This window comes from Mauremys mutica, chromosome 8 (assembly GCF_020497125.1).
Source record: "Mauremys mutica isolate MM-2020 ecotype Southern chromosome 8, ASM2049712v1, whole genome shotgun sequence".
In the NCBI taxonomy this organism is placed as follows: domain Eukaryota; kingdom Metazoa; phylum Chordata; order Testudines; family Geoemydidae; genus Mauremys; species Mauremys mutica.
The window spans coordinates 60,116,197-60,342,797 of record NC_059079.1 but is presented as its reverse complement, the minus strand read 5'-3'; the positions used below and the strand labels follow the sequence as shown (position 1 = coordinate 60,342,797).

The window sequence follows — 226,601 nt, the reverse complement described above, 5'->3', positions numbered from 1 at the left end:
TCAGCATTAGACTTCACAATGCTCGACTCTCAGTCCTTTGCTTTAACCTCAAGCCCACCTTTACTCTCTCTCTCTCCCCCCTTCTGTCCCTAGAACAGGGGTCACAAGGATCTCACACCTCATCCTTCCAGGAAGCTCCAACCAAGCCATTAATCTTTGGATGACCTAGGATGCCTTTCACAGCCAGGCAACTCTAGTTCCCAAATGGGATGTGAGGGAATGCAAGACTCTCCCTTCTACCAAGTGAAGCCCAGCACCCATGTGGTACTCCCAGACTGAAAGGGACAAGTTGAATGTGGGACCAAAGTGAATTCAAGTGAGATGTTTGTAAATAAAACATTTCCATCTGGTGTCACTATGCACACAGCAATTCTTCAGGCAGATGAGAGTGGAAACAGATACAATGCTATACCTTCTAATTCAACTTTAAACTTGCACTGGGGTAGTGGTACTGGCACCTCTGTATTATTGTCATGCATGATAATGTGATCTATCTTCTTGAACCCTCACACAGTAACAACTTAACACGCAGCCTCATGGTTTATTCCCCCTCTCCATATGTACAATTAAGTGTATGCCTGGTTATTAAAAATAAAGCTCCTGGATCACGGCTTTGAAACACATTACAATCAATTAAATTCCCCCCTCATTACAACATTCAAAATGCTTGGCTTCCCCACGATATGAACTGGGGACAAACAACAGGCCATGTGGCAGAGTGGATGACACAGCAGGGCTCTGGTAACAGGATCTGGAGCCTTTCACCTCTAGCTGAATGATTCAAATCCAGCCCCACTCAGCAGTGCAAGAAGTCATTAGCTAATGGCAGTTTGGTGCCCTATGAGAAACAGTTTAGTTGAGTCAGTCCAGTTCGCAGTCAACAGATGTCCACGTCACAGTTGGTACCCTTGTTTTGTTGGCAAGCTGCAGAGGCACCAAGGATTTTGTGGGCAAGGAGACAGAATGACCCCATCCTTACAAGCAGTCCCTCCAGGTCAGGGTTGAGGCATACTGGCAGGGGGAGAGGGAAGCTGCCACCTTCCTGTTGTATCTGGAGGACTTCAGTCTCCAGAACTGTCAACCTGGCAATTTTCATGAACACTGAATGCATCTAAAAAACCAAAACACAACTAAACCACATACATCTTATGCTCTCAAAGCAAACTGCTTCAATGTCCAGGTAAGGCTCAAAGAGATTTTTTTTCCCTTGTGAGGATGGAGGAAAAGCCCAGGTAAGGTAACCCAGAAGTGTGTGATTCCATAGTACAGCCCTTCTGTGGTCTTGTTAGCTCCCTTCCCAAGTAAATCTGTTCCCATATGCAACAAGAATCTTCCAGCTTCAGCTTGTGGCTCAATAATCTTTATTATTCCTTTTTGTTATTTGTTTTTATTTAAAAGACTTTGTTTCCCTATCATAAAAATTAGACAACCATACAAGCAGCAGCAAAGTCCGTGGAGTTAACCTTGATGGCAGACAGTTCACTGGTGTTCCCTGTGTTTCAAAAGGTCCTATAGAGTCCGTAAATGGAAAAAACCCCAAACATGATGGCTGTGGAGAGGAATATCAAGGTGTTTCCGGTTTCTTGTCCCACTGAAGATTCCAAATGAAAGCTGTAGCATGTCAGCAGGACCAAGTACCTCACGCCTTGAGAGAAAACACTTCATACCAGCTCCAGTACCTGGTTAAAAAATGGGAGCAAACAAGCAATTAGAACAGGGATTTACTGTGTTCATTCTCTCCTACATCACTAGGAGGTGAGCTGACCCTTTCTCTGCCTCCCTTACTCTCTGTTCACCAGCATACAGTAGTGTCTTGCATGGCCTTGTATGCCGTTTTAAAAAACGAAAGGCATGCATTATGTTTTGATATATCACGACATGATGCAAGACTGTCCAATCACCTCTTATCTTCTTTGCTCCTAATAAGCACTTTCAATCTGGTGTCTTCCTGGTGCACTGATGAAGATAGCACACCCTTTTGTTCAGACGTGCATGAACTAACTCTTCCAAGCTCTGATAGCACCATGATCTGGGGTCCTGGAACGCAGGACTTCCCCCAGCAGGATACAATTTGCACACTCTACAGAGCTGCCTGGGTACTCATCTGCTGAGCAACCAATGGAGTTCCTATTAATTCTTCCTAAACCTAAAAAAAACAACAAAACAAAACCCTGGTCCCATCCCACTGACCACCACTTAAAAAAGGCAACACCAGAATTCTAATATCTGTCACTGTTTACACATTTCTCTTCACATCTTCATTAATTAACAAGCTAGGTGTATGTGCAAAATCTCCTCTTTACAACCAATTTTTCCCTGCTGCTGCTGGATTCATTTAAGGATATCATAAGCCTCCGTGCGTGTCACCAATTTCACTAACAGGGAAGTGACTGAAGTAATGAACAAATTGCAACCATACTAAATGAATCACCAAGGAGCAAAAGGCAGCAGGTGCAACATACTACTGCAGCAGGGGTTACCAGGGAGCTAATACGGAATACTCTAACATTTAAAAATGCCCTGCAAAGAAAAAAACTAACCACACATCACTAGGGCCTTTTGGGGTGGGGGCTTCTTTCTGATTAATAAGAATGAACTGAGAGGTGAAATTTTTCCTATTAATTTTTCCTTGTTTTTTGTTTGTAACATAAAAATACCAGGACTATTAAGTCCAGTCAGGTTTTGCCAGAGAACTAGAATGGTCACTGAAGGTCACAGTGACTTGGTTGCACAGAAGGGAAAAGAACCCAGGTCTCTCCGGGGTGGAAACCTCTGGGTAAGTTTGAAAATGGATTGTGAAACACTAATCAACAATTACAAGAAAAAGGCTAGAGCTTGACTACAAAGCCATTTAGGCACCAAGCCTCTAGGGCTAAGGGGATTACGTCACAATGGAGGCTAATGTTGCCGATCATGCTCTGGGGCCAGTCTGTGTGGTATGCCTTGTGATGTGTAGTTCTGACAATCAGAAAGCAGAAAGGATGCAAGTTCTGAGGTTCATGGAACAACAAAGTCGACCAGCAGAGAGTATCAGCATCACCATTTGGTGATAAAGTGCCAGGGATAGATTCATTTACAGAGTGCTTGTGAAGAGAGAGGTCCTGAAAACAGGAGACCAAATCACAGCTATCAACCTAGTGTCCTGTTTACTATCTTGCTGGAGACTGAGCTCAAATTTTGACATTTTAAGAAATCTGACTTTAAATTCAAGTTTAAAAGGTAAGTTTGCAGTTCTAATTAGCAGTCATGCCACACACAGTCCCTGTGGGAAAGGGAAGATCTCTGAGTGAGTTCAAGGATTGTTGAACACTACCCTCTTCATGTAAGAGGCAGCCAATCAAGTTTTACAAGCTGTTGTCTGTAGGCACAGATTCTTGCACTAGGAATGAAAAAAGGTGAGTGGAGCATGTGCTCATTTGGAACATCAATTCTTATTGCTGAGAGTTTGGATTTTAGCATGATTCATTACGGCACCCTAACTCAGTGGTAGTAGCCAGAGGACTGCAGGGGTTCTCAAACTTCCCTGCACCACGACCCCCTTCTGACAACAAAGTTACTACATGACCCTGGGAGTGGGGTGGAGCCTGAGCCTGCCACCTCGGGTGGGGGATGAGGGGACCGCAGCCTGAGCCCTGCGTTGAGGTGGAGCTTGGGCTTCAGCTCTTGGTCCCAGCAAGTCTAATGCTGGGCCTGGCAACCCTATTAAAATGGCGTTGCAACCCACAGCTTGAGAACCGCTGGGCTAGCACCAAGGAGTTAAGATAAAGCCTCCTCAATTCGTGGCTCAGCCACAGAGATTAGCATGCAAACATGAATGCATATGCAGGTGCGTGTGTGTGAGCGGCACAGCATTAAATTAAAGTCTTGCACTTAAAGTAAAGCCACAGTCACTTTTGGATTGATGACAAAACTAATGGCTTTTGTGGCAAATGAAACATGGAGCCTATTTGTTAGTACAGGAACACACACCATATGTGAAAACAGAACAGCATTACATGGCTAATCTCAAGGGTAACATACTGCAAAATGTTTCAAGCTTTCCCGCTCCATGTTGGTTTCTCTCTCATGCTGCAGAGAGCCCTGAGCACTGGCAACGGCACAGTGGCTGCTGGCCAGTTGCCACCATCTTTTCCACACCTGCCTCCTAACTTGGCTTCTCTGCCTTCAGTTTGCTTTATTCTCCGCTCCAGCTTGTGCCAAAGGCAAATGCATCGCTTAAGCTACAAACACCCACAGTTGGGATGACCTCTTCTAACTGCTTCTCCTGGCTGCAGAGTTGTTATGACCTTGCTCCCTAAGAATGGATTCAAGTGTTTAAAAATGTAGATGCAGGAAATCACTTACCTTAATTGTACCCTGACTGTTAGCAGCGATGAGCACATTGGATTCCTGAAAAAGAAGAGGAGCTATCAGAGTTTGCAATGCAGGTTTGGAAGGGGCATAGAGTAGGGGACTGATTTTAAAAACATTACACACTTGTCTGATTTCAAAGCAATTGAACTCTTGCCATTTCTGTTGGGCTTGTGTGGCCAGAAATCTTATTTTGAAAGATTACATCGGCTTGAAGAATTAGGAAGGAACAATCCTTAGTGCTTGCACAGACATTTAAATCTTGAAAGTAAATTACAAACTCAAATTAATCGTCACAATATGCCTCTGAAGAAGACAAGTAGTATAATCATCACTCATCTCTTGGCAGTATGTATACAAAGGTCTCTGGTGCCTAAACTAAACTGAACTGAATAATTAACATGACCCCCAAACCCTCCAATGAAGGCAACATACCCAATTAAACAGACAAGAAATCTGAAATAGAAAATAAAATAGAAGGACAACAGCTTCTCACAAACAAATCAGAAGGGTCAGAAAATACAACAGTTCAAAAGGAAGAGAATCAGAGGACTCTGGCTCTGGCCTGAAGGATGCTAGAGAGATGTGATGTAGGTACCTCTCTTAGGTATGTACAGAGCAGTGGTTCTCAACCTATTTACCACTGTGGGCCACATATGCAGCTCACTGTGTTTCGTGAACCACATCCACACTATTTTTTAAATCGATCGATATATATATATATATATATATACACATACATACACACACACACCCACACCTCGTAGCTGTGTGCTAATTGGACTGTAAGTGGTCCACGGGCTGAGAACCACTGGTATAGAGAGTCAAACTAGCCACACCTCAGTTGTCTATTTATATGGCCTGTTTCACCAGCCTGGTAGATCCCCAGGAAAATAAAGTTCCCAAATTGCAGGCTCTGGATGGAAGTGGGCCTGCCCTCTCCTACACACTCAAGTCCACCACTTCAGATGCTTTGGCGGGAGACAAGGTAGGGGGAAAGATCCAAAAAGACAGACAAAAAGGAGAGAGATTATCAATAAGTTAAAAGAAATAACTGCGGGAGGGAGGAAGAACCCTGAAAAAGAAATCAAAGAGGCAAAATCACACGTCTCAGAATGGTTTCCCACATCCCTTCTTTTCTAGCCATGCAATACCAGCAATTGTAGTGTTTACTGCCAAACTGCTTGGTCTAAAAGCAGCTGATATTAGAAGCAGCAAGATAAACGGAAAGATCTGTCTCACAAAAGCTATCCATCCTCTGATGAATTTGGCTTAATTATCCCATCACTTCACGCATACATTTTTAACAATCTCAGTGAGCAGAATATCCTCACTTCAAAGGCGCATTACACACTTGTATTCTGTGTGAGAGTTCGAGGAAAACAGCTAGCCTAAACCAGCTGTGTGTAAAACTGGTAGATGCTGGCACTTTGTGTTCACCTCTGATGCTACATTGTTAGCTCAGCACATAGTAAGATTAGGCTACAGACTGCCTCATCGTGAGGTTCTGAAGTCTACAGGACCACCAGCTTTGAAACAAAGGGAGAGAAAACTGACATATTATTCAACATAAAAAGCTAGTTATCTAACAATAGTTGCCATTTGGTAAACCACTGGACTACTGCATTACAAATGGATTTGATCATCCCTGGATAGAGTCCATTACAGGATTAGCAAGAACTCTTGATAGCATCTCACACGTGACCCTCTAAGTCAAAGCACTTGTATAGAAAACATGCCCTAAAAAGAACCATAAAGTCCCAATTTCAATTCTTACACTGGATACAAGGATGGTCTTGATATTGGCACTGTCTGAGAATGCCACAACTTCCCAATGTAAAGCATCAGAACATTATACCAAATCACAAGAACACGTACGTCATTAAGGAAAATCTTTGATAAACATATACAGAAACAATGTTGGGACTCAAATGCCCGACAACCAGCTTACTTTGAGATATCTGACTAATTTTTGGAGACAAGGGAGGAACATAAACAGATATCAGATGTCTAGTACAAAGGGCTGGAGCTGGTAAGTGCAAGATTGTTGGTTGTGAACGATTCTTGTTTGCATTGTGAATGACTGGTAATTCAGCATCCCTGCTGCAGTCTGTCAGGGCACCACTGTAAATGAGCTCTGGCTCAATGGGTTGCTTTACCAGCTAAATAAAACAAAATGCCAGAGGGTAATTCACTCTTTCCTGGGAACCTGCCGTTTTTCCAGCAGAACTCCTCCCTGGGTCTGAGATAATCATTGATCTGCGGCTTTCATCCCCAGCACACACAGACAAACAGGAGCAGACACAGGGGAAATTAGCACCAAGTCTGTCACTGAACAAATGGCCACTTGCTTGTCAAAGCACTCTAGCACCGTGGTTGCTTCTACAGGGGCAAAATCTAAGTAACTCTTTTATCCCCTGGAGGAGCAATTCTCTTCCCCTTTGTATTGCCTATAAAACAGCTATTATGCTCAATGCATAAAAAACCTAAGCAGGCTGTGAAATAAAAATTATTCACATAGCATGTGATCTGTAGATTTACAAGTGGTGACAGATGCTCATGTGTTTAATCAATCTTTTTGCCTGTGTATACTGTGACAGACCCAGACCAGTGGGGTACAGGAGTCTGGTAGAGGGCAAATATACTGGTCACTGGATGAGTAGTTTTCTGTTCCCTGAGTGACCAGAGCAGGGGCTGCACTAGAGTAATCAGGAACCTGCTAGAACCAATTATGGCAGACAGGCTGATTAGATCACCTGCAGCCAATCAAGGCAGGCTAATCAGGGCACCTGGGTTTAAAAAGGAGCTCACTCCAGTCAGGCGGGAAGGAGCTAGAGGAGAGGAAGAGCGTGTGAGGAGCTGGGAGCAAGAGGTGCAAGGTGCTGAGAGTGAGAGGGTGTGCTGCTGGAGGACTAAGGAGTACAAGCATTATCAGACACCAGGAGGAAGGTCCTGTGGTGAGGATAAAGAAGGTGTTGGGAGGAGGCCATGGGGAAGTAGCCCAGGGAGTTGTAGCTGTCATGCATCTGTTACAAGAGGCAGTATAGACAGCTGCAATCCACAGGGCCCTGGGCTGGAACCCGGAGTAGAGGGCGGGCCCGGGTTCCCCCCAAACCTCCCACCTCCTGATCAGACACAGGAGGAGTTGATCCAGACTGTGGGGAAGATCACTGAGGTGAGCAAATCTGCCAATAAGTGCAGGACCCACCAAGGTAGAGGAGGAACTTTGTCACAATACATAAAAAGTTGCCCAGTTTGTGCCATCTCTAGGGTTGATTTTACTGCTTAACAGGAGCCATAAACTCGATTTTAAGGTTCTTTGATTTATGCCCAGAACATACCATGACCTTTATCAGCATCTCTTAGATGCCATCAAAAGGCAGCACAACAACTTACTATGAGGGGAGGAACCTCCTCTCTGCCAGATTGAATTGTATAAAGAACTGTTGCTTACCCTATAGTAACTGTAATTATCTGAGGTGTTGGATCCCACTTTCGAGGTGCATGCACTTCACACACGCAACAGAACAGCAGTGTCCATTGAGACCTCACATGCACCCAGTGCCACCACAAGCTCCTGCACAAGGACATAAAGGCCAGGGAGGCAGTGACCCTCACCCCACCCTTGAGTTCCCTCCCAAATCAAAAGCATTTACTGTGGACTCTGAACACCAAGGATGGAAGGCAGGTCATGGGATCCACAACGACTACAGCATCTCAGAGAACCAGTTACTGTAGGGCCTGGTCTACACGGGGGGTGGTGGTAAGCTGAAGTCGATGTATCTTATTTCGACTTACATCCTGTCCTCACGGCACAGGATCGATGGCCATGGTTCCCCCGTCGACTCCGGAACTCCACCAGAGCGAGCGGCGGTAGCGGAGTGGACAGGGAGAACGTTCGGTGATCGCTATATCGCGTCTAGACGAGATGCGATATATTGATCCCCAATAAATCGATTGCTACCCACCGATACAGCAGGTAGTCTGGACATACCCTAGGATAAGTAACCTTTCTTCCAGTCTAGGTGGCTGGCAAGCAGTATCCTCTCTGGATGGTAGGAATGAGGAATGTCAGCAGCAGTAGTCAAAAACTGAAGTACCAGCTCTTTTGAACTTGGCATCAGACCTGGCTGCCATGCAAAGGCAATGTTTGACAAAAGTCAGTGGGCTTCTCCCTACTGCTGTGTCTCTGAAGTAGGCCAAAGAAACTGCATGTGCCCTAGTGAAGTGTGTCTTGGCATCTGGAGGGAAAAGGCACTGCATGATCCACTTAGAGATTCCCTGTGATGAGATGGCCTGGCCTTTTGATGAGCCCCAGATAGCCACAAAGAGAGGAGACAGTCCGAACGGTTTGGTTCTGTCAAGGTAACAGAGAAAGGCTCTGGAAATGTCCTAGGTATGTACCCTCTTCTTTCCTGGAGTCAAGTGTTGCTTCAGGAGGAAGACTGATAGGGTAACTGACCGATTTAGGTGAAACTCCAAGATCACCGTAGAGATAAAGCTAGGGTGTGATCTCAAACACCTTGTTGCCGAAAGGACTCATAAGGAGGTCTGGCCATAAGGACCAGGAACTCTCTGACCTTTGATGCAGAGGTTACTGCAGCCAAAAAGATGGATTTAAGGGAAAGGTAGCAAAATGAATGACCCAATACTGTACTGCAGGGTTGGGCAAACGTTTCGGCCCAAGGACGACATATGGGTATGGAAATTGCATGGCAGGTCATGAATGCTCACAAAATTGGGGTTGGGGTGAGGGAGGGGGTGAGGGCTCTGGGGTGGGTCTGGGGCTGAGGGGTTGGGGTGCCGGAGAGGGGCAGGGGTGCAGGCTCCAGGAGGCGCTTACCTTAAAGCAGCTTGCAGAACCAGCAGTATGTCCCCCCTCCGGCTCCTACGTGGAGGCGCGGCCAGGCAGTGAACGCTGCCCTGTCCCTTGAGGTGGGAGCAGTGTGTGGAGCCCCCTGGCTGCCCCTATGCGTAGGAACCGGAGGGAGGACATGCCTCTGTTTCCAGGATTTGCACAGAGTGGGGGAAGCCCCCGACCCCAGTCCCCGGCGGGAGCTTGAGGACCGGATTAAAATGTCTGGAGGGCCGGATGCGGCCCCTGGCCCATACTTTGCCCACCCCTGCTGTACTGACTGGAGAAGCTCAGTGAGTTTCAGGAGAACAATATATGGTCCAACTCACTGAAGCCAACCCACTGGTGCCACAGAAACCATTGGCACTGAACACTACACTAACATCTACAGTAGGGTGTGTCAACCTCTGCATTTCTGAGCCCTCTCCTCCCCCCCCCACATGCTATAAAGACTGCAGGGCCCGGGGGGGGGGGGGAGGGAGGGAGAGGGAGAAGAAAGAAAAAGAAAGAGGGCCTTTGGGCATAGGTGTAATTTGACTTCTATTTTCCAGGGCGGGGGGGGGGGGGGGGAGGGAGAGACAGGGCAGAGCCTGGCCTGGTGGGGCTCAGGCCAGTTCTGCACAGTGGGGACTGCAGAGGGAGAGACCATTCAACCCTTACTCACCACAGCAGGCCACTCAGCCTGTCTGGGGGAGGGGGTGTCTGGGGGGGTGTAACCAAAATATGAGAGTGGGCAGGGGGTTTGGCTGGGGCTGTGCGTGGACGGGTTAGCTAGGGGCTGTGTGCGGATGGGGGGGCAGCTCAGGGTGCAGGGAGGGAAGTAGCTAGGGTCTGTGTGTGGACAGTGGGAGAGCTCAGGGTGCAGAGAGGGGTTAGCCAGGGGCTGTGTGCAGGCACAGGGGTAACTCAGGGTGCAGGAAGGGGGTAAGCTAGGGGCTGTGTGCTGGGTCCCCCTACAGTCGCAGCTCCCCGAGAGCTCTGCCATCCTGGAACCAGGTCCCCCGCCCAGGCACCCCTTACTGGATGTGTGAGCAGTCAAAGGGGGCTGGGAGCTGAGGAGCAGCCACAACCCTGGGCACCAGCAGATGACAGGGGAATGCTGTGCCTGCCCCCTGCATGGCACCAGCCAGAGCAGTAGCTCTCTGCATTGCCCGGCTCCAGCTTCCCGTCTCCGACCTGGCCAGGGAGGAAGGGGGGCGGGGAGAGAGAGAGAGAGAGTGTGTGTGCACGCGCTCTCCCATGACTGCCCTGCTCTGGGTAAGGCACTGTAGTTTGGTGAGGCAATGCCCCACATGTCTGTCCATGGGCTCAGGGCTTCTGCCCCATCCGGAGCACCAGGGCTTCAGCCCTGTGGCTCCCGGCTTTAGCCCCACAGGGGGCGCTGGGGCTGCGGCCATGGGGCCCTATGGGTCCCCCTGAAAGGGCTTATGGCCCCCCCAGGGCACTGTGAACCCCCAGTTGAGAACTGCTGACCTATGGTACTCAGAGGGGCTGCTACAGAGACAGACTCCAGGCAGAGCTCCATGTCTTCTCACAAGTACAGATCACTTAAATCCTCAGGTGTCTTTACTCAGCACCATCTTCTCTGCATTGGTCTTTGATATCACTTGTCTGCTAGACATGGTGCTAGAGGAAGCTAGCTTGTCTGTTACCAGAACTCCGGAGTGCATCTCCTTAGGACCTGAAGAGACTTTCAGAGATTGAAGTTTCATCTCTGGGAGCAACCACATGTCTTGTGAGTTATACATTCTTGCAGAGAATGAAAGGATAATGGGACTCTCTTAAGCTGCAGAGGCAATTGCTGTGTCCACCTTTCAATGGAAGTCCATCGCAGGATGGTCAGGGCTTGAAGATTGCCGATTTTGGATCTGCCATGTTGAGAAGCCCTGTACGGGGAGTAAGGGTGGGGGATCTGTATTGAAGCTTTCAGGAGAGTCTGACCATAAATGTTCAGTTTATATGGGATGATGTATTCACAGCTGTCATCGCTCAGAGAATTAGAAGTGTGCTTGAAGTTTTGAGCAGTTTGAAGAAATGTAGTCAAAGCTAAGAACTAGAAGGTCAAACACACACCAGGTTCTGTCTCATTGCCGTTGGTGGTAAAGGGGAACTGAGGGAGAGAGTCACAACTGTCCTGCCCTTTATGTATTCCTATGAGAATATGAGGCAGCACAAGGTGTATGTGCAGCCCTAACAGATGCTGCTATTCAAAAGGCTGATCTCGGGCACCTGTATATCTACAGTGGGATCCACACTGACATGTACTCAAAGACAAACACTGTTTCAGACAGCAACTGAAAGCTCCTCTCAACCACTCAAACCCAACTATATAATGAGCCTCTTGATAGCAAAGGCACTCACCTGTGCCCAATCTGGTCATTAACGAAAGAGAGTTGTGAGAGAATCATCGAGTACTAAGTCTCTCTCCCGCTTCCGTCCCCACAACCTCAGGCACTTTGGGTGAGTTGTAGCATTACTAAAAATGAAGAGTAGATGGGCATTGATGAGAATCAAGCATGGCACAGGCAGTGGCTGTGTAAGCGTCCCTAGTACAGCTCTGCCAAATGCTGGTCCCTAGTATTGGAGCTGCCGGGACAGGGATCTCAACCCTTCAGGCTGGATCCACAGGCATAAAACACCCATTTTTGGGTGGGGCTGGGAGAAAGCAAAAAGGGAGAGGAAAGACTGCCCCTTTCCTGTTTTTCCATTTGCTTTGTCCCCCAAACCAAAATTTCAGAGGCCATAGATTAAAACCTAAGCCAATGCACCAAAGCTTCTTCCTGCCATAGTTCTTTCTGAGAAATATGTAATCTTCCTAGTAGGAGTTGGGGATACAAAACCCTGTAAAATGCCAGGCTTGGAAGTGGAAAGCCCTGCAATTTAACTTTTTTTTTTCCCATTAGAGATCAAACAAATTCAAGCAGTAGCTATCTTAAATGCCCCAGAACATTAATATTCACCCTACCAAAGGTGCTCTCCTGAGACTATGAACGTGTGCTTCACATGTTTTCTCCCTGATATAAAAACGTGATCCTATCCTGAAGAAGCTCAAAATAAAAAGGATTAACACATACACCATGCAGATCATTTATTTTTCTTAGTATAACCCTGTCTGTGAGGACACCTCTTCCTTGTCTACAAATCTCAAATGCAAAATATCACAGCCTGGTGCAAATATGCCTGAAGAAATAGTTGCAAGTTGTCTGAGGAATAGGAAAGTCAGGATGCTGATTTCTAAGCACATTCTCAATTACTCTGTTTGAAATGAGATACTAAATTAGGGTATTTTTTTATGTACCAATTACACAGATTCTCTGAATGTGATAGCTAAAAAAACAAAACACCACATGAAATGTAGTCTTATTGAGAATAAAAAAAATACTTGAACTGAAAGAATTGTACTGAGTGTCTAAACAAAGCTCTCCAGCCACGTAAACTAGCAAGTCCAAGAGAAAATGCACAAATAATACAAGGGCATTTCATAAGGGCAGTTAACCTTTTAAAGTTTGGTTTTGTCAGACTAACAGACTGGAAGCTGATCTAGCTACATTTTCCACTGAAGGTAAAATTACTAAATTATGTTACACACATGGCCCTGATTGCGGAAACAAGAAGCAAAGCTTGGCAAAGGAAATATCAAGATATTTGATTTTCATTTCGGTCATGCCAATTGTGAAGGTGCTACACACTGCAATGAATTGCAGTAATAGTTTGATGTGCTAAAGCTACAGTTTACTGAAAAGATTAATTCGATCATAGCCATTTGGAGCAGGGATCATCTTTTTCTTTGGTGTGCTCGCTACTGTTAGGTCCAGTTACTTTTCACACTTAAAAGGATTCACCCTCTTTTTAGGATAACATATTTTCCCCAAATTCACAGCACACTCTGAGGGTAAAGTCTGAATATTTTGGGAATTTTCAACTAAACTTATTATTTAGATTAATTTCAAATGGGACCATTATGAAAATATTCTCTGGAGCCTGACCCTTTTCCCCCTCCCAGACCTATTTTACTAAGAAAGGGCTAATTTATCATCACACTTTCCAAATAGTTAACACTCATTGAGAGCTAATTTGGAACATATATTCATGTTCCTAGTAAAGACGGCTGCCATTTGCCCCCCAATGAGATTGAAGCCACAGGCGGTTTTCAGGAAAGATTGCCCTCATTTCACTAAAGCCTTTGCTATCACCTGTCGTATCTCTCAACCTTCAATCCTTCTAATGTGTGAGTCAAGCCACTGAAATGTGTGAAAAATGGTCAAACGATGGAACACCTTTGCTGCACATGATGCCATAATTAATAGACTATGATGGTTTCTCAGTATAAAACCTGATTTAAAAGAATATTTTCTCATTGTATGAATAAACTAGTTTTTAAAAAAAGGAATTCTGTCACATGAAACAATATGAGGCTCCAATATGGGTCATCAGCAGATTTGAACCCTAGACCTGCAAATCAGATCCCTACCCAGACTGCTACCATGTAAACTACAGAAATAACTTATTGCCTATGGGAGGGACTAATGTATTGTGTATAGCACTTTTGTTTATCTTTTGGAGGCAGAATTTCTTTGTGATGATGCAGAGTCTGTAGCCGTCAGCAGAAACATGCTGTGTGGCGTTTTAGGGAATAGTTAAAAGGTGTCTGACAAACAGGACACAAGGATCTTTCAGGGGATGGCTCTGACAGACCTGGCACAGGTTCTGGAGGCAGTGATCCCTTTTTCTTAGCCACTGAGTGCTCTAGGGGGAGCTTCTCCCCCGAACATCTTCTAGCAGGTTTTGGTACCAAAGAACTGAGGAGGGCCTGTGCCTTTTCTTCAGCGCTGGTGAAAGGGATCAAGGAGCCTCACATATCTCTGGCACGGCGCTCTGTATTGAGGCCAAGGTATTTGTGGCATTCTCCACACGCACCAGCTCTGATACAGGGCAAAGTGTTACCCCCATAAACAGACACTTGAGCCTGGCCGCTCTACCTTTGAGAGGGGCTTAAAAACTTTACAAACGTGACATTTGTCACTGCTATGAGATTCTCCCAAACATTTCAGGCAAGATGGGTGCGGGTCATTGACCAGCACAGGCTTGTTGCAAGACCGGCAGGAATTAAACCCCAGAGAGCGAGGCATCGTTCTGATACCAAAAGATTAATTTTAACCAAAAAGACCTAAAAACTAAAACCCAGCACTAAAATCTAACTCAACTAACTTTAACTAGCTAACTCATTTCCAGTAGTAACAGGGACTATATTCAAAAGAACAAGGGATGAACTAAGCACAAGAAGTCTGAAATTGCTCCAACAAAAAAGTCACCAGTGGTAAGAAGGAACTGAGGGACGTCGGGGGCAGCACCACGCTCGTATACCTACACGATGCCTTGTGTAACGGCAGAGGGCACACAGGCCAGCCCAATAGGTACTGTTGAGAGAAAAAAGTTCCCTGACAACTGTGCATGGAGTGCACGCATACCTACAGTGGAATGGACATGTGCAAATACTTGACAGCATGGGTGAGCTAATATCTTTTCTTCTTTTGAAATTCCTGGGACCAACACTGCTAACATGAATTCTATACATCATTCTGACAATTATTTTCCTTTTCACATGTGAAGATCAGGTCTCTTCAACACAAAAAAGATCAAATTAGGATTATTTGGAAAGAAATGTGCAACAGCCCAGCAAATGCAAGAATGCACCCAGGTGCCTCTTTCCAGCTTCAGCTGTTAAAAAAATAAATCCCATTTTATATTAAGTTTCTACTTGCTACCCGATAACTGTATATTTTGTAACAATGAAATTATTCACACAGCAAGAGACAAATTTTTCTGTGTGTGTGTGCACGCGCGCATAAAAATAGAGAGAAGGAGTTGCCCAATTTGTGTCATGTCTGGTACAAACGTGTGTGTGTTCTCTTGTCTCACAGGCGTTCACAGACTCTCTACCAGATCCTACATCCGGAGCAAGTTTTCAAATTAGTGCTTTCATCATCTTAACACAGGCACAACCTGCAGCTCCTATAGAAGACAAGATGTGGACTAAGCAGAAATTCACTTCCCAGCCTGTTAAATCCCTCCACAGCATTTTAATGCAGACCAACGCCTTTAACTTCTCTCTCTTATTCAGACTTTCCTTTAGATAAATCCCTCAAAACCAAAAATGTTTTCTGGCATTTTTTTTGCCCTGCATTTTCCATCTGAGCCACATGTGGATCCCTTGACATAAGCGACATCTATCCTGCTTTATTAAAGCCCCTATACTGAAGGGACCTTTATTAGTGCCTCTCTTTTTTGGATTTCACAGTTAATGCATTTTTTTCTGCTTTTATTTAAGCTGAATTCAGCACAAATATCCTACCGTATAACTGGAAGCTCATTAACTATCATACATACACAAATTTATGCCTTCACTCACAGCATATGGGGGCACAGCGGAAAGTAGTCAAACACTCGCTCCAATGAGAGACACTCGCATAGGAAGAAAGCCATTTGCCAGCCAAGTGTGAAATCATTTTTCTTAGCATGACCTTTCCTTTCAGCATGTGCTTTTCAGAAAAGCAAGACCAAGAGGGCAATTCAGGACCCGGCTGGAACAAAAAAGCGTGTCTGATTGCATGTGTGTAGGGAGCTGCCCACAGGTTGCTATTGATTTATCCCATTTTGCGAGGTCCTCTGAACCCTAGACAGAAACAAATAAGGCCCACAAATAAGAGGGGGAGGAGCCTGTAAAAATGGGGGTGGGATTTGGCGATCTTCTCTGAAACTTTTATGCAGCATCTCTGTATTTCAGTCATTCTGGCACAAAAATGTATACAAATAAGCACCTACCTGGAATTTACTTGGAATTCAGTCTGGAATAATTCGTCAGTGACAAATTATGCTACAAACACCACAAAGGACAGAGGCCCAATGGCTGGTGCACAGTTCCCAACAGGCAGGCAGAGACAGACATTAAAACCAGTGTATGTCAGTATCAACATTATGAAAATTCCCCCTCCCCATACGAGGGAATGCTGAGCTTCACTGCCCATCTCCTATCCACAACAAGGTCTCCAAAGCCCCCCGTCCCTACACAGCCATAGCTCATGGGACAGACTTACATTCCAGGCACTCTCCACAAGGAGTAAGTTTGAGGCTCTTAATGAAATCTCAGCTTTATACAAATACAGCAGGTAATAAGCCTGCAACACTATGTACAAATAAGCAACAAGTTAGCATCAGTATTGGAATACCACAAGAAATGGCTAGGTAAAGGCCTAGTGTGGATTGCCTTTGCCCAGCTATTTATATTTGAAAGCCCCAAACACCTATTTGGTGATTCTAAACCAAGTTACACACCAGCTAGTCTGAGGACTGCACAGGCCCAGGAGGAACCAGCCATTATCACCGTTGTATTTGTTCTCTCCCCGCTTCCTCCTCTCCTACTGTTTGTTACTTTCACTTCTCACATTTTGTCTTAAACTAGAGTCAGTTCTTCAGGACACAGGCCAGGCTGTTGTGTGTTTGTGCAAGGCCCAGCAGAATGGGGCCCCAGGCACTGTTTATTACTGCTGCTATTCTTGTTCTTATTCCCTGGGCTCCTCCCACAAATGCTCACTCCACCAGAAGGAACTAAAAGATCAAATACACACATTGGACTGCTCTATAAGATGCTCCCAGGTCCTGAAAAAACTAATATTTAGAACCATAATGGCAATAATTCTGTTAAAAAACCAAGAGTGCGCAATAGAGTAAGGGTATGTCTACACTGGGAGCTAGGGCTGTGATTCCCAGCTTGCAGAGACATGCTTGTGCTAGCTCGCTAAAGACAGTAGTGTAGCCATGGTAGACTGGACAGCGGTGAGCAATGGCAAGGGATAGCCAGGCCAAGTACAAACCTCCCTGGACCCTGTGGGTAAGTACTTGGTGCAGTTAACCCACTGCTGCTTCCCGCATACTGAGGCTCCAATACTGTTTTTAAGCACACCAGCTTGATTAGTACTAGCATGAGAATTCTGAGAGAGCTGGGAATCACAGTCCCAGCTCCAATGGCAGACATAGCCTAAGGGCTTATCTACATTTAAAATCCTAGAGTGGCACAGCCATGCTATGGTGACAGGAGGGATTCACCTGCCTGCTTAGGCAAGCCACCTCCCCAACAGGCAGTAGCTAGGTCGATGAATAATTCTTCTGTCACCCTAGTGCTATCTACATTGGAATTTAGATCGGCTTAACTATGCCACTCAGAATTATGGACTTTTCACACCCTGACTGACGTAGTTAAACTGACCTGATTTTCTAGTGTAGACCAGGCCTATGAGACGCAATCCTAAAAGCACCTCAGTGTACTGGCATTTGGGTAGGGGAAGAAAAGAAACTCAACTAGGTAGGGAACTTCTAATTTCTGTGCAGAAATTGCACTGCAAGATCTATGACAAGCAATCACTCATCACAAACTGGAAAGAGAAAGCAGGAGACTAAAGGTCCACAGTGAACCAAACAAAATCTGAAATTGAAGGGTCAGCGTGCACTACAATCACAGCTATTACAGCAGTACTGCTAACACAGTTGCAGACCAAGCTGGTTAAAACATGGTCCTGGTCTTGTATCAGAGGGGACCAAATCATGCCCCTGAACAGTGCTAACCTTGGATAGTGTACATGGGCCCAGATACCTGTGTACGCTCCCATATATTTTCCTTTTCTTTCCTGTTCTCTCTTGACCACACAAAAATGGATATTGTGTATCACCTACAAAACTCTGGCTGAAGACAACCGGAGCATGCTCCCACTGAAGAGTGATAAATCGTTTCTAAGTGGGTCTAGTAGGGTTCGTTCTTGAATTACACAAAACTCTTTCCCACTTGCTTTATGGAGCCCAATTCACTGTCTCGACACGGCTTGAGGCTCCCTTGGACCAGGCACAAAAGGTTGGTCCAAATATTAAAGCAGAGTCTCCTGCACACAGCCCTGACCAGCTAAAGGCTTGCTTCTTAATCGCTGGCTTCTCCTACTCTGCCAGTGCTGAGCTTCATCCTCTAATTAGGTGAATGATACAGGTTTAAAAACTGACCTAACAACCTTGACATTAATATTTTAAATTATTAATTCTCAATTCTATAATGCCAATCAATCACTTATATGTGTGGATTTAATTAACAATGCAATCATTAAAAAATAATATTTTGCATTTATATTGCACATTTCACCAGAGGATTCAAAGACATGGTAAAAATACTAATTAAGTCTTACGAAGTCCCCGTTAGGTAACTAAGTACTAACCTGTATTACAACTGAGGAAACTGAGGCAGTGAATTCACCTGACATGGATTAAGCTGCAGAGTAAATTGGTGACAAAGACATCAATAGAACCCAGGAAGTTTTTACTGAGGAGATGGAATAAATATGCAAGGATGAATATAAAAGGTTAGTTTCCCTTATATAAATTCTGCTTCTGGAGTACATCATTGATTTACAAACTGAAGGAAAACCCATTTCGAAGTTTACTCTTTGCCAAGCAGATTAAAAGCCCAAATTACTACTAGTCTAGTCTAGTCACTGTTTCTAGCTCTGGACTCTAGGACACACGCCCAGGCCCAGAACACTTACCCAATGCCCTTCCTTGGGATGTGGGATACCACGCACTCCAACCACCCTAAATCCTGAAATCCATGTCTTAGACTTCCTGAGCCTCCATCATTTACACACATGCCCTCAGAGTTCCATCCAGAGTGTGGGCACTCTGGGCTTTTAGTCTAGATCCTTCAGAGACAACATGGCAGGAAAACAAGGAATGCAGTCTTAGGAAAGGAACTTCTTAACAACTTTACTTCTATAAAGCACTGGAGAACTCCTCCCCCGATGTCTGATCTCAACCCTTCTGTGGGTCTACGGTTTGTCAGCATTTCAGGCTGGGCAGAGTCCATGCTGCTTGCTATCTTCTGCAAGGCCTCCTTATATGTGGTGATGACTGGCCCTTTGCACAGAGCAAAGCCCCACTCTTGTGCATAAGAATGGACCTATTGGGTCAGACCAAAGGTCCATCTAGCCCAGTATCCTGTCTTCCGACAGTGGCCAATATCAGGTACCCCAGAAGGAATGAACCGAAAATCATCAAGTGATCCATTCCCTGTCGCTCATTCCAATCTTCTCGCAAAGAGAGGCTAGGGACACCATCCCTGCCCATCAGGATTATTAGCCATTGATGGACCTATCCTCCATGAATTTATCTAGTTCTTTTTTGAACCCTGTTATAGTCTTGGCTTTCACAATCCTCTGGCAAAGAGTCCCACAGTTGACTGTGCGTTGTGTGAAGAAATACTTCCTTTTGTTTGTTTTAAGCCTGCTGCCTATTAATTGCATTTGGTGACTCCTAGTTCTTATGTTATGAGAAGGCGTAAATAAGACTTCCTTTACTTTCTCCATACCAGTCATGATTTTATAGACCCAGGGGCGGCTCTACCTTTTTGGCCGCCCCAAGCAGTTATGCGCGGGAGGCGCCCCGGAGCAGCGGACCTCCCGCGGGCATGACTGCGGAGGGTCCACTGGTCGCGCGGCTCAGCTGGACCTCCCGCAGCTGCGGACGGTTCGCAGGTCTGGTGGCTTTGCTTGAGCTGCCGCAGGCATGCCTGCGGGAGGTCCAGCCAAGCCGCGGGACCAGTGAACTGTCCGCAGTCATGCCTGCGGGAGGTCCACTGGAGCCGCGGGACGAGCGCCCCCTCCGCAGTCACGCCCGCGGCAGGTCCGGTCCTCTCGGGGCTCCGGTGGACCTCCCGCAGGCATGACTGTGGCAGGTCCGCCGGCCCAGCCTGCCGCCCCCCCGGGAAAGGGCCGCCCCACGCGTGTGCTTGCCGCGCTGGGGTCTGGAGCCGGCCCTGTATAGACCTCTATCATATCCCTCCTTAGTCTTTTCCAAGCTGAAAAGTCCCAGTCTTATTAATCTCTCTTCATATGGAAGCAATTCCAGAACCCTAATCATTTTTGTTGCCCTTTTCTGAACCTTTTCCAATTTCAATACATCTTTTTTGAGATGGGGCGACCACATCTGCATGCAGTATTCAAGATGTGGGTGTACCAGGGATTTATATTGAGGCAATATGATATTTTCAGTCTTATTATCTATCACTTTCTTAATGATTCCCAAAATTCTGTTCGCTTTTTTGACTGCTGCTGCACATTGAGTGGATGTTTTCAGAGAATTATCCACAAGGACTCCAGGATCTCTTTTTTGAGTGGTAACAGCTAATTTAGACCCCATCATTTTATATGTATAGTTGGGATTATGTTCTCCAACATGCATTATTTTGCATTTAGCAAAACTGAATTTCATCTGCCATTTTGCTGCCCAGTCACCTAGCTTTGAGAGATCCTTTTGCAACTCTTTGCAGTCTGCCTGGGACTTAACTATTTTGAGTAGTTTTGTACCATCTGTAAATTTTGCCACCTGTTTACCCCTTTTTCTAGATCGTTTATGAATATATTGAATAGGACTGGTCTCAGTGCAGACCCTTGGGGGACACCATTATTTACCTCTCTCCATTGTGAAAACTGACCATTTATTCCTACTCTTTGTTTCCTATCTTTAACAGTCCATGAGAAGACCTTCCTTCTTATCCAGTGACAGCTTACTTTGCTTAAGAGCCTTTGGTGAGGGCCCTTGTCAAAGGCTTTCTGAAAAATCTAAGTATACTATATCCACTGGATCCCCTTGGTCCACATACTTGTTTACCTCCTCAAAGAATTCTAGTAGATTGGTGAGGCACGATCCCTTTGCAAAAACCATGTTGACTCTTCCCCAACAAATAATGTTCATCTGACAATTTTGTTCTTTCCTATAATTTCAACCAGTTTGCCTGGTACTGAAGTCAGGCTTACCGGCACGTAGCTGCAAGATCTGGAGCCCTTTTTAAAAACTGGCATCACATTAGCTATCCTCCAGCCATTTGGTACAAAAGCTGATTTAAATGATAGTTACAGACTACCATTGTTAGTTCTTCAATTTCACATTGGAGTTCCTTCAGAACTCTTGGGTGAATACCATCTCTGGTCCTGGTGACTTATTACTGTTTAGTTTGTCAATTTGTTCCAAAACCTCTTCTAATGACACCTCAATCTGGGACAGTTCCTCAGATTTGTCACCTAAAGAATGGCTCAGGTTTGGGAATCTCCCTCACATCCTCAGTCATGAAGACCCATGCAACTAATTCATTTAGTTTCGCAGCTGTGTCCTTATCATCCTTGAGTGCTCCTTTAGCATCTCAACCATCCAGTGGCCCCACTGGTTGTTTAACAAGCTTCCTGCTTCTGACATACTTAAAATTTTTTTGCTATTACTTTGAGTCTTTGGCCAGCTGTTCTTCAAATTCTTTTTTGGCCTAATTATATTTTTACACTTCACTTGCCAGAGTTTACGCTCCTCTCTATTTTCCTCATTAGGATTTAACTTCCACTTTTAAAAGGATGCCTTTTTGCCTCTCACGGCTTTTTTTTACTTTGCTGTTTAGCCACTGTGGTACTTTTTTGGTTTTCTTACTATGTTTTTTAATTTGGGGAATACATTTAAGTTGAGCTTCTATTATGGTGTCTTTAAAAAGTTTCCATGCAGCTTGCAGGGATTTTACTTTTGGCGCTGTACCTTTTAATTTCTGTTTAAGTGACCACCTCATTTTTGTGTAGTTCCCCTTTCTGAAATTAAATGCTGCAGCGTTGGGCTGCTGTGGTTCTTTCCCTCCGCCACAGGGATGTTAAATTATATTATATTATGGTCACTATTACAAAGTGGTCCAGCTAGATTCACTTCTTGGACCAGATCCTGTACTCCACTTATGACTAAATCAAGAATTACCTCTCGTCTTGTAGGTTTCAGGACTAGCTACTCCAAGAAGCAGTCATTTAAGGTGTCAAGAAATGATCTCTGCATCCTGTATTGAGGTGACATGTATCCAATCAATATGGGGATAGTTGAAATCCCCCATTATTATTGAGTTTTTTATTTTAATAGCCTATCTAATCTCCCTGAGCATTTCACAGTCACTATCACCATCCTGGTCAGGTGGTTGGTAATATATCCCTACTGCAGGGCCTCCACCTCTCTGCTATGTGCTTCAGATCCATCAGTCATGCTGCCCCCCGCCCCTTCCTCCAACTCCATCCCACCCGCTATTCAGGTGCCTGCCTAGAAAGGCTATTGTTCCATGGGAACGGCCTAGTAGTTGAGTCATTCAAGTTGATGGAATGCTCTCTGTGATGGTCCTTCAATGAGATTTCCTGGGCAGGGCAGTGGTCTATAATGCAGTACAATACTCTGCCCTCAGGCAAATCCAAACTCTGGCTCAACCAATGAGACAAAACAGAATTTATAATTTGATACAGAAATAGCCCACTGTGTTACAAAGCTTTCTTCTGGGGAAACTTGTTGCATACTCATTGAGATACTTTTCCTGGTTATTATATGTATAATATTGTGTGGCCAAAATTTTTAAACCTAAGTGCCTGAGGTTCCTAAAATCCATATATGGGCAGCTAAATAAGACTGACCTGATTTCAAGTAGCGTTGAGTATTGACAAATCCCACTGAAGTCAATGGGAGTTAATGCACTCAGCATCCTTGATAATCAGGCCATCATTATTAAGTTCTTAAGTATGGATTTAGGACTCTAAACTCACATGGGCAGCACCTTCCTCCTCTTGGGGATGGTTCACAAGCTCCTGGCTTCCTTGAGGGTCATTAGATGGCAGGCACAACTGCCAGAGCTGTAGCAGAAGTATACCGTTAGAGACTTGAGATCATTTAGAACCCTGTGAAATCATCAGAACCGGAAAAAAATGTTCCGAACTTATTTGGTCAGTAAAAGCATAAATGAGGGGGAGTGGACAGGCATGGCCACTAAATGGGAATTAAAAAGTCACCCTCAGAATAAGAAAACGTTGACGCATGAGCATGTTTATTTTAATGCCCAAATGGAGGGTGTCAGATATATTAGCATGGGTTAACAAGGAAATAAATATTGCCTATGAAGGTAGGCAAGACAGAAATAGTGTCAACACTAGGGGAGTACTTTGGCAGAGACACATGGAATTTTTTCAGCCCACCTCTCAACTGTTTTAAAGAAGATGTAACCAAGTCAGACTTTTTGTTACTGTTCATCTCATCTGGTTAGGCTGTCAGCCATTTGGGGCCAGGGCTGTCAGTAGATGTTTGTAAGCCCCCCAGCACAATGGGATCCTGATGCTGCTTGCATTAGGGTAGCAATTAGTATCCCTGGACACTCATCACTACCTCCCAGCTTTGAAAATTTTGGACACATTTGTTATAAACAGACCTATACAATTTCATTTTGTGCTTCAGCATCAATGTACCAAGGGGATTACACAGGGCTCAGGTATATGAGGAACACACACTAAGAAATGTGAGGGGGTCATTGCATCTGCAAGCATTCTAATTATCCTTCTGGAAGGGCTAGATGCCTGGCAGCAATGAAAAGTCAAAGCCTCCATTTCTCTCTTAGCAAGCAATGATATTGTTAATGACAACAGGAGCATAATGCTTATAGCTCTAAACATGGGCATGGAAGATACCATCATCTCATGGCACTGTGCACCAACGAGTGGCACTAGTGTGTGTGTGGGGCGGGGGGAAGGGGGCGCGGAAGAGAGGTACTCAGGAAATAGTGCAGTTTCTACCAGGGGAGAGACGCTGTAATTACAGCATGGGGCTGAATGTAGGCCTAAGATGTTTTCATAACAGAGAGTTTGGGGGTAGATGAGAGAGAGATGAGGCAAGTGTCAGGAAAGCCAGAGGAGGAGACTTCAACAGTCCAGGCAAAGGATGACCAAGAGCTGGACAATGTTTTAAGAAGTGGGGAAGGACTTTTTGGTGATGAAGAAATAAGACCAGCAAGACTCAGTGATGGAATCTATATGGGTGAGGGAAAGGAATGGGCAAAGCCAAACATGGTACCTGCTGCTAGGATGGGGCACAGACAGCACTGTCATGTACCTGAAGCCCTGTATCCCCCGAGTTTGTCTACACACTGGTGAATACACTGGTTTAACTGAACTACACACACACGCGCACACTAGTGCTACGCCATACACCAGTTCACCACAAATGCCTCAGTTTTAAAGATTGATTTTATCTACACTAAAGTTGAAAATCTGAGTTGACTCTGAAAAAAATTCACTACCAGAATTATGACATCCTTCAAAATTCAGTTCTGCAAATTTCTAACAGAGAGGACCAAGCCGATGCTACAGGACTGAAAACCTCACTATTGCAATACAGACAAGGCAGTGCAACCTTTACAGCACTACAGTGCCTCCATTAGTCTCCAGAGATAGAAAGCTTTTCTGAAAATACCGGTGCAGAAGGCTGAAGTGCCTTGGGGGTAGTGTGCAGTTATAGATTTTGACCAGCCAGAGCATTTTTTCTAGTGTAAGGTAAGTTATGCAGGAGGGGATGTGAGACTGACTGGAAAATGGTTAGAACCCATATGCATAGAGAGTAGTTTTGATGTTATCTTCTACTGTGCTTTTAAATGTCTTAGCCTTAAAAGTTTTAATCTGAAAAGTTTAAAAAAAGTCACATTTTTACTTAACAGGTCCATTGGTTCCCTGTGCATATTTGAGTGTCATACATTTAGAGGCATAAGGTTTACTTACTCCCTTTCTAGTCCTGTTTGTACAGCAGAAACAACCCAGCTAAAGAGTAAGTGAGGTTGTCCTATATATCAACAGAATTGTTTCAAAATTCCCTGTTACACCAGAGAAAACCCACAGAAGAGAATGGGGTGCAGAGGTGCAACAAGGAAACACACCCTGTTTGATTCTCAGAACTCTGAGTTTGCAGAGCTGACAGTTAGAAAAAAATATCTTTTCACGTGTAAACAAAAGATGTTTGCTCTGGGAATCATCAAAAGAGGATAAACGTGGAACCCCAAGATGCCACTTTAAAAGAGTTAGCCTTCAGAGTAAAGTCACATTGTTCAATATCGCTACTAATCAATCACCAAAACATAACTGTTTGCAGTGTGGCTGTAGTCCTTTTGGTCCCAGGATATTAGAGACAAGATTTTGAGTTACACAGAGCTCTTCAGGTTTGAAGAAGAGCTCTGTGTAGCTCAAAAGCTCATCTCTTTCACCAGTACAAACTGGTCCAATTAAAAAAAAAAAATCTTGGGAATTGAGAGAAGTTGTGATGAACTGAAGTTTAGGTAGAGCTGATCTGTTATAGGGATAAATGAGTGGCTGTCCATAAAATGTAAAGTACTGTATTAATCCAAACAGCTGTGTACAGTATAGATGACAAATATTCAATTTCTCCTTAACGTCTCACTATTGATCTTTCATTTATTTTTTTTGTGCGGGGAAGGGGGGGAAATGGAGCACAACTACTCTTAGGGTGTTAAGAGCTACAAGCAGAAGTTCAACTTCACACACTTTTGCACACGTGCAAACAAAAACAATTGCTCATTAGTCACATTAGAACTCAGACAAGCTGTTAAAAGTTGCCATCTTTCCCATTTTTCAGAAGATATCCCATGTTTGACAATATCATCTCAAAAACTTGGCTTGTAGCACATTAAAGTATCTGAAACAGACACAGTGCAATACACATGCCATGCACGACATCTTCACTTGGTCTTGAAGAATAAACTATTAAAGATGGTAATCCTGCCTTTGCGTGATCTGAAAGATTTAAATGTGGCCTACAGCCTGCATCTGAATTAATGCCGAAGGGGACAAGGAGTCAATGCTTTATATAACTTTATCTACTAGACTGGTCCAATGAACCTAAGCCTGTCCTGCATGCAGAGGGGCAACTCAAGTTAGTAGCATACACTAGGTACGCAGCTCAATAGCTAGAAGTCACTTCCAGTCTCATTCTTCTGCAATGTTTTACAGATACAAAAATGAGAACTTTAAAAAATTAAACTCAGTCCATGGTGAAAAGGCAAGTAGTTTATATTCTGCCTCATTTTATTTTGACAGATTTACTGATTGTGATAGCAAAAGATGAGACAGAGATGCATGAGTCCCAACACCACAGGGGAATTCCCTATTCCTGTCATACTGAAAAATCATTTCCTTTCATTCACCCCTCACTTCTAACTCAAACTAATACTTTGAATATACTAGTCTGTCTGCAATTTTATCATCAAATAATTGCAAAAAGATGACAGGACCATATATCCTACCAAGTAACGGTGCCAACATATATAAAAATTCCCACCTAAAAATATGTTAGATTCAGTTATGGTTGCTAGACTGCATAAAAAGGAAGGAACTAAAAACTTAAATCATTCAATACACCATCTATGCTCCCTTTTTAACCCTAATTACTACTTTTCTACAACTCACAGCCCACATGTATCTCCACGAACGCTGGCCATGTGATCTGATGAATAGCAGAGTTAGTGTGGCTTTCATACATTACAAGGTATGCAGCTTTGCATGGTTCTGTAGGGCTCTGCCTCAGCTCCCTCAGATGCCAGGCAGAATGTCTGTGCCAAAGCATTGGTACATCAAGGGCTCCAAGTTTCTACCCTACACAAGTTCTTATACCTGCCACATCAGCACAGCATGAGTGCCTTCCAGTCATGCATTAAGTACCGTAACAACTAGCTGTAATGTGTGGTTCGTTTTTTTTCTTGTGTGGCACTACAGCCTCAGTGTGTTGGGGCAGCAGTGCTGAGGGAGCCCTTCAAGCACCAATGTCGTGGCACAGGTACCCTGGGCTCTCCTCACAACCTTAGTTCCCTGCATGCTTATGGACAGAGCCCCTTGCTCAAACGCTCCGAACTCCTCAAAGTTCTGCTCAACCCCTATTTACTCTGCTTACCCCCCCCCACATCTCTAGTCACACTACTTGTATCCCTACTTGCCCCCATGTCCCCCCAAAGCCTCACCACATGCTTCCGCCTACATATCCAGCAACCTTGCTAAACAGAAGTACATGTTGAGCACAGCGAATCACATACTTTGTGTCAATTGCACGCCAAGCTTCAGGGAGACAGTCTGGCAGCACTGGAATACTGAAATAGCTGATGGATCTAAACAGTTCCATCAGTGAGTGATTATCCCAAAAAAGGAAAATTTTGTTATCTTTACATTTTAAAATTCCAGGAGTGGCTTATGGCCAAGATGAGATCAGATTATGAAAGAATTTTGGAACTTGTGGGAAGTATGGTTGTATAATAGTGAATGCAAAAGAAAGGGAGGAAAATAGGAGCATTTTAAAATCTTTTCTTTGCAAAAGTTAGTAATTTTTTCACTAAAATAATTTCACAGAAAATGCAACTTTTCTCTGAAGAGTCACTGCACCGGATCTGGACACTAAATTAAATGCAAAAGCATTACACAGAGGGTTTTGAGTCCTGTTTTAAGCAAAAATTTCAGTGCAACCTTATCAATGAAGTCCTGTTGATACTGCTGTAATACCACGTGAAAATGCCAGCATGACCAACATGAGCATTTTTATAATGTCCATTAAATACATAATGGGCAGTGAAGCCCAAGCCCCAAAGCTCCCTGGAGTTCATACTTATGGTACTGAGTATTGACTGTTCATTTAAAAATAAACCAAACAAGGTAATAAAACAGGATTACTTGTCTGCATAGGAGAATCAGGACTAGAACAGTAAGGGTGTCAGGAGTCAGGTGCTTTGGTAAAGCCTAGTCCACTGAACCTAAACCTTTCCAGAGGTCAGAGAGAATTCCACATACAGATGCACTGACATAGCTGCAAAGGCAGCCTGTGGGTCATTGCCCATATACACCTCTACCCCGATACAACGTTGTCCTCAGGAGCTAAAAAAATCTTATCGCGTTATAGGTGAAACCGCGTTATATCGAACTTGCTTTGATCCGTCGGAGCGCGCAGCCTCCTCCCCCCAGAGAGCTGCTTTACTGCGTTATATACGAATTCGTGTTATATTGGATCGCATTATATCGGGGTAGAGGTATATTTCCTTTTTAAAAACAGCAAATTATTCACTTGGAATTATTAATCATATGCCCTTCCTGAACTCATCCATTGTGTCATTACCTTCTCTTCCAAATCTATGAAGTCCCACTTGTGTCACTATGTCTATAAGAAATCAGCCAATTCATAATGACTCAAAAGGGCAGATGTGGCTAGTTGGAACTTGTAACCATTTAAAAAAAGGAAAATTTATGTAACAATTGTATATTTTATTGTCGCTCTTCTCACCACCCACTTTTTGATGTCAAATTTTCTTTTTAAAACTACATGCTCTGTGTTTCAGTAGAGGTTTCATTGCACTTAGCACCCTGGGGTCCCAATCCATTACAGCTGCATTGTACCACTGCCTGTGGCCTTGTCTACCCTACAGGAAAAAGTTCATCTAACCTATGCAATTTGAGTTACGTGAATAGCATAACTCAAGTCGACATAGCTTGGATCTACTTACCGCGGGGTCCACACTACGCAATGTTGATGGGAGACACTCTCCCATCGACTCCTCTTACTCTTCTCGATCCGGTGGAGTACAGGAATCGACGGGAGAGTGATCTGCGGTCGATTTAGCAGGTCTTCACTAGATCTGCTAAATCGACCACCAATGTGTCAACCTCCCGCTAAGTATAGACAAGCTTTGTGGAGACAGGTACAGGAGTGGGGAACAGGTCTGGATGAGGGTGAAACAGTGTATGGAGGGGAACGATCAGGTTTAGCGAGCTGTCCTAAACCAGACAGAGACCTCCACTTTATTCTAGGAAGACTGCAAATGCAGACAAAAGACATTTCATTTGTCCACATGGTCAGACCCTGCAGCTTCCAGTTCTAGTGCGTTTCGTTATTAAAAGACCTTTTGTTACGTAATCTTTTTTATCCCAGGCCCCAACTGCATCAAATCCTAAATTAAACACACTTTAATGCATGCAAATAAGCTAAAGAAAAAAGGATTCAGATTGCAGAAAAATATAATTAAGTAGGCAAATTTAACCCAGAAGGTCAAAACCATTATTAGCCAGTGTGTGAAAGGTTGCAAAGAACACATAAAGGGAAAGATGTGCACACCACACACATACATAATGGCATTAAATGAGGCACTCAAGTCTCCTTTGCAATTAACTTGGGGGAACAGCTCATTGGAAATTTTAAAAAGTTTACTTCTGCTAGCCTGACATCAGGTCAGAAACAGCTCTGATTTTATCAGGCCCAAAGATCTCCTGGCCTTGACTCTGCTATAAACCATGCAGAACAGCAAGCTATTGGTGCACTGACAAGCCAATGTCCTTACAGTAATGCCACTGAACATCAAACTGCTTTTGAACAAGGATATGCATATTAAATGATTTAGAATATATGATCTGTCACTGGATGGTAGAAAAGGGGACAGGGGTTTGGATTCCCCATGGCATTGACTAGTGAGTCAGAGCTACCCAGGCTCTCTGGGATGTCTACACTGCAGTACAACACCCGTGGTTGGCCTGCGTCAGCTGACTCGAGCTCGGTGTGTGGGGCTGTAAAACTGCAATGCACATGTTTGGGCTTGGGCTGGAGCCTGGACTCGGGGACCTGCGAGAGGGTGCCAGAGCCCATGATCCAGACCAAGCCCAAATATCTGCACTGCAGTTTTATAGCCCCACACTCCAAGCCAGAATCAGCTGACACAGGCCAGCCATGGCTGTTGTATTGTAGTGTTGACATATCTTTTATGCCAGGATTTCCAGAAACCTCACATGGGAACAAGGGGTTAAATAAATGGATTGTGTTTTAAAAAAAATATTTTTGTAAGTGAATTTCACTTCACTTGAAGGAAAAATCATGCTAGCTAAAACCAGGTATAGCGAAAGGAAACAATGTGTAAGTATCAAAGTCTGTTCTTCAGTTCTGTCCTGCAGCACATGCTGCTATAACAGTCCTGGAGCTCTCCTGAGCCAAGAGTGTCCATTACACATAATTGCCTGATGGTTTGGGGATAATCCAGAGACTACATTCATTCTCATTTGTTAATCTTTTAGTCAGGATTAGAATCCAGATCCCAAAAGCTGAACATCAAATGCATTAAATCGATTCCAGCAAACTTCAAGTAGTGACCTGGTAACACTAGACTTTTATGATGTCTGCGTACTTCACAGATAAAATGAATCCTGTTCATTGGATGCCGAAATATTTTCCATCTCCCTAGTAACATACTGCGCTGACTTAACCTATTCCATTCCATAGCTTACCATGGTAAATTTTGTCTAACAGAAGCATGCTCATTTTTAACAGACAGCAAAGCAGAAAAGACAAAAACAAAACAAAACAACCTCTGCCTACTCATGGTGCTACTTAGCAGTGTGCATATCAGGGAAGCGAGTGCATGGAATCTGTAGAGACTGATAATTTCTTCACATTGTAGGACCATAAACATTTCACTAAGGTGAGATGCTGTTGAGTAAAGTTTATCATATTTGAAGACAACTCAATCATTTTTGTTGAGCATTAAGTCTCGCCACAGATTACTCTCTATTCAGAGCAATGAATAGGAAATCAGGTTCTCAACAGTTGGAGGGGATTTTATCTTTAAGCCCAATTCATAGGACAAGTGAAATCACCTCTCCTTTATAATGAATAATTTTGATACAGTTGGCGTCAGTTTTGCACAATGGCTGTAAAAAATCTTCAGATAACAAATTGAAGTGACAGTGGTTTTTTAACACTCAATGTCATTTTGAATGCATGTGGAGATTACCAATAATATATGATCAAAAAGGAAAGAAAATTCCAGCAATAACAGAAATGCATTAAGATACCAAAGATTCTAACAGCAAAAGGCAAGTTTAAAAGGATTCAAGCAAATAAGGATTAAAATAATCTAGTATTTGTGCTTCAATGATACAAGCGAACAAAACTCTGTTGAGACACATGGTATCTGCCTGGATATCCTTCAGCTGCATAAATATTAGAAAAGCCAACTTGAAGAAGATAGGAGGGGTGAAAGAAGAAGTATTTCTCCTATATTTGATTACATGTCTAATCTATATCATCCTCTCTGGACTAGTGCCCTTTAAATATTCCTCCTGCACAGCTGTTGATTTACTCCTCAATAGACGTCATGGTAACTGAACCCAGAGCGAATGGCAATTATACACTGCCATTTTATTGGCCTGTGTTGGATCTAGTTAAAGTATAGTAATATAAAAAAAATAAGAGTAGAATACAGTTGTTAAAAGAAATCTGTTTTAGATACTTGATCTGCGGTAAGTGAATTTCTCTCCTGAAATTTGTTGAATGAATCTGTGTAACAAGCCCAAGGCCAAAATACCAGCCTTATCTAAGGCCTGAATATGCAAGTAACCAATAAGAATGCTGTTATGGGAGAGAAAGTCTGTACCAAGGGATGATAAGAACTTTGGGAAACACAATGATGTTTTCTTAAGCCATACCCACTGATCCTCTCATCCCTTGAGAAACATGATTAGGCCTATGTAAATCTTTTAGCAATAAAAAGAGGAAGACAAGAATTAAATCAAACCTGTTAAATCTGGATGTAAGAATGCTGAGTGCATGGGAGCGAGTGTTTGTGAGAGGTAGATACATGATCAGAAACTAGTACCAACCAAAACCTAAGACTCACAACCATCAATGGGCTGAAGATAAGGCAGGGTGGAGGCAACTGGATGACCCCCGGAGGGCATGCCGGAACCCACCCAAGCGCATCAAGGAGAGATAGAAGACTGGAAGATAATGTATACCCATCATGGATGTACCATCTGCTGATCAAGCTGATTAATGGTTACCCCAATCACGAATTGAGCATGATGAAGCAACTTCCATAGACATACACTGAGGCAAAGACCTATAAGAACAGTACCAGTGGACTGAGCTCTTTGAGTCTGGTTCTGCGACCACCCTCCGGGAGCATCGGATGAGCATCTGACATGACTCGGCTCCACTCTCATGTCCAAGCCACCTGGCCAGTGATTTGACACGAGCAACTCTCAGGCTGGTAACTATAACAATCATTGCAGAATTTGTGTGAATGTTTGTGAGAGTGAATGATTATAACAGCTGTCAAAACTATTTTGTTGTATTTGCAATAAACGTGGCGTTTTGCCTTGTCCCTCTTATAAGATCCTGTTGGTATTATTTTATTAGTAATCTGATTCTTCAAAACAGATTAACACAGACAGTAAGAAAGGACTGGACAGAACACAATGGACTTCTGAGGAAAGGAACTATTTGTTTTATCAGGACTGAATACTATGGATTTCAATTTACAGTGAACTGGTTTATGTTTTTATCAGCAATAGAAAAGATAATTAACGGTAATATCTAGATATGGTCATCTACAATTGTAGATCATGACTTCAAATGAACTGTTGCTGTAAGTAGTAGCATTTAAGAAAATATGCACATACAATATGTGGTTTTTCTGCATGGGGAGGGGCAAAGGGAGAGAAAACATGGCACAATGTGTGTCAGACTACTTCAATAACTTTTGTCTCAGGAAAACTGGGTTCAAATTTAGATTCAGTGCATGAAATTGATGTAACAATCTCAACCTCTCTCAGTGTACACTTGACAATATCACAAAGCCACCATGCAACGTGACAGTCTGCTCAGAAACACGTAATCACTACTGGTGCTTTATAGTTTCAAAGCTCTGCATAGAAATTAGTCCTCAACACCCATCTGAGGAAGGTAAATATAATTCTCAGTTTACAGATGAAGCAATTGAAGCACAAAGAAGGTAAGTGAGTTGTCAAATGTCACCCAGGGAGTCAGCGGCACAAGTGGAATTAGAAACCAGAAGTTCCTGGAGCTCAGGCCCATTGAACTACAGTGGCCTGGTCTACACTACACAGATAGGTCGACGTAAGGCATCTTATGCCAACCTAATGTCGTCTGCGTTTACGCTACCAGGATCCTTCCACTGACGTAACTCACCTGCTACAATGACTTAATTACGCCACATCCGCGAGATGCATAGTGCTTAATTCTACGTAGTTAGGTCGACGTAGTGGCAGTGTAGATGCTGTGTTGCTTATGTCGACTTATCTGGCCTCCAGGAGATGTCTCACAATACTCTGCTGTGACCACTCTGGTCACTGTTCTCAACTCCATTGCCCAGCAGCCAGGTACACAGGAAACAGTCCCTCCCCTGTTAAACAACCAGGAACTTTTGAATTTTAATTTCCTGTTTGTTCAGCGTGGAAAGCTCACCTGCCCAGGTGATCATTCCAGCTCCACACTCCAAACATTCTCCTGCCTGGAGTACAGAGGAGGTGGTGGATCTTCTGGGTCTGTGAGGAGAAGAGGCTGTGCAGGCACAGCTCCGATCCAGCCGTAGAAACAGACATATACAAGCAGATCACTCGCAGCATGGGGGAGAAGGGCTACACCACGGACACACAGCGGTGCCATGTGAAAATCAAGGAACTACGGCAGGCATAGCAGAAGGCAAGGGATGTGAACAGTTGCTCTGGTTCAGTACCACAGACCTGCCATTTTTACAAGGAGCTGCATGTTATTCTCAGCTGTGACCCCATCACGACCCCCAAGAGCAGTGTAGTACCTCTGAGGAGTTGGAGACATGGGCCACCCAGACAACACTGAGAAGATAGTCTTGGACAAAGAAGAGGAGGAGGAGAATGGGAAACAGTTGAGTGCTGGATCCATTGTCTCAGAGAGCCAGGAGCTGTTTATAACCCCAGAACAGTCTAGCCAGTTGAAGCAGAGCAGCATGTCTGAGAGTGATGCCAGGGAAGGAACCTCTGGTGACTATGCAATTCTAATTAACATTTTTGGGTCATATGTTCTTATAGTCTACTTTTTATTTAAAAAAAAACAGTTGAGGTGTAGAGTGGCTATTTGCTTCCCAGTGGCTGTACCAGATAGGCAGAGGGTGCCCCACGAAAAAAGACTGTTTATGTACACAGAGATGTCCTGGGATTCCTTCCTAGAGATCTCAAGGAAACTTTCATGGAACTACTCTGAAATCCTTTGCAGAAGGTTTCTGGGAAGGACTGCCTTATTTCTTCCACTGCACTAGGACACTTTCCTACCCCACTCCAGTATTAATTCGCCAGGCATCATTGCAGTACACAGCATGGCAACATGAAGTCCTGATCTGTACCTGGATGCTTGCAGCAGCTGTTCCCTTGCCACCTCTGTTACCCTCAGGAGCATATCACCAGCGAGGGTTACCTATGGGAGACGGTGGCAGTTTTCATTTAAATTGCTCAACTCCCTCTGCAGAACGACATTCCAACATCACTACACTCCTGCTCCTGCCCTCACACATGTTCCACTAGGTGAGTGGGGCCAGTGCAATATCCCTTCTACTCAATCCTGGGAGAGAGTGCCAAGAACAACAGCTGCACATATGCAGAGGTATGATAGGCAAGGCCGCTGTTCTTTTAAAGACAAGATGAATGAGTTCTCCCCTCCCAATTTTATTCCACCGTCTTCCCAAGATTTAATTCTTGTGATAGATCTTTCGGTGTCTATATCTGCATGCAAGGAAAGTCCAGATCTTGAAAATGAAATCTTTATTAATTCAAAGCAGAAGGGGAGGAGAGGGACAGGGAATCTGAGGCACCGGGGGTAATGTGCATGGAAAAGAAGCATAGCAGTCACATCAAGGTTCAGATTATGGTAGGCCCAATAGAGAAAAGCAGCACGCGCATTACTGTGGATCATTACTAAAACAGGTTTTCAAAGCCTCCCTGAGACATGCTGCTCCATGTTGAGCTCTTCTTATAGCCTTGGTATCTGGCTGCTCAAAATTAGCAGACAGTCTATCCACCTCTACATTCCACTCCTGTGGAAACATCTCTCCCCTTACTTCACAGGTATTATGAGGCACACAGCAGGCAACTATAACCATAGGGATATTTTTTTCCACTGAGGTCTAACCTAGTGAGCAAACTGCACCAGCGACTCTTCAAATGGCCAAAGGCACCTTCAACCACCATTCTGCACTTGCTAAACCTGTTGTTAAATTGCTCCTTGCTGGTATCCAGGAGTACAGCTTGATGAGCCATGGGAGTAAGGGGTAGGCTGGGTCTCCCAGGATAACTATTGGCATTTCAACGTCACCAATAGTAATTTTGCGGTCCGGAAAGAAAGTCCCTGCTTGCAGCTTTCTGAACAGACCTATGTCTTAAAGATGCATGCATGATGCACCTTCCCAGACCATCCCATGTTGATGTTGGTAAAAAAAACCTCCGATAATCCACCAGTGCTCACAACACAATAGGTAAGTGTCCCTTTCTGTTTAGGTACTTTTTGGCAAGGTGGTCTGGTGCCAAGATAGGGAAATGCATGCCATCTATTGATCCACCACAATTAGGGAACTCCATTGTGGCAAAACCATCCACTATGTCCTGCATATTGCCCAGAGTCACTATCTTTCTTAGCAGAAGACTATTAATGGCCTTGCATACTTGGATCACAGCAACCTGCACAGTGGATTTACCAATTCCAAATTGAATCCCCACTGACTAGTAGCAGTCTGGCATTGCAAGCTTCCACACAGAATTTGCCACTCGTTTCTCCACTGTCAAAGCAGGTCTCATTTTAGCATTGCTGATCAGCAAGGCTGAGAAGAGCTCCACACACAGTTCCTGAAAAGTGGCCTGTCACATACAATAATTCTGCAGTCACTGATCATCATCCCATAAGTGCATAACAATGTGATTCCACTAGTCAGTGCTTGCTTCTCAGGACCAGAACCAGTGCTACATTGTGTTAAGCTGCTGCGTGACTGTGAATAGCAACGGGAATTGTTTCATTCCAGCAGAGCTACTTGAAGGGTGCGGCGGTTCCTCTTGCAGCTCTGGAAATACTGCAGGATAAGGGGTGTAATGTTTGCGACACTTGCCACAATAGTACACAGTTGAGCAGGGTACAAGCGTCCCTGCAGATGCTGTATGCACAGCTATGCCCACTTTTTGAAAAAAGAAAAAAAAAAGGCATGAAATATGGATTGCAGATGAAATCAGGGGAGAGAGAAAGCTGCATCATGGGATATTGAAGCCACGTTCCCAGTCACCCCTGCGAGAATGTTTTGGTCCCATGAAGCAACTGCAAGCCCTTCCCAAAACCTCACTGCTCTCTGCATCAATGCAAGTGCTGCTAATGAGGACACGCTCCACCGACACAAGGAGTGTGGTGTGGACATACACAACCGACTTACTGTGGCAGCTGGATGTCAGCTTAAGTTTGTAGTCGAGACATGGCCACTGTCTCTTGGGAGAGGCCAGCTACTGGAATAGTAAAGCTTTCTGTGGGTCAGACTGAGCTGCTTTGGGCTCAGGATCAGAATGGCAAAAGTGATGCAGGTTATTACTGAAGTCTATGGCCTGGTCTACACTGGCGTAGCTGAAGTTGACGCATCTTAGATCAACTTACTCTGCATCCTCGCGGCGCGGGATCGACAGCCACTGCTCCCCCGTCGACTCCGCTTCCGCCTCTTGCCCTAGTGGAGTTCCGGAGTCAACGGGGAGCATGTTTGGGGATTGATGTATTCCGTCTAGATGAGATGCGATACATCGATCCCCGATAAATCGATCACTACCCACCCGATCCGGCGGGTGGAGTAGACATACCCTATGGCTGGAACAATACCTGAGAGAATGCTTTTACAGCTTGCCAATGAACTATGCATCTCTAACCACTATCGTGCATTCACCCTAAAAGGTAAAAGCATGACAAAAAATTTACATTTTAGTTTTACAAGCACTTGTAAATAAGCAAGCATCAGCAAAGCCAACATAACGTGGACAGCTGTACACTGGCTAACTGCATGCTATGGATTGACAGACATAAGAGAAAAGTCTAAGGGCACATCTACACTTACCGGGGATTGACGCTGCGGCGATCGATGCACCGGGGGTCGATTTATGCTAAATCAACCGTAGATCACTCTCCCGTCGACTCCTGTACTCCACCGGAACATGAAGCATACGGTAAGTCGACGGGAGAGCATCTCCCGTCGACCCAGTGCAATGCAGACCCTGCAGTAAGTCGACCTAAGCTAAATTGACTCCAGCTATGTTATTCACGGTTCCTTTCACATAGCTGGAGTTGCGTAATTTAGGTTGACTTACCCCAGTAGTGTAGACAAGGCCTAAGAGACAAAGTATCCACTTCATCCTGTGCATAGTGGCTGGTAAAACATTTGTTAGTTTGGTAACAGGTTGCTAGCAAGTGCTGACCTGTGTGCTACGTCAGATTTTCATAGGTCTTCCAACAGAATTCAGAATACTTGTTTTGTAATGTGAACCCAGATGTGAGGCAAGAATTTCCTGTACAATAACCAATTTTGCACTAGTGAAAACAAGTACACTACAAAATGAACCCAAGCGCCTTCTTTTAATATTAATATGCTGCTTTTACTTTCAGCTCATCTCTTTCCTGTTTTTTACCACGGCTTGTGCAAATTGACCAGTCTCTTGGTATGTTCAAATCAACATACAAGTTCTGAAACACTGTATGGAAATGGAAGCACCACTCACTTTCAATTCTAAATGAAAGATTTTTTTTATTCAGAAGAGATGTAACAGTTTCCACAAGTACACTCTTCATAAACTGTATCAGTTTCCACTGTTCAGTGGACATGAGATCTCTAATTCAGTCAGGGCAGACTGCTGCACAGCATGTCTCTTTCAGCAGCATCAGGCAGACTGGCCGCAGACAATCAAGCTTCCCAACCCAGGAGCTGTGGAAAATCTATGCCAGACTCACATTTAGCAGTTCGGAGAACAATGCTAAGCTTCTGTCTATGGTGACATTCAGGAGGGATGCAATCACTTCCTTCCTCTGAATTGCATTTACATGCTCTCCGCAGATTGCAGGCCAAAGGAATTTTTATGGATCTGAACCAATCCTTCTTCCCAATCTCTCTCTCTTATCTTCCTTCCAATATATCTCATTATTATGAGTAAGTGGGAAACAATGCCATTGTCTTCTCCGCCAGCTCCCCAGACTGTGTCGACCCTTTAACTTAATATTCATTTCAGACACACTGAAGTGAATTTAAAAAACCTTAGCACACTGAACCCCTGGCAATGCAGTGAATCGTTTGCTTCATTCCAGGTTCGGCAATCCAGAACAAGAGTTTGGGATAAAGTGATTATGGTATGCAATAAAATACAAAAGACTAAAGTAACTTGAGTGTTATTTGCTTTATAAAAAATCCTCTTTCAAATTGTATAATCAAAACACCTTGAAAGAGTACTGCACAATCCTGTTTAGCTGCAACAACCCCGATGTTATCGGTAACCTTTAGCTGTGTTTAATAGGGATCCATTGTTTTATGAAATATAATTTGGTTTGGTTCAGATTTATTTTTAAATGACTCACTGCTGTGCTGGGTACTTGTTTGCAACTCATTTCTCAAAGCAGCTATTAATGTAATTCTATTTCCAGATTTATTTTGTTTGGCTAAATGGCTTGTTCTTTACAGGTACTTTCAATGAAGACCCACTGTGCCCTCCAAAGCAAGATCCATCTCTTACTCTGTAGGTACAGCGCCTAGCACACGGAAGGCAGTAGGAACAACAATAATCAGCAGCAGGTCAAGGTAAACCCCAACTAGGAATGAGCAATTCTTCTTCAAAGATGTAAAATAAAGGACACAAGACTAAGAAAAGTGAACTATTCATCAGATCTGCCTGAGTGCACTGTTTAATATGCAGCTTAGCATCAAGGTTTTTTTTTTATTGCTCATGGCTGGGCAGCTTGATTGATATTAGACTGACCGGAAGCTACTGGATTATAATCCATTTTGATCCAGACCATAGGAGAGAGGGTGTGAAACCTATAGTACAGGGCTCTGATACTAAAGTGATGGATACAATATAGAAGCATACATAAACAAAAGCTTTTATTGTTATAAAGCTAGGAGTGTGACTAGTTCTGCATCAGTGCTTCCATTTCACTCAAAGGTGAAACTGTCTGATCAAAATCTTAAAATTGAACGCTGGAAGGAAAAAAATTAGTTTTATTTTTCCACCTCATTTGAACACTATAGAATGTTAAACATCTGTGGTCTTGTGTCACTTGCAACAGGTAAATATATACAATCTGAACAAGCATCAGCTTTACAAAACTGCAGAAGCTAATTTCATACAATGCAGCTACCGTTGCTGTAGCGTTGGCAATGTTACCTGTTAAAAGGAAGGAAGGGAATAGGTCTATAAAATAACGTTCAAACAAGAAGCTGTAGTATACTCCGAGTGGGGTTTTCAAAAATCTTCAGTGTGGGCCTAATTCTGCTCCCAGTGAAGTCAAAGGGAACTTTATTATTGACTTCAATAGGAACAGAGTTATTTCAATGAGTTCTTTTGAAAAATCCCACTCAAACCATACACTTTAGAAGTCTCCCCTCAGTTTAGAAGAGCCTATAACGCCTCCTGTTTATACATATGGATTTCACACATTCCTGTGCATATATGGGGCAAAATTAGGGTGACCAGATGTCCCGATTTTATAGGGACAGTCCCGATTTTGGGGTATTTTTCTTATATATGCTCCTATTATCCCCCACCCCGTCCCATTTTTCACACTTGCTGTCTACTCATCCTAGGCAAAATCCATGGAATAACACTATAGAACCATGTGAAATGTATCTTGTGGGCCTCAATCTGCATCCTAGTCCTGGCAGAGATGTGTTAGTGGACTGTGCCCACTATCACATCTCTGCCAGAACTACTTCCAGTATTGAAACCCCTCATCAGATTCAAAGAGCCACTTACTTAAACTGCTAGCAATTCCTCTGCAAAGGATATTCCTCTACTTCCATTTATGTTGAAATGTCATGAAAAATTATCACCAGCTAATTTCCAAGAGTTAGGTGTAAATTGTTCTAAGATATTTTTGTTTTAAAGCTTACAATAGTAGCTGTCTTGTACTGACAGAAGGAGAACCAGGCTAAAGCATGGTATGCATTGTTATTCCTCAAGGATGGGCTTTTAAGAAACTCTCAGAGTTGGCATTAAACCAATACCAATTGCTTTTGGAGAAAAAAATACACTCCAACTTTACAAAACTTCAGGATAAGGAATTACAGACATATTGGGTACGTATTAACTAATTCATTCCAAAGATTTTATTTTAAATAAGAGTTTAATTGCTAAGTGTTGTTGATTTATGGAGTCTAAGCTGTGATTGCAAGAAACCGGCATTCCAGTACTGTGTTGGCATCAAAACTGTAGCTCAAAATTAAAAAGGCCTGCCTCAGTTAAGGTCAAAGGTGGGATTAACTACTCACTTCCTGCTAATGGCTAATGCCAGAAATTTCATTAGGAACTAAAATTTTTGCCTGGTACCTGAAGGGAACACACACATTTACCGGTTAATTCAAATTCTTGCAAATCAATCAATTAATAGGTTTCAGGGCCATTGCACTTCCAAGGCATTCATTCCCCGGTCAGTTCAGAGCATAGTTCAAAACCGACCTCATTTTTTAAACCCTTTTTTAAACCCAGGGACTGTGTCATTTCATCCCACTCTTGCTCATCCACCACCAGTCTCCTGTACCAACCCTGAAAGTTTGTGTGGAGACAACAGTCTTGTCATCTGTAGCTCCTATTCTTCTTGAACCACCCCCTTTTATCTGCTTCACTTGACTTTCCATCTTTTTGCAAATCTCAGGGAGATGACATTTTCGCCCAGGTATATGACAATTTCTTTGTCTGCCTTTATTAAAACATGGCATAACTATATTTTCCAAATGTCCAGAGGTTGGCCAGGACTGCCCAGAGGTTTTAAGCATTGGCCAAGGGGCATTCAGTCCCAACCAGAGCCATGGGCTCAGTTACTTAAAAATAAAAATGTGAGTGATACAAGAAGGCAGAAGGCTAGAGGCTGCCCACCTAGCCTTTACCTTGACTCGACCCCAAGTTTGCCCTTTGCTGAAGTATGAGACCCAGGGAGTAGATGCAAGGAGAGTAGGCAGAGTGCCCACACATCCTGGCTGGCACCTGCAGAGATGCATTGTTTTGGAGGGGATAGTTCTCCATTCCACCCTAGACTCTCCATATCAGGGCTGAGAGGAACTGAGATGGTGATGCAGAAAGTGGGACCACATCACAGGTAGAGGTGACTTAAGGAATGGGAAACATCAAACGTAATCCATTTCCATGAAAGAAACCTGTGGGCTCCTTTCATACAGATTATGTGCGGATGTTGCCTGAAGGTTGCTGGGGGAAGAGTAACAAATCTCTCCACCCATATAAAGGCAAACGGTGAGGGGAAATCTGGGGTGTAGGGGGAGAGAGCCTCCAAAGCTTCCAACAAGTATTGGAATTTCTGAATGTTTACCTGAAATCCAAACTTCATGATGCCTTTATAATTAAGGTATTAATGAAATAATTAAAACCTATCAGGGTGTATATCAACCCTCTGGGAGCAGGGAGCCTGGTGGAAATTCTCCTGGGAAGGCGGTGGAATTGACAGCTGTCTTTAAAACTAACATTTGTAAACTCTTTGGGGTTGAGACTGTGCACACTTCCAGATGTATACAGTGCCTAACATAAGAGGGCTCTGAACTTGACTCTGGCCCTGGATGCTACTGTAAAATAAGTATCTGATATTAATAAAAATAGTTTAGAACACATTTTATGTGAAAGACTACACAAACTAAAGTGGTATATTATGTCTTGTAATACAATGGGGAATTAAAGACAGAGTTGGTCTCATCTCTGAATTTCCTGGCTTTTGTCATTTAATTCTAACCTTTTATAATAGTTAAACCACAAAAGGGACCATGCTTTAACCACATTCTTTGTTTAATAATTGCTACTTATTAAAATACCAGAGATCCAGCAGAAGAGAAACTTCTACTCATAAATTTAACAAGAATTGTGCAGAGGTATTTCTTTGTGTTCCCATTCACAATGAATACCGTAACAATACGATTCTTGCTGTGCAAGTTCGCATGTCTCAAGTTCAGGAAATAACAGGAATACTAAGACCTTGGCTACATTAGCAGTGAAATATAATGCACACTCGCTGCAACTCTACCAGTGGGCTCAATGGCTGAAAAGTAATGTCAACAGTTCTCAGATTTCTACCACTATGCCAGTCATTAATGACTGAAAAACAGACGACTGATAAAAATGCTTCTGGCCTATCCAATGGTTAGCATTGCTGGACATGCACTGGTGATGAATGACAGCTAAGTAGTTTGCTGGTGTAAATGCTGCCTCAGTTAAAAAAACACAAAACCCTTCAACTTTGATCTCTCTTTTAAACTCGCAAAAGACCCCTAGGCAATTTATAAAGGTCAAGCTTAAAAATGCCCCCTTGCCCCCTTCTTTTTTTAAGAGGGGAAAAGAGACTTTAGATTAAGTTTGTGAAAATAGACTTGGAACCAAGAGAAAAAACCAGAACCCATTCCTTTGATAAGACTATTCTCAAATCCAAGCTAGAGTGATTTCAGAGCACTGCAGCGGAGGCAGTGGGGAAGAATAGGCCTTTTAGTGCTGAACAATAGCATCAGTGTGGTCAATCAATTGACATAGGAGTATAAGAACAGTTAATCTGAATCTAGGAAAAGGAAGGATTAAAAATGATGCATTATTGCATCAACTAGCAGTCCTCAAACCAGCCGGAAACCTAGAACAGCAACAAAAATGCTGCGATACAGTTTCTCCAATTGCACTGGAGAGGGGGAAGAGATGTCAATTTTAGTAGTAAAATGGTTAGCCCCAGAGGAAGAGGAAAAACTGAAATGGATGGTCTCCTGACACATGACTTACCCCTGCATACACCGAATAGCAGTGGACGGGGAATTTGTGGCAGTTCTGAGACCCATTCATGTCAGCGAGTATCACCTTTACAAGAGAAACCTAAACAGGTTCCTGAGCCCGGGGAGAGAATAAATGAAAAAATACTGGAGATTTTTTTCATAAAAGGGATAAAAAATAAAATCCTACTAAATCCTGTAATTTGCATAATCACATTATCTAGAGGGTCTTGCATAAGGACTAAGGTGTCAAAACATTGAAATTTTAAGATAGCAAGCGAGCCACTAATAATAGAATATAATTTTCTCACGTAGCTCTCAATAGTCGGACTCCTAGGGTGGTAATGATGAGTAAAGAGTTGCTACATTCAGCTGGGTATTTTCTTTGCTTAATTCTCTCTTTTCATGTAAAAAGCAGAATCCAAGAACGAATATCTCTAAAAGGATATTTGCATTGTACAAATTTAACATGCATTATATACAAATACACACACCTCACTGAGTTTCCCTGAAGACAAGAACATGCCTCATGGAATTACTTTATGCACAAAATTACACCCTTTCAGCAACAGACATGTGGAAATGTTACACATATTACATTTCCAATCTAGGAACTTTACAAGCCAAGTAAGTCTCAAGTGCATTTTATGATGCTCTGGGTTAGATTTAAAAAATAAAGATGTAACATTCTCTGTTTAAGAAAATGAGATTGACAAGACTTGCATAGCTTCTTTAAGAGGCTGAGGAAAACAGAATTGAATGAAATAAAATGCAGTAATAATATCTTGCTGCAAGGTGCTAAGCAACAAATAGAGGAATCTGCTTGAGTGAGAGGATGAAAAGTTGTTGGGCTTTTAAACACAACTAGAAAGAACTTGATGTGGCCGGAGAGAAAAGAGTGCAGCAGAGAAGAGCTGGGAGCCATCATGTTGACAAGTCAGCTTCGCAGCAGGTCTAAACTCCAAAACAGGCAAACTCCACAAGGAGAAGTGAAGCATTTGAAAAAATTCTAGGCAAAGCAGAGGAACTCTGAGCACATTTAAGCGTACCTCATTTTTCTGGGAAAGGATTCTCAGATTAACAGTTTATCAAGGTTGTGGCAATTATGTATTACAACCAGAAGAGTGAAGAGGGAGCCAAACACCAACCCTCTTGTGGCTGTACGAAGGAGATGCAAGGCACGCTGGGAGTGAAGATCTAGAACTCAGTGCAGCAAAAGATCAGAGTGCATGATTAGGTTTGACCAGTGAAGAAGCAATGTCAGGATAAAATGGAGGCAGACTTGTGAGAAGTGTAACCTACGATAATGACTCAACAGTTGTGAGTAGGAGAGGAGAAACTTGGATAAAGCAGGGGATGGCAGAGGCCCTCACAGAGATGCTCGGAATGGGACAGCAAGTACTACAGCTGCCAGTAATCACCCAGAGCCAAGATCTGATTGAGAGGCCAGAGGAATCAGAAAGGACAGTATAGTTCTGGTATTGTATTGTGAGTACTTCACACTCAAATCTCAGATTACTTTCTAGATAAGCTTTAACTACCATCTAAACAACTCCATTTGAGAATTCTGCATGAAAAATACTGGTTTAATTTTTAAATCAAAACTGCTAGCTGTTCTGAGATTATTTTAAACCCCAGCTTTTGCAACAGACCACAGCTAAGTGGAGTGAAAAAGATAAAATCCTTTGAATAGGTTTCAGTTAAGATTTCCAAATAGATTTCAGATTAACAGAACTACAATTAAAATCAGGGCAGGTTATTTTAGATTAAAGTAAGGGTTTGGTTATTTGGGAATAGCAAGGGAAGTTTCATGTTAATATTAATAATGCTTCCAAATTAATTAATAGCTAAGAACTGCAATGAATCACTTTCTGAAATAATCTGAGATGTTAGATTAAATCCAGCAAAAGGGAGTCAATTTGCTGACTGTAAATTATCGAAGTCCCATGTGTACTAGCTAGCTCTTATTTATTAATTCTGTGGGAAACAAAATGAATAACCCATGGAAAGTAGTTAACAGAAAATAAGGGTACTTGTAAATGAAGGTTTACTGTAGAATAATTACATGTTTTTAAAAAACATGTAATTAATTTTATTAATTTTTAATGACATTTAGAGAACTGAAATCTGAGATGCTCCATAGAAATAAGATGACTGGTTAATGGTAACAGGATTGTCAACTGTTGTAATTTTGGCTAAAGAAAGGAAAGCTGGTTTCCTAAAGTAGCAATCCAAAAAGGTGTGAAACACGACCCTTTCTGAAGAGTTGTTTATAAAACCTAGAACAGGGTAACCTGAAACTCAGAGTAAGGAGTCCATGGGAGTTTGCTATCTTAGAGTGGCTGGTGGGAAGTCATTTCTCTAACGTTTCATGGTAAGTGGCCTGGAACAACTTTGGTAAAAGGACCTGCCACACAAACTTGCGACCTGTTTTACCTTCTGTTTGGGACAACTACAATCTTACCAGAAGCCCCCCAGAGATAATACAGCAGTCGTGCACGGAGGGAAATAGATATGGAGACACTTGTGTCATATAACAGCATCTAAATGAGCCTTGAGACCTCCTAAAAAGCCAGTTCTTGTGCCTCTCATTGGTGGTTAGATGTTAGTTTCCCAGACTGCTAATCTACCACTGATTTGAAGAACAACCCTTAGACAGGAACACAGACCAGTTTTCTATTCGCCCAGCCTGCATCTCAGCTCTTTAAGATGTTTTTACAAAGCTGCAAAGCCACTTCTCTATCATCTGATGAATAAAAAATTAAAAGCATTCCACCCAAATGTCAGATGCCCTTTAAACAAAGAACTGGAGAAGCACTGGGACTATATAATGTAAAGAGAACTGGAAGACCTAATTTAAAACAAAAATGCACAATGCTATTGTCAATATATATTTTTTTGTCTTTAAAAAGATACAAACCTTTGCTTAGGCTAATTTACTTAGCATATTCTTCTCTTATCTGTATCTCCTGGCTTCTTATCAAAGTCTTGATATTTCTGCTTGGAAAGTCTTTCCCAACTAACCTGCTTATCTGTGGTAATGAATACTCATGCAAACAGGCACAAAATTAATTGGCTTCTTTACAGCGATTATGATAGATTGAGCCCTGCTTAATCTATATAATCAAATTGCTTCTGTGTTCAGCAATAATACCTTTTCTGCTGTCCAGGGAGCAGCCAATGCTAAACCTGCTCTCCCAATAGCTCCCTTCTGAGAAACACCAACTGCAGTGGAAGGGAGGAGGGTTATTTAAGAGGAAATGGAGCAGCAGATGTACGAGGTGCACCTTTATCTCTGAACGTAACAAGCCAGGTCAGAGTGAAGGGTGTCTACCTCTCAGGAGGCGTGGAAATATCATGCAGGATAATAAGGAGAAACCAAGTACAAGAGGTTCTCCTCAGGGCACTACCTACATTCCAATTGTCTATCACAGACAAACCTTAAATTGACTCTCCCCCACATACATGCATTTTAAGAAGATAGACATTTCTGCTTGCCTAGCATTGTTCTAGAAGTAATACTTCATTTCCTTTCCCTCGGTAAGAAAGCCATGTGTGTTTCCACTAGTTTTCTTATGGTGTTTACACTCCAATAGAACAGCAGAATTTATTAACTCCAATACTAGAATTGAAGTTTTACATCAAGCTGGCTGTCTTGCCAGTGTGTTAGGGAATATTTTTTTCTTCTGTTAAGGAGAGACTTAGAGCCAGGCATGTACATTACAAACCTCTCAGTTTAGAAGTTAGAGGTATGCATTTAGGGCAGATGACAGGGTCAGAAGTTCTGGAGCATATCCCTGACTCTGCCATTAACTTATTGTGGGTAAAAATTTTCTAGACTGGCTTCTAATTTTAGGTGGCCTACCAATTTTCAGAGTTGCTGAGCATCAGCAGCTCCCACCAACTTCAACTGAGAGCCACTTTAGAAAATGTGTATATTAGAATCTCTGTGACTCAATTTACCCATCTATAAAAGGTGAGTACACTTACCAAAACAAGTGCTCAAAGAATTAGTTCACTGATTTATCTAAAGTGTTTAAGATCTCCAAAAGGCATGGTACAAGACCAAAGTAGTAGTAGACTAACTACTGTATGTTTAATACAAACTATTACCGCTATTACCAAAATGTACAATTTTCTGGCCACTCTAGTGTCTCAGAGGCAGTGCTCTGGCAGGGAGCACTGCGCTCAGATTTTTGGGAGAGGAATGGTCTTGATCAATGTGGCCAATTATGGATTGGTATTGACAGATGCAGAAGAAACACCATGTCCAGCCCTCTTCAGATGAAAGATGATAGCTGTGACAGAGGATCTCAAGAGGATGGAAAGAGGGAACAGAAAGAAGCTCAGGGCTCCAATGATAATTCAAAGGATTCCTTCTCTGCGCGCGCGCACACATACAGACACACACACACACACACACACACCCCTTCTCTCAAATCCCTTACATCAGAAGGAAGCATACATTAATTTTTATTTCTGTTGGTTTCAGTGGGCATTTGATGGGAAAGCAGATGCAGATGTTAGGAATCACATGAAAAGCATTTGGTGCAAATGGAGGGAGTTGATGGGAATTCTGTGTGACAAAAATGTGCCAAGCAAATTAGGTCAGCCATGATGTATGGGTTAGAACAGCGGTCCCCAACCTTTTTGGCACCAGGGACCGGTTTCGTAGAAAAAAAAATTTCTGCGGACCTGTGGGATGGTTTTGGGACGATTCAAGCGCATTACATTTATTTTTGTACTTTTATTTCTATTATTATTGTAATAGAAAATTAAACAACTGACCATAATGCAGAATTAGTGGGAGCCCTGCCCCCTATCTGACCCCCACCCACTTCCTGCCCCCCCGACTGCCCGCCCCCCTCAGAATCCCCGGCCCATCCTGCTCCTTGTCCCCTCACCATCCCCCAGAGACCCCCACCACCCTGGGACCCCCCCCCTGCTCCCTGTCCCCTGACTTCCCCAACCCCTATCCCCCCCCCCGCTGAGTTCTGACAGACCCCCCCGGAACACCCACAATCCAACCCCCCCATTCCCTGCCCCCTGACCGCCCCCCCAACCTCCGCCCCCTCTCTGTGCCCTGACTGTCCCCAGGACTCCCTGCCCCTTAGCCCCAGCCTCTTACCCCCGGCTCCCTCCTCACCCGGAGTCTCAGCGCCTCGTCCGACAGCTGCAGCGTGTCTCCGGCGGGGTCTGAGCTCCGTCCCGCTCAGAGCCGCGTGGTGAGGGGGCGGGGCTGGGAGCTCCACGCCGAGTGGAGGGAGCTGAGCTCAGCCCGGAGCTCGCAGCCCCACCCCCTCCCCACGCGGCTCTGAGCGGGGCGGGGCTCAGGGGCCCCGCCGGAGACACGCCGCTTGATGTGCTAGGGGTCGGTTCGCGGCCCAGTTCCTAACAGGCCGCGGACCGGTACCGGTCCGCGGCCCGGGGGTTGGGGACCCCTGGGTTAGAATGCCAGCCAATGAGGAAGAGAGAACAACTTCACACTGTAGAAATGAGATTGCTCAGGTGGATGCTGGGTAAGACAAGGGCTGAGAGGTACAACATGAAATGGTACGAGTCACGATGCAGGTAGCCCCCATCGTAGAAAAGCTGAGGGAGTATCAATTGAGATGGCTGGGCCAGCTGAGACAGAGGTGTGAGATATGTTGGCAAGAGGGTACAATAACTAGTAGTTACAGGACAAAGACCATAAGGAAGACCCAGAAAAAGGTGGTTTGAGATGCTGAAGGAGGACATGAAGAAGGTTGGTGTCACCTTGGAAGACGCACTTGACAGGAATGCCTGGAGCCATAGAACAAAAGCTGCCAACCCCGACTAACAGGACAAGGCAAAGAAGCAGCAGCTTTCGTGAGCGTTTTAACTATCTGAAGGGTTTTTATTGTTCTTGGATCTCAGATTTTGCACTTTAAGTGGATACAGATACTTATACTTTGAGGAAAGCATCAGAACTTAAACTTGTTCCTCCCTTCTCAGTTGGTAAGGCTACTGAATTAGAGAAGAGTCCACAGCAACACTACAGGGAAAATGAATCAACTCTGGGTTACGTTGGGGAATCCTGAGGCAAAGCTAATACATTGTATTTCTATGCTGCCCTTCATCTGAAGAAGCAGTTTACAAATATAAGCAAGCTAAGCCTGAAAACCCATGTGAGGTAGGTAGAGTAAGTTTTATAGATAGGGAAGCAGAGAGAGTAAGACTTCCTCAAGGTCACAGAAAGTCTGTGGCAAAGCCAGGAATAGAACTTCTTGACTCCCATACTGGGGAGACTGCCACAATACCATCACCTCTTCCAAGCACATTCCATGATTCATTAAAACACTTGCCATCTTCCGGGGTGCTCACATAGGTCTGAAGTCTCCTTAGAAAAGAGCATGACATCACAAGAAAATGTAAGGGAGTGACGAATAAGGAAACATTCTCCTTGAAAGGGGTACTGTGGATGTAGATCAGCTTTCTGAATCTCTGCAGTTCAATAAACCAAACACACCAAGTGCACTTGTGAGGTTTGAGCAAGATCCACTGCACCATGGCAAGTGACTTGTGTTTGAAAATAAGCATGTGTGGGTACATTCAGAAGGAATAGCACTTAGCTCAGTGATAGCTGGATGTACTATAAAAAGAGATACGCGAGGGCCTCCTGGCAAAAAGCAAATCACATTGCTGGCTGACTCACGAAACAGTGCCAGTGCAGTATGTAGAGAAGCATGGGAGGTACTACATTCAGAGGTATAATGTTGAAGCAGAAAAACTCAGCTCTCTAACCACATGCAGCTTTTCATAGCTCTCTTTCCAAATCAGAAGGTGATGCTCTGGTTGCCACAGGAGAAAAATATGGTAATTTAAAACAAAACCCAGGGAGAAATGTGGGAACTAATGACAGACAAAATTAGGCTTCTCAAGAATGGTGACAGACTGAATGCCAGAGAGCTCAGTGAGCTCTAACTATTGTAATAATTGCTGAGCGCACCCTTTATTGAGCTGATTTCATTGTTACTTTATGATACATTTGTTACATAAAATTTTGCATTTGAGTTGTGTTGAATACTCTCGTAGCACTCTACAACTCTGTTCAACAGTTTTTCAGCTGCTTATGTTAGAGTGCCACTCAGACTAAAAGCACGACAGAAGTGGGAGAGATCGAGAGCAATGAGAATCAGAGGAAAAGGTAAGGAGAAGTAATCAAAAGGGCACAACTGATCCCTATTGTCTGGCAGATACATTGTAGTCAGAGGACAGGCTGGCTGGAAATATTGCAGCAAAGAAAAGAAAGGTGAAAGGGAAGCTTATGGATACAGTGGGTTACTTCAAGGCTTTCACTAGTGCAGATCTGGGTTGAAAGTTGCATTGTTTCTATTGTCCACTTGAGACTTCGCATCCATTTATCTACATAAGAAAGTCACCTCAAAACCTAGCTTATGATCCAAAAGAATATTAGCCCTATTGGTATCCTTAAAAATAAATCAGCCCATTTGTTCCATTGACTTTAAAATTAGAGATACAAAGTTCAGATCCAGATCCAAATTCTCTCAACACTAGAAAGTTTTAGTTTGGGGGGCTTGGTTCAGGACAATTTATTTGAAATAGTCTCATGCTATTTATGATTGTGAAGACACTTCCAGTATACCGTAAACACAGATAAGCAATTGTTAACTTGCTAAAAATATTACCTTTCAGGCTGCAATTTCTCAGGTTTGTTCTCAGTCCAAATGCTCTCTTCACAAGTTTATAAAAATTCCATTTAGCTATTTGAAATACCCAAGAATGAATCCTCCCACCCCCAATTAAGGACCTCATCTTCAAACACTTATACACATGAGTAAGTTTACAGAGGTGTTTTTTACATGTAACTTTAGAAAGCTCTTTTTAAACACTCCAGCTCAAAACCAGCATATTTTTCAGTAGTCATAAGCTTTAGAGTGAGAAACACACTGAAAGTGCAGTGGGTACACTACAAGAGAAGCATGTTCCAAATATACAGAGTGCAAAGTTAATTGAAATAGTAACTGAGATAATGTAACTGGTACTTAGCTCAGACATGTATTAGGGTGTGAAATCCCATATAGATGAGAACATTTAAACGTGCATGGTGAATTTACTTGAATGTGATCATATACAAAATTCATACAAAAATGAAACAAGGAAATTAAATGCCAAAAAACTGTATTAATGCATCACTATGGTTGAGATTTTCAATGCACAAACTCTTTGTGATTACCACAACCGTTTGAATTTCCCAATTTTAACAACTATTACACTGCAGTTCCATTTTTTATACTCTTCAATTACTCTGCAAATGTGCACTTTTTACTGCTGACCTGCAAAATACCTTGGAATATAACTGGGAAAAAAGAAAAGTGGAGCCAAACCTTCAATGACATCATCTTAAATGAACATATTCACCCAGAAGCAATCTTGGTAAAAATAAGCAGAAAACTTACCCCATCTGGAAGTGCCCTCCAGCACACAGCACTGACAAACTCATTTGTATCATCCTCTTTTCGGTCCTTGTCCAGGACGCTTTTGACTGTGTCAAATTTGAAAGTCAGAAGTGTCTTTGAGAGGCCCTTGTAGTACAGGTAGAGGGAGTTATTTTCGCTTCCTATAAATACAAGCAAATTAATAAAATAAGTTATAGAAATAGACCCCTGATAAGCAAGTCTTTTTAGATCTTTTACTAAGAGTGTAAAGAATTATTTCAGCCTAGTTCCTGTGAGTTTAATTGCCCCCTCTACCTGCTATCATTGATAGCTGCTGCAACTGAAGTACAGGATCACTACAGGGTGGATGTCCAGGTTACTGTGTTATAATTACAAGAGAATCAATACACAATTACAACACTGTTCTGGTAAGACTTTAACCTTTGTGATGGGGCAAGGCCAGATGGCTACAGTAAAGTAGTGAGGAACAGGTATGTTAGCCCCAGGCTAAACAAATCCCTGGTAACCAAATGGCAGTTGCTCCAGGTTAATCAAGACACCTGGGGCCAATTAAGATCTTTCTAGAAGGTAGTGGAGATAGCTACATTGATTGGGACACCTGAAGCCAATCAAGGGCTGGCTGGAACTAGTTAAAAGCCTCCCAGTTAGTCAGTGAGGTGCGTGTGTGAGGAACTGGGAGCAAGAGGCGCAAGGAGCTGAGAGGGAGAGGGAGAGCTGGAGGACTAAGGAGTACAAGCGTTATCAGACACCAGGAGGAAGGTCCTGTGGTGAGGATAAAGAAGGTGTTTGGAGGAGGCCATGGGGAAGTAGCCCAGGGAGTTGTAGCTGTCATGCAGCTGTTCCAGGAGGCACTCTAGACAGCTGCGATCCACAGGGCCCTGGGCTGGAACCCGGAGTAGAGGGCGGGCCCGGGTTCCCCCCAAACCTCCCAACTCCTGATCAGATACAGGAGGAGTTGACCCAGATTGTGGATTCCACCAGAGGGGAAGATCACTGAGGTGAGCAAATCCGCCAATAAGCGCAGGACCCACCAAGGTAGAGGAGGAACTTTGTCACACCTTGTTCCATAACTTTGGCAGATACTTGAAAAGGCATGCAGCATAATTAAAGACCCCATGTGCAAATTGCACAGATGTCAGTGGAACTCAGATGGGAGATGGCAGCACAGCAGCAACATTTAGGGGGATCTTTTCACCAGTACTGGAATTGTTTTTTCAACTCCTAATCCAGCAATAATTGGTTTAACTATCCCTGAGAGGCGAGTCCACCATTGTGCACTGCAGCAGGAGATGCAGACTTACGTAGGTCTGATTGTCAGTTTTAACACTAGGAAGAGAGAAATCTCCTCTGTGGAAGCTAATTGTGGTTTTAAAAGGATTATTTCAGAAAGCTGTCTGAATATAGGGAACTGGACTGGTTTGTCTATGTAGAGTGCTGTGCTAAATGAGACAAGATTGCCCACCCCCAGGATCATCCAACTGGTATAGAATCCTGACCTTCCCTGAAAGGACTTGGAGGGATTTTTTTAGTTTAATTATTATTTTTTAAAGACGTATGTCATATTCATGCCAGCTATGTAGGGACTGTGAACTTACCTGTGGACTTTTCAGTGAAAGTCTGGTGGTTAAAGCAAATCATGTAAGTTAGGCCAGAACTGGAGTAAGTGCACACTGCCGTACGGCTACTACTTTTTATACTATTCTCTAGGGCAAAGGCTGAGGAGAGAGGCTAAGAATAATCCTGTATTTTCTAAGATGTCTCAAGTACTGAGTTCATTTTTATGCATAGTTTTCATTAGAAGTAGTGCAAGCCCTGAGGAGCCATGCAAACATTTCTTTGGGTGGATGCTCTACTCACCACAGGCAATGTAGTCTCCATTGGACGCCAGGCCTACAAAATTCTTCTCATTGATGTGACCCTTGAAAGAGCGCAGGCAGTGTGGTTTCCCTACATTCCACAGCTTCAGCTGACTGTCTGTTGACCTGCAATCATCAGTACAGAAAAGTCAGAATGCTACCATGAGACAGGGGACCCCAATTTGAATTGTGATTCCTTAGTGTGATACTTACAACTCTCACACAGCATACTTGATTAACTCAAGGAGGTTTTACTTGATTTCATGTCTTGCTCAAAGTGAACCAGTGAAAGTATCACATTAGATTAAAACCTGTCAAATGGGTGACTAGGCTGCACAAAAAACTATCCCAACAAAGTTATTCCTTTCTGCAATGCTGTTGTCAATACCACTGTCCTCCACTTCACTCATTCTCATAACCCTGGGCCATCTTTGATTTCTTATCCCCACACATCCAAGACATCATCAGATGTTTCTTCCTCTACAATATAGCCACAATCTGTTCCTTCCTTTCTGCCCTGCTAGTGAAAATACTTGTCCATGCGCTTACCTCCCGCCTTGAATATTGTGACCTCCTCCTGTAGGTTCCCTGAAAGTATGGCACTCACCTCTAGTCCATCCAAACCTCAGCAGCTAAAATTAACCTCTTGTTTATGAGATGTCACTTATTTTTAAATCCCTCCACTGCATCCCCTATTTCTCAGTCTGCCCTCAAGCCTCTGCACAGGTTCTGGGCAGGGTTAACATCTCTGATCTCATTTATTGTGTTCCTTTTAACCCACAAATAAAACCAGCCTCAACAGCTCTTTTTCCACTGACTCCAGCCTTCATGTCTCCTTTCTCTTTGCCCTCAATGCACGGAATGACCTTCCAATCCCACTACAAAAGGCTTCCACACCTCTCCTCATTCAAATTCTTCTTACTGACTCACTTGTGTCCTCCACAAACACTAACCCACATCAAGCTCCTCTATTCCATCACTATCCAAGGAAGTGGGAAAAACAAGTTAACTCAGTTCTTTGGATCTCCCAGTATTGTCCTGTCTTCATTATGCCTCAGGGTTTTACAGTAATATTTATAGTATGGTTGCATCCAGAGCCCATGACTAGGATCAGGCCCCACTGTTCTAGGTATAGGTGCAGTTCCTGCCCCAAAGTTTCTTGTACAACTCAAATATATTTTCAACCCACCCCATTGCCTTCAAATTGGTGGTGATAGTTTCATTTACTGCGTATCTTTGATTCAATTGCACACAGACCATTACGTTATCATCACTGGGACTACTTTTAACAATGCAAGCCTTCAGCATCTCACAACCCATCAGAACTAGAAATGGAAGGTTTATATCTCTGGAAAAAGGAAATTTCCAAGTGCTGCAAAAGACCACAGCTCTTCTTGACTCAGTAGGTCCATTGTGAATAAAATATCTGGGTAGTTTCTAAAATGTATCATAATTCCTCTCTCCATCAGAGTCCTGAAATATTAGAACTTGGGGTAATAATGCCAAGCAGCGGAATAAGAAAAAAAATACTTAACTCAGATTTTTTTATTGCAGTAAGTGGTATATGAAGACTCCATGATGGTGTAGTATAGAGGTTTTATTAGCACTACACTCTCATAGCTTACTCACAAGTGAGTAACATGCCAATCTAGTATGCATACGCTAATCAATATATTCCCATAGACAAAAATGGTTTAAAAGCAGCTAATATTGCTTCAGGGCACATCCCAAGTCACCCAAACCCTTATAATTCAGGAAGCAACAAGTAAGGGGAAAATCTCTCATTCTGTGACATCCATAGAATTATCGCCAATGGTACAATTCCTGCCCCCACAGGAACAATCATTTTTATCTCCAAAATATACCCCAAACCCGTACATACTGCAACATGCATGTAACTCATGCAAACCTTATCTCAGACCTCAAACATAGTTACAATTATAACAGATGAGGAGAGAGGTGTAGTTTGATTTGTCAGACATTTGTAACAATAGCATGAAATCAGAGTGAATGTTCTGATTTATATCTTTTGTTACTCGGACTCAGGAAGAGAGAAAATTACTTACTTTATGCTAACTGGAGGTTCTTCAAGGTGCGTGTGGCCCTTATCTGTATTCCACTGGGCGTATGCATGTGCTCCATGTGACCAAAGTTGAAGAATTTTTGAAAGCATTGTCCATTGGTCTGTGCATGCACCCTCACTCTCCTCTCATGCCTCCAACCCAGGTGATAAAGAACGGAGCAGACAAAATGCCTCTCCAGTTTCTTCTGTACGGTGAATCCAAGAATGAGCCAAAGCAGAGGGGAAGAGAGCAGGTAGTAGAATACAGATCGGGACCACGCATCTAGAAGAATCTTCAGTTACAGTAAGGTAACTTTCTCTTCTCCTTCAAGTACTGGCCCCTTTGTGTATTCCACTGTGAGTGATTGACAAGCATTACTCAAGAACAGTAACTCCTCACTTAACATTGTTGTTATGTTCCTGAAAAATGTGACTAAGTGAAACGATGTTAAGCAAATCCAAATAAGAATTAATGTAAATAGGGGGGGTTAGGTTGCAGGGCAGCTTCCCCAACTCTGCAAGCACCAGGGGCAGGGGGCTTAACCCTCAGCCTGCCCACTCCACCCCTTCCCCCAAGCCCCCACCCTTGACCCACCTCTTCTCCCCCCATCTCCTTCTCCTTTACTTCGCATGCTGTGTCCTGGCCTCCCCTCTCCCTCCGCTCCGGAGGCAGGGGCGGAAGGGGAAGCCTGCACGCTGAGTCTTCGCTCCTCCCCCCTCCCTCCAAAACACCACTAGCCAGCTGATTGCCACGGGCAGGAGGCAGGGGGAAGGCACCGATCCGCGGGGTCTGCCAGTTGGCAGGAGGCGCTGGGGGAGGCCTAGGGAGGCTGCCTGCTGTGGAGAAAGCAGGCAACCAAACAATGTAAGAGTGGAGCATTGCACAACGTTAAATGAGTATGTTCCCTAATTGATCAGCAACGTAACAACGAAACAACATTAAGCAGGATAACTTTAAGTGAGGAGTTACTGTAGGAGGATGCAGGTGGCAGAGCTGTTTGAAAGACCACTGTCTCAAAAGGCACATCAGTGAAGGAGAAAATTGTCTCACAAATGTGCAGGTGGAACTCTACAAAGTTGTTTTGCAAATGTAAAGTAAAGGTACTTCTTGATGCAATGCCATTGATGTCACTTGTGTTCCTATACAAGGAGCCCTCACCCCCTGAGGGGGAGGAAGATGCAACAGCTGATAGAGTAAGATACAGCCTGAGATCCATTTAGAGATCCTCTGAGAGGATCTATAGTTTGACCTCAGACTCTTTCGGCTAAGGTGATAAAAAGTCTCAGTGATTTTCTGGTTGGCTATGTCCTTTGCAGGTAAAAGGTTAAGGACTATCATATTTCAAAGGAATGAAGTCTACTCTTTGTCATATGCTTCTGGTTCAGGAAAAAACAGGAAAGTGAATTGACTGGATTAGTCGAAACTCTAACTACTTTGGGGGTGAACTTAGGATGTAAACGCAATGAAATTGTGTCTCTAGGGAATATAGCGTAAGGTGGATCTGCCAACAGTGCTCTCAGCACACCCCCTCCTGGCCGAGGTGATGGCTACCAGGAATGCAACATTCATCGACAAGAGAGATATGGAACATGCAGCTAGTGGTTCGAAGGGAGGCATAGTGAGCACCAAAAGAACAAGGGTTAAGTCCCACTGAGAAGGTTTCCTTACTGGCAGAAAGGTTCTGATTAGACCCTTCCAGAATCTAGTAATCAGTGGGTGAACGAAAAATAAGCAACCATGTGAAGGTGAGTGGTATGCACTGACTGCTGCCAGGTGGACCATAAATCTTGACGTTAGTAAAGCTCTTGATACTGTCTCGCATGACCTTCTCATAAACAAACTAGGGAAATGCAACCTAGATGGAGCTACTATATGGTGGGTGCAAAACTGGTTGGAAAACTGTTCCCAGAGAATAGTTATCAGTGGTTCACAGTCATGCTGGAAGGGCATAATGAGTGGGGTCCCGCAGGGATTAGTTCTGGGTCCAGTTCTGTTCAATATCTTCATCAGTGATTTAAATAATGATATAGAGAGTACACTTATAAAGTTCGTGGATGACACCAAGCTGGGAGGAGTTGCAAGTGCTTTGGAGGACAGGATTATAACTCAAAATGATTTGGACAAACTGGAAAAATGGTCTGAAGTAAATAGGATTAAATTCAACAAGAACAAATGCAAAGTACTCCATTTAGGAAGGAACAATCAGTTGCACAAATACAAAATGGGAAATGATTGGCTAGGAAGGAGTATTGCGGAAAGGGATCTGGGAGGGTCATAGTGGACCAAAAGCTAAATATGAGTCACCAGCGTAACACTGTTGCAAAAAAGAGAACATCCCTCCGGGATATTTTCACAGGAGTGTTGTAAGCAAGACACGAGAGGTAATTCTTCCGCTCTACTCTGCACTGATTAGGCCTCAACTGGAGTATTGTGTCCAGTTCTGGGAGCCACATTTCAGGAAAGATGTGGACAAATTGGAGACAGTCCAGAGAAAAGCAACAAAAATGATTAAAGGTCTAGAAAACACGACCCATAAGGGAAGATTGAAAAAATTGGGTCTGTTTAGTCTGGAAAAGAGAAGACAGAGGGGACATGATAACAGTTTTCAAGTACATAAAGGAGGTTGTTACAAGGAGGAGGGAGAAGAATTGTTCTTCTTAACCTCTGAGGATAGGACAAGAAACAATGGGCTTAAATTGCAGCAACGGAGGTTTTGGTTGAACATTAGGAAAAACTTCCTAACTGTCAGGGTAGTTAAGCACTGGAATAAATTGCCTAGGGAGGTTGTGGAATCTCCATCACTGGAGATTTTTAAGAGCAGGTTAGACAAATACCTGTCAGGAATGGTCTAGATAATACTTAGTCCTGCCTTGAGTGCAGGGGACTGGACTAGATGACCTCGAGGTCCCTTCTAGTCCTATGATTCTATGATAAAGAGTTAATAGAAAGACTAGCTGTTTTGAGGGAAAGAAGACAGTCCAGAATAAGGTGGTGGTAGTGGGGGGAAACTCGCAGCTTTTGGGGATTTTTTTTTCGTGCCCACAAAGAGAAATGCTTCTACTTGGCTAAGTAGCATTTTCTAGTGGAATCTTTTCTTCTATTAGTAAGGATGCTTTGCACCGCTAGATAGCATGAACATAGAGTTGATACCCATTCAAAATTCAGGCCTTGAGACAGAGTGCTGGGGGGACTGGGATGCTTGATTCCATCTTTTGCCTGGGTCAGCAGACTGGAAAAGACTGAATGTTGATCGGCAACCAAGACAACATTCGCAAGATACTCAGGGACCAAAACTGTGCGGTCAGTTGGGGACAATAAGGATGACTCGTATCTTGTACTGACTAATTTTCTTTAAGACAAGGAATACAAGGTAGGGAATGCAAAATTCAGATGGTCGGTCTGACCACAGAAGGATAGCACCACTGAGAATGATATGCTAGGGCTCCTCTGAGAGAATATATGTTGCACTCTCTCTTCACTGAGAGGTGAACATGTTCCCATAGAGCAAAATCATTGTTCACTAATGAGTCATGTAACTCCCACTCATGGTTGATAGCAAAGTGTCTGCTGAGGGAGTCAGCCACCACAATTTGATTCCCAGGAAGGTAAGCTGCTGACAGGGTGATTTGATTGTTGATGCACCAGTTGCATAGAGTGACCACTTTCACACACAGGGGAATGGATCTCACTCTGTGCTTTTTGATGTAAAAGACGGTTGTCATACTGTTTGACATTATGAGGATATGGTGACCTTGAATGAATAGTAGAAAGGCTTTGCAAGCCTCTTGGACAGCCCATAATTCCAAAACAATGTGCATTCTGGCTTCTCGGGCTGTCCAAGCAACCTACAACATGCAGCCATCCATGTGAGCTCCCCAGTCTAAAAGGGAGGCATTTAATGATCATCCTATCTGGTGAGGAGGAAAGGAAGGGAATGTCCATGCATACCTGCTGGGGATTCTTTCACCACAATACAGATTATTTTATTTTGGTGGACTGTTTGGTGGGTACATGGTTTGAAAGGCAATGAAGATAGAATCTGGTGAATGGCATACCATAAGTACATGAAGCCATACATCCCCAGAGAGAAATTTCTTACTGGTGTTCAAGAGTTGCTCATGATCTCATCTATGAGGTCATGCATCACTTGGAACAAATTCATTGGCACATAAGCCTTTGCCATGCCTGAATTAAGGGACCCTCTGAATAAGTCAGAAGTCTGTTGGAGTGAGGACAGACTTTACTGAATTTACAATGACTTCTATGGGAGACAAGAAATGAAGCATTGGCTAAGTCAACTCAGAGGCACCGTCAAGGTAGGGGAAGCCCCAATACCTGATATGGGCTGCTACTACTAAAACAACCTTGGTAAAGACCCTGAGGATGGTTGTGAGGCCAAAGAGGCGCACTCTATCAAAAATGGTTGGAGCCCACCATGAATCTGAGAAAACATCTGAGAGTGGGGTCAATGTAATAGGTAATAATTGGAGATATACCAATCTCCTAGAACTGGAAGGGACCTTGAAAGGTCATCAAGTCCAGCCCCCTGCCTTTACTAGCAGGACCAATTTTTGCCCCAGATCCCTAAGCGGCCCCCTCAAGGATTGAGGATAAACAGTCCATGTGAAAGAACCAGTTCTTAATATCGAGAGCTGTAAATAACATATCTTTTTCCAGGGATGGGATTATAAATGCCAGTGTGACTATGCAAAATTTCAGTTTGCAAATAAAGAAGTTAAGAACACAGAGATTGGGGATGGGTCTCCAGCTGCCCTTCTTTTTGGGTACTAGGAAGTATGTTGAGTAAAAACCCTTTCCTTGCTATGAAGTACCCGCTTTATTGCTCCTCGCAGTAAGAGGGCTTCTGCCTCTTGTTTGTGAATCTCCTCATGAGATCAACCCCTGAAAAGGTGTGAGGATAGGGACTTGGGAGGGGTCAGGGATGCAAATTTGATTGCATAGCCAGAATGGATGATGATTAGTTCCTGTACTTACCCATTGTTATTGTACTCCAGCTGTGGTAAAAGTGCTAGATGAACTCCAAAAGGGTGTGTGGGAATCAGTAGGTGGTGGCATCACTGGTTTGCAGCACTCCAACTCCCATCAAAATTATTATTTAGATGGGGGCTGGGTTAGTGATATTGCCACAGAAAGAGAGGGAAAAATGGGACTTCTGAACTCTTTTGCTTCTTATGGGGTGGCTCATAAGGCTACTGGAGGTAAAATTATTGATCCATCAGTCTAGGCTTGTATGACTGCCTGCGGAATTCTCTCTTTGGGGCAGGTTTATATATTCCCAGAGAGCAGAAGGCAGCCTTGTAGTGTGCATGGACTCATCTGTCGTTTGGTTAAAAAGATGAGTTTCATCAAAGGACAGGTCCCTCCATGGCGTTCTGGACTTCCCTGGGCTACTCTGAAGCATGAAACCACAATTCATGTCACATCACAATGGCAGTAGCCACTGCTCTTGAAGATGTATCTGCTGCATCTACTGCTGATTGAAGACAACCAACTTGCGTTCCTCAATGAGAGCCTGGAATTGAGCTCTAAACTGTTGCAGAAGTTAGACAATGAGTGCCATGAATTAAGAATAGTTCAGGTGATCATAACTGGCCATCAATGCTTGGTGACTGGGCATTCTGAATTGAAGGCTAGTAGAAGTGAAGCCTTTCCTTCCCAATAAATCAATCATTTACCATCTCTCTCAAATGAAGTAGCTGTACGGTGATCCTGTCCAGATCCCTCCATGGCAGTCTGGACAACAGAAGAGTTAGGAATACGATTAGAAAGAAAAATTCCACCCCTCTGGCTAGCACAAACTAACGCTTTGCTGCCCTTTAGGGGTTAGGGCACAAGTGGCTGGGGAATGCCAGATTGTTCTATCTGGTTCCAAAATATCTTCACTAACAGGAAGTGCTATTTGTCTGGATCTGGAGGATTGGAGGATGTATAGGAGTTTATGTTGAGGATCCTGAGCTTCCTCAAGGGAGATCTGTAGCTCCTCTGAAACCCTACGTAACAATTCCTGGAACTGCTTATGGTCATCAACAGGTATGGAGACATCGGAGTGACTGCTTCACCAGAGATGAGAATGGTCTTGTTGGTACCATCAGCACCACTGGATATGGCTCATAATCTTCCTTGGGGTCAGGAGGAAGCTCTGACTGTCCTTTTCGAGGGGAGGTGTGGACAAACTCCAGAGCACTATGTCGACTCTGCGGGACAGTACAGGTGCCATGGTCCCCAGTATAGCCAGTAAGTCAGGTCAAAGGGTGGTTGTAGAGGTCCCCATGGCATTCTGAGGCCGTTGTTGAGGTGGATGTTGGTTCCAGAGTGCTCCGGGTCTCTGATGGGGTGGACTCCTCGCATTAGCCCTGAAAGAGCTGAATTAGGCCAGGTGGGCCAAATCTGCTAATTAGGCCTCAAGCAGGAGAGCCTTAGGCTATAAGGACACCACTGATTGGGAACAAGCTCACCTGTGCAGGAAAAGGCGGGGCCTGTATAAAGCCAGGTAGCTATCTGCAGACAGGGGGCTGCTGGGAAAAGCTGTAGTCACTCCTTGAGTGGAGCGAGTTGGAGGCTATCACACCCAGAGAAGGAAGAAGCCCAGGGAAACAGCAGCAAGATGTGGAACTGTACAAACTGTGGCTGCTTGTTTAGGTCCCTGGGCTGGAACCCAGTGTAGAGGGTGCGCCTGGGTTCCCTTATCAGCCACTGTGGAGTAGGAAGGGCATTGGAGACACCAACCAGACAGCAGGTCTGGAAAAACTGAATTCCCCGGAAGGGGAGGACTTTACTGACCCGGCCAGAGGGCCAAGCCACAGAGAGGAAGCTGCAGACCCAGGAGTGAGTGGGGCAGCAGAGCAAGACAAGACAGGAGAAGAGAACACCACAAGGAGAGTGCAAGCAGGTGGAGCTAATCCCCAGGACAGGCTGCAGGGGGTGCTGCGCTCAGTGAGTGGACCCCATGACAGGGTCCCTTTTCTGGGAAGGCATGCCTCAGAGGAGGAGACTGGTTCATCAGGCAATTCAGAGTCTTCCAAGAAAGGGCCGATTCTGGATCTATCAGCGGTACAGACAGTTCTGCTAGAGGGAAACCATGACTGGATGATAGATTGGGAGACAGATGCCTCCCACAAGATGCATCTCCCAGTGGAGTCAGGTCCTCCCTCGTGAGGGAAGGACCTGTTGGCAATGGAGACTGGGGATCCAGGAGAGCAAAGATGTCATGAAGTGGAGCATAATGCTTTGCTCTCTCTGGAGCGTGAGGGGTTTTGCCTGCCTGAACCAACTGAGCTGGAACAGTTACAATTTGCTCCAGTCAGGCAAGACAGAACTATTACCCTCAGTGGCTGAGGTGCCTGATGGTGCCTTTGTGTCTGTGCTGTCAGTTCCCAGTGTTTAGGTTTAGTTGGTACGAGAGGCACCATTGCTCCCAGCACACAGTCTGGTACCGGAGCCCTGGATTTGTGGGTTTTCTTGTCATGACCCCGAGACTTCAGACATGCTAAGTCCCCTCATGGGCTGAGCAGAAAGACTTGCTCAACTTAGGTAGGGTTGTATCTGACTTCTTTGGAGTAGACTTGGAGGATCTGCTTTCATGGTTATGATAATGCTCCTTGCCTTCTTGACAAGTCCCTCAACAGCGGATCTGTTTGAGTAGATTCCCTCGTTCCCAAGTCAGACCTCGTGGCAGGAGGTACACTCCTTGCTGAGTCAGGCAGATATATGGGAGAAGAAGAGGGAGGTATTTTGAAGCCTGGAAGCGCAACAGAATATGGAGGAGCAGAAAGGAGAGTTCCCCAGGACAGTGGTTCTATCTAATTATAAAACTTAACTAAAATGACAGAGTAAACGTCTAAACTATTTACAAACTGAAGAATGAAGGAAGACAAAGCTCTTGACACACTGGAGGATCCCATCCAGGCCATGTGGAGACAGAACTGGAGAGGCAGTCAGTCCACTCTGCTCTCTATCTCCTTGTTTGGAGGGTGCATGAGAAGAACAATGAACGCTGTTTTCAAGAATTCACCGACTCCCCACAGTGGAATACACAACAGGACCATCACTCAAAGAAGGTAGTGTGTTCTCCTTTGATCTTATAAGCCTTAGCCAAGAGAGTTTGTCAGACATTTCCCTTTCCCATGCTTTCACATTTGTACCGTGCTGCAGTAGTTTCTAGAAATGGAGAGGGATTACAATTTTACATTGCCTGCCCTCCCAGAGATATAGGGGCTCCTTGTACTATTAGGGCAGCTACTACTACTGATTTTAAACACAAGCTCTTGTACCTTCTATGGGTTGCAACCAGTCAGACTAGCTAACCCCATATCTATGAGTCACCAACACAATTGTTCCCCAGATCCTAAGCTGCCAGAATTCTTTGACTGCTTCTGCTTGCTTGTGCCATCAGTCAACTCATCAGGAAGGTCCTAATATATAGGCACTTAAACCTCCGTGTTTTAGTGTCATACAGTCTAAATCTTTGTTCATTAAAATAAAAATACTTAAAATCTATTGTTGATGGAATGCATTTAATAGTAACAAATTCATCTCAACCTCTAATTATGTTTTCATTGCTCAAGATATGAGCACCATAATGCAAGAACAATCTACCTACCACTATACAGCAGGGAGAGGAAGAAAACACTGATCCTCCCTCTTTGATACCTTACACTTCTCCACTTCACATCCTCTCCAAAAAATTATCCTGAATACACTGCTCTATCAAAATCAGACTCTCTGTAAAGCAGCACCATGATCAATGGACCCTGCTGAACATTAGGCAGTTCTGAACACTGCCGGAGGTCAAAGCCTAACTTAACAAGGCTGAACAAATCAATACAATCTATGAAATAACTTTAGTTGGAAACAAAGAGAATTTTATTTGTATGTATATTTTGATTAAAGCAGTAAATCTTTGGTACTCAGAAATCTTACTACCATCTCTTCTCAAAATTTGGGAGAAGCTAAAAATGAATGCAATCTACTTTTTATAAATTAATTTCAGCATGCAGTGGAAAAAGATGTCCCAGCTCTGCATGCACAATCCCTGCAATCCTGCTGTTGCCTTATCAGAGGCTGACAGCTCTATCAATATCCCTCCCGGGGTTGTGGAATAAGCATTCTCAGATGGCCAGCTCTCAAGCAGGACAGTGCCATTTCGTCATTATATGTCCCATGTGTGATGTGCCATCTCATGATGCATCTACAACATTTCCTGCCTTCCACTTTTCCAAAATACTTCACTTCTACACAACATTCAGTTCAATAAAAGCATGGGGTTAAGTTGTTTAAATTCTAAAAACAAATGTGCACCTTTTAGAGAGTAGTAATGCTAATGAAAATGAGATGAAAATGGAACTGATTAAAATCAGACATCACTGGAAAGCACTGTAGAAGTTTCCACCACACAGCTCTGCCTATAAGCTACTTTGACCTGCAGCATCCTCCATGTTGTAGTACTGAACCAGTATATACACACACCTCAGTACTGACTTAAAACATCCCATTCTGTTCTGGCCCTAGGCCTCTAGAGCAGAAAATGCTGGTTTAATCAAGATGCGTGGAACTGTGGTATGATTTCCAATATGGATAATTGTTCATTAGACCTCTAAACTTAGTCCCTCTTCTCCTTTCTTTCTGACCCAAGTTAAATTTGCACTCAGGGCTTTGGAGGAGACTAGTATATCACCACACTGTGGCACCCAGCTACTCCTTCCAGAACAGCTGTTTTACTGGGGGGAGGAGGGGGAGGATCATGATCATAAGCCATAATCTAGCTGTATTGGTATTTTTCTTGAATTCCTTGCTATATGAGACAGCAAAGCCTACGACCGGAAATTGTTTTCTATTTTTGTTCTACAAAGCACAGCAATCTGCTATTTAACAGAATGACAATTTGCAAGTATGTGGTATACACCCACCCACGCAGGCTTGTATGTACAACAGTCAAGAATGATTCTTAGCAGCTTTCTGAGCCTATGCTTTTAGCCCAATGAAAGGAAATACTTACGCAGAGACAATTTCTTCTCCACTCACAAACTTTGCATAGGAGACTGCCTTGCGATGCCCTTTGAACACCATGATTGGCTGCTTAGTGTTGCGAAGATCATAGTAGTGAACACAGTGATCTAGAGACAAGCAGGGAAGAGAGAGTACAGAGGCAAAACTTGTTAGGAGGTAATATTTGTGATATCGATCTCTTATGTCTAATCAATCAGTTCAAAAAGCAAACCAAAAAATACTTGACATGAGACAATGCCACAAGCTACTAAAGTAGAAACAGCACAGAAATCCACTCTAAGGTTTTCCTGACTCTGACCTAGGTGAAGCTTGTTAGCACAGTCTGCACTGGATTTAGATAGGCTGAAGACTCAGTCTGCTGCTGAACTTGGAAGGTGGAAAATATGGCTAGATTTTTCATGTTTATCTAAAATGGACTCTAGCATATTACACTTTTGCTTCCTTTCTCTCCCACCTTCCCTCCAACTTCATTTCAAATCAAGAGAGAATTGGCATTTTGGCTAATGAGGGAAAGCAGACTAGATTTTAGCTTCCTTTAAGAACTATTTGAGATGTACTGCAAGGTCATAACCACATAAAAGGAACCACTACACAAGTAACACTGCATTTTAAATGTTTGTGCAGCTAAATCTCAATTCCCAGAAAAGAGCAGGGAAAAACTCAACTGACCCAAACCCAAGAACACACCAAACATTCTCTTCAGTCCAACAAGGTCAATCAACTCCTTCCTTCCCCACTTTTCCAATTATTTATGCTGATCTTTATTTAACCAACGACTGGTATTATTAAAAACGGAGGGAATGAAGGGGGCGCTATATGTAGGCTGAAACTGAATAAAAAATCCCATTCCCACATAGATGTGATAGATCTAGAGCTCAACTGAAAACTAAGGTTTATTCTCCTAACAAACCATGCCCCCGCCCCAAAAAAAAAACCATGCCCAAATTGGGGTTTATTACAATGAGTAAATTTAAATGGGTTTTAATGCCAATAGCTACAGACATTCAGTAAGTTGTGTGTTCACTTGGAATTTCAAGGCAATATTCAGAATCTTAAAAATGATACCCAGTTTGTCTGGAAATCCAAGTGATTAGAGAGAGAACTGGATTTAAACCTATTAGGTTACGGTTACAAAAACTGCCACTGAACAAGCAAAGGCAGCTTTTTACCTGGCTAAGCACATAAATCTTTTGTCTGGGGCTAGAGGTGGTTCTGTCAAGCAAGCTTCAGTAAAATGAGAAACGCGTCAATTTATACCCAACATCCTTTATGATTCGTTTTCTCTTTGTATGTCAACATGGAAAGAGTATTTTGGTAAAAGGAGAGGTTTCACTATCTCTTTTTCAAACCATGTCCTCTCGTCCATGTACCTCGCAAATGCTCACAAGCAGTCACTTCATGTTATTTCCACCACATAGTTGCTTGACAAGATTCCAGTGTAATTTCTGCTGTACTGAAATTCAATTGTTGCACCCACCACCACTGGCACTCAAAACCATTTGAAAGACTGCTTTCGGCTTTTGGCAGTTCTCTCTCAAGAACTATTGTTTCTACTACAACTGAATACTAGCCCACTGTCCATCAAAATCCCAGGTAATTTCTTCAGTTTTAATACTGTAGTCTGCTTCAGAATGAAATGATGCACCAAGCTCTCTCAGTAATGGAGAGACTTGCAAAGGTGCCTAGGAGAATTAAGTGCTCAAATCCCATTAATGGGATTTGGGGCCTAACTCTCTTTGGCTCCTTTGAAAAAACCCAGCCTAAATATGGTAAGTGTTCTGTATTCTCGCAAACATGCGTGATTTGGCAACCCTGAAACACTGAATTGGCTGCAATTACTTTAACAAGCTGGATGGTTCCAACAAGTCTTTCATTAGGAAGTTGTTACTGTATAAGCCATTTAAAAGCTATTTTTATTTGGAATCAACCTCCTCTCCAGCTGGACAGTCATTATCTGAACAGAAGATATCTTCTGAGTTCTCCAGATTTCATACTTCAGGTGGTGATAGGGAGAGGTGTGGTGACGAGGGAAATGGAATAAGCAGCTGGATTAATGTAGATGGGAGGTTGTGTCCATTTTCACAGATAAGATGTGAAGTTGTACTTACCTTCTAAACATGGCAATAAACAACCCCAAGTGTGCTGGCATCTGGCTCCAGCACAATGCACCTATCTGTGCTGACAGGACAATCAATCACTGTCTGCTCAGATCAGTGAGAGTCCAAGGGAACAGGAAGGCCACAGGGTTCTAAAATTAGCCACTTAATTATTAATTGCTTATTTCAGCAGTGAAAGTATTTGTGCCCAACCAAGGGTTTTTTTGGTTTTTTTTTATGAAACTGAAGTAGCTATTTTAAAGTAGATATATAAAGACTAAAGCTCATTGCATTCATTAAAATCAGAACAGGTGGTCACATTTTACAATTAAAGAGAGACTCTTTTAGGCCATATGGACCTTCACAAAACAAGAAAAAATGCCATCTGCTAAGAAAGCAGAGATCTTTAAAACCAAGCAAAATGAGAAAAATAAAAATTTCAGATATCCCAGCAGAAGCCTCTCCCTTGCCCTATTCTGAGATTGTCCACAACTGGCAAAATTTCTGGCATTCCCCTGTATCTTGGGTTAGACATTAGTGAACTGTCTAGAACACTTCTAATCATGAAAGCCAAGTACAGCGCCAAAAAACACTGACTGTTCCCTCTCCATGCACACATCCCTTCCAAAACTCTGCCTGTGTCCCTTAAAACCCCACCTATACCACCTCAGCTTTCCATACAGCTCTATAAAACACAGTTCAGTTCTGACCTGCAGCACCAGCTGCTATTTATTTGCCTTTAGTTTTTTCCTTAGCCACAAACATTGGAATTACACAGATTCTCTGTGGAATTTTGCCACAATACTGCGATGTGCATAAACACAAAGGTTGTGCTCCAGACCAGCAGACTGACTGACTTACATCAGTTTCAACTTTGAATCCACTTTTCTACAGTCAAAAGCCTTATGCTGAATGCCACTCAAATGCCAACCTCCTTATCAACTTGCTTATTTCTTACGTGCTCTGATTTGCCTGAGATCTACAAATGCTTTACCCTATTCTGGGTTACTATATCAACCATATAATTTTAAGACACTAATAATTCCTGTTGACTTGAATGTTACTGGAAGCCGCTCCCATGCTGTTCATTTCTAAAAATGCTTCAAGTTTTTTGAGCCAGGTCACACTACACACAACAGTTTTCCTTTAATTGCCTCAGAAGGCAAAAAGAGCAGCCAAGATCAACTACAGTTATTGGAAAAGTCCCAGACTCCAGATCGTTGTATTAAATAATGTTTCTTCGAAGTGCTCAAAGATAGTCTAATCCCTTTGGAGTTATACCTCAAAGCCCAAAACATAGTGTAAGTGACAACTGACCAAGAAGTGTCTCTCTCCACCACAAAACTTCTCACCACAAAGTGCATATTTATCAATCAATGGTGACCTTAGAAGCAGTTTCTTTTGTAATATGGGTTAGAGAAGAATGGGTAATGTATGAGCAGTTTTGTACATTTCCCTGGATTCTGGAACATTTAGAGTAGTGATACACACAAACTGAAGGCTAGAACAATCGATCTATCCAGCCATCCAGAAACTCTAGGTAATACTCACTTTCTACATCAACTACTTTATCACTTCCACCATTAGCACTTCTAACACAGCGTTAGCTAAACATTGGACAATTGCAAGCCTTTCCTCTCAGTCTGCCATTTCTGGAAACATTGGAAGAATTCAAATTACATTCTTTTGAAATTTTTATGCACATTATAAATCCACTTCAAGAAGCAATTGTTTATTTAAATGATTTACAGTTAAGTATACATTAAGTCAGCAGTTAGAAATATAGGTTGTGAGCTGCTTGGCGTATATGAAGTCAGACAGGTAGAATGTCAAATTCAAGAAAATAGATAGGTTTGTGGAGAGAGACATAGGATAGGATATCAGTTAGTATGCAAGTAGCAGAAGTTTGGAGTGGAGCAAAGTTAGCTGTAATTTTCATGTATGGTGGGTCAACAGCATAGTGTTTTAGTTCATGGTTTAGGCAACTGCCTTAATGTGCTTGAAGTATGAAGTAATTGGTCTGTTAGCACCTCTCTGTTCTCAAAGCACTCTTTGGACTGTGATTTGCTCCACTCTTGCATATAGTTGCCAATTTCATTCTATGCAAAAACCACATTACATTTTTAACTACGGTCTGGATCTACAAAGGTAGGGCCATACATGGCTCTGGATTCAGAGCACTGAAACAACTGAAGTTTGGTCAGAGACAGAATATAGCTCTTACATGGTAACTTTTAGTTAGAGAAAGTATTGCTGCATTCTGCTTCAAACAGTGGAGTACTACCTATCCGCTCTTTATTTGCTCATTACCCAATTTACACACACGACAGCAATTGGGCACCTAAAGATAATTCAAAATAATGTGAGTGTCAAATTTAAATCTAAGGATTAGCACCCTTTAAGATTAAGGTCATAATTAGGTCAGGGTCTTGATAATTACCCCAAGTGGGGAAGAATCAGTCCATGGGCTGGCTGACCCATCTGGTATAAGTGTCATTTGCAACCCACAGTATAGCATCACAATGCCTTTCTTAGCAGATGTTAATATTTTGAATCTCTGCTTTTCTGATTATACGTAAGTGGGGCTTTTATTATACCATATGCTCCCCCAGCCCACCCTCCCAGTCTGTTGTGTACAGGTAATTAGAATATGTGGATTGGAGGAAAGTGCCCAAAATGCATATCTGGCAATCCATCAGCTCAGAGTCCCTTCAGAGGTGACTGGAGGTGGTAGGCTGCATTTTGTTTACGGTAACTGGTGCGCAGGAAAAAAAAAAGTGGTCACTGCACTGGAATTTTCTTCACGATAAGAGGTGGCGGTAGTATGGAGTGTCTGGAAAACATTAATCCAGGAGTATTCTATGGTACTAAAACTCAGCTTTATTTATTTGGTACCCAGGCAGGGCAGTCTGATTACTGACCCTTTAAATCTCTTTGTCTGTATAAGGCTCCTCCACTGAATTTCAAGTTTGGACATTGGTTGTCTGGTTTCATTCCAGTGAGAGATATTATGAAAGTAGCAACCACTAGAGATATTTGGGGAAGCCTGACCCTTTTTTGTCTATTGTTGGGTCTGCTGTTTTAAATTATTTCAAATCAGAGGCAAAGGAGACCTAGTCTAAGTGAGTCAGCTCTGCTCCCCGCCCCGGTCATATCATCATGGGAGAGAACAACAATAAAGTCACAAATGTCAGATGTGTAGAAGGCAGGATAGGGGAGTTACCTTTTTTTGCATTTTCACTCTGTTCTTTTAAGAGGTATTGATTTCAGAGGTACCAAGAGAAGTGCTCACTGTTCCAGAGAGGCTGTACGTGTTGAAATCCAATCAAGTATATTTAGACATTTATCTGCAGACACTTATGTAATTAATGCTACCTTTTTGCTCCCCCAGAATAAATCTGGACATGAGTGTCCAGCACACACACAACTGAGAAGCAGAATCCTGAATTGATACAGTGTATGTCTGAAAAAATTTTACTTGGTGATAAAACCAGTGGGTACGCAGTCACACCACTGTCAAATCTGAAGAGTGGAGAAAGCCGAGGTTCTGATTAAACACCGCACCACAGATGCTTCTTGATAGAAAAAGGTGGTAATCCCCCCCTGGGAAAGCTTGGTCAAATTTAACGGATTTTGCTGAACAGGCACAAAATGGTGGACTAGCAGAATTTGAACATCAACACAAGTTGGCCAAAGGCTCATGTTAGCAAGCAGGCCTAGCATGTATGCCATATTGCTTGATAAAAAAGGGAAACAAATGCTTAGAGGTAACATCCCTGGCTGGAATAAAAATAGCAACAAAATGAGGGGACAGATATAATTTCAGGGCCCTCCGACAGCTTTTTTGAAGCTTCCTCCCTTATGTTACTGACAAGAAAAAGGAATACGATGATATAGTATGCAAGACACCTTTGTCTTGATGGAAACCTAAATAGGGGATATGTAAGCAATTAGGGAAGCTGCTTGGACCTCTTCTTTCCCCTGGTAGAAACCGGGACCCTGACCTCCGATGCCCATACAGAGAGAAGGGGAGGACTGGTCCTAGAAAAGATGCCTTCCTAGGTCATCTAGGATCCTTAATTAACTTGGTGAGTCCTAGGACCTGGACCTCCTTACTGGGATGATCCTTCTCCTTACTTTGTCACATTCCCTCTCTCCCCTGCTGCTACTACCTCCTCCTGCCCCTTCGGCTTCTTGTTCTTTATTTCACGAGTGCACCTGTATAGTGGGCTCACTGTGCCTTGTCTATATATTGACCAGTTTCAGAAACATCAAACCCATAGTCCAATGAGCTCTTAAGTATTGTTTCGGAGCGGTTGCCCCACCTGCTTAACAACGGTTACCCAATAAGGGGCACTGAAGTGAGATAATGCAACCAATGCAAGTTTTCCCTGCAGGCTGACTCTCCCAGGTGCTGTGCTGGTATCTGACAGCGCAAAGTCCATATAAGAGATGCGTAACTCAAGGTTTCTTTAGATTTATTTTCCCTGTTGCCTAGGTCTGGAAATGTAACAACTGAGGAAACCACAGAATTGCCTGAGTTTTTAATATGATTGAGTTACATTAAGTAAGTCTGGCCACTGAATCTTTGGCAGCGCCATCAGAGCTAACAACTGGTACACTGCTCCTGAGAAGCTCACGACCAGGACAGCAGGGTGTTACAGCCTAGCAGTTTTGTTCTTTGACAGAACTCTGTGGGGATAACTGCACAGCACTTGCCTGCACCACATGCCTTGCTTCATTCAGTGGTTTTCGTTTCTTTCACTAGCACCAAATTCACTGCATTTTTTTAAGTGTGGCTCAACATTAGCATTTCATTAGATAGCTGTATCTCCCTTTGCTGAGTAGATAAAGGGAACAGCAGCCTTGATGGGAACTGCCAGACTGGTTTTTAACCTTCGCATTCGATAGGCTCCCTATGGCTTGAGGTTACAGATGACATTCATCAGGCTATGGATAATGGTCTTTGCCCACTGGGGACATTTTTTATTGACTTTGTCTAAAGCTTTTGACACAGCAGCCCATAAAATCTCCACTAAATAACTTGTCTCATATTAAGAGGGAAAAAGATGTACAGCATTAGAAGTCTTAATCTGCTGGGGCAAGGGCTCAGATGGGGAGGGGAAAGAAATGTAGGGTTTTTTGTGGAATTCTTGTGAATCTTTGACCTTTTTGACTCTAAAGAGCTGGATCTGCAGAGGATTCTCACGTAAAAAGGTAAGTCAAAGATTGGTTTCTTGTCAGACAGACAGTCAGGCTGTCTGGAGTGGCTCACAAACGTGGGTGCAAACCTAAGAGCAGATTGTTACAAACTAGGGCACAAACCCCAAACTGGTTTCATGTTCTATAATTAGATTTCACCAACCAAGTATCAAGTGTGAACTCTTCAAGAACTGTAATAGCCTTAATGTGGAGTCTTAGTCCCCTTTGGACACTCTGGTCTATCTTGCCGTGCATGCAAGCCTGCCTTTGTGACAGATGGTCCCTTATACCAAAAAAATCACAATATTCAGGTTACTACCAGTCCCACAGGACCAATCACTTACCCCAGGTTAACTGTAGGTTAGATATCTTGCCAAAGACCATGCTTTTAGTCAATTCTGTAATAAACTAACTAAAGAATAACTACGAAAAAGAAATGAGTTATTTACAATGTTAAAGCAGATAAATATACACACACAAATGGGTTATGGATTTAGGTTCCAAAAGTAGTAGCTGCTACATATGCACACTTTGTATGTTCTTTAGGGCTAACCAAAACTCAGCAGCTTTGGGATCCCTTGCTTATGCTTAGGCATATTGCCCTCTCTGAATTCTAAACAGCATAGTGATAATTTTTCTTGACAGAGTGGTTGAGCCTGTAGTTGGTTAATTAGGTCTACCATAGCCTTGAATATCTCCTGTGGTAGATATACTGTGGCTGATGTGGAATCTATACAGCCCCCATGAACTCTATTCTCTGGTTTGGGTAAAGTGATGACTTTTCTTTGTTGATCCTGAGACTTAGCAGGGTGAAGAGACATAGGATTAGGTGAATGGAATTGTTCACCTGCAGCATTGATCTTTTTCAAGATGAGTCAGTCATCACAGTTCGATTCTTGGATCCCTTGTCATCTTATATGAGCTGCTACATATCAAGAACTCATGAGAGGGGTCCCTGAAGGGAGGGGAAGGGAGCTGAGAAAAGCTACGCCTCGTTTTACTAGGTGCCAGGGGGCATAACCTAGGTCTGCATTCACTGTGGGAACAATGTTTTCCTACCCTTCTCGGGCTGGGCAGAAGAGGACTTAGCTTCTCTTCTGTTCTCAGTTGATGAAGGTTTTAGTTACTTAAAAGTTAGCAGAAGCTCATGGGAGCATTAGCTGAGAGCCTATTCAGGCCTGATAGGCCCTTTCCACAGATAACAAGGAAGCTCTCATTGGCTTCAACTCTTTCTCCTGGGGAGCTCAAGCTTCGCTCTATCTGTGCTCTCTTGAAGATGCAGCAACAGATTGAGTATCTAACAGAGATATGCCTCTCTCAAAGGCAAAAGAGGCACCATCATTAAGTGAAACAGCTGCATAATAGACGGGTCAGCTTTTGAATCCCAGGGACTTGTTTCGGGGTGCAGTAAATCCCAGTACCAGGGAAGTCACTAACAAATAAGAGGTTTTTTAATATCTAGCCAATATCTGGAGGGGGGGGGGAGGAGAAATTACGATTGCTTTACTACACACACACACACACACACACACAGGTATCAAAACCACACAGTGCACAAAAAGGAAACTACAGGGGCTCCATTTCTCAGTCATGGAGGGTAAGACGAAACCGAGGAATGGTTTTGCCCACTCTATCTTTTACATCCTTGGAGAGGGAGGCACAAGGGCATCCACTGTGCAGGCATGGCCCCAATGTACAAGCTCACGTACAAGAAAAAAATGTTACCAAGATAATACACATTTATGTAAGGTAAAACAATTGACGACAGTCTGCAATGTATGGTAATTAGATTCTATCAAAGCATATACGAGGGGGCAGATTTACAGTTGCACATGTAACCTTAGTTTTGACATTTCCTGATATTTGGCTGCCTAACCATGTAACTTTCAGAAAATATTCTCAAGGCAGCTTTTAGTGCAGGATTCTAGTAGAATCATCTTCCTTTAGAATTCTTACTATGCTTAAGTGCTCAGATAATGATAAAATCTCTATAAAATACAGATATAATCTGTAGTTTACTAACTCTAGCATCAGAATATTGCACACTCAGGGGCCACAGGCTTTACTAGCTCTGCGCTAAGCTTCAGTGAAATGCAGCAAATAGTACACATTAAGAACGCCTAAATGGGTACTGCACCTGAATAAGGAATTGGAGGAGTTAATTTGAGTCTAAGCAGCAGCCTATACAGCATAGTATTATGATACTAAATATACGATGTGTTGAAGCATTACAGAAGGTGCCATTCCATCAAGCAATTCCGTTGAGTAAATTGCTGGAAGACTCCCAAATGAAACTGCTGCCTTGGGAACTCCTAAAGTGGGAAAGCATTCTTCTCTCTAAGGGATACAGCAATAGCTGGTAGTGACAGCAATTTGGAAAAGATTAATCTTAACTTGCCTTTTCTATTCTTGAATTACAAGGTTCATTTCAATTTTAATTTGAATAATTTTGTGACACTGACAAAATGACTTCAACTAAGTTGTAAGAAAATGTGCAGGAAAAGAGTATTTAAGCAAAACAATTAACATATCAATTTCTGCTAATGACAGATTTATCCTTTTCTCTGGATAATCAAATGAAGCTTTTCAAACTGATTTTATCATTTTACCCACTACCGAAGAGCAGCCACTTCTGGGATGAAATCTAGCAACTGTTTAACATTTCTCCAAAAGGTTACACAATAGTTGTGTGTAAACCCTTTATGCTTAAGGATCTGTCCCATTGTGCATTTTAGTTTGGATAGTTTAAATTACCTTCTCCAAACCCAATGATTAACTCTGTGAAGCTCAAAAGCTTGTTCCTTCCACCAACAGAAATTGGTACAATAAAAGGTATTACCTCACCTACCTTGTCTTATATCTTGGGAACAACACAGATATAACACTGTAAACACAACAGTTAGGAGAAATAAACACTTTATCCAGCTGAAATTAAAAAAAACACAACCCACACACTAAACTAGGAGGAACATAATTACGCAAACTTAACTACTCTTCTGAAGAGTTCTTAAGGATCTAATGATCACAAGAGGTGACTACCTTCAACGTGAAAAACTGATTTGGTACTGACCAAGGTAAGATTAATCTTCCACATCATCAATGCTATTTCCTACACCATTTGGGCTTCTCCTTGGTGGTCTTCATTTCACGTGCTGGCTACAAATGAACCAGCTTTGCTATAAGTACAAGATAGTACAGGAGGTTGGCTGCAACTCCTGGTTTATAGTTTATAATTTAGCACCATGGATTCTGACACTATTGATGCCATAAGATTTTCAGCAAGTGCCTGTCAAGGCAGCAGTAGCTGCAAAATGGCAGTTGAAAGCAAGTAGAAACTTAATAAAGTACGTTCTACAATTTATATGAGGGGAGGACTACTAAATATTGAAACTTTCAGAACACTGTGCTAAGAAAAATGGACCCAGTTTACTTTTAAGAGTAAGCAATATGTTAAAATATTCAAGGCAGATTTAGGTGAAACCACACGCTTTCAGAAAAACACAGATTTCCCTCAAGCCAACACCAGTTTGGGATTTTCCAAGAGCACGGAGGCAGATACTTTCAGACACAAAAGTGAGCTCAGTGCTTAACTGTCCTTTGTGCCTTTGAAAAATCTCTCCATAAATTCACAGAAAAAGGTGACTTGCACCTCAACTCCAATCTATCAACCTACTCCCACCCCAAACATACCATGTGTCTGCTCACAATAAATGCTTTGAGAATCAATTTAGGTTTTCAATATAGCTAAGTACTTACCAGTGAGAGCCTATTAAGGTAAGAACTTGCTTTAACTGAAAAGCCTTCACATTCTCTTAGAAAAATCCCAATCTATCTTCTGGGTCATTAATATCACATTGCTCCTCCATTAATAGCTGGAAGTGACACAAAGCAGTCGAAGCACACAAATCTAAAGCAGCCTAAAAGACTGGTTTTACAACATGACATTGGAAAAAGTCAGTGCTCCACTTATTGTAGTAATCAATATTCCACTGGATATGGATGGTCCAAGAAGTGGTCTGTCCTGGACATACAGTGTATTATCAGCTTCATTCAAGGCTGCTGAAGCAGCCAGATGTGGTCCTGAACTGGAAGTGCATCAGGACTTTTTGTTTACAGGATGGAGGTCTTCAGGAAGAGATGGGAGAATACTTGTAATGAAAACAAAGCTATTGGCATAGCAACGTGTGTCTTGCATGTTCTAACATGAGCCATTATCACTGGCCTGGCATCCTGCATCTTCAATTATACGTCACCACCACTGGATAAGCGTTCATTTGATTTATACATTTAAGAATTTAAGGCTATATTATTCAAAGTCTGCAAGTATCCTGAATTTCTGTGATACTGAAGACTGTTGACTGCGTTCTGTTCCCTGCAGAGGCCTTCCATACTGTGACAGGCCCTCCTATCCTGAACGTTAGTCACTAAAGTACTCTTCTAGTCCTAGCTCATCTGTTCTGTTCAGCACAACAGCAACCTGACAAACATGAACAAGCAAATAAAAGCCTGATAAGGTGAAGTTGCTCGAGTTTAGAAAAATCAAGATGTTCTGAAGGCATTTCAAGCATGTAAGCTGTGTGGTACTCTGAAAACATACAACAATTTTATTGTATTTGGGAAAGCTCAATTTTAAAAGTGGCTCTCTCTAGGCATGAGGCAGATGCCACAATCCCTAATATGCAGTTACTAGAGAATCCCAGTGATTCGTTTCCTCCTCTTTTCAGTTCCCTAGGAAACTGGTCTCTGGATTATGGGGCCCTCTAAAGACCCTAAAAGAGAGGACTGGCTACCTGACACCCCTTAAAAACCTAAAGGGGGAGATAATGATCTTGCTGTTAATGCAAAATGGGAGATCTGGGTTCAAATCTTGGCTCTGCTACAACCTAGGGAAAGTCGCTTCATCTTTTTGTGCCTCGGTTGCCCATCTCTAAAATGGGATAATACTTTCCTACCTCAGAGGGATGCTGTAAGTATGAACTCAATCTTCTGAGGTGCTCAGATACTATGGTGACCATAGAGTAGATATGTAGAGAATGGACAATAAACAGACAGCCCTCTTCCCCCAGAAAACATAGAAAGGGAGGGAAGCACCTTTGCACAAGAAAAAGGGTTCTTAGTTTAAGCTCACGTATGACCCTATGAACGTGCAGATGCTGGTATGCTACCAACTCTTTCATATGGACTCTGAAGAGTTACATTTGTGCATCTTGCATTAAGAACAGCCTGGATTTAAATAGCTCTACTATGGATTTAGACTCGATTTCCTCGGAAAGCAATCTTGCACATGATGCAGCGGGAGGAAAAAACATGCATTTGATAAACACGCAGGATAACAAAATTCACTTTTAATATCATCCCATTTGGACAACTATAGCATAAACTAATTCTTCATGCCTGGTAATAGGTACAAAAAATGCTGTGAAAATGCTGCTTTGGAAATTTTTGACTAGAGGCACTAAAAAGAGTTAAATACAAACATTCCTTCCCCTGTGCCATTTCACCATATAACTGAATGAGAGAAGGAGCAGAAAACAGCAGTTTAAGATGCAAGAGTGGTAGTGGGTTTTTTGTTGTTGTTTGTTTTGTTTTTTTAAAGGCCCTGCTGTGTATTCAGAATAAGTGAGAAGGGAGATGGGGGTGCAGGGAAAGGGGCTGAGATAATGCAGGATGGATTATTGATTTTTGTAGGAAAGGGAGTCCTCATTGGACCGCACTGCTAAGAAACCTGTTGTACAAAATCCTATCTGTTGGTAATGGGGACTTTAAAGGAAAGGTTCTTCCTGGGAAGTGTTCAAGTCCAGTATCATTGTGCGATAAGAGGAATGAAGTAGGAGGAGGAGAAGAAAGGGCAAGAAACTACAAATGGATAGGACAAAAAGGTGAGAGACCGGTTAGTGCTATGGCTACACTCTGTGATGCTTACTGGTAGGCTGTTGGTGGGCTGAGACCACTAACGATCATGCTGACCAAGAACTGTCTGATTGTTTCCTTGTAATCTCATTCACCTGTATCTATGTGTTATCTAATCTTAGATTGTAAACCTATTCCTCCAAAGAGCTGTCTTTGTTCTGTATTTGTAAAGCACCCAGTACAATGGGATTGTGGTTCATGGCTAAGACTCTTAGGCACAAGGGTAATTCAAATACATAATAGTGCCAACAGGAGACCATTCTAGTGTCAAGAGCTAGGAATCAGGGAATTTTGATGGCTTGATCTCTATACTACATATGGGAAATAAAGGGTCAATGGTAGCTGTTAACAGCATTACAGCACTATTTTATTCTCACCATGCTATCAGCTATATTTAGCTTGCTGAAGTTAACACAGACAGCCTAGCCGCAGGGAAACTGGACAAGCTGAACAATAATCTAGTTGCAAATTGCATACATTTTCAGTTAACTTGTTTTTCTAAGATGTGCTACTGGAAAATATATGGGCAGAAGGCATCAGTGTGTTACTGCTGGAGCAGAACAACAACTTTGGTCATGATTTAAATCACTAATTTCAGGATAAAAAAAATACTATCTTTTTTTAAAGAAAGAGGAAGAGACCACAAAATTACCTGTATTTTGTATTCAGCAGTGGTTACAGCTTATACTGCAGAATGTTTCAATTCAGTAAGCATGCAAATAGAATATTTTATTAAAATCAGAGAGCTTGGATCTTTTCCTCTCTAAATGCACTTTCCCCTGTGGCAGATCCTGTCAGGTTGCAGTTAAACAATTTCTTACCTCCTCCGTCCACCATAGTGAGGCTGTGCTTTTAAGAGATATATTTCCTAAATCGGAAACCCAAGTCCTACATCAAGCAGATTCCTTCTCTCTTAGACATACAGTTTGTTCTAGTTAATCTTGTCAAAATGAGCTTTAGGTGATGCTTTCAGAGAGTCAACTGTCCAACAAACACAACAACAAATCACATCAGCATTAGCCACAGAAAGTTATTGTGGGTTTGCTCCTAAAGGAGTGGCTAAAATGCCAGTTGTGAGCCACATGTACTTCTCCAGGGCACCTAACGTGAACTTAGTTCAATACTTGACATGGAAGCAGAAGTGCTTGTAAGTAAATATTCTATATTTATGAAATATAATTATATAACACCTTTAATCAAAGATCTCAAAATCTGTACAGTCTGCTAGGTCTCACAACACCCCTTTCCTGTAGCTATTATTCCCATTAGATAAAACGAGGCACAGAGGGCATCAGTGACTCGCCCCAAGAGTCTAGTGCACGAGTGACAGAGCCACACTCTGTTCTGACTCTCAGTGCATAGTTCTGCCTAACAGACCACATGTCCTCCTTTTAGAAATTACCATTAAGTGATCTGCTTCCATTTTCTTCTCTTGTCACCAATTAAGGGAGAGAGCCAGGACAAGAGCTCAATACAAAGGATTGTTCTGCATCAAAAAGAATTGTATGATATGAATTACAACGGGCAGACTAGCAGAGTCAGAGTTTTATCAGTAAGTAAACAGTAGCCAAAGCTATTAGAGCAGAGAGCCCTAATTCTCTGTGACTGTGCTAAAAAGTTTGCTGCCTGGCCTCTGACCAGAATCAAATCACCTCAGTACTTCAGTACATTCCTTTTATTTGGTGATTGATACAGACAGCATATACACAAACACAAGGGTGCAAGTTTCCTTTATGCATGCCCTCACACCAGACTTCATTAAGGATACATTGGATTGCAAATAATATGCACCTCAAGCAACGACTAGGTAGCTTTCACAAAAATTGATGCTAAACACAAATTCCAAGAAATATAGTGAAGACTGTACTTCGCAATCAAGGGACTTAAGTCACCTTAACGTTCCCCCACATGGAGTCGTCAGCCTATAATCTACTCAGCATACATGAAGAGAATTGAAAACGTGCTCCACACCACACTGGTCTTATATTTGCTTCATCCATTTATGTCTCCAATATCAAGCAATCAAGCATGAAGCTCCGTCACCACACAAAACTTTGCTCTTCTCCTGAAAACATTCTAATTCAGTTGTTCTCAAACTGTGGTATGTATACCACTGATAACAGGTGGGTTAGAAACCCCCACTAGTATATCATCAGTAGAAGGATCCTTCATAACTACACTGATTAAAATCATAAAGGCGGTATTGCAAAGGACTCTGGAGTTTTAGATATGGGATGCGGACTCGAAGTTTGAGAACTGCTGCTCTTATGTCATGATCTGAGTTCATGAAGTTGGTATATAGAAGCACGCTGTGTTTCATGTTTAACACATGCATAATTGGCGGTTACGTGAGCTCTCAGTCCTGTAAGGTGCGTAACATTTCCCCCCCTCCCTGTGTGAGGCATTGCAAACCAAAAAGTATCAGAGGAAAAGTAACAGAATGTGAGAACTGGAGTAGGATTTTAGAACTGCTCATATAATTTTAAAGGAATACTGTACAAAATTCTACTGCATGTGTAATGCCATAAAGTATTGGCTATTTTGTTACAAATTAATTATACCATTGAAAAGTAACAAACATCAATTTACCTAACAGGAAAAAAACCTGCCATGAATGTATATGGGGTTGAGGACAGAGACGCTACATTTTACATAATGGTAGCCCATTACTTTAGTTCTCAGTCAATGAGTGTGTTTTACAGACAGTCTTAGGTTCCCACAGGGTGCTGAGAGTGATGGCAAAATGGGATTGTATGTTTTTGATCTGCCATTTCTTTCAAAGGGGGTTTCATTTCCAATACTGCTCTCTTGAAGGCCTTTTTTATTATTCCCTTATTAGTTTTATAGCCTAAAAGCAGCTCTAAAACTGTTACATTTATAACCTATATTTCCTTCCTTCTAAAATAAATAAAATTTGTAAGCATTATAAAATTTGAAATTGGTATATGCAAGGGAAATGAGAAATAAAATAACTATCCCTTGGCCTACCCAACAATACAATGAACTGTATGCACAGCCTGTTTCTGCACTTAACATTGAAATTTTGTTTCACTGTAAAGTTTAAAAATGGGTTCCTGAACTTATTAAATTATTCCATTCTGTCATCTATTCCATCAATTATTTTCATACAAGTTGGTGACTGCAAGATCCATTAAAATTGCTTTTATGGGCAAGTCATTCCCATCATTTCAGTGCCTCCACAGGATTCTTATAGCAAATCATTAAGTGGCCAGATATCCATTTTAACTTGGATTAATAGACAACTCCCCCAAGTACCAAGCAGAATTTAGACACGTCGATCTCAACTTATACCTTCCCCCACCCCCAGCTACTTCTCCCCATTATTAATGCCATTTTGCTCCACAGCATTTTAGTCAAACCTTTCTGCTACTCTCAAAATGCAGAGTCATTTAAAAAAATCTCGAAATAATTCCAACATGTTACTGCCTCTTAATCCAATCTTGCTCAGAGGATGAAAGTCCAATATGGTTTATGGAACATTTTAAACTGCTTTAATGCCACGTCTTGCAATTTTAACATTTTCCCTAGATTTTGATCTAGTTTCCATCTGTGCTTTGTAAGTTTAGGCCCCAGTACATTTTAGATAAATGGCAATCATGGTTATCTGATTTAACAGGAAAAAATGCTGGTGCTTGATGTCTTTTACATCTATATTTTATTCGCAGCTGTTCCATTTGTCAGTGGTGATTCTTGCACTCATTTCCCTAATATATTTCATAAAGAGTCCTTTACATTCTAATATTGCTGATTAACATTGTAATTCAATTCTATTTTTGCATGTAGTTTACTAAACCTGTGAGATTACCTTTATCAAGCAAATCAATATTTTACACACTCCAACTTCATTCCATTTTTGCAGTGTGTCAAAAATTCATTCCTCCACCCCCCTTCTTAAGAGTCACAATCTAAGCAAAGCCTGCCTGGAATTGTGAATTTTTAATGAGATGGCAAACTGTTGGTAAAAACATGGTATTTAAATGTCTCCAAAAGTTCAGAGTGTACAAAACATCGGAAATTCTTGATACAAGTGCATTAAAACCACAAGGAAGGAAGGAAATGTTGTGTTATTTTTATGCCAATGAAACTGTTGTGGGCACCGCATGTTGTTTTCAGCTGTTTCCAGGTACAATAATAAATTAGGTTTACATACTCCTCAAAACTAGTTCTAGTGAGGTCATCAACTTAAACTATTTTAAATCAATGTCATTTCCTGCCCACAGTGTTGCCACTATAAAGTCTCAGTTAGCCAAGATCCCTTTTAGCCCAGAGGACCAGAAACAGGAGAATGGTAGCGGTAGGAAAAGAGTAAAACTCCATATGTTGGATGCAACATTAAACCTATGCCTCACAGGGCATCTGAGGTGCAACCACAACTGCGCCCCTAGTTCTGTATTATTTACAGAGCCTCACATACAGTGATACATACCTGCAGCTATTCATCAGGCAAGAAATACAAAATAATTAAGTGTAATAAAGTATCTCTTAAGACTGGGAGATATTAGTTTCTCATAGTGGCTTAGTGTTTGTGTAGACAAGCCATTAAACAACAGCAAGCTGAGGTAGGAATCTACCTCACATTAGCCTGCCGCTACCTAACTGTCCATGTGCTGCCTGCTGATGCATGCTAACAGTTTGTTGGAGCACTATGATCTAGTCCTCTTAGGTGGGACTAGCTCAAAGCACATTAACAAACTGTTAACACATCTGCAGGGTGCACAGATAATTAGGTGGCAGCTGGCTACTGCAAGACAGATTCACCGCCCAGTGTGCCATGGTCTAATTGGCCCTGTTCAGAAGGCCTTATTTTCTTCATAGGTCAGCCTTTTCAAGAGATCTCAGCTTCCATTTAAGCATCAGAATTATTGAGCAGATTTTCAAAAAGCTTGCCACCTCAGTGTCAAAATGGCAGCCTGCTGGGCGCAAAGCGCTGGTAGAAATCCAACCCCCCAGTTGTGAGGTCTGAGCAATTGAAAATCTGGCCCAGGAGTCTTTTGAAGAATCTGGCCTCAGAGGGGTATCTTGTTTGGTTGCAAATAGGAATAGTCAGAAACTTGAGGGTTGTCTGCTCTTTCCCTACACCTTCTGTTCCTCTATAAAACACACTGGTTACCTACCTGCACAGCCAAAAGCCAGATGGTATCTAGAAGAGGGGCTGAATTTGACACAACACACATTAGCCTTGGCCTCAATACTTGCAACTGAATTATCCAGGTTCGTAGACCACAGCTTCACTGAGGAGAAACACAACAAGAGAGGCAGAAATGAGTAAGTGAGGCTGAAAATGCTTTTTGAAAGATTTAAAAACATGGTCAGTACTCAAATAGGTTCCCACAGAAACTCATCACACACTTGCTTGTAGGGATTTTCATGAACATTAATATTTTTGACAAGGTGAACAAAATTAGTGGGTACTAAAAGGCAGCTTTTGGTTGATGGATCAATTTTCAGCACATTCTCAAGCACAACAGTAGTTTACCACTTCTACACACCCGATATAAACAATATCACAGGATTCAAGCCTGCATTCCTGTGGAGTTTGGAACCTCATGCAGGTGTCTAGCTGCATACTGTAATCACAGTATGCCAAGGCTACCGGACCTCAGACTTGTACAACCAAGAGCAATGAGGCTGATATTCTACCTACTCTGTCATCCAGCTGTGCTCTGAAGAACTCCTGCTCAGTGCGCTCAGTTGTAACCACTCTGCATAGATTTCATTTAAATGTATCTGTAAGCACAACTAGTAAGAACAATTTGTTTTCCATTCTTCAAAGATTGGTACCAGGAGGAAAAAAGCTGCACTGGGGTATAACCTGTCATTACTTTTTATTGTTACATTTAAATTCAATCCACGTGAATGACTATTGCGTAGAGGTAAACATAAATAAAGATTAATCTGTACTGGACTACTCTAAAAGGGGAAATGGTATACACAAATACCCACATACATGTGATTGTATTTTATGCCTGCTTAGACAGGCCTCTTTCACAAATACGAAGCGATGGAGAGTCTTTGAGGCTCTTCGTTTTTTTCCCCTAATAGCTTCATGTACACATTTAAGGTACATATTTAAACCCAAAAAGATTAGGCATATTAAGCACTATCTACCCAGTCAACCGTGAACTTTAAATTGCACTGCAAATTGTGGGCTAACTCACAGCTTTGCCAGGAGCGCAGAGGAAGGGGTATTGTGTTGCACTCTCCCAGGAGCAGCCCGGGAAGCAGACTATACCTCCTGATTTCCCCCTTTTGCTCTAGTGGGGGATAAGGCAAACTACGTATTGGATAGTGGCTATGCAGATAGGCAGTTCTCCCCAAACAGTGTATGAAAACAGACAGGGTTAACATAGATTTGCATGTGACAGGTCCTCTATATATAGATATCCCTCCTCTGTATGGAAGGGGTACTTTGGTGCCTCTGTGGAGGGGAAGGGGAGAGGGCTGGCCACGAGGAAGGTGGGGGAAAAAAAAACACCACTCTGCTTTGGCTCCAAGAAAGATACACAAAAATATTGTTATAGCTCCAGTCTATTAGCTTTTCCCCATATTACCCCACTCCCCAGGAGCTTCAGAGGAGGAGGAGACATAGCCTCTGGACAGATGCCTATAGAATCACTGAGCTTGGGGACAGCTTATCCACAGGAAGGGTAGTGGACTCTCCCCCTCTCCTCTTTATTTATTTTAATAGTTCACACGAAGGAAGGGGAGGGAGTGCTGCTCCTGGTCTGCCCTAATTCTGGCCATCTTTGGAGGACACTTTCAAAGATGTGAGAGTAACAGCAATGCTTGGAGCATATTGATGCATCCTTTAAAAACAGCACAGTGGGAATATCTGACAGATGTCTGGAGCCATTACAAAGTATCACATATACCCATCAAACGCAGACGTTGATACATACTACACTTGCATACAAGAATTACGAAAAGAGATAAATTACATGCAGCTATCAGTTTCCAGACAGTAATAATCCATTCTCTTATTTACCAAAAGTATAGTATGCATTATAAACAACCAGCTACATTAAAAGATAATATACAGCTTTGCAAGCATGGCCTGGACCTTCTCTTCCTCCAAGTGATACTAAATGACAGTGCCTCATCTGGAGTCAGGGGGTAGGAGAGAATTTTTCAAGCAAATAAAAGCTTTAGCTTCTCACTTTAAAGAAGATCTGCCAACAGAAGCTCAGTGTATGTCGCAGTGACAGCAGAGGACATTAGCATTATTGATCTGATGGCACAGGAAGCAAGTAATTCTGATTTCTGTGGTTTAAAAAAAAATGTAATGCCAGCAGATAATGCTCCTTAGATTGAAAGCTAGAGAGTCTATGGGTATTTGTGGGAGTCAAATGAACACAGCTCATAGTAGTGCCCCTCGCAAACATATGTCCCATGCAGCCTCTTGTTTTGAATACTCATTAGGCAGCCTTCCAACTAAGTTCTACAAGTTAGAAACTGTGTTCAATATGGGTAATTTTCTTTTCGGCCCCACATCAATATAATGAGCAGATACTTGATCTTAATTTTGTAACAAATAAATCAGGGGCTTGGTTTTCAGCACACTAGCCTTTCACCTTTGCACAATTTCATTCAAATCATCTTCAGATCACAAAAAGTAGAATGATCTTGGTGAGCTCATCTGCTGTTTAATCAATACGGGTGCTCATAAAAACCAACATGAAATTTGTTACAATTGGTAGGCCAGGGTTAGATTCCACAGCAACTTCCATGACCACATAGCTGTGGAACATAAAGGGCTCTGATTAGAACAGTGCTATCAGCTTTTTTGTGATTTCCTCCCCCCTACCAACTCCTGCCCCCTAACTTTAAAAAACATAAAACCACATCACAAGTCATGTTTTAGCTGGAAATAAATTTGTATACAAGTTCATAAACTCTGGTTGTATGAATTTTGCTTCACTTACTGTGAATTTTAGCAGTTTTGTTGAGACTGAGGTGGTAATTATAAAACATACAGATGCCCTGATAACACTTAGAACTGTGCTGATGAGGCAAAACTACCCTATGAGATCAACTGTTCTTAAAACATGCTTTGCCTAGTTTTGTTGCTGCAGAGAGCCGCATCTCCATGTGGCCAAGCATCCACACCTTACAAAAACAAGATGATGTCTGGGAAGCAGCTTGTTTAAATTGATTTAATTTTATCAAGTTTCTGTTTAATTGATTGGTGCTTTGGTTCAAATGCTCATTAGTTTATAAATTAACCTACTATGGGTCAGAGCTTTGGACAAACACTTCATAAGAGGAAGCTATTTGCTGCAGTAGTTGAAAGGAACATTCATCTACATTATGAACATTAGCTAATATTCTTCACAAAACATTCATAATATCGAACAGTCATTTTATTTATATACAAGATGCACCAGGTAATATGATTTTGCTATAGGACACAGTATCACCGAGCCCGTTCTCTAAAATTAGTCCATCTGCCTATCAATTTCTAAGCTCAGCATACACTAAAGGATCATGCTTCCCTCATCATCCCATATGCAGATATTGCTTTAAGTCAATGTATTAAGTTATGAGATGAGAACAGTTCTCTCGTCTCACAGTCACTCTCTCCATAAACTATTACCGCATTTATTTACTTTTCCATGGCATTCTTGGTAGTATCTGAGCACCCCACAAACAATGAATATAGCCATAAAACCCCTGTGAAGTAAGCAATTATCCTCCTTTTATAAACTGGGAAACTGAGGCATCAGAGCTTAACCTGATTTTCAGAAGAAGTGTGCACCTAAAATTCCAATTAAAATTATTTTCAAAAATGGAGCTCCCCCTAAAGCTCTAAGTGACTTGTTCAAGGTTAAATACAATGTCCTTGATAGAGCTGGAAACAGAACACTAATCTTTTGATTCCCAAGACAATGCCCTAACTACCAGGCCACCCTTCCTTTCCATGGACCTAGTTCTGCAAATCTGAACTAACTCGCTCAGTTCACTACAACTAATCAACATGTTTATGTGCAGAACTGCCGCCTATTCATTATTTCTATATCTAGATGGAGGAGAGAATATTTTACTTTCACTAATTCACATTATGAGAAACCAGTTCACATAGATGCCTTAAGTTCTACTCCAAATTCATGAGACAATGAAAATGAAAAGTAACCTCCCACTGAGCTCTCAAGTGTACTGGAATTTTGTGGGACAATCAGCATTTCAGTTTGATCAGGGCGTCTGATCGCCAAGCCTAGAAATATTCCACACACAGGCACTCTGCCCAGCCAAATAACCTATAGTTTAGGGTGGAAGAATAAACAACTAGAGCAACATAGGCAACCTATGGCACACATGCCGAAGGCAGTACACAAGCTGATTTTCAGTGGCACTCACACTGCCCGGGTCTTGGCCACCAGTCTGGTGGGGGGGAGAGGGGGCTGCTCTGCATTTTAATTTAATTTTAAATGAAGCTTCTTAAACATTTTAAAAACCTTATTTACCTTACATACAACAATAGTTTAGTTATATATTATAGACTTGTAGAAAGAGACCTTCTAAAAATGTTAAAATGCATGACTGGCACACAAACCCTTAAATCAGAGTGAATAAATGAAGAGTCGGCACACCACTTCTGAAAGGTTGCCGACCCCTGACCTACAGACAAGTTCTGATCTTCTTACCTGTGAATGCCATTTATGGGCTTGTCTACGTGAACAATTAAACAGCAAGCTGAGTTGTGAATCTACTCCACACTAGCCTGCCACAGTCTACCTGTCCACATGTACCCTGCTGGCACATGTTAAGTTTATTAGAGCACTGACTTCAAAACACTCTAACAAACTGTTAATACACATCAGCAGTATGCACATGAGCAGTTAGACCGCAGCAAGCTAGCATGGAGTATATTCACACCCCAGCTTGCCACATAGAAACTGTTTGAATAGACAAGCCCTAATTTCTGTGCACCTCACGAAGCCTCATGCCTTAACCCAGACAGCACTCAAGTATTCTATTTTACAAGTAAGTTAACTGAGAAGTTGCACAAGGCCATTTCAGGCAGAGCTGGGAATAGAACCCTGGCCTCTAAGATGGCAGATCCATGTCTTCATGCACTCAGGCCAACCACACTGTTCTAACCACTAGACTTCATTCTCTCCTAGAACAGAACCCACTGGCAAAGTGGGTCTAAAAAACCCCTCTAGTAGGTAGTCCACTAATTATCCTTTGAGCTCAAGTGATAGAGGTCTGACTGGGGGATTTGAAGGTCCAGGATTCAATCTCTGCAAATAAACCATGGGGAGTTTCTTTAAAATGGCACATGATGAAATTTGTTTTTCCTCCATTTTCTTTTTGAAGTGCTGATTTAATTAAATTCACAGAGTGAGGAAACATCCATAAAACAGTTTTTATAGTTAAAAAGTATTATAATGGCATCAGTTTTGGCACAACAGGGCACAACTACAGCCAGAGTTTGGTCATTTGCCACATTTTGCTTGTCCATCACAAGTTGGAAGGTTTGAAGGTTGAGAGGTATGGATGCTGCCTATTATATAGTTAATTTATATCAAAATATTTTTGCTAATTTTTGTATATTTTCAAAGGCTGTGTACTTAGAGTATAATAGGTTCTTGCAGGTCCCTACAATCTATTTCTGTGCCTATGACTAGGTTACCAAAACTTGCTTAAGAAGGATATTTATTGAAGGCACGTTTAACAGTCAGTCACAGGTAGTTTCAATCAATGATCATTCTAATGTCTGAAAGTTATGTCACTGGTAGGAAGAGTCAAAATATAGAGAAGGGAATGTGACTTATGTCTGAAAATTATTTTTCAATTTGAGGAAAAAAACTGCTCTGATAAACCAGGTTTAAATTCCCATCAACTGTTTGAGATGGGGCAATAAAAGTGTATTTACAATAGTAAGAATTTAAGGTCATACCAGCCACCACGGGACACTTTCTTGCACAAACTTCTGTTTCCTTTAATAAATTGGCCACTTATTCGTACCATCAATGTTTAAAATAATGCTTATGTAATGAAGTTTGGCAATAGGTGTTTGCACATGCCCAGGAATGCTCCAAGAGTAGGCAGGGTACAGAGCTGACGGCAAAACAAAGACAACATGATGGTCCATATGTGGTTCTCTTCTCAGAGACAGATCAACTATAAAATCTGGCCACTGGGGGAGAATATCTGGTGATCTCCACCATGAACTGGTCAAGAGATCCCTCTTTAAGAGTTTCTAGCAGACGAGGTCACATCTGCCTTACAAGATGTCCTTTCAAGCCTCGGGAGATCTCCAATTCCCTGCTTACTGTGGTTCAGAGGGTCCCAATATGCAGATAGTATTAATGACACCTACACCAAGTCCCTTTCTAAAAATTTCAGGAAGATAAAGTAGGTATTTTTACATATTTTCATTTATAGTTTCAAGGTCAACTGCCTACCAGACCCAGAGTTAATTAAAGTCATGTTTTTTCTGGTTAAATTAGAATTATAGTCTTCTATTTTATAGAAATATCCCAAGAAAATAGAAGGCTATGCAGCTTCTCAGGGCTCTGGTAACATGGGCCAACATTTTAACAGTCATCATATCTCTTTGGGTGTGTAAATCTCAGCTACCTCTGTAGCAGCAGACAGCTCTACAAATACTCTAACTACACATATAATTTGCTTTTTTAAATGCAATGAACAATTGGAGTCAGAGTGCTTCTATGCTCCAATTCTCTCCTTTGGAAGACAATATACAGAGAATTCCCACAAACAAATTCTAGATGATCTTTGATTAATGAAGAGGATGGAATGGTATGCATAGCCCTGACATGCTGTCTGTAATTATATCAGACTCAATCTTTGTTCCAGTGGGGTTCTGTTGCTCAGTGCTCCTTTTACTGTGTCTGATCTTTGACAGAGAAGTGAGCACAGGATTACTCCCCTCAATGTGTGTGTATCTGGCAAAGGGCATTGCAGTGCACCAAGTACCCAGGCATCCAACACCTTGTCACCACTTTGAAAGGGGAAGGGGGAAAGAGAGAGACAGGAACATCCTGCAGCCGGGATGAGGAGGGAGGTTTAGTAAAGCTTCCACACTCAGCAATCAGAAAAGGAGCTAGGGGAGGAAAAGATCTCACCCCCCAACCTCTCCCACCATTACATTACACCACCAATGCATTACAGTTCCCATCATTCCAGACACGGCCAATAACTACAGATAGAAAGCTCAGAGCCCACACATCCAAGCATTAGGGGTAGTTGCGAGGAAGAACAGAATGGTAGCGCTGGGCTTCCCACCAGGTGTTAACCCTGACCAGATAGTCTCTATGAGCTTTGGGAAGCAGGTTTTGACATTTGGCTAACAGATGTCTAGCAAACTGAGTTCTCCACTATAGCATTTAAAAGAGCTATACTTATTTAAAAGTATTTTAAATAGGTCTCCAATTCTGGCATTCACCTCTGATGTCCTTGTTATATATGTAACTAGTGAAAAGACTGCATAAGGAGGGGGGATGAAACACTCTAGCCCAGGCCTGATCAGAAAAAAAACCTATATACCTTTAAAGAAAACTACTATTTGAATAGAAAGGCAGGATGTGTATAGAAAATGCAGGTCTTTATTAATACATTATTTATGTGTGTAAACACTGCACTTTTTAAAACAGTTTCTGTAGAAAAGAATTGTTAAGCTGTGATGTGAGGCCCTGTTTTATAAAGTCAGCTCAGGCGGATAGCTCTTTACCATGCTAATAAATGCATGTCTATTTGGAAGATAAGCTCTTTTTAAAATGCACAGCATGAATGGGGAGCAAAATGATAAAAAGGTTGATCATTTATACAGAGGGACTTTTTCCTTATTACATTTAATTGTAAAGGAAACAGTCTTGACTTCCACCATAAAGAAGAAAAAAAATCTATTAAAAGCCATTAAAAAAAATCTCCATAATATGAAATTATCATAAAGGCTGCATTTTGTAAGTGAAATTACCAATTACCTTGAGAACGTCAAACACATTTAAGAAACACTAATATGACTTCCTTTTGAAACAGAATTTAAAAGCAATTTAGGGGGCAGAGGCTTGCAAGGCTTAATGTTTTATGAAAAATTAATTTGTCATTCAAAGAAAATCATGAACAGCTCTGTCCAAAGCTGTTTGCGCCCATTTGGGAGAGTTGATCCCCAGTGGCTGCAGAAGGAAGTCAAAAGCAATGATTGCCTAATAACTAATGTGATATTGTAGACTGACTGCAGATAAAGTCCAGTTCTTTAGGGAAGTAGAAATATTATGTATTTCAGTTCTATCCATTCCCCCTTTATAGAAATTGTATTGCTTCCAATGTGCAGTGCTCAACCAGTGGGACACAATGGTGTGCCTGGTGAGCACTCCAAAATCCTGGGTCATTAGGGCCCAGAAGGAGTCTTGGGAGGAGTGAAGGCAAGGAGCAGCTCATTCCCAATATCTACTCCTGCAGTTCCCATGCCTTCCTGACCACCACCCAATTTTGTTCACACCGCTGTTAAGTTTCTCAAAAAACATGTCACACATCCGACAGGACAAGGTGTTTCTCACTGTGCATGATCCTTAATGCTTTATCATCATTTACTAGACAGTCTTAGATAAAAGCAAGAGAGGACATTCTCAGTCTCTACCCATTTATCTGTAGCCACTCCCTTTCTTGTACACACTTTTTTTTTTTTTTTAAACCAAAGTTCCCCAATCTTCAGACTATCAGTCTGGCACATGCTGAAATAAAACTTGCTATGTCTACACTAGAGTTTAAGAAGATGTTAGTTGGATTGTACTAGCTAACATGATATACAACCTTCCCCATAAATCCTAGACTAGACTAAGGCTGATCCATAATTTTCATCTGAATGATTTTCCAATGAAATATGGCCACTTCACCAAAAAAAAAAAAAAAAAAATTTTCAAGATTTCCCAAGAGAATATTTCAATTTTTCTGAAAGATTTTTTTTTTAAACCAATAGACTATCAAAAAGTCAAAATGACAGCTGCTTGGCTGCCCACCTGGAAGGCTCTTATTATTTTCACTTTATGTAAGTGAAATTGACAAAAGTTTTCAGAGGGCTGCCAAGGCAGAGTGCCAGGGGACTGCTTCCCACACCAGCTCCAGGCGACAGTCTGAGAGCCACGGCGCTCTGCCTCTCCAGTTCCAGGAGCTGCAGGTGCAGGCTGAGTGTCCAGGCTCTCTACCTCTATGGCAATTCAGCAACTGACAGCTGCAGGCAGAGAGAAAGCTAAAAAATTCCATTTCAGTTCCCCTGAAACAAAATGTTTCAAAAAAACATGAAATTTTTCAAGGAAAGAGATTCCCTTTTTTTTTTTCCAGACAGCTCTAGACAAAGCTCTCTCCCCTCTTTTCATCTGATCATAAATGGTTCTATAATATCCTGGGGAAGTCAGTTACACTAAGTCAGTCAAGGAATCAGTTACTAGACACATCCTATATTGACAACCATAGGGAATACACGAGTTCAGCTTTTGGCACTAGAATTAAAAATCAAAATACCTTTTGCATCATCAGAGCCTGAAGCCAGTAGTTTAGGGTCCATCAAGTTAAAGTCAACACTCCAGCATCTTTTCTCATGCTCCTGTTTTGAGAAAGAGGAAAATATTTGGAATGTAGTACATTATAATTCCCAGCACTAAAATACGCAGTAAAGCAAAACATATGCAGTTTGGTATGAATTAAGATGGAATTTCTGGATATGGACATTCACTATGTATAGCAGTGATCTTAAATACATTTTTCTCTCACACAAACTAATGCTTGTGTGGTTTAAGAGAAGCCCCCAAAAATGGCAACACTAGCAAGCTAGCCCATCCTGGATGTTTCTTTGTTTGTTTTTAAGTACTGCTTATTTGCTCATCTCAGAGGACACTTCATGACCATGTATTTTGGTTTGTTACTACTCCCTTGTGGCCCTTCATTCTGTTTGAGCAAAACATGCATGAATTGTCTAAATACCATTAAAATGCATCTTTCAACAATGAGATTATTGAATTTGTTTACGAAGTCCAAAAAGGGGAGTATCGTTCATTCAGATATTAAAAGTTTAAGTGGTCACAGGAACTGTAGTTTATCACACATATACATGTAATTTCAAGTCAGAGTGCTTTTTCCTTATAAGTGATGAGGAAGGTTTAATATACTAGCACCACAACATTCTGTTAAATGAAACTTGAAGGTTAGTTAAACTATTTCAAACTTTCACAAAGCTTGAGAAGATAAGTGAAGAGGGCACGAAAAAACATCCAGCACAATGTTCCAAGCAGTATTTCAAATATGTATACAGCATATGTCTGTGCACATACCTCGACTTATGAAAATCTGGAAGAAGGGACAAAAGAATCGATAGGGAGTTTAAATAATGAAGTGGAGTTAGTTTCTTTTAGTACAAGTAAAAGTTGGAATATAACTCCAGTTTCACAATTTCGCATTCATAATGAAAATTTATACTATATCAATAAATTGTCCTCGAATTCATTATATTAAGATTCATTGTGTTCAGTGAGCTCTCTTTCTAGTTGGCATACATATGATAAAAGGATGTCAACACAGAACCTTATGATACCGATTAATATACAATAATAAGAGAGCTGCTGTTTAACTTAAGGAAAAATCTTACATTCCTATTTAACTGTCAAAGCGAGATGCATGCTCTACGGCAGCAGTTCGCATATACTCTTAAGAAGTGGTCCACCACCTCCTCTCCCAACTTCTCAGTTCCGATCACACACCTTCCTAGTGGCCCTCATTACAACTGACTAAATGGAAAAGTAATGTTAGGACAGGATAAAGGAGACAAGATGAAAATAAATTCTAATGTATAGGTGCTTGATTACATTTACCTATTCTGTGTTTGTGCTGTTATTTTACTGGCCCATATGCAGGACTTTATATGTACTAGCATCAAATCTGCTGTGGCTGCCTGCAGCTCCACTACTTCAATCTTTTCACTACTTCTCTCTCTGCAGTGTGCTAGTCTCCTATTTCTTAGGCCTTATGCAAATACAATCATGGTTGAATGTACAGCAGCAAAATGTCTAAGATGGAAATGAAGCAGCCATGCAGGAGGGTTTTTTTGTTTGTTTGTTTTAAATTCACATTAAAAAAGTTAATTTAAAAATCCAGTAACTCTCCTCTTCCTTTTCCTAGATCTGTGCCCTAGCAGCAGGGTTTTGGTTAGCCACACAATCATCACTGCTTAAAGGCTGCCATGTGCCTCACTATTGTGACAAGAAGCTACTTTGGTCACTGCTGAAGAATCACTGCTCAATGGAGTTATAGAAAAGTAAAAAACATGGTAATTCCCTTCTAGCCAAGGGAATTCACCTACTGTAGATGCAGCCATTTCACCTCATGCAGCCATCAAGCCAACAACCATCAGCACACTACTAGAAACATCTTAATTAGAACATTAATATGCACACAAAGTTGAAGCCATGGCACTTGCAAAGAAGAAAATGGTACTGCTTGGTGACTGCACTTACCTGGTAGACCTTTGACCTCTGTCCTGTGAACCCATCCCACAGGATGACGGTGCCTTCATAGTCACTGCTGGCTAACAGGTTCTTGTGGTAGCTACTCCAGCTGATACAGCTTTAAAAAGAGAAAATCCCAAAACAAACAATCTTACTTTATATTATTTACACCTTAAAAATAATGTCTGCAATAGCTCCAGGCAATTAGGATCTTTGTGTACTTTGGAACAGCCCAAAGCAATCTTGGCTCAGTTGCCTTTTATTAAAATAATCAGACAAGGAAAAAAAAAGCATCAGAAACTTGGAAAACTTATCAGCATACAAACTACAGAAGTGTTTTTAATGTTTTTGTTATGCAGTTCACAATCTCAAGATATTATTGGCAACTTATATGTTTTATGCTGTCCACAGCTCTGTTTCTACGATGTGTTTGTACTCACACAGAGATCCAGAATTTTAAAAAAGGAAAAAACATTTTAAACTTTTAGCTCCTTAAAAGCCACAATTTTAACCATGATGCCAAAAGCAGAAGTCTACTAATGCAATCTACAGCTGTAAAATATAGAACTACATTGGTACCAAAGGATAAAAAAAGCAAGGAGACTATGACCTCTGACACAGACGAAATAGACTATTTATTGCATTCTTAGTTTAAAGAGTGCCCTCCTCTGACACTTGAGAAAGGAAGGTTTGAGGGAGATCTCTAAACAGGGATCAGAGAAAATATATAGGTTGTGTTTGTATTTTATATTGAATTGAGCAGTCCTGAAGGATATAGCATCTGATTAATACTGAAGAGTGAAACCCTTTAACAGGTACAACATGGACAATAATAGTGCCAGCTTCCTCTCACTGGTCTGGCAATATGCTTCAAGCCTGGTGCCCAAAAATATTTCAATAAGGGTAAGAGAATTTAGAACACGCATTCACACCATTTTTGGCCCATCTGGTGTGAAAAAGTGCCAGCTGTCAACTGTGATGTATGTAGCAGGAACTGAACTGATACTGATCCATTTCACATAGGTCATCAAATAGCTATGAGAGAGTAACTAGCTTAGATTATTACAGCCTTGATAAACTCAGTCAGTCTATGCTAGCATTCCCATTGTCACTGGAATGGTGTGAATGCAATGCAAGGAAATTTCTCTAAAACTGGCAGCTCAGATAGGGTCTTAGAGGCTGAGTCACAATAACCCAGTTACGGCATCTCTACCCTAAGAAAACAGGTGATGTTTTGAAGAGTGTTAGCTAGCATGTTTTAATTAATGTGGTTTTATTTAAATGCTACTTATAGCCTTATATACACACAAGGCTTAACACCTTTAAAAATGTGCTTGCTAACCTGCAATTTTCTGCATTGTTCTCAGTGTCCATTTCTTTCTCTATCATACCTCAACCCTTGTATTATCTCTTCCACTTCTTTTCCTCCCCCATGCAGAACCTCATTTCTAATCTATCCCATCAATCTCACTCTTTCCACCCACCTCTGCATCCCTGTTAACACCCTCACCTCCACCTCTTTATTCATTTGTACCACCCCCTTCATATATAGATTTTTCAAGCCTTAGCAGCCAGAACACTGAACTAAGATGTAGAGCACTACTGTTAGAGGTAATGCCCAGGCAAGAATTCAAGCCACTCTTCAACACCAGCTGCTAAGAAAGAGTGAAGCTAAACTATATCTTCAGAACAGTAGTAAGCTTTTAATTAGAAAACACATATGCCTCTGGTCCTTATAGTTGCAAAGGACCTTCAAAATGTGAATGATGCAGTGACATCTGCCTGAATCAGCAAACAGTCTGAAACAACAGTGAAGAGAACTGTCCTAGTTCATTTAAAAAACCAAAAAACAACTTAACTCTGAAGTCTAAGGACAACCATATAAACAAAGAAATTGCTATACTACAGCAAATTAAAACTATCTAGTCCAATATCCTGTTTCTGATAGTGGTAAGTACCAACTGCTTCAGAAAAACATTCAAGAAACCTTATAGTAGGAATGTATAGAATAATCTACCCACAGGGAAAATTCTTTCCAAACCTCCAACAGATGAGAGTGACTTGTGCCCTGAAGCACAACAATTTAAAATGTCAGCATTAATTATTTCACTAATAATCAAATCATGCAAGAAAGAAGGACAACCATATTATGAAAGCTCTGCATGATCTATTGTGAGCTGCATGTTGTATCTATATAACAAGTGAGTAGAACTTGGGCAAGTACCACCAGTAATTTTTTTCTTCCAATCTAAGTCCTGGAGAAAGACAAAAGTGTTGGGCTTCCTCTAGGATGCCATCCTAGGTCCCTGCTCAAGGGCTCTACTTTTTGCCGCCTCCAGCTGGTAGGCAAATAAAAATCTGCTTTCCTCCCTCCTAGTTGCAGAGCGAGACTGACATGGTTCTTGTCAGTTTCACTCCAGCCCACAACATTGTTTTTAGTCTCATGTCATAAATCTTTAAACACAATCCTTAAAAAAAATTAAAAAGGGTCATAATTAGATAAAAACAAAGAATTTTCTTCATCTTCCTGACTTAATTCTCCCCTCACCATCACCAAGCTTCCTTTAGATCAGGGGTCGGCAACCTTTCAGAAGTGCTGTGCCGAGTCTTCATTTATTCACTCTAATTTAAGGTTTCACGTGCCAGTAATACATTTTAACGTTTTTAGAAGGTCTCTTTCTAGAAGTCTATAATATAGAACTAAACCATTGTTGTATGTAAAATAAATAAGGTTTTAAATATGTTTAAGAAGATTCATTTAAAATTAAAATGCAAAGTCCCCCGGACCGGTGGCCAAGACCCGGGCAGTGTGAGTGCCACTGAAAATCAGCTCACATGCCGTCTTCGGCACGCATGCCATAGGTTGCCTACCCCTGCTTTAGATCTTAAACACCCTGGAATGTTCCATTAAACAGTACAATGCATAAGGTTTTGTATAGCTTATCATTAGACTAACTTTTATGAAACGGCATACTCTAAGGATACATCAGACTAGTAGAACAACTGTTCCTCCAGGTTTGTTGAGAGCTCTCTTCATTCTTAAAGCTTCCTTTTTTAATCTAGAAATAGTCACACTATCATGTTCATATGCCCTTACTATTTGTGCTACTGTATTTATTGATAGCCTTTTTTCCAGTGAGTACTATCAGCATAGAGCTCCATTCTTGGGAAATTAACTAGCCAAAACAACCTCACACAAGGTGCATCTGAGGAGAACTAGTTGTCAACTGCTAGCTTGCTCTCATGAATTGGGCATCAGATCTGCACTGTAGGGCTTGTCTACATGGCCAGCAGTTTAGTCTTCTTTAAACAGGACTACCTTAATACAAACTATATACACCTTTTTGTTCATGCCCACAGCATCCACATGGGAGATTTAACAGCCCCACACACTAGCTGATACTGTAATTCACACCCCCATAGTCCAAACTGTGGGCCATGTAGATATAGCTTGAGAGTCCGATCTTTGAAAGAAATGTGCACTGGCTTCACTTTACACATCAGAATGGGGACTACTCACACAGTGTGCAAAGTGAAAAAGAGAGAGAGAGACGTTCTGTGTGGTAAGTACATGAACTGAATTCCAGGTAGAAGCCTTACATGCTCAAACATTTCAGATGTACGACTGGCTTCTAAAAGACAATGCAAATGACAGCATGACCGAATGCTGCAGTGGCATAGAACTAAATTACTATTAAAATATTTTTTTAAAATACATTTTAACTCTTTACCTAAATCCTAGCTAAGATAGCAGACAAATGGTTTTGGAGAAAAAACAGTATGACAAGACAGAAGGGGAGACAACTCAGAGGATTACTTCAGTAAGTGAAAGCAAGGGGAATTCTATGCTACAAATCCTCACATCACATTTGGTCCAAACATTCTGTGTCTCATGGGAGTGTGTGAGGTTCCAAGATGATTATTTTCTAAAGGGCTCCAACAGCAATGCAGAGAGTTCACGTGGACTCAGTGAGTTGGGAATCTAGGTTGAGAATTTTAGCTTAACTTTATTTTGGTGCTTAGAAATAGTGAGAGTTTATTCCCCTTACAAAACCTGACAGTAATGAACAGATCAATTGTGATTAGGATGGAACAGCCATACATGTGATTTATGGACATTGAAAAATAAAAAACACATCCTAGGAATAATTTTTAAAACAAAAAGTAACCTATTCTTGTGGTTTTTGCTTTTACTGGAGTTGACTAAAGAGATGCAGCTGATTTTGGAGTTGTGATACCATTTATCACAGAGTGCTGCTGCTGCAAACACACACTGCGGTGAACATGCAGAATATTAAAGATGTATTTCATAAGTATTTTCATACCCACATTTGGTATGCTGCCTACTGTAGATTAGGCAGCCATGAGACTAATTTCTCTTTTTGTTGAACACTAGATCTTCACATTTCTCTCAACCTATGGCAAAGCAACAATTCTGTCTCCTGAATAAATCACAGAAGCAGCGCTAGCATTAGCTGCTACCTGTTCATCTCTTTCTCTCCCTCTTTCCCGTCTCCCTCTGCACCAAGGAGAAGGAGAGATTATCACCTGTCATAGATAGGGATATTGCAAATCATAATTAGATCATAGGGTGCTGTTTATAGTTACTACACAATGCCAGGATTTGTTCCTTGTACTGAGGCTATGAATCTGTAAATGGGATTTTTATAAGGGTTTGTCATCATCTGTTTTTCCTGGAAGCATTTAGTACTTCTGGGGGGGGAGCCGTGCAAATTTAACAAAAAAATGCAAATGCTTATTTCCTCCCTATTCTTAACAAAGAGAGATCAAAAAGCCCATATAGGCAAGAATGCATTTAGGAAGCAGGTGGGAGAAAGGAGAGAGAGAGGCAGATGCAGCTGGTTTAAGGGCCCTGCTCCAAAAAGGTTTACAATGAATTACCCCGAGTGAAGCAGAATCTTTCAACAAGCACCCAGTTGGCACTCAGCAGAGCAGGGCTGGGATGGTGCCAGCCCGACACTGGGCAAGGGCTTTCCTTTTCACAGCTGCTCTAGGACACCAGACTTGCTCTTGGCCAGACATAAGTCCTCACAAATGCAGTCACATGCCTGCTTCCATAAATGCCTGTCACAGCCACTGTTCAGAAAGCAGTCAACAGTAGCAGCCTTTTTGGGAGGGGAGGGCGGGGGGGGGGTCATGAATGCTTTGGACAATGTTAATAGGTCAATTTAGGATACATTTCCTAGAATGTTAAATTCAGAAAGGAAAAGGAAAATGAACCGTGCAGAAGTGCAGTTTGGTGTTATGTGAAGAAAAGGAATGGAATGTACAGGGAAACTTTAATAAACTCATCTTCATAGATTAATTTCACTAAGAATTTTCACTGGAACTACAAATTGCATCTCACTGACCATTTTGTAACTTCAATCTGCCACACCAATACGCCTCTCTAGCATGTGTATTAGTAGGTTGTTCACATATAACTGGAAAAACTGTCAATTGTCTTCAACTACCTGCGAAGTCACCACTATGTTCCACTTGGTGATATTAGAGCACCATTCCTTAAATGCTGCCACCAGGGGCCTTTCTTGCAGCCACCACCGCTTAGGCAGTGATTGGGGGGGAAGCAGCAGCGCCCCCCCCCCCAAGCCAGAAACACCACAAGAGTAGGCAACCAGTGTGAGTTCCCGACCTTTCTGGGGGCAACTTCAGGCTCACCACTCCCCCCCAATCACCTTTGGCCCGCACTGCCTCCTCTGGTCACAGGCTCCATCCGCTGGCCTTTGGGCTCTGGCTAGCCTCACCACACCCTGCCCATTGCCAGAGCTGTCCCATCCATAGGATGGACTGGGAAAACTGCCCCAGATGCTGCGCTTCAGGGTGATGCAGTTGGGGGACAGGACAGCCTGGGGGACTAACAGGGGGCCTGGTGCAGCAGCAGGGGTTGGGCCTGTGCCCCACAGTCACAGGCGTTTATTTCTTTTTCTTGCCCGCAGCCCCCCAGGCTCAGGCTCTGCAGCAGCGAGCGACCCAGTCCCAGCCCACTCCACTAGCTCCCAGTGTCACCTGCCGCCGCAAGGTCCTAGCGCCCCCCAACCACTAGTGCCAGGGCAGGCTGACCCTGACCCTACCCTTCCGCCTCTGACAGACCCTTCCCTTTTCCAGCAGGACCCTCCACTAGCAGAGGGGGCCCCCCTCGTCCCTTGCACAGGTGAGTGCCAGCCAGTAGTCTACATCATCCTTCACCTGTCACCCAGCCCTGATGTCCCCTCAGTGCCCCACACCTCCCCTCTCCCAGCACTGGGTGGGGTCCTCCAATGCCACCTCCAGGCCAGGGCCAGCCCTTATCATTCCCTTACCTCAGGGTCCTCCTTGCCTTTCGGCTCTCCAACCTTGGGGTTCCCTTCCGTGTAGTACCAGGACCTGGGGTCCCACAACTCTGCTCTCTCCACCTACCCCCAGGATTGTGGCCGTCCATCTATCTGGTTTTCTGCCTCCCCTCCCAGCCCCCATAAAAATCAGCTCTTAGAGTCTGTCCTCCATGCTGGAGGGTCCTGGGGTCCCCCACCACCATGGCACATATAGGGCCTCCAAGAGCCACCCAGTTCCCAAAACGTGGGCTCTCAGTGTTGCAACTGTGTAATTACATTTAAAAAAAACCACTGAGGATAGCAAGACCATATGCACCTGGGAAGTGAGTTTGTTGCAAGGAAGTCCAGGAAGGTGGATTTCAGAATGTAAGTGGCATGACACTGATCGTAAACGGTGAGTTGTTTAAATTATATGAACTTGCCCCATGATGGCAGGCCCCCACCAGGACCCAAGGCGCTGGCCATGCCGCATCCCCCCCAAATCACCCCTGACTCCCACTGGCTCCTTCAGTCTCCCCAATTCATCACCCCTGGCTCCTGATGCCTCTCTACCCACCTCCCCATCCACGGCTTAATTTGTCCCACAGCTTGCCGGGAAAAAATGATATTTGTATGTTTGTTAATATCAGTTTTCACTGCCTCCCAGCTAGCTAGCAAGTCTGTTTCTGTGAAAAATGATATTAACATACAAATGTCACTTTTCACAGCAGCAGACTTACTAGCTAGCAAGTCTTTAAAAAAGCAACCAAAAAAAGGAAAAGAAGCAACAACAACAAAAGACAAAACGCATGCAAAGGACCTTATTTTTGTTTCTATTCTGTTTGAGTCCAGTAAAGAAGAGAACTGTACTTTATTTTTAATATTGAGTTTGAAACAAACCCTACATAAATAAACTACAATGATTTGGACACGTATATGTGCATATTTGTTTTTCCTGAAGTTAATTAAGAGTTTTAGGAAAAATTGTCAGAGTGGCCACTGGCAAGAGTTGGTGGCCGCACTCTGAGGCCACAAAAATTTTTGTTGTGAGAACCCCTGTATTAGAGTATTGCTCACTTATACACATATATACATAAATGTCTAAAAACAATTTGGGGATGAGGACATTCTGTAACATAGCTTTTCCACTACAAAATATAGTTCCTAGAAAGAAAATAGTAGCAACAAGGAGAATGCCACCAGTTGCCCTCATCCTGGTTTTAAGAACTTCAGCAGAATTCTTTTTTTAACATAACAGACGGATTTCTTGCTCTTTTTGGTGAGGTCCCAACCACACAGCATTACAGTTGGTGTATGGTTGTGACATCTAAAAAAGACCCAATTGGCAAATCAGAACCTGGGTTTGGACAATCGTTCTCTCTACTTAAATTATGAAGATGCATTAAATCAGAGCTTATTGTAAAGGAAGTTCCACTTATTTAGGTTTTTATTAAATATGGATGTTTTTGGATAATACCTTACCAAACAGTACAAATGTGGTCTTCACTACACCAATGTTCCTCCAAGCCAAGCAATTTAGAATAGCAATTTATTATCTGTGCCACAGTGTAAGAGTGAGTGATGGCATAGTTAATGGGCACACCAAGAGTGAATTTGGTCAATGATCACCAAACATCATCTATCAAAACTAATAGCACCCCCATGCTGGAGGCAGTAGATGGGTTAAGGAACTGCCAATTTACAAATGTATTTGTTTAGGAGGAAGGGGGGAAAACAGGAGAAGGTCCCTTTATTTCATTTCCTTGCTCTCCCACCCACACTTACAGAGTGCCAGGGAACTTTACTTTAAATTTTAATTTGGTCACAGCTCTGGGTGTATACGCACATATATAAATATAGCATATGAGGGAAAAGGAAAAATCTTGAAGCTGTGAAAAGCGACTCATTTCATACACAAAGTTGACATGGTAGACATCCCTAAATGTGTTAATGTGGCTCTCTCCTAACTGAAGGCTGGTAGAGAAGCGAGAGCAAACAATGACCTTCTACTGAGAAGATTGTCAGGATTAGATTATCAAATTTAGAAGTAGCGAGTTCAGTCTGGAAGTAGTCTCAGAGGAACAGAAAAAACAAATACACTTTAAAGCTCTCTTTCTGCTTTAAGTGCAATAAGAGCACCTAATCCACTGCTAGATTCCCAAACAAATCGGTTGAAACTGAGTTTCAGTGACATTATGCTAACATTCCCACCAAAAAAAAAAAAGTTATTATCCTTATGAAAACTCCATACATTTAGAAAATCATAATGTTTTAAAGCCTGGTAAGAAACAGTTTATGGAACCAACCAGTTCCCCATAGTTCTATAATCCTTCAATCATCTACCAATTTATACTGCCCACCCAGGAAGGTGGAAACAATTGATTTTCTTAGGGGGAGAAAATGGCAAGCCAATGAACATTTAAAATAGTTGGGTTTAAAATATAAACCTCAAAGCTAGAGGTTCTAGACCAATCAATGCGGATTTCTCTCAAAAGACTGGTTTTAGTGATCTCTGTAAAGAATATCACAGTAGTTAAAGATAGAAAAGACATAGTATAACCATGATAGACTCAAACATCACCCCTTAAACACTTCACCAGCATGTTGCTCCCCTTCGCCCTAACCTGTGTTTTTAATACCACTAGTCTTTGGATCAGAGAGTGCCTTCTTGTACATTTGTACAATGCCTAGCAAACACTGGGTTTTGAAAGGAATATAGTCTCATTCTGTCAGAATTCTGTATGTTTTCTCGTAGTAATACAATATGTTGCAATAGAAGAATATTTGTCTGAATAGAATTGGATTGACTGATCTGTTTACTATTATGAAGTGTACTGATTACGTAGTGTGATGTTGTATGCGAAAATTTGTATTGTGTAACATCCATAGCTCTCTGTTGTAACACTGTAGTATGTGTTAGTGTTCTCCTGGAAACTGTTCCCATAGATGGACAATGGGATTTTATAATTAAATTTGATAATTTTTAGTTTTGCATGTGTTTTTATTAATTTTAGAAGATAAAAATATAGGCTGGGCAGTCAGAATAAGTTCAGTAAGGCGACCGATAGATGAAGATTTATACTATTGTGATGAATTGGTTTGATCCTTCCAACTTTTTTCCCCCAGACTTTAATGTATGTTTTTTAAAGGGTTAGAATTTTTGTATTAAAATATAATTTTAAGGTGTTAACTGGATTCTATGGAAACATTTTCAACCAAAATTCCAACAGTTTCTTTGGGAATTTCCCTGGGCTTTTTAGTGCATGTTAGTAAGCAAGCAAGCACAAACAATTAAATTGAGTTGAGTTGAGGCATTAGGAGTCCAGGAAGGATGTTCTGCTCTGGCAGATCTTACAATGACCACCAAAATGGGACCTCCCTCATGTAGATGTTAACAAGTCCATAGAAAATGGACGAATATCACACCGAGGACTAGGTATATCTCAGTGGGATGGGGGCATAAGGGACAACGGAGGGGAATTGAGTAGGCAAGGCTCCTAGCCATGGGGGTACAGGGGAGACTTTAAACACTTTAAAGCTCTTTAAATTATTGTCACTTCCAGTGTATTGTCATCCACAACTATTCCTTCCCACCTGTGGCTCAGCAGGTCACTTTTAATAAAAATGAATGTTTGGAAAGAATACGATTACACTACAAATGGTAAAATAAAGAATAATTGAGGGTTTTCCTCAATCTGCTGAAAAAGAAAAAGCAGAACGATAAAGCACGTGCTGCTTAAGTCAAGACCAAAAAAAATGAACTGTACCTAGTTTAATAGGTCTCTTGTAAGAAGGCAAGTCCTTCTGCATAAGCAGGACAATTTCCCAGTTCCTCATTTCTCTCTGGTCTAAGTTCCAGGAACTTCCCCTCTAGAACAGGTTAAATTTGGAAGAGAGAGAACACAAGCTTCCTCTTAATCTCAGAGACCCTCCTCACTCCTCTACTATTTCTGCCTTTCTCTAATGAATTCTTTGTTAGTCCCTTCCTTGAAAAATCATAGCATGAGATAAACATCCCCTATGACAAATTCATTATATATCAGTGCAATTCTTCCACTAGCATTCACTCCCTAGAATGGCTACTGCCACTCCATACCAATGGAGGGGGAGGTCTTTTCTTCCTAGACTTGAAGGTCAGAAGGGACCATTATGATCATCTAGTCTTCAACTGAGAGGGAATCTTTCAGTGGGTGGCTGGTGAGAGATCATCATTCACACCAACCATAATGAGCCTCTGCAGTAACAATGGTTTCAGCACCTGAAGAAGCAGTGGGTCAGAGCACTGAGTAATCCACATAGTATTTCTGTCATTATGAAGAGATATTGCCATTAATATTTCCTTCACTAAGCCTCTTTTCATAGATAATCTGAAGAGCCAAACAGCCTCTGACATCCCACTTCCTCAAATGAAATGGGATCTGAACAAACAATAGTTACAGGCTCTGGAACAAATATGGTGCCAATTAAATTATACTCCTATCCTTCCCAACCCCTGAACCACAGTGATGCCCACTGTGCAATATCTTTATTCTGAAGCCTCCTCCCTAAACCACACTGCTTTTCCTCTCCTTTCCAGCTTAATATATCCTCCTCAGCCCGGATCAATTCATCATCTGGAACCTAGACCATGCTGTTTATAAACTCTTTTTACAGAGTAGTTTTTTTGTTGAATACAGCTCTCTCAAGAAAGAGCTAATCATTCAATTGCACCACATGCCCATTCTCCTCTAGCTATGGCAATAAATCTTTGGGTATTTTTAAATACGTCTGGGTGTGAGGATCGGACATTGCAGTCCGTGTAATTTTATGTGAATTGAGATCATGCCTGAACTGCCCACCACAACTTTGAATACAAATATAGCTCTAATATAACTTTCCATCTCCCCTTCACCTGCACAGTGCAAAGGATAAAGAAAGCGATGCTGTATTTATTGTGTGTAAGGGACACTAATTAAAGCATAGCATGTTGGGACTCAAAGCAAAGGCAATGCATACCTGATTTTGGAATTACAGGTCATTTCATTCTCAGGGTAATGAATGTCCACTGCGTCCTGAATGACAGTGCCATACTCGTAGACTTTAATCTTCTTCGTCACCCCGGCAATAGCAAAATAGTCACAGTCCCGGTCGAATTCGATACTGAGGAGCAAAAGAAGAAATCAAGGACTACGTAAAACACATTCACTTATGAACAGGACATTTTACTGCCTGAATGATAATCAGGGTTTGGTACTTGGCTATTACAATTCTCCTAAAAAGTGCAGTTAGAAAAATATTTAATATTCTACCTATGCCAGGATAAGTCAGTTGCTTCAAATGGACTAAAACAGCACGGAGTTCCTATTCCTAGGCACAGTTGCATCAAGAAATCATGATATGCAAGCCCCCATCCAATCGATTTACTGAAAATGGACTTTTGTGGCTGCACAATATTCCTCCTGCAGACGGTACCTTTGTTCAGACATTTGAAATGTTTTTCAGTTCAACTCTACTGTCTACATTACGATGCACCCAAATGACAAAGCTGAGAGCTCAAACTGGGAAGGTAGTAAGAAAAATTTGACCCCACAGTGTATGAATAATATGCCACAGGATATTGCCGATTGATTTCTTTTACAGTTTGACTCTGTTCCACCCATTGTCGCCTTTAGTATGGTAGTTTGGAGGTCTTTACCATGAGTACTAATTTGCTTTGCATTAACCCTGGGAAATCCAAACTCCCTGAGCAACAAGAAAATTAAAAATATATTATCAAAACTATAAAAGCCAAATATACAACATGCTTCCTATCTAGGGCTGTTCTCATGAACCAAGGCATTTTTTGTCTTGAAATGCTAGGCATGTTTGTAACAGATGTGAGTGGAGATGGAAGAAAAAGCAGTCACTTTATAATGAGGTTAACCCTTAAACCAGAAAGCCCTCTGATCAAACATAAAAGACCTCTGAAGGGAAAAAGGGAGAGTGGGTTATGAACAGTGAGCATCATCATCAAGTTAGTATATTGAAAGGCCTTGAAAAGTGTACCAACAATCAGAGAAACTACAACTACTATCCAGAGGCAACTCCCTTGTGAAAAGCTGAGCACCACCCTCTCTAAACTACTGCGGGGAGGAGAGAAGGGGAAGATGCAGGGATTTCTCACAGACTGGTAGGATGGAAATGTGGAGCTTCTTACGCTTATCTGAAAGAAGGAAAACTCCCCCTGCAGACCTAGAGTCTCCCTGCTGCTATGATTGACAGTGGTATCACTCCACACAGGCTCTCGGCTGATGTCATAGTACTTTTCCACTACTACCCCAGCTGCCTCATTTTGGGCTCTCCTCTCCAGTGAACAGAATTCAGTGCACAACTATGCAGTTGCTCTGAAGCGTTACAATAGCATCACTTACTGTTTCTTGGAACTGTCTGTTTAATACTATGCTCCACTTTCTGAATGGCAGGAAAGTAAAATGGCAACATATTGGTCAGTTTTCACTTTAATACAACTATAGTTTCTTGCTGCCCACAGGGGAATCTGACTAGTCTTGTTTTAAAAATTAGTGCTACTTGGTGGAACCCTAAGCAGCACCAGAGGTCCTTGGCACTTTGCATGCAGATTCAGGATGACAGAATACCAGTTTACACTCAATCTTTGAGACTGTAGAGCCATAAACTTAAAAGGGAACACACTATCAAACTTTACATCTAGTCAGTTGTAGTTTACACTTGCTTCCTACTCTACCAATTTGTGTGGATTTACATTAGTTTCCTACTTTTTAAAGTGTTTTTCTTCCCCATTGCTATTGAAAGACCCCCACAACAAACAGTTCCATGAAAAATGGAGCCTTATCAGCCAGAGATATCGGGATAGAGTGGCAAGACCCAGCCAGGGCTCCTCCCATAGCCTTTTCCCAGACTTCAGAGGGAACCTTCAGCCTTGGGTTTCCCAGACCCCAAGAGAACACCCTCTCTGAGCCAGATGAGCTGGGAGGATGGGCAGGGGAAAACACACACACACACAAACCCACTCCTATAGAATAATCTGCTCATAGGAGCAGCACAGGCTGCTTGGCCACAGCTGGAAGCAGCAGAAAGGAGGAGTGTGGCCAATACAGGCATTCCACCAGGGTAGACCTCCTTGGCGGCACCTGACCCCAGAGGAACCCTCCTCCTCCAGCTATGTGGGCTGGGAAAGCATGACAGCACTTTCAGAGGCAGATTAATGGTCGACAAGCAAGATTAGTGACTAGGGTCTGACATTGTTTTAGGTGAAAACGGGACAGGGCAAGATGATTTCTCAGGACTGGTTCTTTTTGTAGAAGCCAAACTAGCCAAGCTGCTTTTTGCAGAACACTATGTCAAAGCAGTTCAGCATCGCACTGACATGTCAACTCTCTCTGCCCCAAGAAAGAGGTTTACAACCAGAAACCTATATAACATTGCAATGGATTTATTTGTACCACAATCTTAATTGAACTGCTGTCTCAGCTACTGTTTGCTGCCCTGTGGATTCTAGTACAGCATAACTAAACTGATGGCAGCTATTCATCTACTTGGATTCAATTTATACCCTCAGCCTTCTGCTGCTGAAGGGCCAGGTTATTAAAATTGAAAATCCTGTCCTACCTGAGGAGATTTTGTTACTGTTAGCTGTACAAACTTTGACTAGCATTACTCCCATGCTATACATTTTTTCCTTCTTAAAGGCATACCTTGGCGAACAAAATCAGTAGTTCAAGGTCTAAAAATTAATGTACCATTAAAAACCCTTTTTTTAAATAAAGAGCTTGAGCACAAACCAGTGAAACTGATTCTCAGACCTCTGACCTTCAAAGACACTGCAGGAGAAAACCAATGCAGAAGCAAACTACCATCCATACAGATGTTCATCTGCTGGGAGGGAGGGGAAACATTTACACCTCCCTGCCCCTTTATTAAAGCATATAGCAGCATCTTGGCTTGAATTCTCCATCCATAGTATATACACAACAGTAGCTATTTACAGCTATTACAGTCGTACTGTGAAAAACTGAGTTTGATGGCACAATGAAAAATAAAATGAAGTACAAGCTCGGCATTCTAATCAAATTGATTATTTACCATCAAGCAAAATAACCTTCGAGAGCATTTGCAAAGCTCCACTTCCCCCACCACTCCTGACTATGACAGACATCACACTGGCACAGTGACAATTATTTCAATGCTTTTTGCTCAGAACAGTCGATAGCATAAACACCAGTACACATCTAACTAAGTTTAATTTGTAGTTTTCAAAAAAAGTTTGCTTGGGCTGTGTGATATAATACACAAAGTAATTTGTGTCTAACTAGCTTGACAGTCTACCTTTCCACAAGTATTTGAAGTATGTTTTGTTTTAATATAAATTCTCATTCATGCATAGTTTATCTATAGGAAAAAATCACAGGAGCTATAACACGGTTCTTGCATACTGTTTTAAAGCCACCATAGGATTAACCTTTGAGAGGGTCATGTTTCAGTTGCACATATAAAATGTATTTCTACAGTTGAAATAAATCTGATTGAACAATGGAGAGGTGTAATCAAGCAGTCAGTAACAAACTGTACTATGTCAGAAGGACATCAGGCAAGTGATTAAGCAGTAAGACAACAGACCATGTGATACAGCTGATGAATGCTTACCTCAGGTGCTCTGAGAGCCACAAGTCCATCAATCAACACTGCCCTACAGCCTGTTGGGTCTTCTTATAATGATAGAAAAATTTGGCTTTGGTAAATGTCTATTTTAAGTGACTTTAATGCTGGTGCAAGGAACTGGATAGACAGCCCTGGAGACTGAAATCCTCTATATATCACCAGACCAGATACAGAAAGAGAAGGGAGACTGCAGTCTTGTTCCACACACCCCACTAATACACTTCAACCTTAGCCTGAAAGGACCACCTCTAGAGATGAGCAGGTAGTTGGGGCTTCATATCCATTCATTTCACTGGCCTCCCTACTGAAACTGCCAATTAGTGCAAATTGTGGAGGTGCTGTCACTTGGAACATCTGTTCGTTAGGAATTGGACAGATCAAACTCATTTCTCACAGGCCACTGAACAGACAAGATAGCTAATTTTCATGTTGAATGGACATGTTCAGGATGAAACTGATGCATAGTCGCTAGCTGAAATGCAGAAAAGGAAACAAGTCTCATTTATGAGCAACTATAGCCACAAAAAGCACCAGTAAAGCCCAGTGCCTCAGTAGCATGAGAGAGGATAGAAGAGAAGAATCTGTTGCAGAGGGAAGCCAGATAGATCCCTCCCAGCCCCAAATCATCCAAGTAAAAAAAAAAAACACCCCAGAATGCTTTAAAATGAATCAATCTAAGCTTGGCAGGGAAGAGAACAGGGGCATAGTAGTATGGATAGCTTTAGATATGCCTAACCCTAACCCTGTTTTGGGTATCGAGTTTTTTTTTATGTTTGAAGGAAAGGATCAAAGTCTAGCAAAGAATTTAATGACAGCAATAAAAAAAAAGTTAGTTGGCTCTCCTCCTACATGCCAAGGGCAGACTCAATATGTGAATATCAGGTGCTTTCTGAAGTTTTCTAAAGTCTGTATTTTCCAAGGGATTATCTCTAATTAAGACATTGGTTAGCAACCTAGCGCTATTCTTCCATTCCTAAATCAATATGTTCTCCTTACATGGAAGTTTCTTTATTGTTTCCAACTAAATTAAATAATCTCCCAGATTGAAAAAGTCAAATTTAACGTCAAAAGAATCAAATAAGCCTTCAAAAATAATGGTAATGGTGAGAAGTGACTGAAGAGCTGCATCAGATGCACTAACTGCTTCCTAACACCACCAAGTTGATAGCTTCTAACTCTGTAATTGATAAGGGAAAACATGGTGGAGAATGAAGTGCAAGGGAGCATCTCCTTCATCTAGGCCCTTGTGGTACCATACAAGTATTGTCATGTTCTTCTAAGGAAGCACCATTGTTATTTTTTGTCTGTGCTTTGTTGGCATTATGACATCAATCAAAAACAATATAAAAATATCGGATGGAGACTTGTGATTCCATAAACAAAGGAAAGCTGGCTTGTGAATTACAAACAGAAGTTATCCCAAAGATGGAATACTCAGAACCCCCCAGCAACACAGAAGCCAAATGGTTCCAAAGGCAGAAAAATCAAATCAAATCCCACATAAGACAGTCCCACTCCCATGACAAGTAAGAGTCCACAATATTGCAGGGAAAAGGAACCTCTTCTGCAGTGCATGCAAGATACACTGCTGTTCTGCCCACTTCACCCTTTGGCAACCCATACACGGAGCCTGAGTAGTGTGGGAGTCTCTTATAGAGGCTCTCTGCACCACAGCACAAATTCACTCAGTATAAATAGGTAAATCTCTACTCTGTTATATTATTGTTACATAACATTTGTAGTGCCTAGAGGCCAACCAAGTCATGCCCCCACTTATGCTAGGTGCTATACAATTATGACATTCTACAGCTGTTTACTTTTGAAGAAAAAAACCCACAAAAACCTGAATTTCTGAAGGTTAAAAAAAGTGTTTTCCTTTTTTTTAGGAAATGTTTAAAGCTTTCAACATGTATCAACAAGGCATTCAAAAGCAGCACAAGTCCAGTCTTTCCCTATCCTGCCCACCTAAGGCACCTTTAAAGTTGAAAAAATACCTTTGACTCATTTCCTGTCTTCCTTTCATTCCTCCCCCTTCCAACCACTTTCCTTCTTTTCTGGCCAAGAGCACTGTTAGTCCTTATATCCAGACTAAATGCCATTTATGTATGCCTTGAGGGAATCCTAGAACTCACTCCCAATTTAGTTTTTAATACAACGCAAAAAATTGGTTGCACTTATTCTCAAGGAAAAGCCTTGCTGAACTATAGAGAGAATGAGAGAAGGAAAAGAAGAGGGAATTCTCTTATTTTTATACAGCTTGCCTTTCAGTAATTTCAGTAAAATGGTGTCCATTTTGTGTTTTCCTTCATTTATTCCACTTTTAAATTTAAAATTACAGCGCAACAACCAACATAAACAGAGGATGATTTCTATTTACTCTGTAATAGCTACATAGTGGGCTAACTAGTATTTCTTTGTGGTAAGTCCTTGTATGCCTTCAGAGCCACACACATTTCAGACAACCATGGAGAAAAATTTTGAACGGATCTACAGTAAGTAGTACTAGGTCATCACTCTATTGTTAAGAAATTCTAGCTAATTTTTTTCTTCTCACACTTACTTGCATAGTGTAGTACAGGATTACAAAACACAAATCAGGTAAGTAGGAGTAAGATATGATGCCAATAACAATTTGGAATCATAACCAACAGTCCAATTCTGCTCTCCCAGTGTTCCCTCTGAACTCAGTGAAATGTTCAAGTGTGCAAGAAATGCAGATCTGGACACTGAATGAGTTCAAATGAAGTAGCATCCCCAACAACCACAAAACCTTCCACCCACTATATATATATATATATATATATATATATAACAGACTACAAGGTTCTCCCCACAATTCTGCCATATGGCCCCATTTGCAAGTTGAATCATAGAACTGGAAGGGACCCTATTATGACTGACATACAGAGTTGCAAGTTTTAAAACAAAGCCATATTCATGCATGCAAAGCCACAATTTAAAGGATCATTGTTTGCATTCCAAAGTCTATCCACATTTATCATACAAAAAAATAAAAGTTACTGAGACAAAGCATATAAAATGTCACTCTAAAAGGATTGTTTTTGCTAAAATTATGACTAGCAGAAAACAAGGTATTTTTCTTTTTTATAGAAACCACTTCTCAAACTTAACTGCTAGTATGATACCCATAATCCACGCAAAATTAAACTTTAGCTCAAACCGAAGAAGTGCTAGTTAGACAATTTAGACTATAATTCAGAGTTTGCTACTAGATATCTCTAACCATTCATTTGTATAGGCTGCTCACTTGTAGCTCTGGTGTAAGTAACCACTTAGCTAAAAGTTAAGGAACTATAATGTATGAACTGTTTCAATTGCACAGTAAACCATACTTTTTAATCAATAGGCTATAACCCATCACTCTATAAGCAGCTCACCACAAGCCCCAAATTTGGCAAGAGATGGCTGTATTACATTCCTTTATTCCAAAATGTCAGTTTCACAAGCATTCTGGGAATTGTGGTTCAAATGACCTATTAAAAAAAATCATTCAAGACTAAGTAAACAAGAGTTTTTTTTCTTGCCTATAAATGTATCTTCTCAATGATGGAAGCCATTGCCCTCCAAAGTGGAGATTAATCCTGATCAGATACATACAATGGTCTTGGATAGAGTTGTGCTGGAAAAATTTGGACACATTTCCCCCATGATTAATTGGGTGAATTGCACCACAATTCCAGGAGAAGCTTTCAAGGATTCAACACCAAGAAGAGTACTAATCAGACAAAGTTTAGAAGGCTAGAAATTAACAGGCAAACAAACAACATACAAAAGAGGGAGGGGACCTTCACTTAATAGACTGTCAGAGACAAATGCATAAGAAGCCATTAATATGGAGATAGATTTTACTAGGAATTAGCATAAACTGCCCAGTTTGCCCTCTGTTCAGGTCATAGGCGTCATAGAGCCTCTAAAACAGTGGTAGGCAACCTGCGGCTTCCCGTAGCTCCCATTGGCCAGGAACGATGAACCACAGCCACTGGGAGCTGCAGGGGGCCGTGCCTGCAGACGTTCAATGTCTGCAAAATGTCTGGTGGCCCGTAATCACCTTACCCTGATGGGTTGCATGCAGCCCGCGGGCTGCAGGTTGCACACCACTGCTCTAAAATGACACTCTCTAGATAGAACAAAACAATGATTATGGAAATCTATAGAATGACTAACAAAAATTTCCTTCATGAAACAGAGCATATTCCACAAAATCAATAAACCACCTCTGTCATGTGGGATTAGCTCCTTCTATCTATCCTCTCAATCTGTAAAGCCACAACCTTGTTGTCTGTATACTCACCCACCTGTCACCAGAAAACAGATATTTCTTCCTCCACGTTTGGTCACTGGATTCTGTAAAATACTCTAACTTCTCTCCTATACCTTCCTCCCCTTCTCATTTGCCAATTCCTAGTAATCTCTACCTCCAAACTGTAGTCTCATGGACACCCCTGTACATGAAGAGAACAGATAGCTTAGGTCTATTTAATAGACCTCCAGTAGAAAATTGAGGGAGTCTTTCACAGGCACTTTCTTGCCATTGCTTCCATGAGAAGAACCATACAAAGACATCCCATATCATGTAGTAATCCTTAGAAGTAAGTTTCTTCCTGTACTTAAGTAGACTGCTAGCTGGTAAGACTACCCAAAGTTTAGCTTTCAAAGTTCCATGCCGCTAGCTTGAATGTCTGGATTCTGGCAGCATCCACGTAGTTGACATTTCAAGGTGGTAATAGGCAACTAGTAGGAAGCTCTGAGGATATTAGCATTGTCCCCCCATATTTACCCAGACACTTAAGCCAGCAGAAAGAAAGGTTGGAAAATATCTATCAGGCAGCTGGACCACTTGAATGAGTGCTTCTGTCCTCAACGCCATTTTGTCCTAAGAGCTTGATGGAAAACAATTTAGTTTCCTGATGCTTGAAGCAAAATCAACCTCTGGAGTCCCCGTTACCTGAATATTAGGTCTGCAATTCTCTGATTTAGTTTCCACTCCCCTACAGAGGGTTTGGCAGATCAGCCAGTCGACTCAGTGATTTTGTCCTAGATGTAATTCAATTACTCAGTTTCTTCTGTTCTGCCCACGGGAGGATTCTAAGGGATTCCACATTGAGTATGGGACTCCAGAGGCCCTCCTGATGCGTATGCTTTAAAAATACATGATTGTTACTCTGCAGAAAAGCAGATATGAATGTCAGGTGAGCGACGAGACTGCATATTATGCTGCTCGTGTAGCTCAAGTGTAACCAATTTCCTTCTCTGATGAAGACTGTTTGGCCTGTGAAGTAAGTGCTCCCACAAAAGGCTCCTATCCAAAACAAAGTATATGTAGTCACCCTCAATGGAGAAAGATCTGTTAGCGGTTTCTCTGTGGCAGGGGCCAGGATCTTTGCTGTTAAAACACCATTTTGAAGATTTCAAGGGAGAGGGGAATAATTCACTTTTCCTGGCAATCCCAAGTAGATAGGAGCAATAACTGGAGAAGTCTCATGCAATGAAGACCCACTGCACTGTGTCTGTGCAAGAGATAAATTGTATGAGCTGCAGAATCTCCCAGGCTGATGTGGCAGGATTCTTGGATCTGGTACCTGGATCCTGACTACCTAGTCCTAAGAGAGGACCCTGTTGAGGTGGCTATATCTTGGGTAGGCAACAGTAAGCTCTACTCAGAGGGCATAAGGTAAACTGATTTTGTCAGAAAACACCAGAGAGAAAGCAAAATCTTTCAGTAGGCTTCTCTTCACTAGTTTGTTAGCCTTTGGTTTACCACAGCTGGACTTGTGGACAGTTTTGAGACAGGAAAATGATGCTATAGGAGGCAGTCTCCAGCAGACGGAGAAGCAGCAGCCATTAGAGCCAAAGAGCAAGACACTTGGCCTCACACTCACTACTAGAGTAAAGCAGTACTCTGCTGGGGGGTTGGGAGGGAAGTGCCAACCTGCCACTTCTTCTACCAGTCTGGTAATGAGCAGGATACCACCAACAGTACAACCTCTGCTGGGGTTGTGACCATGGGATATCTTCATGTGAAGGTTCCCCTTGAACTGGCCCTGGGCTCTGCTAAGTTACTTGGGTTTGGATGCCCCACTGGGTTCCGCAGGATTGGTTCCTGTTTCAGTGAGGCTCTGATGCCACAATCCCCATGCTCCCAATTCCACTGTTTATCTGACTTTTTGGCTCCACAATCAGATTGGAGGGAAAAAACTTCCCCAAATAACCCCCACATGGGGCACCAAAATAAGGCACTATTCTGTAGCCCAGTGGTTCTCAAACTTTTGTACTGGTGACCCCTTTCACATAGCAAGCCTCTGAGTGCGACCCCCCTTAAAAGTGTTTTTAATTTATAAATATATTTAACACCATTATAAATGCAGGAGGCAAAGTGGGATTTGGGGTGGAGGCGGACATCTTGCGACCCCCCATGTAATATCCTCATGACCCCCTGAGGGGTCCCAACTCCCAGTTTGAGAACCCCTGCTGTAGCCTGTTCAGATCTTCATATTACGATTACACTTCTCCTTCCTTACAGGCTATGGAATAGTCAACACAGACATGAAAATTATCACCAAATAGTCATTTAAGATAACACTCCATAGAGATAAAAGGCAATTCATAATTCAAAACTATTGTTTCAGGCTCTCTGCAGACTCAGGTAGACATCACTGGACTGGTACACGCTGATGACATTTTCAAGATTATCTTCACAAACAGAATAATAAGAGACCTATGTTTCTCCCGTTTAGGAGAGGAAGATGACAACTTTAAAAAAGTACCAGGTTGTCAACCCAGTGTGATCTGGCCTAATTCTAGTCCAACTTGCATAAGAGAAAATCCTTTTATTTTTATGCACAATGCAATACCATCATTTCTACTAAAAGTTGCTCTAGCAATGCTTCCAATCCATAACATACATTTAAAAAAAAAATATCACCAAATGGGATTCAGTAGATTTCATGGGTTCTGGAGGTCAAATCCAATAATGATACTTTTGTTGTTTATATCATCATCAGAATAAAGGGAAATTATTCCTTTGTAATTTAGTACAGCACAACTCATTTCTTAACTAGCTATGATGGCTGCAGCAGCTAAGTTTTCTGAAGCAGGAACATTTTTCTAGTTTAAGAGGAAAAAACTGGACCCAACTTTTAGAAAATGGACAACCCACTCGAGAAAAATCCAGACACTGCAGAAAGTCATAATGGATTTTTTTGGGTCTCTAGACTATGGTTGGAGAACCTCTAGTCTACTACATAAGCTTTAGTAGAAGCTTGCTTAATTAGCATTCTGTAGAAGCATAAGCATTCTGTAGAACCTTGCTTAATTAGTAATAATGATGAGAAAACCTATGGGGAACTACTAAATTCTTCAAGCAACTGAACACAAAAATGTATTGATAAAAAGCCAGTTTAGTGCTAGAAGATACTATTTTGCACGTTGAAGATCAGATGATGACAGTCTCAAGGCTTGTATGCCAGATATACAAAAGTACACTGATCCAAAGTTAATGAGGTTTTCCTACAGGGTTTATTTTCCCCCACTCCCCGTTAAATAAGTTGAGAAAATTTAAATACAGTAAAGAGTTAAACATAGAAGATTTTTTAGAAAAAGGTTTGAAGTTAATGCCAAATAATTATCTGGTCTGCTGTAATATTTTGGATACCCTACCATCATTTTTTTAAAAAGTCCCTTTCATGTCTCTCAATAACAACTCTGCAGGAGATACAGGGTTACCAACAGCTATGGAGGCACTACAGGTTTGGCCTGAAAGTACATTGTAAACAGGTGGCAATTCAATCCCCAAGAGTGATTAATTTCTCCTTATGAATCAAGTTTGGGAAACACGTCCTGGAGTGGGAGTCCCACAGCCCCATCCCGCACAACTCAAGAGTGAACGTGTTCTGGGGTGACAGTTTGAGGGGACGGAGTGCTCCCCCAAAGAAAGAGTGGTTCCAGAAGCCCAGCAGAGACTGAGAATCAGAGAATTACTGTTGTAATAGATTTCAATTTATAATTTTTAATCCAGCATTTGAAAAGTTTCATACCAAGCATGTTAACTACCACATTTTTTGTTGTGCCAACAAGGTTTTCATCACAGCTGGCAGGCTCTGCTCAGAAGAAACCTAGGACTGGAATAACAGAGGGAGCCAAAGACTGAGGTACATTAAAATGAGCTCTGTGTGGGAAGCCTCTACAATGCCAGAGTTGTAACTAGTACTATGAATCTAACTTTCATAAGTACTAAAATTCAGAGAAGCACATACACTACAGTTGTGCAGTCTAGAAAAACCAAGGGATTTAACTGGAAAGAGTGGCTGCTTCTGGTCTTGCTAGTTAGCATTGATTGAATGATGTTGAAATGCCATTTGAAGCACTTCAGTCTGACTGCCATCTTAGATTTTTATTTTGACAGCATTTATTTTGAATGTTTTTGACACATTTTATATGCTACACACACCTCAAGGTGTTTTAGAAAAATGATGAAGCCATTAACTGATACCCTTTGCTTTATCTAATCAATTTCACACAGAATCATAGACTTTAAGGTCAGAAGGGACCATTATGATCATCTAGTCTGACCTCCTGCACAACGCAGGCTACAGAATCTCACCCACCCACTCCTGTATCAAACCTGTGTCTGAGCCACTGAAGTCCTCAAATCATGGTTTAAAGACTTCAACGTGCAGAGAATATTCCAGCAATTGACCCATGCTCCACGCTGCAAAAGGGGGCGAAAAACCCCCATGGCCTCTGCCAATCTGCCCTGGAGGAAAATTCCTTCCCAACCCCAGATATGGCGATCAGTTAAACCCTGAGCATGTGGGCAAGACTCACCAGCCAGACACCCAGGAAAGAATTCTCTGTAGTAACTCAGATCCCACCCCATCTAACATCCCATCACAAGCCATTGGGCATATTTACTGCTAGTAGTCAAAGACCAATCTCATTATACCAGTCCCTCCATAAGCTTATCAAGCTTAGTCTTGAAGCCAGATATGTCTTTTGCCCCCACTACTCCCCTTGGAAGGCTATTCCAGAACTTCACTCCTCTGATGGTTGGAAACCTTAGTCTAACTTCAAGTCTTAACTTCCTGATGGCCAGTTTATATCCATTTGTTCTTGTGTCCACATTGGTACCGAGCTTAAATAATTCCTCTCCCTCCCTGGTCCTCTGATATATTTGTCCTCTGATATATTTGTAGAGAGCAATCATATCTCCCCTCAGCCTTCTTTTGGTTAGGCTAAACAAGCCAAGCTCTTTGAATCTCCTTTCATACGACAGGTTTTCCATTCCTCAGATCATCCTAGTAGCCCCTCTCTGTACCTGTTACAGTTTGAATTCATCCTTCTTAAACATGAGACCAGAACTGCACACAGTATTCCAGATGAGGTCTCACCAGTGCCCTGTATAACGGTACTAACACCTCCTTATCTCTACTGGAAATACCTCGCCTGATGCATCCCAAGACCGCATTAGCCTTTTTTACGGCCATATCACATTGGCAGCTCATAATCATCCTGTGATCAACCAATATTCCAAGGTCCTTCTCCTCCTCTGTTACTTCCAGCTGATGCGTCCCCAACTTATAACCAAAATTCTTGTTATTAATCCCTAAATGCATGACCTTGCACTCTTCACTATTAAATTTCATCCTATTACTATTACTCCAGTTTACGAGGTCATCCAGATGTTCCTGTATGATATCCCGGTCCTTCTCTGTATTGGCAATACCTCCCTGCTTTGTGTCATCCGCAAACTTTATTAGCACATTCCCACTTTTTGTGCCAAGGTCAATAATAAACAGATTAAATAAGATTGGTCCCAAAACCGATCCCTGAGGAACTCCACTAGTAACCTCCCTCCAGCCTGACAGTTCACCTTTCAGTACGACTCGTTGTAAGAACATAAGAACGGCCGTACTGGGTCAGACCAAAGGTCCATCTAGCCCAGTATCTGTCTACCGACAGTGGCCAATGCCAGATGCCCCAGAGGGAGTGAACCTAACAGGCAATGATCAAGTGATCTCTCTCCTGTCATCCATCTCCATCCTCTGACGAACAGAGGCTAGGGACACCATTCTTACCCATCCTAGCTAATAGCCATTTATGGACTTAGCCACCATGAATTTATCCAGTCCCCTTTTAAACATTGTTATAGTCCTAGCCTTCACAACCTCCTCAGGTAAGGAGTTCCTGACTGTGCGCTGCGTGAAGAAGAACTTCCTTTTATTTGTTTTAAACCTGCTGCCTATTAATTTCATTTGGTGACCCCTAGTTCTTGTATTATGGGAATAAGTAAATAACTTTTCCTTATCCACTTTCTCAACATCACTCATGATTTTATATACCTCTATCATATCCCCCCCTAGTCTTCTCTTTTCCAAGCTGAAGAGTCCTAGCCTCTTTAATCTTCCCTCGTATGGGACCCTCTCTAACCCCCTAATCATTTTAGTTGCCCTTTTCTGAACCTTTTCTAGTGCTAGAATCTTTTTTGAGGTGAGGAGACCACATCTGTACACAGTATTCGAGATGTGGGCGTACCATGGATTTATATAAGGGCAATAATATATTCTCAGTCTTATTCTCTATCCCCTTTTTAATGATTCCTAACATCCTGTTTGCTTTTTTGACCGCCTCTGCACACTGCGTGGACATCTTCAGAGAGAACTATCCACAATGACTCCAAGATCTTTTTCCTGACTCGTTGTAGCTAAATTAGCCCCCATCATGTTGTATGTATAGTTGGGGTTATTTTTTCCAATGTGCATTACTTTACATTTATCCACATTAAATTTCATTTGCCATTTTGTTGCCCAATCACTTAGTTTTGTGAGATCTTTTTGAAGTTCTTCACAATCTGCTTTGGTCTTAACTATCTTGAGTAGTTTAGTATCATCTGCAAACTTTGCCACCTCACTGTTTACCCCTTTCTCCAGATCATTTATGAATAAATTGAATAGGATTGGTCCTAGGACTGACCCTTGGGGAACACGACTAGTTACCTCTCTCCATTCTGAGAATTTACCATTAATTCCTACCCTTTGTTCCCTGTCCTTTAACCAGTTCTCAGTCCATGAAAGGACCTTCCCTTTTATCCCATGACAGCTTAATTTACGTAAGAGCCTTTGGTGAGGGACCTTGTCAAAGGCTTTCTGGAAATCTAGTTTCCCCTTTAACCAGTTCCTTATTCACCTTTCAATTTTCATACTGATCCCCATCTTTTCCAATTTAGCTAATAAATTCCCCATGTGGAACCATATCGAATGCCTTACTGAAATCGAGGTAAATTAGATCCACTGCATTTCCTTTGTCTAAAAAATCTGTTACTTTCTCAAAGAAGGAGATCAGGTTAGTTTGGCATGATCTACCTTTTGTAAAACCGTGTTGTAATTTGTCCCAATTACTGTTGACCGCAATGTCCTTAACTACTTTCGCCTTCAAATTTTTTTCCAAGACCTTGCATACTACAGATGTCAAACTAACAGGCTTGTAGTTGCCTGGATCACTTTTTTTTCCTTTCTTAAAGATTGGAGAATTGCTAACAGTTCCTATCATATGGTACAACCCCTGAGTTTACAGATTCATTAAAAATTCTTGCTAATGGGGTTGCAATTTCATGTGCCAGTTCCTTTAATATTCTTGGATGAAGATTATCTGGGCCCCCCGATTTAGTCCTATTAAGCTGTTGGAGTTTGGCTTCTACCTCAGATGTGGTAATATCTGCCTCCATATCCTCATTTCCAATTGTCATCCCTACCATTATCCCCAAGACCCTCATTAGCCTCATTAAAGACTGAGGCAAAGTATTTGTTTAGATATTGGGCCATGCCTACATTATCCTTAATCTCCACTCCATCCTCAGTGTTTAGCGGTCCCACTTCTTTGTTTTCTTCTTATTTATATGGCTATAGAACCTTTTACTATTCGTTTTAATTCCCTTTGCAAGGTCCAACTCTACATGGCTTTTGGCCTGTTTCACTTTATCCCTACATGTTCTGACCTCTATAAGGTAGCTTTCCTTGCTTATCACTCCCATCTTCCACTCCCTGTAGGCTTTCTGCTTTTTCTTAATCACCTCTCTGAGATGCTTGCTCATCCAGCTTGGTCTACAACTCCTGCCTATGAATTTTTTCCCCTTAATCTCCAAACTGGACCCATCCTGGAATTTGGCTTTATTAATGAAGAAAACAATAAGATAATAGAATGATCAGCTCAAATCTTCTCAGAACTTAGGAGAAACTGCTCTGTACACACCATGAAACCTCTATGCAAAATAATAAATTGACACAAATCAGATGTCAAGAATTATAACATTCAAAAACCAGTCGGATAACACTTCAACTTCCCTGGTCACTCAATTACAGACCTCAAAGTCGCAATACTCCAAACAAAAAAACTTCAAAAACAGGCTCCAATGAGAAACTGCAGAGTTGGAATTAATTTGCAAACTGGACACCATTAAATTAGGCTTGAATAAAGACTGGGAGCGAATGGGTCATTACACAAAGTAAAACCTATTTCCCCATGCTAATTTTTTCCCCCTACTGTTACTCACACCTGCTTGTAAACTGTTGGAAATGGGCCATCCTGATTATCACTACAAAAGCTTTTTTTCCCCTCCTGCTGATAATAGCCCACCTTAACTGATTACTCTCGTTATAGTTAGTATGGCAACACCCATTTTTTCATGTCATGTGTGTGTATGTATGTGTATATATATAAATCTTCCTACTGTATTTTCCACTGTATGCATCTGAAAAAGTGGGTTTTAACCCATGAAAGCTTATGCTCAAATAAATGTGTTAGTCTCTAAGGTGCCACAAGCACTCCTTGTTCTTTTTGCTAATGTAGAGAGCCACCCCACTTCCTTAATATCCCGATTTAACTCTACAAATTAGAAAACTCATCTAATTATCTGCAAACGGAGACAGCTTTGAAGTATTAAGAACTTAATAGGAAATGGATCCCAGAATTACCAGATATTCTAAAATTACTAGGAAAAAAATAAGGTCCTGCCTGTGTCTCTGTAGCTTTCGTTTACTAACTCCTCAATTTCATATTATGCAAATGTTGTCCCTAATAATTAAAGCGCTCTCAAGTGTAGATACAAGGACAATTTTCTGACCCATCATGGGACACATTATGGAGTGTCAACAAAAATCATAAGATTCAGTTGTTTATTTTCCAATCAAGATTTGAGATACCAGCCAAAATGTTCTTTGCAGGTCTCATAATCATTGTTTGTTGGTGCTCCAGAACTAATCCCTGGGAGTCAAGACTGCCCTAAATTCAGAGTTCTGGAATGACAAACGTACTGTCCTTTCCTGGGTACAAATCATCCTTAGCCTCTGGCCATAGGATCTAGTCCAAAATGATATTTTAAGAGACGTATCAGCTCTGCCCTCAAGAGGGAATACAAGAAACAGAAAAGCTCAGTAAATATAGTTAGTTTTGATTAAACCAAAACCCACTTCTATCTTAAATAACCAATCGGGTATTCAGGCATCAGCAAATTAGCCTATGGGAAATAAGGTAGAGTAATATAAAAGGAGCATTGTAAACATAAGTTCAGGTACTATACTTGTTGCCAAATCTCCATTACCATTTTTGCAGTTTTAGTCACCTTTACCAATTTTAAGTGCTTTTCTTTTCCTCTTGCTGTGTGAATGACCCACACAAACAGGAGAAACTGATCTAAGCTGTACAATTGCTACTTTAATAAAAATGAACTGTAAAGTAATTGCTTTACCATACAAAAAAAGAAAAGGTTGCACCCCTCATTTCTCATCTTCCAGGGAACAGTCATCCACTGCACCCAAACATACCAATCGCATGAAGGGCAAACTCATTCATATGTTTCTTTCCCTTATTTTTACTACCCCACAGGCAGAAGTGTTACTAGGTGACCACTTTTGGGGAATGTGCTCAGTGGGAGCTGCCACTCCCCCCCAGCCACGCTACTGACTACGTCACACAAACCTTTGGTGTATCAGCTTAGCACAGACCAACCATCCCACTGTGCTAAATAAAGGCTACAGTGATACAGGACACAGTCCTGCAGAGTGCCTCACTAAGGTACCCAAAATTTACATGGAAAGGCAATTTTAGCCCATAATAAGAGATGAGGAATGGAAATGATTCAGTGAATAGATAGAAACATTACTCTTAATAGATCTGTTCTTTTAGTCCTCTTTAAGAGCGTTTCAATATATTATACTCAAGAGGTCAAAATTGGGCCAGATTTTACAAGGCCAGAAATATGATCATGAAATAGCAGAATAATTATTATTTGAATGCTAATATTTCTCAAACCCCTCCATTACTTTGACATAACCATAAAAAATAAAATCAGAGCTAACTTCAACACTGCTGTTATTGTAGCAAAAAGCGAGATTCAAAAGGCTTTTAAAAAGCTGTCTCTAGACTTACTGAACAAGACAAATTAGGTTTCACGGATCAGGCACAACTAATTAGGAATCTTTTAGTTTTATTAGCCAGTCATTGACATTGGGAATTATAATCTTGATTACCCAATGGTCTCAAAAGGCTACCCAAAACTTTTCAAACAATCAGGGACCTAACCCAGCAGACTGAAGTCTGTGCAGATTGCAGAACTCCTGACACATTCCCCAAAGGCTTGTGGCTCTGGAGGACAAGTGCTGGTCAATCATGAGGATCATACTCAGCTTTTGGCTAGCCAACCTTCAGGTAACTGAGGTCTGGACTGGAGTCTGCTTCTTGGATTTTTCTGTGCACAATCTCTTTACATTATGAAAGGCTCGGCCATATTCTTTCAAGGGCTCTGTTTGACAGTGCTAAAGCAATTTTCTATACATCTCAAAGCAATGCTAACACAGCAGCTTATATTCTCTCCTTCAAAAGAACGCTTTCTACTATTTACTTCCACAGTAGGTGAAGAGAAAAGTTAAGCCCCAATGAGTTGACCTGCCATAGATGGGTGCCATAATACATTACAAATTGAACTCAGACAAATCTTTAAAAAAACCAACACATTTTATTGTATTTGGGAAGACTACAGATGCCCGAGAACTAAAGGGCTGCCTGATCACAGCTATTCACGTACGTACACACACACACACACAGACTAATAAATATAACAGTATGTGCACACGTACGCTCGTGTTGAAAATCTTTCAAAACCAACATTGGATGACCAGCCACTGTAAAGCCCTGAACATGTTTCTATTGTACACTCTTCTCTAACTACATTTCTCTATTTCTTTGAAACAATAAAGGAAGACTACAATTCTCACTTGTGAGGGACTCACTGCTTCAAAGAGATGTAACCCAATTCTCTCTCATCCTACTAGTGATCTTATTTAACAAAGACCACATGGCAATCAGAAAAATTTCTATCAAGGAATGTAGGATATAGGTTTGTGCCAGTCATTAACACTGGTGCAGCACTGCTTACAAAGTAAATAAAGGCTGCCACCTTGTGGATTGAGGACTACAGAACTGGCTAAATGAGAACACCACAATGCAGAGGGGTAAAACCTCAACAAAACATTGGGATGGAGTGGGAAAGGGAGTAAAAAAAAAAAAAAGGGGGGTACCTGTTTAAGAAATTTGCCTTTTGGGTTCAAACCACATTCCTCTCATTACAAAACCCGCAATCATACATCCAAGACTCGGTTTATGGATTTATTTCAGTGGTTTTCAACCCTTTTTTCATTTGCAGACTCCTAAAAAATTTCTAATGGAGGTGTGGATCCCTTTGGAAATCTTAGATGGTCTGCAGGCAGGTTGAAGACCATGGATTTATTTTGATAGAAAATAATCATTTTAAATTGTTTTACATTACTCTTGAAATAATTATACTACAACTTCTGTATACTTACAATCTACCACTCTTCATTAAAAAACATTAAATGGAGTACTGATAATTGTTTTTGTATTTTGTTAGTAATTTATTTTGATATTTTGTTCTGAATGAGAAGGTTCTATTGGCCTAGGTTCATTATCTACTTCATTTCTTCAGTTATGTGCTCTCCGTGCTCTTTTCTTAACTACCACCCCTTCCTGCCCTGCCACAACATGCAATTTTATGTACTTCTAAATGTACTTCCATTTTTGAAAGTACTGGAAACACTATTTGGCAGTCCTCTTCTTTGGAAACTGAAAAATGACTAGCTCTTGAAGAATTTTCTTTTTAAATAAACAGGAAGTTCCACAGAGGGCAGTTATTTAAGTCCAATGGGCATACTCCAAAGACAAATTTTAAAGGTACTGCATGCACACACACTATTCCAACTTGTGACAGCTTATTTTATATCAATTTCTTATTTACCAGAGTGAAAATAAATTTTTACTTTTTAATATTAAAATTACTTGATTCTTGCTTGCTTTAAGACTTATATTCTTAAAACAAGTATCTTGATAGTAAGTATTTGCAAAAAATGGACAAGATTCGCTTTTCTGTAGCATATACTGACAGCAAGCTTAGGATCTACTTATTGGACCAGTTCAACTAGACATTTCTCCCCAACCCATCCCACATCACCTTTATCACTGACGTTTAAGAAAAAAGCCCCCTGACTTTCACCCACCCAGTCACTGCTGAACTGTCCCTTTCTACCACCTTGAGTTGCCACCTCTCCAAAACATGAGTCCCATTACCACTTTGGATGGACTTTTTCTGAAGTTGCAGATTCTATCAGTTGGAAACAGAGAAATGGATAGTAAAAGGCAGAAAGTAGGGGTTACTGATGAGAGTTTTAAAGAACTATATACTGTTCTTGGTTGCAGCTTCAACTTTAAAAAGGAACAGCTTAGGTACTTGAAAGCCAACAGGGCTTCCAGGGGGCAACATACTTTCTCAGTGTTGTCATATTTACTCAAATATAGGATCCATGTCAGTAAATCACTGAAATACATACTAAAAGCTAAGCACTTTGAAAGCCCAACTCAGCTTTGAAGGGACTACTCACATACTTAAAATTAAACACATGTTGACATGCTTTGCTAAATCAGAGCTACTAGTAGAAAAAATATGAAATTGTAAGATCAAATTATTTTCTTGGTTAAAATCAGCAATATCTAACAGCAACAGCTAAGCACTAGTCTGAAACAGGTAGAAAGGGGACCCAAAAAAATCTTAGCTTTAACACTGTTAAAAGCATCACTGTCATTGTACCATGAATCAAATTCCTTCAAAGAAAATAGTGAGATTTTATTGCCATTCCAGTATTTTCTAACCAATTACCATTCTTGCAAAATGCCCAGGAAGGGCACAAGAGCAAGATCCACTCCAATATGAACTCAGTGGCTAAAGAAACTTGTCTATACCACAGGATGATTTCTATCTGCATCTCACTGCAGCCACCATGAACTTAATCAGTACAGGTTAAACGTATGTCACATTGGTGATAATTGTATTTTGACCTCCATGGCTAATTTAGCCATTATACATTCTAGTTATATAATGCATAGTAAAAATGCACCATGATTTGTTTGCACAAAATCTAAAGTTTCTTGGGGCCTTCAACAAATATTCAGATTGATCTAAGGTACTTATCAGAGGTTTGCAGTGTAGTTTTCAATTGTTCACTATCAAACTGGGGGACATACCCTAGTGGGATCTCGCAGGGGTCTGTCCTTGGTTCAGTATTAATTCAATATTTTCATTCATTACTTGAATAAAGGAGTGAAGAGTGTGCTTATCAAATTTGTGGATGAAATCAAGGTGGAAGGGGTTGCAAGAACTTTGGAGGAGGACAAGATTTGAATTCTTAATGTCTTGATAAATTGGAAAATTTGTCTAAAGTCAACAAGATGAAATTCAATAAAGACAAATGCAAAATACTACATTTAGGAAGGAAAAAATCAAATGCAGAAACAAAATGAGGAATAACTGACTAGGTGGTAGTATCGCTGAAAAGGATCTGGGGGTTATAGAGGATTGCAAATTGAACAAGAGACAACAATGTGATGCAGCTCCAAAAAAGGCGAATATTCTGGGGTAGAAGTGCCATATGTAAAACATGGGAGGTAACGGTTCTGTTCTACTTAGCACTGATGAGGCCCTCACAGCTGGAGTATTATGTCCAGTTTGGGACACTGCACTTTAAGATGAGGACAAACTGGAGAGAGAGTCCAGAGGGGAGCAACAAAAAATGCTAAAAGGTTTAGAAAACCTATGAGGAAAGGTTAAAAAGACTGTAGGGGGACCTGATAAGTCTTCAAATATGTTCAAAGCTGTTATGAAGAAGATTTTGATCAATTGTTCTCCATGTCCACTGAAGGTAGGACAAGTAGTAATGGGCTTAATCTGCAGCAAGAGAGATTTAGGGTGGATATGGAAAAAATAGGGCTGTCAATTAATCGCTGTTAACTCACGCGATTAACTCAAAAAAATTAACTGTGATTAAAAAAAATAATCGCACTGTTAAACAGAATATCAATTTAAATTAAATATTTTTGATGTTTTTCTACATTTTCAAATATATTCATTTCTATTACAACACAGAATACAAAGTGTACAGTACCCACTTTATATTAGTTTTTATTACAAATACTTACACTGTAAAAATGATAAACAAAAGAAATAGTATTTTTGAATTGGTGGTTGAAGCATGAAGGGAAATATGAACCTTTAGCGCATCTGGCATGTAAATATCTTGTGACACCAGTTACAACAGTGTCATGCAAACGCCTGTTCTCACTTTCAGGTGAGGTTGTAAACAAGAAGCGGGCAGCATTATCTCCTGCAAATGTAACCAAACTTGGTCCTACTTCAGTCAATTGCTCAGACAAACAAGTGGACTTGTAGGCTCTAAAGATTTACATTGTTTTATTTTTGAATGCAGTTATTTTTTGTACATAAAATTCTACATTTGTAAGTTCAACTTTCATGATAAAGAGATTGCACTACAGTACTTGTATTCATCATCATGTTCCTATTACACCTCTGGCATTTAGGGCAGTGACGAAGCTCCTCCACTCCTGTCTGTTTCTGGCAAATCTTCCAATGGTTCCCCAGCAGTGCTGCAGGTTTTTCAGCTCAGCTTCCACAGCTCTTTGCCATGTTTTCAGGCAGCCCCGTTTTCGCTTGCCTTCGGGTGTCCATCTTATTGCTACTCTGGTGATGGAATCAGTTTCCATCTAAGGCACACGACCGATCCATCTCCAACACCTCCTGGCAATGATGGTGTTCAGATCCCTCTTGGCTGCACTGTGTCAATGGATCTTGGTTTGAGATTGTTCTGGGCCAAAAGGTACAGAGGATTTTTCTGAGGCAGGTTGTATGGAATGAAGACAGTTTAGACATGTCATACTTTCTCATTCCCCAGCATTCTGCACTATAAAGTAGTGTTGAAAGTACGTAGCCCTGAAATCTTGAGTTTGGTTTTGGTGTTGTATTTAGATGCTTTCCAGACTGTATTTAAGCTCCTAAAGGTGTTCCTGGCTTTATTGATTTTGTTCCGACTGATGGTACTGCCCAAGTATGTTTTTCTACATTGGTGAGAACATAATCCTCTATCCGTACTGGTGATGGTTAGGAAATATGAAAGGTCATGATCTGTGTCTTAGTGCAGTTGATTTTCAGTCTAATTTGCTGGCTGAATACACTGAGTCGAGTTGTTTTTTCTTTTATATGGTGTTGGGTATGTGACAGGAGAGCAACATCTGCGAAGTCCAAGTCTTCAAGGGATGAGAAGAGTGACCATTTAATGCCTCTTGGCATGTCTTCTGTTGTACGCCACATTACCCAGTCGATGGCAATGTTGAAGAGGATTGCAGACATGACATATCCCTGACATACTCCTGTTTTGACTTCAAAACTGAACTCTCTGTGATCAACACTGCATGTAAAGTTGAAATAGAAGCTTTTGATGAGGTTGATTATACAGAAAGGAATTCCATATGCCCGCAAAATGGGCCATAGGCTGGTCCTGTGAATGCTATCAAAAGCCTTCTCAAAGTCTATGAAATTTATGTAGAGTTGCCAATGACATTCTAAGTACTGTTCTATAATGTTTCATAGAGTGAAGATCTGGTCTGTGCATCCTCGCCCTTTCCAAAAACCAGCTTGCTCTTTTCTAAGAACACTATCAACTGCCTCTGATATATGCTGGACTATGATCTTACACAATACTTTGCTTGGCACAGATAAAAGTGTGATACCACGCCAGTTATTACAATCACAATCACAGAGTTCTTTTCTTTGATATCTTCACTATAACCCCATTGGGCAACTCATCTGGCACTTTTTCCCTTTCCCAGACTGATATAAATAGAGGGGCCAGGATAGATGCTGCTAATTTAGGATTTACCTTGAACAATTCTGCATTCAAATTATCCTTGCCAGAAGCTTACCCATTTTATTTATATTTATAAATATATATATAGGAAAGGGTATATAATTTTAAGGGTATTATTTCTTTTGTTTTTTACAGTGCAAATATTTGTAATAAAAATAAATATAAAGTGAGCACTGCATACTTTATATTGTGTTGTAATTGAAATCAATATATTTGAAAACATAGAAAACATTCAAAAATATTTAAATAAATGGTATTATATTAACAGTGTGATTAATCATGCAATTAAATCATGATTAATTTTTTTAATCACTTGACAGCCCTTGGGGAAAAATAAATAAAAAGATAGCTAACTACTGAAACACGTTACCAAGGTAGGCTGCAGAACCCCTGCCATTGGAGGTTTAAGAAAAGGTTAGACACAGTGTTGGTTAGGGATAGTCTAAATATACCGTATTTTCCGGCGTATAGGGTGACGGGGCGTATAAGACGACCCCCTAATTTTACAGTTAAAATATAGGTTTTGGCCTACATTCGCCCTATAAGACGACCCCCCCTTCCGAGGGGGGGAGCCCAGAGCCTTTTAAATCCCAGCCGCGGCCGGGAATTAGAGGGCTCTGGGCTGCCCGCTGCGGCGGGGAGCCCAGAGCCTTTTAAATCCCAGCAGTGGCGGGGAGTCAGAAGGCTCCGGGCTGCCCACCGCGGCAGGCAGCACAGAGCCTTTTAAATCCCAGCCGCGGCCGGGAATCAGAGGGCTCTGGGCTGCCCGCTGCGGCGGGGAGCCCAGAGCCTTTTAAATCCCAGCCGCGGCGGGGAGTCAGAAGGCTCCGGGCTGCCCGCCGTGGCGGGCATCACAGAGCCTTTTAAATCCCAGCCGTGGCCGGGAGTCAGAAGGCTCCGGGCTGCCCGCCGCGGCGGGCAGCGCAGAGCCTTTTAAATCCCAGCCGCGGCCGGGAGTCAGAAGGCTCCGGGCTGCCCGCTGCGGCGGGGAGCTCAGAGCCTTTTAAAGCCCAGCCGCCCGCTGTTATACCCGGCGTATAAGACGACTTCTGATTTTGGGGGGTTGTTTTTTAATATAGAAAGTCGTCTTATACGCCTCCTCCTACAGCCCTCTGCTTCTTTCGTTTTCAACACAGGGATTTAAGATTTCCACTGGTCCCACAAGGGTTTTAAATTCAGTGTCTTGACAGATGTTAGAGTAAAATTTACAAAAAGGCAGCAGTCCAGTGTTTACAGTTCAATGACAACCAATGAGTTTACCAAACATTGGGTGGGGTGGGGGGGGGCCACAATCATACACAAGTACAAGATTATGGCATTGCAACTGAAAAGAGCTCAGTGCTCTCAGTCTTATTTGGCAATCTCCTCATTGCATCGCGTATTTCACTTGCACCACATTGCTTACCTGGATACTATGCTGGAGCCATTATAGAGATCGCTAGCATAAGACAGTGTTGCCAAAGGTCGGACGGAATTGTAGCGAGTGAACTTGGATAGGCACTCCTGAAATTCATCCAGCTGGCTTGTGGTTCTGCTGTCATCTAGACAAAGGTAGCAGAATTGTTGTTGATGGAAAAGAAAGAATAAGAGGGAGGTAAATAAAGTTTAACAGTAAACAAAAAATCCTAAGGCTTAAGTAGTCACATGACATTTCCTAGGCAAGGCATCTGGGGATGAACACTTGTCAACAAACATATTAACTGACTTTTCACTTCAGCACACACCTCTGAATACTAGTTCACTTTAGTGGAAAATACGTCTTTATAATACCATGTTAGAAGAGACTACAGTAAAAGCTTTATCATCTGGCACATTGGGGGAAATGGGGGGTGCCGGTAAGTGAAAAATTCCGGTTAACTAAGAGAGAGAGAGAGGGGGGATGTGGGAGGGGGATTGGGGTGCAGAAAGGTTTTGGGGTGCCAGATCCAGGGGGCACTCACCTCAGGCAGCTCCCCGCAAGCGACGACCTTTCCTTGCTGCTCCTAGGCAGAGGCTCAGCAGGCGGCTCTGCACGCTGTTTCCTCCTGCAGGCACCATCCCTGCAGCTCCCATTGGCCACAGTTCCCAGCTAATGGGAGCTGCAGAGCGGAACTTGGGATGGGGCAGAGGTGAGCACCCCTCATATCCGGTACGCCGAAACGCCTTCCGTGCCGCAACCCCCTGCCCCGAGCCCCCTCCCACACCCAAACTTCCTCCCAGAGCCTGCACCCCGCACCCCCTCCTGCACACCCAACTCCTCATGGCCGTTCCTCCACCTAGGAGCAGCAGGGACATGTTGCCACTTCTGGGCAGCCACATGGAGCCAGGTAGGGAGCCTACCAGCCCCATCCCAATCGGATTATAAACTGGACTTTCTATGAAGATTAGAAATGCTGATTTATAGAGCTTTCCAGTTGGTACAGGGCCTGATAACAGTTTTTACTGTATTATACTACTTCTATCAAGAACCATGAACATGCCCTCCCTTGTGTAAAAGTCCACCAATTTTATGTAAAGGCAGAGGTCCTGGGTGATGAGGATTACCATTACTTAAAACAAAAATTGATACAAGTGTAAGCAAACCTATGTACCATCAAGAATATGTACAGTTACAACATGCTATAGAGGTAAACTCATTTATCTTTCTCCAGCTCCCAATGCAATATGCTCTAAAGAGATAGTCTATTATACTAAAGAAATGATTATAGAAAATTTTCCCTCTCACTCCAAAAGCAGAGCTAATAGAGTGTGGAAAAACCCACAAAATAGAGATGCCTGCCTTACAAACTCGATGCAAAATTATGTCCTTCTGTAGTCAGGGAAAATTAAATCAACTTGAAATACAATGACATGAAAAATATTTGGTGGAAAATTGAAAGTGGCAACTATAGAAGTTAATAAAATACAGTAAGCAATAAAAAAAGACAAAAATCCAAATTCCTCCTGAGTCATAACTTTAATCACTATGAATAGAGGAGTTTAATCATTTTGTTGTTAAGATTTCCCATAGAATAAAACACTTATTGTGGTGCCAGACAGATGAGCTAGCCTTCATAAAATGATCGAGTACCAGAAACCAACAGGCTGAGATTATAGCCTTCAGGTTTGTAATACCCACCAGAATTGGTAAGAATTATACTTTGCCTTCTCAAACAGGCCCAAGAGGAGGAAGCTCACTTTTGCATTGTGCATCAAAGTGATGTACCAACAATTTCAACTACTGAGTCTAACAACCATCACCACCCTTACACCTAGAACATGTGTCAGCCCAAAGCCGTTCACAAACAATCCAGTATACTGGTACATACCATACATTTCACCCACCACTCAAATATAGTAACTTTCGGGGTGAAGTGCAGCAGCTATTAGTAGTACATACCAACAGCATACTTACAGTTGAGAATAAAAATGCATTGAACCATTAAAAAGTTACAGCTCAGTGGTGTAAAGGGAAAGGATAGCTCACCTTAGCAGAACTTTCTGAATGTTTTGTGGGAGTGAAGAGAGCAAGGACAGCATAATACTGACTGCCCATGGAAAAGTACTGGAAGGGGAAAAAAAACGCTTTCTGCACTCTCCCAAATTCCTGTCCCTCAAATATCGAGAGAGACCATTTCAATCCCAGCTCTACATCCCAGCTGCATTTTAAAATATAGTCAGTAAGAGTGACATTTTAATGTCTATATTAAAAAGGGGAGAAGGAAACAGGGTTAGAAGAGCCCTGCGTGGATACAAAATTTGTATCTGCATCTGATCGGTAAAATGGTCCGCTGACATATAAAGCGGATATCTGCAGGGCTCTAAATACAAAAATCATATCCGCATCCAATCCGTGATCTGCAAAAATGGTCTGTGGCTATCCGCACAGATGTTTGAAGGTATTGGCTCTGTGTCTCTAGAGTCTTTCACAGTTGCTCTTTTCACCCTGATTAAAGTCCCAATTTAAATAAAACAAGGGCCTGCACCAGACTTTTTTTGTGGGGGATTCTACTGGAGGGAGAGATGGTTTGAGAAGAAGAAAGCAGGTGAACACCAGCGGGTGTCTTCAGAAAGATGTTTTGATGTAAGTGTCAGTCAATGGTGGAAGCAAAGAAGGAGCTATTCTTCCATTTCCCTCAAATCTAGAGATCATGTACCTCTTTCTTCTCTAATGTATTTTATACCCAGACCTGCAAATTGAGATGCTACTTTTCAAGATGTTTCCCCTGTCAAAGTGAAAGGCACATCATAATTAAAGCTATTCCCTACCACCACCACCTCTAACTACAGGACAGTCAAAGCTCTTGCACAAAACTTCTCTATTCATTTTGTATGACAGTTCGTACACCACCTCTTTATACTACAGATGTTTAAATAAATAGGAACAGCAGAATTTAAACTAAACTTTTTTTTTTTTTTTAAAGAAAGGAATCCCTGGGAACCCCTGCTGTTCCTTGACATATGGGAAAAAGCACTGCCACATAGACACTTCTACTATCCCAGGTCTCCCCACAAAGAACATTATCACCTCACGCCAGTTCTACAGCTGGCTCAGATACCAGTCATGGCTCTGACCCAAGAACTCCATGTCGCCAACTATTTTAATTTCCATAGGGAGTCACGCACCTCACACATCCCTTTGTCACCAGCCAAAATTCATATCAGACAGCTGAAATTCCCAGGCAGACTCCTGCAGGGCACTAGTTCTGTTTTTTCTTAAACTGGAGCAGCAACAGAAGCTAGCCAGGTTGGATAAAAATCAATTTTTAAAAATTTAAATCAGATTTTTTAAATAAAATGCTTTTTGAGGAAAAACCTACCTAAAGATGGTTTTAATTGAGATATCTTTGAGCTATAATGTATCTTATTATGGAATAGGGATTATAAATTCTAATTCTATAGAATGAGGCAATATATTCATGTAATGTTTAAGAAAAGTTTTGTAAATGAGTTCCAATAGTTCATGGATTAGAGAGACCCAATCTTTTGGGGTTCCAGGGGCTTCTGTATAGATTATTTAGATTAATCTTTCTATCTACCCAATGGGACTCAGTGTTCAGTTAAGAAGATACCATTAGAGATGCTTAGTTTTGCAGTTCTCAAAAAGTGGATAATATACTTGTTAACAGCAAAGATGTTTTTAAATAAATAAATTCATATATAAAGGTGAGAAATAGCAGACCTCAACCCTATTGTCCCTCTGCAAATTTGTGTCCATCCCGTACCTCTTTCTAAAAGTGCACAGTTTCAAAAAATTCATTGAATAGAAGATTGTTGGGGGCAGAATAGATCTGGACGAGAAGTCTGGAGATAAGTGTGAGAAGGGAGGAACAGGCAATAGAAACAAAAGCGAAACTGTTTGAGCAGCATATCCCAGAAGTCTTGAGGTCTTTCTGAGTGTAGCCTTCATTGATTTGAGATACAACATTTCCCTTCTAGTAAGAGAATGGGTAACTTATAATGGCAGCAGGCCATAAAAGAGACAGTTTGGGAATATTTTAATGAAGTTCCTCTACCTGTGGGTAAGACAGGCATGCATGCAAAATGCAAACAGTGCAACAAAGAACTGCAAGGCTTAGGGCTTGGCTACACTTACGGTTTGCAGCGCTGGTAGTTTGCAGCGCTGGTCATCCAGCTGTGTAGGAGCAGCGCTGGTGTGTGGCCACACTCACAGCTACCAGCGCTGGTGTGTGGCCACATTTACAATATTTGCAGCGCTGTTGGGAGTGCTGCATTATGGGCAGCTATCCCAGCATTCAAGTGGCAACAACGTGCTTTTCAAAAGAGGGGGGTGAAGGGTGGTGTACTGTGACAGGGAGCGGGGAAGAGAGAGAGAGTGGATTTTTGGAGCCAACACTGTGTGTTAGTTTCCTGGATTGAAAAATCACAAAATGTTCACGAGCTCTTAGTCTTAATTGCAAACAGCCTGCCTCCAACACGGACTCCCCGCTGTTTCACTCACTCCCTGTGGTGTACTGTGACAGGGAGCGGGGAAGAGAGAGAGAGTGGATTTTTGGAGCCAACAGTATAGCTTCCTGGATTGAAAAATCACAAAATGTTCGCGAACCCTTGTTCTTAATTGCAAACAGCCTGCCTCCAACGCTGTTTCTCTGTCAAGCAAACATTCACTCCCTGCCTCTCATTTGATCATTCACAGCCAGGTACAGATAGCTCCTGTTTGCTGTGATCAGTGTTTGTTTTTTAGATAAGCAGTTCAACGGAGCTCCGATCGGAGTTCACAACAAAACAGAGAGGCTGCATAACAAAACAGAGTAATTTAGTTAAAAGCTTTCTGGGATATCTCCTTATTCCCTGGAGGCCAATAAAAGCGCTGGTGTGTGTCCACACTTGATGAGCAGCGCTGGATCACCAGCGCTGCAATCGCTACACCCCAACCTGGCCAGGTGTACAGCCAGCGCTGCAGCCAGGGAGTTGCAGCGCTGGATGTGCCTTGCAGGTGTGGACGGTTACTAATTGCAGCGCTGGAAAGCCTCTACCAGCACTACAACTTGCAAGTGTAGCCAAGCCCTTAGTTGCCCGAATGAAACATCATGAGACGTGTTCCTTCTTCACTGCAGCTTCCTCCTGAGATGATGAAAGGAACACGTCTGAGCATGCAGAATCTTCAGGTTGGTGAACTTTTTTATTTCACACTTCTTTCTTAAGGACTGCCTGTTTTCTTTCTGGACTATTCTTGAATTCTCATGTTTGAGCAAAAAATATAATTGTTACTCTCTGGTACTATCATTTTAGATGCAGTTGTGATAAAAAATAAATAGCTGAAATAGGCAGATCTTCCTTTTACAATTTCACCTTTAAAGTAGTACACCTCTACCCCGATATAACGCTGTCCTCGGGAGCCAAAAAATCTTACCGCATTATAGGTGAAACCACTGTGATAAAGTTCCTCCTCCACCTTGGTTGTGCTGCGCTTATTGACAGATTTTGCTACCCTCAGAGATCTTCCGTGTTGGATCAGGAGTTGGGAGGAACCCGGGCCCGCCCTCTACCCCAGGTTCCAGCCCAGGGCCCTGTGGATTGCAGCTGTCTAGAGTGCCTCCTGGAACAGCTGCATGACAGCTACAATTCCCTGGGCTACTTCCCCATGGCCTCCTCCCAATACCTTCTTTGTCCTCAGCACAGGACCTTCCTCCTGATGTCTGTTAATGCTTCTACTCCTCAGTCCTCCAGCAGCACGTCCTCTCTCAGCAACTTACACACACCTCACTAACTGGAGTGAGAGTCTTTTTATACCAGGTGTCCTAATTAGCCTTAATTAATTCTAGTAACTTCCCAATTGGCTACAGGTGTCCTAATTAGCCTGCCTTAATTAGTTCTAGAAAGTTACTGAGTGTTCTGGAATAGTCCCTGTTATCTTAACCAGGGAAAAGAGACCTGCTTAACCTGGAGCTAATGTATCTACCTTCAACAACTCTTTTGTAGCCACCTGGCCTGACCCTGTCACACCGCGTTATATCGAACTTGCTTTGATTCGCCAGAGCGTGCAGCCCCGCCCCCCCCAGAGCACTGCTTTACCGTGTTATATCCGAAATCATGTTATATCGGGTCACGTTATATTGGGGTAGAGGTGTACTGAGTGTCAGTGAATGCAATGAATAATACTAAATGAGCAGTATGGTAATAATAATTAAATAACTGCTTATTTTTGGGGGGCGGGGGGGGGTTTGAGCATTGGCCTGCTAGACCCAGGATTGTGAGTTCAATTCTTGAGGGGGCCATTTAGGGATCTGGGGCAAAAACAATCTGTCTGGGGATTGGTCCTGCTTTGAGCAGGGGGTTGGACTAGGTGACCTCCTGAGGTCCCTTCCAACCCTGATAAATAATGGAATCATAGACTGTTTATGAGAATCCATCCTCAACATACAGGATTCTGAAGACTACCTTCAAGATAATCATTTTCTATGGTTTCAGAGTTATCTGACAATGATAGTGTTTGAGTCACATCATGTATGTCACACGGCCACAGTATATCACCTGTAGCAAAAAGAAAAAAAATCATCATACAGAAACAGCCATAGATAAGTTTGTGATAAGAACTAGCAGATTACAAAAAGAGGTAATTGATGAAAAAATTGCCCAGTTTGTTTATGCAACAAACTCTCCTTTCCGTATGATTGAGAACCCACACTTCACTAACATGGTTCAGTCATTAAGACCAGGATACAGTCCACCCAACAGAGCAGATGTTGCAGGCAAACTGCTGGATAAAGTGTATGAAACAGAAATTGAGCAGTGTGCAAAAGGTATCAGGTTAACCATTTTACCCTCTAGTCTTGATGGGTGGAGCAATGTCCACAATGATCCTGTTGTATGTGCTTGTGTGACAACAGAAGAAGGGAATGTCTTCCTTACAGAAACAATTGATACATCAGGAAATGCACACACAGAAGCATACTTACAAGAAGTAGCAGTAAAAGCTATAACAAACTCTGGAAAAAAAATTCAAATGTTTAGTACGCAGCTTGGTCACAGACATTGCTGCAAATATATCCAAGATGAGGAGAAATTTTTTTAGGAGAGAGTGAAGAGAGCCACAAGCTAATAACATACAGCTGCAGTGCTCTTACCCAAAGACTTCAGTGTTCCAGAAATAAAGGCTAATGTTGTAATTGCAAAATACTTCCCTAACAGCCACTTTGCAGCAGCTGCTCTGAAAAAAGTGGGAGGAACCAAGCTAACTCTCCCACAAGATGTGCGATGGAACTCAGTAGTGGACTGTTTTGAGCACTATATCAAGAACTGGCCTAATCTGATGACTGTTTGAGAACGAAATCATGAAAAAATAGATGGCACTGTCACAGCCAAAGTTCTCAACATTGGGCTTAAGAGAAATGTTGAACACATGCTGAGTACCCTGAAGCCTATTTCTGTAGCCTTGAACAAAAGGCAGGGAAATAGCTCTTTTATTGCTGACGCTGTTGAAATTTGGAAGGAACTGAGTGAGCTTTTAAAAAGAGAAATATGCAATGACAGAGCTAAATTACAAGCTTTAGAAAAACAAATGGAACAAGCACTATTTCTAGCTCATTTTCTTGCAAATATTCTCAATACTCAGTACCAGGGTCAAACCTTAACTGCTGAAGAAGAGGAGTTGGCTATGACATGGACATCCAGCAATCCTCCCTCCATAATGTAAACTATAAAACTTCAGAGCTAAGGGTGAACCATTCAAGAAATATATGTTTGCTGATGTTTTAAAGAAAGTCACACCAGTGAACTGGTGGAAGTCACTTAAGCACTTGGATTCAGAGACCGTTGAAGTGATAATCTCAGTAGCTTCTTCTGCTGGTGTAGAAAGAATATTTTCTTCCTTTGGACTAATTAATTCCAAATTAAGCAATCGTTTGGGACTTGAGAAAGCAGGAAAGCTTGTTTTTCTTTTCCAGATTATGAACAAACAGGAAAATGAAGGTGAAGACTACTGTATTAGCTGCAAATGCCAATATTTTAAGTTTCTCATGTTGACCTGGTGGACATAGTTAATTTAATTTTTGTTTTTAAAAAATATATATATTTCATGTAACTATTATAGTTAACACAATTTTTAACAAAAACAAACCTTATTTTAAAAAACTTTAATGTTTAAATTCAAAAATTCATGCGCTTGTTTTGTTAAAATATTATATGTTTGCTGTTGAAGAAAAAAATCCAGAATACATAATGATGTTGTTTTAGTTAAATAAAACAATTTAAATGTGTCTGGTGATGTTCTCCTTCTAATACAGCATGGCAAGAAAATCCTCCAAATATTAATGATTAACCTGTTGAACTGGATACCTGCTTCAATTACCTTTGGTAAATAAAATAAACTGTGAAACTAATCTGAAAAGTTTTCAAAGTAAATCACTTTAAAAATGTATAGTGTACACCTTCTAAAAATGAAACCTTCATCTCTCCAAGTTGTGGAGAATATGTATTAAGGTTATAAAAACCAACAAGAATGCACTTTTACGTAGAAATCCATGATTACATTTAATCTTCCTGACTAGTGATTTAAATCACTGATTTGATTTAAATCAAACTCGCCCTGAAGCTATCATAATGTATCTTCTAATGAAGAAAATAATTTAAACATACTCCAAATTAATGTATAAAGCAAACTTATTTGTGATCTCCTGCTATGAAAGTTAGAGATATGTCTTACCCCAAATACATCTAAAATTCCATATATTCAAAGAGCCAACTTCCAAAAACAAAAAACAAATAGTGATACACAGAGATCTTGTACTCAGAATGCACTGAAGTGCATGAGTGAAGTCTAAAAGAGGGGAAAGGCTAAACGAAAGCCACAGATTTTTCCCTGATTGGGAGAAAGTGCGCCCCTTTTATCTTGTAATCCTCCACACAAAGTGTGGCTAATGTTACATTTTAGAACACCTGCAGATGTTCTGTTAATCAGATAGAACATTTGCAGTTTCAATTTCTGAAGAGACAATTTCTCATGTGAGGACTGATGGTACTATTTTCATTGCACAACAGGTGAAGAAATATGGTATTTTATCATACACTTATACATTGTCTCCAGGAAGTATCTATTACTCCTGGGAGAATTCTGCACCAAAATAATTCTGCAAAATTCTGCATATTGTCAAAAATTCTGCATAGTGTTAAAACAACACTATATAATCATGCCAGTTTCAATTATTTTGGTAATTTATTTCAAAATACCTCCTCCCCCTGGCAGTATCTTCTATTTCCAAGCTGGGGAACTGGGCTCTGCTGGGTTCAGTGACCCCTACTAGCAGCCAGCAGCTCTGCAGTGCTAATTCTGCATTGCGCAAAATTCTCCCAAGAGTAATCTATATACTAGAGTTTCTCACAATTTGTGTGGATTACTACAGCCTACAGAACACTTGCTGAAGGTCTGTGGAAAGCTGGTTGCTCACAAGCTACAAGCTCCTCCTCTTTTTCCAGCTGCTAAATTTTATTTTCAACGCACTAGAGACTTAGGTAATAATTACTTTTTTATGGAAGCAATTGTTCTTACCAAAAAGATATTATGCAGTTGTAAATGAAAAGAGATGTTTCCCAAGCAAATGTGAATAAAAGGGTTTCCGTTGCCACAGGACAATTTGTATTTAAAACATTGTCCACACTGTAAACAAGTTTGAGACCCTCAACACACGCACACACACACACACACCCCAAATAATTTGAACATCAACCCTTCACGGCATTTTGCCCCACGATCTGGTCTGCCCATAAGGTATCCTATGTAATAAAACAAACAGACTTTTTACAGAGAGTAAAATCCAAGGCCTCTTTCCATTCAAAAAGAGAGTGTTGTTAAATCCAGAGAATATACTCAAGGAACATGGTGTTGGAACATTCTTCAAAGCTCATATCTAGTGCCATTTATGTTTTAAGTACAGGAGAACATGCCAAGTTATCTTCCTACCTCCTTCAATAGCCTTTGAGTTGTAATAAACACATGCCTGTTTGAGTGAAAAGGCTCCTCACAATGGTATCTCAAACCCTTTTTATGTCTCAGTACATTTTTAAAGGGATGTACTAGGTACAGACAAAAGTCCTATTGTTCTTTAGGAGGATTGTTGTACATATCTTTCATGCACTGCCTTTGTAAATATACCTCCTTGTACCTCTTCTAAAATGCCAAGAACATATTTCTTTGATTTAAAAAAGCCAACCCAAGACTGGACAAGAGATGAAGTTCTGCCCGTCAGCTCAAGTGTATGTGCATACAGAACTTGGAGGGGAGAAGTGAGATATGCTCTCAAAAGCAAGTCAATTTCTGTGATCCAAGGACTTAAGACAGTAAAAGCAGCAAAGAGTCCTGTGGCACCTTATAGACTAACAGACGTATTGGAGCATGAGCTTTCGTGGGTGAATACCCACTTCGTCGGATGCATCCGAAAGCTCATGCTCCAACACGTCTGTTAGTCTATAAGGTGCCACAGGACTCTTTGCTGCTTTTACAGATCCAGACTAACACAGCTATCCCTCTGATACTACTTAAGACAGGCAACTGGAAGAACTTCAGAAATTCAACTCCAAATTTATTAATGCAAAAGAAACATACCTGATACACGAGTCATCCTGGTAGAAAAATAGCACTGCTCCAAGTCCTCAAAATGAGCTGTAAGCCTCTTCCGCCTTGATGCCAACGTGCTGTTATACCATGGCTGTTTTTTAGTCTGAGTGGAGAACAAGAAATAATTATTCAGAAGAGGGGCCCAGGCCTGGCTTTACCGATTTTGGTACATTTTACCAAAATGTATAGACATGCCCTTTTATTTTTTAAGAGGTTATGAATCTGGAAAAAGATCAAAGGCCTTGTTTCCACATGTATCTGCCTCTCATGGATCTCTCGTCACATCTGGTTATTTTACTGACAAGTCAGTCAGTCACATACCTGTAATTCTTGTTTTCTGAAGGTAGTAATTATAATTGGATAACTCATGGGATTCAGGCATGAGATTCAGAAGCCAACAACAAAACAAAAACAACAAAATCCTTGCAAGGGAAGGGGGGGGAGCGGAGGGTCACAGATCATGTCACTCATGGATCTAGAGCAGGGGTCCCCAACCTTTTCAGGACCAGGGACCGGTCATGCCTGCGGACGGTTCGCTGGTCGCGCGGCTCAGCTGGACCGCCCGCAGGCATGCCTGCGGCAGCTCAACCGGAGCCGGTGGACCACCCACAGGCGTGCCTGCGGGCGGTCCAGCTGAGCCGCGCGACCAGCGAACCGTCCGCAGTCATGCCTGCAGGAGGTCCACCGGAGCCCCGGGAGCAGCGGACCTCCCGCAGGCATGACTGCGGAGGGAGCGCTCGTCCCGCGGCTCGGGTAGACCTCCCGCAGGCGCCACTGGGTCGGTTCGCGGCCCGGTTTGTAAGAGGCCGCGGACCGGTACCGGGCCGCGGACCGGGGGTTGGGGACCCCTGATCTAGAGGACACAGTATCAAACTTCTCCCAACTATCAGTTCCTTTTAAAACAAGACAAAATGTGCAAGAATCAACACTCAGATGACCAGAAGAGATGGCTGGGCAAGAGGTTTTTTTTAAACTATTCTATTTTATCTTAAAATGACAAGTAGATAGAGTGTGGGAGTCTGTCTACTAAAGAACAGGAGTACTTGTGGCACCTTAGAGACAAACAAATTTATTTCAGCATGAGCTTTCGTGAGCTACAGCTCACTTCTTCGGATGCATAGAATGGAACACCCAGACATGAGATATTTACACATACAGAGAACATGAAAAGGTGGAAGTACGCATACCAACAGGAAGAGTCTAATCAATTGACATGAGCTATCATCAGCAGGAGAAAAAAAAAATTTTGAAGTGATAATTAAGATGACCCATAGAAGGTGTGAGGAGAACTTAACATAGGGATGTTAATGCCCCTCTGCAATGTACATTGGCCAAACCGGACAGTCTCTACACAAAAGAATAAATGGACACAAATCTGACATCAGGAATCATAATATTCAAAAACCAGTGGGAGAACACTTCAACCTCTCTAACCACTCAGTGACAGACTTGAAGGTGGCAATTTTGCAACAAAAAAACTTCAAAAACAGACTCCACAGAGAGTCTGCTGAACTTGAATTAATATGCAAATTAGATACAATTAACTCAGGCTTAAACAGAGACTGGGAATGGTTGGGTCATTACACTAATTGAATCTATTTCCCTATGTTAAGTTCTCCTCACACCTTCTATGGGTCATCTTAATTATCACTTCAAAAGTTGTTGTTCTCCTGCTGATAGCTCATCTCAATTGATTAGACTCTTCCGGTTGGTATGCATACTTCCACCTTTTCATGTTCTCTGTATGTATAAATATCTCCTGTGTGTTCCATTCTATGCATCCAAAGAAGTGAGCTGTAGCTCACGAAAGCTCATGCTGAAATAAATGTGTTAGTCTCTAAGGTGCCACAAGTACTCCTGTTCTTTTTGCGGATACAGACTAACACGGCTGCTACTCTGAAACCTGTCTACTAAAGAACAATCAAGTTAATTGCATATGAAGTCTGGAAAACTTCATAAAAGGTACCTCCCATACCCCACCACCAATTAAAAAAACTGAGGGGAGAGAGGGAGGTCTGAAACTTTTTAAAAAGAATTGTTTATAAAGTACCCCCACCACTGAAGGAGTAGGAGAAGAAAGAAAGAATCTCTCTTGCTCCCCTCATATATTTGTATAACTGCTAAGAAAAAAACAGGCAATTTCTCTGCTATACGAGTTACATTCTCTTTACTTCATCTTATAAAAGATAAGCTTACATATAAAAACTTCACCCCATTATAGCCAGACACACAAAAAAGAACAGATATAAAAACTCAAACATCCATGGGCAGGAACAGTCTTCTTGTTCTGAGTTTGTACAGGGACTAGCACAATGGGGTCCTGGTCCATGACTATGGCTCCTAGGCACTACAACAATCCCTACTGAGGGTATGGCTACACTTACAGATGTAATAAAGTAATAAAGTAATAATTGGAGATATACCAATCTCCTAGAACTGGAAGGGACCTCGAAAGGTCATCAAGTCCAGCCCCCTGCCTTCACTAGCAGGACCAATTTTTGCCCCAGATCCCTAAGTGGCCTCCTCAAGGATTGAACTCACAACCCTGGGTTTAGCAGGCCAATGCTCAAACCACTGAGCTATCCCTCCCCCCTGGGGAGCGCTGGGAGTTAAAGCTGTCTTCGTACAGCTGTGTAGGGACAGCGTTGCAGTGTGGCCACATTTGCAGCACTGTTGGGAGTGGTGCATTATGGCAGCTATCCCAGCATTCAAGTGGCAGCAACGTGCTTTTCAAAAGAGGGGGGTGGGGTGGAGTGTGACAGGGAGCGGGGGAGAGAGAGAGAGAGTGTGGATTTTTGGAGCCGACACTGTGTGTCAGCTCCCTGCCTTGCAAAATCTGAAAATTTCCTCGACCCCTCATTTACTCTTAACTGCAAATAGCCTGCAGACCAGATAAGCAGCTGCTCCAAGGGACTCCCTTTCTCCCCCCCCCCCCGCTGTTTCTCTCCTCAAGCAAACACTCATCCCCCTGCCTGCCTCATTCACAGCAAGGTAGTGAGTTATCTCAATTGATTGTTCACAGTCAATTACAGATTGATCACAGCAAACAAGAGCTGTGTTTGTTTTTTAGATAAGCAGCTCCCGGAGCCCCGAGTTCACAACAAAACAAAGAGAGGCATCATAACAAAACAAAGAGAGTAATTTAGTTAAAAGCATTCTGGGATATCTCCTAATACCCTGGAGGCCAATAACAGCACTGGTGTGGGGCCACACTTGATGAGCAGCGCTGCATCACCAGTGCTGCACTCGTTATACCCCAAGCAGATCAGGTGTACAGCCAGCGCTGCAGCCAGGGAGTTGCAGCACTGGATGTGCCTTGCAGGTGTGGACAGTTACTAAGTCGCAGCACTGTAAAGCCTCCACCAGCGCTGCAACTCTCCAGTGTAGCCAAGCCCTGAGTCATTAGCAGTAGCACTGGTGGTGCACAAAAAGGTTTATCACATGATAATACGCAAACCAAGTGTGAAATCCTGGCTCCACTGAACTTAACGAGAGCATTGCCACTCAATTCAAAGGTGCCAGGATTTCAGCCTAAGAATATAAACACATCCAACATGCTGCTTGCTTGCATAATTAGCAATTTACTCTCAGTTCAGAAACAAGAAGTCACTCTCACATTACAACCAGCAAGAAGCCAACAAGGATGTAATTAAGTTGAAATTAAAGGAATACACTTTATGAAGAGTACACTCTTCATAACCTGAACAAGTAACCTGAAACAAAATAAAGCAATGAAAACGTCAAGGACTACCCATCATGTAAGATCCCTGACTGTATATTGACTGGATGAACTATAAGTTCACAACTTCCATTTCATGCTGATTGCTCATATCTTGTAGATACTCATTTTATACTGACAGCAATTCAGCTTTATGCCAAATGCACCTGACATTAAGCATCTCTACTTCACTGTAGTTTTGACAATGAACTACACATGACAACTTTACAAATATTGAATAGCACATGCTAATACGATCTTTATGTTAATTACATGAACCAGGCTGCAACTGCTTTAGCCTTAGCAAATTGTGCCTATCATAGTTGAAGATGACTGTAAACAGCAATGAGCAATCACTTCAATTTCAACTTGACAACTGCCTGGAATAGGATGAGCAATATAACCTAAACCTAGATCTTCTAGGTGGTTCCAGTCTGTACTGAGATTAAATCAATCACATGGTAAGTAGTTAATATAATTAGCACAGCTATTACTAGATCTTAAGAGCCAAATTCCACTCCAACAGGTCTCAGACTTGGCAAACTGAGTTGTGCTGGGAATCAGTCTGCATTAACCTGTCTTGATCAGCTAAATGCTCAATTGTGCCTACTCTAATGAAGCACTATCAAGCTTCTAGGCAAGGAAGTCTGCTCCTTGGCTACTCAATCAGTTCCTAAGCAACACTGGAAAGAAGGGAAAGGGGGAAGAGAGGGAGAGACAAGCAAGCAGCTGGCCCAAGAGGGAAAAAAGCAAAATCTTGCTTCTTCCTGCCAAAGAAGAAAAGGTTTAGGGGGAATGCTCTGAGACCAAAGGTCCAAACACAATGACAAGATGTTGAACTCAACACTTACTGCTGGAGGGGTTCTCAAACTGGGGGTTGGGACCCCTCAGGGGGTCACAAGGTTATTAGATGGGGGGGGGTCGCAAGCTGTCAACCTCCATCCCAAACCCTGCTTTGCCTCCAGCATTTATAATGGTGTTAAATATATAAAAAACTGTTTTTAATTTATAAGGGAGTGGGTGTCACACTCAGGCTTGCTATGTGAAAAGGGTCACTAGTTTAAAAAAAAAAATAAAGTTTGAGAGCCACTGGCTTAGAACTTGTATTTTTCTCTTTACTTTGGGACCTGATTGAAGAGTGTCACAGCTATACATAGCTTGAGGTTGGACTGGCTAAAGCCCTGCTAGGGTTTGTGAGAGCCTTAGAGCAGTGGATCTCAACCAGAGGTACATGTACCCCTGGCGGCACACAGAGGTCTTCCATGGGGTACATAAACTCATCTAGATATTTGCCTAGTTTTACAACAGGCTACATAAAAGGCACTAGCAAAGTCAGTGTATGAATTTTTAGTTGGCAAACAATGACATGTTTATACTGTTCTATATACTATACACTGATATGTAAGTACACTATTTCTATTCCAATTAATTTATTTTATAATATAGTAAAAATAGGAAACTAAGCAATTTTTCAGTAAAAGTGTCCTGTGATACTTATGTCTGATTTTGTAAGCAAGTAGTTTTTAAGTGAGGTGAAACTTGGGGTACCCAGGACAAATCAGACTCCTGAAAGGGATACAGGAGTTTGGAAAGGTTGAGAACCACTGCCCTACAGGAAGACTTTTTTCCTCTATAATAAAGCCCGTGCAGGTGTTTTGCACTTTATTTGGCTGCTCACTACGTTATGAAAACTAAGGAACCATTTAGGATCCTCTAGATGAGGACAGTAGTTTGGAGCACCACACTAGCAAAAATTGTCAGCACCTGGCCTCCCACAGGTCATCCCAAAGTAAGTACCATTAGAAACAACTGTCAATCTAGTGACAGCAGTCCCATGGTATCTCCTATCCACAGGAAATACAGAAAAGCACCATAATTATTTCAAATACCTGAAGTGTTGAAGTGAGTTTTCATATGAAGCCTACTAAGTATTTTAATCTCTCTTATTAATGAGATAACTATAAGAAATTAGGGGAGGAAGACAAAACTTAAAAAACATTAACCCTACTGGGGATAAACCTCAGTCAAAAGACCAAACACACAAGCTCATTTCTATGTAGAAAATGAAAATTATTAGAGGCTACGATAGTTTAGCCAAATCCTCAGGTCATATGGTAGGCAACTCTCCAAAGGTCCCAAATGCCTTTTTCTTGTGATCCAGCCTCTGAATATGAAATCTAGGCTGGAAATAATAAACTAGTTACCCTAGAAGAACATTGGTCAGCAGTGTAATGCTAATTAAGGTGTGAAAGGAGCTGGATGGTTCATTCTGACCCAGTGTCTTGCTTCCAGTATTAGCTAATATCTGATTTTACCATGACTGATTAACAAAAAATGCAACTCAGTTTATATTCATATGGACTATTTTCACTGGAGATTTCTTGTGCAAAAGAAAATTAAACTAAATGTTTCTTAACATTAAGAATTATTTCTAGATTCCCAATCTAAAAATATATTAAAATTTAATTAACAATCTGCCCTAGAGAAAGCAGACTTCAGTATATATGGTTTTTGTGCTCATAGGCTGCTATCCAGAGTGACAGGAAAACCTATCTTGGGTTGGGGGTAGAAGGAGGTGGTGGTAGAATTATGCTGTTCTTTTCTATTTCAAAGAAGAAATAGAAGTATTAAAACAAGTAGCGTCCATGGACAGCAACAAATGAAGAATATGCCAGATTAGAGTTCTGAACATAAACTCTCCATCTGTATTTTATACACCCTTTAAAACCAAATAGATAAAAGGTATTTACAGAGCCAATCGCCTTGGTATCTAGCTACCAATAACACAGCCATAAAATGTCTCAGAAAAAGAGAACCTACTCTATCCATTTACTAACTGCCAACTGATTTTACCACAAAATATGCTACAGAAACGCAGTCTCCGGATTCTTATTACAATGTATTTAAGTTTCGTATCCATAGCTAGCTCTAAAACTTAAGTTTCAAAAGCATTTTTACCTGTACATTACATCACCATGTGAACCTTGCTACTGCGCACTAAAGTTACACAGAGTACTCTTACATACTGTACAGTTTCCAGCAAGGAGGAATGAGGCTTCAAACTGATCCCCCTATCTAATACAGTCACAAGAAAAATCAACTTTGGAAATGAAGTCCGGTACCTAAAATTCATGGTACCATTTCTCTCTGCAGAGAGCATGTACCTGAATATGATCTGATTCATGAGCATATGCAATTATTCCTAAAGTTTAGTCTCTGCCACAGATAACTAGGTGACTATTTAAGGATTCAGATTGATAAGAGCCAGTTTGGCCAATATCCTGGAGACTGCAAACAATCTCTGACCTTTGTCCCTCCCTCCAGACATATGTATTATCTTACCTGAGAACTGCCACTGAATCCTGGAGGCTGGCTGTACTCCGTGGAATCGATAATATTACTGTAAAATCAAGAGAAACAGAGCCTGCTTAAAATCAATCACTATGCACGCATCCTTTATCATTTTCAACCTACTTATTTTTTCTATTACATCTAGCAGCAAGATTGTGTTTGAAATTCATTTTGTAGGCATGAAACATAAGCCTTTTTAAATATACAGAATGAGGATATGTCTTATGTCTACAAGAAATTCTAAATTACTGTTAAACACACTTCTATCCAAGTACAGTCAAGTGTGATAGTGTTACAAACAAAATTTCAGGACAGACTGGTCCTGTATTTAAAGCATGCAGCGTAAAGCACACCTTCTACACACTGCTATTAAAAATTATTGTGTAGGTATCTCTTCCTTCCTAAAGGGAGTTATTGGTATTTCATGGGGTCCAAGATAGTGATGTGAAGGGAACAGTCAAAAAGCTAGTTTGGAAAAATATTACTGTCCCAGTCACCTTAATATTATAGAGATGATCTCTTCAAGTGTCTGACCTACCCCTCCCCCCCAAAAAAAACACACACACACACACACACACACACAAAAAAACCTGGTACTTGAGTTGTGAAGGACAGATCTCTAAGTTGATGTCCAGAATTACAGCTCAGAAACATTCCTACGGCATGCTATTTTCCAGTTTTGTGTACTTTTAATTTTGAGATAAGATGCAGAGTTTGCCTCTTTTGGACTTTTTTTTCCCCCAGAGGCTAGGAAATGTACAAACCACTTCTCTATAAGAATAGTTATTTATAGTTAGCTCCTATCATGCTGACCACCTGCATGCATTGACTGAAGCCAAGATTTGAAAAACAGCTCGTCTAAAGTGAGGCACCTGTGTGTTTGTGAGCTACAGTTACATGGCCTGAGTACCCAGCAGCTCCCACTGACTTCAGTAGGAGCTACAGACTGTTCAGCACGTTTGCAAATCAGGGCCATTATTTAGCCAACTAAAGCATTTAGAACCCTAACTTTAGGCACCAGTGCTTGAAAAATCTTGCCAGTAACATTTTATTTATATATGATACACAAATCCTTTCCCCACTACCCCTTAATAATCAGCCTTGTATTTGCCCCGAAGTATTTTTAGATTACCACACAAGAACACTATCATGTTAAAATTTAGTCAAACTGCGTTACAAATATCTACTGTAAAAAAGTATTTTGAAAGCCTTGCTTTCACCACTATTCTTGGCTTGTTTACTTTATTTCATGTGGCTTGAAACAGATTATTCAGTTTCACTTTCATTTCCTTACCTACAATGTATGTTAGATACAAGTATTGTTCTCACTGAAGATTATGTTTTAAGGGGGGGGGAAGAGGTTGGAGGAACAGGTAGTTTTTATAAGGTTACTGGAAATATTTTTATTGGTCTTGGTTTTGTAAAAAGTGATTTTACACAGATTTATGTTTAGGTTCTGGTTGCCAGCGCTGATCACCAACACTGACATTCCAGTGCATGATGGGACTACCGACATACCATTAAGCGCATTTCCACAAGCTGTAAATCTAGAAAGCCAAAATACTTGTAATTTGGCTTTAATACTTCACTCCAATATCAGTTTTAAAAATCTACTGGAGGCAAATCTGAGTTGAAGAGAATGTTAAAACTTTAACACATCTGTAGTTAACTTTTAAGTGAACTCCAACTGCTGATGTCTTAACACTTGCACAGTCAAAATAGAAAAGCTACAAGCAAAAAACAAAAACCATCTGCCAGGAAAAGAATTATTTTCTACTAGATCTTTGTGGAGGAAAAAAAGTAATAATGCTGCTTCAAGTATATTCGGGGACAATAAACTTTAATTATGGGGGATGAGGGGCAGGCAAACTAACAAAATGTATACACCAGTTCCTGCCAGTGACAGCAGGAGAGAGATGCACAGCTGGAAAACAATGGAAAATAAGCTGTTATTAGAGGCAAGTACAGATGCAATTAAGACTAGACACTTTAAGGCTGCTGTTATTTTTGCTATAGATGTGCTGGTAACGCACATTCTGGGTTCCAGAAGTGTAGATATAATTCTGCTATCCACTGACAAATTCTAAGCCAGTTTTGTGTAATACCCTTAGCTGAAGCTGATTTGCAGATACTTGAATAATTGAAAAAATAAAGATTATAAAAACCTTAAATTTAAAGTCCTGTTAACAAAGGACAATTAATTTTTGTGATTAAGAAATTCAGCTACATTCACTAATTATAAAAGGCATAAAATCAGGGATCAAAAAAGGGGTCAAACATCAACCTGTGGGTGGCAATTGGAGCAAGAAGGAGCAAATTTTGAGACAAAGAACTGGAGTCAATGACCAAAAAATATTGCTTAAACAAAATGAACCTTTGGCAACCATGTAATTAATTTTTATTGGGTCTCTTCCCCAGGAACTCATAACAGAATGGTTAAATTTTCTATTACTGCTTCAGAAACCGGAGGTGTATTCCCCCCATGTCATTCACCAACCAAAAGACACACCAGGTTTTTTTTGTTTGTTTTATTTGGGGGAGGGTGAAGAGAAATTTTGAGAAGTATTAGTTTTTAATCCTCCTCATAATTGTTTGTATTTCCCTAATACACAAAAACTAGAAAACCTTAATCCTGTAAAAAAAAGTACTGTAGCATTATCCCACAATGTTTCACCACATCTTGCAGAAGTGCACACAAAAAAAGTTTTGATTTCTTTTAAGCAGCATTAGTTACACATACTGAAGACAAATTCAGCAAAGTTACAACAGTGAAGTTTCCCCCAGCAGTATTCACCTACAAAAAATATAGGATTATTTTAAAGTTCAAGAGTGTGGCTATAAATGAGATGGAAATAGAAAGCACATAGCCAAAAAAGTGATAGTTGCTTATGACGACTAAGAGGCAAATGTGGAAAATAGAGAAAACGGTTGAACTGGTCTTTAAACAGGGTCTGGAGACATTCAAGCAGAGGGGGGAAAAAACGAAAAACCAGAGTATTGGAGTGGACTACTGAATCAGAAGTAAAAGTGGATTAAAGGATAAATCAGACAAGGCACAAGACTGAAGGCTCTAAATTTCAAGGGGGAATGCTGTAAATCTGAAGGAAAAATAGAACAAAATAAATTAAACAGTATGACAGACAAAAGGAAAAGTCTGTTTTCTATCAGCACATATTTAAGGTAACTTTATGCTATTTTATAAAATGCATTAGTAACGAATGCTCACCAGATAAGTTATAACAGGACAGAAAGTACGCTGACAAGATATGTACTGGTTTAACCACACCATTTTAATTAACAGCAAAAGATGAAAATATCCATATAATTTAATAAAGTATTTGAATATGGAAAATTATATATTATAATTAATACATGAAAATATAAATATATTTCATTCTTACTCGTTCAGTACGTCTCTAAAAAAAGTGTGTTTTTAAGATGAAGTATTTCAGTTAACAGAACTGGAGGACTCAGCAAATTTTAAAGCTCCCATCAATTATTCTGTAGTACTCTTTCCAAGGAAAGATCTAGGTTGCAGTTTTTGAACTATTCACCACAACATATGTTTAGTGCTGAAAGCCAAATTAATTTCAGAGAGTAGGTGGTTTCTAGAAAATAAAGCCAAAAAATTCAAATCTTTGGTCATATGAAACCAGACACAAGACTACTATGTGTCAAGAGATACAGGCTCTAGAAGTCATCCAGCAAGCGAAGCCTCTTAAGAACCCTCACATGCCACTTCTCATTTTAGCAGAAAAACTACAGAACAAGCCCTGATTTTGGCAGAGTCACTGAGGAGTACAGGAAGGGACTTCTCTCAAAAGCTTGGTGAGAGACTACCTCACGTGCATTCTGTATAAGTCCCTACTAGTCTCTTCTACCAGGTTCAGATAATGCCAGACTAAATAATGCTTCATTCAAGTCACATGGTCTGGAGAACAGAGCTGCAGTAAATGGATCTTGTTACAAAAGGAATGCTGGGTCACAGCAGTGTAACAGACACATTTCTAAAACCAAGAAGCCCAACGGGCTTACAAGATTAGTCTTTTGATATAGCAAAATATGTAAGTAAAGCAGTTTTATCAAAATAGCTGTGAATAATTTGAGTAGTTTTGTGACCAAGATCTATAGTTGCCCAAGCACATGTACTCTACACATTCTGAAAGAATGCCAGAAAAGCTTTGCTAGACTGGCCTACACAGGTTTCAGACAGATTTTTAAAACTGTTTTCAAACAACTTCTTGGGTTAGAAAATTATTATTCCAGGTCCCAAATGGTATAAAACAGTGCTTGAAAAATTCACTTGTTAACTTGCTTCATGCGACAGAACTAAACCATCTACTTCTGCAGAACTTACTGTATATACTCGTTCATTAGCCCATTCGTTTATAAGCCGACCCCCCAAAATGGATAGGTAAAAATAGCAAAAACTGTATGACTCTTTCATAAGCCGAGCTTATATTTCAGAAGTTGGAAAACTTTGGCTCCCAGCCCGTTAGGGTAAGCCACTGGCGAGCCGGGATGTTTTGTTTACCTGGAGCGTCTGCAGGCATGGAGCCCCTCAGCTCCCTGTGGCCGCGGTTCACCGTTCCCAGCCAATGGGAGCTGAGGGGCTCCATGCCTGCAGGCGCTCCAGGTAAACAAAACGACAATGTATTAGATATTCAATTCATAGAGTTTAAAATAATCAAATTTTGGTGTAGACTCGTTTATAAGCCGACCCCCGCTCTTTGATACATCACTTTTTTACCAAAAATATTCAGCTTATGAATGAGTATATACGGTAAGCTTCAATTTTAAGGAAGAGTTTCTAGCCCTTATACTTAAAGATAATGATCCCAATGTGAAAAGTGTGAAGTAGTGCAGCATCAACTTATTCATAGACTCAGACTTTAAGGTCAGAAAGGACCATTATGATCATCTAGTCTGACCTCCTGCATAACGCAGGCCACAGAATCTCACCCACCCACTCCTGTAACAAACCCCTAACCTATGTCTGAGTTACTGAAGTCCTCAAATCGTGGTTTAAAGACCGCAAGGTGCAGGGAATCGTCCAGCAAGTGACTCGTGCCCCACGCTGCAGAGGAAGGCGAAAAACCTCCAGGGCCTCTGCCAATCTGCCCTGAAGGAAAATTCCTTCCCGACCCCAAATATGGCGATCAGCTAAACCCTGAGCATGTGGGCAAGACTCACCAGCCAGACACCCAAGAAAGAATTCTCTGTAGTAACTCAGATCCTACCCCATCTAACATCCCATCACAGACCATTGGGCATATTTGCCTGCTAATAATCAAAGATCAATTAATTGCCAAAGTTAAGCTATCCAATCATACCATCCCCTCCATAAACTTATCAAGCTTAGTCTTGAAGCCAGAAATGTCTTTTGTCCCCACTACTCCCCTTGAAAGGCTGTTGGAACTTTACTCCTCTAATGGTTAGAAACCTTCATCTAATTTCAAGTCTAAACTTCCTAGTGTCCAGTTTATATCCATTTGTTCTTGTGTCCACATTGGTACTAAACTAAAATAATTCCTCTCCCTCCCTGATATTTATCCCTCTGATATATTTGTAAAGAGCAATCATATCTCCCCTCAGCCTTCTTTTGGTTAGGCTAAACAAGCCAAGCTCTTTGAGTCTCCTTTCATAAGACAGGTTTTCCATTCCTCAGATCATCCTAGTAGCCCTTCTCTGTACCTGTTCCAGTTTGAATTCATCCTTCTTAAACCTGGGAGACCAGAACTGCACACAATATTCCAGATGAGGTCTCACCAGTGCCTTGCATAACGGTACTAACACCTCCTTATCTTTACTGGAAATACCTCGCCTGATGCATCCCAAGACTGCATTAGCTCTTTTAACGGCCACATCACATTGGCGGCTCATAGTCATCTTGGGATCAACCAATACTCCGAGGTCTTTCTCCTCCTCTGTTACTTCTAACTGATGTGTCCCCAATGTATAACCAAAATTCTTGTCATTAATCCCTAAATGCATGACCTTGCACTTTTCACTATTAAATTTCATCCTGTTACTGATCCTGAAACTCCCAGCTTTCCCAGGCATTAGAAGCATGAAATTAACAAAGACTCATCAGTTTCACTGCTAATATTCAGAACTCTGTGAGTGGCACAAACTATCAAGAATCATGGCAATTTCAGGTAGCTACTGCTTGCAGAAGCAATGAGACGCAGCAGAGAAGAGAGATACTGGAGTTATTCACTGGTTTAAAAAGTCCCAGAAGATGAGAACTTGCAGAGGGATAGAGTATCAGATACCTCTTTTTCCCTTCTTCTCCCCCAAACTTTAAGACACCTACTGCATGATTATGAAAGATTAGAGTCCCAAACAGGATCCAGGGTAACAACCTGGTACAAATACCGGCAGCTATTGGAAGGGCTCCTCTCCAATCCATTGTCCCTGAAACTCTCCAGTGTAGTACCTCCCAACATCTTTCACATATACCTCTGGGGTATTATGTTTAGTTCTGTAGCTAGCAGACATGTAGTAAAGTACGAGTATCAACCAAAACCTCTGCTGGTAACCTCTGGTTTAAAGAGCTACTAAAACAAGTGTTTCCAGAAAGGAAAAAAAAAATTATTCATTTAAAATGCAAGATGAGAGCTTGGGGGCATCATAACTTATTCCAGCTGAATGAATATAAGAATGTATGCAGAGTGAAGCTCACTTTAAACTGAATCGCTGACATGTGCAACTTGGACACACAAAAGGTTATTCACAATTTTATCTGTAATCCAGGGCACATAATATGACAGACTGAAAAATTCCCATCAACAATACTCTAGGGAAATGACATTTCAATCTAACCACAGAGTTACGCAGGCAGGTGGGTAGAACCAATGAGTCTGTTAAATTTAAAAATCTGACCATGGGAACATGCAAATTTAACCTTTCATATTGAACAGGAAATCAAAGGTCATTCACTTATTTAATATGAAACTGTTTTGGACATCGTATTTGCCAAACACCACAAGTTAAATAAATGTACACCTGTGCTTTTAAGGTCATGTAACACTAACGTTTTACACCCAGCAACTCAGATTGTCTGCAGACTTACCTGTACAGTACTGAAAAGCTGAACGTTTATCAAAGCATTCTGGAAAAGGAAGATCTTTAAGCCAGCTGTGAATTCACAACACAGCATTCTCTTCACTAATTTATTGGCATGAAAATAAATACCACTGAGAAAACAGATGGGCCATGTGAACGTTATTTTTATATGATCCAAGAACTAGTGGACTTGTGTGCATGGCATAGCAGAGGACTAAAGCCATATGAGGGATCTGTAGCACAAATTCTGAGCAGCTGCAAGCTTTGTACCTGTTTGAAGGCGAGGGGGCTTCGAATTGAGGCACCGTACTATCTTCACTGACTGGGGAATACAAGCCACTCATTTCCTGAAACAGAGAGTCAAGTTACAACAAAATGAAAGACATGCATGCAATGGGCATCTTTCAAATACATAGTTTTGGTGTATAATTTAATTTTTGAAGTACGTAACCACAGACATCTAATTTTGCTTAATTCATACAAAGGAATCTTCCCTCTTGCCCCAGTAACCGATTCCTATTTCCTGCTGCCATTCCAGTTGGTCTTCTCAGGGCCTGTGGCCAGTCCATCTTGCTCAAGGATCAGGGTGGCTTGCATCTTACATATTAGAGATCAATGGTACTATCTGAGAGATAGCCTGCCGCCACCAGCTCAGAAGCAGGAATCTGGCCATTTCCCAAAAGTGCATCTTACACGACGGCTCACTTGTTCTGCACTCACACTACTAAGACAGATACAAAAACTTATTCCTAAAACAGCCTTTGCAGATGCAAAGGAAGGTGGAATTTGGGTCAAGGGAAGAATACATGAGGGACTGAACAGAACCAGAAAAGATTAAGTTACACACTAGGCTTCAGCAGCATCACCTGCCACTGATGGGGTAGATGCACAATCTAGTAGTCTGGTTAGATTCCCAGTTGCTATTGAAAGATCAGGTAGAAGCTATGGCCTGGTCACCTCCCCCGCAACACACCTTTTAAAAATCTACATATAGCTAAGATGTTGCACTTGTTTCTTTCAGAGGTGGACAGATCTTGCAACTATCATGCATGATTGTCACCTCCAGATCAAATCATTGCAATGTACTCTACATGATGCTACATCTTAAAATCTGTCTAGAAACTGAAGCTGGTGCAGAATGCTGCAGCTCATTAGTTACAGGGTACATGATTTAAGCATACAGAACCAGCGCTTTTGGACCAATTTTTTACTGGATAGAATGCAAGGTGTTTGTTTTGATGTATAAAGCCTAAATGGCCTGACATCCCTTTATTTGAAAGGCCATTTCTCTCCCCATGTTATACAGCCACATCTGTACAGCCAATCAGTGGAAGCCCCACTTATAACAGAGAGGAGTAAGTGGCAGGATGTTCTCCAAGAGGTGTCTCTACTTTGGAACTTGCTCTCCCCTTCATCTGAAACTGACCTTCTTTATCAGCCTCAGGAATACACTGCACTGCACATTTGTGTTTCCTAAGTGGAGAAAGACTGGGTGGACTCTTGGATTAGACTGAATTTTTTTTATAGACTGAAATATGTTTCTATCTCCTGGGTTGATTTGAGTTAGGTATTGGGTAAAGGAAAGTTCCTGGAATTGTTTGTTTTATTTGTATTTTATAATGCAGCAAAGTGCCTAGAGTAAATGCTACTCTTTTGCAGAACATGTATACAGTGAAAGTAAATAAAGAAATCTAGTTACGGGGCTTGTGGATACTAGTTGGAGGGCCATTGCTGAAGAGGGATGACAGATTCAGGAGTTCAGTTGGTGCCTGAGTAGCTTTTTGGGCAGTGCCACTTCATGAAGCTGCAGAATTAGCTCCACAGCCTCTCAAAGCACCAATTCTCCACTCCCAGAGATGAGCATTGGACAGGACAGAGCAGAAGTAGTCCAGGGAGTGTTCTACAGAATGAGTCGGGATAGAGGGAGCAAGATGGCAGGTTTAGAAATACTTGGGAAACAAACCCTTAGACTACAGAGTATCCAAGAACACCATAGAGAAATGAGAAAAATTGTGCATTGTGGTTCGCCTTCTATATAGCAGTGTTTTCTACTTCTGCTTTTCCAAATGCACTCCCCGGTGGAGGACTACTCCCCTTCCCCTCCTCACCCCACGCCACCCACACACATCCACAGATCTAATTTGGAATGTTTGCTATAGTAAAACACCACAATTGACCATGTAGTATTTTTATCATCAATACAACGACTTCTAATGCGAAGTTACTATGCTGAAGGTTTTTTTTGTTTTTTAAAAGGAAGGGGGGAGAAGACTTGGAAAAAATAACTTGAGTAGTAGGTTTGAACTGATCCCTTTCACCAAGCTGCAGCCTGTATTCATTCAGTAAATGAATAAATTAAAGAAAGAGCATCATCTGTTCATTTTTCCATTATTGAAGCCATGGCCATAAATTTCATGCAGCATCACACAGAGAAGCAAACAGTTTGATGGAAATAAAACACTGCCAGAGTTGCAAAGAATGTCTAGGCTCCTCACCTCTACTCGTTTAATATCCTCTTCCAGAACACTTAGCTCTTTCTGGATCTGCTCCAGTTGCTGTAGATGAAAAAATAAAGGAAATCTAAACCAATTTGTACTGGCACCACCATAGACATCAAGTAATGGACTTAATTTATGAAGCCTTAACTAAATTAGCAAACAACATTTCAGATAGTCACTATGCACAAAAGTGTACACATTACCTAGATGAGCAAGCAAACAGACTACTTTAAATGACACTTATGGTTATGAAATAAAAACAGTACAAGCAAGATTATGTTCTTCAAAAGTAGTCACAAAAGGCTCCAGATTATTAAAATGTACTTCTCTAAACACCTTCCTTACAAGGATCTAACAGTTCTTTACAAATAATTGTGGCTTGAAACCTCCTGAGAGCCACAGGGATCACATGACCTTAAAATAAGATGCAGACCTCTAACAAAAAAGCAACTCTTCAAAATCCTTTATAAAAGAGAGAATTAGTACTTACTTTTCATAAAAACATGCCAAGGGTAACCATATACAGTTGAAATTACATTCTACCTATCCAAAAAGTTTGCCATTACATTGCCAGAGCAAGGATCTGTCCAGGGCACCAATGTTAAGTCTCCATGACACTTTTAAGGGAGTGGCTTTGGACGTACATCTCATTGAAAGATGACGACTTAATACTCTAGCGATCCCTAAAACCGTGCAGGTCTTCAGAAGCTATTCAGAGGAAAGAGCACCATCTACTCAATCATTAACAACTTCACATAATCACAGGATACATAAGAGCTAAGTAGTTTGAAAATTAGGTAATTTGAAGCTGGCTTTGCTAATAGGCTTTACTATAACTATACGTATTGGTAACAGACAAAAGAAAAGCTTCACTGTAGATCTGGTTCCCCAAGACACATAGGACTAGCAGAGGACTTTACAACAGGCAGCCTGGCTGTGCCAGCACTATTTCAGTGTCGGCTTACTTCACTAAGTTAAATGCCACTGATGACCAGCTTTGGGGTTGTGTTTTAAAAATTGTTACTAACTGGGCAGTTCCACTAAAGAGTGCCGAGATTTCTGGAGATGAAGTACAATGCATCTTTTTAAACAGATATGTAGAAGCCTCTCAGGTCATCCAGACTCAAAGGCATCTGTATGGTTCGTCAAATTCCAATGCTGATCAGCAAACTGCTCCCAGAAACACTACAGCCTGAGTACTTGAGTTTGGTTCTTAAAGCAATAGAATACTTTGCAGAAAACAGACTTCTCTAAAGTACCTGCCACTGAACATAGAGTCTAGTATGTCGACTCTGCTATAGGTAACTCACTAGCACAATCACATTAAGAATTAACTATTTAACATTTTATTGTCTTTGAAGAGAAAAGCCTTTTTAGAGAGGGAAAAGAAAAGCAGGTATTGATTTTTAGAAGATTTCTCTTTCCCCAAAGTTAGGTGACACTGTGTTAATGCACCGATCTCACCCCTCTAAAGTTTTGGGCTCATTTATTTTGGTCACAAATGCAGTTAGTTCAGGGATTTAAAACTAGACTGCAGCAGATGACTTACAAAACCAGCACATGCAGCACTGTATAAGTGACAGCATCAGCTTGAGAAAACCATAACTAGAATACTAATGGGCACTGTTGGTCAAGTTAGAGGTAATATTAGCAAAGCTGTCTGTAGGGGAAGCTTACACAGCATGTGTCCTATGTTCGGCTCTAGCTGTCAGTGTCATTAATCCCTCACATTCATAAACTCCATAAAAAAATCACATTAAAAGATTTCAAAAATGTAGCATGGAGATAAATATCAGGAAATCTGCTCTAAAATTATTATTATTCTACAACATATTGGCTTGCAGCCAGAGATTAGAAAATGGCAAAGAAACAAGTGGCAGGTGTTGCAGTCATCTGGGAAAAAAAAAAAAAGTGGGCTCCATTATATGTACCTAACAGATACTTGTCAGTTTCCAACTTCTATTAACTGTTGCATAAACCTTGAAATGGGAGATCTGGGACTTCCTTTACTATCTATCTGTAGAAGGACAAATCTTTTAAAGAAAGCATAGGCTTATCAGACAGTTTTTAAATTCACTACTAAAGGCTTGTCTGCACTGGCACTTTACAGCGCTGCAACTTTCTCGCTCAGGGATTGGAAAAAAAAAACACCCCTGAGCGCTGCAAGTTTCAGCGCTGTAAAGTGCCAGTGTAGACAGTGCACAGCATGGCTCCCAGCGCTGGGAGCTATTCCCCTCCTGGAGGTGGTATTTTTAGCGCTTTAACATTGCTAGTGAAGATGTGCCCTAAGTAAAGATTGGTCTCATCCTACTCCCTGAAGAGTTCATATTGCTAAAAACAAACCATACTATTTAACACTTTGGAATAGCAGTAGGCATTTCAGGTGAGGACGGGCTTATTGGGAGAGCTTTGTAAGAGCCCAGAGACTGTAAGAGAAGTGGTGAGTCAAGACTGAGGTGTATTAAAGTCAGGTGGTGCTGCTATAATGTTTAAGCGGCAGATAGTACTCACAAAAATGAGACTAATACTACTAAGTCTATGCACAAACATTTTAAAAGAAACAACTTATTCAGCCAACTAAGCTAAGTAGCTGAACATTCAAACAGATCAATTTAGATGTCATCTTGTGCCATGACATGTCTAAAGAACTGTTTTCAACATGAATATTTTACCTTTAGTCTAACAAAAACCGTTGTCAGTTTGTTTTCATTTTGATTACACTCTTCAATGGATAAATGAATTATGCTTTTCATCCACTGTAGGATGTTTTAGGGCCAGGTAGTTCTTATCTGATCATTTCTTTTCTCTGAATAGATAGCCTGACTATTCATAGTATTCCCTCCCACCCCCACTTTTCTTGTGCAGACTTAAAGCAAGTCAGTGTTGTCAATCACTAGGATAGTAATTGGTTCTACTCATCTTGGAATAGAGCCAGTAAAAATAGTTTCAGAGCTGTACTATACTAAATTTCTGTTAAAATGTATGTACACCCTAATAAGCCTATACACCACTGAAAGCATCTTCTATAGAGCTAAAAAGGACCAATGTGATCAGGACTAATTAGAGGGGAAATTTTCAATCCAGTGGGCCTTAAAAAAAAGTTAACCTAGCTATACAGAGACCATACTACAGACACTCCCCGGGTTACGCAAACCCGATTTATGGAAATCTGCATTTACAGAAAATGTTCCGTAAGTTCCATAAACTAGAAGGGATTTTTTTTTGTTTTTCACGAATGGTCGGGTATACATTCCCGACTTATGCAAATTTCGAGTTGCGCAAGGTGTTTCAGAACAGAACGCTTGCGTAAGTCGGGGAGCGTCCGTATCTACAACCAGGTCCATTATTCCTAGTCTGGGACTAATTAGCAGTGAAACCCCCAAGTCATAAAACAAAGATTGTATGGACTTTGTGTCGTGCACACCAGCTTAAAGCTGTGCTTAAAGAAGTCTCTACATCCAATTTATAACATCTGATGAATGCATAAACTTAATACCAAGTAGCTGTCTTGCAAATGTGTAAAACACAAACGTTTTCAGACCATGAAGTCTGATAATCTCTTATACTGTTTTGTTTGGAAAGGATGTGGATTTTATAAGCTTCTTTGATACAATGGAGAACTTTGATATCTTGGCTTCCTTCTATTACAGAATAATAGAGAGTGAAAGACGTGATTTCCTAAAACATTTAATCCTTTTGAAGTTAAGTTCTTTGCCTCTCCACAACGTGCCGTAATGTTTCCTTTCAATGAACAGGGTAAGGATAACAGAATGGAAGACTACTTTATCTTTAAAGCAAGTCCCTAATTTGAGTAAAATGTGCACTAATGAGATGCCACTGACAGAGCTTTAGTCACCATAAAGAGAAATAATATAGCAACGGGGTGAAGTGCTTCAAATGGAAGCTTTATAATAAACATCCAAAGTTGAGTTTTTAGGGGGCCACTGAGAAACTCATTGAAGATTAATAAGGATGGCACCCTCATAAATCACTTGCTCTGTGGATGGTTAATTCACTTTTGTTTGTCCATGCCTTCCTATTGCAGAAACAGAAAAGAGTATATTTGTGCAGGATATTCACTTTCAGACGTAGGAAAATTCCATATGTTTAGTTCTAGGGCATGGGGAAGATTCAGGGTATGTTGTGATTTTGCACAGGAGAACAAAGGGATTTCCCCCCCCCCCCCACACACACACGAGAAAGAATATAAAAGGCCCTGGAAATCCCTCCATTTTGTCTTCAGCTGGCTCAAAAGATAGCCTCTCCACGCCAAAGAGATGCCTGAAAGAAACTGGAACAAAGGACAGTAACTACTGGGATGTGATTGCTGGACCCAGAGTGCTCCATTGTGACCATTCTGGACAGCGCTCTCAACTCGGATACACTGGCCAGGTAGACAGGAAAAGCCTCGCGAACTTTTGAATTTCATTTCCTATTTGGCCAGTGTGGCAAGCTGATCAGCAAAGGTGACCATGCAGAGCTCATCAGCAGAAGTGACCATGGAGTCCCAGAATCGCAAGAGAGCTTCAGCATGGACCGAACAGGAGGTACTGGATCTGATTGCTGTATGGGGAGATGAATCTGTGCTATCAGAACTCCGTTCCAAAAGATGAAATGCCAAAATATTTGAAAAAAATCTCCAAGGGCATGAAGGACAGAGACTATAACAGGGACCCGCAGCAGTGCTGCGTGAAACTTCAGGAGCTCAGACAAGCCTACTAAAAAAAACAAAGAGGCAAATGGCCACTCCAGGTCAGACCCCCCAGACATGCCACTTCTATCATGAGCCGCATGCAATTCTAGGGGGTGCCCCCACCACTACCCCATCGCTGTACGTGGACTCCTGCAAGGGAGTCTCACACAACAAGGATGAGGATTTTGGGGACGAGGAAGGTGAGGAGGAGGAGGTTGAAGATAGCACACAGCAGGCAAGTGGAGAAATCATTCTCCCCAACAGCCAGGAACTGTTCATTACCCTGGAGACATTACCCTCCCCACCCTCCTAACCCAGGCTCCTGGACCTTAAAAGCAGAGAAGTCACCTCTGGTGAGTGTACCTTTGTAAATATAATACATGGTTTAAAAGCAAGCGTGTTTAATAATTAATTTGCCCTGAAGACTTGGGATGCAGTCACGGCCAGTAAGGCTACTGGAATGCAGTCAAGCAACATCCGTTCTTTATCTCTTTCTGTTATCCTCAGGAGAGTGATATCATTCATGGTCACCTGGTTGAAATCAGGGAATTTTATTAAGGGGACATTCAGAGGTGGCCGTTCCTGCTGAGCTGTGCGCCTGTGGCTGAAAAGAAATCATCCCCGCTTTTAGCCACGCGGTGGAGGGGTGAAGCGATCATCCCAGAGAATTGGGGGGGGGTTTAAGCTGGGTTTGTGCTGCACGTTAACCCGAAAACCGCAGCCCCTCCTTTTAAATGCCAACCCAACTCTCCCTTTTTTTCCTCCCGCAGCTGCAAATGTTTCAACGCTCCCCCTATCATCTCCGTCCCAGAGGCTAGCGCAGATAAGGCGGCGGAAAAAAAACGCACTCACGATGAAATGTTCTGAGCTCATGCAGTCCTCCCGCACTGAAAGAGCCCAGCAGAATGCATGGAGGCAGACAAATGAGAGTCCAGGAAAGCACAAAATGAATGCAAAGACAGGAGGGACACGCAAGAGGATAGATGGCTGGAGCAACGGGAGCGATGGCAGCAGTGTGATGAGACGAGGCAGGATGCAATGCTGAGGCTGCTGGAGGATCAAACTGATATGCTCCAGTATATGGCTGAGGTGCAGGAAAGGCAGCAGAGCACAAACCGCCGCTGCAGCCCGTGTAACCAACCACCCTCCTCCCCAAGTTCCATACCCTCTTCACCCAGATGCCCAAGAACGCGGGGTGGGGAGCTCCGGGCACCCAACCACTCCACCCCAGAGGACTGCCCAAGCAACAGAAGGCTGGCATTCAGTAAGTGCTGAAATGCAGTGTGGCCTTGTCCTTCCCTCCTCCACCACCCCTCCCGGGCTACCTTGGCAGTTATCCCCCTATTTCTTTGACCAATTAATAAAGAATGCATTAATTTGAAACAACAATGACTTTATTGCCTCTGCAAGCAGTGATCGAAGGGGGGAGGGCGGTTGGCTTCCAGGAAAGTAGAGGAACCAAGGGGTCAGGTTTTCATCAAGGAGAAAAACAGAACTGTCACACCATAGCCTGGCCAGTCATGAAATTGGTTTTCAAAGCTTCTCTGGTGTGCAGCACGCCCTGGTGTCAGGCTGCGTGTAATCAGCAGAGAGGCGATTTGCCTCAACCTCCCACCCCGCCATAAACGTCTCCCCTTTCTCTCACAGATATTGTGGAGCACACAGCAAGCAGTAATAATGATGGGAGTATTGGTTTCACTGAGGTCTAACAGAGTCAATAAACTGCACCAGCACGCTTTTAAACATCCAAATGCACATTCTACCACCATTCTGCACTTGCTCAGCCTATAGTTGAACAGCTCCTGACTACTGTCCAGGGTGCCTGCGTATGCCTTCATAAGCCATGGCATTAAGGGGTAGGCTGGGTCCCCAAGGATAACTATAGGCATTTCAACATCCCCAATGGCTATTTTCTGGTCTGGAAAGTAAGTCCCTTGCTGCAGCCTTTCAGACAGACCAGAGGTCCTGAAGATGCGAGCGTCATGTACCTTTCCCGGCCATCCCATATTGATGTTGGTGAAACGTCCCTTGTGATCCACCAGTGCTTGCAGCACCACTGAAAAGTACCCCTTTCAGTTTATGTACTGGCTGCCTTGGTGCTCTAGTCCCAAGATAGGGATATGGGTTCCATCTATCGCCCCACCACAGTTAGGGAATCCCATTGCAGCAAAGCCATCCACTATGACCCACAGATTTCCCAGAGTCACTACCCTTGATAGCAGCAGCTCAGTGATTGTGTTGGCTACTTGGATCACAGCAGCCCCCACAATAGATTTGCTCACTCCAAATTGCTTCCCGACTGACCGGTAGCTGTCTGGCATTGCAAACTTCCAGAGGGCTATCGCCACTCACTTGTGAGCTGTGAGGGCTGCTCTCATCTTGGTACTCTTGTACTTCAGGGCAGGGGAAAAGCAAGTCAAAGTTCCATGAAAGTGCCCTTACGCATGCGAAAGTTTCACAGCCACTGGGAATCATCCCAGACCTGCAACACTATGCGGTCCCACCAGTCTGTGCTTGTTTCCCAGGCCCAGAATTGGCGTTCCACGACATGAACTTACCCCATTACCACAATGGTGTCCAAATTGCCAGGGCCCGTGCTTTGAGAGAAGTCTGTGTCCATGTCCTCATCACTCATCACCGCACTGCCGTTGCCTCCTCGCCTGCTTTTGCAGGTTCTGGTGCTGCATATACTGCAGGATAATGCGTGAGATGATTACAGATCTCATAACTGCCGCAGTGATCTGAGTGGGCTCCATGCTTGCCGTGGTATGGCGTCTGCAAGAGAGCATGAGAGCAGAGTGGCAGCGGAATCGTGACGATGGTTTGCAGCCCTATTGCACTGTCTGCTGCCAGCAACAGCCAGGACATAACAGCAGCGGATGAGCTGAGCGGGCTGCACACTTGCTGTGGTATGGCATCTGTGAGGAAAAAAGGTAGCTATCCACAGTGCAACGCTCCGAAAGTTGACGCTAACCTCAGTACTGTGGACGCACTCCGCCGACTTACAAAGCACAAATTTCAGATCTTTTCCTCTTTGGGATAAGTCTCTGGAGATCATTGGTCAGAAGAACCTGAACAAGACAGACTGAGACTGTTGATGTCTTGAATGTCCTGCTGTGGAACCTTTTCCCACATCCATTGTGGAAGAAGTTAGTTTGCAAAGAATTTTTGAGTCTCTTACATTTACTGGGAAATCCCATATGTTTTTGATATCACAACCTCTTATGTCATGTTATGAAGCCTTTGAACAACAAGTGAAAAGGAATGCAGAGCTTTTTGGAAGAAGACAGGCATATATCCCAGTGGTCTTATTGTTGTTTTATCCTTACTTGTGAAGTTCGGAATCTGGAGTTTCCAGCCAGATATGCAGATAGTTGATGAATCTGGGGCACCCACTCAGGACAATTCACCTTTCTCTGCAGAGGAGTGGTTTCTCCCTGCCCCCCCAGTTGAATTCCCCCAAGAAGGAGAAACTTTCCTCTTTATTGATTTGTGGAGGGGTGTCAGGATCAAAGCCCTGAATTCAGGATCTTTTAAGCAGAAAGCAGAACTCTTGAGGAAGGAAAGACATCATGTGAATCATTAAGAATGTTAAATTTCTCTTCCTTTTCTATTTAAACAAAATCCTGTCTAACTTTGGTAAAGGGAAATGACTTTGGAGGCTCTTGGACAGAGCTAGGTGGAGAAGCAGTAGTAATGCGCCTTCAAGCTCAGCTAGGAAAAGTGACAGGGGGAGATCACCTACAGTGAATAAATTCACTATTGCCTTTGCTTAGAGAGAGAAAGAGAAAGAAAGAATGGGAGAAGGGAGATGAAAGTAACACAACAGGCTGCTCAAAAAAAATAGAACCACTGAAGAAAGGTTGCTAGGCACCACAAAATGAGGCTGGATGGTTAGCAATAACAGCAGCTGAGGCAAGGGCTGGGGAAGAGTGGTACAGCTGTCCCAGAGAGTGAGAAGCCCCTACAGCTTTTTCTGCTCTGGGAAAGATACCAGAAAGTACCCTTGTAAGAAGTGGTGCTGTGACTGTACCAGTAGAAACTGAAGTGTCCAGTTCCTCTTCATTTCCGGCCAACATACAGAGGGAAACTCTCCCATATGACAAGGAAGGTTTGTTCCTCCCTCCATGAAGGACTGAGCGGATTGGCATTTCCTCGCCACCTTATCTTCATCACAGTCTTATCCTCTATTTCAGGGGTGGGCAAACTACAGCCCATGGGCCGCATCCAGCCTGCCAGCTGTTTTAATCCGGCCCTCAAGCTCCCGCCCCAAGAGCCACCCCCACAGCTTCCATTGACCTGGAACTGTGGCCAATAGGAGCTTCAGGGACAGCGCCTGCAAATAGGGCAGCGTGCAGCAGAGCCACCTGGCCGTGCCTCTGCATAGGAGATGCAGCACAGAGAAAAACATAGTAGAAACAGTTAATATGAGAATTTAGTTTTGGTTATATTAACAACATAACTAAGTACTATTATAAAAATTATATTACAAAGGTATTGAACTCCAAGAACTATCAAAAGTACATGAGTCCAATAAGGTCCCTTTTAGTATATGAGCGCATCACCAATTTTTCATTAGAGCAAAAAAACCTACCAAAACAAAGCGAGTCAGACATGTATCAATGAATACATAATAGATTAAAGTCTCTCATTTTGTTCCCTACATACTAGCAATTTTCTAGGCTTACTGTCATCTAATTCAGTTCTAACATCCCTTATTAAAAAGCTTGATATGTAAAGAAGCTTAAATAACGGAGTTTTTAAAGACAGGGGCTAGGAAAGTCCTACAACAACTATAAATCCACCTCAGAAGTCTTGGAATGTAATCAAGAATTTGTGACATAATGGAAGAACGATTGATTTCTAGCTTTGTCACCTCCCCTTGCCTGCTCATTATCCTGTCCATGTGTGTAGATACTAAGCAATAAAGTTTGACAGTTAAAGAGATTAACAAGAGCTAATCGCAACCCTGGAGAATTCATGCTTCTAATTCCTTGCAATTATTCCCTTATTTCTACAATTTCACATCTTCATTATAGGAAAGGAACAAAAAGTTTGAGACATATTGATGAGGCAAGAAAGATAACTATGCTGAAATACTGAACAGGCAATTCCAGCAGAGCAAAGCTGTGCAACACTTCAGGATTACTCTGCTCCTCCGAGATACTCACCTGCTGAAAAATAATACTCATCACATGACACATGGAATAAGAGGCCTCATTAATTAAATGCAAAAGACTTAATGCAGCATTAAGAGTATGCTATTAGAAAAAAAAATCACAAATTACAATAAAGATGAAAAAACAATATTTTTGTTAGAGCTCCACAAGCTATGTTCTAGGATACAGATATCAATAGACCTCTTTCCCTATGCACAAATATGACACTTGAGATAAAGTAATGCACTCATACCCATATGGCCTACATTTGGATATATGGGGTCAAAACATTTTCTGCAGATGACAAGATTTGGCACATGATTGTTCCAAAGTTTGGTGGCCTTCATAACAGTGAAAAGCACCAGAATCTGTCTAAGGAGCAACTGGTAAGGTCTTTCTTTATAGTTAAGTGTACAGTTGAGAGATTTTTTTCCTTTCATTGTAAATGACACTGGCCAACTAATTTTAGAAGTGTTTTTAAATTAAATTTAGGTAAATATATCATGAGACAAATGTGTGTTTTAAAAAATATCTAAAATTAAACTAAACCAGACCAAAAAAAAATTTCATTTGCGCAATGTGGCTGAGTTAATGCTGTTGTGAAACCTTAACTTTTAACATTCTTATTTTAACTGTGCAACTGTAACTGGGTTTTGCATTTGTTTTAAAAAAAAAAAAGAGAGAAAGAAAAGCTAAAAATATTCCAGAGCTGGTTAGCTTGACCTTAGCAAGCCCCTTGCTCTACACCTTTTTCAGCAGAAGAGATTGTCGGATCAAGGAACTAAGAAGCATACACTTAATTAACCATGCACACATGAAAAAAAAACACACATCCATGTTAAATTTGCACTGCACACGAATAGATTTTCTCTTATGAATGACTAATACATACTTTTCAAAGAAGTTGTACCTCTGCTTTGTTTAAAAGTTTTGTTTCAGAGCCATTGGTATCCATGAGTTTCAAACTTAAGCTATTTTTGTTCATAGGATTTTTTTCAAGGAAAGGTGGTTAGAATATTTTAATTACATGGGGAAAGTTATTTTTGCACCATGTTTCCAAACTCAAAAGGATTTTGCTCAAATTTAAACAAAAAAAAAATCTTTGTGAAGACACCATGCATGGATAACTTCAGCCCCAAAAGATCAGTGTTTTAGAAAGTTACGAGCATGTGAAAACAAGGAACTCTAATGGGAGATTCTTCTGCAATTGCTACAACTTACCTTTCTTTTTTAGAGGGCCAAAGAACATGAAATTGAAAGATGTTTTTTCAACTTAAGAACTGAGTCATGTTCTACTCCAAAGTGCAAGTACATGAAAGTAGCATCTTCTTATAACAACTATAGACCTTCTCTTCAAGAGCATCCAGGAGCATTTGGTTACTTTTCTGACCAAAATAAAAGCTTTATTATTTATTTCTATTTCAGACCCAACACAACTAAGATAATGAGTTGGATTCTATGATGGCTCACACTCAGTTATCACAAATTCTAATTGCAGAATTTTTATTGTTGGTGATGTGAGAGCCCAAAAGTATGGAGCTTGATGTTCTGAATCCAGGCTGAGTTTTCAGCTTTAGGAGTTGGGGGGGGGGGGATTTATAAACTCATACTGAGCCAATCTGATCTGGAGCCATCAAGAGACTCTGAATATAGAATCCCAAGGAGCTACTTTGACAAAGTAACAGAGTAAAAAGTCAGTAAGACAATCTTAGGACTTACAGCTCCAAAAGTAATAGTATCTAACCTATTTGGTTGTTTACAATACACGTTATTCCAACGACCTTATAGGCATATAACTTGTTCCAATCTCCTTGCAACTAGGACTGTAGCTGTTTATTATGTACTTTGAATATGCTGGTATCCAGAATGGCACAGGTAAATTCACTCTGGGACCTTATCAAGAGTACAGTATCAGACAAAGAATTTATCTAGATTGTCTAGGAACTGCAACACAAGTGTTATGTAAATATCAACCTCTGTTTAGAAAATCCTGTAATAATAATGTACTGTGGCGGGTTAGGAAATGTCGCTTCCAAACAATATAGTATCTTAAAGGAATATCAAATTATGCCAAAAAAAATCAAAACAGACACTTGCCACTCTACAGAAAAAGAGCTTCTTTTCTAACCCAACTTGCTCTTAGGGTACATCTATGCTGCAATTAGACACCCACAGCTGGCCCATGTCAGCTAACTTGGGCTTGTGGGGTTGTAAAACTGCAATGTAGATGTTTGATCTCAGGCTGGAGCTCAGGCTCTGGGACCCTCACCTCTCATGGGGTGATGGCTCCGACTCGGGATGCAGGCTCTGGAGTGGGGCTGGGGATGAGGAGTTTGGGGTGCAGGAGGGTGCTGGGGCTGGGACCAAAGGGTTCAGAGGGGGATCAAGGCTGGGGTAGGGGTTGGGGCACAGGGAGTGGTAGCTCAGGAATGCAGGCTCCAGGCGGCACTTACCTCAAGGAGCTCCTGGAAGCAGCAGCATGTCTCTCTCCAGCTCCTATGCAGGAAGCGCAGCCAGGCAACTCTGCTGCGTGCCACCACATCCGCAGGCGCCGCCCCTGCAGCTCCCACTGGCCACAGTTCCCAGCCAATGGGAGCTGCGAGCGTGGTGCTTGGGGCAGGGGCAGCTTGCAGAGCCTCCTGGCTGCCCCTATGCATAGGGGCCGCTGCTTCCGGGAGCCATGAGGAGCGGCCCCCGACCCTGCTCCCCGGTGGGAGCCGCACAGAGTGGGGAAAGCCCCAGACCCCGCTCCCCAGCGGGAGCTCGAGGGCCAGATTAAAAGAGCTGGTGGGCTAGATGCGGCCTGCGGGCCGTAGTTTTCCCACTCCTGCACTAGAGGCATGCCTCCACTGCAAAGTTAACTCAGGTGACCAGCACTCAAGGTTAGCCTCAGCTGAGAATGAGCAAAGCGATACTAGAATTACGGTGTCCTCACTGGTGCCGCACTCACCCGGGTGCATTGCTAGGAATTCTTTGTACTGCTGCAAGCTGAGCCACTCTGATTCTTTTGGGAGAACCTATTTGTCCTTCTGGGCATACAAATGGAAGCCTCACTCAGGTTTTAGCCTTCGACCACAGACAAACCAGCTAGCCTGGGCTAAAAGCATCAAACTCAGGTGAAAGGATTATGTGTGTGGATGGGAAGGGAGAGTGGTAATGCCAGAGTAAGAGCCAAGTTAACTTTGCATTGAAGACCTATCTTGATTCAAATTTTTGAAGTTTTCTTCACAACCGTAACAGCTAGAGGTTTTACTTTATTTAAGATGAAAGCAGAGATACTGAAGATAGGGTGACCAGATAGCAAATGTGAAAATATCTGGACAGGGGTGGGAGGTAATCGGTACCTATTTAAGAAAAATCCCCAAATATGGAGACTGTCCCTATAAAATCAGGACATCTGGTCACCCTAACTGAATACTAAGATAGATTGCTAACACAGGAACAAACCAATCCAAGTTCTACTACCACCCAAAATGAACATACTTCTCTGAGCAAAGTTTTTTTTACCCTTCCTTCTTTTAAATTGTGCATTAAAACGTTTAAGAGAAGCAGGTTTAAGAACTACAAGGTGCATGCTTTATAAAGTACAGAAATTAGAGAGGGAAGAGATCCATTAGGTTAACAAAAACCATGCCCAGCCAGTGCAGAACTGCAGTCTGTTAGAATCTAGTTTTAAACATGGTGAAAGCACTATGGCTTACATATTCATATTGGAAGTTACTCCTAGTCTAATAAACCCTGTATTTAAGAAATTATTCCAGATATTGAACCTAAATTTCTCTGTCTCAGTTCCATCCCATTACTCCTCCCCAGGGGCCTTATCTACTGAAGAGTGCCATCAACTTCAATGGGCTTTGGATCAGGCCTTGTAACTTGCTTGGCCACTCTAGACAGTTCCTCTACTATCATTGGTATTTACAGCCTGCAAATACTTTAGGCTTGCACTCTTGTTGCCCCCCCCCCCACTAGTCAAACAGCAAAGCTATACATGTTCTACTTTAAATCTTTCATCAAAAATCAGCCCCTCCAGATCCCCAGGCATTTTAGAGACTTTTTATTGCAATTCTTTCCAGTTGGTTGGTATATTTCTGATACTAAGGTTTGTAGCATTGTATAATATTCCAGGTGCAGTTTCATTACAAACGGGACCACCACTTCCATGGTTTGGGACATGATACCTACAAATCAACTCACTCTCTCAGGAAAAAAAGGGGGTGGGTGGGAAATCCACATGAAATACGAGTTTGTAATGCTGTATATGTTGTTAGAAGAGCCAATTTTCTGTCCACCATCACCTCCATGTCTCTTGTTCCATTTTAGCATTATTACTTTCTAAGTTGCTCTTCCCACACTTTTGATTATTTGTGTTTTGGATTTTTTATGTGCTGTATTACCTTCCTTTTACTTTTCCTATTTTAATCTCATTTTGTTATTTCCTGCCCATTTAATAAAAATAAATAAATAAATAAAAACCCACCACACATCCTGAGTGCCTTTATATTAATTCTTTGTTCTTACTGATTTTTGTAACTTATCTCCATTTGGTACTGCGACTGAATGAAATTAACATTCTTCCAGATCCTGAAAGCATTGACATTTTTGATACATTTTGGAAACAATTTTAAAAGGTGGCAAACAGCCTTCCCTCCCTCACTTCCCATTTTCCCCTCACACTTGCATCTTGTTTAAAGAATTTGCCGCAAGTTGCCAGTGCGAACTCTTTCCTGGACAATTTCCCCCCTCCACATGTATGCAACCAACAATATGAAACAAAAAGGCAATGTAGGTTAAAGACCGAAGTTGTCATATTTAAACTGATCTATTCTCCTTGAAATCCAGGTATTTCAAATATCCCTGGGCAGCTGAGAATTTTCTTCTCAACAAGGAGATCATTTCAGGCTCACTTTTTTTTTTTTTTTAAGAAGGAAAAGGCCTCACACAGTAGCAAAAACAAAACAAAATCTGCTACCTCTCTTTTATTTCTCCTGGCAACCTTGAGGAATTCCATAAGGATCTGTAGTTGGGCAGCATGGGACTCCTGTAACAGAAAATTAAATTTAAAGAGAAAAAGTAGATTAATTTTATGCACAATTCACAGCAGGCATGGAAACAAATCACTTTCATTTAGAAGTAGGGGAAAGGAGCAGCACATTAAGTCACAATTACAAGTAAGGTGGTTTTGCTTTGCTTCTAGGTTTCAAAGTTCTGGCTGGCACATGGCAAAGTTTTACATTATATTACACGAATATTCTCCTTTTGTGTATTACAAGTGGTTAATAGGCAAAGCACATTTTTCATTCTCATCCCAGTTGGAGTGATTTCAGATCCTTTTGGAACAAAGGTTGCTCATCTTCCACTATTGGCAGATCTTGAGCTTTCACCTCTAATCAACCAACATGCCCAAGTGGAATAATTTGGTTTCAGAAAATGACAACCCTTTCCCCAAATGAACATTTCACAGAAGCACAAAAAGAGCTTCTGTAATGGAAAATAAATTTGCTAGTGAAGATTAGCTGTTTTGGGAAAGAGGTGTTTCCATTTCCTAAATAAATTAATTCTTTACATTTTCCTTTGCAATGACCAGAAACTTGAGGCGGCAAGAAGGAAACAGGAATGTAGATTCTCTCTCTACTCCAGGGGTAGGCAACCTGCGGCACGCGTGCCGAAGGTGGCACGCAAGCTGATTTTCAGTGGCATTCACACTGTCCGGGTCCTGGCCACCAGTCCAGGGGGCTCTGCATTTTAATTTAATTTTAAATGAAGCTTCTTAAATATTTTGAAACCTTATTTACTTTATATACAATAAAGTCATTATATATTATAGACATCTAGAAAGAGATGTTCTAAAAAGGTTAAAATGTATTACTGGCACGCAAAACCTTAAATTAGAGTGAATAAATGAAGACTTGGCACAGCACTTCTGAAAGGTTGCCGACCCCTGCTCTACTCCTAATATCAGTGCAGCACTAATACTAGTCTGGCATATGGAAGAGCAATTTGCACAGATCTTAGAAAAAACTCATTTACAGTAGGACTGAGTATGATTTCAAAGGTGGGCCAGGGGAAAGAGCATCAGGGATTCATTATGGGGAAAAAACAGCTGAGAAGGATGGGATAAACTACTTTTCTGGTTTGGTTCTTTTGCTATTGTAAGATGGTTCCATAATAACCAGAAAAGGAGGTAGGAAAATTTACAGAGGAACACGTTCAGTTTTTAAATCGGAATGGGTACCTCCAAAAGTGTAAGGGAAGCATTACTATTCCTACACCTAGATGATGCTTCTATTCTAAAGATGATAGTCTTATAACTGAACAGGATATCAGCTCCCATTTCAAAGCTCTCTGCTCAAACATTTGTGGTGACAACCTGATGTGTTTCATGTGTGTCATTCCAAGACTTCCAGAAGAGAACAGATTTACTATGAAGTCTGACCCCAGTCCAATGGAGAACTTTAAACAATACCCCCAAGGGGTCTGTCCTTGATACACAGGAAAGTAAACATGTAAATCCCCACACAATCTGATTAAAAGACCTCTTTTACATATAATATAGCCATTTTGTTACCAGAAATGTAAAAGGGATTTTATTTTAGTGTATTTCGTTTCCTCACAGGAAACGAGCAAAAAATTATGTCTTAATTGATCCTGAAAGCCTCCAAGAGTTCTTAATCAAAAATTATTGTTCTAATGTACATGCCACTGGCAAAAAAAGTCTGCCCATCCATGCATCAACTGCCAACTAATTCCACGTCCAATATTAGACCACTGTCCCTCTTACACACACTTCTTTATAGACTGTCATTAGGCCTGTCTCCTCTCACATGGTTGGTTTCAGCTGATCATTTTCCAGCAAGATATCCAGTTCCAGAATTATACTCAAATACCAATTATAACAACATTATACAAAAACAGACTTCAGTTTATTCATAGTGACAGACTGCTCTGTACCTTATACATTTTCATACTGCTATGATACACAAGACAACTACAGTTTTCCTTTAAGCATAAAAAGGGAAAGATCCTGATTTTCAGAGATGCTGATCGCTCAAATTCTCTTGGCTTCACATTGGGAGCTGTTAAGAGCTAAAAATCTCATGTTTCACAGTAACTTCTTCAAGGTGCAAATAAATTAGTAAACATATAGAGCTCCCCCTTATAGAGTTATTGTTTAGTTAGATCCTCAAAGTTTACATAGTTTGAAGTGAAATGTTCACTTAGCAAATGTCTAATTATATCAAAGAAAGACAGTGTACTCTAACTGCCACTTGCCTGGCAGGTCACTTTCTGTATTCCCTTTCCCACTGATATTTTCTCTCAGCTTTCCCTTCAGCATGATCCTGCCTCAAGTGAGATCATAAATAAATGTTTATTGTATCATACTCCAATACTGGACGTAGTTTGCTGTCATGAAAGTCAGTGAGATGGAGAAGTGCTCAATACTAGAGCAATGGGATCCTACAGAAAACCCTAAGATTAATTCTGCATTATGATTCCATTGCAGAAACAAGGAAATATTTTTGGAAGGAAGATGCCTGTGATTAATCACAATTTATTAGTAAATGAAATAAGAAAAGAAAAGCTCCTTACTGCCTCCAACTGCTTCTTCTTTTGCACAAGCAGCTCCAACATCAAGTTAACATTGGCCAAGTCAAGGTTATCTTGATCAGTTCCCAATAAGTCTTGAAATATCTGCCATCTGTGTCCATTCTAAAAAAAGGACAAGAGAGCAAAGTAAGAGAAGGTAAATACCAGTCAGAGTTATTTGACATAAGATATTTAAACTAATATTGCAGTATTTCATCCTTTGTAAAGTACACAACAAAGTAGTTTTCAGAAAGAAGAATTCCCAAAAAAGTATAGGAAACAAACAGTTATTTATTCTGTGAAGTATCACACCCCAGCAACAACTTATCTTGTAGGGGAAGTATTTTGAGGAACTATCCTATGCTAGGGTAGAGCTGTAAGGTAGAGCTGTGTGTTTATCACAAGTCTGGTGCCATTATTAACTTCAGGAATTGGCAAAACAAGTAGAGAAATATCTTTAGCTCTCACTAAGAAACAAAGCCAGATAAAAACTGACAGAGATAGGTCTATCTGACTCGATAATTCAAGATGTTTTGTTATGCTGCAGGATCTAAGAGATTGGTGAAAGTTCTCCAATTTTCATTTATTGATTACTCACGCGTTTCCAGTTAAGCATAGGCGTTCACAGGACTGGGGATAAAAGCGGTCAACAACCCAATATTGCGGATAAGCAAAGTTTATTGTTTTGCTATGGCATGTGTGCGTTACAGCATTAAGTATGAGTTACGTAACAAGAATATACTACATTTATCAAGTAAAGAAAAGCATATTTTCATTTCAAGATGTTCATTTCAGAAGTGATAGGTTCCATTTCTCCTTCATAAATCTCCCATGCTGAAACACACTGGATTTTAACATAAATAGAAAAAGTCAAAATAACTCCTAATAGGTGGCTTGTAGGGTTAGGAGAGAGTATATGTGTGTGAGATAAACATGATCCTATTTCAGCACTTCTAAATCATCCATATTTTAATAATTAGGGCTATTTGGACAGTAGCAACAATTCTTTACACTGTGGTTAATCCATTTCAACAAACAACTATTTCGATATGGGGTAATCCAGTTTTCAAATAAAAACCAATCTTGTCAGAGTGCAATTAACTGACGTGAGAAATAATTTTTTTTAAGTGTTTCAACAACCAAAAATCACCTAGGAATAAACTACATTTAAATTAGAAGTGTTGTAAATAACCTACTCAACCCAAATATTTTAGCCATAAGAAAATAAATGAGTGTCATCCACATACAACTGTATTTCCTTTTATAAAATGCTTAGTAGATAGTTTAAGGAAATCATAAATACAAAAGATCTCAATTTTAATCTGTCACTAAGGTACTGGAAAAAGTTATGTAATGTTAAAACAAGTCCATTTGATTTGAAACAAACTAATACAACCTGAAATATCTTCTAACACATGCTGGATTCCAGTAAGAATGGAAAAAATAGGAAGAACAGAATAAATGTTGGAGTTACGGAAAAGAAAACAATTTTTTCTCATTTGACGTTGCCCCACACAAAGTTTATTTTGGACAAAATATTACAGAATACTTGTAAATTTAAAATTAGTGATATCTTTGAAGATCCAAGAATTTTCAATTGAGGAGACCTTAAAAAAAAAAAAAAGACTATACACCTCTACCCCGATATAACGTTGTCCTCAGGAGCCAAAAAAATCTTATAGGTGAAACCGCTTTAATATCGAACTTGCTTTGATCCACCGGAGCGTGCAGCCCCACCCTCCCAGAGCGCTGCTTTACCACGTTATATCCAAATTCGTGTTATATCGGGTCGCGTTATATCAGGGTAGGGGTGTAATTATAATAAGGGCTAGTCTTAGAGGAAAACCTAATTCTGCTGAAATCAAAAATAATCTCCACATTGCTAAATGGGTACATCAGGCTGAATAAGCAAATTTAGGGAAAACATTCCAATAAAATGAGGAACACATTTTTAAAGAAATAAGTCAACTCCTTGAGGTGCATCATTCACATGTAGTATGGATAAAGATGCCACATTTGCTTATTATATACATTATAAAACTTCCTTTAAACAATTATTAAAGGGACTGGGCAAAATTGGTTAGCTAGTACAGGTGCTTTTAGCTGAACGTCCAATTCAACTGGACAGGAAGACTTGGGGATACTTCAACATAGTCTTTTAAGCAAGAACTCCTTATGAGTTTCTGTAGTGCAGGTTTCACTTTTATTTTTTAAATGCAACATTGAAAATGCAATTTTAGAACAAAGAGAGCAAACATACATAAAGTTTGTTAGTATACAAGTGTCTAGTAGGTATTTTTATTTGCTGCCAAAATGTAAACATGAGTATTTTTGGAATACACTCATTACAGTAAGTTTCCATGATAGTCATCTGTATCATAGAAGAACCTAGTGGTGTGTTTCTCATAAGTGTGCTATCAATAGAGAGCAGGACAAATTCCTAAGGGAAAATAAGAGCAGAGAGATTCTGACTAAATGCATCCCTGTATTCATAACATACACAGTGTAATAAACTTTGTACAAAATATGCTTTGTGAGGTGTCATTTGAAAAATAACTCATTGGCCAATATCATTGTGAAATATACGTAGTAACATTATATGTAAAGTTAAGAATTCCCCCTGCATGATGTTGGTAGCACATGTTCAACTGACACAGCCCTGACTAGGCAGGAGTGATTAAACAAGTCTGTCCTAAACAAAGGAATGTGTGTTTACCTCAAGTAACACTGATTTAGTAAGCAGGGTCCCCAAGACAGCAAGAAGGAGGCAAGGCAAATCTACATTTCAGCATACGCAGGGGAGAAGAGCAAGCATGGGGCCACCTTCACCCCCAGACTCCACATCGCATTCTTTACAATTTAAATAAACTTTGCTTTGGGGGTAATCCTCAGAAGAAACCACTACAAAGGGCGACTGGATTACAGCAGTGAGGGGCAAAACACAGATCTCTCCCTCTCCTTTTTCCCCCACCTAATACAACAAAGGATCCAGCCTTTTGACTTGGGGAGAGGAGGGAAGAGGAGAAGGGGCATCCTGACTTGAGAATTTGATCAGCAGTGTTGCTGGGAACATGTGTTAAGGATTTTACCTTGAATCATAGACTCATAGACTTTAAGGTCAGAAGGGACCATTAAGATCATCTAGTCTGACTTCCTGCACAATGCAGGCCACACAATCTCACCCACCCACTCCTGTAACAAACCCCTAACCTATGTCTGAGTTACTGAAGTCCTCAAATCATGGTTTGAAGACTTCAAGGTGCAGAGAATCCTCCAGCAAGTGACCCATACCCCACGCTGCAGAGGAAGGCAAAAAACCTCCAGGGTCTCTGCCAATCTGCCCTGGAGGAAAATTCCTTCCCGACCCCAAATATGGCGATCAGTTAAACCCTTAAGCATGTGGGCAAGACTCACCAGCCAGCAGCCAGGAAAGAATACTTTGTAGTAACTCAGATCCCACCCCATCTAACATCCCATCACAGACCATTGGGCATATTTACCTGCTAATAATCAAAGATCAATTAATTGCCAAAATTAGGCTATCCCATCATACCATCCCCTCCATAAACAAGTTTAGTTTGTTGAGTTTAGTTGTCACAATTTTAATTAATGCATGATTTCTTTAAACGAGCGTTATCGGCATGGAAGCATGTCCTCTGGAATGGTGGCGAAGCATGAAGCGGCATACGAATGTTTAGCATTCCTGGCACGTAAATACCTAGCAATACTGGCTACAACAGTGCTATGCAAACTCCTGTTCTCATTTTCAGGTGACACTGTAATTAAGAAGTAGGCAGAATTATCTCCTATAAATGTAAACCAACTTGTTTGTCTGAGCAATTAGCTGAACAAGAAAGGACTGAGTGGATGTGTAGGCTCTAAAGTTTTACATTGTTTTGTTTTGAGTGCAATTATATAACAAAAAAAAAAATCTGCATTTGTAAGTTGCACTCTCACGATAAAGGGTTTGCACTATAGTACTTGTATGAGGTGAACTGAAAAATACTCTTATTTTTACAGTGCAAATATCCATCATAAAAAATATAAAGTGAGCACCATACACTTTGTATTGTGTTGTAAACTGAAATCAAATATTTGAAAATGTAAAAAAAATCCAAATTATTTAATATATTTCAATTGGTATTCTATTGTTTAACAGTGTGATTAAAACTACGATTAATTTTTTTAGTTAAATCGTGTGAGTTAACTGCGATTAATCAACGGCCCTACTATTAAGTATGTCTGATGACATCTAAAGTAGGACAACTGCTTGCTTCTACATTCATGATGGAAGGCAGAGAAGGAAGGGTCAGCCAGAATGAATATGGCTGCTGTGATCCAAAGCTACTGATCTAGGCTTATTCCCCTTAAAGTAAACTCTTCCCTTCACATAAATAGTGAAATTTGTCCTGCATTAACCTAGGCTATTCAGCAATTCCCATCCAAGACCATTAATAAAAACAAAGTAAGAAGAGTTGAAACATACGGTGCTACTCACTGAATGGTCCAGTTTGAATCGCTTTTCCTCAAATCTTTGCTTCTGTTTGAGGATGAGCTCATTCACTAAAAATCAGAAAGAAAATACCATGTTAAGGCAAGAGATGGGTGAATAACTTAAACATTAAAAAAAACAAAATTCTGCTTGAAAACTGTTTTACCTACTAAGTGTTAATTGTAACAAGATTAACATAACTGAAAGATTAGAGAAAAATATGTTTTCAGATTACTGGGAACATCTGACAATGTTATCTACAAGCAGTTTCACTGATTCGCCCTACCTAGTCACTTTCTCTCTCTTGTCTTTCCTATAGCAACATGGGAGAGACTTTTCCTTTAAAACAAAAAAAAAAAACACCACACACAAAACACAGCAGGACCAGGAGTTAGGGGCAGGTGTAGTTCCCAAAACTTCTTTAGTTCATCTTTCTAAATTACTATAATCATTTAATTAGACTAATTGTTTCAGCTCTGGGAAAAGTACAATCAGAAAAGAGTGAAAGAGATGAAGTGGTAACTGATTCACTGCAGATTAGCAAATAGCATCAAACAGGCCAAAAAAATTTAAAAGCCCCCAAACAACAACTAGCTTCTAACAACATATTCTTTAAATATTTATTTTTTGGTATAATTTTGTTTCACATATTGATTTAGTCTCCCCCTACTCATTCTTTGACTAACAACCCCTGTTCCCCACACACCCAACACCCTCCTTTCTTTCAAGCTGCTTTAAAATCCTCAAAAAGCTTTATTAAAAGAAAAGTTTGATATATCAGAGTAGTTCACTCTCACTTTAATGGCCAAAAAAATATTTCCACATTTCAGTCTATAATTGTAACAAAGGAAGTTTGTGCATGCACAGGGGCACTCTCTAAATAGGAATGCTGCTTTCCACATTCTTGAGGGGGGAGAATCTCAGAAATATGATTTATACAGGTGCACAGTTGCATAAGTATTGGAGAGTCAATGTGAATCTGGAAGATAAAGTCTGAATGAAACATCAAGGCATGAAAAAATAGAAGATTTTAAATAATCTCAAACACCCAGTTGCAATTGTTGTATTTTTCTGAAAGAATTCAGTGGAGTTCTGTGGGGGTCACAGGGGTTCACCCTCTAAATATAACCTGCAGAACAAAAGCCTTACAGCTTGTCTACATGGGGAAATTAGTGTGCAGTATGGGTGTGAATTTAAATTGCACTAGCTACCCTGCACTAACTCACCATGTGGACATAGTATCAGAGGGGTAGCTGTGTTAGTCTGGATCTGTAAAAAGCGACGGAGAGTCCTGTGGCACCTTATAGACTAACAGACCTATCGGAGCATAAGCTTTCGTGGGCGAATACCCACTTTGTCAGATGAATGTCATGTGGACATATTTACTGTGCACTAATAGAGCCCTCAGCCAGTTTAACTTAATGCACTTCCAAAGTGCATTAAGCTAATGCACTCAGAGGAACTCAGTGCCTGGTAAGAGTGTCCGCACAGGGAGATAGTGCAGAGTAACTAGCATGTGCTAGCTACTGCAGGATTTTTTTCCCGTGTAAACAAGCCCTTATATAAGGTATCCCATTCAGATCTAAATGCGCTTTACAAAAGAGGGGCAAGTATCTGAAACACTATAGTTTCCTTCTTTACTCCAGACATGGACTAGTTCCATGATTAAGAATATCCAGTCCATCATTCTAGGTTCCAACCCTTACTGAGGAAGAGAAGGAATTGTCCTTTATTTTTTAAAATAATACATTTTGGATTTGAGATAATTGCTTTTGAAATGTTCTCATGTCACTGTGACCTTTCATTTGTTATTTTACTTAAAATTAAAGTAACAGCTCAACCCACAAAACTACTAAAGTTTACGCATTTCTCAATATTTCCTAGTCCAACTTTCTTCCTTCCCTTGCCTCAATCTTTCAATTTTTATTCATTAGGATAGAAATACATGGGAAAATTAATATATACGTGCCATATGGTGCCTCATGATACATGCAACCTAAGTCTAAATCCCAAGTAAAATTGTATTACACACAGTCTGGTGTCTTACAACGACTGCACCTTGTAAATACCTTATAGCCAAAAATACGGTGTAAGAGGTAGAGTAAAATCAGTTCATAAAGATTTAATCTATGGTCTTCATTTTGCATCTTATAGAGCACCAATAATAATGGGCCAGATCCTCACCTAATGTAAATTGGCATAGCTCCATTGACATCAGGGTGCTATGTCAATTTACACCACCTGCCTGGCCCCACCGGATATAGTCACAAGCATGAGGGCTGATGTAGATTTTGTACCTGGAATTGTAAGTTTACAGGACAATTTTGCAAGGCTGTCTTTACTACTGCTAAATTCTTATCCTGAGACAGTGTTTCTAGTGCAAACAATTAAGCATAAGACTCACCTAAAAAGTTGGGGTAAAGATGATCTATGTTATCAACCACATAGTTACATTTGGGGCATCTGTTGTTATCCTCCAGACTCTGATGAATACATTTATAGCTGTTCAAGGAAAGTAAGAAATAAAACAAGTTAGAGGCCAGGAGGAAAAAGGCACAATGAAAGTGCAGTACAGATAACAGCAGAAAAATAATATCAGCACTTCATGAGGTGCTCCATACACCCTGTTAGATAACAGCTGTAAATGGAGCACAAGGATGTATCTAGAAGGGAGTGATATCAGGATGTTCCAATATTAACTAGTAACGTCCTAAAGCAAAAGGGCAAGTTAAAGCTTCATATCCAAAACTTGGATAGGCCACAATCATGTTTCTGCCTCGGGTTAAGGAACAGTCACTCAGCATATACATCAGATTGAAGGACAGTATGTAATACACTAAGTGTCTTCGCCCACCAGGAGACCTGTATCTTGCATCTGAAGTCAGTAAATGCTCTGCATAGCACAGACTGGCAGCTTTTACCACTTTTGTAAGCCACGATACTTGACAGCAGTGTCTGGAGTTTGTATAAAGTAACTTTGCCAGCACTGTAAAAAAAACTTAGTAAACAGTATTATCCCTAGACTACAGGATTATCTGGCACCCACAGTAACTTTAAATGAAACATAGACAAAGCATCTTTGGTCTCAGCTTCTCCCACTTCCTTCCAGCAGAGTGGATTAATAAATGTCATGCCATAAGGGACTTTCTGCTTCACTGCTAGGAAACCCAGGGACACACTAATCAGACACTGCACCTTGCTGTCAAGGACAATCATCCATCTCTGTAATCATCCATTACTATGTAGTATCTCACTCCTCAGATCAGTGACTGGAACAATGGACTGATATTATTGGATTGGTGCTGTATCATGGACACTACAACAAGCACAAGATGCTGCTTATGGCACGTAGTTGCAGAAGTCAGCAGCTACTTCTCCTGGAAGCATAATGCTGCAGGGGAGAAGTATATTCCACACTACAAAACTTAATCTGTAGGATAAGTGTAGTGTTAAGTGTTACTAAAAGATCAGTTAATGTACCAAAAGAATGATAAAACTCACAAGAGTTCTTTCTATTCTAACTGTATGCAAAATGCAAATGAGATATTAAGCTTTATGCTTCAGGGCTTAAGCTGATCTCTAACTATCAGATCATAAGGAGGACTAATTCGGGGGGGGCAAATTATACCACATCTGCCTTCTGAAGGATTCTTCCGCCCTCCTCTGAAGCACCTAGCCCTACCCACTGCAGGAGACAGGTTACTGCAGTTGACAGATGTTGAGAATGATCCAATATGGCAATTCCTAGTAAAACTTTGCAAAAAAACAGATATTTGAAGACAAGGGAATGGGGGGGGGGGCGTGCCTCGGTCTTCAAGAGTGACAAGTAAATTCTCCCCTCAAAAAAGAGTTTGTTAACAAAAATCACATCCTCTACAATTTTTAAAACTTTACTAAATAGGAAGTTGACTGACAATATTTTACCTAAGTACAGTACACTATAAACAATATGCAAGTGCTTAAGTTACAAGTGATGTGGTAGCACAAATATTTTCACTCTGGCCACACAGCCTTAGTCCTCTGACTAGTAGGTCTCAACATTTTAAATCCTGTTTTTACCCATTAATTCAGTCACAATTAACATGGGTTAAGCAGGAAAACAAAATGACGAAGAAACAAAATTAAGTTCCGAGTTTCAGTGTAAATCAATCTCTAACCACACTATAATGAAAGTATTTACAGGATGATCAATGGACATTTTGCTTAACATAAAATCTTACCAGAAACTGTGTCCACATTTCGTCATGTATGCTTCTTCAATCATATCAAAACAGATGGGGCTACAAGTAAAAAATAAATAAAAATAAAATGGTGTCTTTTTAAGTGTAAGAAAAGCAAACAAGAAAAAAAAACTGTAGTTAAAAAGTTCAATGCAGCCACCCAATCATTAAGAGGGAATATTTTCTGTTTGTAAAAGGGATTTAAAAAAAAAAAAAAAGACAGCAACAGCACCGTAGCAATTTAAAGATCAAATGGACACTCAACAGTTATTCTGTGAACAAGAAAGATGTTGTGAAATCTACAATTTACTACAATTAGAAACCAGGACAATGTCTGATCACAGAGCTTTCAGCAGTTACAAACAACCTCAAACACAATTACAGAACCTTTATAACAAGCCATTTAAAAAAAAAGAACAAACCTTCTGACAAGCAATGCTAAGTCTAAAAACAACAGCTTCAAAGTCAAAAACCTGTTTCTTTTTACACTGTTCAGTTACTGCACAAGACTGTTGTGATGATGAGTCACAAATTGTAGGACAGGAGAACAGGGATGACAAAAAACAAAAACAAAAAGAAGGGGCAGTCTAGTTTTGCTAAAACTCTAAACTGACTGCAAGACATGTCAAAAAGAATGTGATATTAACAGAGGGGTAAGAATTAGACTTTGGAATAATCAGCACAGAGATGGGAACACAACCATGAGACAGGGACAAAAAGGAATAAAAGCAGAAAGAAGCTGTTGATGGAACCTTGCATGGCATTAGCAGAGAGTAGGAAGAGGTGAAATAACCACTGAAGACTATGAAGGAGCAGTCGAAGAAGCACAAAAAAAACAAAAAAAAAAAAACAACCAGTCAAGCATGCAGTTGTGAAAGCCCAAAGGGAAAAGAAATTAAGGAAAGTGGAATAGCTGAGGGTGTTAAAAGCACTGGACAGGTCAAAGAGAATGGGGATGGAATTAAGGCTTTTGGATTTACCCAGAAAGAGGTCATTGGTGTTTTTCGCTAGTGCAGTCTCAGCAGAGCAGAAAGGGTTAAACAGACTGTAAAGGATTAAGAACATAAGAACAGCCATACTGGGTCAGACCAAAGGTCCATCCAGCCCAGTATCCTGTCTTCCAACAGTGGTCAATGCCAGGTGCCCCAGAGGGAATGAACAGAACAGGAAATCATCAAGTGATCCATCCCGTTGCCCATTCCCAGCTTCTGGCAAACAGAGGCTAGGAACGCTATCCCTGCCCACCCTGGCTAATAGCCAGTCATGAACTTATCCTCCATGAATTTATCTAATTCTTTTTTGAACCCTCTTAAAGTCACAACATCCTCTGGCAAGGAGTTCCACAGGCTGACTGTGCGTTGTGTTAAAAGATACTTCCTTTTGTTTTAAACCTGCTGCCTATTAATTTCATTTGGTGACCCCCAGTTCTGGTGTCATGAAAAGGAGTAAATAACACTTCCTTATTTACTTTCTCCACACCAATCATGATTTTACAGACCTCTATCATATCCCCCTCAGTCGTCTCTTTTCCAAGTGGAAAAGTCCCAATCTTATTAATCTCTCCTCATACAGCAGCTGTTCCAGATCCCTAATCATTTTGGTTGCCCTTTTCTGAAACTTTTCCAAGTCCAAGTCCAATATATCTTTTTTGAGATGGGGCAACCACATCTGCACACAGTATTCAAGATGTGTGTACAATGGATTTTTATGGAGACAATATGATATTTTCTGTCTTCTTATCTATCCCTTTCTTAATGGTTCCCAACATTCTGTTTGCTTTTTTGACTGCCGCTGCACACTCACTCACTCATGCCCGTCACCCCAATTGGGGTATGGGCCGCCAACCACAGATCTCCAGAGTCCTTTATCCTGGGCCATTCGCTCTAGCTGGTTCCAGGTAAAGCCCATTTTTTTGCTATCAGCCTGAAGGTCGCATCGCCAGGTGTTTCTTGGGCGACCTCTTTTCTGCTTGCCTTGGGGGTTCCACCGCAGTGCCTGTCTGGTGATGTTAGTTGGCTGCTTGCTGGGAGTTGATGGGTCCTCTCCAAGAGGTGGATGTTACTGATGGTGTCTGGCCAGCGGATTTGGAGAATCCTTCTGAGGCAGCTATTAATGGATCTTCCTGATGGTTGTTTTGGTTGTCCTCCAGGTTTCAGCTCCATACAGTAGGACTGCCTGCTTGGACAACATGAAGCCTACTCCCTGTGTGTGGGGTGCGTCGCTCTCTTCATGTCCTGAATACAGCAACAGCTCTCCTGTCAACAGTTGTCTCTGTCCAGCTTGCGTCCATCTTGTCTCGCTAATGCCTAGTAGGGTCAGGTTGTTGCTCCTCATCTCTGCTGCAACCTGCACCGTCTTTCCTGACTCGTACATGGTCCTCACGTTCCATGTGCCGATGGTAATCCTCCTGGTTGCAAGAAGGGTAATCGGCTTAGTGGCTTCCTCGCGGCTTTCACCACCCAGCGGCATGCGTCTTCGAGTTGAAGACCCTTCTTTTTCCAGGCTAAAAGTCTCTTATCTCTATTGTTGGCGTTTCTGTAGCAAGTTGATTTTTTACGGGGTGAAGTTGCTAGCCCCACGCCCAACCCTCCTCCTTTACCCTGACTTGGGACAAGCAGATGGCCCCAAAGGACCACTCTGGTGGAGTTGCCGCTGCACATTGAGTGGATATTTTCAGAGAACTATCCACAATGACTCCAAGATCTTTCTAGAGTGGTAACAGATAATGTACACCCCATCATTTTATATGTATAGTTGGGATTATGTTCTCCAATGTGCATTACTTTGCATTTATCAACACTGAATTTCATCTGCCATTTTGTTGCCCAGTCACCCAGTTTTGAGAGATCCTTTTGTAGCTCTTCACAGTCTACCTGGGACTTCACTATCTGGAGTAGTTTTGTACCATGTGCAAATTTAGCCACCTCATGGTTTACCCCTTTATCCAGATCATTTATGAATATGTTAAATTGGTACTGGGCCCAGTACAGACCCCTGAGGGACATCACTATTTACCTCTCTCCATTCGGAAAACTGACCATGTATTCCTACCCTTTGGCCTGGTCCACACTGGGTGTGGGGGGGGAGGGAAATCAATATAAGATACGCAACTTCATCTACGAGAATAGCATAGCTGAAGTCGACGCATCTTAGATCGACTTAGAATCACTTACTTTGCGTCCTCATGGCGCGGGATCGACGGCCGCCACTCCCCCGTCGACTGCTTCCACCTCTCGCCGAGCTGGAGTTCAGCAGTCAACGGGAGAGCGATCGGGGGATCGATTTATCGCATCTACACTACACGTGATATATCGATCCCCGATGGATAGATCGCTACCCGCCAATCTGGTGGGTAGTGTAAAAGTACCCTTTGTTTCCTATCTTTTAACCAGTTACCAATCCATGAGAGAACCTTCCCTCTTATCCTATGACTGCTTACTTTGCTTAAGAGCCTTTGGTGAGGGACCTTTTCAAGGGCTTTCTGGAAATCTAAATACACTATATCCACTGGATCTCCCTTGTCCATGTGCTTGTTAACCCCCTCAAAGAATTCTAATAGATTGGTGAGGCGTGATTTCCCTTCACAAAAACCATGTTAACTATTCCCCACCAAATTATGTTCATCTATGTGTCTAACAATTTTGCTCTTTACTATAGTTTCCACCAGTTTGCCCGGTACTGAAGTCAGGCTTATCGGGTTGTAATTGCCAGGGTCTCCTCTGGAGCCCTTTTTAAAAATTGGTGTCACATTAGCTATCCTACAGTCATTTGGTACAGAAGCTGATTTAAATGATAGGCTACAGACGACAGTTAGTAGTCCTGCAATTTCACATTTGAGTTCCTTCAGAACTCTTGGTGAATATCATCTGGTCCTGGTGACTTATTACTGTTTAGTTTATCAATTTGTTCCAAAACCTCTTCTAATTACACCTCAATCTGGGACGGTTCCTCATATTTGTCACTTAAAAAGAATGGCTCAGGTTTAGGAATCTCACTCACATCCTCAACAGTGAAGACCGATGAAAATAATTAATTTAGTTTCTCTGCAATGGCCTGATCGTCCTTGAGTGCTCCTTTAGCATCTCAACCATCCAGTGGCCCCACTGGTTGTTTAGCAGGCTTCCTGCTTCTGATGTACTTAAAAAAAAAAATTGCTCTTACTTTGAGTCTTTGGCAAGCTTCAAATTATTTTTTGGCCTTCCTAATTATATTTTTACATTTCATTTGCCAGAGTTTATGCTCCTTTCTATTTTCTTCACTAGAATTTAACTTCCACTTTTTAAAGGATACCTTTTTGCCTCACTGCTTCTTTTACTTCGTTGCTTAGCCACGGTGGCTCTTTTTTGGTTCTCTTATTATGTTTTTTAATTTGGGGTACACATTTAAGTTGAGCCTCTATTATGGTGTCTTTAAAAAGTTTCCATGCAGCTTACAAGGATTTTACTTTTGGCACTGTACCTTTTAATTTGTTTAAGTGACCGCCTCATTTTTGTATAGTTCCCATTTCTGAAATTAAATGCTACAGTGTTGGGCTGCTGTGGTGTTTTCCCTGCCACAGGGATGTTAAATTCAATTATATTATGGTCACTATTACCAAGCGGTCCAGTTAGATTCATCTCTTGGACCTGATCTTGTGCTCCACTTAGGACTAAATCAAGAATTGCCTCTCCTTATGGGTTCCAGGACTAGCTGCTCCAAGAAGCAGTAATTTAGGGTGTCAAGAAACTTTCTCTCTGCATCCCTTCCTGAGGTGACATATACCCAGTCAACATGGGGATAGTTGAAATCCCCCATCGTTATTGAGTTTTTTATTTTAGCAGCCTCTCTAATCTCCCTGAGCATTTCACAGTCATCATCACCATCCTGTTCAGGTGGTCTGTAATGTATCCCTACTGCTATATTCTTATTATTCAAGCATGGAATTACTATCCACAGAGATTCTATGGTACAGTTTGCTTCATTTAAGATTTTTAATTAATTTCATTTTACGCTCTTTTTCCACATATATAGTGCCACTCCCCCACCAGCATGACCTGTTCTGTCCTTCCGATATATTTTGTACCCTGGTATTACTGTGTCCCATTAATTATCATCATTCCACCAAGATTCTGTGATGCTTATTATACCAATATCATTTAATATGAGGCACTCTACTTCACCCATTTTATTATTTAGACTTCTAGCATTGGTATATAAGCATTTTAAAAACTTGTCACTTTTTAAGCTGCCTGCCATTACATGATGTAATTGAATGGGACTTTTTTCATTTGACTGTTTCTCATCAGATCCCACCTGTATTTTATCATCTTCCAGCCTCTCCTCCTTACTAGGACATAGGAATCTCAACATAAAAAAGTTGATGGTGAGAAAGTGAAGATTATGAGAATCAATGGCACTCTCCAGGAGAATGAGCATGAAGAGAAAGAGGAAGAAGGAGCAATAGTTGGGGGAGACAAGAGGAAGTGAGGAAAGTCTTGGGCTTCTAGAGTAAGAGAGGCAGTGGTATGTTTGAAAGGGGCCAGATGAGAGTGGGATTAAGAAGAAGAAAGTAATCCCCATCTCAGATTATCACCCAACAGAAAAGATAAGCAATAGGATATACAAATTTTAAGATTCTGAATGGTTGTCTACCAAGATGCAGCATGTAGGAAGACAACAACAATTTTGTATCTAATGCATGGCTCAACTAATATCAAATTTCAAGGTTAACAGTTAAATGAATACACTTTAAGGAACCTTTACAAATACATATCACTCGATAGGATGCAAAATATGCTAGTCTCCAGCCAGTAAGTCTCTAACAAGGGTGTACTCCCTTCACAAGCATCCTCCCATGGTTTGCCAACAAAGCAAAATCTTTGCATGTCAAAGATACCTGTCCCGTTGCAGAAAAATGATGGGGGCGGGAACCCAATCTCAGGCAGAAACAAGTAGGGTTTGACAGAACAGACTGCATACATGAAAGGAACCAGAATGTTACTTTTCTTTCTTCACTCCACTCTCTCCACTTCAGCATGGTGTAAGTGGGTAATAACTTCCCACAAGTTGATCCCCACTTTCCACCATCCACTCAAGAGGAGAAGTGGGGTCTTCTCCCAGCCTTATCTCATCCATCCTGAAGCAGGAAGGAGGACAATGCCTCCCAGTCCATCTCAAATATCTTAAACCCACTGGAAACAGAAGTGGAAGCCACAGCCTCCTCTGGGTCAATTATCCTCCCCAGATTGGACAAGTATTGCCCTGAAAACTAGATGGAATCTAAATATATAAACTACACTGGTTCTCAGTATTCTGCAACTGAATCATGTATTCAAAACAATTTAGTTTGAGGCCCATAACACTGCACTTAAAAAACCCCAACAGCTTGGACCAAAACTACAGACTATCTAGCCCCTTTCTTAGCATGAGAACCACAAAAGAAATGAGAAAGTAGCATGGAGTATCCTTAATATGAAGTGGCAGGTTCATTTTGGGTTGCATATTGTTTTTGTTCATTTTGATTAGCATCCAACTTCAGAGTTGAAACCAACGTCTCGCAGCTAGTAATCGTTTAATGTCAAGGCATTATTCAGCTTAGAAGAATTATAAAAATAAAGTTAGCCAACAAGAATATATTAGTAGGAGAGGGAAAGATTATTAAAGACTAAAAATAATAATCAAGGTTTTGCAATGATTTGAGGTTGCTCCCCATGTTTGTTTAAATAAAATAATAATAATAATAATAATAATAAAAACCTTCACTCATTCACTTTCTTCTTGATACCATGTTCCTTAGAATGGAGGTAGAAAGTGTCCGTGGAATGTAATGTCCAAACAAGAGATTCTAAATATATGCATTTATAAAACCATTTCTACCATGAGAACAACAGAGTCATCTCCAGTATGCCCCTAATGTGCAGAGTTTGGAAAGTGCAGTGTGCAAGGTCTGTAACATGATACAGAGTTGAGTTAACTCAGTTTCCCTTCACATGCTAGCAATCCAAGATTGTGCTGTTCTCCAAATTATTCTTCTTCATACCAGTCTGATTGGATAAGTGGCAGAGCCAAAATAGCTGAGAAAGAGGCCAGTCAGATCCTGCAAAACACACGTATGACGTGACAAATCATTCTTAACGGAGGCTAACATTTCCATTATTAAAAGACTGCTCCCCAGCAGTGCTCACTGTTTTATAAACAGAAACTAGATTAGCACCTTTTAATACTTATCACAGTCACCACTCGCTACCTGAAATGTAAGTGGCTATGCAAAAATATGTCTTAAACTAAGCTTAAAAATATAACAGCAGAGTCCTAAATAGTATCTGTTTACCTAGCTGACCTTACAAATAAAGGCTAAAACTTCCTAATTCAATGACCTCAATGGGACCAGCAGTATCACAAAGGCAAGAAACCAAAAGGCTCAGGAAACCACATGGATGTAGTATAATATGATTCCCTGTCTAAGACCATATAGAATCATGCAAAGCCTTGCTTTGAAGTTCTGGACAACTCAATGTTGGGAGCAGATCTCAACTGTACAACGAATGAAGGTTTTCATTTGTCATAGTACAGTACTTATTGAAACCTGGTTTCCCATGTGCTTCAACAGTAGGTTTATCACAATAAATATATCTCCTCTTTCAGCTAGTGCACAGAACATTACAAATGTATTCCAAGACCTTTTAAATACCTAACTCAGATACACAGTCCAAAAACAAAAATTAAGGCAAAAATGCGTAGAGAGCTGAGTGAACAGTTAAAATGAATCCAAACTGATTCATTGGTTGGTGGTGCTCTGTTGGCAAAATACTAAAGCTATGGCAAAAACATAGGAAAGAATGAGAAAAAAAAAAAAAGTGTTCATCCAGCCCCAGTGGAAACATGGGGATGAGGAGGGGAAAGATCACTAAAAATAAAAAAGGCAGATTTCCAGCAGGACTGTTATAGACAGCCTAGAGAAATTCCAATATATAAAAATACATCATAAAAACTTACCAAAAAAATGTAGTTATCCGCTTCTTGGAGAAGGAAGGAACCACATGAGAGCGGTACAAGGGGGAATGGCAGACAGGTAGCTGAAAAGTCTTAGGGCTTGTCTACACAGAGAAAGTGACGAGCATAGCTGTAGCAGAATAATTATTCTGGTTAATTTCCCCATGTAAACAAGCCCTTATTCCCCATCCATTGCCTTAAATGGCAATCTCAGGTGAAAGGGATACAAATTGCATGAGCAAGCCAAATCCTCTTTTGTAAGTAGAAAAACCCAGTCCCCATCAGTAGCTGCAGCTTTAGTACTATATACAGGAATGACAGGCATGAAAGTCTTTAGATATTTAGAAGGCCCTAAACATTCTACCGGTATTTCTCTTTGATTGAAGTTTTCAGATAGCAGATTTAGACATAGCTTCCATTAATTTTAAAGGAACATATGTCCCTAAATTCCTTATACTGCTTTGAAAATTTCTTCTTCTAGACTGTTATACTGTACCCATCACAGTGGTATTCAACCCTTTATAAATCTTAAGTGTTCTATGCAAGTGGTGTATGTGTGCACGTGTGCACACACACACACAGAATTTTTCTGTCTCTTCCTATATAGCAACAGGTAGAAACCACTGCAGTTTCTCTAACTTGTCCTTCTATTCTTCTCTCTCTCATTTAATAGTAGAGTATGGCTTTGTGTGACACACACACACACTTTTTTTTTTAATATAGACAGACATGAACCACTCTCTCTATGAGGCAACTAAGTCAAACAGAGAAGTCTTGCATTTTGTCCAGAACGTGGTCATATTCTTATCCTCAGAGATACTGGCAGGAAGTTCCACAGACTGAATTGTGCTGTCTTCTGAACAGGCTCGTCTCCTACTTATACTAGTCTTACCCCAACTGTTGAGAGTTTCTTGTTGCCCAAGAGGATTGCCAACTCATGAAGTCAGAGGTGCAGAAGGGAAGGTGGTATATGAGATGAAGATTCTCAGTAAGCTGGGACCAGGCAATGATCAAGAGCAGGCCTTAGAACTTGATCCAGTCTTTGATGGGCAGACAGTGCAGTACTAGATGATGCAGTTCTATCAATCTTTGTGTCAGCAAATGGGCTGTTTTGTTTTACACCAGCTGTATAGTGTTTGTGGATGCGTTCCCCAAATACAGCACATTACAAATTGAATTACTATGGACAGGTCTATGTCTGACATTAGGATTAACAGGTTTCTGAACACTCCTGTGGTTAGATGTTTGGCTGTGTGTGTGTTTTCCCTCTGTGTGCTGCCCCAGCCCTGCAGAGACAGCTGGCACAGCAGACATTGAGCCCAACGAGTACAAGATCTGTTAAGGGATGAAGGTACCCAGCCAGGTTTATTGTTGACAAAGCACGGTACTAGTATCCCACAGACTTTACCGGGATACTAATACATGTATGCCCGTAACAATGGATCAGCTTCATGAACAGCTTATATTTTCTTATTAGGAGGTCTATCCTCCTATAATCCTGACTTTTCAAATGAAAGGAAGACAATAAGCAGAGCAATGAGCTTCCAAAATTCAAGTCTGCAAATAAAACTCAGTGCATAAGCAATGCCCAAGTCTTGCTGTTTGTTCTCAGAGCTCAGAAACAAGTACTACTATGAAACATTACAGTCACTGAAGAAGCAACATGCTCTGCTCCCAAGCAGCAGCAGCACGACACCATTCTGGAAAGAGTTCTGTCCAGCATCCTGTTCAGAGTTAATGTGGAGCCTAGAAAGGAGTACTAAAGAGTAAAGTGTGTCACAAGGTCAGGGGAGGAGATCCTCCATGATCAGAGACTTCCTCCTCCCATCAACTTCCCCATAGACAATTGGAGAAAAAAGCCTAATAGAACTGTTATCCTGTATTTAAACACTCTTTCTTCTAATACAGGATGTAAACTCCCGACAGTACTGCACTAGAGAAAACTATTCACCAACACAAAAAGCTCATCCTGAATACAGTTTTCTCCACTTTGTATCCCCAAGATTGGCTGAAATGTACTACAACTTGTACACAAGAGAGATACTCCAACAATGTACTGTTTGCTAAATATTTCACAATCCAAACCAGCAACGTAGGCCAAACTTTGCATTGCAGCTTAGCAATCACACTGCTGAGTAAGCATTTTTAAAGTACTGAACAGAGGATATGGGCATAAACACCACTAATATTAAGCATGATTTCTGCATGCACCTTTGCAAATCCCACTCACTCAAACCCATTTGTCCATTTCTCATCTTCAGCCTGGTATCAACAGAAGCCACCATAGATCTTGCAGGTGTACCTTTTGTTACAACTCATGGTCCACATGCAGAGGGATCACCAACTGTTCCCTGTAGCATACTGTCTTTTAGAAAGTGTCTCGTTTATTGAGTTTTTCTTTATGGGAAATTTTTGCTTCTCTGATTGGCCAAAATAAAAGCTTATTTATTTAAATTGAAGTGTATGGCTCTGAAATCACACACATTTGACTTTTTGGAGTTGTGTACAATGTATGAAGAGAGTCATCCAGTTTAGATTCTTACCTCTGTAGGTCACACAGATAGAGCATTATCTCAGTGTTGCTACTGTAATTAATTGACAGGGCAGCTGTTTTGAGGATGACATTATTTCATAAACATTAAAAAGGCTAGGGATATACCTACTGCCCACAGAAGTCCATGACAATTGAACCCAAACAAATTACATGTAAGTCACGGTCTGCCCTTTAAGCAGCTATAAAAACCCCAGTATAGTTTCTCTATAAATGCCACTGAACAGCAAAATATAAGAGTTTTTCCCTGCTTGTCACTTCATTAAATTTTTCCTCTTGCTCTGCTTAGCCAATTGTACTTTGAAGAGAGACTGTGACTAATTATGTATGTGCTCTCTTCAAAATGTCAAGTATCAGAGGGGTAGCCGTGTTAGTCTGGTTCTGTAGAAGCAGCAAAGAATCCTATGGCACCTTATAGACTAACAGACGTTTTGCAGCATAAGCTTTCGTGGGTGAATACCCACTTCTTCGGATGCAAGTCTTCTTGCATCCGAAGAAGTGGGTATTCACCCACGAAAGCTCATGCTGCAAAACGTCTGTTAGTCTATAAGGTGCCACAGGATTCTTTGCTGCTTCTTCAAAATGTGTATTGAACTCAACTGAGAAAGTTTTAAAGGTTGGTTTTCAATCTTTTGAAAAGACAAAGAATAATTGCTAAACCATCAAGAGTTTTCAACAGGCCAATAAGCCACATGTTCTTGTTGTATCCTTTGACCTCTCTTCCCTCTAACCTTCTTTCTCCCTGCTACATTTAGTACTGTGCCGTGCCATGCTTAAATTGATCATAAGTACTCTAGGTAGGGGATCATGTCCCCCAACCATCAACTCCTCAACAGTGTCATCTCCCAACCATCTCCCCTCACTATCATCCACCCCAACAGTGCTATCTTCCAACCAAACCATCCCTCCTTCTCACAAAAAGTTGTCAACACACCAGTTGAACCTACCCACCAACCTTCTCAATCAAAAGCCCTAACCCAACCACATCTCCTTAATCTTGGTGTTCTTGAGTGTATGGAGGGGAGTGGGAGTTAACAGACATGGGTTCTACTCCATCTCCTGTTGTGCCACGAACACCGTGACACTCACTGAGCAAGTCACTCAACCTCTGTGGCCGCTTCTCTCAAATTATAATTATGCCACTCAATAGCTTCAGTTCTCCATCTGTACAATAGCAATAATACTTCCTTTGTACCACCCTTTGCCTGTCTTGTCTATTTAACTAGCAAGACAATCGCCACTCTGAGGAGCTTACAATGTGTATCTACAGCATCTACCACAATGGGGTCCCCAAGCCTGATGAAGCCTGTGTGTGCTACTATAGCACAAATAGTAATAGATATATTCCACTGAATCCTTAACCCAAATACCAACAGCCATACAGAGCAGTCTTATAAACAGCCACCCTCCACAAAAATCATTAACAGTCCACCAACCAGCCTGACTTCAGTGAAGAGCCTAAACCTTCAACATACATCATCAATACATCACCATCACATTTACCACCCTAAAAATGGTGCACTACCACTCGTCCATATTGTCTGGTTATATTTCATTGCATTCATCCATCAGTTAGTTAAAACTTTGCCTCTTGTAGCTGATTGAGACCAGCTGGAAGGTTTGGGGCCTATTAATGATAGGAATTATTAATGCTTTCTTTTTTTAAGGCAGATTGCCATCAGTGACAGAAAGGCACTGCCTCCAGAAGCCATTTTATTGTTAATGTCTAACCTGTTATTACAAATTAACCTAAACTTTTTGGAGAACTCCAAGTACATCTTTATCATCAATGTTCACATTTCCTACTGATCTGGTTTTAGGCACTGGTCTGATACACGTGCAATTGTTACTGACCTTCCAAGAAACAGACACATCCATGCTGATTTTGTTAGTTCTATCAGCAGGTTTCAATACCAGTGATCAAGAGATTGTTGACTCCTCTTCAGAATCTCATAGGAGTGGACGGGAAAACCCTTCAGTGGGTTCTTTCCTGTCCAAGAGATGGACATGCATGGATTTGCAGGGCTCTGTTTTATATCTGCAGGTGTGGATATCTGTGGACCATTTTTACAGATCGCAGATACAAATTTTGTGCCAGCACAGGGCTCTACCAAGAGGTGCTAAAGGATGACAAAGAGTGATTACTCTTTCTCCTTAAAAGCCATCTCATATGTGCAGTTATAAATGGCTCAACATAGGTAAGAAGAAAGCAATGCCAAATATGTAAGGGGAAGAATTTAGGCACTGGATAAGAGCTGTGAGCGCATTCTCTCTTGGAGATACATGACTGACCACTGACAATATGTTTTACATTTTGTAGTGAAAAGGGCTCTATTACTTTTTCTGGATGCTTAGGTAGCAGTCATGGCATTTAGTTTTTTCCATCTAAAGTTTGTTGCAAACCATTCTTTCCTGATGCACCACAGTGATCTCTGCCATGATAACTTAACATTTCGCTATTGCAACATGCTGTACTTGAGCACCTTGAAACTTCAGCTAAGCAAAATGCTTGTCTCAAGTGCTGTGAGACACTACTGCCACATACAACCAGTTCTCTGTGCCCTATACTGGTTACCAGTTTGCTGACTGGACTGCACCTGTAAGTAATCTACAAACACACTAAGACCCATTCTTTCAGGGCTTATCTCTACAGCAAAAATGCACTGTATTAGAAAACATTAACTCACCCAATGTACAACACTAGCACTGATGAGGATAATCATGTTTAAAGTCAAGTTATGGTTAAACACAGCCAGCTAACCATTTTAAAACATAACTATTCTTATAAAGCATTCAGTGTAAACATACTGCACACACTAACACACTGCTTTTTCCCATAGTAGGCAAGTTCTCTCCCCTAGGACCCTATAACTAGAACTATGGTCAGTTGGGCACTTACTGTGACCGCCCAAGGCTGAACTCTTGAGTGTTAGACATATTCCCAATCTCTGTATCTCTGAAACCTGCTCCTGGCCACCACCTGCTAGGTCCCAAGTGTATTGAGCATCAGGTGAAAACGCCATGATTTGTTCGGTCAGGATTCATTAATTTGTGGCCTCAGTGACATCTGCAGCGGCGGCACCCCGGAGAAGAGAAGAGATCTTCTTCTGTAGGGGGGTGCGGGTGGAAAGTCCTACCGAGTCTCGTTAGACATACAAAGGGCAAGCAAGAGGCAGGAACGCCCCCCTCCCCGCCAAACCCCAGCTGCCCAGACAACCCATCAACGCCCCTCGGCTTCCCCCAACGCCCGCAGCATCACCAGCCCCTCCCGCCGGGACAGCCTAGGTGGCAGCGGGGATGGGGCGTGCTCCTGCCCCCGGCCCGGCCGCACTCACCACACGAAGTCGTTGCTCTTGTCCTCGTACGAGTTGAGGAGCCCGTTGCAGAGCGGGGTTAGCAGCGGCCTCTTCCTGCTCCCGACGCCGCCGCCAGACGAGGAGCCGCCGCCGCTCCCGCCGGGCCTAGCCGCCCCCGCCAGCCGGGGAAGCCCAGAGGCCGCAGCCCCGGAGCCCGAGACGGCGGCCGCCACCAGCACAGGCCGCGCGGGGCCCCCGAGCCCCGCGGACGAGGAGCAGGAGCCCGGCGCCGACGACGAGGAAGCCGAAGTGACGGCGGAGGCCGCGGCGCCCTGCCCGGCCGGGGGGTGCTGCTGCGGCGGCTGCCGGCTGCCTGACATGCCGAGGCCGGGCGGGGGAAGCCTTAGCGCATCCTGCGCGCCGCCGCCGCCACCACCACGGCGAAACAATAAAGTTTTGTTCAAAGCAAGCACCGCCCATCCGCCGGGGCCGGGGCCGGGGCCGCGCGCGCAACTTTATCGGCACCCCCCCCCAGCGGCGGCAACACAGGCCTACGGCGGAGCCAACCTTGTTCAATCTTTATTGACAGGACCCCTGCGGGAGACAGCAGGCCGGGCGAGCGTGAGGGAGACGCTCCGCGGCCACCGCGCACGCGCGGTCTGCGGTGGAGACGGGTTCCGCCGGCAGCGGGGAGGAGAGAGAAGAGCGGCGCGTGCGCAGCTCGCCGAGGGAGGGTGAAGGGGGGGAGGAGGGGCCGAGGGGGGCAGTTGCCAGTGGCCGGGGTTGGCCGAGGGGCTCTTCACCCTGGAGCTGGGCCAGCAGCTGGGGAAGGCGAAGGTACTGGCAGGCAGGGCCGGATCTAAGTTTTTTGCCCTCCCAAGCAAAAAAAAAAACAAACCTCCTGAGAGCGCAGCTGCCAAAGCAAAAAAAAAAAAACCTCCCAGAATTGTGCTGCCCCTGGAATTGTGCCACCCCAAGCACTGCTTGGTTTGCTGGTGCCTAGAGCGGGTCCTCCTGGCAGGCCCATGCCACCCGTCCGAGGAAGAACTTCTCCAGGGCAAGGCCAAGTGACGGCAGCGTGGCTCAGCACCAGCCTCTGCAGTGAGTGGGGCGAGTCCTCCGGGACCTCAACCAACATGGCTCCCCAGCAGCTCCACCGTCTCCCTGACATGGTCATGATGGAGGAGCAGCAGGGCCAAATTGGAGTGGAGGTGTGACCCCCCCCCTGCATCTGGTTGCCATGCCACTTCCTAAGATTTGGCCCAGCCACCCATCCTGACAGAGTGGTGTCCGGGCTGATGGAGAGGAGCTGGGTCAAAGTCAAGTGAGGGACATTGTAACCTGGCACAACGGATCACAACACCACTCAGATTTCTGGCAACTATGAAAATTATAGTGTGTGTTAACACAGTTTCCTCAACAATCACGGCCCACTATTTTCTTATAGCCTCATCCACATGATGATGGGACAAATGGCAACCCTAGGACACCTGGGGTCTGTACCCATCTTGCTGTGTGACCTTGAGCAAATGACTTAGAGTCTGATTTTCAGAGATGCTGAGCATTCATTGATTGATTTCAGCTGGAGCAATGGATGCTCAAATCAGGCCATTAACCAATCCATGCCTCAGCTTCCCCCTCAGTAAAAAGGGGTGATGCCCTTCACTGCCTCTCGGGGTTGTTGTGAGGACATAGTAGTTGACATTTGTAAAGCACTTTGCAGTTTATCAGTGAAAGGTGCTGTGGAAAGAGAAAGCACTGTTATTTACTTATTTTTACTATAGAAGAAACAGCTTCTGTTTTTATAATCATCCCTGAAATCTATTAAATTTCTGCCTAGTCCAATATACTTTAATTAGGATAAAGACACACAAAAAAAGGGATCCTCCCATCCTTGCTGTTAGAATGAGGACTCCACTCACCCTTTCTTAAAACTCTGCAATGGTAACAGTTTCTGTAATCTGTTCCTCCTCCCTTATCACTGCCCTGCCTCCCTCCCAGCCATTCCCTCTCTCCTCTGCTGCTGTGTCCATCCTGGTCTCTCTCCCTCCATGCTTTCCCATAGTTTTTGCCCCACATGTCCCCCCACTTCTCCATCTCTGTCCCCTTATTCCTTGCCCTCTTTAGTCTCCTTGTATTCTACAATCCCATTAATCGCCATTGTTTTCTTTCCTGCACCCCACATTCCCAGGTATCTTCCCTCAGTATTCCTCTTGCCCCACTCCCACATTCTCATGTTTACCCTCCCACCAGTACCACCACCCAGATCTTGTTCAGCTCAACACACCAGGGGAAATATAGCACAGGGTGTCTCAGATTGGACACCCAACACTGAAGCACAACAAATTAGTGAAAATTAGACCTGGATGCAGTTCTAGCTTGTGAAGAGAAACTGGCCAGGGTTATTCAGTTTCTCTACATCTAGTGCTTTACATATGGAGCTGGCTGCAAGGAGAAACTGACTAGAATTAGTCTGTTTCACTTTGTTTCATTTTGCAGCCATCTTCATGTGAAAATAAATTGATACTAAGAAATAACACCATTTTCCTTCTGCAAGCTCTGTACATTGGGAGCCCAGCAAAAGGGTGGGAGGACACCAAATGAGAGTAAAGTAGGAAAAGCGCAAAATAAAAGCAAAAGAAGAGCAAATAAGGAAAGAAATTCAGAAGACAACACAGCCACAGTAAAAAGGTGTTTTTATGTGAAGGGGGGAAGAGAAAAAAAAAAGAAAGATTTTTTTTTTTAATTGGAGATATGCCAATCTCCTAGAACTGGAAGGGACCTTGAAAGGTCATCAAGTCCAGCCCCCTGCCTTCACTAGCAGGACCAATTTTTGCCCCAGATCCCTAAGTGGCCCCCTCAAGGATTGAACTCACAACCCTGGATTTAGCAGGCCCATGCTCAAACCACTGAGGGATCCCTCCCCCCTGAGTGAGGAGGAACAGCTTACAGAAACTGTTACCATTGCAGAGCTTTAAGAAAGGGTGAGTGGAGTCCTCATTCTAACAGCAAGGATGGGAGGATCCCTTTTTTTGTGTGCCTTTATCCTAATTAAAGTATATTGGACTAGGCAGAAATTTAATAGATTTCAGGGATGATTATAAAGATATACTCTAATAATACCATTTACTTTTCACATCTACTTCTGCTCCTCCAAAACTGAAGATCAAGATACAGAAGCAAAATGTACAGGCTGAGAGCAACTAGTGGAATGTCTATAAGCTACCTTGCTCCCAAAGTTCCTATGAATAACTTTTAGATATTTGCGCTGATCCCAAAAAAATTGCAGAAATTAAAAACAAAATAATATCTTTGAAGAATGTTATTGCAGTGAAATAAACCAATCAAAGCCAATGCATGTGTGGAAGTCCACCCATTACTGTACATGATAACTAGCCTTTGCAGCATATGCATATAAACCCCTTGGTTGTGAGTAAGGATTGAACCCAGCAGTGTCAGCATCAAAAAAACAAGTCTCTGCCACTTGAGTTTAAGATTTTCTCTACCTATGCAGTACTTTTAGCCGTGTTCATCCCAGGATATGAGACAAGATAGATGAGGTAATAACTTTTATTGGACCAACTTCTGTTAGTGAGAGAGACAAACTTTCAAGCCACACAGAGCCCAGACCTGAAGAAGAGCTCTGTGCGGCTTGAAAGCTTGTCTCTCTCACCAACAGAAGTTGGTCCAATAAAAGACATTACCTCACCCACCTTGTCTCTCTAATCTTCTCTACCTGTGAGATAGTAATGGATTGTACGGTCACGGTGACCAGCCTCCAGAGGGCGCTATGATCAAACTCATTAGACCAGTGTACTGCACATGCATTTATGGTAATTGTATACATAAATCAGACACATTACCCTCCAAACTCTACATTGGCATGTGTAATCACTTGCACTGTATATGCAACTGCAGTAAATGCACACACAGTTGAGGGTACATCTTTGCAGGAATACACACATGGATTTCTACCTCTTGCAAATTTGTTTAGAGTCTCCTGTCTGCCACACTCACAATATTCTTTGTTCCAGTCCCCACGGTATTATAGTGGCAAGGCTACTTGTGTGGTTATTGTCATGTTCAGAAGATGATGTATTAAGAATACATTCAAAACAAAAAGAGATACTCTCCATCATAGTCAAATATTACTGGGGCATCAATATTAGAAGGAAGGAAGTGAGAGTGTATTTGCAGCTGAATGCACCATAATAGAAATATATGTTTCTGCCCTTTTTCACACATCAATCCTCCTTACTATAAATTGTGTTTGTGACTTTTATGACTGTCTCCATTTACCTACACCGTTTTCCACCAGAGCTGTAATGATCACGCCTAGCCCAACCATTGAAGCAACTGGGAACAACATGTATCTCATCAGTCCTTCTCCACAAGGAGATTGGCACTTTTTCTAAATAAAAGGATGTGTCGGTTAGTTATTTGAGACTGAGGACTGGCAGTCAAGTGTCTTAGGCTCAGTTCATGACTGCCACTGACTCACTCTGTAAACTTGAACAAGGCACTTAACCTCACAGTTCCTCAGGTTCCCTACCTGTAAAATAATAATAGGGACTGCATAACAATGGGCATAATAGTACCTAGTAAGGGCTATAATAATACTTCATCAGAATGTTGTAAGGCTTAACCAATGAACGTTAGGAAAGTTCTTGCGTATCTTTCTATGAAAAGTGCTATAGAAGTGCAAAGCATTATTATTATTTATTTGTATTACAAACATGTAACATCTTCCATGAAAGGACCTAAGAGAACTTTATAAATAATACTTGATTAGGACTCTCGATTATCCAGGTTATATTAGAGATGATATTTTACAGATTGGGAAATTGAGGCATAGATAGATTAATAGCCTGATTTTAAAGTCAGTGGGTGCTCAGAGTGCTCAGTGCCTCGGAAAATCAGGCCGTAAGTGACTTCCTCAAATCACAAAGGAAGTCAGTGGCAGAGCCAGCCAGGACTTCTGGCTCTCTGGTGTATGTTCAACCACTAAATATGCCCCTTCCTGAATTTACAAAAGGGAATTGGGAGAAACTTAACTAAGTCCTTCTGAGCTTAAATTCTACAAGAAATTAGACTCAAAAATCAAAGACTTCCAAGAACTTTATCCAGTCATTTAACACATAGGTTGCTCAGGATGTAAGAAAAGGAGTCAGAGCAGAAGTGAAAGAGAAAGATAAACACAGCAGAAGTTCTAAGAACTTTTATTTGTTATTCTTTGTTTCGTGGATTTTAGTCTAGGTGCAAGTGAGGCTTAGAATGTGGAATATATGGTGATGTCTAATACAGTGAAGATTGTACAAGAGTTTCCATCTAAAGGGTCTTTTCCAGTTCTTTATAACTTAGTCCAACTTCTACCTTTTGGGCTGAAATTTTGGAAAGTTTGAGGAAAAATGGTTCAGAATGACAAGAGTGAGGAAAATAGTTTCTCTCTCTCTTTCTACACACACACATATATATATATATATATACACTATATATATATATAGTGGTGATCTTATTTTAATAGCTCTAGTTCCTGAATGGTAGGTAGTAGAAAGTTGAGGTGTTGAAAAGATGTGGTCCCTTGATCAGGAGCGGCGCCAGGGTTTCTGGCTCCCTAGGCAGAATTCAGGGGGTGGCATTTTGTGCGCTCCCCATGGGGCGCGCGGGAGCTTCCGGTTCCACTCCCATCGCACCGCCAAAGAAGGACCCGCCGCCGAAATGCCGCAGGCAACAGCGGCAGTCATTGAGCTGCTCAATTGCCTGCCGCTGTTTTCCGCGGCACGTCGGCAGAAGGTCCTTCTTCGGCGGCGCAACGGGAGTGGAACCGGAAGCTCCCGTGCGCCCTGTGGGGAGCGCACAAAATGCTGCCCCCCGAATCCTGGCGCCCTAGGCGACCGCCTAGGGTCGCCTAATGGAAGCGCCGGCCCTGCCCTTGATCACAGATATGCCTTTCAGTGATCTGGTGAAAATTTATTTTGATTTGACCGAGTTAGGAGATTTTTAAATACAGTACTTTATGCACGTGCACTGATTTTGATGGGGATAACGGTAGCTTTGTTTTTACTAATTATCTCACAATGTTCCATTGGCACTGCAGATCTGTGCCTATATCAGAGGGCTGAAAGAGATCTGTGCATATGTGTGTGAAAGAAAGATGAGTGGAGGTTAAATTATAATGTGTGGGTGAGTGTGGATTGAGGCAGGACTACAAAAGAGCCTTGTCTCATTTATGATCTATTAATGTATGAATTCTCAATTGGTGCCCAATACTGTGGAACCCTGTTTACAGGGGAAAATATACATGATCGTGTAATTAAAGATGACATCATAATGAATATGCATGAGGAGAGAGTTAAGTTTGCACGAGCAACCTTATGAGTGCTTTGCTTTGCACTCTTACTGTCCTTTTAGAAGTGTAATAGGGTGATTCACTCCTTAAGGGATGGATGGATGGGTCTAGACAACCCCGATTATTAAAGAAGCACATTTAGGTTGGATCAGGGGCTTCCTTATAAAGAGCAGGAGGAAGCTACTGAGTATGGCCAACAGGAGAAGGAAGCTGTGGCCTCAGGTGCAACTGGTGGCTTTGAATAGAGCAGACTGGTACTGAGAAAGCTGTATGTGGTGAACGAATCAGGGCTGGGTATGAACTTTTGTGTTATCAGTATTGATCAAAAATCATGAGATTGGCCCAAAATATCATGACCATTTAAGAAAAGATTGTACTGTGGGAGGGTTTTTTTGTCAGTCTCTTGACTTTTCAATTCCCCCTGCTCATCCCCAGGGTATGTGCATGTGACAATTAGTGTTGCCCCCTCTTCCACATGTACTGGATAAGGTGATTTTGGCCCCTGCTGCAGGAGCTCTCACCCCCACATCTTCCCGTCTCCTGCCCAGCAATTAATCCTGTTCCCCAGCCCCTCATCAGTTCTGTCCTCACCCAAACCCCTCTATTCTGCCCCCCTCAGTTCAGTCCGTTCTCTATGTCACACACTGGTAAAATCATATGACTTGAAGTGTTGCCAACTCTCATGATTTTATTGTGGGTCCTGCAATATTTGGTGTTTTTCTTAAAGTTCCAGCTGCTGGAATCAGGTGACTACACAAGAAACTCAACTTTCAGATTTTAAAACTAGTACATTTCTAGCCTTTACGATTGTAGAGAAAAGCTTAAAAGTGTGACTTCTAACACCTCAAAAAACAGAAGGTAAATACACTCCCCTCCCATTTCTCTTAAGGCCACTGGGACCTGAAAATTTTGACCTTCCACAGAAGACAATTTCCATTAGGAATATCAGGGTGACTTATGGATTTGTTTGCTCCCCACTTTAGCCCCTCCCCACTCAGTTCTGCAAGAGACAGGCAGAGAACAGAACAGTGTACTGTTTTGCCAAAGCCAAGACATGAGACGTCACTGAAAGATTGGATAGGGTTTTGAAGCTGATGGGCATGGATCTAGTGATAATGGTTCATCTCAGCACTATTGACACTGTGTCAGGCTATCTCACAGATAACAGATGACTTCAGGAACCTCAGAAGTGTGCTGAAGAAGTAGAATGTCCAAATGATCTTCTCCAAAATCCTTTCTGTCCCATAACTGAAGAAAGACAGAAAGCAGAAGATTCTGGAAGTGAACCACTGGTTAAATAAGTGATGTAGTGTGGAAAGTTTTGGGTTTGTGGAATATTGGTCTACCTTCTATGAGGAGAGGGGGTTATATAGTTTGGGTGGCCTTCACCTCAGTAGATGGAGAACCAATCTCTTTGGGAACAGGCTGGCTAGAGTAGTCAGGAAGTCGTTAAACTAATAACAAAAGGAGACGGTAAAAAGAGAGAATACATGAGCACTTATTTAGCATAAAATCGAAATGTTGAGAACAAAATTAATTAAGGAATCAAAGGATCTGAAGAGAAAACAATTCTTTAATTGCCCATTCATCAATGCTAGGAACCTGGATAGCAAACAAGAGGAACTGCTCATTTATTAGCATATATTCAATCAATCTGGTATTCCTGAAACCTGGTGGGATGATTTGCATGGCTGGAATGTTAAAATCAATGGTTATAATAACCTATTTAGGAAGGATTAATTGGGCAAAAAGGGAGGGCAGGTGGCAGTCAATGTAAAAAATGACATCTGTTCCTGAGCCACTGACAGCTCAGAAGATAATTATCTTGAATGCTTATCGCAGTGTCTACACTGACACGTTGTCAATCTAAATTTGCCACAAAAAGCTCAACGCCTCTTGTCAAGGTGGTTTTATTCTGTTGGCAAAGCAGGAGAGTTTTGCCAACGGGAGGAGCATTGTAGTGTGTACATCTCCACTGTTTTGTCGATGAAACCTGACTTTTGTCAACAAAACTTCGTAGTATAGACAAGGCCTATGGCTCAATGTCTTAACAGATAAACTTCAAGTCTTCAAATCTGTAACTTGAAGTCTTTAAATTGCGATTTGAGGACTTCAGTAATGCAGCCAGAGTTTATGGGTCTATTTCAGGAATTGGTGGGTGATGTTCTGAGGCCTGTGATGTGCAGGAGGTCAGACTAGATGATCATGATGTCCCTTCTGATCTTACAGTCTATGACTCTATAGAACACAAGATGGGGTATTAGTTGATGTCTACTACAGACCACCAAATCACTCCAGGGAACAGCTGATCAGCTCCTGACCTATAATATGTATGGGAAAAATGGAGGACTTCAGTTTGAGTGACAAATCTGGAGGCTGCACACTGCCTGTACTAATACATCCTTGGAATTTCTAAATATTATAAGTGACCAGTTCCTAACTCAAAACAGTGTTGCATCAAACATGGGGGAACTCTATATTAGACCTTGCTTTGACAGATAAAAAGGAACAGATCACAGAACTAAAAATTAATGGTAGCTTAAGTACAAGTGATCATGACTTGATCATATTTATGATGTGAAATCAGAATAAAGTCCAGACCAATTATGTATTTACTTGGTGCTTCCAAAGGACCAGTTTCACAGAGCTGAAAACAATCATGACACAAATCAGCTGAGAGGGAGAATTTAATCAGAAAAATGTGAATAATAATTGGTTATTGTTTAAGAACATTTTATTAGATGCCCCAAATGCCACAATTACGTATTATTGTGGGCCAGGGATTGTATTTAATTCCCTGTGGGAAGATGACCACAGCCCTCCAGGAATTAAGAAAAACAGGGAGTGGTTAAACAAATTCACTCAGGCTGTACACCTCCAGAGAGGTACCACCCCCTGGAGAAGTTCACATATACTGGCTCAAACTGGATTCTCCAGGGACCAACAGACAAAGAAAGGACATTTGGATAAACCGCCCAAGTTTAAACTGACTCAGGGCCTTCATTCTTATCCAGCAAATGGACAGGACCTTTTGTCCAAAGGGTTAGAAGGATAGCAGCCTCCTGAGGCTCCGTAAGACTGATGGGTGATTTCCGATAAGCTTTTAGCATGAGACGTAGGAACTCATGTTGAGTTTTATTTATATGTTTTCTCTGTAATGCTTTTGCCTTAAGGATGACTGAGCTTGCTTAAAAAGAGCTGTGTGGTAACTTATAATGGGGGGCAATGACACTGTTTGTGGCTTCTGAGGAGAAAGCAAAGCACAGCCGTTGGCCTACCTAGACAGTCTGGGAATAACACAGTGTAGGCAGTTAACTGGGCAGCCTGGAAAACCCCCGCTCAGGAGCGGGAGAGAGGCATGTCTCTGCCCAAGAGAAGTGATATCGAGGAGCTGGGAGCCTAGAGTGGGCACCCTTGGTGGACTGCGGAGAGGAAATAGAGGTGCAGTTGCCCTGAACTGTACGAACTTCAATCCCAACATATTACACAACTACTTCAGCACTAGCAGTATGGCCCTGAGCCCCATCTCCCCACCCCCCCACAAACACACTAAAACTATCTAATCGCTGTCTAAGGGCCTGATCGCCTGAGCTATTATGAGCCCCCAGCTCCCACTGCCAGCAGGTGCTCAGCACCTTACAGGATTGGGCCCTCCCAGCAAGAATTTACTCCTTGGTGAAAGTGGTATCAGGCAGCGAACCCTGCCTCACTTGGAGCCATGAGGGAATGTGGAGCTCCCCCTGGGTCAGTTGATTTCTCTTATTCTCTCCCTTTTCCTTCATTCCCCTCACCCTGGGCAAATTCCAGCTTTGGTAATTATGTTGTGTTTACCTAAAATCCAGTATTTTAGTCAGATGCAGTAAGGCGGATCCTGATCTTAATTATACTGGTGTAAATCAAGAATAACTCCACCCAAGTCATTTACAGTGTTGCAGTAACTGTGTTGGTCCTCGGATATCAGGGAGACAAGGCAGGGGAGGTCATATCTTTTACTGAGCCAACTTCTGTTGGTGAAAGAGCCATGCTTTCGAGACAGGCAGAGCTCTTCAGTCCTCTGTAACTCAAAATCTTGTCTCTTTCACCAACAGAAGTTGGTCCACCTAAGGCAACAGTTGACTCCAGATTCACTCTAGGTTAACTAGTTCTAGAATCTGCTCCTGTATTTTTCGCTTCCTGACTTAAATAGCATAATAAGTAGAGCTGGATGGGAAAACAATTTTTTCTGTCCCATTAAAATTTTCAAGATTTCAAAAAGAAATTTCTCCTCCCAACTAGGGGTGAAAAGTCAAAATCTTGAAAATTTTGCAAACCAAAAATAAAGAGAAAATTTCAGTTCAGGTCAGTTGAAACATTTTTATTTGATAATTTCAAAAGATTTCATTTTTATTTTGACCATTTTAAGGTTTGTCTGGTTTTTTTTTTACCAAATTAGCTTAAATTTTGAAACAAAAAGTCATTTTGAACCAGAAAACTGGACTTTTTCTTTTAAAAAATGTCAAAACTCGATGTTTTGACAATGTTGAAACATCTTTCAAACAAATGCTTGAGTAAAAAAAAAAAACCCTGACCTTTTTCGGCAAAAAGTTTTAGTTTTGATGAATTGCCATTTGCTGACACACACACTCCAAAAATGTTTAGTCAAAATATTCCCAACCAGCTCTACTCCATTGTGTTTGGGGGCAATGCTGCATACTGCCGAGATGTCTCCAATTAAGTGTTTGGTGAAATTATTTCTCTGTGGTTTATCTAGTTGGTAAAGTTTGCAGAGCACTTTGGGATCTGTAGATGAAAGGTGCTCTATTTTACTATGTCAGTTGGTGTGTGCCTAATTTTTACATGTTTGCCCATCTTTCTGTTTATTGTCCCACAATGTGTCCTATCACCACCTCCCTCTACTGTATGGAATGTCAGACTTGCTGAAGTACACTGGCGCAACCCTTCTGTACAAGATACCGATCTGACGTCTCTGAAGTGTCTCAGAGAGAGAGACAGAAATCATAACACACTCTAGTGGTTGCAGCCTACAGAAGACCAAAAGCCATTAATCTACTGCACAAGCATGAATGTTTCACCAAGTTATTCTTACTTGTGAATTATGCCATCTTTCTTTCGGTTATTAAGAGTTATTATATTTTCTTTGCTGCACTGTGACAATGGAAGGATACACACCATGTAAATCAGTCCTACATGCTATCCCTCTCAGCATATCAAATAGGGTCAGCTATTGGAAGTATTCTGTGTACATCTGGGATCTGAGCATCACATAAGGCTGCAGGCAAAACAGGCCTTTGCTTTGAGTAATGTTTTCCCCATTGGATGCCCCTCATTTTCCCTGTTAGAGTTAAAGGATTCTGCCCTGCATCCACTGGTTCCCATCATTCATCCTACAAATCTCTGTATTGCAGCTTCTGCTGCTCGACTGGACTTCTGCTGGAACTCCTCCATGCTGCTCCTTCTCAGCTAGGGAGGCTGAGCTATGCCTAGCACCTCCTGGAGCAGAGCACGTTGCTTCATGTCCATCTCCACAATACAAAGGGGTGTCCTAAAGAATCGCCATCGCCGAGTGACATCGCACATGATAGTCTGAGGAGGCTCTGATTGCATCTGAATCTGCAGGAATCTCATGAAACCATCATACTAGCAACAGGGCCCTCCTATGGAAAAACTGGGGCAACCCCACAGTAGAGCAATGAAGAGAACTGGGTTTGGAGAGGGCTACTGAGTCTTAGCGCCAACTTTAACCACCAGAGGGCAAACTTAGCCCAAGAGAAAAGACAACACACACCATGCAGGAGTTCTGCCAATCTGCAGCTTCTCAGATCCTGTGTCAGAGGGTACGTCTACACTACGGGATTATTCCGAATTTACATAAACCGGTTTAGTAAAACAGATTGTATAAAATCGATTGCGCGCGGCCACACTAAACACTTTAAATCGGTGGTGTGCGTCCATGGTCCGAGGCTAGCGTCGATTTCGAGAGCGTTGCACTGTGGGTAGCTATCCCATAGCTATCCCATAGTTCCCGCAGCCTCCCCCGCCCCTTGGCATTTCCGGGTTGAGATCCCAGTGCCTGATGGGGCAAAAATCATTGTCGCGGGTGGTTCTGGGTACAGCCTCACCCCTCCCTCCCTGAAAGCAGCAGACAACCGTTTCGCGCCTTTTTTGCTTGGTGAACTGTGCAGACGCCATAACACAGCAAGCATGGACCCTGCTCAGCTCAATACCGCAATCGTGGATGTTTTAAACACCTCGCGCACTCTCGTGCAGTATATGCTGAACCAGGACCTTCAAACCGAGTCGAGGAGGAGGCGGATATGGCAGCGCAGCGATGACAGTGATGAGGACGTAGACACAGAATTCTCTCAAACTGCGGGCCCCCGCGCTTTGGAGATCCTGATGGTAATGGGGCAGATTCTATCCATTGAATGCCGATTTTGGGCCTGGGAAACAAGCACTGACTGGTGGGACCGCATTGTGTTGCAGGTGTGGGACGATTCCCAGTGGCTGCGAAACTTTCGCATGCGTAAGGGCACTTTCATGGAACTTTGTGACTTGCTTGCCCCTGCCCTGAAATGCCATAATACCAAGATGAGAGCAGCCCTCACAGTAGAGAAGCGAGTGGCGATAGCCCTGTGGAAGCTTGCAACGCCAGACAGCTACCGGTCAGTCGGGAATCAATTTGGAGTTGGAAAATCTACTGTGGGGGCTGCTGTGATGCAAGAGCCAAAGCAATCACTAAGCTGCTGCTACGAAAGGTTGTGACTCTGGGAAACGTGCAGGCCATAGTGGATGGCTTTGCTGCAATGGGATTCCCTAACTGTGGTGGGGCGATAGATGGAACCCATATCCCTATCTTGGCACCGCAGCGCCAGGGCACCCAGTACGTAAACCGGAAGGGGTACTTTTCAATGGTGCTGCAAGCACTGGTGGATCACAAGGGACGTTTCACAAACATCCACGTGGGATGGCCAGGGAGGGTTCATGACGCTCGCGTATTCAGAAGCACTACTCTGTTTAAACGGCTGCAGCAAGGGAATTACTTCCCAGACCAGAAAATAACAGTTGGGGATGTTGAAATGCCTGTCGTTATCCTGGGGGACCCAGCCTACCCCTTGATGCCATGGCTCATGAAGCCATACACAGGCAGCCTGGACAGTGGTCAGGATCTGTTCAATTACAGGCTGAGCAAGTGCAGAATGGTGGTGGAATGTGCATTTGGCCGTTTAAAGGCGCGCTGGCGGACATTACTGACTCGCTCAGACCTCAGCCAAACCAATGTCCCCTATGTTATTGCTGCTTGCTGTATTCTCCACAATCTCTGTGAGAGTAAGGGGGAGACCTTTATGGCGGGGTGGGAGGCTGAGGCAAATCACCTGGCCGCTGATTACGCGCAGCCAGACACCAGGGAGATTAGAAGAGCACACCAGGAAGCGGTGCGCATCAGAGAAGCTTTGAAAACGAGCTTCATCAATGGCCAGGGTACAGTGTGACTGCTGTGTTTGTTGATGAACACCCAACCCCCCTTGATTGACTCATTCCCTGTAAGCAACTCACCCTCCCCCTTCGAGTACAGCTTACTTATGCAAATAAAGTCACTCTCGTTTAAAAATCATGAATTCTTTATTAATTCATTATAAAAAGAGGGAGAGAAGTAAGGGTGTGGTTTGGGAGGAGGATAGGAAGGATGGAGAAGGCCATTAAAAAAATTTCACATTAACGACAGCCTTCTGGTTGGGCTGTCCACGGGGGTGGAGTGGGCGGGTGCACGGAGCCTCCCCCCACGCGTTCTTACACGTCTGGTGAGGAGGATATGGAACATGGTGAGGGTTGAGGGTGGTTACACAGGGGCTGCAGCGGTACTCTGTGATCCTGCTGCCGTTCCTGAAGCTCCACCAGACGCCGGAGCATGTCAGTTTGATCACGCAGCAGCCCCAGAGTTGCATCCCGCCACCGCTGATCTTCCTGCCGCCACCTCTCATCTCGGTTGTCCCTCCTGTCCTCACGTTCACTGGCCTCTTTCCTGTAATTTGATACCACGTCCTTCCACTCATTCAGATGAGCTCTTTCATTGCGTGTAACTTCCATAATATCCGAGAACATCTTATCTCGCGTCTTCTTTTTCCTGCGCCTTATCTGTGCTAGCCTTTGGGATGGAGGAGGGACGCTTGAAATATTTGCAGCTGCATGAGAGGGAGAGAAATATTTTAAAAGATACATTTTACAGAACAATGGTTATACTCTTTCACAGTGAACAGCACTATTCACCTTACATAGCCCATGTGATTTCCCTACAAGGTCGCATTTTTCATCTTAATACTGAGTGCCTGCAGCTCTGTAGTTACAGATCTCACAGACACAGGTCCAGGCATCAGAATTCAGCTTGCATGCGGCCATGGTAAGCCACTGTCTTTCAGCTTCTGCAGTGATTTACCCCTCCCCCCAATGCATGGCTAATACCACGCTATCTCCCTGCTAATCAACACCCTTCCCACCCCCCCACCCATTGCGTGGCTGGTAGCTTGGGGAAGCCCCGCTGGCCAAACACAAAAAAGATCATCGGCATTTCATTCCTCCCCTCCCCCCGCTTGGCTACGTGGAGGAAAGGATTTTTTTTTAAGCTGCTGCAGTCCATGAACCCAGTAGGAAAATGGCCATCCACCTTACTTAAATTCCTGATTTTTAACCAGGTTATCCTGAACGATATCACTTTGCTGAGGATAACACAGCGAGATAAAGAGCGGATGCTTCTTGAATGCCAGCAATCACCGGGACCATACGCTGCTATGCTTTGCCACGCAATGATACCGGACTACTTGCTACATGCATGGCGTGGTAAAGTGTCCTACCATGGTGGGCGGAACAAGGCTGCCTTGCCCAGAAACCATCTGCAAAGGCTTCTGGAGTACCTACAGGAGCGCTTCATCGAGATGTCCCTGGAGGATTTCCTCTCAATCCCCGGACATGTTAACAAACTTTTCTAAGTAACTATACTGTCTGCGAATGCATCCCAAGTCCTCAGGGCAAATCAATCATTAAAAAAACGCTTGCTTAAAAAACAATGTTTGCTATTTACAAAGGTACACTCACCAGAGCTCCCTTCCATGGCGTCATTGTCTGGGATACTTGCTTGGGAGGGCTGGGAGGAGGGTAATTCCGTCAGGGTGATAAAAAGCTCCTGGCTGCTGGGGCTCACGGAGTGCTGTGTGCTCTCTGCTAGGTCTTCCTCCTCTTCTTCATCTTCATCTTCCCCGTCTGCATAATCCTCAGCCATGGCAGAGATTACAACCCCCACCTCGGAATCCACGGTCAGGGGTGGGGTACTTGTGGCGCAGCCCCCTAAAATTGCATGCATCTCAGCATAGAAGTGGCATGTTTTTCGACCTGCCCCGGACCTTCCGTTTGCTTCTTTGGTTTTCTGGTAGGCTTGTCTGAGCTCTTTAACTTTCACTCTGCACTGCACTGAGTTCCTGCTGTGGCCTTTATCCGTCATAGCCTTAGAAATTCTTTCAAATACTTTTTCATTTCGTCTTTTGGAACGCAGTTCTGTTAGCACTGAATCCTCTCCCCATATAGCGATCAGATCCAGTACCTCCCGTGCAGTCCATGCTGGGGCTCTTTTTCGATTCTCAGGAGACTGCATTGTTACCTGTGCAGATGAGCTGTGCGTGGTCACCTGTGCTGATGAGCTCTCCACGCTGGGGAAGCAGGAAATGAATTTCAAAAGTTCGCGGGGCTTTTCCTGTCTACCTGGCCAGTGCATCCGAGTTCAGAATGCTGTCCAGAGCGGTCAGTGGTGCACTGTGGGATACTGCCCAGAGGCCAATACCGTCGATTTGCGGCCACACTAACCCTATTCCGATATGTTAATCCCGATATTAGCGCTACTCCTCTCATCGGGGAGGAGTACAGAAACCGATTTAAAGAGCCATTAAAATCGATATAAGGTGCCTCCTAGTGTGGACGGGTGCAGCGTTAAATCGGTTTTATGCTCCTAAAACCGATTTAAACGCCTAGTGTAGACCAGGCTAGAGGCTGGAATCTTGACTGCTTGGGTGCATTCTGATAACAGCGATGGAGAGCAATACCCCCCAATCTCCATCTCAAACAGAGAGCCCAAGAGAGCTTCACAAAGAAATGGGATTGGGATTCTCTGGTGGCGTGCAGCATCCCACCTTTGCTGCTGCAAAACCAGCATCACCAGCGGAGACTTTTAGCCCCATATTCCTGACAAACAAATATTTTGCCTTTGGAATGCAATAGACCATCACAAATGGCAAGGGTTTTCCAACAAGGATACCCCTAGACTCTCTCCTCCTCTCCAGATTACTCAGTTCAGACTGTGCCTAGGTCAGACCAGTTCAACAACACAGCACAGAAGATCATAGCCTCCTAAATCAGGGTTTTGTAAGCTTTTCCCTTTCAGGACCTTCTTTTTACAGTCCAAACACTTGTGTCCCTCCCTCCTCCCCCACCCCACACATCCCCTCATTATAGGATTTTATATTTTTAATAACACATGTTGTGAAGTTAAAGTTATTAACATTCATTTGTCATCTGAGGACCTTGAAGCTCTTTAGAACATAAATAAAATTGCTTCACAAGATCCATGAGCTAGGTGTTGTTATCTCTATTTTATACGTGGGGAAACTGAGGCACAGAGCAGTTTGGTGACTGCAAGGCAGTAGCAGAGCCAGGAATTCAACCCAGGAGTGTTGTGCTCTGGTCACTAGATGATGTCCATCCCTTTGAAACGTAAAGCACTAGGGGATGAGAGGAAAGGCAAACGGTATAAAACATAGGTAAAGTCGGTGATTCATGAAGGTTGGAATATCAACTCCTGTAAACTGCAGGAGGGGGTGAGCGGGGACTGGCTTTCTTCACTTCCTTCTTACTGGTGATGGATGAAACCTCAAAAAGTTCAAGACTCATTTGAGAAAAGCTCTTCAAATCCTATGGCCACACAAACTTCATCCACACTACTTGGAGGGCCAGCCCCTCAGCTGGTGTACTTCAGTGGAGCTGTGCTGATTTTCACCAACTGAGAATCTGACCTTGAGTTTGCAAATTTGGGCTGGAAACCTTATAAGAGAGATCTTAGGGGGGGATTCCTGTTACTTCCTGTTTCTGCTGCACAGATGCAATCTCGCTCAGGCCATGCTGATTCTTTAGATTAAAAACTAGGAAGTACAACTGTGAATGAAAAAGGAAACAGAAAAACATGTTGCATTTTAATATCAAAAGTGTTTCAACTTCACCCTGCATCATGGGTGAAAATTTGGGCTAGTCCCTGCTGTTCCAACCCTGAGCTCTGCCCATAGACCTCAGTCCTCATGTGCTGCACCAGCTGCTATTTCCAGTCCTGGGGCCCCATACAGTTGACTGATGCACCTAGGTGCTGACCTACATAACGCTTCTAATTCCAGCCCTGAGCCCCTCTCCCCATCTTTGCCAATGAGTCTCAGTCCTAATCCTCAACCCCCCATTTTAGTCCAGAACCTTATTTTAAAAAAATAGTGTTTTTCAGTGTTGATCACTGAAAGGGGGATTGCACCTTAGTCTTTACCTGTCATATTCCATTATTCCAGTCTTGGATCTCCACCAAGCACAGATGGCCATCTGTGCCAACCATGCTCACCTCCCAAGAGGGAAGGACAGTCGTCAAGTAGGTGCTGCGTTAAACTCATTTGATTTTGCACCTACTCTTAAGTTGTCCTAGTGCCCATTACTAGTGCATTAGCCTCTCGGCTGAGTGGCTATCTGCACTTAGGAACTATGAGGTAGTAACTTTACTTATTTTCAGGGGATGGATGATACACTTGGTTATTAAGTACCATTTTCCTGTGTGTGCATTATATATACAAAAGGTACCTGGCTGCCATCTTTTCTCCTGTCTATTTTGAATGTGGAATCAAGCCACATTTTATTCTCCAAATGGCAGATAATTGAATAAAATGTGCATTTTGAATGAACTTAAAAATCCCAAGTAGCATATGCTACTCACTGGAAGTCAGTCCATTTGCTGTGTAACAATTTTGTCTGCCATTATTTCTTAAGTTGTAATAGCAACCTCTAGCTTTTTTTAGGGGGAAGGGGGAAAGATGTTAATGGAGTGTAAGTTTTGCCCAAATTTTTATATTTTTTTCAAAAACTTAAAAAGATATTCACACTGTTATTCCCTGTTAAAAGTGAAATTTGGAACACGCCCTTCACTATGGTCTCACAACCACATGTCTGTCATAAGTAGCATTTTCCTTGGTGATCTGATGAAAAAAATGCATTTGCTATTTATTTATTTATTGCAGTGAATATTTATTTTGTCAGGCTTCACACCTTGTACAGATACCTGCAAAACACAGATGTCTGAAGCCTGACAAAATAAATATTAACTGCAAAAAAACAAAAATATTTCACATTTTTAAATAAAATTTGCCTGAGTGGAGTTGGCTTGTTTGTATACACTTTCCATAAACATTCTAGCAAATGCATTCACAGGCAAGAGTGTTAATGGAAACAGCCAATTTTTAGTAAATGTGCAGTTTGGAAACATGGGTCTTTGCACCAAAAACTTGATTCCATGAGTTACTCCCATGCAATCAGCAAACAGAAACATACCAGGTGATTTGTGTCCAATCAGAACTAACTAACACAGCTCAAGTTTTGAATTTCAAATAGCAGCTAATTGTTTATACTCAATCTACAGACCAAGAACTATTAATAGAAAGGATTCAATGAATAATTTGGAAGAATGGATAAATTGGAGAAAATTGTAAACCAGTCACAGACAATTTACAAAGAGAAAAAAAAGAGGCAACATTCATCAAATAAACTGGTGAGCGAAAATGATTTACTCAGCTCTCCTCTACATACACATGGTATTTCACACACATGCACAAACACCCACAACAGGCCAAACTTTTCAAGCGTAGGTTCCTAAGGTCAGGCTCCTAAATCAAAGTGACCTGACTTTCATAGGTGCTGAGAACCCACAGCTCTATTGAATTAACTGGGATCCGTGGGCATTGAGCACTTCTGAAAAGCAGGCTATGACTTTCTGGATGCCTAAATATGGATTTTGGAGCCTGTTTTAGGCTCTCCTATTTGAAATGTTGGCCACAGAGTTATGGAGCTGGAAGAAATCTGTATTTCAGGATGCACAGAGAGATTGGCAATAACATTTCCAGTTCTGGGCACAGCATTTCAAGAAAGATGTGGAGTAATTGGAGAGGGTCCAGAGAAGAGCAACAAGAATGATTAAAGGTCTAGAGAACATGACCTGTGAAGGAAGGCTGAAAGAATTGGGTTTGTTTAGTTTGGAAAAGAGAAGACTGAGAGGAGACATGATAGCAGTTTTCAGGTATCTAAAAGAGTGTCATAAGGAGGAGGGAGAAAACTTGTTCATCTTAGCCTCTAATGATAGAACAAGAAGCAATGGGCTTAAACTGCAGCAAGGGAGGTTTATGTTGGACATAAGGAAAAAGTTCCTATCTGTCAGGGTGGTTAAACACTGGAATAAATTGCCTAGGGAGGTTGCAGAATCTCCATCTCTGGAGATATTTAGGAGTAGGTTAGATAAATGTCTATCAGGGATGGTCTAGACAGTATTTGGTTCTGCCATGAGGGCAGGGGACTGGACTTGATGACCTCTCGAGGTCCCTTCCAGCCCTACAATCTATGAATCTATGAATTTGATGCCTCAAAATAAATGAGAAAAAATTAAATTCAGAACTTTATCTCAGACTCATGGAATATAGAGATGGAGAAGACTGGCTCAGTTGCTCTCTGTGCGGGATCTTTCCCTATTGTCTATGCGTATGCTGTGAAGCACCTAGCACACTTTTAGGAGCTATAAAATCAATAATAAACTATATATACTGATGGTTTGTGCAGTGAAGTCTTCAATACCCTGAAGTAATTGGGCTCCCACAGCTTCCCTGGGGAGAAGATTATTCCCCAGGGTCAATACATGTTTACTGGTTTTGAACATTGTATGCGTGTAGTCTCTCTCTCACACACACATACATATAAAATTCCTGGATATATTTGTGAGGAAAGGGGCTGGGACTCCAAAAATGTGGGTTCAATTCTTGGCTCTGACACAGGCTTCCTGTCATTGAATTGGCCCTATTGGGGAGTGAGATGCCCAGTCAACCTGTGACAGACTCCACTGAAAGAAATGAGCCAACCCAGGTCCACCTGGGGATAGTTAACCACCTAAGTAGCCCGAAGGCGGTTAATTAAGCCAGAAGCACCTGGGTGTAATATAAGGCTTAGGAGCGCTCCCTCAAAAAAAAAAAGAAAAAAAAAAGGCTTCTGAGGAGAAAGGAAGGCTCCTGCACTAGACAAAATTTTTCTAAGCAGAGAGACCTGGGAGAGACCCTAGCCAAGCATGGGGAAGATCACAGAGCTCTCAAGGCAGTGGAGAAACCTGAGGCCTTACAGTAGAGGTAGCTGCTGCTGGAACCTAGAGTCTTTTGTTTTGGGACTTTTAAGACTAGTTTTTATCTTGGCTCAGAGGTAAGAGCTTTTAAACTCGTGTGCTAATGCTCTTTTCAGAAGGCTTATACCAGTGGTTCCCAAACTTGTTCTGTCGTTTGTGCAGGGAAAGCCCCTGGGGGGCAGGGCCGGTTTGTTTACCTGCCGCGTCCACAGATTCGGCCGATTGCGGATCCCAGTGGCTGCTGTTCGCTGCTCCAGGCCAATGGGAGTGCAGCCAGTACATCCCTTGGGCCGCACCACTTCCAGCAGCTCCCATTGGCCTGGAGCAGCGAACCACGGCCACTGGGAGCCGTGATCGGCCAAACCTGCAGACGCGGCAGGTAAACAAACTGGCCCAGTCCACCAGGGGCTTTCCCTACACAAGCAGCGGAACAAGTTTGGGAACCACTGGCTTATACACTGCTGTAAAGTAGAGTGTTTGGCTTCTTGGTGACTGTTAAGTGGCCTCGTTATGTGTGGGAAACTGACGCAGGCCACAGCAGAGCCTCTCTCCACCTCAAGAGGGTGCTTAGGTGGCAAGGGTGCCTCTTCTACACTCCCTGCTTGGACCTTACTCATAGATTCCAAGACCAGAAAGGGACCACAGTGATCATCTAAACTGACCTCCTGAATAACCCAGACCCTAGAACTTCTCCCAAATAATTCCTGTTGGGACCTTGGGCAAGTCACATACTCTTTCTGTGCCTCTGTTCCCCCTCTGTAAAATAGGGATACTAATTCTTTGTCTCTTCAATTTACATTGTCAGCTGGTGGGGGCTGTCTTACTATGTTTATAAACAGTGCCTAGCACAATAGGGTCCTGATTTTGGTTGAGGTGCTAAAGAAAAATTATTTACATGTCAATAATATGTTGATCTTTTAGCAATAAGATGTTTTGAATCCCAGCTGCTGCAGATCAAATGCTGGTTCCCTCATTTAAGAAGGAGTGGGTGAGCCAATTGTGATAAGTAGTGTTTGAAAAAGCTCTGAAGTAACACAGCTTGCTCAATGGCAATTCATTTCCCCTAGTTTGTGCCAATGCCTTGCACAAATAGCTGAAAGACTTGGCCTAGAACAAAAGGAAACCATGCAGTGGTGCAAATATATTTCTCCAAACCGAATAGCAAAAAAAGCTGATACCACACCAACAGATGTGTCAGCTTTTGCCTCAGCTGATAGACTGGCATCATGAGTTGAACAAACTGGCAGCCTGGAGAATGAGGCTCATAACAGACTCAACAGATGCCAGTGAAGTGAAGATCTTCATGCGGGGAGTCAAAATGCTGACTTCACCCTGCTTCCACTGAAATTCGGTAAAACACCCAGTGACTTCAGTGGGAGCAGAATTTGGCTGACACTTCTGCAAATCCTGCCCTAGCTGTCTTCAGTTGGAATCTGTGTGATCCAAGAACACCTTAATGCCAACTGGCAAAGGGGCTCCAGGAAACTCCTGATTCTCGTATTTGCATTTGGGTTCAACAAAGAATGTCATGTGAAGTCTCAAACTAAAGCTGCAGTCGCACTTGGCTATTAATATCACTGTGAAATGTTTGTACAGATGTGATGTAAGGAGTTATGTGTTGGTATACTGAAAACATGATCTTAAAGTCTGCATTAAAGTATCAGCCATGAGCAAGGGTGAAAAACAGGTTTTCTGCCAGACGGGTGCTGTCTATTCATCTTTGTTGCCATGTATATTGAGCATTGTCTCGTTTACAGTGGGTCAACAGTCTGAACTGAATGCAAATGAAGGATTATGAGGATTTGAGAGGAAAAAAGTCTCTCTGTAAGAGAAAAGCAGGGGTGCGGAGAGGGAATCCCACCTGGTGGGTGCACTTCAGAGGCTTGCTTGTCTGTGTTAGGGGGGTGGAGAAGGCATCCTTCCCTGAGAAAATAACTGGACAAGGGTGTTTTCCTTCATGGAAAATGGGCCTCAGCCAGGCTTGGTTGAAAACGCTGAAGAGAATTTGGGGTGAGATAACTTCTTTAGACAGGAGGTCTATTAATTCAGTTTGGAGTCTACAAAGTGGGTTATGATTTTGTTTGATACATAACCATTTGTTTCCTGCATTCTTACTCATTGTGACTTGAATCTTTGATGAACTTATTCATGTTCTCACCATCCCTATAGCTACATGCTGTGATGTTAAGCAGGATGGGAGTCCTGAACAGAATGCACCAGCTTATAAGATTCAGGTCCTTTGGGAACAGCAGGCCTGGTAATTCTGCAAGTGTTAGTGGATAAGTGGCTGTAGAGAATGCTCCGAGGATTCAGGGATTACTGTGTGCTTGTGGCTACCTGTACAGAGAGAGCAAAGCCTGTAAGGTAGTGCTTGTGTTGCCGGGGTTGGTGGATTCAGGGAACTGATCCACACAACTGCTTCACACTAATGGTAGGTGGTGGTGGTGAGGTGCTACCCAACCCCATGTACCATCGCAGTAAGGCATGCTTTCTAGGCTGTCAGTCTCTCTCTTTGCAGTGTATATGTAATGTAATGCCACGCTTTGGGGTGGATCATTGGCAGGAGGGATTGAATCCAGGAGGACCTCTGCATCTAAAAGTTCCACTTTTGTTAGCCAAGACTGTTGCAGGCTCCTCATCAAACTCTATACATGGCCCAGCCACCAGTAGAGCGGGACAGAGCACTACACTGAGTGAGTGCAGGTTACATATACATAGGGTAATGCTGTAATATGTTTGTATCAAGCGAACATTGTTCAGTGTTTCTTTCCAGGTTTGCAAATGTACAATGTATATGAATGTTTCCCTCGGCGTCACTTATGCGGTCGTGGGCGTCAATCAGGCCCTCAAGGTTAAGGTCCTTCTAACCATCCTCTCATGAGCGATTCCTCTTGCAACAGGTGCGGACGCTCCTCTTCATCGGAGCTATACAGGAGGTGCCTAGGGACGAAACCTAATCCCCTAGGCGAAGGGAGGTCTCAGACATATCCTAGACCTGCGGGTCCTCAACAAGTTCACGCTGCGGATAGGTTCCGCATGGTTCCCAGGGGGACCGTCATCCCACCCTTGGATCCCGGAGACTGTATGCCGCCCTCGATATGACGGGCGCGTATTTTCATGTTCCCATTTCTCTTCCGCATTGGCTCGTTCGAGGGACCTCCGAGCCCAAGTACCAGTCCTGTGGGCATCGACACGGACCTATTCCGGTGTCTAGGCCTGATCATCAATGGTAAAATCCACTCTGGTTCCCACACAGGGAATAGAATTCATTGGAGCCACCCTGGACTCCAATCTCACCAGAGCCTGCTTACCTCAGCCTTGGTTTCATGCGGTGGTAACAATTGTACAAGGTCTATGGACCTTCCCAACAACTTTGGCTCGCCCAGGCCTAGGTTTCCTGAGTCACATGGCTGTCTGCGCGTTTGTTTCCAAACATGCCAGGCTTCGCCTCTGTCCACTCCAATCGTGGCTCACCTTGGTGTACCACCCGGGCAGAGATACCACCCTGGTCGTCTCGTTCCCCCTGAGCATCCTAGGCTCCCTCGACCGAGAGTCAGTGCCCTCCCTGGTGTATCCAGGGATGCTGTTCCATTCACCCCTCGGGGTCCCTCATGACGGACACCCCATCTCTCGGCTGCGTGCTCACCTGGGTCAGCTTCGCACTCATGGCCTTTGGTCGGCCCAAGAGCTGGCCTTACGCATCAGTGTCCGAGAGCTGGGAGCAGTCTGCCTTGTATGCCAGGCTTTTCAGCTGGCGGATCGCCTCAGCAGATCCTTCCGGTCTCACAAGTGGTCGTTCCCTCCGGACGGTATCCATTCCGTTTTTCGGAAGTGGGTCTTTCCCCGCATAGCCCTCTTCGCTCCCGCGAGAGCGAAAACAGAGAGAAGTCCTCCTCATTCCAAGACCTCTCCCCGGGCTCAGTCTTGGAGAGGTTTCTGATGCCGTGGATGAGCCATCGGTTGTCCAATTTCCACCATTCCTGCTGGCTTGCAGGGCCCTGCTAAAACTCCGCAGGGGCGGAGCGCACCTGATCATGATTGCTCCAGCGTATCCCAGGCAGCACTGGTACACCAGGTCGCTACCCCTGTCGGTAGCCAACCCTATTTCCCTACCTCTTGGCCCACACCCCATTTCGCGGGATCGCAGCAAGCTTTACCACCCAGACTGGTAATCCCTGCACCTCACAGCAGGGCTGCTGTGTGGCTAAACCGATCCGAATTACATTGTTCTGCCTCGGCTCTACAGGATTCTCCTGGGTGATAGGAGATCCTCCACTCGGTTAACGTATCTCGCAGAGTGGAAGCATTTCTCCTGCTGCTACGAAACGCACAATGTTTCTCCCGCCGAGGTCCCGATCCAGTCTGTCTTGGACTACCTCTGGTCTCAAACAGCAGCACATGGCGCGGCCCTCATTAAGGGCACTCTTGGCAGCCATCTCTCCCTTCCACCCAGCGGGGAGTGGCCGCTCCGTATTCTTCCGCCTTGTGGTTTCTAGATTCCTCAAGGACTTGGAGCGGTATACCCCCCCCCCGGTTGGCCCCCGCCACAACCTGGGTCTTCAACCTGGTTCTCGCCAGTTTTATGATTGCCCATTCGGGACACTGACGACATGCTCGCTGGCATACCTGTCCTGGAAGACAGTCTTCTTTGTAGCCTTTCCATCGGCCAGACGAGTCTCCGAGCTTCAGGCGCTCGCGATGGACCCACGGTATACTGTCTCTCTCAAGGACAAGTGCAGTTGTGACCGTGTCCGGCCTTCCTCCCTAAAGGTGGTGTCAGCCTCTCATATCATCCAGGATAGCTTCCTTCCGGTCTTCTTTCCGAAGCCACACTCATCGCAAGGAGAGCAACAATTGCCCTCCCTAGACGTCCGTAGGGCGTCCGCAATCTATATCGAGCGGACAAAGCCCTTGCGTAACGCCCCCGAATCTTCATCGTACTGGCATACCGGACGAGGGACATACCTGTCTCCTCCTAGAGGATTTCATCTTCGATGACTGGTGCATCTGCGCCTCCTGTGTTTAGCCCATGTTCCATGGAGCCACCTTACTGCACATTCCACCAGGGCTCAGGCTTCCCTGCTGCCTTCTTGGCCCACATACCCTTTCAGGGGATGTGTCGTGCAGCTAGTACACACCGTTGCCTCATTGGCCCAAGTGTCCAGAGATGATGCAGCCTTTGGCACAGAAGTTTGCATTCTGCAGCATCTAACTCCGACCCCACCGCCTACATAAGACTTGGGAATCACCTAACTGGAATGCATAGGAGCAATCACTCGAAGAAGAAAAGATCCTGACTGAATCCAAATTAGTAGCACAGAAAAGACGGTTACTCACCGTAGTAACTGTTGTTCTTCGAGATGTGTTGCTCCTATCCATTCCAGACCCGCCCTCCTTCCCCACTGTCGGAGTAGCCGGCAAGAAGGAACTGAGGAGCGGATGGGTCGGCAGGGGTATATATCCTGCGCTATAGCGGCGCCACTTCAGGGGGTGCCCAGCCGACCCACCGAGTGTTGCTAGGGTAAAAGTCTTCCGAAGAGCCTTGCACGCGCGGCGCGCACACCTAACTGGAATGGATAGGAGCAACACATCTCAAAGAACAACAGTTACTACGGTGAGTAACCGTCTTTTCTGTGCTACTAATTTGGATTCAGTCAGGATCGCATCCCATTGTTCACAAATCTGTTGAATGTCATTGATAAGACTTTCAGTGTTATCCCTCTCAACATCAAGTGTAGCATTGCGTGCTTCAATTATCAAATTAGTTTGATGGATCATTGTAAGTAGCTTCATCCACAAAGATGACATCAGAATGCATTCAAATTTGGACATGTGCTTCTCAGTAGACTGAAGTTCAGTTCGAGCCTGTGCAGTGCGATTGAGAGAGTCAAACTCATTTAAAGCCTTTCTCACTGAACTCAAATGTTGCACAACTGGTTGAACACCATCAGTCCCTGCAGACTGTCTAGTTTTGAACACCTCATGCAGTGAAACAGGAAGATATTGCTTCAGAATTTCCCACCGTTGTGGACTGCTACTGAAGAGATTGTACATTTGCTGAACAGTTCCAAAGTAAGTAATTGCCTCCTTGCATGATTCAGCACAGTCAACACCTACAAGGTTTAGGGTGTGGTTTCCACAGCTGGAGAAAATACAGTTTGAATTATGCTCAAGCAGAACTGCTTGTACACCTTTGTACTTCCCGGACATATTAGATACATTGTCATAGTCTTGACTTAAAAATCTAACTTAAACCCATCTAGAATTGCTAGTACTCAAGCAGCAATTTCTCTTCCAGCTTTTCTCATGAAATTATCAAACAAAATAAACCTTTCTTCAATTGTAGACAGCTCAGAATTTTCCATCTTTAACAGATCGAATTACCATAGTAGTCTGTTCCTTATGAGAACAATCTGGAGTGGCATCAACAATGATTGAAAAATACCTGGCATTTCAAATCTCATCAAGAATTGTTGTTTGTATGAATGACCCACATAGCTTAATAAACTCATTTTGTATGCGTGTGGAGAGATAATTGACTTGCATGCGCTTTTGACTCTCTTGCGATTCTCAAACACGCTTAACATGTTCTGATAAAAGTGGGTCATATTTTCTGAGGAGCTCAACTATGCCTAGAAAGTTTCCATTTGCACGATCACCAATACGTTGACTGGAACCAAAGAAAGCCAATCCCTGCTCAGAAAGAAAAAAGAGGACATTCAGGATGTGCTCAAGAAGTTTTTTCCAGTTTGTGTAGAGAGTGCAGTCAAGAGTAAATTCTCAGCTGAACTTTCAGCTGATGCTGTCCTACTGGCTGATTTCCATGCAACATAGTTTTCTTTGTGTGACAAACTCTCATGTGATGGTATTCGGTCTTTCATCTTCCTCCAACCTCTGTTGATGCTGGATGTGTCTATCCAGCCAGGAAAAACAGAGGCAAGACTATTTTTAGGGTATTGTA

General features: G+C 42.0%; 1 protein-coding gene and 1 non-coding gene across 4 annotated transcripts; both read right to left on the bottom strand.

Moving 5' to 3' along the window:
- Window positions 1-521: 521 nt before the first annotated feature.
- Window positions 522-199,495, bottom strand: COP1 (COP1 E3 ubiquitin ligase). 3 transcript variants are annotated; one of them, XM_045028092.1, is made up of 20 exons: window positions 199,422-199,495; window positions 185,037-185,096; window positions 183,221-183,318; window positions 180,811-180,887; window positions 176,328-176,447; window positions 173,710-173,778; window positions 158,886-158,945; window positions 156,661-156,737; window positions 149,314-149,371; window positions 142,242-142,356; window positions 131,628-131,763; window positions 106,269-106,412; window positions 94,972-95,080; window positions 92,987-93,068; window positions 83,614-83,730; window positions 65,260-65,377; window positions 53,183-53,307; window positions 51,326-51,486; window positions 4,345-4,389; window positions 522-1,679 (listed from the first exon to the last, which is right to left on the bottom strand). In XM_045028092.1, exons 2-20 carry the CDS (start codon window positions 185,078-185,080, stop codon window positions 1,662-1,664), a joined length of 1,773 nt encoding a protein of 590 aa, XP_044884027.1. In that variant the 5' UTR covers window positions 185,081-185,096; window positions 199,422-199,495; the 3' UTR covers window positions 522-1,661. The 3 variants fall into 3 exon arrangements, with proteins under 3 accessions (XP_044884027.1, XP_044884025.1, XP_044884026.1); XM_045028090.1 differs by lacking the exon at window positions 199,422-199,495 and adding an exon at window positions 198,894-199,376; XM_045028091.1 differs by lacking the exon at window positions 199,422-199,495 and adding an exon at window positions 198,894-199,374 and having other exon boundaries at window positions 180,823-180,887.
- On the bottom strand, window positions 28,841-28,977 carry LOC123376784. The gene has a single exon (XR_006581954.1).
- Window positions 199,496-226,601: the final 27,106 nt, after the last annotated feature.

What these genes read in the sequence shown, in the direction of transcription:
- COP1 (XM_045028090.1), bottom strand. Translation starts at nt 199,234, where the DNA reads ATGTCAGGCAGCCGGCAGCCGCCGCAGCAGCACCCCCCGGCCGGGCAG. An exon ending in AGAAGAAGCAGTTGGAGGCA is followed by an intron (nt 173,779 to 176,327) that starts GTAAGGAGCTTT and finishes TTTCTGTTACAG; the next exon opens with GAGTCCCATGCTGCCCAACT. An exon ending in ACCTGTAATTCCAAAATCAG is followed by an intron (nt 95,081 to 106,268) that starts GTATGCATTGCC and finishes CTCTTTTTAAAG; the next exon opens with CTGTATCAGCTGGAGTAGCT.